At 38.2% G+C, this 275,055-nt stretch overlaps 2 protein-coding genes across 2 annotated transcripts; one reads left to right on the top strand and one right to left on the bottom strand.

Annotated features, from left to right (window-relative positions):
* Window positions 1-38,663: 38,663 nt before the first annotated feature.
* On the bottom strand, window positions 38,664-77,371 carry CPPED1 (calcineurin like phosphoesterase domain containing 1). Its single transcript, XM_054391274.1, has 4 exons — window positions 77,230-77,371; window positions 72,450-72,668; window positions 53,835-54,257; window positions 38,664-38,896 (listed from the first exon to the last, which is right to left on the bottom strand). Exons 1-4 carry the CDS (start codon window positions 77,369-77,371, stop codon window positions 38,664-38,666), a joined length of 1,017 nt encoding a protein of 338 aa, XP_054247249.1.
* Window positions 77,372-103,498: 26,127 nt separating this feature from the next.
* Window positions 103,499-274,143, top strand: SHISA9 (shisa family member 9). Its single transcript, XM_054391240.1, has 4 exons — window positions 103,499-104,180; window positions 111,278-111,405; window positions 257,451-257,606; window positions 273,773-274,143. Exons 1-4 carry the CDS (start codon window positions 103,570-103,572, stop codon window positions 274,141-274,143), a joined length of 1,266 nt encoding a protein of 421 aa, XP_054247215.1. The 5' UTR covers window positions 103,499-103,569.
* Window positions 274,144-275,055: the final 912 nt, after the last annotated feature.

The raw sequence follows: 275,055 nt of genomic DNA, 5'->3' as shown, positions 1-275,055 counted from the left end.
TTCTCAGAAGTTTTTTTGGATAATGTTACTTAAATTGATGTATCTTGTCATTTTATTATCCATTCATTATATTAAATTCTCACGTCAGTTGATATTGAAATCTAATATTACCCTGCAGAAAGAAACAAGCTGATGATTAATAACAGATTATTTTACATTGGTGCTTTACTGAAGTTCTAGCAGACTGGAACTTCTGTTCTGCAAACCTGTGACCATCATGTATTGTTTAGTCAGGTAAGTGGTCCAGTCATTTCCAGTGACTCTTCCTGAGTGAGCAGGGGTTACCAACAGAGACTGGCATCAGTGGGGTTGTTCCTGTATGAGCCCCAAATGCCAGATTTGTATCATTGAAATATGTAGCTTATAGATTGCACTGAATAGCAAAATGGAATTCAGTCTTACTGTTGGTGTGAACTACAGTGGAATATTTAAGAAAAAGGGAAGTGAGGGCATGTCAGTTAATGCTTCTGCAGACTCTTCAGTCTGATACACTGCTGATAGCTTAATTTGTTGAAAAGTAGCTATAATGGTGGTCCCACTTTGAAACAATTCTAAATTAATTTTTCAGAAAATAGAGGCTTGATAGAAATGACTTGCATCTATTAACACTGAATTCCAGGTAAATTGGACAGAAAACACCCTGTGGAAACCTTTGTGATGTATCTGTGAAGCTGTATTGATTTTCTGGAAATAATTCACAAATTAAAGTACTCCTTAATCATAAAGTTGGAAATGGTAAGAAATCTCATTTAGCACAGGCTAAATTTTAATTTATTTATTGTAGTTGCTTAGGAGGAGTTTTGGGGTTTTTTTTGGTATCTACATTTGGCTCTTGAAATTATTTCATTTCTGACTATCTTGTAATTTTTAACATATGTATGTAAACCACATAAAAATACTAAACTTGTTTACTACCAACAAACTGCTGTTAGGTTTAGCTGAATTCTGTATCAGCTCCTAAGATTACGAACAATGCAAGCAATGTTCACTTTGTGATACAAGATACCATAATGAGTGCATTCCTAATCCATTTAAAAGCTTATCTGTGGTTTCTCTAAAGTCTCAGAAAATAAGTAAACCCTTTCTTCTCAAGATAACTTTACCACTTCAGACACCTGATTATTTTGAAGATTAGTGAGGTACTTGCATGACTCCAAGAGGATACCTAGTGATATAAATGGCTAAATTTGTATGCACGTCAAGACATTCTAAAATGCCCTGTCTTAGAGAGAACTGTATGTTTCAGTCACAAACCCCACTTCTGTTTATTTACCAGAATCACCAAAGGCTGTTGAAGAAGATTGACCAACTGGTATGAAAAATGCCAGATAGTTACATTGTTCTTATAAAAATTCCTGTAAGTGTAACAATGATTCTGTCAATTGAATGATTTGATCAGTTTATTCTGTCACCTAATTTCCATGCATGTAGTTACAGTATTTGTACAAATCTGATTTCCTTTGCCACTGACTGATAGCTCGTAAACCCTTATATGGGGTCAATGGCCAGTGCACAATGAATTAATGGCTCCCTTGAACAGCATTGTCACACATAATGGAGGACTTGGGACACATTGGTCCCTAGGGTTGTTCCTGCAAGCCTCAGGTTACAGTCTGGTGTGAGGCAGTGTAGAGGATTCTGTAATACCATTAATTTCCATTCCTGTTTTATCTTTAGACATCCTAGATCTCTTAGGGCTGCTCATCTGGAACCTTTAGTGACTATTCAAAATTCATTGTAAAAGTAAGTGATACTGCTTTTATTTTAGTTCCATTCTCCAATCAAATGTAAGACAAACAATTTCCTACACAACATGGGACAGGCAAGATTCTTCCATCTTTTGCGGATGTGATTGTCCATCAGTGTTCATTGCATAGTGACTATAGGTTTTCAGAATCCCATTTCTGTAGAGATTCTGTCATTAATTACAGAGAATGCATTGAATTGACTTGGCTTCTGCATTAAATCAAGTTTCTCAATAATAATGATAAATACCCAAGGTTTATATGAGGCAGGATATTGACTTAGTTATAAAGGCTTAAATTACCATGGTCATTAAGTCACATGCGCTTAGAAGGATTCATAATTTCAAAGCTAGTCTTTTTATGGAAGGTATTGTTGATGTGATAGTTGTAATGAAATGATGCTATCTTACAGAATCTACTGCAAGTTGTACACCATCATGGTTGGATTAATACAAGTATTTAGAGAAAGAGCATGATGATATTAAAGACCACTGGCTCAAAATTGTGAGCTCTTGCTAAGGTGCATTTTTTTCTTGCAAAGTAATGTTTTCTTGTATGGAACAATATCTGCATGGTAGCTGTCAAAATAATTAGTAAGAACCTGCTAAAAAATGGGGTTGACTGACTCAGAGCAGCAAGCTAATAACGAATGAGACTCAGTGAGCCCCAAGTGAACTAATAGTCCTGTTTGTCAGGACATATTAATGATTTAAGACTATGGTATTTTGTTAACAGAATCAGTGGTTAGTACTTTCCAATCTGGATATCGTTCCTTTTGCTTCAAAGCACACAGGGAATCTTAGTTCTGCAATAAGATTTGTGACATTTCAAAGGTTCAACTGCCCCCATCCCCCACTTCAAAACTTGTTTTGTGCAATATCTTGGAATTCTGAGCACAGATAATAAATACCTGTGGATAGAAATAGAATTACCTGCTTGGAATTACTTTGAGAAACCTGTGGAACAGCTGTTTCAAAGAAAAACACTTTTTCACCCAATTATGCTCCTACATACCCTTGCAAATCTTGGTAATAGCACTGTTCTTGTCTAATTGGATCTATAATAGATATATATCTATATAGATATCTAGATGTATATATGAAAGTAAATATTTTTAACATCAGAACACAGTTTCCTCCTTGGAAACAATAGTAATACTTCTTTATCTGTATTGGAACTTTTGAGCACTTCTGGAAAAGTGGTGTAGCAACTCAAGAAAGTGAAGTATTATTCCCCTTCAGTTTGTGTAGGTTAGGATATTTCAGTCAGCACCCTGCATCACATGGAATACTAATTTGATGATTATTTGATCACTAGAGTAGTTTCTTAGCATTATGTATTGAAAGAATCAATTTAATATATGAAATGATATATATGAAATATAGACTATGTTTAAAAATACCAGTTAACCTGCTTTGTATTTCACATATTGAATGGAAGATAGAACACTTGTTTTGCACAGTGGTCTGACACTGTACATTTCAATTATTTCTGCACTAACTGTGCTTTTATGGTCCAATTGTAGAAAATTTAGATTATTTATAAAATGTCTTTCAAAACAATAATCAGAGCATACTTTAATTAATAATAACTGCTTAGTTTTGGGCTAATAATAGCATGAATTTATAGTAGAAAACAGCACTGAAATGTTTAGATAGGAATTACTTTTCCAGATCTACAGATTGCTGCAAATATCTTTACTTTAAAAAAAAAAGTTTGTTATTGCATTGAAACACATTTATTGCACTGCCATGTGGGAAATCAGTTTCTTTAATGAGATTTCAGAAATTATGTCCATACCATGATAGAAGTTAAACTGTGGTAGCTGTTTAGGGATTTTTTTGATTTTTTTTTTTTTTTTTTTTGGGGGGTGGTGGAGTATTCAAGATGCTATAAATTAATGTGGTTGAAAATCTAATTCTGAAAGGCTGTGCTTGCTTTCTTTTTTTTTGTCTTAGCACTGAGCTAAATAACTGAGTATCTTGTATGTGGGACCAAACCTGTTGACAATTGAAGCTGGATTTCTCTTGTGAGTGGGGCAGGGAGGTGTTTGTTGTTCCTGTTAAAGTGTAGAAAAGTATTAACTCTGAAGTGTGTGTATGTACAGTATTCACGTAAGTGTTAATCAACCATTTGTAATATTATTTTAACTTGTTATGCTAATGTTTACATTATAGAATTTTAAAGCAAACGTGTATATATATATATATATATAAAATTAATTTTCTAAATACTTTCTTGTATTTTTTTTAATATCCTGTGGTAATTTTGTTGTAATCTGGTTGAAATATGCTATTTTACCAAGTAGAAAATAAAAAATAACATTTTTTCTTGTATGAAATAGAGGATGATTACACCTTGTTTGTTCTTTTCAGCTGTTTCATGATTGCTTTTGTAATTTACGTTGTTTTTTTCAATAAGTTTCTAGAATGATGTATGTAGAGATCAGACTTTAATTTGTTAAAGTCCTACTATTTCATTGTATGAGAAGTAATACTACTGCTAAGGGAAGTTAAGAGGGTAACTTCCCTTGCTTTCTATTAATTGCTGGAGCAGAGCAGGAAATGCCTCTTCTCCCATGTTTCTGCCCATGTACAATGAGCTAAATTTCATGCTGCAAGCCAGAATCTTATGGAAAAATACACTAAAAAAATCCTTTGAATGGTGAGTAAGAGTTGATTTAACATGCTTCTGTTATTTGTAGTGTTTGGCTTTCTCACACTCAGAGTCCATATATGTATGCTTGATTTCCTTTCATTGAAATATGACACATTTGCATATTCAGACTGACACTTTCCTATCCTGTTCATAACTGGATGCTTCCATATCCTGTGAAAACAAGCTGCTAGATTTGGATGCTTCATTGAAAAGAAAAGTTTTAAATTGGAAGTGTTATATACATTTAATCAACCTTTATTTTTAAAAGGTATCTCTACTGATGTGCAGCTTATAATTGTTTCATTCCTTGAGGCCATTCAAAAATTGCACCGTTAGATGCCCTTCCCATGGAGCTTTCCTCTGAGCCAGCTGCCATGCCCAGTTCTGCAGTGTGCACACTGTGCCTGTCAGAGAACAGAGTGAACCTCTGCGCTGTCTGCAGGTTGTTCCGAATGCCAGGCACGCAGCTGTTTGTGCTTACTCATTCTATGTGAAGCTTTATAGACTCTATTTTTCTGCACTTGGACTTCTGCTCTTTACACCTTCTTATGTTGAGCTTCCAATATTTTTGGTGTCTCAGCTGGATCACAAAGACCATCCCTCCCCCCATGTTCTAAAATTTCTGTCTCTGGTTATTCATCCTCACATGGTGCTTGAGCTCTGACTTTAATTTCTCCATTTTCCTATTAAGAATATTTAATTTTATTCCCAGTGCTGCATATTGTTCAGAAACAGCTGAAGTACATCAAGGGTTTGTTTTACCTAGTGTCTGAATTCTAAGTCATCAACTTTGTATGACATAAGCCTCTTTATAAACAATCACAACTTGCATCTGACAGAGCTGTCAAATACAAGGCCTTTCCCTGGGCATTACTGTTACTATAAAGTAGGTTTTGTGTTCATATGATCATAGAATCACAGAATGGGGTTGGAAGGGACCTCTGGAGATCAAGTCCAACCACCCTGCTAAAGCAGGATCACCTATGGTAGATGAGAGGGTGCAGGTGGGTCTTGAAAGTCTCCAGAGAAGGAGACTGCACAACCTCTCTGGGCAGCCTGTTCTAGTGCTCTCCCACCCTTACAATAAAGAAGGTTTTCTTCGTGTTGAGGTAGAACTTCCTGTGTTCCATATATACACACACACATATATATATATATATATATATATATAAATGTATATATTTTCACTGTCTGAAAAACATTTCCAGGTTAAGCTAGTATAGCAAGGAAAGAGTTAATCAGGTTATTACTAATTTAAAAATACTTAATTTTTTCTCCCTTACTTGGTTCCCTGATCTTTTTAAGTGCTAATTCATCCATGAATTAAGTAATTTGCATGTGTGTCAAGTTTAGTGACAGATTCTACATCTCAGTTTCTACTAGGAAACTAAATTATTATTATTAATGTTCCAAATTTTATGTGATATAAGAAAATCAATTTTCAGCAGTGGAGATCCTCCAGTGCCTTTCATAGTGGGAGTGTAGTTTTATAGAGAAGTAGGAAATGAAATTATTACTGTTAAGTAACTTTCATAGAATCACAGAATTATAGGATCATTAAGGTTGGAAAAGACCTTTAAGATCAAGTCCAACCGTAACTCAGCTACCATGACCTGAACTAAACCATATCCTGAAGCCCCACATCTACACACTTCTTGAACACCTCCAGAGATGGTGACTCCACCACCTCTCTGGGCAGCATGTTCCAGTGCCTCACCACTCTCCGTAGAGTTTTCCCTGATGTCCAATCTGAACCTCCCCTGGCACAGCTTAAACCGATTTCCTCTTGTCCTATTCCTAGTTACTTGGGGGAAGAGACCAACACCAACCTCACTGCAGCCTCCTTTCAGGTAGCTGTAGAGAGCAACAAGATCTCTCCTTAGCCTTCTTTTCTTCAGTCTAAACAACCTCAGTTCCTTCAGCCACTCCTCTTATGACATGCCCTCCAAACCCCTCACCAGCCTCATTGCTTTTCTCTGGACATGCTCCAGGACTGTCCTCTTTAATTGCTTTTGCGCTTCTGTGCTCAGCCTCATTGCTTCCAGCCTGTAAACCAATAATGGATAATAATCAGAGGCTGTACCAGACTGGGGAGTTTTCTAGGAAATCTCTCACCCAGGCCCCAGGGAGGCAACAGATTTCCCTGTGGGATGGATCTTGTTGCCATATGGAGCCCTCTGATTGCCTCAGAAGGGAATCACCTGCAACAATTACTCTTCTTTTATTCTTAATACAAGTAGTCCTAATGCATGGGGCTGGTTGAGTCACCCCAAGTAGTGGACCTTTATCTACTTCCTCTGCAGCCTTGCCTTCCAGTTGCAGAGCCATATGCCTATTGTGTAAATGGCAGCTGGGAAGGTGATGGAGGTTGGAAGGGGATTCACCTGCCTCCCCAAGTAGGGACCTGTTTCCGCTCTTCCCTGTCTTTTAGGTCTCCTCCTATTGCCTGGTGGCCAGAGGAGAGGGGAGCCTCTGCTTCTTGACAAACCTCCATCTACTGCCTCTGCCACAGATTGTGACGCCAGCAGTCTGTTTCTCTTTCACGCTTCCTGATACACCTCAGCTTTTCCAATTTCTCTTCCAGCTCTGCCACCTGGCTGAGCAGATCACTGACCTGCTCACAGTGCACGCAAGCGTCCTCTCTGCTGTCCTCTGGTACCAGTGCCAAGCTTATACGCTTCCTGCAACCAAACACTTAGCCATGTTTGTGGGAGAACTCCAGCTACAAGTCAAAGCAGGTAACACTTCAGACATTTGTCACCAGAAATATGTATCCTGTCTCCATATGTACACAAGCCTGTTTCTTAACTGTAACACTAAATAAAAAAATCATCATGTCCTTTATACTGTGCTTGAATGTATGAAGGATCTATTTTTCAGACCTGGGCTTTAGATGCACATTAGTATTTTGTAGCATACAATTTAGCCATTCACTCAAATTCATCTTGAAGGAGCTCAAAATCTCAGTAGGCTTTTGTTTAATATAGTGATGGAACACACAGTTCTTTGTGCATCCAGAGTAATACATATAACTTCAAGCAGCTAATAAGATGAGAGGCATTTTGTGGTGATACTTTAATTTCAAACAATATTTGAGATATAGTTGGCATTTTTGGAAACCATCTGGTTGATATTTTTTAAGGGTGGGGGAAAAAAGTGTGAATTGGCAAACAAGCTACATCACTACCTCTGAGTAATTCTACTTTATCAGAAAATAGTAATTGGATACTAGAAACAAAGGGAGAGAAAAGAAAGCACACAATCTGACGTATCAATTAGCAACAGAAACAGGCGTGAGGAGTTCAATGTAGTAATAGATGAAAAAACAAAATGAAGAATTGTACCACATCAAACTTTCGCCATATGGTCCATGATGAGATACAACAAAATAGATAATGTTACAGATTCTGTCAAGCCATAGGACCCTTTGGATATGTCAATAATTAACAAATAACATCTGTTGTCAACTGCTGTACTTAATCAGCGTGGGCAAGGTTCTCCTCCCTACATGACAGAGGTAGACTATGATACTCTGCTTTCCCTTAGTGACTGAGAAATTCTTCATGCAGAACTCCTGCTGAGAGGTAATTAGTGGCAAATCTGGACATGCAAAAACAGCAGGACACAACTAGGCTGGCAGTGCAGTGCTGACTGAGAGTTTTAACTTACCTTTGACTAATTTAAGTCAGATATGCTTTTCCTGACTGCCTTAGTGCCCTACTGTGTATAGAGATTCCACTCTCAGAGTGGAGGAGAAGCTGTTTCAGATAGCAGACAGACCTATCATTTAAGGATGTAGAACAGAGATGTTCTTGTTTTGCAGACAACAGGAACAAAAATGTGTTGTTAGAGCTTAACTGGCTCCTTGGATATGGAGAAACTATCAAAAACAATGCACCTTGAGAACCAGCACCAGTATAAGATAAAATGAAAAAGGAAATTTAGCATCCTGAAAAAATTAACAGAATCAAGTGTCAAATTTTCCCTCAGTTGCAATAGTAGTGGAAGTCTGCAGGAGCTAATCTATTTGCTCTCCCGATTTTGAAGTCCATTCTATCCTGAGAGTGTTACAAGATTCCTCCAGATCAGAGGGTGCATTGAAGTAGCTCTGTGCCCTTTCTGCAGCTGGTACAGAGAAATGGGGATTTGAAAGTCAAAGATCTGACCTTTCATTCCTGTCCACATGTTCAAGAAAGGGTTTTAATAGAAATCTTAGACATCTTGATCATCAGAACTACTTGAAGTAATGAGATTTTTCTTTAATCTTCATTAGGATTCATTACACAGATAATGTATGATTCATTACATAGATAATGGATAATCTAATTAGTTAAGATAATGCTCCAAACTCTTTAATAAGAGGTGCTTAAATTGGTAAACAACTTTCATAAATTTAAGTAAATTTGTTTAATCACAATCAGTTGCTACTGCAGGTGTCACTATGCTGATGTAGTGTGATTTTTAAGCAGCCCCTCTGCTCCTACCAACCTGGTCTGCATGGAATAATTCAGTCTCCCAAGATGATCGCTTTTTTCTCTCCAACTAATTGTAATAACAAAACACCAAGTTTAAACAGTAACTGAAACAGTAGTATCAAATGTGTGATATCAACGAGCTCAATCCCATTTTGAGAGCAGTGTTCTTCACTTCATCCCTGACTACTCTGCTTTGCCAACACAGGGAATTCTTTGCTTCTCTCTCCCATTTAGTAGGGTCAGAAAGCATCTAGTCTAACACCTCCCTTTGGTTTTGACCCATGACCAAGAGTAAGGGCTGAAAATCCTCTCTCCAAATTTGTTATTGCAGATAGACTGTTCTGATACTGTTCAAAGAACAGGATACCTTCCTGAATTTTGTATCAATATACTGTAAATGTCATTCTCTCTTGTTGCTTGTTAGCTCCTGGAGTTACATCTAGACTTCTGTTACCTTGACTGTAAGAAGGATGCTAGAGAGCTGAACTTGTTACTGAAGCCCATTTTTGGTTGCTCAAAAAGGAGACACATAAAATAGGGAAAACATTGTCTGACCTGACAATGTAATTCTATTTAAGAAACAGAAAATGTGCTGGATAATATATGCAGACACCTCTGTCATGAAGCCTCATGTGGTTTCACACCCAATTATGTGTGACCACCTTTGGTTACCATAGCAATTCTCTCTTAATTAGAAACTCACCCTCTGCTCATGGCCTGTTTGTGCTAAAGCATGATGTTCTGCTACATGCTTAAGCACTTTGTTTGTTTATATATTGACTGCAATTTACTGTGTCAAATTAATTCTTTATGCAGTAGCACTCTTTATCTTTGATTCAAACATTGATTGGACTTATAAAATTCTTCAATATGTCCTTGACCCACTTCTAGTTTGTATATAATGGACAGGCAACCCCAAGGAAGAAGGCAGTGGTGTTAGAGATGTTAATATCTATAATAATATGATGAGATGGATGGGGGAAGCTCTTTTACTGCTACTCTGAGGTGTATCCACTGAGGAAGGACTCATTGTGAAACCTTCAGCCTGCATTCAGGCTCAATTTCAGAACGATTTCAAAAGAAAGGAGTCTGCACCCAGGTTGGGTGTATTGGCTGGGTTTGTGCCCACCATAGAGAGGACAAAAAAACACCACAGGGTGTTTTGACTACCAGGTGTAAGGGATTGGGAGATGTCAGCCAGGTGATAGCTGAGCTCTCTCAAATTTGTAAAAGTTTTTTTTGTTTAATGTTTCTGCCAGCTTAGGCTAAAAACTGATACAGAAACTCAAATACTGGATTTAAAAGTAAAATGCAATTGTCTATTTTTTTGAATGTGCCTAGTATAGACAGAAATGTTGTTTGTTATTTAATCTGACTGAAAACATTCCTGAAGAAATAAATAGTTCTTAAAGAATACAGGTAAACTGGGCAATAGGCATTTATCTTCAATTCCAATTTTAGCCTTAATTGTTCTTGAGTCTAGCTGTATGGCATTATTACCATAAGAAACCTAGCTTGTTTTAAATCTAATGTCAAAGTGCAGTTGATTAAGGTAGAATAAGATTATCCAGCAGTCAAACGCTTAACTGAGTACTAAGGAGAACAGTCAGCATATATACACCTGTTTGCCAACACTCCCAGTATAAAACTGGGATTGTCTGGATTCTGTTTTTCTGTGAGTCAGCTCTTCTTTTACTGAAATAAAGTGAAATGAGTAAGAGAGTCAAGTTATAGAAAAGAAAGTCTGCAAGCTGTGTAATGTCCAGCACATTTACAGAGAATGATTGTCCCACTTTGTGCTCTTTATGGTCTCTCAATTTCACCTCAGATCCCTCCTACCATTGGATTCCTCCTATAGGATGGAGTTTTATAAAAACCTCATGAATAGCCAGTCTCCAGTACCACACAGATCATGACAGTCTTTCTCCTTTCTGATTACTCTTCTCTATTGCATTTGTGTTCCTCTGTAACTGCCAAATTGCATTACATATGACACTGTAAAGAATTATAGCATGCCTATATAATGAAGGGGATAAAACCAGTTTTCTATTACTACCACATTAAATTGGGATTGGATTTTGTATTATGAATTATCATCTTATTGCACATACTGCTAACCAGGAATGTAATGTTCCATTTAGATGTAACTGAGCTGGATATGAGTGAATTTTAAGCATCTGAATAAGGGAAGAGAAGGGTGAAAGGGAAGGAAGGAGCATGTCTAACATTTTTAGTTTTTCAGATTGTCTTCAGTGCATCCAGTTATACCCTAAATCATCATACAGAAGCTTTTCACTCAGGTAAAAAACTATGCAGTGCATTTGACTATAGCTGTCATCAGGGACAGTTTGAAAAATCCTTAATTGTGGCATTCAGAAAAAGAAATAACAACAGTGTCCCACAGAGAACTGTCAAACATGAGAATCCTCTGGCTGTGCAAGGGGCAACCCCATATGGATCCATTCTGAAGTGGTATAAAGCCCTACCACAGAAATGTATTCTGAAGGCTGAAGCTTTTCCTCGAGACTCATTCTTTTTAAATTATTTAAAGGATCATCAATAAAATATCAAGTAAGTTACCTGCTCAAGATGAGAACTAATACATAAATGGTAGTGCTAAGGTTGTAGATACATAGCATTTAGTTGTAGATAAGCTAGTGTGGGAAGTATTTTTTTGAAATAACAATTTTAATTTTCCTTTGATTTGTACATTTTGTCTATTTGTGCTTTAGCTGTTCATTGTTACATAACTGTTCCCCATGGTCTATGAAAATCAGGTTCAGTCTGAGGTTAAACTGTACCTTGTCAAAGCAGAGATGTGACCCAGTATGAACAACTTGTATGACTCTGTTTGTTTTCCAGCTTTGTCAATCTTTTGACTCCCGTATGTGCATGTGTGGGAAGAGGAGAGCAGATGTGAGGGAAAGGTCAGGGATGCTGTAAAGTCTGTGAGGCTTTCCTTTTATTTTCATGAGACTTACATGCCTCCTTACTGCACATACGTAAAAACATTCCTCAGTGAGCAATAATGTTGGCTATTTTAAACAAAGTATAAATTAGGGAAAAAAAAGGAAACATGCACATACCAAATGACAACCAAATCCAGTATTGACCCACCGTCAATATAATATTCAACTGACAAGAAGAAGGTTCCCTTACGTATAGACATATCTTCTATATCAAAGAACTGAATATCTGAAACAACACTGAAACTGGAAAACTGAGACAGTTTGTGTGAATGCCTGTGTGTACACATATGTGTGTGTATAGATATATATATTCAGATACACAAAACAGCCACTAATGCAAAATCATAATGCAAACTCAAAAGAGTTTGTAAATTACATGGCACAGATGAAAGAAAATAAATGTTGATTCCTTTTATATTTGGGGCATTAGGGAATGAATTGTCCTGGGTTACTAGGAGAGTGTCACTAAATGGTCCATACAATATCAGGTGAGAGATCTGAGTTTGATGCCTAAAGCAGTATGGCTCAGGGACATTTTGTCACAGCTCTTTTGCTTCTAGCACTAAGGATAACTAGAACATTTTCCCTCTGAATCAAATCTGCCATCAGTTCCCTCATGGAGAAATGGAAGGCATGAATTCTAAAGAAGTGTGGCCAGCAGGTTGAGGGAGGTTTTTCTCTCCCTCTACTCCACTCTCACAAGACCCCTACCTGCAGTATTGCATTTATTGCTGGAGCCTCCAGCATAAGAAAGTCATGGATCTGCTTGAGCAGATCCAGAGAAGGGCCCTGAACATGGCCAGAGTACCTGCCCTGTGATGACAGAGAGCTGAGGTTGTTCAGCCTGGAGAAGAGAAAGTTCTGAGGAGACCTTATAGGGGCCTTCCAGTACCTAAAGGGGGCCTACAGAAAAGATGGGGAGGGACTCTGTCAGGGAATATAGTGGTTGGATGAGGGGTAATGATTTCAAACTAAAAGAGGTTTGGTATAGGATAGATACTGGGAAGAAATCCTTTACTGTGATTGTGGAGAAACATAAGAACAGGTTGCTCAGAGCAGTTGTGGATTCCCCCTGTCTCAAAGCATTCAAGGCCAGGTTAGATGGGGCTTTGAGCAACCTCATGTGGTGGAAGGTGTCCCTGCCTCTGTCAGGGGAGTTGGAACTAGATGGTCTTTAAGGGGCCCTCCAACGCAAACCACTCTGATTTTATGATTCTATAGACACCTTCATTCTTTTCTTTCTCCTAAAGAACTGAGTTAGAAGCTCTTTGAGGCTGCATGTTTGTATGTATAATAGCTCTCACATGCAGTACCTGCCTTTGCTAAAATACTTAAAGTGACAGAATTGTTTTACAGTTTCCTATAAATGCTTACAATGGAAATGTATGGTGGGAGGAATTTTTCATACCTGTTTGTGTTTTTAAAAGCAAGTCTCTCTCCTATGTATGTTAGATTACACTACAGCTTGGTTTAAAATTTTAGGGCTCTTCACCTTGTAGTGATTGTTGGAATGACTCTTTTTCTCTCCTTTGCCTCTGTCATTGCACGTTACTCGCGAAGCATCATCTATATGAGAGGGATTTGCTGGAATACAAATATTTTCCTTGACCAGATTATTTCACACTGTAGAAAAGCATCTCTTCCAGCATGGTTTCATATGTCCATTAAGATATCAGCTGGTAATAACATTATCTACTAAGAAATTTTTACTCCTGTTACTCGTTCAGAATTGCACCTTTTATTTACATTGCTATAATAATGGCATTTAGCAATAATAAGAGTTCTTTGCATTGCACAGGAGTTTTTCCAATGCACTAGAGAATAGAGAAAAAAAAATTGCTTCTTTGTATTAAAGTAAATGATGCTGAGTTTGACATTGCAACAAATGGCAGTCCTCTGACCAGTTGAAGCTATTATGTTCTACTAGCTGTAAAAAAAGGGATAAAAAGTGATAATTTTCCCATTAAAGGTGGGTTAGCTGAGGCTTTAATAGAGTACACAGTATTTTAAGATCAATGCCACTATAGATTAACTATACCATATATTGAGAGACATTGAAAAGGATTCTCCAGGTGTGCCACGTTCTGATGACAGGTACAGAGGAAACACTATCCATGGGCTGAGCCTACAGCTCCTGTAAGGAAAAAAAAAAATGCCTGAGTAGCTTTGTCTAGGCCATAGCCCAAGGTAACCAGCTGCTATGACTCTTGATCTTTAAGTTCTCTTTATCTTCTGTTTGGTTTCTTCCTTGTGCATGTAGTTTCGAGCTTTACAGGCACATGTAATTAAAGGCAAAAAACCCAAAAAATACTCCAAACCAAAAAAACAAGCCACCAAAGCTACGTAATTGATCACCATTAGTCTGGTGTGAAAAAGTTTTCCTGAGTCAAATTTTTTTTTTATGTTTCTGTGTGTGTTTTAGACTTGTTTCTCTGCATCTAGCAAACATGGGTGCCCATGGGTCATTTTGCACCTGGATATTGTTCAGTGCTTTTCTGTCTCTGGGGTCTGGTTTGTGCTTGTACTTACCTTACTCATATTTTCCTCTGTTTCAGACTTGCATTACACAGCTTGGAAAGCAATTTGTCTGACCTGCTCTCTGGCTGAAAAGCAGTGCATACTTGTGTAGAGGTTGGCAAGTTATCTCAAGGTACTTGTTCTGGAAGGAAGATTGGTATCAAACTAATGCTTGTGTGGTGCTATCATTTTTTGTTTTAGTGCAAGAAAGGAAAAATGTGCTACTCAGGACACTGAGTAGGAGAGATATTTCCATAGACTACAACTGGACAGAGGCATTTGGGAAGACACTGTTTTCGAGTGAAGAGAGAAAGGACACTGGATGGGTAAGTCATGGAATAGATGATATACAGCCCAAAGTTAATAAAATAAGGCCACTAAACCCCACCTCTTCAGGAGTATGTTCGTTGTGAACCTGTATGCTAGTTAGCCCTCTCTTATTCTAAAGGATGCAGCAGATTTTCATGGATGGAGGAGAACATAGTTCTGACCTAATGAAAACTGAAATACAATTGAGAGTAGGCTTGAACATTCCAGGAATGTTTAATTGGAAATGGCAAGAGGGTAGTCTATGGAGAGCTTCAGTTAGTAAATGGTTTGAAATAAAAGCAAACGTCTATCACTGTTGGGTTTTGTTTTGTTTTGGTAATAAGTTGTGCCTGAAAAAGGAGGGACTGAGACTTACACTGGTGAAATGTCTGCAAACATATTTCTCCTCCAGGAGGCAGTTGGCAGGAAGGATTTCCAAGGGATTTCCAAGGAGTATTGGGAACCAACTCATGTTCTGAGGTTAACCGTACCTTTCTTTGAGTGGTTACATATCCCCTGTACCACAGAGAAGCAGACATAAATGGCAAGAAAGCAGTAATTCAGGGAGAAAAGTTGTTTATTCAGCAATCATAGAACTTGAGCATAGAGGCTATGGCATAAATAAATGGAAGCAATTTACATACGTACATAGAGAACATAGTATGTGATTCCTATTTGTAAAGCAGTGTAATGTACTACAGAGGATTTTTAGTGTGAAAGAAAGGCATCAGAAGCAATTCTGAAACACATAAAGCTGATGATTTGTGTATAATGCTCCCCCAAAAGGAGCCACTGAGAAAAGAAGACTTCTGTAAAGGGTATTGTAAAAAATATTAAAGCAGCATACTAACAGAAAACCTGTTGTGCTGTTAGTCCAATATTTACAAAAGGGCTTATGCTCCAGAATTACATTCAAGCACTAAAACTGTGAGAGTTGTCTCCCCCTATTCTCAAAAATGTAATCTTTCTAGTTTCAGATACGCTAAACCCCTCCAAAACCACTTATTCAGGTGGTGAATTCACATATTATTCAGATAGTGATTTATACTCAAAAGCCTTCATAAACTGTGCAAAGCAAAATGTACTTTCCTTCAGCAATGAAAAACAGCTGCTTTTTTGCCAAGAAGAACTATAGAAAAGTAAAATCAGAAAGTTCCACCCACCTTGCATTCCTTTTTTGTGTTCCCCAAGTCACCTTATTAATACAATTAACACAGTACTGTTTCTTGAGAGAGATCTGTAACAATAAGCTCCATTATTTATTTCATGTGGTGTTGGTGAAAATCACATATAATGGTTTCTACTTGAGATTCCTATATTTTCATCTTCAGGCAGCTGGTTTTTTTGCTCTTCATATTAAGCAAAATGGCCTACTTTATTTTGAAACAAGTTTTTAGCAACTGAACTAGATACATTGACCAGTTCTGTAAATTTTGTAAGATTCAAACATCTCACTAAAGTAAATCCATGTTGTAAAAATATTAGATATATACTGGAAAAAAGTATAGCTTAAAGTGTTTAATTCTTAATGTATTATGAAATACAAATCAAATACATACTTTCTGATATGTAGGATTTTGTAATCATCTTAAGAACTCTAGATTCATGCCAATAAAGACTGAATCTGTAATTAAGTTTTAGTGGAATAAGGTAATTCATCTATTAATATTTTAATATAGTAAGTGCTCAGAGAGACAGCAGAATGTAATTTTTGTAGGCAAAGATGTGGAGACACTACACTTGCTGGCCAAATCTTAGCTTCCCTTGGGGTGATGATTTTGTAGCCCATTAAGCACATTCGTAATTTTTTTTTTGTTTGGTTGGGTTTCTTGTTCCTATGGAAGAATGGACTCAACCTGAACTTCAAGATAGCACTTCCATGTTTTTATCAAGCATAGTTTCTCCTCCAAATTTTGGAGTAATTTCAGTATGGGATTGTCTGGCTAGTGAAGTAATGAATCTATTTCCAGGGAGTAAGAGAGGAGCTAATGAGCCAGGTTCACCTAGACCACCATGCTAGCACAGTTCCATGTCTCCTTTCCTCACCCTGACATGATTTTACATGAGTGAAATGAAATTTGTCCACAGCTGAAATGTTAATCATCTACCCAAAGGCCAAGCAAGACGAAGCCTAAGGCAAGACAAGACAAGATGGTAGATTTGATGGCCTTTGTATTGTAAGGAAAACTTTTGGAAGTAGCAGTAGTAGCCACAGTGAAGGAGCCACCATCGCCGCCGTTTATATTTGACTTACAACTTGAGTTATAAACTCAGAAAATGCCATAGCTGAGTGACTTGAAAGAGAGCTCTAGGAGTGCTCAGGACAAGAGGAGCATGTTATAATTATGGCTGGTCCACATAAAAATTGAGGAAAAACTGAACTGTAGAATTCACTGATCAGTCAGTTCTGTAAACCAAAAATTGCCTTCAGCACAAACCCCAGAATAACTTCCACAGTAGGGAGCTTAAGCTGCAGTTTAGCAAAGTTAAAATTAATGTAATCCTGTCAACCTTTATAAAATACAGGAATTAAGACTGTTTGAGAAAATAAAAAGTTAATCAATATCACACCTACAAAAATTAGTATTATTCCCACAAATAAGATCAGCCAGAGGCAGCATGCACAACTTAATTAGGGAACACAAAAGCAAGACCTCTGGGGGGGAACCTGGAGTGGTTGTCTAGGAAACAGTGGCAAAAAAACAGTCTGTGAATACTGGTGGTTTACCAAACAGTCAAGGTTCACAGAGACAGTGCAACTTTGCAAGGGGCAGATTCTGAAAGTAGAATCTCTTTTGGAGAATTCTCAAATAATGGAAAGCTTTTAGAAATGTTGCATGATCTAGACAAAGAGGTGTGATTTATGAGGCATAAAACCTGCAGCATTGTAGATAATTCTGAGCCAGTCATCACACCTTGAATACAAATTTTGCAATTTTATGAGTGGCTGATTTTTCTAACTACCTTCACATCCACAGGTAAATAAAACACCGATGAGAATCAGACACTGACATATTTATTGTAGGTGTTAAATCTGTGCATGGTACTTGCTAGACAAGTTGAGAAGCAGCACATAGTACTGTACTTCCCTGGCTGTAACAGGGAGGTGGGATAAGGCACTGGCTAAATATGATTAAAATTTATATATTTGATTATTTTTTAAATTTCATGCACATCTTAGTTTTCTGCAGACCAATCTGAAGTGTAGGCAACTGTGACATACATCCTTTTATATCAAGCACCCTTAGGTTTTGTTCCAATCAGTTCCTGGTTTTATTTGTGAAAGGCAAATTGAAAGTTCATGGATTAAAACTGAATCTGCAAATTACCTCACCATCCTGGATATCTGCAGTCTCCAGGAGTCTGCAGTAAAGGATGAGCTTTGTAAATTGCCAGGTCAAAGAAGAAAGAAAGGGTGGTGTTTGTGTTGGATTTTATTTTCCTCCAATTTGCAGCAGGACAGTATTATAGAAGGTAGAGAAACTGAAAGTGTTATTGATTGCAACATTTTTCCTGTCATCTTATTTGACAGGTATTTTGGATCAAGGATATCGGTACCTGAAAAGAGCCCTTTGACTGTAGTCAAGAAATAGTTCCCAATGTAATATTACAGACACAGTGAGTGGTCTCCTCTCTGAACAGCAGGTGGGTGCGTTATCTCTGTGGTGCAGGAGGAAAGGCCATTATGATAAGGGGTGATCAGTAATGCCAGTTTCCCTGACATATTTTCTGTCATCCTCCTGAATTTCATCTCCTCTTGGATATACCTGTCGACCACCCCAGCCTCATGGAGATAGGCATTAAGTGGGGCTGAAATCTGAATAGAGCAATAGCAATATAGATCTATCAGTCCTGAGTCTGGTTAGAAAAGATAGGGAGAGTATTTTCAGAGTTCCTGTTTGCAGTTATTTTGGGTGAGCTCCGAGCCATTGCTGCCCAGGCACAGGTGGCATTTGGCTGGTGTGAAGCCAGGAGTGCGTACAGATGGGTGAGCTCCTTCCCACCCTGGACCCCGCAGGCAGCTGAGCCCTCCCTCAGGCATCTGAAGGAGGTTTATGTGCCCTTCAGCCGCTCTCTTTTCCAGCCAAAATCAAAGTTTCAGGCTTTGTCAACAAGCCATCCTCTTTGCACAAAGCATCTGCCAGCTTCTTCGCTTCAGAGAGTTTTTCTCCTCAGAAAGGTCACCTCAGCTCCCAGCCACCGCCGCTGGCTGCCGATCAGGGTTTCTGTGGAAACTTTTCCTTAGTCATCAATCTAAAGTCTTCCCATACTTTCTTCCTGCTGGGTGCCCTTCTCTAGCAACCTTCTCCAAATTAAAGCTTGAGTGATTTGAAAGGGAGAATCTTATGCTGCACTGTGCTGTCCTTGTGTTTTTCTTAAGCATCTGCATGCAGTCGTTCTCTGCTAAATGAATTCCCATGAGGAAGATGGCTTCACTGCTCGCTGAATCTCTAACTTCTGCATTTTTCTGGAAAGCATCTTTGGCATATATCAGAGTATGCCTGTAACAGCTAAGCAAGCTCTGCCTTAGTGTAAAGGTAAGGGGAGAATAATTCCATTCTGATCTTTGCATTACTTGCAGACTTCATGTTACCATCTTTGTCCTTTCAGGTGGAAAGGGACCACCTGAGTCTGTCAGTCCAATGAGAAATTTTGGCTGCTGCAGATGGGGTCAACAGGATTTGACCTAGAAGCATATGTATGAAAGGTGGTAAGAGTCTGGCCTATTCGTTGGGCGAAGTGCATTACCATACAGTGAACACTCAACCAGTCACATAAGTGTTACACGTGACCCAGAACTTTTTTTCTTTGTTTGTTTCTGTGCCTTTTTTAATCAGGCAGGCAGAAACGTTTGCTTTGATCAGTCATCTTTCTATTTTCTTCTTCCTTTACCCCCAGGTGCCAGCTTTTATCATTTCCCACAGCTCCATGCATACAAACACTATAAACAAGTAGTAAAGTGTCTGAGTCATCAGATATAGTTCCTCAGGGAGTCCTGCAGAAGAGAAGTAGATCCTGATTTTTTGCTGCTGTTGCTGTGCTTGTGTTAAGAATCCCATGACACTGATCTGGTACTCATTTATGAGGAACAAATTCATAACCAGATGAAGAAGTTCAGGAAAATCAGAATATTTGTAATCTTCTGGTGGGTCTTATATGCTAAACAACAGATACATATATAGCAGCAACTCTTTCCCACTGGGCTTTAAAGCAAAAGTGGGAAATAACTTCTGTCATTAACAACTACTAAATTTGCATATTTATTATATCATGACAACGAGGAGCAGGACTGTGAATAAACTAATATTATAACTGACAAGGGATGTTTTCTGGATGGTGCCTTATGCAGAATCTTATTTCTGTAGCAATTGCTGGTTTGATGTCTTTCCAAATGCTGCATTTTTCAAATAGTATCTTCCAGACATCCATCCTCAAAGTATTCCCTCCAGATTTGATAGCTCTTACTACCTTACAAATTATGTTTTTTGCCTCCATTCCTACAAGGTGTTCTTTAGAAAACAGTATCCAAAGTCATACATGAATATGGAAACATTCAATGAAATATGCATTGAATACCCTTCTTCCATTCTATTATTTACTAAGATACCATGCAACCTTGTGATTTATATATATACTCCAGATGTTGTTAATTATTTCTGTTGTTGAAAGTGTAAAATAAAGTCAGCATCAACCCATCATAATCTTTATGAAAAGTCTTTGCTGCATCCAGATATCATGAAGGCAAATAAAGCACACTGATAGCACACTAGTGTGGCTGAAATGAGATTTAACACCAATGTTATATGGTCATCAGAATCTGGTGTACTGTAAACTATAGAAGCTAATCCTCACAGTTGTCCCCTGCAGCTTGTGAATTTCAGAAAGTGGTAAGAGCCTTTAAACAGATAGAAGTCTTGGGCTCATAATAATTTTGTAATACCACTGGACTTGCATTACCCATGGCAAGGGCATTGTCTTGAAAAGAAATCTAGTGAATCTAGGACATGTGCAAGTGGAGCAAGAACTGCAATGATAGATTTGCTATAGGTTTCAAGAATTCCCAGTACTGATACATTACTGGGAGAGGCCTACCAAAAGACATGGATACTTTGGTCACCCATTTGTAGTGAAGTAATTTTCAAAGGCCAGCACTTACCTGTCGTCTCCATGTCCACACTGCTACACACCACATGGTGTGGAAAAAGTAAAGGCAACCCACTCCAAGCCTCCTGTTTTGAGAGAAACACCACTCTGTTATTGTAATATTCATGTCCCAGTCTAATAGACACCTATTTCACAAGTTGCTTAACCTATAGTGCCACCGTTGTCTTATAAGAAGGGATTGGTTATGGCATTGCCTAATGCTATAGCTGATAGTTACTGGTACTTAGTAGCACTAGTAGCTCCAAAACATACATACATGCCTGATGTGATCTTCATATTCATCTTCAGGACTATCAGCCTAGTCTGAGGCTCTTGAAAACAATGCTATTATTTACATGAGCCTTCACGTGTCTGTATGTATGTGCACTCTCCAGGCTTTTTAACTTGGAGAAATGTCTCTATTCTACATAAAATATAGAAATGTTTTTATTATCTGAAGTATGCAGCATTCACTATGACTAATAAATGCCAGAAAATGAATATAGATCTTACCAGACAGAGATAGGCCTTTGCTGATGCAGAGTGACATCTATGGAGCGCTGTGCAGTCTGGCTTGATACTGCAAGTTTGTGCAAGCAGGCATTAGGGAATGTGTTGAACTGTACTAGTGAGTACGTGGACCATAGCTCTTTGTTCACAACCTTATGAAAGAATTTAGCTGGGAAAGCATTCAGGAATGTATTACCTAATAATAAGAAGTAGCTTATTGATTGTTAGAAGAATTTAATGAGGATAGCATAAGGAAGACAAGAGGAATATACACTGTGCTTACTCTTAAGCTTACTGGTTTGCTCTGTTTGAATTCCTGGTAGTTAAAAGACAGCACTGACTTTAGAATCATTGTTAATGAAACAGGGTAAAGTGGAAAAAGATAGGAAAGAGTGAAATTCAGATCTAAAAGTAACAATCTTGAATATTATATTTGGCCACATTTTATCTTTAATGGGATGATAAAAAAAAAAGGCTTTAGAAATGCAGTACTCTGTAATCATGTATTTGTGTCATAGCTCAGTAATAGAGGTTTTTACGTAAGTTTTAGAATTTTATATATGTTAGCACTTGTACATCAAGTCAGTACTGCTGTCAGTGCTTATAGCTTTTGTAGTTTGTAACTCTCTACGTTTGCAGCTAATTTTTATTGAAGTAGTACTCCTACATTAATTATGCTTAATTTTAACAAATTGCTCAAGCTCCTTGACTTCTGAGTGCACAGTTTCTAAGAACAGACAGAGCACAAGTACTACATTAGACATAGGCTGACTTTGACAGGGCAAGAGAGGCTTTTTAAATGGATGGGTGGCACTGTGTTATTAACTAGGAACATGTTCCTCTCGGTAAAGATCCCAGGATGCTAAGTTTGATTAGGCAGAAGAAATCATAACCAATATTCAGTTGATGCTTATCTGTACCTGTTGTACTGACAGTACCTGTTGGTACCTTAAGAGCATCTTGGAGGCATGTCTGGAGTTAAGACTTGAGTTAAACAGCTATGGAATGTTCATCCATCACACTGGATTTTAGAAATAAGTGGGAGTAAGTCCAAAACTACAATTAGTAGTATCTAAAGAGAGTAAGTATATGACATGCCTTGACAGCAAATCGAGCAGGAGAGAAATGTTTATCGAACTAGAAAATGATTGAGCTTCTATTAAATGTGATACGTTGTGCTTGAGTGTTTGCAAGTAGATTACTTGAGGTTGCTAAACTCAAACATGTAAAAATTGATCAGGTCCCAAAAATTATGATCAATTTAGCATTTTAAAGAATGTTCTCAGTGTTTTTTATTTTGGGGGGTTATGAGTTAAAGTGCTGCTGACAGATGACCTTTGTGGTTTGGTTTTTTTTTTTAATATATTTTAATAGATTTGAATATTTTTATATATTTTGATTTTTAAAAGAGAGCTGATATTCTTACAAAGAAACATGTTTAGGATCTACCCCAGAGGAACAAATCGTGATGTGTGTGTATTGGTTAGCAATGGCTGTCTCTTTTTCCCTTTTATAGCCTACACCTTATTAATGTACTTAGGCTAATGTTGTTTCTTCATCCAGATTATAGTACTCAAACATTTCCCCTCAAAATCTTGTTTGTTTTGTTTTGCACCTCTGGGAAGAGTCGATCAAGGAACAAAGTTTTGTAATCTCAGCTATAAATCTGGGTTGATATTAGGGATGTTAGTACCTTAGATGTGGCCAGGCACACTAATACTACCATTTTCCTTCTCCATGATTTTGTAGTGTATGTGAAACAAGAAAAATAAATAAGAAAAAACCTCCAGAGCTCTTCCATTTCTCTGTATGTATGTTTTGTTTCTGACAAACTTAGTGAAGAAAATAAGTCAGAATATCTTATGGTTTCCCTAATGTATACACTCAATTGATTTTAGTTCTAAATATAGTGACTTGATGGATAAAAACCCCAAACCTACTAAAAAGATTTGGTAGTCAGGGTTTTGTATGTCTACAATATTAGGCTTCTAGGATAAGAAACACAAAAGCATCTCTTTTAGAATACATAAATCTACGTATTTAAAAAGGAGCCCATGGATACACTGTGATCAGTAGATCAGAAAGACATTTCTCTTTGAAAACAAGTAAGAGAGACAGCTTTTAATGATAGGAATAAAAATAACTTGCTAACAAGTAGATTCTTACAAAATAACCTTGTCCCCATTTGTTACTAAGGACTTAGTTCTGTTTTCAAGTAGAATGGAATTTTCAGAGCAGAATTCCGGGTTATTGATGTTGTTGCATGACATTTTGTTCCAGTTTGCCAGCTTAAAGACCAGTAAGCAAATGGCTGCCAAGCAGCATGGCTAGCCAGAGTGTGAAACCAGTTTGGTGAGCCTTTCATTATCACTGTATTTTCTTTAACAAAAGTGGAATAGTAAGCAGAACTGAGATCAGAGGGTGCCAAAATAAGATTTTATTTTTCATAAATGTTTTATGTCAAGTGTCAAGGGAAGAGGTTATGTGCTTATTTCTGCTTAAGTACATATTTTGAACAGGCTTTGGACAGATGACCTCCAGAGATGCCTTTCAAAATAAAATTTCCTCTGTTCCTCTGTGCTTGATGTATCAACAAAGTGTATCTGTATGTATGAAACAAAGTGAAATGGTGTCTCTGATACCTTTGCAGACAACACTATGCACAAGTAGATGGGCTGCCCCTGCTGATGGGATTTGATAAACTGTGCCTTGGTATTTGATGTCCCTTGCAAGCCCTTGCATACCGAAGAACTTGTCACAGAGTATGTGAGTCTGGAACAAATTTTATCAGAATTTATCTTTGACAGTTTGTCTTGGAGCCTGAAATTTTGTTGTGTGATTTTTTTTTTTTTTGCTTTGTTTTGTTTTTGGGTTTGTGTTTTGTAGTTGTGGTTGGGTTTTTTTGTGTGCGTGTGAAGGGTGGGTTGATTAGTTTTGGTTTGTTTCTCATGAAATTCAGTCAAATGAAGTGACTGGCAAACTCTTTGCTTCTTCGAGATTTATATGCCTGTGAATATTTTACCAGATAGCAATGTGAAGGATGGTATAACTGGTCACCATGTGACATAGTTCTCTAGTTGGCATGTGAATATGAAAATATGTCAGTGAGCTAAGGTTACTTCTTTTTCTCTAGCACATCAATAAATAGAAGTATTACATGTGCTTAGAGCTCTAATGTGATTACGTCCCCGCAGGATACCAGGATTTAATGCGTTGCCTAGAAAGTTTAACATATAGTATTATGCTCTTGCTTACTGTATTTTCAACCACTGTTGGTTGAAGGCTTGAGCTGACAGTAAAAGTAACATACATTTCATTTGTATTTTTACAAAAGAAAAATGTCATTGATAGTCATGAAGGAGGTTTCACAGTCAATGAGTGATATTGTAGAAGCATAATTAGTTGGATGATGGTCTAGCATATGAATCTAAGAAATTTATTAATTTGTCTGCAACGAGTTAATTTGGCCACCTTAATCTATGTTTCCTGTAATGGTTGTAAAAAAGAAAATAACTGCATTTGATAAGCCAAGAGAATTTGCATTTTAAAAATGAACGATAGTTCGGATCTGTGAGATTGTATCAAAACAGGGCCTGGGAATAATATCCTTTTCTTCCCAGAATCCAAACTAAAAATTCCTGGAATTTTGTTAATTTTGTTGTGATCCTAAGCAGACTTTAAACTGTGAAGTTCCAGTGTCCAGCAGCCCTTAGGCTGCTCCTTTTTTCCATATTCAGTTCTGATAGCACTACGTTCTGACATTTCTTGTATATACAAGGAAGAAAGCTCTTTGGAAGGCACTTATTAGGTTCCTCCTAATGGATGGTTGCCAAAATGACTTTTCCCTGAGTTGTTGCCCTGTAATTCTCAGTGAACTCTCTAATACTGCAGGTCAGTCTGTGTTGAAATGAAAAACCACAATGTCTGAGGATGGACATCTGAAAGCAGAGATATGTAAATATTTTTGAAATGTGTAAGTCTTTATGCCAGCATTTGCTTTCAAAAGTTCCACCTTTCATCTGCACATCCATTTTATTCTCTCTTCTTCCAATATAAAAATAACCAGTCTTAAAGAATTGCAGGTACAGTATTGTAGGACTTAAGTAAGCTGTAATCAGCAGGCAAAATAACCAGTAGTTAGTCACTTTCGTTCCTGTTCCTTTGCTCTAAAGCACAACATGGTTGTTGTAGCTATTGACCATCATGAAAGACATTATTCTGACACTCTGCAGCTCTCCTTGCATTTACAGTAGAGCTTAGAGCCTGCAGTAGCTTTTCAAGTCAGCTGAGTTTTGCATGCTGCAAAACAGCATTGTTTGCTGAGACTTTCCCAGAGTCCTGCTTGGACTGAAGCACTTAAATGTGGTGGTGCTCAACTGGCTTTGCAAATCTGATTAGTTGTTTACTGCAATAGAATGAACAAAAAAAATATTGTGTTGGTATTGGGGATTTCAAAAACTATTGTAAAAATACTTGGCAAATTTAATTTTTTTTCCCATCTTCTACCAATGGTCCTCCCAAGATTTAGGTAACTTAGGTAGTGGACTAAAAGTGAGGGTTTGTAAGTTTGAAAAAAAACTCTGACAAACACAGAACTTGCTAAAAAATCTGTGCAAACATCCTGGCCCAGCCTGGTTGTTCTTCTGTCCTTTCTGGAACACTATCTTCCAGAGGTACTGCCTTGCTGTTTCTCCCCCCCCTGCATGGAGTTGCAGGGGGACTGAGTACATTGACTGTTGGCACAAAAATAAAGGTGTCAGTATACAAATTCTTACATCCAGAATTGTGGTGAAAAGGATTTTCTTACATAGGAATGAAGCTTGTACAATTCCTCTGTATGACTGGGATGTACTGTGCAGCAGAGAAACGTTAATGCTTCCTGTTGCTTTTAAAATCTGTGCCTCATTTTGACTGTGGGTTTCAGTCTTCTGAACAGATGCTTTTGTTCTGCAACTCACTCAGTCACCCAGATTTCTTTAGTTGTATTATACCACCTGGAATGGAAAGAAAAGGAAATGTTTACTGAAAATTGCTATCTGCTGGAGGTGAATTATCAAATCCACTTTTCTTGAGACAAATATTGAAAAGAGCTTTGTAAAGATTTTTACAATTTGTAGCTCATTGACAGGTTTAATCAATACCAGCGTGGAGGCTTTCAGCTGGACCTTTCTGTGAAGATCATTCAAGTGTGCTAGCTGATGGTGATCTCTCTGATGTATGTTGTGCTAGATGGCAATGTTGAAGAGGCTCTCTGTGTCTTAAAGCAGACTCTGATAAGTTTGAAAAAAGGCATGTGTTGAGTGTAAGTGTGAACAGGGCTTTTCCTCATGCTTTCTTCTGCCACATGCATACATTTTTGAATGAAATCTCCACTGCTTTTGGGCATAGAGTGGTCTGTGTTGTGTGGCAGTGATAGAGAGAACAGTGATCAGTCTCACACTTAGTCCAACCAGATCGACATGCTTTGTGATCTCACCAGTTATTCTTGACCAGTTGTGGAGCATGCTTGAAGGGCAGAGACTTTGTCTTTCAGAAGAAGCCTGGGAACCAAACTTACTACCTACTCTCTCTTAAGCAGAAGAAAGTATGTCTATAGTACATTTGGTGTCTCAAAGCACTATTTTGCTTTCTTGCTCTCAGTTTCCCTTAAACATTATCATCCATCAGAAAGTGGAAAATATGCTCTTGGGCATGAAATCAAAAGCCTATAGTGAGTGCAGCCACGATCTGAAGCATACCTCACTGGGAGTTGCTCTTTAACACACAGTGTAATTAATGTGTAAAGATGAGGGAGAGTTCTAATTACGCGTTACTGATTATGGCACATTATAAGATCATTGACAGCTGATTAGAAACTTCCAAACTCATTCAGCATTCAAAGGCTTTTTGTAATCAAATACAAATTTCAAATATATGCCTTTGTATGTAACCTTATATAGATTCTGTGTTCAGTGACATTTAATAAAAAGCACATCAGAACTTCAGAGGATTCAGTGTTGACTCGTTTCCTCTTGCACTAATTCCAAAGCACAAGAGCTTTTGAAAAAGTTCAGCAATTTAGTTCACTAACCAGACATATAAACATAAATACAGAAAATGGATCCTTTATAAAGGAAGGATAGCAAGGATATATAGGAAAGGATATAAAAGCATATACATCTTCTTGATAAAGGATAAAGTTATTATCCTTTTATCACTGTTCTGTAGCTTATATAAGACAAGCCTTGCTGTCTTACTCTAGTTCTTGTGTTTTGAGGTGTGTTCCTTATTTTCCCATCTGTTTCTAAGTAGTACTGTAGCTGAAAATTTCTGAAGTACACAAAGACTGAGGAAGCGACTTCCCAGCCCTGGACACCATGGGCTAAAGGAAGCGGTTATATTTTTTTGGCCAATTGCAGGTGAAAATGGTTGAATTAATTAGTTGACACCACAACATTCACAATATGATTAATTGAAGAGTGTATTACTCTTTCTGAAATGAAGTAGTGTTGCTTTGAAAGCAAATAACTTATTCAGCAATTTATCCAAAGCATACTCTGAAATGTGTTCAATAAAATAGCATTTGATTTGCTTTAGTTCAGAGCAGTAATGTCCTAATTTACAAATAGGGTAAGAAAATAAAATCATCTGGTTGATGCAAAACACTAAGTATTAAATTTCCCCAGTACCTTTGCTACTTTTAACACTCTGCTTAGTAAAATTTAATGTCCAGGAGCAGGGATGATGACAGGTTGACATTTCTGAATACAGCCCTTGCAAAGAGTTTGATACCAGGTCAAGTAATGAAATTAGGATATTTCGGGGGATTACTGAGATTTTAATTTCCTCCTCCTTTGATGTCACTTAGAAAGTGGCTAACAATTCCAGCACATCAAAATGTTTTTGAATAATGTTTCTGAAGGCTTTTAGAGTCTTAATTTGAGTGAAACTTGGTTTGAATTTGCAAAGGCTGTAAGACTATTCAAACTTTTTTACTAAAAAGCTTTCTTTGATAAATGGTTATTTTTATCAGGACTTCTAAGTGCATTAAAATGCATTAGTCACATGTCTTGTTCAGTACTCATCACTGAAATATTAGCTACTCAGGGCTGAGGTGATAAAAAGGTGCAATGCACTTGACTACTCAGTAGTACATTACTTGCTGTCAAGGTACCAGTTTTCAGGGAAAGCTCAGTCAGAGGAAGTTAGATCTGTGGAAAAAAAACCTACTGTTCTATTCTTTTTTCTTCTTTTTTAAGAGCCTGAATGTTGACAGCTGGCTTGACAATTCCCTTGACTATTTCTGGGCATAGGTGTTAATTTAAAATAATTTAATTGAATCTCAGTTGACACCATCAGCGTCTGAATTCACAAGAGCCTCCTGGAAATGCAGCTTTTCCTGTTCCCTGTTCAGTGTTTCGTACTGTAACAACTCCTATGCACAGTTGGAGGCCCTGTTAGGTTTCTGCAGTGAAAATGCTGGACCTAATTTCGTTTTCTGGTAGCATTAAAGTAGTGAGTCAAAGATGAGCATAAATGATGAAGAAAAATTTGTCTTAGTTCCTCAGCTGAGAAAGAAATGGCTCTGTATTTGTGTTTTTATTGTGTTAAAGAAATCAAATTTCAATTCTTTTCTTTCTTTTAGCTTAACTGTTCTTGCTACCTGGGAGGCTTCTCAATGAAGCCCTTTTTCCCCTCCTCGCCTTGCAAAAAGACACACATTTTATAATGAAATGAGTGGTTATGATTTGTTTAGGCAAACTCTTTCCTTGTAATGTATGAGGCTACTCCAGAATTTTCCTACAGAGAAAACAGATCATGTTTAAAGCCACAGATGGGCTGACTGGGCAGTGCAGAATGATAAAGATCTAAATGGCATTTATCCATGCAATCATAGTCATACCAAAAAAAAAACACTCCAAGCCTGCAAGTTTTTTTTTTAACAATAGCATTTCCAAATATTTTGCTTACCTGTTTAGAGTAATTTCTACACTACATTATCTGCTGTACTAATAAACTTCTTGCCATGGAATATTTCTACAGCTTGCCAATGGCATTAATATAAAGAGGAAAAGGAGATAAACACCGGAGAAGGAAGCTATAAAACAGTGACTTGAGACACCCCAGAAACAGGTACCTAAGACCAAAGTAAATTGCAGCAATTCTCTTCCACTTGTTACATTTATATAGAGAACTTTAAAAGAAAATTGCTAAATTTTCTTGCAGCCCATAAAGCTGTAAGTTCAGAAGGTAAGAAACAAACCTTATTAATTATTACATTAGGGATTTATACTTCCAGAACTATGTTTTTCTTCGTTGGGATACGGTTCTAGATATCAGATCTCGATACCTAGATCTCAGAGTAAGAAGACATTTATTTATTTTAAATTATATTAAAGATTAATTAAAATTAAAAATGGGCTATATTTGCCAAATCATTCCCTTTAAATTTGTTTATTATTTTGTAATAAACAGTAATATTCACCAGTTAGTCTGGAAGTAACACCGTAAGTGTGTACTAACATGATACTATGAGTGAACCAGGACATATTTTTGATATTATTCTGAAAAATGTTGAGTGCTGCCATCAAGCACCATTAACAGACCTTACTTAAGATGACATTCATTCAGAGTTAATGGGAGGGATAATTAAATATCCTTTGTATGGTGGTAGTTGAAATGGTAAGAAGCCACCAGGAAGCTGTGTGGGCAGATGAGCTAGAATTCACACTGTACCTGACAGGTGGAGTACTGCACTGAAAGTGTGCTTGAAGGTCTAGTTTTGCTTGTCTTTGAGGCAGAAAGTGAAGACAGCCAGTGAAGAATGAGAGAAGTAATTGGCAGTAATTTGAAGGATTATTCCCCTGGAGAAATAGAGATCTTCTCATTACAAACAGACATTTTTACAGCCAAGAAATACTTGGAATTAACAACCAGTTGCTCCAGGTAAAGGAGCCAACTAATTCTGATACTGGCTAGTAACTTTGCTTTAAAAAAGCTCAACCTCTATCCTCCATGCTGCTGCCACGGTTAAGTGAGATTTGGTTGTGGAGCCAGAGTATGAACCTCTGTCAGATCTCTGTTTTCACTGTGTTGTGTGGTTTACAGCCCACTACAGTTTATCTGCTGTGGCTCTGTTGGGCTGTGTCCTAGTTTCAGAACAGTATTTTCACTGTTTCAGTCCCCAAATCTACACTAGAGTTAATTAAAACTGGGAATGCTAATCAGCAGGTCTTCCTGTAGCTGTGAGATTTCTAAGACCTTAATGGCATTCACTGTTCCAAAGTTGTGACTTTCAACCTTCTAGCATTGTGGGAGACATTGACACAGTGCTCCTGTATCACAGATCCTGGAGTGTTCAGTGCCAGCATTCCTTACAACTGGAATTTCTGAATAGTGGCAAGTTCATTCCTGGATAGTACGGCTTCAAATACCTCAGGATAAGGGTTGCATAATTGAATTCTCTACCAAATACCTGCCCTACATCTGCAAACCATGAAACAACCACCAGGCTTTTTGCCACTGAGTGTGTAAGAACGCTAAGAAGGACATTGACTAATATAATGTCCTTCTTTGCAATGAATTAGATTACATCTATGCACTATAGCAGATATCTGTTTTGATGTCCTGAGACTTTGATTAGGCAGACTGCCCTAGCGAGGGCATCTCTGTTACCCTTACAACCTGTGTAAGTAGTACACTGAAGAGCTAGGACGTAGGTAAATGTCCTCAAGCATTGCAGTTGCAACTGCAGTTGCTGAAGTCAACAAGGGGAAGAATTATTTACTTTGTTGCTTTAGAGAAAAAGAAGAGTAGAAGCTTGGAATCCAGTGGAAATAGTAAGCAATAAATGTAAATGCTTGAATTTGCATTGTGTAATGTTCTCTAAGAGTATGGAAATTTCATGGGTAACATTTTATTTCCACAGGAAGTTTTGTGTTTAGATTTAATTTCTAGGAACCCAAGGGCAAAGCAAAGCAATTAAAATGTTGAAGACTTAAAAATAAACTTCAGAAGCTTCAAGTAAAATACTTTTAGCTGATTAGTGGTACAATGCATCTTTAATGAGAAAAAAATTAGGATTGCTTTATTTCTTAGGAGTATAAGGAGAGATGTTAGATATCTGCATTGATAATAGAGGGTTTAGAAATAATCTGACACTAGGGGTAGCTTTTCTAGAAAAAAGTAGGAAACTCCTATGTGGCCTAATGCACAGATAAAAAGCAGTGAAACAAATAGATTTGTAAAAAGCCTTTCACTGAAAAGCTTGTTGTAAGGTGAATTTTGACAAAGTCCCATCACTCTCTTGATGTGTTTAGACTCATCCCTTTTATATGTATCACATTCCTCTATTTTTGTCAAATTGTTAGTTTATCTTGATGTCTGATTTTAATGCAAAGTAGTTTATATTAAAAAATCCAGGCTGTAAAATGTAGAATTAATTTTGAACGACCCACATATTACATATGTATTTATTTACCCTGCATTTACCCACAGCAAACAAAATCCTATTTAAAGCAGGACTCAGAAATACACTTTACGAAATATTTATTCTCAGTTATCTTACTGCGACAGTGTACCAAATGAAGGGAATAAGAAAAGTCCTTTGATTGGGAAGATTGGCAGCTTTTATGGTTTTAAATGAATTGAATTTTAAATATGCATTTATTATCTGGGTTAAATTGCTACAGAGTGAAAAGGAATGCTGTTCTCTAAACAATAATTGGTCTATTTCAGCTTTCAAATTGGGTCATAGTAACAGACAGTGTTCTCTGTTCTCTGTTCTTTCCCTTGCTCTTTTTTTTTTTTTTTGCTTTGTTGAAAAAATGATTGAAACTCTAATTATTACTGTGTTGAGGCAGTATGCTCATAAAAACAATATTTTTTTCATGAAGGATAGATCTTCTTCCGTACCTCTGTTTTGATGGTATGATATTGTAAGACACCTTGAGGAAGACTGAACAAAATATGCTGAAGCACATTGAATACAGCAATGTCAGTAATTGCTGGAATTTATCTTTGGTGATGGACACTTCACCTGCTGTATGGCTAAAATGAAATAAATCACATTTATTGATTAACTCTATTTTACAGTTATCATATTCCTGTAAGTGCTTTTTAATCAAAACAGAAGGACTGAGAATGGAGGGGAAATGACAGTACTGGTCTGCAAAGCTCAGGTGCTATATTACTTCTTTCCAGTTATATCTCAAATTGCTCTGGTCATTGAACAGGTTGGGTAGAGTTGGGGATAGAGGGAGACATTGACTCCTCCAGGGTTAACCTAACCTTAAGTAAAGGTTAGGAGTCTTGTCTAAATACATGAACCACCTAGATTATTGCAGTAGTCAGCAGAGACCTCTTCAGGGGCAATTCTAGCTTGCACGTCCATTACAGGATAGGATGAATTAACCTACTGGAGTTACATATCTCCATATAAAGGAAGTTGTTCAGACTGAAACACCAACCTTTCCCATTGGTTATGACAGCCCAATACTTGGAACTGCTAGAATGGCAAGATTATGTTCAGCTCAGATTTGTGCACTCTGTTCCCACCGTGGTGGTGTGCTGGAAGTCATGTTCTGAGGTGGGAGTGTCTGTGTCACATGTGTCCAAATACATGTTTCCTAGCTGGTGTGCTGTTGGCAAGTTATTCAGAAAGTGACTGGATAGGCAGGTTGCCATAGGTGGGACTGCTGCTCTCAGTTCACTAGAGCAGGATGAGATACCTGCATGTATTTCTATGCCTTTTTTGTGTGGAAATGGGTGAGAAAGGCTGAAGCAGACGTAAGTAATGCCCTTACCAGTTTGTTTAGAAGGCCACATTGTGTTTTGTAACACTATACTTTTCTAACCAATATTCAAGAAAGATAAGGTTAAATTTAGAAGCTGCATGTTTCAATTGCTGGCTACCCAAAAGTGACATAACAAGACTTTAATTTTAAATAGGATAAGGCTTTAATGGGTCTCCTAGAGGGGAAAAAAGAAAGCTGTTTATTAGTTGAAATGTACTAAACTACCTACATTTGACAAAGTGCTAAGGAAGGAAATTGCTTCCAGAGAAACAAATGAAAATATCAATTAAAAAAAAGTAATGGCCCTCTGAATTGTGGGTTGTTTGGTTTGTTGGTTTGGTTTATTTTTGTGTGTGTGTGGTTGTTTTCTTCTTTAGAAGACTGTTTGGTATGGGTTTTTTATTACTTGAAAAGCTTTTGGTTTGCTGTTGTTTTAGTTCTGTGGTTTGCATTTTTTTTTTCCCTTTTGTGTACCATCTGCTGCATCGGTGTTGGATTTCATTTAGATTGGAGGCTAATTTAATAGTTAGTCTAATGCTCTCTACTGAGCATCTTCCAATGAAAACATGTCTCGGAGCACAGTGCCTGCATTTATCAGCCTTGAACTGCCTAATCTTCATCTGACTGAGGAACAAACAATTAATAAAACCCTTTTATGTTGGGGCAAATGGGATTAGAATGGGTGCAAATGACTCATGAGACCTTGCTCCATAGTAAGAGGAAATAATTTGTCTTGCTGAAACAGCTAAGCTAAAAAAACTTCTCCAAAAACCCCTACAAATCCTTTGTTGTTTAAGACCTCCTTGTTAGTCTGCTCAGTTGTGTGAAGCTGACAGCATCCGTTGCTCTTTCAAGCTGCCACTGAAATGAACGTGGCGGATGTGGAAGCTGCCATGGGGCTGTTTTTTTCGGGGGAAACAGAGCTGTAGCTACAGATTCACATCTTGGAACTCACATGCTTGGCCATAAAAAGGTTTCTTCTATTAACTTTTTTTTTTTCAGTACATATATTCACCTGAGAAATTTGCTCCTCTGTTGGCTGTTATTTTCGTAGTGGTTCATGGTAACCATGAGACTGACATGCTGGTAGCCTAAACCACCTGGTATTGCATTTTCATACCTGCCAGTGATGTGGTCTCACATGACAGCATGGCATAGGAAGAGAAATAAGTTCTTAGTAACTGTAGCATATTAGTGAAGCAGAAACTCCCTCTAAAAGTTCCCAGTACAAACCCAGCATTTCTGCATGGTGACTGTTCATCACTAAATAATAGGTAATGGTAGGACTTGCCTGGCAGGCAAACTTTCTGATAGTTAATGTATGTGTAAACCTTTCCCTTGCTTGAAAGGATATTGCTGTGCTCAAGTAGCAGTTGCAAGGGGAGGCTTAATGAGAGCATTAAGGAAAGAGGCTTATTCACAGCATTAACATTAGCTGAAACAATGATGTGTTAGCCTGCAGTGGTTTGTACAGTGATATGCATAGACAGAAGAGCTGAGCATTTTTAAAGAGTGAAATGTTCAGGGTTTAATACTCTGTATATTTGCTTATGTCAGCTGTGTTATTTCTTCTCACAGCAGAATAAAAACAGCTACTTGAGGATAACGTCTGGGAAAACGAGACATGAGAAAGAAAACAAGTTGCTGTGCTGAGGTAAGAAAGGCATTGTTGAAGCAAAGTGAACCTAGGTCTGAAAGCAGAGATGTTAGATGTGACTTGACTTCTCTTACTGCCCATTCCCAGCATAAAATGTGATTGTCTGTAACCCCCAGACGTTGAATAGTGTGGTCCTATCAAAATATTGCCTCTATTAAACCCAACAAGATTAGATGCTGGACCCGAATGGGCTAAAGGTAAGTGGTGCACAGAGCTTGGTCAAGGCTTAGAGAACTTTTTTTTGAAAGATCTGGAGGAAGTGTTCTTAAATTTGTTGTTTACAGTGACACTGGCAAACCAAGATTGAGCTCAGAGTGGGGTGGGGTTTTTTTTAGTAATTTGCCTCCTGTTGATAGGTCTCCACCTCAGATTATACTTAATTAGGTAGCATTGTGTTACTTCCACAGGTTGCTCTGGTGTTTTAATACAAACTTCCCACATTTAATAAGCGTCATCAGGGTTTATCTCAGCCTTTTAGCTGCACATAGGAAACCAAAATTAATTGTGGTCACTTGATTTCTGCCTCCCCCTTGCCCCAAGTCCACAGACTCTGTTCTCTGTTGCATCAGCAGTTTGAACTTCTCATGACATCTTGTTTTAAAGTAAGTCACATGCTGACAGAGTTACAATTATCAGCCCTTCTGGAGACAGAAAAATAATGTACTCAACATCAAAAGATGGGTGTTTAAAATGATAATTAGTGTCTCCATGGGTGGATTTTTTTCATATTGTAATATAATATTAATTATTTTTCTTTACATAAACATGATTGTAGCACTGTGACTGCCAGGACCTCTGCAATTTCAAATTAGTTAAGACATCAATCTTAATTCTAAATTAGGTAATTATGCTAAGAAAAGTGATCAAAGGAAATTTGTCAGGCTGGTAAAAAAAAGCACATTCCATTTGGTTGTGTTTTTTTGGTTTGGTTTTTTTTTTTTTCACCCCTTTACTTCATACAGGAACATGCTGTGGTTAAAAGCCCTTCCCAGGTGTCACACAATTCCATCCACTTCATATGAATGAGAAATTGGGTGAAGTTCCTAGCTGGCATTCAAAATAAGGAATGTTTTGAAACAAGGTGCTTGCCAGGGCAGAGGCTTATGTGTTTTAGTGCAAGGGTCACCAACCCTGGATGTGTTTAAAGGTCATTTGGATATGGTTCTTGGGGATATGGTTTAGAGTAGGGTTATTGGTTGGCCCTGGTGATCCTGGGAGTCTTTTCCAACCTGAATGTTTCTGTGATTCTGTGGAATGTTCGTTTTATTACAAGGGAAATGTTTATTTGTTTTTCCACTATCTTAGACTTTGGGATGCCAAGAAGTTTAGTATGTGTGCTAACTTAGACTACGTTAAACTAAGGCTGTGGCAAAATGAGCAACTACGGAAGTGCTGGTTACCCCTTTCTGTTTCAGGCTAGTGTAGGGAAGTCTTAATTCACTGAAATGAGGCATGGGCTTAAAAAGGTCAAAGTACTACAGAAGCTATTCCCTCATTTCAGCTAATGTTATTTTCATCAGAATGCCATTCTAGCTACAACATAGTAATTAAGCACAAAACTTGCTGTTCTCTGACATTTAAATTGTTTTCCTTTTGAAAACTTGCAAGGTGAGAACCAAAAAACTCTGTAGTAAAGAGAAATTTGGTAATATTTTTACACATGAACAGAACAAGATACTCTTAGAGAGAATTCTTAAAGAAATCAAGGATTTGGGATAAAAAGAAACCTTTATTTTTTTTTTAGCACAACTTCAGCTTTATGCTGAAGTGGTATCTTCGTAACAAAATGCCACAGGCTTTCTTACAATGAAATAGCACTTGAAAAAAGGTGAAAAAAATTACAAACAAGAATTAAAATTATGCTTATATTGAATGTTCTTTTTTTCTATTAGTACACTGTAACTCTGAAAAGAAAATGTTAGAACACTCTATACCACTGCTATTAACATTTTCATATTTGTGGAAAGACTTCCTCCCAAAGTTGTGCCTCAGTTTCCCAAGCTTTCACACGCTGCACCACAGTGGGCACAATATTCTATGCTCCAGTTAGCTCATCTCCCTCTGCTGAACTTCTCCAGCCTTATGATGTAAATGGACTGAAAGATTTAAGTCATAGTGAGACTATTCTTCCCTCTGCAAAATGTAAACTAGCATCATCTCACTCCTGAACTTGTACATTAGCTGTGGTTACTAAATAGCTCCCAGCTACAGAGGACCAATTTGTAAAAGTAGTCAGTGGCTTAAAGGATAGCCAAGTACAGAGGGTTTTAACTTCCACTGAAACTGGGCACTTAGGTACCTACCTAGTGCAAAGTAATCTAGCCTTAGATTTCTCTCATTTGCCAGGTGTTCTCTTGAAAATGAGACTGAAAATGTTCAGCTAGGCAAAGTCAGGTGGAGAACAAAAGCAAAATAATTTTCTTTCTTTCTGAATCACAAGATTCCTCTGCTAAGGTTATTGCCATGGGACAGGAGTCACATTTGGTGCTGTCCATCTGCAGCTACAGCTGTATCACCGGAGCAAGGAAATGCTACTGGGGTCATTTTGGAATCTCACATGTACCACAAATCAAGCTTGAAGAAGCCTTCTAGATAAACTGTTGTGAGTAAAATGTAATGAAACTGACTCTTCAGTACAGCATTTCATCTCTTTCAACATATTTAAGTATCTGTAATGCCCTCCAGGGAACCATGTTGTATGTGACTAAACAAAAGGGATAGAGTGCCTTACTTTCTCAGCTAGTATTGTCTGTGTTCTTCCCTCTTCAGGTGCTAAAACTGCGCTGTTTCTAGATAACCTGTGGCATGGACTGTAATGTGCTCAACAAAATACTCACAAAATAAAAGCAGGTATGTGTTAATTACATGAAGACTTTTTTTGGGGGGGTGTATTTAACAGTAATCAAATCAGATACAGTTACTGAAAAGAATAGGTGGATTTCAGCATATAAATTCTTTCTAGATAATTTATTTTTAAAGACTTTTTCCAATGAGGTAAATATGTTTTTTAGGGTTTGCAACACTTGATATTGTATAACATTACAGTAAGGCACTGTTAAATTACATCTCAATATCAAAGGTTTCACCTTGTGTAGGAATCAACAAAATGACTTCTGATAACAGCACAGAATATTTTCCCCATACAATTATTCCAACTTCTGAAGGTGTAGTAAGAATATAGCTAACTGAATGGCAGCTAAACTTTAAAATGTTCTGCTTCTGTCAGAGGCATCTATATATGCTTCATTTACAGACTTTTCATTATATAAACCCAGGATATAATGGGAGGCAACCCAGGCTGTGACTGCAAACCAGAATGCTCTCCTGTCGCTGCTGGCTCTGAAGAGCTAAGAAACTGAAGTAGGAGAAATGAGCAAAAATCCTACCTCTAGGTAACAAGATCTGATCCAAAGGTTGCTAAAAGTCAGTGGGAATCTGTTGATTTTAGAGTTTTTGCGATATGGTTTTATAGAGTTAAGAAGTGCCCCATTTTTATTGTCCAGAGTGCAACACAAATGACTAAATGTATTGATTTAAAAATACCCTATGAACTATAAAACTAAGATAGACCTGACTTAAAGGGCTATCTAGAAGCTACAGCTCTCACTCTTTCATACACTGCTGGGTAAGACTTCCTTGTTAGAGAGAAAGTAAACATTCTCAGAACAGTTCTTTTCACTGATACATTGCCACATTAGTTCTGCTCTTCTTCCCTATTCCTCACAGGTCTCATTCTGAAAAAAGAGAAACCTGTTAACTTTTTTGTTGCTTAGAGTGATAGCAAATTGAGAGCTGTTCTGGGGCATGGTGCACTATCAGAAATCTGTATCTTCAGCCTGGGGGAACTTTCTGAAGCTGTTGCCCTATATGGGAAAAAAAAAAAAAATCACATCATTTGACAGAGCCTAATTTTGCTTAGCCAGCATATCTAGCAGCTCTTTCTCTATGCCTTGGCTGCTCAGCTCATTCAAACTGCAGTATCTATGAACAATCTTTTCATCTGTCACAACAACCACTCGAAGCCCATGTGTGTCTTCTCCCAGCTGACATCCTATTGCTGATGAAACCACCATTTCCAGTCCTCTGTAGGATCCTCCAGCATTCCTATGATAATGTCCAGAAAATACAGCTTTAATGCCTGTTTAAAAAAAAGAAAAAAGAAACAAAGAGAGAATGCATTTAGTTAGCAGCTGCAGTCTATGTATAAACTGTGTTTACAGTAAATACTGTTGAGGTTTTGTGCTGAGGCTTTTGCAGCTGCTGTGCTTTAGAGAAAGTTCTGTAGCAAGTACAGTTACAGGTGTCGTGTTTATCTTCATTCTTAAATGGTTCATAAAGCATAAAATTAAATCATTTACTTGAGCTTGCATTCTAAGCAAATAATTAGTAAACAGCAATAAATAATTCTAACAGTAATAATTAGTAAAAACTTAATTCTGCTCCACTAGCTCTGTTTAGGGTTATTGGTTGCCAACTTCTTTATGCTTACTGCAAGGTGTTTGTCATCTTGCTGCTTCTTTGGCTAGAAAGAAGGAACACTCTAGAGGAAACTGATTAAAATTACAATAAAAGTCAGTAATAGGCAACTGCTTAAAGAATGATGCTACCAAAACATGAGTTGAAATCCAAGGATTGTGGAGCTGTATTTATCAACTAACAGAAAAAAAGTTCATTAAGGAGAGCTTAAACCTATTTCCCCAAGGCCAGTGACCTTAAAGACACCAAATCCCCCAAAAAAAGGCAAGCAAGAAACATAAATGAAAAGATAATTTGTAATTTTTTTCTCCAAGACATGAGGAGTTATCACAGATGGAACAGAGGCAGTACACATCAAAGAAAAATAATAAGCAAAACAGATTGTGAATTATAGTATGAGGGGAAGAAGGATGACAGTAGCCAAAAAAGGAACAGTTGACAACCTGCCAGTGGAGTCAGGCTTGCTAATGACATGAATTAACATTTACCTGGTATGGGGTACAAACAAGGCAGGTTTATTCTGATTTCCTCTGTATTTTTAATGACTTAAGGCTGTTCTGTTTCTTTCTTTTTTGTTAAATAGCCTTTTTATATTTTGGACTGTATTAGGGTATGAAAAAACCACTCCATAAAAAAAATTGAAATAATTACATCTGATCTGTTGCAGGAAACGACATCTATACAAGTGTCATCCAAGCTTGGTCAGGAGTAGAAGAAAAGCTAAATGACAAGTAGCAGCAGGTAAAAAGGACAAACATACTTCATGTTTAAGGCTTTATAATGTACTTTGAAATCCTTGCCTGAATCATTGTCTTATTAGCCAAAATGTTTAAAGTCATGGCCAAGGATTCTTTCTCTTCTCTTAGAATATGGTAATTTAATAAAAAATTAATCAAGTTTGCAAATGCTATCTTTGATCAACTTCTGAAGATGATCCATATGCCAGCTGTACTTTCCTGCCACACTCCTCAGTAGCGATGAGATTTCTGCAGAAATGTTGAAAACATTTGAAATTAAATGAAATTGTGTCATCCTCATCTCCACATCAGCAATTTCTACTTTTGTTTCTTCTGCCTTGCAAACATAAATAAAATGGCAGGAGCTGTAGTTACTCTGGATGGTCCTTCTGATTGTCTTACAGAACAGTTTCCCCTCCCCATTTGATGTTTCATGAGTTTTAATCTTTATTACTACAACATAATGGAATCTTGTTCGGTCTGAAGAGTCAAAACAGCAAGGTAAAAGTAATTTTAATGCTAAGTACTTATCTTTCCTGTCAAAGATTTTAAACCTACTAACAACACTGAGAACCCAGCTTCTACCTAAGAGAGAACATGCTTTCATAGACCACCACTTCATTTCCAGATCATGCCAGCATCCTTCACCATCTAGCTATTCTATGCACTGCCGATAGATACAGCTGAGCAGCAGAGTCAACAGCATTTGTAGTTTGGCAAAACAATTATTCATCAGCTTTCTTGCTAATCTGAGATGATGCATATTTTATTTTGAATGAAAATCTGCAGTTAGTATAAATAGCTAATTTTGCAAACAGGTTTGGGGTGTAATTTTTGGCATTCTTCAGTCTAAGATCCTTGGATTTCAGACTGTTACAGCTTCCTGAAGCTGCCTCTAATGCTATTTTATACTGTTGTGAAACAGTAAAATTACTGGACCAGATGGCTGAAACTGCTAGGCTTTTTTTTGTTGTTGTTCTTGTATATAATTGAGTACAAAATATGTAAATTAATTTTATATTTTGTTACAGAAAGTGTTGATTTATGATACTATTAATGACAATTCAAACATTTTCAGATGCACTTATTTAAGTGTAATTTCTCTACTGAGATACAATAGGTTGCGTGCTATTCGTAAGGATACTTTGATGGTCCTACACAAAGCATCTGAAAGTACATTAATACTGAGTGACTCAAACCCCACTAAGTATTCCCTGACAGTCATGGCTACATAGCCAGCAGGTTATCAAAATAACTGGCTGAAAATTAATCTTTCCTATTAGATTGCTATATTCGCTAAAATTCTGCTGTGCTGTAATTGAACAAATTATTTTCCTGGCACTGTTCTATAGATGCTGTATCTTGCTGCACGTAATTGGTATTTATATTAAAAAATAAACTAATAAGCAGAACTCTAAACCTGTGCCTATTCCTGAGGAGAACAGCAGAGAAGAGTGAAATTTAACACACGGGGGCAAGTGCCAGCTGTTGTGGGGCTTCCCTCTGCAGCAATGGTCCTGCTCACCACCCCAGGCTAAAAGCTCTTCTTAAATATGCAGCACTGATAAATTATCTTTCCAACCATTGTTTCTATCATTCCAGATCAATAATCAAGCCTATAAAGATGTACAGGGATGCACACTGTGATGACAATACCAAACTTCTTAACAGAAAAGGTAACACATGTATAGCCCTGTTCCAATGGTAGGCCAGAGACTGGTTTATTTCTGAGATACTATAACCTTAAATGACTGATTTTGCCTCAATTTTGGAAGAGTAGAAGCAATTTAAGCAGATCTGTGATTAGGAACACTCTATAACTTCACAAGGAAATCTATATTTCTCTATCCAGAAAAGCCTTCCACCCATTCTTCTATAGCAGACTTCTTTCACAGTGATTGAATGAAAAGGGGAGTAGGTGAACGTGTCTTAAGACAGCAGTCCCTTTGCTTTTGCAGGAGTGATTTGAAGACTGATACAAAATATATAAACTAGGCTCAAACTATAGTTAAAAATTAGGCAGCTTGGAAAGCAAAATATAAATTATTCTGCTGTGTGCCTGGTAAAAGCTACATGTGCTTTCATCTTTCAAAATCCAAACCCTTCTCAAACAGCAAATTACTCAAGGTGGAAGACAGAGAATGAAATAACCTTGACATTGGACAGTGGTGTATGGGTATTGTCAGCTAGAACTTGCCTGTTACCCTATTTTAATTTATCAGTACTAATTATCTGCTCAGTGTAACCTGCTCATCCATCTGGTGTATGATTTACACTTGCAATTTACACTTTACTCGGCATAATAACTTTGAGAGCAGGAACCTAGCAAAATAGTTTGGGTGGGTTTTTGCTTGTGTTTTTTATAAACTTGGGAGAAACCCAGTGAGACTCCCTCAAAAGGTGATGGTACAGTATCAAACCTCTGTGACATAACACAGGTCAGGAAGCTTCTTTTCATCTTAGGAAAACTAACTGCAGCTTCACCTGCTAACTGCCTACACTTAAGGAAGGCATTTTGGTTTGGAACTCAGGACTGATTGGTAAGCAGTGAAATATGATACCTGAGAGGAGAGAGGACACGATTTGAAACCTCTTTTATCTCCTACTGGCTGTGGGAGCAGGTTCTGCCTAACCAAGCTGCTTTTTATGGGTACTGTTCATCCAAATGCTCACTTTCAGTGTAGTTCCCTCATTCAGCACCTAATTGCACTAGATGGATGTTCAGAGCTGAAATGCCCTTGTGGATCTCTCTGCTCAGCATCAGCCTCTGGTAGAATTCAGTACCTGTTTTATACACCTCCCAGTGAAAATTTTGCCCAGACCTCAGTACTCAGGCACTCTTTTATTTCCAGTGCTCGTATTAATTCTTGTTACTGTTATGTTACACAGAATCAGAGAGGTTAAAGATCATCTAGTTCCAACTCCCCTGTCCCATGGGCAGGAACACCTTCCACTAGACCATGTTGCTCAAAGCCCTGTTCAGCCTGGCCTCGAAAGCTTCCATAGCCTCTCTGGGCACCATCCTGAACAAAAACCCAAACACGTCACTACTGTGCATTAATAGAAGTCTAACTGCTGTTGTTTTTTCTTCAACAGCACATTTTTCTTCACTCAACTGTATTCCGCTCACTTTTGTTAGTTAGCATAAGAAGGAAATCTGAACCAGTCAATGCAATAATACTAAGATGACAAGCAGGCAATTTACTTTGCTCTTGCTTTTGATCTTAAACATAAAAAGAATCTTAGAGATGTATGCACTCAAATTTAATTTATTCACTTCAGACGTTTTTCTGAAGTAATACTGTCAATTTCTTAGCAAGCCCTCCCCATTTTTTCTTTCTCTAAAATCTGTGAAGAAAGAAGAGTGCCCTGTCAGGCCTCATTTCTATAGCCTGCTTTAAGGTATCCTGAGGTCATTTAAACACATCCAGCTACACAGAAGATAGGTACAGCCTTTGCCACTGCAGAAAACAATCCCCCCAAAAAAAACAGTAGAGCAGTGATTTGGTTTTAATCCCTAGTTTGTGAAATAGCAGTTGGGAAAAGCTTTGATATAAAAGCTGTATGAAATACTAAAACACTACTGTGTAAATAAATGTCCAAAGGATGGCACCTTCACAAGCATTCATTATTTCATTTTTTATGAAAGATAGAGTGATTTGAATTTAAATGTGACTGGAGGTTTCACAGTATCCATTAACCAAAAAAAAGCAGGATCCATTACTGAAAGACACTATTCATACCTACTGCATTATTCATTAAAAAAGAAAAAAAATAGAGGACTAAAATCAGAATAAAGTAAAAACCTGTGACGATAGTTACACCAATAAAAAGAAAACATGCAAAACAAACCACACATACTGTCTCTGTGATCATCACTGTCTGATGTCAGACTGCATAACAATACACTGGTTACTGAGCATCTGCTAGGGCAAAACACGCCTGAACTGCCAAATTTGGTTGATTAGAACAGGACTGGAAACCAGAGACCCGGGATAGTTACTGTACTGTGTTGGACACCAGGTCCTGCTCTGTCTCTTCTAGACCTGTACTTGAATTGTGAGAACCCTTAAAACCAATGAGCTTCATGCCTGCACACCAAACATAACATTTTCAGAATCAATCATTCTGCTAAAATATCAGTATATTTGTAAAAAATATTAAAAACAAATGTTTAAATACAGGAATTGATCCTGATTTTAGTAAACTAAAGATGTCTTCCTGCCATGCAATTTACCATCATTTTCTGATCAAGCACAAAAAGTCCTTTCTGATTCTGCTCTGACAAAGCTAAATTGGAAAGACAAAAAGATTGACTGTTTCCAAAGATCTGATTAGAACTCTTTTCCCTGCAGAATAGTAGGAAAGCATTAAAGAATAAAATACCTATGTTGGTACAAATTGTGAGAGTCCAAAGCAGCATAAATAATTCATGACAAAACAACCAACCGAAACATGGATTGTTCAAGACTCAGCAGAAAGGATGTCATACATGTGTTGATAATCCTTAAACTCTTTGTGAGCTTGACTATGAAGTGAATTAAATACTTTGCTTTTATGCTCATATACTGCATTATGTCAGTTCAGACTGTATGACACATGGTGGCTTTGGCAAGGCAAGAGATAAGTGCTGAGGATGATAATTAACAGGTCATGTAATTCTGCATGCTACCTTTGATGTTATCTCTATGTTCATTCCTAAGCAGAATCTTTAAAACACAACTTACTTTAAAAAAAAAATTCCAACAAAATTAATATTTTACTTTGGAAAACCTGAGTCAAAACCATGGTATCAATACTTTCACATTGTTCATGTTTTCTATTCCAGACATTTCTCAACAGAATATTCAAAAACACCTCTGAAGACTCCCCCCGCCGCTTCCCCTCTTATTTCCAGTGTCTGCATTCTAAAGCCAACTCACCAAATAAGTAGTGATCAAAAGAACTTCAGCAAGCTCTTTCCCCTTTTGACAGCTCTGGCAAGATGGACAGCTTTTACCAGCACTTCTCATTTCCTCCTGCTTCTCTCTTCAAGCTTTGTGAGCCAAAACAGCACACTGCAGTAAAGGTTTTTTCTTACAGACATGGTGTAATTGGCTACTGGGAAACTGACTCACTGGCCTAATGGGGAAAGAGATCTAACAGATACCACATTTACTTTGGATATTTCATGGAAAAGATCAGTACAGAAAGCGATGACCAGGTTAACTAGGCTCAGGAGCAACTACACATTTATATAAAACCACCACTACCTCACAGACTGCAGTAGCTCTGATTTATAATACTCTTTGTAATGATGACCATCTTACAGCAACTCTCAGTTTCCAAACAACCCTGAGCAGAATAATGACCTGAAAAAACCCTGAGTCCTACATGAAATATTCACTACCAAGAGGTCTGATCATAGTTAAAAAAAAAATCTGAAAGAAAATTTTAGCTACCCTTCTGTTGTTAGCATGCTGTTGATTTTATTTCTGACAAGAATCAGACAAGACAATAGTTCATTACCTGAAAGGAAACTACACCCTGAATAACGTGCAGAAGGAGGGTTGTCTGTTAGCAGAAGATAAGGTGTGGCATCTTCTTCCCACAAATTACTACCTTACTACTGAGAAACCCTTCTAAACAACAGTTCTGTGGCACCAGGGAAAAGGGTCAGCGTGATTTTGATGTAATTGCACTGTAAGAGAACAAAGGCATTTAGCTGTGTCTCATGGATAATTCCCATCAGAGTGACTACATCCTGGCCTTAGCTTATTGTGTAGTTGCAGTCCTGTCATTCCAACTTCTCCCTTTACTTGGTCCTCTTGCTGTTGTGTTCTGTAGTGTAGAAAAATGCAAAGACATGGAAGAGTGGGCATGTTTTCAACCCCATCTGGGCAGAAATGTATTCACTATGTGGACCAACAGACTTGCTGTTAAAAGAGTAGCTGGGTCATTATGAAATGTCTTTATTTTAAATGCGAAATGCTAGCTGAGTCACTTTTTTGCTTTATTAAGCAGACATCAGGTATATTCCATAACAACCTATCATTGAGGTTTTATGAAATACACCTGTGTTCCTAACCTTCACAAAATAGATGTTTGCTAGTTTAATTTCAGCAATACAGGCTGACCCCCAGTTTCAAAGTTGCAATGATTGTAGAAATCCAATTAGGTTAAAATGAGATGGAAAAAAATCATACATCCATATTTATCTTGAAGCATTCAAAATAATTTCATAAACCCCACACATCTAGAAAATAATTTTTCCTCACACAATCAGTTGATAACTGGCCTGGAATTCAGACTTGAACTAGTTTAAATTCTAGGGGTGTCTGACTACAGTTTCTATAATTACACTCACTTCCATGGCTTGCTTCCACACCCCCCTGAATTCAGAAGAAGCTGTTTTCAACTCTACTTTCAACTCAAAACCATTTTGAGGCAGGTTTGCTGTGTCTCTAAAACGTGACTGACCTAGCCTTAGTTGGAAATCAAATTGCTCAACCCAGCACTATGGACAGTGTAAAAATATAGGAAGAAAATTACCAATATAAAAATAAACCAAAGAAAAGTAGGCAGATTTTCTAAATTAGGAAGAGAATGCCTGGAATAATCAGCATAGGCAATCAGTAGCATGGCTTTATTTAGACTGAGCCTTCAATTAAATAAATGCTTTTCTCAGCAAAAGCAAATGAGACTGAAAGAGACCAAGAAGTCTAAATTAGAGCAGTATGAATGACATAATAAATATGTAATGGGTACAGTACAGACCTTGCTTCTCCTCTCATGCACTTTGTAGAAAATTTGGGGCAAAAAAAGTGGTTCTGACTGAGTAATGAAACTTATCACATGGTCCAGATGATCACCCTTGAAGTGCTGATTAATGCACTACTTTTTACAGTGACTGCAGACATGGACCTATGTTTACTGGATTTCATTTACAGCTTTATGGCTCTCGATGCAGGCTACAGGTAAACTGCAAAGAAAACATTTCTTCACATAGCTGTGAAACACTGAAGTGCCACATCCACTGTGAAAGCTGAGTTTTCAAAAATCCACTGAGCAAGTCTATAAAACACTCACTAAATTGCACTATATTGATAAAGCCAATGTGATGCACTGAGTCCCTGGGAGAAGAATTCTCAGAGATAGGAATAATATTTGGATGAACTACTGTTATACTGGCTTCTGCTCTTTGCAAGGGTTTGGCTGGTAGGACAAGCTACAGACAGGGCTATAGGAATCATCATTCCATTCCAATTACTCTGATTTTATATTAGCTCTTCCTGTTTAGTGGTAAAAAATAGGTTAAAAATATAATTATTCTTATCTAAAAATCACTGCCTTCACTGGCCACACCTCTCACTCGATCAAGGACTATAAAAAGAGGATATACTAGCAAAAGCTGATCTGTATTCTTCCCCCCTCCCAAACTGCAGGAACTATAGAGCAGCAGCAAATAGAGTTGAAATAGAAGCAAACAGGTGAAAAAGCAGTTCTGTAAAGAAATGAAATTTTTTTCTGAGTGAAACACCTGAATGTTACCAAAACTTCAGTATCCTTTCATAGGCAGGAGAACAAAATAAGCAGTATCCAGGTGCAGGAAGATGCTACTGTGAGAGTTGTGTGTGTGCATATACCCCCACACACATGTATGTGTAGACAGATCATTTCTAAATGGCAATGCTTCTGGCAAACACAAGCATTGCAGTCACGTGGAGAAGCTGATCCTGTGCACATCCCTTGGAGCACCATGCACAAACTGCCTTTTCTTTCCTCCTTGCACTTGCAGCGTGCAGCTGCTTTCTGAAGTGCTGAACAACGTGGTCAGTTCAGCTGCAATACCTGTTCTCAGAACAATTCTGCACTCCAAAATTAGGTTCTTTCAGCTTCCCTACAAGAGCATGCATCAACCACAGGCATTTTTTGCAGTACCTTTTGTCTCCCCTGGGCAGGTGGTGTATTTTTTTCAAGACTCTAGTGCTATGTAGTGAATGATAATATTTGGTAGTCTTTGTAAACAAAGCCTCTTGTGAGGAATAGAATTGATTTTATCCCATTGTAATTTGAGAGTGCTCACATCACCCCATCTGCCAAGCAGGTGTTACAGCAGCAAGCGAAGATGTGAAAGCATCAGTCACAGCGCTGTTAACAGAATCGTTCAGTGCTCAGGCAGTTCTCAAAAAAATCCAATCATTTTTTACCAAAGAGCTCCAGTAGAAGGAAATAGCTCCACTGGTGTTGGGTGGGGATCAACACCCTCTATTTCATAACCTTTTCAGTCAACCTTAAATAGCAACCTTCTTCATCAGAGAAGTTGTCTGAATAAAATAGAACTGAATAATTAGACTTTACAGCACATAGCACTATAAGTATTTCAATAAAAATATACCATAGACTGTTGTTTGCAAACATCATCATGCAAACCTGCAGGAAAACTCTTCCTTACATTTGCTTTGCAGTCTAAAGAATCTGCAATTGGAGATCAGGGGATCTCTGTAGTGGGAGACAACTTTGCAAAGTGCAGTGATGTCAAAAACTTCTTTATATTAGACAGCACTGAACAGAGCTATATAGAGAAGGATCTTAGTCTCATTTTTTTTTCCTGTATAATCAGAGGAGAAACAACAGACATAGCCAAAGGGTCATTCCAGATCACCTAATTACACTGCTGGTCTAAATAAGCCTTTAGAGGTGCTGTCTGCAGAAGGTCCCTCTCTGTTTCAAGTTAATTTTTGTGAATGACTCTTGTGACCTTTCAGTGGAATTTACTTAATTTAATTGCTACTTCTTCATTTGAAAGTGAGGCTTTCACACTGTTGCAACACGCCAAACCCTCCTGCTTTGCTGTGTGCTCTAAGGCTTAAAAAGCTTTTATCAACCAATACTCCAGCCCAGTGGATAAAACAGATTTCAAAATTTTAGTTAAGAAGAAATATTACTTAATATTATTACAGACCCCATTAAAGAAATGTAATTTGTACTTCCTGTTGAATTTCTGCAAAAAATGCCTGTGCCAGCGTGCTGGATTACATCACAGCTGAGCAATGGCCTGGAGAAACACTGTTCTTGCAAAATGACACAGAAAGTATCCAATTTGCTTACTCTACCTGTACAATACATGCAGAAAGTCAAGGCTGAAAGATGTTGATCTAAACCACTGAAGTATTTAAATCTAAGTCATCTTAAATACTGATAAAGTGACACATAAGCAAGCACTAAGATTACTCACTGTACGGGCTTTGCCAAAATCAAGGTCTCAATGGCAGGAAGAGGAAAATATTACTCCCTTGTCAACTTTGATTACACAGCAAAGAAAATAATGAAATCTAGCATATGTTGTCTGGTAAATTTTAGAAACAACAGCTTTCAGCACTTCATGCTTTAATTTTGTGCTTAAATATATCATAGATGTGGATGTTCAGAAAGCTGCTTCTTCATTTAATGCTATTTTGTCATAACATTTCTAAGAGGAGACTGTAGGTATCACACTCCTAATGAGTAAAGGTGTTACGAGTTACAGAACCTGTAACCACAAACAGAATGAGAAAAAAGATGCCATTTAATAAAGTTAGGTTGTTCTTTTTCCCCTTACACACGAATTAAGACTTTCTAGCCAAATCTGAAAAACTGCTTTGAAGAAATTTAGATGAACTGAAAAGTTTAATTAAAACAAACCAAACTGGAAACTGAAGGGAATTTCCTTCTATATTTCACATCTGTTATCTACTGATTCTCTCTTGGATGCAAAAATCTCTTATCTCACTCTGAACCAAGAAGTATTTTCTCAACACTGTTGGTGGAAAAAAAACAGCTATTAATTTAGGCTTTGTTCAACAGAGCTCACATTTCCTTGAGTGTTTTAGTTCATTAGGGCCACTAAGAAACATTTATTACTGTATTTTATTGAGTAATGTAAGTACATTCAGTGTGTCACTGATGGTTCTCAGAACAAAAAGTCTTCAAAAGACTGTCTATAGCTTCAAACCATAGAAAAAAAGCTTTAGTATCCTAAGAAAATACTACTAGAATGGGACTTGTTAGAATTATGTATTACATAAACGGCTTAATTTAAAAAAACATTTATGACTTCTGTTTATCAAAGACATAGGACATGCAGACCAGATTTATGACTATACCACTACTACTTCATTACTTCCCATACAAAGCTATGAGCAAACCTATTTATACCAGCACTGTAAAACTCTTCAAAGCTGAATATGCATTTCCCACAGCAGAGTTGAGTGACTCCAGCAGATCTCACAGATGAGAACGTCAGGTCAGCTCATTCACACTTCTTGCACACAGGGTTTTGTCAGTGTGTTTTACCTTCTGTGTGTAGAGGAGACAGAGCTTTGACAGCTGAGGCTAAATTTCCAGATATTTGTATTTTCATACAAATATGCTTTCAGAAATGCATTTTCACTTCAGTGATAAACTGTGTTCTCAACTGAGTTGATTTTCATTGTCACTGCAATCACTGTTTCAGAGACAATACTTGTTGCAACTCACTTAAAGAACAAACGGTCTAGGAGGATTTCTCAGACATGCAGCTTACAAATATGTACTACTACTACGCAAAGTAAGTGCCAGATTTTCAATTTATAAATATTTATCATAAGGACATGATTTTATCTTTAATTAGCCCAACTGTTAAGGACACTTCTAATGTGAGAAATGCAATTCAGTATTTTGTACCAGATGTAGCCTCTACAGCAAGTCTTTTATCTCAGCTTGTAAGGAGCTGATATGGTACTTAAACCCAAAACATTATGTAACATGTAACTGATTAGAAGAGATTAACCACTGAAGAGCTGGGTTCTGAATTTCAAGGAATAATTTTCTAGAGTTTCACACCTTACTTTAAAGCACCGTAAGTATCTGATTATTTCCCACATATACCCATATGAGTTTCTTTGTTCATGGGAAGACCTGCAGTACTAGATTGTCCTTCCTTTCCTGTCTCTAACCAGGTGAGTTATGGCTTGTGTCTGAAGAAAAAGTATAAACATGAAAACTGGGATAATTCCAGATCTGATCCCGGGTTAGCAAAAATTGAAATATGATGCCTATCTAATAACATTGCATTGGCAAATGTAGCAACCCCCAAAACATGCAAAACAAACTGCCAGAACAGTTGGAAACACTGAATCAGAGAACGAGAGATCAGAAAGAAGGAAACTCTGGTGGCAAGTTAGTGGAAGAAGCCTGGTGGGCTGATTAAAAAGCAGACTCACACTCTCTTTTTCCAGAACAAACAGTTAAACCACATTTCTAAATTGAGCGCTATAAGGAGTTAGCCTTCTTAAACAGCAAGTCATATTTAAAAACTCTCACAAAAAATGCAAAGTAGATTGGGATCTATTAGCAATATTCTGTGGTTCAGTCCTTCAAGAATCACAGAAACATTCAGGTTTGAAAAGACCTTTGGGATCACCAAGTCCAACCGATAACCCTACTCTACAAGGTTCACCCCTAAACCATATCCCCAAGCACCACATCCAGATGACCTTTAAACACATCCAGGGTTGGTGACTCAGCCACCTCCCTGGGCAGCACATTCCAATGCCTGACCACTCTCTGTGAAAAAAATTTTCCTAATGTCCAGTCTAAACCTAACTACCTGTGAGGAGAGACCAGCACCAGCCTCTTCACAACATCCTTTCAGGTAGTTGTAGAGAGCAATGAGGTCTCCCCTCAGCCTCTTTTTCAAACAGAACATCCCCAGCTCCTTCAGTCACTCTTCATAAGATTTATTCTCCAGGCCCTTCCTCAGCTTCGCTACCCTCCTCTGCACTCATTCCAGCACCCTGACATCTCTCTTGTATTGAGGTGTCCAAGACTGAACACAATACTTGAGTGTGGCCTCACCAGAGCTGAGTACAAGGGGACAATCACCTTCCTACTCCTGCTGGACACAGCATTTCTAATACAAGCCAGAATGCCACTGGCTTTCTTGGCCACCCGAGCACACTGCTTGCTCATATTTGGCTGCTTAAATGGATTAAATGAACTGGGGGGAAAACCAGTTTCATATCTCATGATATGCTGGAATCGATTTTTTCTTTGGAAAAACAGAGAGTCAGAAAATAAGTGGTGTCATTGCATACCTGTGCATCCATCCTGCCTCAGTAACTGCCTGTTTGCAATCCACTGATAACATTTTGTGGTCTTACAAAGGTCACTCTCTAATTGAACAATAAAATGGAAACGGAACACACCTGTTACTAAGGAAACTCAGCCAACTTTTGATTCAGCTAATTTTTATCAGCACTCTGAGTTACACTGAGCTGCTTACTCTCTGTATTCACTTAGTTAGAAAGATGTTTGTTTATTGGATTGTGAACCTATTGACTCACTTACTATATCAAACAGCAAGCAAAAGAAAAATGTAACATATTCTTGAAGGAACTGAACACCACAGCACCCCTCAAAAAGAGGGACACAACAGGAAATAATGGAGAGGGGGTACAAATGGAGGAGTTTAGGAATTTCTTTCATAGAGTCGTGCTGCATCGTTGTCTTCCCCTTCTCTCCATTTCCTCAATCATGTGAAGCCTACCCAACTTCTGGCTACACATAAGGATAATCAATCTGAACTGTCCCTCTCACTAAACATGAGAACATAACAATGAATATTACAATGAATATTACAATATAACATTCTGCATAATTTCTTCTTGATTAATTGTATTCCCAGTACTGAGTGCTGCCAAATGTTAGTACATCATCTGGATGACAGGAAACTCTACAATAGAAATGCTTTGATGTCTACATTAATGGTTATTTCCTGGGATACACATGTATGGCAATGTCCTTTAACAAGTTCTCCAATGCACTAGAATGTGCTTGTAGTCAGTAATACTTAAGCAGTCATTTAGCTGCCCAACTCTCCAACAGCAAAACTTTCTATGATCTTAGCACTAGTACAATAACTGAAAAAGATATGAGGTATTCTAAGTGTGTCTCCTCATGGGAAAAAAATCATCCACTTGCAAATGTCTGTCCCCTGGAGAGCCCTCAGACAGCTATGAATTTTGGCCCCATTGATTTGAAACAGTAGGAGATTCAGAGCTTGGAAACCAGGGTGGTTTTGAATGAGTTCAGGCTTAATCATTATATGGTGAATTTGTAAAGTATCATAACCCATTTGTGTTGTTCAGTAATCGAAATAACATGCTCTCCTACAGATACAGAAAAAAATGACACTGATGCAAGGATGGCAGGCTAGCAGGAAATTTTGAAGGACTAACATACCCCAGAAACATGAAGGCAATTAACAGGAAACAATGGTAGCAGGCAAGAGGAGGAGTGTAGTGTGTCTGTCTCCATGGCATTCAAGTGTCATCAAACAAAGCTAAGGGATTTAGTACAATGTATTTGTTTTGGGATGAAGGGCAGGTGGAACTCATCCCAGAAATGGCCTCTATTAGTAATGGATATGGCAAGGATTAATCTTAGCAGATCAAGACTCTTTTAAACACTGAATACATCTGGAGTGCTCTTAGTTTAAAATTGGCTCAGTGTGGGAGAAAACAACCTCCAAGGTAATTCTGAATTCTGTTTTCATGTTTTATGTAAAACATAAATTCTGTATTTTATTCCTATGGCAATACCTGAACTTACACTCCTTAGGCAGGAAAACCTCAGGTTCTCTTACATCTGTCAGTACTTGCAAACTGTAATCCTTGCTGTTTACTTTAAAAGAGTTTTTTACTTTTAAAAGGTTTAAATTTTTGTCGGTATTTTTTACAGGTGATTAGATTAAGTTGGCAATTTTGACCTACAGGGAATGATGAGGCTTTTAAGCATGAAGTTATTGTATTTTGTCTGGCAGCATAGCCATTAACAAATTGAAATAAAAATTTGAGGAATTACCTGCTTTATGGAATTTTTCCATTATCTCTTGACGAACTGATTTTTCCAAATTAAAATAATCGTGGTCTTCATCTGGATTTCTCAGAAACAGAGGAATGTGCTGAAATACTATTATATGCTTGCATTTTTGTTTTTCAGCAACAGCCAGTTGCTCATCAAGCCATGTATCCTGGGCTTGCTTCAACTCAGGGCATTTGGAAGAATCGAAGTATAACTGAGAATTCAGCACGAGAAAGAAAACACCTCCAACCCAAAAGCTGAAGTAGTCATCTCCCCAGTTCCTGCAATAATTATCTACTGTTTCTCTTGTGGGAGTATTGCCAATATCATGATTTCCACTCACGAATACCAATGGTATGTCCTGGTCAGTGTTCTTCAGAACATTCTTTAAATCTTGCTCTTGGTCCTTTCTCCATCGAGTACCTATGGAAAAAACACAGAATCATAGAATTATTAGGGTTGGAAGATACCTCAAGGATCATCTAGGTCCAACCCCCCCTGACATGGGCAGGAACACCTCACACTAGATCAGGTTGTGCAGAGCCTGGCCTTAAAAACCTCCAGGGATGAGGCTTCTACCACCTCCCTGGGCAACCGGTTCCAGTGTTTCACCCCGCTCATAGTGAAGAACTTCTTCCTAACATCCAAATACAATACAAACTTCATCCTGACATACTTTAATGTTTATGCTGTTTTTTCCTACCCTCCTTGTTAGCTTTTGTCTATGGAACTACGCATAGTAAGAAAATATTCTGTATTACATATGATCATGATAATATGCAGTGATCTAGACTACATCTTCACTTTATTATTGTAGTCCACTCAATGCACAACCCACTTCTCTTCCTCCCTTACCAAATACTCAGCCATTTTCAGTAACTTGCCATAAGCAAGGCTCTGGGTTGGAAGCAAGATAGCATAGCAGTAGGTGATACAATGATCAGATCAGTGTTGTGCTCCACAATCTTTAGCAGGCTGATTCTTTTCATCTATAGACTGATGAGGTGGCAAAAAAATGCAGCAGCCTCGGATGGTGTAACAGCTTTACACAAGTGTTAAAAACAAGTCAACTTCTGGTTTACATTTTATGGCTGTGCAAAGGAATTAACGTTGGAAGGTTTGTGGGTTTTTTGTTTTGTGTTTTTTTTTTTATCATTAGAACTATTTTAAACAGCAAAAAAAATAATTAGTGGCAAATAATTGTGGCAATATGTTCCTGTGATGAGTCTGTTTTAATAAAGAGCATGGTGTTAATTTCAAAGCAAGGTATTGATGTACTTTGCTGGGTTTTCCAGCATCCCTGTTTTTATATTATTTCGGTTATCAGGAATTTGTCCTTGTCTAGGAAGGTTTATGTGATTTCTAGAAAAAAAAATAGAAAGAACGTAAATAAAAAAAAGTTATTCTAACAATGACAGGCTTTCTTTAAAGTTTTCTGAAGAGTAGTCTTTTATCAGAGGTCATTGATATGTTTAATATTCATTAAACAGAACAGTTATAAATTGTATTTTGTCCTGTGAGACAAACACAGACCCATTTCACAAGTAACTGCATCTTTTTAGCCAAGAAGTTGCAGCAGGGTTTGTACAAGAACTCTGCAGTCAGATTTCTAAGATACACTTACATAGGAGTCTATACAAACCAGTCATTGTGTAATTTAACATCTGTAGCTGCGGCCCATTTTTGTAACTACACATAGGTATTATAGATAGAATGTATTAGAGGGACTCCCGTAATGTAAAAGATTTTTTTTCCTCTATGTTTCTTCAAAATACTTAATGATCAATATGTTGACAAACACTACCTTTAGTAACTATTATTAGGTAAGACTTCAATTCTTTTTTGATACCCTACAGGTACAGGCTTGAGTACCACCTTATTTGTGTTAGGGGGAAAAAAACATTCACATTATGTCTCAGTGTAAAGACAGATGTGATACTTGATAGGTGGTGCACAAAGTCAATATCCACAACTCTTGTGTTTAACTGCTGTAGAGGGTAGCAAGTTACTGTGGCAAACTCTGAGTAATTTGAGAAATACTGGGCACATGATGCCCATGGTAGACTTGAAGGTAGTAGACAGCAGAACAGTTTGTGGGGTACATTAATGTACCAGGACTGTGGTCAGTTTAGGATGTCCTTCCAGTTATGGAAAATACCCTCACTGATCCTAGAAAAAACATGGTAAATGACATCTCATGTCATATGGAAGAGATGGATTTGAAAAAATAACCCCCAAAATTTAAATAGATCTGGCACTCTTTGTTGTCCAGGGGAATGGAGCCTAGGTGAGAAAGCTGTTTTTTTCTGCCACTGCCCACCTTCATATGAAAAGAGCTGGAAACTTCAAGCTATAGATGTGAATGTAGGGGGGTGGGGGTCAGGAAAAGGCAAGAGGGAAGGCTCTGTGAAGATTTATGTACACACATTACACCATCTTAATCTCCATGCTATCACTTCAGGAAATTTAGCTAACAGTTTTAGAGTATAAAGACATTTATGCGTAAGTTACAGAAATAATTTGTAGAATTATGTATACCTCTTCCCAGTGGTGAAATTCAAGCTCTAGAGACTAACACTAAGATTAAATTTGTTGACAGCAGAGCACTGGTTCCCTCATTTAATGCAACATTATTTCTATAGCAACAAAGACGTATTCAGTGCTTTATTGCAGAAACAGATTGCTCAAAATGGAAAAAAATATCTCTGCCCAAAGAGTCTACGAAATCATACTAAGTAAAGATTGTTTAGGACAATTGTATCTTGGCTTGGCCGAGTTGAAAAGAGAAGCCCATGGAGATAAAGGTGGGAAAAATCTGTAATTTCTGGTGTAGTACTGGAGAGGAACAGCTAGGACATAGACAGCAACATCAGTTGTAATACAGCAGCACTACCTGTCCTACAATGAGCTACATCACTATGCAGTGCCCCCTCAAGGCACCTCCCTCTATGTTTACAAATAAGTATAGATAAACTAGTTAAAGAAGAAGAGACAAAGAAGTGATAAAAAAGGAAGTCACTAGTAAACTATAGTGGTCTCTGCCCTGCCATAAAAATTAGTCCCTTCAGTCTCAACCAGGCACAATTAGCTATAATATTTAATTACTCCAGATGCTATGAAGAACATTTTTACTTGCTGACATGTATTTCTTTGGCTTAGATAGAAGTTCGTTATGAATAAGTGAATAGGAAAAGAATGTAATGTCAAAAGGTAATGTAAAAAAATAATTCAAGTGTCATTGTGGATGTAACTAAAATTAATTTCTCTTCTGTTTATCCTGGCATCATGTGCAGTGACATTTTTACATCCCAGACTAGAACATTCTGGTTTTATGTTAGGGTCTGTAAATATAGTCTCACCCCAAGATAAAGGGCTTCACAAATTAATAGCCCATAAAAAAAACAGTTTGGCTTCTATGAAAAACATGAAAGTGAGAACTGTTGCTAGTCTAGTTGCCTACATTTTTCCACAGCTTCCCAGTCTATCATTTTTGAAAGCTGAGCCATGTGAACAAGAGCATAAAGGTGCAATGTCAGTGTCTCTGTTTTATGACATCTTTCTGTTGTGTGCCACTATTTTTCTAAACGCTTCCAATATTCTTTCCTGCGCTGCTTAAAGGAGTCAAGACAACCTTGCCTTCACTCACTGAAAGAGCAGATTTCAAAAAAGTACTTTTAGAGCACTTTTTGCTCATGCTGGCTTCAGTCAGCAGAAATCACAAAATATTCTGCCAAAGAAATAATCATTTAGCTACTAATCCACAGTTACAGCTTATTTGGTGTTCCACAGAACAGAGCACCTCTACACCAAAGTGTTTGGATTGGTATTTTCAGTGCATGAGCTTTAAAACCAGCCTGAAGCACTGTTTACCCCAAATCTGATCTCTGGGATGCATGCTGATAGGAATTTTTGCATGAGGCAACTCTTGACAGTTACCTCCACCAACGTTCAACCTTTTCCCCAGAAGTATTACAAATGAAAAATTAGCAATTAACAATAGCACCAGTTTTCTGCTGATATGAATTAGGAGAGGGAAAGCAGAAGGCTATAATGCTATTATTAGGTGGTATCCCCAGGTGTTTCTGTGTCAGTGTAAGGAGGTACTCCCCTCCCAAGGCAGGAAAAATCTGTCAGGCCCTGCAAAGGGGGCATGAGTTTGGTGGGAATGCTGAGGGCTTTGGCCTGGATGTCCAATTCATGTCATTGTCTAAGAGATGGAAGTTCTAATGAGGTAATCCAACTTTTTTTAACAATCAAACCTACTGGTCATAAATTCAGAAAAAAAAGATCATCAGAGGTCAGCTATTCAGCACTCTGTGCTGACACTGCATTTCAGAGGACTCTGCATCACCTTTGCTCTGCCTAGCCTGAAGACCAGCACAGGCACTTTTAGGATGAAGCTACCCAAGATATGTCTTCAGCCAATTTAACACATAGAAATGTAGCACAATCTTTTCAGGAGTTTCTAAATCACTCAGCCTTAGTATCTCAACATATCTTAAAAGCATCCCAAACATAGAGGTGCTGCTAACACCCAATTTTTAAAGGAAAACACAAATTCTAAGTTTGAAAAAAGTTAAAAACAAAATCATCTAACTAGGAGCTTTGAGATGAGCCAACACACTTGAAAAGCCCTGATAAAACAACTGCAGTCTGCCTAACATTTAACCCAAGAACACCTAAGAGCTAGACTGAAGATTAAAATCCTTTACAAAATATCAAATAAAAACATTACCTAAATCTGATCCAAGCAAAATAAAAAAATGTCAAAATATCACTGATGAGAATGCAATTTATAAATACATTGGGCCCATTCCTTCTATAATTTATTATATCAGGAGACTTATTCTGACATCAAAAGACAAATAACTCATGTTGGAAGCAGTCACACGATTGTAATAAACAAACAAAAGAGAGATTTGTTTATTTTCCTGGGCTTCACACTGCATCACAATTGCTTGAATCAAAGGGTCTAATTATTTTGGGCACTTTCCTGTTCTTGAGATATTTGTCCTTTTTTTTGTTGTTTTTGTTTTCTTGATTCTCTGCAGTTTTTCTACTCCTCTCCAAGCCTTCTAGAAGACCTTCCCTAGTAGCATTCCATAACTTTCTGCTGACTAGAAAAGGGGAGCCCAAGGCAATTTTCACAGCATGCTCCTTTTGTAAGTAACCTTCTGAAACACATTTAACCCCTACTTCTCTCCCTCTGTAGGACCATAATCTCCTGTTCAAAGATTGCCTTTCATCTCTGCTGTCATTTTGGATACCTGGCTATTGGCTCCAGTTTAACAGGGCTACAACTAAGCTCCCACATAGCCTCTCTAAGGTCTCTCAGCTGAGCGCCCTACCCAGTAACAGCCTCACTGCTGTGCTTGTCACTTGGAAGACAGCACAGGCCCCAACCCAATGGTATCATCAAGATCAGACTATTTTACAGGCTCCTTCTGCAGTCACATCTTTGCTGCATCTAATTTTTATGTGCTGCCATAAATAAAAGTTTAGCTGAGCTCTAATGTTGTCACATCTTATGGCACACAGTTTTCTGTTATCTCTGCAAATGTAACCCAGAATCTCTTCCCAGCACTGATGCAGAAGTTTTCCCACCCCAAAGCTCTGACATGATTCCTCACTGTGCTGTCTTCCTTTCTAATCTTTGCCATCTCATCAATACATGCAACTCCTCTTAGATGTCGTGACCAAACTCTTATCCTCTTCTCATTTGTTTACAAGTTACCATCCCATAAAATCAATGATTCTTCTACTGCCCCTAGCAGGTAGAAAAACACCACCACCACTTTCCATTTCTCCTAGGATTCTACAAAAATATGGTAATAAATAGAGCACTGACACAGAAAAGATCTTATCAGGCCACCCAGTGCAGCCTTTCTGCTGCTCTTGTTAGTCTGTACTTTTTTCTGTTTCTTGTTTTAAACTTAAAAGTTTCCCCTCTAGCACTGGCCATGATGAACTCATACATTACACTGCATCATTCCAAAGTATTACATGCAAGAATCAGCTAATCAGTTTTAATTAACCAGCATGGTCATCTTATGAAATATTTTTTTTCTGGTTAGTCTGTGCTGTTACAGCTAAGTCTCCTCTCTCTTCTTTAGGCATAGGTATTTCTAACATTCAAATAGCCTGAAAACAATTTTATGATGTGCAACAACAAAAAAATTATTATGCAGTTTAAAATAGGACTTCATTCACAACTGGACAAACTGAGCATTCAGTCTAACTTACACAGAACCTCATCTTGTTAGTTCTACTGAAAAGCAGGAACTGAAATACTCATTTGTCTACAGCTGTAAGCAACTGATTTTCTCAGTACATTAGAGTAATCTGTGCTAAGACACAAAAAGTGATTACACTAAAGAATTTCCATGAAAAATAAAATATATTTTTTAACTTTAGGCACTGAAGCAAGAAGAAAACTCCACTTTCAGCTAATGATTAACAATTATAGCATTAAAGCAATGACAAAACCCCCAAAATGAACAAGGAATCCTCTTAGGGGATCAACTGCTCCTGGAGTTTCGGTGCATGACATTAAACCTAATGACTGCAAATGCTGACATTATTCTGAGTGCCAGCCACACAGGTGCCCACTTAACAACATAATTCATGGCATTTACCGTTCCACCTTCTGCTGTGAAAATAAGCATTATGCTTCACTTAAGCACAGCTCTGCTCTTATCCTTACTCCTAGCTACACAGAGCTGCCACAGCATAAATCATCACTGCCTTTGGGTCTGTTCTGATGAAATCACAAGCAGGAAAACATACCACAATGTTACAGGAGTTACAGCAACAAGCTTCATAAAACCAGACTGAAGGTATGAGAGTCCTGTTTTCAATAACTGTTCCATTTTTAAGAGACACAACAAGATTTTAATCTTTCACACTTTGTTCAAATGACTGCCTGTGAGAATTCTACAGCTTTTTGAGGCCTCTGTCGTTTTCCTATAAGGAGTTGCAGCACACAGAATCACAGAATTGTCAGGGTCGGAAGGGACCCCAAGGATCATCTAGTTCCAACCCCCCTGCCATGGGCAGGAACACTTTACACTAGATCATGTTGCCCAGAGCCACATCCAGCCCTATCTAGGGATAGGGCTTCCAATCACCTCCCTGGGCAACCTGTTCCAGTGTCTCACCACCCTCATGGTGAAGAGCTTCTTCCTAACATCTCATGTAAATTTACCCTCCTCTAGCTTGGATCCATTCATCTGATGAAACTGTCCTCACTTGTTAAACAGCAACACTTGCAGTAACCAGGTACAATGAACTACAAAGAGGTGTGCTTTTCCTGATGTCTAAGGCACTGTCTGGCCTTACAGAATCTTCGCAATCAGAACAACTGCAGAATGAAAACGCAGTTAGTATCAGCCAGATTTTCTTAGAATCCTTTGGGCTTTCTTAGCCCAATCTATCTTTTGTCAGTTTGTGTCTTTGTTCTACACTCCTGTTGGCTACAGTGTTCAGAGAAGAAGAGTTTACAATGCAAACAGGTGATGCACTATGGAACACAAACAGGTGATGCACTATGGTCAGAGTGCTAACACAACTTGCCCTGAGCCACAGACAGGAACTGGATGCTCTTACTCACTTCCTACCCATTAAAACAACGTTACCCTCCACTGACTACATAGGAGTTGGCAGTTTGGAAAAGACTTGGTTCAGCTTGACTGAGACAAAATTATGTGGGCCAGATCTTCTGCCACTGATTTCCAAGGAAGAAGAAAATCCTTTACAATTCAAAGAGACAGAAAAGCCTGAAACGTGCCTTTTAAAAAGCACACTTTTAAACTAGCAAGACAGTTCTGATCGCTTCGATTGGCCATACCTACACTGACTTGGTGCAAGCTGCTCTTTACAAATGGCGAATTCAAGAAAACAGAGGCAACAAAGATTCTAACAAAACGTATTTAGTGTATAATGTGCCAAATAAACTCACTGTGGATGTCTGCACCATGTGTGCATTTTCAAATACTCATAGGTAGGAGTTGAATTGCTGAAACTGAGAATATGATAGACTACACTAAAACTTTCTGGGCTGAGAAAGAAGCAAGAGAAGAAATAATAACTGGACTTAGTATGCTTCCATATATATATACATACACAGGCATATATATATAAAAACTTACAGATAAAATGCAGTGCTTGTACTAGATTTTCAGTACTAGTACTGAATCTAGTACTGAGACTTGTATGATAAAAGTATAAGATTTGAGATAATCATATAATTAATTACATCTCAAAGATTTTCATATAGAGATTCCTCAGTTTGGCTGTGGACTGGACTAGAGATTATACAATACATACTTGCTAAAGATAAAATACTTGCTTCTGACAGCCCAATGGTTTCTTTGCCATGTGACAGTGTAATATATTATCAAACACACATGGAGAATCTCTCATGCTGCCCTACTCTCGGGCTGATTAGAGCAAATTAAATTTCACACAGAGTAGTTTGGAGTCTTTGAATGCTCCATTAGGTTTTACTAGAATCAGATAATTACTATAAAATGTTTATTTATGCAGCCATAGTGACATATCTTGAAATGCACATTATTAAATATTTGACAAATAATATGCTGCTTACCTACATTCTTAGAATTCATTAATTAACATTAGTGTATGAGTTTGGAGAAGAAAATAGCCAAGAACCTTGCTGGTCTGGGCTCCATCCTACTGAACATATCAAAGGTTTTGACAGTTTACAACAGCAAAACAAATGGATGCAGAAAGTTTCTTTAGATTAAGCTACCTTATTGTTAGGAAACGAGGTAAAACTCAAACACTGCTCATGTTATTTCAGGTGATAGCACAGAACAAACATTGATTAGTCAGTGACACTTTACTAAAACATCAGCTTGTATTCAATGAATGTTTACCTATAGCCTGATTCAGTATAAACATTTCAAAGCCAAGAAGGCCAATGGTATCCTGGGCTGCCTTAAGAAGAGTGTGGCCAGCAGGTTCTCCTCTCTTTTTAGTGTGCCCTAGTGAGACCATAGTTGGATTATTGTGTTGTGTTCTGGGTTCCCCAGTTCAAGAGAGAGGGAACTACTAGAGAGTCCACTGGAGGGTAAAAACATGATTATGGGACTGGAGCATCTCTCTTACAAGGAAAGGCTGAGAGACCCAGGGCTATTTACCTGGAGATGAGAGGTATCATTATCTAAAGGGCAGGGGGCAAGAGGATGGGGCCAAAGTAGAACATAGGAAATTCCATCTATATGCAAGTAAAGATGTTTTTCTTTTGAGGGTGACAGAGCCCTTGAACAGGCTGCTTAGAGATGTTGTGGAGACTTTTAAAACCCACCTGAGCACATTCCTGTGCAACCTGTTCTAGGTGAACCTGCTTCAGCAGGGCAGTTGGACCAGGTTATGTCCAGGTGCCCTTTCCAACACCTACCATTCTGTGATTCAGGAATAGGGATTTAACTGACAATTCTCCTGAAACTGCATGTGAGAGTAGAACACAGCTGCCTCCTCCCCAGATATGCCAGGCTGATGAGACTTGAAAAACACTACACAAACTTGCTTTTGTTAGCAAACCAAGCAGCCAGTTCAAATGGCAAAAGAGAGCAAACCTAGAAAAGGTAACATACTGACAAGCACTTTTAAAGCTGGAACCATATTTTAAGACACCATTTTCTAACCTGCTCATATGATTGTTAGAAGGACAAATCAAACACTCACACTCTTGCCTTACAGATGAGTAAGGGAAGTTTTTTAAGAACTGCAATATTTTTAGTTAAAATTAAAGCTTTACAAAATATCTCCCTCTATACACACTTCCCTTAAGGACTAACAGAAAAAGCTTAATTTTATCTGGCAATATATTTTTTTAAACTAATGTTCCTTTGTTTTTGCAAAATGGGTTATTTAATGGTGGTTTAAAAGCAATAAATAAGCACTTTACAGCCAGATTTTCTGTGGTAAAATTGTTTTTTTGGGGAAAGATATTAAGCATTTTTTCTTCCTTTGTAGAATGTCTTAGTAATTGGCTGTATATAACATTAAGAACTTGAATGAGACCTGACATTTCTACATTTGCAAGCTGAATAAATTACAGAGAAATGGCAGCTTGTGCATCTGCATGCAGATTTCAGCATTACATTTGTATCACATCTTGTGTTCAAAACCCACCAGAAGCAAACCTCCAACAACTCAAGTTATTGAAATGTGAACAAGCTATTTCTTATCTGATGTAATGAAGTACAGCAGCCTGCCTCCTAGAAAGGCCATCAGGCCATATCGACTGCAAAACAATAGCAAGTGCACAAGTGTGCATAGAAATACCTATGAAATATTTGCTAAGAGGGCAGAACAGACACATGGAAAGGACTGTGGAGTTCATCAAATAGAAGAGTTGTTGTCTTGGGCCTAAGCAGACAAACTCCTTTACTCCTCCCCAAAGGAGTAAAAGAAAACCACTCCACACAGGATTGGGAAGAATTGGAAATTTAAATGGAAGTACTATTCATAACTATATATAACAGTACAAAAACCTAGAAAAAAATACAGCACTCATACTCAGCCTTGGCCCAGTCCTCTCCAAGCTGGGCTTTACCGAAGCCTCACCAGGCCAAAACACCAGGCCAAAACACCAGGCCTCCATGCCCCCCAGAGGCTGACAGCTGCTCCCCTTCACTAAACGCAGCAGGCCAAAGGGCCTCCCCACCCCGGGCCGCACGGTGCTTGCCAGCCCAAAGCCCTGCTCCCCTGCAAACCAGAGACAGGAGCCCCTGCCATGCCCGGGGAGAGAAGGGGCAGAACAGACAGAACTGTTTATAAAGGGGTTGCAGGCTTACAGGAATCAAATCACATAGATTACACTTTCCAGTCCAACTCCTGGGCTATCCAAGTCCCTGTAGGACTGGACTCTATGGTTCTTATGGGTGTGAAACTCAGTGTTCTCAGTGTTATCTCAGTGTTCCTTTGCTATGGATTCAAAACCAAAAGACAAGTAGCAGGACGTCTGGGGGTTACCGACTTCAGTGCTTACTGAAAACAAGTTTTCACTGGCCTTCCCTGGTGAAGCCCAAGACTGTTTTCTTAGGTAAGAGAAGGTAGAACATTCACAATGGCCTTCAAACAAGAATGCTTTGAACTATTAACATTTGCTATATTCTTTCCCCCAATTTAGAAAACTGAACAAATTAAAAGTTTTGAAATTTGCAATGTCATGCTGCAGCCAATGCTTTAAGATTTAGTATCTTTTGCATAACCTTTAGTATCACTTTTAGAAGAAGTCAGATTAATGCACTCAGTATTTGACAGAGACAAGAGACAGAAATATTCAGGACCGTGGCAGTTGCACATCAAATTTGGGCATGGGAAAAAAGCTCAAGGTAATCCATTTAGTAGTTCTCTCAGGAGAGGGGATGCCTTCAAACGTTACAGTGATTATATATAAACAGAAATGAAGCCATACTGCTGTCTGGACACCAGAACCATCATCTCTGAAGTTGTCTATTCCAAAGGTATATAACTTCAATCTCTACAGCATATGTGTCAGAGCTTCTAAGAAGTACTGCCTGTACCAAAGGCAGTATGCCCAGCTTATCTTGCATGCTGATCATCAAATTGCCAAGCAGAAGTCAGAGAAGTGCTGATTTGAAATCGAGTCCCTTAATTGCTGCCTAAATATGAACTCAGAATCCCAGTATTTGGCACCTGCTTTTGAAAATCTTGGTGCATGTCACTGCCTGGATTATTACATGAAAAAAAACACTGTTTGCATGGAAAGCAGGATAGGGTACGTAATTTTGAGGAGACATGTAGCCAGCAGTTTTGCTTTTCTCATAAAGCACAGTGTTGCCCAAAATCATAATTAGTTGAACTGAGATGATATGCTTTACTGAGGCTTTATGGAGGAGCTACAGTGTTGGCAAAATATGCAGAACTTGTGGGGGAAGAAACGTGCACCAGAGATGCATACACACACAGAGGACTGCATGTGGCTGGCAGACAAGATGGTCTCAGAAGAGCTGGAAGCCCTGAAAGCAGTGGGCAGGACGATCATACATCCCAGCCAGGCAGGCAGGGGCCCAATATGCTGCTATGTTTAAAGCAGCCTTTTTCTAGCTTTCAGAGGTGCACTGCCTCAATGATCAGTAACAGACCATCAATGTGCTGCTGATCCTTTGGAGACCCCTGTTTTCAGCTTCTCTCTCTACTGTCAAGGCCTCTCCTGTCACATTCACAGTAACATGTACCTGGCCCCAAGCTCCAGCTCACATAGCAAGTTCCTCTACAAGCTGGTAAGAAGCCCAGTAGGCCAGGGCTGCAACGTTGCAAAGTCTGCCAAAAGCACGTTAGTGTAGGGCTGGTAGGCTGTAGGTAGCAACAGCAATACTTCTCTGACTATGCTTCTGGGCAGCAACAGCAGTCACACCTAGATGTGACCACTGTCTAATTTCCCAGGATAATTACTGTCCTCTTTAAATATTTGTGAGGTCTTTGGCAACAGGAGAGTCTGAAATGGCATTCCCAAAGCATTAGGGGGCTGTCATGGGTTGAACAGATACTGGCCAACGTACACCTGTAACCAGCTATAATGCAATTAACAAGCAGACTAGGGAAGGCTGCACATCGAGGAACCATCTCTCTGCATTCAGTGCACAGCACAATTTGCTTTCTACATCAAGACCAGCAGACTGTTGTTCCCTGCTGCTGAGTTCCTAAAGTTATACTACAAATATGACTATGTATCTTCTATGTTGCCTCAGCATATGGATCTCTGTTGGATTAAACAGCAGTTGTTGCTAACACTGCTATTCTTTTTGGCACTCTTAAATTTTACAGACAGATAAGGAAAAAAATATGTAGCTCATTTGCAATTCAGACTAACAACTGCCTTTAGCTGCAGCCTAACCTTGTCCAGCTCCATAGGTCTGTCTGTAATTATACACGTTCTAAAAGCTACTGTTCTTTCTCACGGACTCCTCTACTACAACACTTGAAATAATACTGAGGAAAGGCCACAAATATTTTGGAAAAGAAGGAAAAGCCCCTGTCAGAACTGTGCATATCAGTTTGTTCTTTTCTGTAGGACAAACCCCTGGAACCAGGTGTACCAACTTCAGGGCCACTGGTGAGCTTCAAAATGGCACAAAGCAGCTCCAACTCTTGCAAACAGGAAATTAACTCCTTGCAGCTTCTCTCCTTTCCCACAGTCTCTTTGAGGAGGAGGAATGCAGCACAATAACTCAAGGGAGGAGAGAAAGTTAAGTTAAGAAAAAAAATTAGAAGTGTCTGAAATGAGTAAGACTACTTAAATGAGGTATTTAATAGCTATAAAGTGAATTAAAATCTATTCAAAATAAGTCCTACAACACCAGACCCTTGGAATGAGTAAAGAAAGCATGAAGAGGCACAAGTGCTTATCTTGTGATCAAACAAGATGGACAACTGGTTCTGAAGCTAATGAGAGAAATGAAAGAATGGGCAGGTATATTAAAAGAAGTACCACCATTATTAATTCACTAAGCATGTCAGAAGAGCAGACAAAAGAATTCTTGCATTGGAATTCAGTTTATTTGAAATACAATGACACAATCACCTACTATCACTTACACAGCTGTCTAGATTGATTTGTTCATTGCAAATAGGTACAAAAAGAAGGTGGATCCTTCAGATCAGTCCTTTGAAATAACAGATGCATGGGATGTGGGCATCCTCCTACCCTCTGCCTCTCAGGAAAACAAAGGAATTTTGAAGTAGAGCACAACATCCATACCTCTGACCTGTCAGGTGCTGTTTGCACTCAGTTTAGCAGAGCTAAAGGTTCCTTCACCAGAACGAAGTGTTTCAGAAACATGTTATAAATAACAGTTTGAAGCCTCTAATTAAACAATTATATAGTATAAAACAAAGGCAGAAGAAAAATTGATTTGGATTTGGAGTTAATTGACTGAAAAAGCTGATGTCAGATTACATAGCACCTGGGCAGGAAATGTGTATTTTAGAGATTATGCCTTCACTTAAGTAAAGGAATTAGTACAAGTATCACAGTGCACTTTGAGCGCTGCAATACTCAATTCTAGTGATTTTGATGTGTTCTAATTAACATACACACACAAATGAATCTAAACCAGCCATAATAAACATTACTTGCTCACTGATCTGTTATCACATTGCCAAAAGATCAAACTTAATCAAGTTCTGTCAGGTTTGTTTTTTTTTTAATTATACACATTACTAGACAGTCTCATTTCATTTAGGCTCTAAACAGCTACATTTTATTGCAGTTAGAGCTAAGTAAAGTTTGCAGGAGACTTGCTGTCTTGTTCTTACACCCATGTAAGCAGGACAATTAATGAAAAATAATTAAACACTTGGTCTAAAGCTACATCACAAAGGACTTTGCTGGCTAGAGCTCATGCCTATCAAGTTACTGACAGCAGTAGCATCATTAAAAAAAAAGCAGTTAATTTCCTCTGAAGGAATTCATCCACATAAAAATAGCTGCTAGATTCTCAGCTTCACAAGTCAGTATTTCTCCATGTTTCACCCCGTCTCAGCAGGGTAACCATGGCTGCAAACATCTGAATTCTATGCTGTTGTAACAAATGGTGGTGAAATGCAGAAGCTGCTTCCTGAACACCAAACTACGCTCCAGGTATAGGATGAAGGAGGAAATAGAGTACTTCATGCTAAACTGAAATGGGAAAGACAAGCAAGAAAGAAAGCAGGGCAGTTTGCCCTACGTGTGGAGGGAGCTCTTTTATGGACTAGACACCAGGTTTGTGGAGCTTTTGAGTCTGGATTACAGGAGAGGTCAGCCACTAAGAGTAGGGGTTTGCTCAGACCACTCAACAAGGGCAAAGCAGCAACTTGAAAATGTCTACAGATCACAGACCCTGGCTCTCCTAGAAGACTAACCCCCCCGACACCTCCTGACAACAATCCAGCAGGGAGGTTGGGACAATCTCTAGACAACAGTGGGCCAGCCAGGGCCCCTTCCTCCTAGTGCTGCTACTCACAACTACAGAAGTGCCAGGGGATGTATCAATCTCTGGCAGCTTTGGCTGTGGCAGCAACCAAAATGGAGTTCAAGATCCTGAGGGGAGTAACGAAGGCAGATAACAGATATGGGACATCAAGACAGCAGACTGGCTTATTCAGGGAACTGGTATATAGGCTTGTGGGGGAGGCAGATCTGAAGGAAAAGCAGTTTGAGGGAGCTGATGTGTCCTCTAAGAAAGCTCCTTCTAACAGAAGAATGGTACTTCCTGATTCTGAGGAAAAGGGGTGGGAGGGAAGGGGGTGACAGGAGAAAAAGGTAGTACACTATCAGTAGGATGACTTGGCTAAATGCTGAGTGCTGATGAAAAAAAGTCATACAAAGGAGATAGAAGGAAAGACAGACTTGAAAGACAGAATACTGAAAAAGTACCTGGACATGCAGGGCTGGTAAAGGAAAAACCAAAGCTCACTGAGGGCTAAAACTAAGAAGAGGCATGATAGCCAGCAAAAGCTTCTACTATTACTAAATAAAATAAGGAAGAAAATACAGGCCCACTGCTGAGAGAGGCAGTGATGAGTGACAGGTACTCAGTGCTTCTTTTTCCTGTTTTCCCTGACATTTCCTCCTACAGGAGCAGAGGAAATACTGGTAGTGAAACAGGATTCAGCCAAGTATCTCCTGAAAAAATTTCAGCCCAAGGAAATCCATGGGCCCTGAAGAGATGCACCTAAGAATACTGAAAGATCTGGCTGATGGCACAGTGAAGCACCTCTCTGTAATCATCAAAATATTCTGGAGTAAATTCATTACAGTCTGGATGAGTGGAGAATTAAATAGGTGAAAAGCTGGCTGGATTGTTGGGATCAAAGGGTATTGGTTAATGGAACAACGTGGGAAGTTTTCATGTAACAAAGCAGAAGGTTCCAACTCGATGTGAAAAGAAACCTTTTTAGAAATAAATGTCCCGAGTTTTAGAGAAATGCAGTGAAACAAACACATTATCCAATCAAGAGTATTCTGCATTTTGCAGACTACCATTTTTGCCATACCAAGTTATGGTAGACGACCTGAATGCACACCATTGTCTTCTTTCATTATCACAGTGATATCTAGGTGTAAGTATTGAGTTTAGAGAAACTATTTTCAGTAACATAGTTGCACTATAAAGTATTGCTTAAATTCATGATTATGTACCACAATATTAGTGCCACCAGGAATAGATACTCTATTCTTGATTATGTAATCAAAAAAAACCTTCTGAAAATAATATTCAGAGTACAAACTACTTTTAATCAGCAGCTAAATACCAAGATACTGGCACTGATTACTTCGTTCTCTAATGACATCTGTAATAGATTCCAAGTGCTGTGCCTGATTGCTTCCCAGCTGATCAGGATTCTGCTCATCACCTCTAGCTGCTGGAATGCTGAGATTTCTTGGAGTTCTTTTGCAAAAGGCTTCAACCAGTACTGCTTCAGTACGTTCTTTAAAACAGTCATCATAAACTTGTCAGTTAGTACTCCATGATAGAACATACTAAGAGAGGAAAATCTGCAGGTTCCTCTTCCCCCATTTTTATTGACAGGTCTTGATTATAAAGTCTAATCCAAAGAACTGATAGACACTGGCCAATCATCATGGGTTGAGTTGAATCTGCTGCTGATGTTCAATGCCATGCTGCCATCATGCCAAACAACAAAAAATTATTAGACTAATTAAAATATGGTGGCTCTAGTGAGGTATTCACACGATCATTTAGGCTAGTAGAGACCCTTAAGATCACTGAGTAATAAACTGTTCTTTCTGGCAGTTTCTTGGAAATTGCATTTGGCAGCTTCATGTGTTTATATAATGCACAGCATATACACCACACAAAGAAATGATCCATTCAGCTTCTCTTACATGTTAGTAAAATGAATAGATCATAATGTTCTGCAAAACTGACGAGTTTGCATTTAAAGTATTACCAAAGTCTGAGGCATACACTGATGAAAGGGACAATAATGACTACAGAGATCCATTATTTGGAAAAAATAAATGAAAAAAAAAAAATCACAAAACCTGCCACAAGAAAGAGTTATTTATTGTACCTAGCCATACAGTACCCAGGGGAAGTCAGAAGACTGCTGGCTCTCTGTACCTGGCACTTTATCAAGAGAAAAGCCTTAGAACAACATTGTTTGAAGTCAGCATAGACAAAACTAGTCAGAACTATGTGTTGTGTCAGAGGCTTTGAAAAATATCCAGGTAAAATTAAATTAACTATGCTTCATTAATTTAAAGATTATTTAAATACGTGAAAGATCCTTTTCAATAGGATGCAGCACACGTATGATTTTCCCTGATTTCTTCCTCCTCTTAACAAGGGATACTGAAGACAAAACACACAAATGAAAAGTCCTAATTGAAATGCTTACTAAAACTCTGCTACAGAAGACCAGATGATTCTTAGGAAGAGATTATTTTATGATTTTAGGTTAAACCTGTACTTTGACATTAATGGAAGAACATAAACCTGTAAAACAACTGCTTAATGGTAGACTGAGATGTTACACAGTAGATTTCATCAAGCTTCTATCTGCTGGCTTTTATACTTCCTGCTCTAGCACTAAAATTGTGTTCTGGTCAAAAGGAAGTCTGTAGCCTATGAATAATGTTAATCAATTTGACTTCTCAATTTGACAACTCGAGTTTTAAAATCCACTTTGTGGGACACTGAAGGAATTAGTGAAAGATCTCTAACATGCTCAACACCTTGCTGTGCAAACAAGAGCCAGGAAGTACAATCTCAGATGCAAGTGGAGTACAAACCTGCATGGTTTGCAAGCTCACTTGGTGGATTGTTGTGCCATCAGCTATGTAGTGAAGGTAGTGTGCAGCTCTTCTTATCGAGACTAAGAAATATAAGACACTGCTTTGATCTGCTTTCCAGACCACCTCTTAACATCACTCTTTTTTTCACTTCCATGAAAGGCATTTGTCTTCTTAAAACAGAAAATATTACTACTATATTTTAAAATTGTAACTGCCAAACTTTGTAACCCACCCTTTCTAGACAGTCTGTTCTTCCTCCTCTGGCTATATACAGGAACGCACTGATTTCCAACTCACACCCCAACAGGGCAGAGCACTGAAACTTTGTATTGCCCACCTTCATATTTTTAAGACTTTAGGTATTGAAGCAGTTGGATTTATGAACCATTTGACGGCCAGGGAATTCTCTGAGCTTCATCCACTTTAGGCACTCAAAATGCTGTAGCTATTTTTTGTCCTTTTCTTGGTATTGTTTTCCCCCAATGCCTGAGCCTGCGTTTGTCTTCTCAGAGCATTTTTTTTTTTAAGGAGAACCAATTACAACATGCATTCCTGGGACTTCTTTTCAAAGAAAATTTCCTCAGGCCCAGTGAAAAAAGCAACTAACAAAAGTACAGCCCTAAAATGAATTATACAGGAAGTCAGATGAAGAAATTAGAATAATGTCTCAAGAATCATCTATGAACACAACACAGTAGCATACCAAATCCTATAAAATAATATTGTGAAGTAAAAGAAATTAAATTAGCCTTACAGCCACTCTGAAATATAAAGAAAATGGAGTTGCAATCCCCATTCTGTAGTTTTAATTGCCTTACCTGGCATTCCATGGATAAGGTCTCCACACAGCACAAAGAACTTGGGTTTTGGGTTTAATTTGTTAACGGCCTGCACTGCTTGCTCTGCTAATTTGATTTCTTCCTCCCATTCATCATCTCCATTTTCAGTGTCTCCAGTTGCCCAAGCTTTCATCAGTCCAAACTGAGGATCTGCTCCTTGGATGAAGTAGAAGGGACCCTTCCATTTGTACTCATCATCTAAGAAGAAAAAGACACACCCCCCCCCCCCCGAAAAATAACATTAAGCACTAGAGAATCTTACAAAGAGAATGCAAGTTTCCATGCATCATTAAATTGATTGCTCTTCACCTAAGTAAGTTCAGGCCACTTCAAGGGAAGTACAGAATTCTGCAGTCATTCATATAGGACAAAGGCCAAAGTACAACATTTTCCTCTAATGGGTTGCTGCAATAAATGAAAGTATATCAATCTAATTACACCACATGGTAATTGCAAACTGATTAGGGGAAAAGTGAAGACCTCAGCAAATTGTACTGGAAATTAGACGACCACAATACAGCACAAGTGCATAATGTTGATTCCTTTAAGACTCCAATATTGTTTCTTTAATTAACAAGTTATAACATACACAACACATTTCACTTTTTATAGTTCCAGTAGGCTTGTCCTTAATAATTTAAGGAGTTAAATGCTTTTTGTTCTTATACTTTTAGAGAGAAGCTGGATGTAGGCCATTCTTTGGAGTTGGAACTGAAGCCACTCAACAGGACCAAGGTCAGCAAGCACAAAATCTAGCAGCACTGGAATTAGCAACAGTGGAAACCCTAATTTAGAACTGCTACAATAGCTCCTAAGACCTATGATATAAAGGTCAGAAACAAATCTTCATTGGTAGAGTCGGTGCAGAGAGTATAACAGAACTCGTCCTCCTACAATTTTCTTGTACACTTGTTTCTGATACTATAGTACCACAAAAGAAGTGGGATACACAGCACTACAAGCAAATAATACCAGGCAAATAAAGCAACACTTGGTTACAAGTTCAAAACAAAATTGAGTATCCTGTTTCCTAGACTTACGTCTCAAGATGGAATTAAAATACAAACAGGAATACACTGTGGTTTCTCCAGCTGTCTACATGCATTTGTGACCTGAGTATTTAAGTTTTGACAGCTAGATGTGCATTAACACATTTAGTATTATTGGGGTTTTTTAAACAGCATTTAACTGTTAAAAACCTCACTGACCACAACAATCTGTAGTTGAATATAAAAAACGATAAAGCAAATTATTTAAAGTTAGAATATAATCCATAAGTATACTCCTATATTATGTCCCTCTTCTAATAACAGCACATAAGCAAGTAGCATAGATTGACTTTTGGTTTTCTTCCAGATGATCTAGAAATGGAGCTTCTCATTTTGAAAGGGAGGTAAGTTTCTTTCAAGGAAATTTAGAAAACAGGTCAGAATTCGTCTCTTGTACCATGGATAGGTTTGGGTGAGAGAGAAGGAATGTGAGCAACTCCCAAAAAACTCTTTGCAACTGTCCTTTGTTGCTATGGCATCAGATCATTTTGAAAAATGCAAGCTTCTATATTTCAGTTAAAGCAGCACTTAATCTCTAAGCAAAATTATTTATAAGCTGTTAACATTGCCTGTTAATTCATACCAGCACTCCCTTGTTCCAAATAATAATCATGCATTTTTTAGACAGGAACTTTTAGCCATTTAGTAACTTTTAATTCTGAAATTCACTTCATTCTTTGAATTACATAACTTATTCAGAGAACTGAAATGTTCCATCTATCCATGAGCTGACAACAGAAACTTTATGGAAGCAGCTGAGTGACACAAAGTTATGTAGGTTTTTATTTTATGTTTTGCATGGTAAAATATGACTGCCATAAAAAACAGCTTACATGCTGCATCAAAGGCATTGTTTGTGCAGAGAAAGCTATAGAAAAAAAATAAGGAAGCCTGCATCAGACATCCTTGATGACCTATAAAAAAAAAATCTGGAAAAAAAAGACTGAAACAGAAGCTTGTATTAGAGGAGTGGCACCATCCTCAAACTCATTACATGGGAAAAAAAAAGCTCAAATTTTTGAACAACATGGCAGGATTTTTAACATCTATCCCTTTCCCAGCAGCTTGGCACACATTACTGATAACCAACACTGAGTAAAACCTACTAGTTTTGTATTGATTAATCTGAACCAAGCAATACTGACTAGAGTAGCCTAAGTTAAATAGAGACACATTAATCTATTTTTTTTTATGGGAACTACTCAGAAAAGACAGCTAAGTCTTTGTTTCAAAAGGCTGTACTTCCCTTTACAGAGCCCCAGGGATGGTACCTGGTGGCCAAAGGCAGCTGGAGCACCTGCAGCAGGCCAGGCAGCTGTAAGGCAGGCTGACTGGCACAGGCAGCAGGACTGGAACAGGTCCCAGGTAACAAGGAGCTCCAAGTATAATGCTTGAACAGGGAGAGGTCTGGCAAGCAGACACTGCACAGTCAGGGAGCAGGCACAGCTGATACAAAACGGGTTGCCAAGCCAGACCAGGGGCTATTCTAATATATGCTTCATGGACTGTTTTATTTTCTATCTTATAGTCATGCTAGTACAGTAGCTCTCTAGGTTTTAAGTACATGAATGTTTCCAAGACTGTGCACAGATGTACCAGGTTGAGTGGGTGAGTGATGGTCATGTGAGGCAGAGAGAGAGACACTGATAAGATGAATTTGAAAAGAGAACTTTAGTACACAGACAGAAGTGGCAGAAGAAAGAAGAAACAGAAGATGCAGGGGTGGAAGTGAAGAAGGGTGGGGAGAACAGGAAGGAGATAGGAGGTGAAAAGAGAAAGGAACTGAAAATGATGCAGAGGTATATATTATATACTCCTGTAGGAGAACAAAAAAAAGGAAAAAAGTATAAATTGAAAAAAAGCAAAGCAGGGACAACAGGCGTGATCCAGGAACCTGGGCTACATAAATAACATTTACTTAAAATGTTAGTTTAATTAGCTAATCTTAGTTAAATAATTCAGTTAATGGCTATTTTGTAGTATTTGATAACTTACCCTATAGTTAAAAGGAATAAGAGGAAGGTTGAATAAATATTTTCTACCTTTGCCTTGTTAAACCAAATTCCATTAGCTTATTACTTCTTAATTAGTGTTTATTGACTTCAGTTTAGTATGTACTTTGTGTCCCCCCCCAAAAAAAAAAAAGAATGTATGGGAGCAAATTAATCTGTGGATACACAGTTGTGTTTCAATTAAAGTACTACAAATAAGAGCTTAATACAATGAAAAGAGTTGTACTGATACAACACCTCTGGTGCAAATTTGCATCTGCACCAACGCTTAAGCCTGTTCTGAACTCAACCCATTCAGTAAATAAGTCTCAATTGCCCTCATTGGTCTGTTTGCAGAGGGGTTTATGCAAGTCTTTCCTTATCTGTGCAAGGCATAACATCAGTCCAGCTAAAGTTTAGTGTTACAACTAGTGCAACTTCGTTTTTGCTTAAAACTCCAGAACAGACTGCATGAGTGCTCTTTCAACAGACAGGGGGGCAGCAATGAGAAACAGAATGCAAAAGCATCTTCCACCATGATAGATCCAGAAGTCTTTTACCTAACAGTTAAATGGTTGACCAATAGACACTGTTCAGATGATTAATAAGAAAATTTCTGTACCCTAATTCACTGGCTTCCCAGCTGCTTTTTTAGCACCCTCAAACAGAACAGGTACTGTAGCTAAGGAAGCTGATCTGCTTAAGCATAAAGTCAGGCACCACAAAAACCTGTTTGGGCCATTTTCTTTTTGACTTTGCACTGAATCACAAGAAGAATGCTCAGACAAACCATTCTGTTGCTATGCTAGGGAAAATGCCAAGGTCTGGCAGAGGGTTAGTAACAAACAGCATTGGGCACAAGTGGTGGGAGGGGGAACAGCTGTTTTTGCAGTGATGGTGTTGTCATGATCCAGGTCCTAGATGTTACTCGATCAGGTTTCATTGAAACAGCAGGCACAGTGGCTATCATCCCTTCAAATGTAGCAAGCAGGTACTTTTATGGGAGTGACATCAAAAACATCCTTCTCATTAGGAGTTTCAATTTCCAAGTCTTTAGAAGAGCTAGGTAGGTAAAGCAGCAGCAGATTAGGACTCAATAAACAACTTTTTCTGCCCTCTCCTTTATGTCAAAAACTGTGCAGAGCTGAGACCACCCACAAATTGACTCTTCAGCCCTAGGAGCACAGAGGCTGTGTGCAACTCTCTGAACTTACCACAGCAATATAAAATGTAAATGCCAGGCAAAAGGCAGATTTCTCATATAATTGATATACATATAGTTGGCCATTTTTGAAGGACAAATAATGTCTGTGGAGCTGCTCTTACACATTGAGCCACCCAAAACTCCTATCCCAAATCTATTTTGTTCCTAGACCTCTTTAACAGCTGCATAGTTGATAGCCACAGAAGTCAAACTTCAGAACATCTTGTTATACCTCAGTTTCAACAGCTTCTCACTCTTTTTCTGCTCCCATGCATGTCAAAGTACAGAGAGAGGATCAATACAATGTATTTTTAGTAGCATAGGCTGAAAAATGGTGCCAGTTTCTAATTTTATCTACGGATTAATTCTGTGAAGGGCCAAAGTAGTCAGTTAAGAATTCACAGGAGAAAACCTCAGCCATGTACTGTGATTATGCATGAGAAAGCACTTCAAGGACCTAGGCGGGATTTAAGCTGAGCCTCACCATTTCTGGAGGACTATAGCTAATACCTTGCCATTTCTTCTTCTTCTTTTTCCTTTTTCTGCATATGTCTTATCTTCTCTTTCCTCCTCTCCAAGGATCACAAGCTTATGCAAACCACTGCAAGCTGGCCTCTGACAGTCACACAATTCTGGTGGGATTTCCAGTGTTTCCATGGGGGGATTTTTTAAAAGTACATGGGGTGTTTCAACAGTACATTGGTTTTCTTCTTCCTCTATACGTTATGGCATTCCATGGAAACAAATCAGTTACAAAAAGTTAACCTGCTGTCCATAGTCCCTCTACAGACACCAGTGTATCAGAGGAGGATGGTCATGGACACTGTATCACGGGCAGTAATAAACGTAAAGGCCTCATTCTCATGTCTTGTTTGCCAAGGGAATTAATTTCACTTCTCTGGAAGATCACAAAATAGCAGAAATAAGTACAGGTTTCCCTGCCCCTGAGCTGTCTCTACCTACAAAGTGTGCCTGTGACTCCTTCTCCAAGTAAAATTGGACAAGAAGCACAATCTTGTTTTTCTAAAGAAGCGATAGGCAGGAAGGAAAATGAAATCTTTTAAGTGAAGGCAGTATTTATACATTACAAACAATAGGAAAGACAAAAACTTTTTCCTTGCAATTTTTCTGCAGTTTATAAAGAAATTTGTTTTCATTCCTGAGAGTCCTGGAATAGCTTGGAAAACAATAAGGGACTTGCATTAAATCTTTAATAGTTCCTTGATTAATATTAAAACATTTGTGGCTTCAAAATCACCATCATTACTCTCTGTATGTCCACATACAAAGATTTCAAGCTAATGGAATTACTTCCTTTCCCCTGCATTTTCCATGTGTACCTGAGAGACTACCAAAGATAAGACTGATGAGGGTTCTACTGAAAGACCAAGCCAACCCATTATGAAACGTGCAATTTTATGCTTCAGTGAAAATAAAACCCCAACACTTCAAAACATGGATAAAAACATTTTTTTTTCAGAGAGAAAAATATAACTCTTGAAAAGAGTAATTGTTATAGAGATGAAGTACAGTGATGCTAATCTACAGAGATGTCAGTAGAAACACTGACATAATGAAAGTTTCTCAAATAAATTAGGCACTTCTGCTATTTTTAAAAGATACAGTTTTAAACTTCTTAGATAACTATCAAGGTAGGAAATGCCCCCTCAGATACAGTTTATTTGTACTGAGTGAGGGCTACAGAATGCTAAACTTGTCATGTCTTTATGCCCGCCCCCAAATTTAACATGTAAACTCATTACAGAAACCTTACAGCCCAAGACTGTAGGTGTGAAGGGGGGTGGCTTGCATAATGACAAGGTGAAGTCACAGAAAGTTGCTAAAATTTGCCTATTTCATATGAGTTGGAGACGATATTGGGAACGGAATATGCTAGCTGGGAAACAGTTCTGATCAGTGCTCAAAAATATTAACATGGAAAAGCTCTAGAACAGTAATTATAATGTACCAAGATCCAACACTCACGTGAAAGCAAGACAAAATTAGAAGTCAATTGTGGTTGCATTTAATGTCAAAAGATGGCTAATGATAGCTCATTATGATGCTTTTTAAAAGTGCAAAAATCCTTGAAGGCAGCATGGAAACTACTCAAACACATGTTATCTCAGAGGCTCAGACCATATGCACAGCTTCTGCTAAGAACTTCTGAAAGACCAAAAAGAATCCAGGCTGCCTAAACATCATAAACAGCAGCCACAAGGATCCTAGTAAGAGCAGGACAGCATCTTTCAAAAAGCTATAGCATCCAAATAAAGAAAACTGGAAAGATTTTTACATACTGGAAGGTGTATAAAAGGTCCAAGAAGTGAAGCTGAAAGTGAAGAACGACTGGATATAAATCTGAAAACTAATAAAGCCCTTTTTAGAGAGGTTAGGAGCAGGTAGCTTACTAGACATTCACTAAGGCTAACATGTTCCAGACATGGAAGATGCACACAAAGATAAAGGTGAAACAGAACAATGTCAGTTTCTGTACCCATGTTTCTTGTGAAGATGTAATGCCAGGATTCTTCCTTACAGACAGAGCATCGGATCCATCTCAGATAAAAATATCAGCAGATGATTTAAGCAGATGTGAATTAATAAACTATGCATGCACTGAAGAACTCAAATGCAACAACCAGCTAACCCCTGAGGAGTTACCTCAGACTTCTCACACTTAAAACTGCCTTTGCAACAGAGGAGCAGGAAGATGGCCAATAACACGTCTACATTTAAAAGTGCCTCCTCAGCAATCTAGTAACCATAGACTGCAAAATTGGAATCTGTACAGGCAAGTTAGTGGAAACTGTAACAAAGACAACAACTACTGCACTTATAGATTCTTCAGAAAGAGTATGGAAATCCACTTATCTCCAAGAGGTATTTGAAAGTTGCTTACCAAAGGCTCTCAAGGAAGCCAAATTATCTCGAAAAATTAAAAGTCCTTGCAGGCATAAAAACTGGTAAGAAAATAAGCAGCAAAGACACACAGATCCTACCTGAATCTGTACTGTGATCTACACTGTTCAACACATTCAAAACAATCTGTAACAGCAACTGAACAGTGGGGAAGTGAAATCTGCTAAAACTAAGCCATTTGGCAGCGCAAGAATGAGGCCTGGTTGAGAAGAACCAGCCTTCATTATGCAGTAACTGTGCAAGAAAGCAGATGAGCTTGAATGCAGAAAAGTGCAGTATACTGCACGTTATTAAAACACCACCAATTTCATAGCAACAACAACAGGTCTAGCAAGTGCCACAAAAAAAGGTCACCCTAATGTTCAGTAATGGAAAAAAGCTTACAGAGGAAAGGAATAGAGAGCAAAATAAAAACCATGAGAAGCAACTGGATAAACTGTAGAAGTTTGTTTGCAAAAGATTGGTGAGAGATGCATGACAGAGGAACGCAAAATCAGATGTGGAATAGAGAACGTCACGTTACCTGCCTCTTCCACGGAAGAGTTTTGGAACCATCAGCTAAACCTAGCAAAAGACAGGTTCAAAAGACAACACTTCTGAACCAGTTAAGCTGATGGCTTAGTTCATTGAAAAAAGGCTTCTCTCTACTTTCACAGGAATTCTTTGCATAGCATGCTACTGGAATACTTGGAACAAAAGACAAAACCAAACCAAAAAACAAACAAACAAACAAAATCCCAAACCCAACCCTCAAACCAAAGAGCTCCATGACATTTTGGGAGGAGTGGTGAAGACAGCATTTACTGAAAGTCTTGCTTCTTCACTAGTATGCTTCTAAGCAGAAATTCACACTGTTAGAAAAGCGAGAGAATGAATAAAAAGGTAAAGCCAAAACATACATAGGTCTCTTGCCAATAGGGTATTTATGCACTGTTTGCTACTATGCTTTGATTACATGGATAATTCAGATCACTAACCATGAACTTCTGATGCACACAGATCCCATACAAGAGTAGGTTAGAGCAGGTTACAGGTATAGTTGCCACATTATGTGAAAGCAGACTGAAGAAATTACTATTAGAGAATAGGGTATGGAAGAATGATTTCCTAGAAAAGGTAGCAAGAAAAAAAAGAAATTAAGTTCTCAGTGGCAACTCCCACATTTTAGAAAGAAATTGTATGCCAAGCCATAGCTACCTGTTTAACAGGAGCGAAACCTAAAGAGTGAGGAAAACAACAAAATTCAAACAACTGATTTTTGTCTTAAACTGCAATAAACTTTGCCTCAGTTTTATCAGCCCTTGATTCTGGGTTGAGTTTGTGCCCCCCTTCCCCCCCCAATCATTTAGTTACAAAAGGTTGTGCTGAACTGAACTTTAGTCTCTTAAGAAAGAGCTAAGTAAATTATTCACAAAAAACCACATTGTACCCAAAGACAGCAGATGGACTATGATAGCCTACAAAGTCCTGAACAAGATTATAAACAACCAGTTGGTAAAGAAAATGTATGAATTAATGTATGAAGAATACAAAAACAAGGACACTTCAGGAGAAAGAAACACAACTGGAAAACTGATACCTAAATCGCATCTTTTCTTCCATGTTAAAGAAAACTTTCAAGAAGTACGTTGATAAAGATTTTGTTCAGGAATTTTTACACTCTTGCTGAACTTTCCTTTTGTTAGTTTTGTTAGTTTACAGTTGACATAACTAGATGGCTTGTCTACCATCTGTCTTTTCAAGAAATGCTAGGCATTCTGTTCCAAACCAACCACACCATCTGCAATTAATAGGCTGCCAAAAATGCTGTATACATATACTTCACATGCTCAGAGTTGGCGATTTTTATTTGGCAACAAGCAAAGCCAAATATTTCCAATGAAACTCAAGAAAATACCACAAAGTTAATGGGACTACATAGCCTTGCCCACCTCACCAAACCAATGCAATTTGTAATTTATAAACAAAGAAAACAAAATACCTTCCATGCATGGCAATAGGAAAGCATTTCTCAACATAGAGCTTGTTACTCACCTGGAAAACCTAAGCGCATTATAAAACCTCCCCCCGGGGAGACTTTCACAAACAGGTGATACACACATACATAATCAACATGCTGCCCTGTGGGCCCAGCCGGCCCAGCCACAAGACAAGAAACAGCAGTCAGCAGATGGCTCACATCTTTGGCTTGGCAGCAGCCTCACTATCTTATTTACCTGAAAGGAGGTAAGTCTAGAAGCTAGTCTCCCATGGAGCTGACTTACACTCAGGCAAGAAGGTTAAATAAGCGTCATTTGCACAGCGTCGAAGCACCAACGACTCTGAGAGAGGCTGAAGAACCTTGAAGAAATTGGGATTTCACCTAGCTGCGTTATAGTACACCTACTCTTCATTTGGGTACCATAAGCAAGGAGCTACCTGTAACCTGTTAGGTCAACACTACAGGAACAAGCGTATGATAGCACGCTGCCGGCACCATTAGTTTCACAAGTCAAGGAGACCAGGTTTAGCAACACTGACAAGCATTTTTAAACGAATCTGCTGTTGGACACTGCTGGCATTCTCACGGGACCCAGAGCTGCCCGCGCTGCGGACGGGGGGCGGGCCAGACAGCGAGGGCCAACACTTCAACGAGCCTCTGCTCTCCACTAACAAACTCAGGGGCCCTCGGGCGCGCGCCGACACAGCGCGGGGCAGCGGAACGCCACAGCTCCGCGCTCAGCCGAACTGCACGCCGAGTGCCGCCGGCTGCCCCGACAGGCGCTCCCTGTCACGGCCTTCCTGGAGCCGGCAGACGGCTCCGGCATCTGCCCCAGCCCCTCGAAGCACCTTCCCCACGCCTCCCCATTCCGGCACTACGGACTCCTCCCGCTGCCGCCGGGGAAAGCCCTCGCCTTCCCCTCCGTACGCCCCTCCCGCACCCCCCGCCCGCCTGCGCGGCGGGGAAGAGAGCCCGCCGGAACCCGCAGCCCTATGCCGAAGTTCCGCTCGGCACGGGCCCCGCGGCGCGTACCTTGGCGGAAGGCGGTCAGAGTCCTGCCCCGGGCCCTCAGAAACACGTCCTCCTCATCCGCCATAGCTGCCACCCGGCGTGCGGCCGCTGGCGAGAGCCGCCGCTTGGCCCGGGGCCGGCGAGGGGGTGGTACCGCCTCCGCCGGGGGCGGTGCCTGGGCGCGGGCGGGAGCAGTCCCGGCGGAGGCCGAGCAGTGGCTGAGCTGGTGGCGTAGAGGGACGTCGGCGAGAGCAAGGTGGTTGAGCAGAGAGGGACAGGCTGCGTTGGGAGAGAGGCGAGGGACAGTCCTGGAACGCGAGGGATGCTATGCAGTGGCTCCCCGGCGCCGCCATGTTCGGGAGGTGGTGGGGGCCGGTTGCGGCGGGAGCTGGCGCAGTGAGATGGCGGGCGCGGGCGGGCTAGCCTGCGGGGAGCGGAACCTGCCCCACTAATCTGCTAGCTTTTAAATGAATAATAATAAAAAAGTTATCGACTTGCTTAATTTTCAACTTCTGCTTAACCTATGACCTGAAGGGATGTGCTCCAGGTCAGATATCCTCTTTAGCGTTAACTATATTCACAAAGTTAGACATCACAGCCAACTGCAGTTTGAAAAAGAGAGAAAAAAAACCCTAAAACCCGCAATGGCACAGTGTCTTTCTGCCTCCACTGCCTGCTCTCCCTGACCGCAGGCACCTCCAGACTGGCCCTGCCTTGCCCATGGCTGCACATGTGCGGTGGCTTCCGTTTTTCTCGTCACCAGGCTACACAGTCAGGTGATGATTGAAATATATGGGCAACCCTTGCACGGCAATGTTTTCTTAATGTTTTCTTGAGTCCCTTTTGACCTAGGAATATCCTAGGAAGAATAATACAGTTGCAATTCCCCAGTTGAACCCCCAGGACCCCATTATTCTGCACCGTGTGACATACAGAGTGCCTCTTTATTGTATGAAATCAGTAGCAAGGCACTAGATAAGGTTTTTGTTATCAACTGAAGCATATTCCTGTGGCTGGATTATTGTTTGTAAAATGGGAGTGTTATTATCCACAAATGAAAACTTTCATTTCTGCTTGTAAACTGCTTGATGTTTTTTACAAGGCAAGCACTAGAGGAATTTTTGTTTGTTTGGAGAGGTTTTTTGTTTGTTTTTTTGTTTTGCCAGTTCCCCACTTTATGAGGCATTTGGTGCATTAAACAAATAAATAGTAAAGAGCATTTTTAACTCTAAAGTGCAGCCTGTCCAAATATCCATCATAGAAACAGGTGCTCACAGTCAAATGCTGTAACTGTTTGATAATATTAAAGCAATTGGCTTTATGATTCCAAGGTATTTTTGACTGTTACTGTTTCTTTCCCATTTTATTCTCACCTGCTTAATAGTGCTGAGCAGTCACACACCAGAATATATGACTGCTGCATGACTTCAGCTCTAAACTCTGGAAAAGTTTTGCCAGTTAAATACCATCAAGATCAGGCCCAAAAGTATAGAGGGAACATTATTGTTTTGATAAAACAGCATACAGTAGTTTTGTAGCACAAGGACATGAGCTTGTGATCAGCACACCAAATTAACTTTGTTTTAACCTGGATATGTTGCTAAAGGAAAGCATTTTTCTTAAGCCAAGTTATGCATGTCTGGAAGACTGAATCAGGCCTGGCAGAGATGTGAATTCTAAGATCTTCTAGATTTATCTAAGTCTGTAATTTCACAGCTCTTTTTTTTCTAGGCATGTGTAGGGGCTGTCCTACAAAATTCTGTTGTCAGCACTGTATTTGATCTTTTTGCAGTATGGGTCACAGATGAGCTTCAGGATGCTCAGCTCTTTCTACGTGATGAGTATTGTGAGTATGCAGGGTGCCTATGTTGCCTTCTCTTCAAATGGAATCCTCTGATACTACATCACCTTGAGTATTGTCTACTGTAATGAGGATACCAGAAGAAATTTCCATTTTGTAATTTAAAGACATTTTCTTTTGATATTGCAACCTGAGTGCAGAAGTGTTTTCATCTGCAGAAATAAAGGAAGATTTACATATAAACGTGAGAACTGAGGCTGTGGAGTGTGTGTGCAGGAGGGGGATTTCTGCTCTCTCCTGCTTCCTTTGCCAAATTTGAAGTATGCGTTTTTGAAGCCAAGACCATGGACCAAATGCTATACAGCTAAACTCATTTTACTATGACTAAATCGTTTAAAGTTACTAGTGATCTATCTTAGTTTAATTATAGATTTTCATGGACTTACTCCAGATGAAGCCTAGATAAAGCAGCAAAATTCTGTCATAGAACTTGAATTATTATACAAAGTGTCATGAATATAATGACACTGAATAAATAATTTGCAGTACCACGTGTCTGGTCTTATTTATAGAGTATAAATTGGGAATGATTTTGAAAAGTTAGTGTGAGCATACAGGGAAGAATTTGCCATTCTGGAATAGCATGCAGTGTGTATTGAAAGTAAGATACATAAAAACTGAGAAATGGAGGCACTGAAAAGGAAAAGCTTATATAAGGTTTTGCTTAGTAATGACTGTGATTAGAATAGTGCAGATCTGAGGAGTCCAGATCTTGACAGAATCACAGAAACATTCTGTTTTGAAAAGACCTTTGGGATCACGAAGTCCAACCGATAACCCTACTCTACAAGGTTCACCCCTAAACCATATCCTGAAGCACCACATCCAAACGACCTTTAAACACATCCAGGGTTGGTGACTCAACCACCTCCCTGGGCAAGACGTTCCAATGCCTGACCACTCTTTCTGTGAAAAAAATTTCCTAATGTCCAGTCTAAACCTACCCAAGCACAGCTAGAGGCTATTCCCTCTTGTTCTATCACTAATTACCTGTGAGAAGAGACCAGCACCAGCTTCTCCACAATGTCCTTTCAGGTAGTTGTAGAGAGTGATGAGGTCTCCCCTCAGCCTCCTCTTTCTCAGATTAAGCAGTCCCAGCTCGTTTCAGTTGCTCTTCATAAGATTTATTCTCCAGGCCCTTCCCCAGTTTCACTGCCCTCCTCTGCACTCATTCCAGTACTTCTAAGACTATTCTAGTACAAATTAGATCATGCTGCAAATCTTTACAGTTCTTAACAATTTGGGAGTTCTGAAAAATCCAGTAGCAGACACTCTAGTTTTTACTGCAATTTAAGGTATGACTATGCACTTTCAGAGATCTAGATAAAGTTGTTGCTATCTCTGATGAGCAATTTGTATAAAGAGCAAAATAGTCAAAGCAGGCCTTGAAAGGAGGGAGTCCTTTCTCTGTTCTCAGCAAAGGATAAAAAGACAACAAATTGCATAAATGGAAGACTACAAAAGGTGAAAAGGACAGAAGAAGGCTGGTCTAGGCATTGGAATTAAAATTACATAGCATGTGCAGATTTGAAACTAAACCATTTTGATCTTACACATACAATAGAATGACTATCTGCCATCTGGAAGTCAGGGAATCCAATGAAAATTAGAGGTGTAAACAACACACACTGGATTATCAACATCTGTTTTCAGTACATGCTGATATACAGAAGTCCTTGAGGGATAAGTTAGAAGAAATAATAGCAATTAGCAAAACTTGATGATATAAAAAGGATCCCATTGTTGTGTATTTGGAGACAAAATGGATCTCATACTAGCCCACTCTATCTCCTGTTTCACTGCAGAGAGCAAAAGACTTCAGGGAGACTATACCAGTATAAAAAAGTTGAGCAACCCAAAACGTTACGGATTATGATAAAACATAAGGTCTGCTCCTTTGACATCCTATATGAGCGTAAATTAATTAAAACACTAAGGAGCACTGTTTAAGAAAAAGTCCTGTTAATGCTTGGCCTTGATACCAAATATGAAACAATATAAAAAAATATTAAAAATATTTTGCCCAAAACAGCTTTAAAAGACTGGTTGACTGGGCCCAATATTTTGTTGCTAGGAAGGGAACAATGATGACTTTGATTATTTCTACAGTTAAGAATCCACAATGTAATTGATTTTTATCTGACTCATTTAGTGTGGGCAGGCTCCATTTGTTCAAGAAACCTGTAATATATTCCTTGAATCACTGTAACTATGAGAGATCTAAAAGTTGATGTAATGAGTTAAACACACTATTTAACTCAATTTGTTTTGCACACTAAATTCGCATTTCTGACACAGATACAGGCTCTATCTATATCTACTGGTTGTTTTTCTGTGCTGCCAAATATTTAAGAGTTCTACTTTATTCAGGGTGCCTCTGATTTTGGATTTCCCTATCCCAAGACTTCATTTTCAGGCACACTGAGTACTTGTACCTTTTATTGAGTAATTGACACCTGGGCTGCCAGGAAGTCTGGAAGTCATGACCAGTAATGACACCAGTGAATGAGAGAGCTAGACGAGAAGAAATTATTTGATCTAGTGCATATTTCTGAGACATTGGGTATGAACTCCCATGGGTCTTTGGGTCATGAATTTGTATTACAAGTGCTTGACATAGAAAAAAATGCATAGCAGTCCAGCAGGGATAGAGCTAGGTGAAAAAGTCAAGGTTTTAATTGAAGCACATGCTTCCAAAATTATACAGAAAATTTGCAATTAACTGCCACCTCATCCTGAGCTATCTAAGAACTTTCTGTCTTAAGTGTTCTACAGAATTATTCCAGTTAGAATTGGACAGCATTTGCCTACTATCTAAAGTTTATGATTACTGCTTCTCATAAAGACCTGTCCAGTCATGAATGACAGGGAATTAGGCATTTGAATAGATATGAAGAAACTATTCAGTACTTATATATGTGTGTTAGGGGTTTGAGTACTACAGGCTTCAGGTATATACTAATAGACTTAGTCTAAGAAGAAAATCTAGATTTAAGAGCTTTTAATTCACATCTAGATCTTAAATTTGAACTTATTGGACTTGTCCTATTTTTAAATAAACAGATTTTCCAAGTGAAAGCAGCAATCTGGTAGAAGAAAGAGTATTTAGTTTATGCAACTATATGCATGACTCTCAGATTCCTTTCTGTTTCTTTGCTGATAAATGACATTTTATTAGAAAAAACAAAACAAAACAAACCCCACAGATGATCATTAAGTACAGATACTATTTCTGCCAAAAAAATCAAAACACCAACAATTCTTCAAGTATTTAAAATTTAAAAAAACCCAAAAACACAAAACCAAAAAATAATTAGATCACTTAGATGTTTTTGCAACTAGGCATACAACAAGGACATTTGTGTTTTACTGTTACATTGGTTAACTCAAAATGCATTGCCAATGTACTGGGCAAATCCCTTTGTCTTTTAGCTCAAAGCAGCAAATTCTGTTTCAGACTGGAAAACACTATTTTTACATTACAGGTAACATAAAAACAATTTTTTTTTAAAATAAAATGATACTTCCTTTTTTATCCCTTCTTGTATGAAGAGAATTCATCCTCTTTCATAAAGGGGAAATTTTGTTTTGGGGCACGTAAATTTAGCAGGCAGGCTCTTTGCAGCTCACTTGTAAAACCAAACATGCATTTGAGAAGCACATGCACATCAGTGTGCTGACTGGGCAGACTGACATCAGAGTACTCTGAGAAAAACAATAGACTTAGAGATTGCAGGAAAAGTGTGAAAGAGGAATCATTGTCTTATCACTTTGCAAAGTTATAACTTCTGCTAGAAAGTAAGGATGGACACCACAGAACCTGTCTGCTGTGTAAGTGGAAACTATAATTAAACATCAGGCAGACAAGTAAACTCTCTTGTTGATTTGGCTGCAGGCGTCTCAAACTACCACTACCCTTTTCCTCAAAATACAGCCATACCAATAGATTGCATCATCAGGAGAGGATCTTATCTGCCTTAGAGAATTATTTCTGTCCCCTAAAATCCTCATAGAAATCTTCTACGCATTAGTATTCACTCATATTGTGTGCCAGGTTTTGCGTGTGAAATACATCCTAAAATTGACTTTACCATCTGTGATGTCACTAATATAGCAGTAACTGAACTTCCTGAAACAGGATGACTATGAAGGATGCATTTATTTTGCCACAGATTTCTATAAAACAAAATGTTTTTTAGAGTAATTAAAGTTGGAGATGAACAAAGAAGGTACTCTGGGAAAATCACAGATTAGTTTAAGCATAAATGACCCATTTAAGTTGTTTTTTTTTTAACTCAAGTAATGACTGAAGAAAATGAGTTCACAGATTGATGAAGGATGCTGAATAGGTAATTATTGCTATTACAAACTCTTAGTTTAATTTGTAGGAAATATGAGTTGAAAATTAAATAGTATTTGATTTTTTTATGTTTTAGTGTGGACTCTTTCAGCTGTGTCTAGCACTTTTGTTTCTCAGAACTTTAAGGACCTTTCCTTTTCTATTAATAATAGTATTAGATAACCAGAAGGATCCATTTTTCAACAGTATTATCTCAGCAATAAATTACACTTTCCACTTCTCTCAGGTTCCTGGTCTAGACCTGTAGGTGTTTGACAGGCCTGGGCACAAAGAGATAAAGATCAAATCTGGACACAGGTAGAAGCATGCAGAGACTGATTTATGAGTGAAAACATAACATGCACCACAAAACATATACTTTAAAATTAATAATAGATGAAGACAAGACTGCATGCCCTACAAGGCAAAAGCAATCCACCTGTTCCGTACTAGCCCTTCAACTACTCTCCTCGCTCACTGTGTTTGTGATGATTGTTTTCAAATCTCTTTTGTTAGTACTTATTCATAACAACTAAGTCAAAGACAACAAACATTCTGTGTATTCCCACAGTGGCGTTTTTCCCATGCTGGTGCATTCCCTTAGGTGTAAAGTTTCAAATTTTTCAAGTCTCTATTACAAATGTAACAAAGTCCAATGTCCAAATAGAAAAAAACCCAGGATTTGATTGACAATAGAGAAGTGGTTTTCCCACTCTGAATTTTTCCCGTTTTTAAAACAATGGAGAAATAAAATTTTATTTCTAGAAATGTTGATTAGTCTTACTGATGCATTCCCAGAATTGCTGAAGGATGAGCACAATAAAGATATGTCCCCTGTACAGCAGGCAAAATAAATTGACTAAAATGCCCCTTCTCCAGCTGATCTGGAACCATTAAAGATAATTTTGATGTCTGCCAGTTGGTTGCAGGCATATGCAGTAAGAAATGTGTAAAAGCTCTGTATTCTGCACAGCAGTGGGCTAAGAATGAGAAAAATGTTGTGTTCAATGTTTAACAAATTTACTCCGTGGCAAATGTAGCCAGAGGCCTTGTGAAATGAACTGCTCCACCCAGTCTTGCTTCAGAATGTAGCTGCATTGTAGCTTTAAAACTAAGACCCTACTGCTATGAAGCCTACATGCATGGTGGATTCATTGAATGCTGTTGTTCAAAAATGGCTCTGGAAGTGGGAAAATTACATAATGCCAGTCCACAGAAGTAGAGAGACTGAAGGCTATTTGTCTGTAGGGATGAACTCAACAGGCAGAGATGTAGTAAACCATGTTTAACCATGACATGTTGACCACACCTGTCTGACAGCAAGCAGCCTGGCTACAAACATATGGTCTTGAACTTAGGCAATGGTCTTACTTTGTAGAAAGCTGCTGGAATGAATGATAAAACAGGACAATCCTAAAAATAGTGAAGTGTGATTAACATTTTTTTTTGCACATAGTGGGATGGATTCATCAACCATAACATTTTTTTGAATAATTAACCATGCTGAATTTTTCATGAAAAAGCACAACATTCATACAGTGTAATTATTACAGTGTGAAACCTGTTTGAATTAGAACAAGATAACTTTGTCATTGGTAGGTAAATTCATAGTGCCAGAAAATGTTCTTCTCCCCAGGTTCTAGGAATTATGTGGCTAACATTCTCTTGCAGCACACACAGTACAAGCTACTATTAATAATATATCTATAGCTGAACATAAGGTATGGAGGGAGTATTTAAAATGTTTAATTATTCAAATGAAGGAATTAATTGACTGTGCCTTTTTTCAGTTCCACAGTATTTCTAAACATCAGAAGACCTTAGTGTGCTAGGAAGAATATAAGTGCCTAGGAGGAAATAAAAACTAAAATAAGGGAAAACAAAAACTTTCCTAACAACTGAAGCTATGGCATTCACATTGTATATGGAGTCATTTGGAGCTACATGCACAAATCCAAAACATGATATATTCCTGTGGATTTGGGCTCCTGAATTGAAGGAAATTGGGTGAGAAATATATGAACTTGCCATTTCTAGTAGAGCATAGGCTGGTGGTATTTGCATATTAACAGTGGAACCGAGACTCTTGCAGAGATGGCAGGATTGCTAATTAGTGTTGGTATTTCCAATTAACTTTAATATAAAGAAAATACAAATTTACTTTTATTGTCTTTTAATTAAATCTGTAGCACATGCAAATTCACAGTAAGATGGGTGGTTATCCATGTGTCTCTTCTCTATAAATCTTTTTTATGTCAGCATTTTACCATCCATGGAAATAATCTTTTCAGGGAAAAGGCACATCAGATTCAAATACTTATAAATGCAGTACAAAGCTTTGATCTTTGGTGTTTAGGTTTAGGCTTTCAAGAGATGTCTCCTTACTCCCAATTCATGATGAGTTCCATAATTCAAAATGTAACCTTTTGAGTTGGAGATGCCATAGGAATTGTATTGTACTCCAGTGAAAACCTTGAAGAAAGACCTTGAATGCGGACAAGGTGACCTGCTTAGTGGATGAGGAAAAGACTGTGGAAGTCATGTACCTGGACTTTAGTAAAGCCTTTGACATGGTTCCCCACAGCATCTTCTTGGACAAACTGGCTGCCCATGGTCTGGACAGGCACGTTCTTTGCTGGGTCAAAACAGGCTGGATGGCTGGCCCCAATGGCTGGTGGTGAACGGAGTTAAATCCAGTTGGTGGTCTGTCACAAGTGGTGTTCCCCAGGGCTCGGTATTGGGGCCAGTTCTATTTAACATCTTCATCAATAACCTTGGCAAGAGTGCATCCTTGGTAAGTTTGCAAATAACACTGAGTTGGGTGGGAGTGTTGATCTGCTGGAGCCAAGGAAGGCTCTGCAGAGGCATCTGGACAGTCTAGATCAATGGGCTGAAACCAATTGTATGATATTCAACAAGGCCAAGTGCTGGGTCCTGCACTTGTGTCACAACCACCACATGCAGTGCTACAGGCTTGGGGCTTGAAGGTTGCTTGGCAGAGAGGGATCTGGGAGGGGTCTACTCATTATGTAGACTTCTAGGTTCATCCTTCTAAGGTGTCTAACTCTCTATATGGTCTATAGAAAGAGCTTATGTATCTGAGTCTGCATCTGAGATTCTTCTCTGAAAGACAGGCATTATAGGTAGACAGTTTCAAGTCCAGTATTTGGAACAGAGTAACTGGCTCTGGGGAGAAATCATATCTATGTATACACAATTATATATTCTATACATATTTTGTGTATAAAACTTGTGACTGCTAAATCTAATTCAGTGGGTGAAGATCTTGATGTAATATGCCTGCTTGACATACAAAATGTGATGTAACACTCAATAAGCTGCACTTCACTACAATATTTACAATATTGTATATGATAAATTTCTTTTATTCCTGACTCCAAAATGACAGTACCTTTGTAACTTTGTCAGTTCTCACATGATTCTAACCTAGCCTTATCTACCATTGTATTGTTTGATATTTCTGCAAAAAGTATTCAAGACTTATGAATTGGTGGAAATTTGCCACTGCTGAATTTTTGACAAAATAGCACTCATTATTAAACTTACAAGCATACCTAGATGGAGATCTTCACCTTCCTTGCTGGAGCAGACTGATGGGAGAATACCTATTCTGTTTGCCTCTCTATAAATCTTTATACCTAATTTGGCTCAGCAGAAGGTCAGAATAACTGGAAACCAGGTTAATTTACATATTTATTTTCAGGCAAACTATAGTCAAAGTGTAAATATCATTAAAGATAAAATGTATACCCATAAAAAAGTTATTTATGGAAGCCAGCATATTTTAATTCATCTATCAAGAAGGAGGAGAAATCTGTGCAGAGAATCAGCATAATTTTTGTCTGCCCTAGGACTTCATTTGAGGATTTACTTGGGACTGAACTGACTGTTTGTGTAAGGCTAAATTTGTTTCCAGTGCAGATTTTGAGAGCTAAACTGTAGTAGGCATCTTCCCACTGTGCATTTTAAGGCACTGAGAAATCTGTACATGGTCTGTTCATGCACTTGCCATGCTACAGTACTTGGAAGTCCGTCTACTGTAAATAAAGATGGGAAGCTTGTCTAGGAAAAGGCTGGGAAGCCCTGACCTAAAGAAGCATCTGCTACCTTGCTGCCAGCCAGAAATAATGATATAAACAGACAGATACTAGAATTTCCAGTCATTCCTCCTGGCTTCCAAAGCCAGAAGAAATCTGTGTAGTTCTGGTGTTGCACTCTATTTTTGCCATTTGGATCCTAATTGGGCAACCAGGTATCCTTTGTCTTAATAAAAAGATTGATCAATTTTTTTACTAACAACCATCAGAGAATACTGGCTTTTAAGACTTCTGCCAGGTTTGCTTAATTGGACTCTTTGGATGAAAAAAAGCTAGCATAAGGCTGTGCTAATAGTCTCAAAGCTCTGATTTTCACACTTTAGCACTAATTTGCTTCTGGATAAACTTTGGTTAATCAGATTTCTGCAACTCAAGCAAACAGACTGAAATTCACCCAGGGTGAAAGGAGCCCTAGTCCCATTTAGATCCATTAGAATTTAATCTGCTAATACTCTCCCAGAACATATTACTTTATCCAGCTTTTGAGGTGTGTGTGTTTTGTAAGTATTCAGGTATGTACACAGACAAGTAATTTCAGTAACTAAAATCCATTCAGAATTAATTTCTCAATGAAAAATGTTTTATGCTTAACTCCTAATATACTGGATAACAAGATTTATAAACCTTGGAGACTGGCATCTAGTTTCCCTACAAAAGCACTGTACAATGCAGCTGTTAAGAATCTGGGTGTTTAAAATAGCAATGTTTACTATTTGAAATTTAGAGTTGAGCAAATATCTTGAAAAGGTTTTGTGAACCATTATTTTTCACCCTTTTCCCTTTTTGAAGAAAAGAAAATGACAGTATTTCTGGGTTCTTGTAGAGCCTAGTCTAGCAAGTGTTTATCTTATCTTATAGATTAAAAAGACCCCAAACAACCACCACCAAACAAACAGAAAACAAATCCAAACCCCTCATCCTTATACAGATCCTATGTAAGTAAAAAAAGTGCAAGGTAGAGATTAACTTAGAGAACTTTCTGTTTGAGCTTTTGAACAATGACAAACATAATAAAGTCATTCTTGGTAAAACCTGCTTGAGATGACTGAGCAGGTAGATAGGTATATGAAATATATTTTGCCAAGAAGAAGAACTCATATTTATTCATCAAGGACGATTTTAGAGGAGGATAACATATCATATGGGTGTCATTTCTGAAAAATCTAATGCACCCCTGTCATACAGTCCAGACTATGTCAAAGTGAAGAGAGTATTTTGCAGTTTCTGCAAGTAAATTTGCAAAGATCAACAAGACACAACAGCTTTTTAGGACATAATCATAAACTTCTTGTGGTGAGTACCATGATGTGTGGGGGAGGAGGGAGAAGTGCCAGCTGGATCCATCATCTATCCTGGCAATTAGACTGTGTTCATCACCATGGTATCAGAACACCTTTACAAGCTCTAAGAGTAATCACAGCAAAGGTTCTCTAGTTTCTTCTCATATCCTAGGAGGGATGACTTTGTTATTGTCATTACTGTAATTGTGGAAGAAGTAGGTGAAAAGAAGGGATTTCACATTTTAATCTTAAGAAGATGAGATTTGTAATTGTTCCAGTATCATCAGGGAATGAACTCCACAGCTGTATGCCAGCTGCCAAGAAAATATTATCTGTTCATAGTATAGAGATGACTATTCTCTTGTCCCAGAGGAATGCAGCTGTAGTGAAAGGTCATGAAGTCAGCAAGAACTAGCTTTCATCCTCTTGCACTGTCAGGGCACAGAAAAGTTGCTTAGGATGGATATAGGCAGGGAGATTGAATGTGCTGCTGATTTTATTGGCTTCCATGGCAGTGCAGGCAGTTTCCCTCAGCGTATGTGCTAGAGAGCTGTCCTTGCCACTCTGCCAGCAGACTGTGCCTCCTCTGGGCTTCAATGTACTGATGGACACAGAGACCACATTTCTGTATGAATAAGTTTTGATCAAAATGTATAGTTATTGAGCTTAAAGGTACTCTGAATGCCAAAATGTTATTTATTTAAATATTTTAACACTCTCTCATATAAAGGCCATTAGAATGTGGTCCTTATCTTTGTTGGGTTTGTCTTTTTCTGTATGCTTTAATGTTAGATTGTGGGATTGCTTTCATTGTGAATATCGCTAGCATTATAAAATGACCCCACTGAAACAAATGGAATTTTATGTTTTATTAAAAAAAAGATAATAAATGGGAATAAACTTAAGAAATCTTGATCCTTGGAGTGGAATTTTCACTCAATTGAATTTAATGGTAATATTCCTGGTTAACACTAATTAGACCTTTTCCTTTGCGTACAGCTGTCAATAAGTAATTAAGGATTGCCAACAGATCTAATACTAAAACAATCCTTTGCAATGAGATAAAAGACTGAAAACTGGATTCTGTTTCAGGCTTTGCATGGAGGATCAATTTCTGATCTTGCTGTGCAAGTGGTTTTTTTTAACTTGAGATAAACATTTTGATAGAAACAAGTGAAATAATTTGGTATTATGAGATATCTGCTTTTTTCACTTATAGTCATTTCATGTGTTGAAATACTTGCATTGTTTATGTAGGAAAGTGATCCTACTGTTCAGCCATCTAAATTATCTGTTTCTTCATCATATTATTAAGGCTCACTTGAACTGTTCTAGTTTGCATAGAAATAACATGGAGTTTCCTTTTAAAATTTGTTATTTTTTTTCTTTTTAAAGAACAATCGCTATATTCACAGAGAGAATTCATTAAACTGGAAAAATCACATTTAAGACTTCAAGGTACATATAAATTACAAAATTGACTTTAAAGAGGTCAGCTTTCCATCATGTGTGTGTGAGTGAGACTAATTCACACACACACACAAGAAAATTATGAGTTGTCCTTTTACTAAGTACTCAGTTATACCTAGCCATATATATATATATATATATATTTTCCATATTATACAGAAGTAGTCCTTTTGCAACTTTACATTTTACTCCAATGTTACTTGCTTATACAAATATACAGATCAAATAATCCCTTCTGAAAACTACTCTCAAGTGCTGGTGTTTTGTATTAAAAATGTGCTCACCCTTATTGTACTCTGCAATAATGCCCTATATATGTGTTAAGAAGCAGATAAATTAAATATGTTATTAACTTTAAATTATATTTAGCAGGTTAGATAATCTGCTGATTTAAGTAAACACAACAAGAAGATACCATTAGAACCTGCTGTCAGCATTTTTTTACACCACTTCTCAAGACTCCCTAATGTTCATTTCACAATTACAGTTAAAATCTTTTATTTGTCCTATTATTTATCCTGCTGTGGGATCACTGCACTGTCACAATAATAAATAGGAAAATATATGTTACAAAACCACAAGGAGAAGTAAAAAAAATAATAGTTATGAAAAATGTTCTGCTACATATTATTTACTTTAAGGTTTTACTTTTCAGTGAACTATTGCCACGATGCAAATAGCAGGGAGTCTGGATTGATGCCTTTTCATTCAAGACAGGTGTAACAGAATACCTGGATAGATATTCTGGATAGATATTCCATTTATTAAGTATAATAGAGTTGCACTGTGCTGAGAAATAGCAGCAATGAATCCTGTTAATATTATCAGAATATTCTCCAGAAAGAAAACATAAGAAACAGCATTTACTTTTCCACCTTAAGATCATCATGTTTTTTTACCCATCTGTCAGTATACATGGTTGATATATGATTTCTTCTCGCTGGCTATCACACTAGAGGACAGAGAAGCAAGTCCCTTAGGAACCAGCTTTCATACTGCTCTTTACATTGGCTTGTCAAGTGGAGTCAAGAAGGGACAGTTGTTACCATCTGCTTAAAAGCATGGTCTGGAATGTATTTGTGCACGTCAACAGTTTTCCAACATATGTGCCTAAATTTAGTCTCTGAGTTCATTATTGGGCTGGTGATTTCAGTGTAAGCTGTGATTATTCAGCATCCCTTGAACAAAGTCACCCAATGCAGTTTCCATTTTAAATCAGTGGAAAGATGGTTGTTGAATTTAGTAGATGCTGAGTTAGGCTATTTGACCTTTGGCAACTACATTTGACAATTTTGGTCAGCCATGATAAGTGAATCAGATAGCCAGATGAAAACTGCAGTGTCATATAATCAAAGCATCATCACAGAACTCAGATCATTATTGCTTTCTCTGTACTTCTTACTTCATCTGTCTTGTGACTTTCCATTTTAAAATTCTGAGCATCTTTTAACAGTTAGCATCCTTTAAAAATGGAACTGTCAGAGAAATTTTCTTCTTCATAAATCTGAAAGTTCCTACATCTATATATTATTGCTATATATAAGATACAAAATACATCAAGTGTCAGATGGGCATGTTGTGACAATGATAGGGAGAGACATCATTGAAGCTTATTATCAGGGAAGCACACTAAAAAGGTCTAATGTTGAGTAAGAACTTTTGATTTTGGTTGCCTGACAGTACATTTTGGAAGACATGCAAAATACACTGTGGCTAAAGTCTTTTGTTAGCTAAGTAATACAGCAACTTTACATTTCTGCGAGGAGCACTCTTCATTTTTGTGCTTAACAGCTCATTTGTATAGCCCTTGAGGGTTAATATTTGGTAAAACTGACAGACTATAACTGACTCACTAATTTGACTTCTTGTTATGGGTTCTATCTGTGAATGTTCTAGGTCTGGAGAATATTCATTCTAGATTAAAATTTATCTCCCTCTTAATCTCAGTTACTGAGGAGTCAGACAGCAGAGCATTAGACATTTTTCTCTGTACTATGTGTCCTCTTCTATACCTAAGCATAGCTTCTCTATGCTCAGGCAAGTTATACAGCCTATTATACTGACTTTAACCTTGAGAATTTTTAATGCTATTTTAGGGCTGTTTAGAAAAGCTTCCTCTTTGCCTTGAAAAACTGAACTGATGAGAACAAAGGTAGCTGGGTTTTCAGTTGGAAGGATACAAAAGATGTTCCAATTTTTTTGATCCTCTGTAGCTTTTATTTTCTTTTCTTTTTGTTAACAAGACATAAAGGTTTTGTTGGCACTACTTTGGAATGATCTGCAGAGCTGCCTTTGTCAGTTGCAGTAATCCTCAAACACCTGGCCAATCATTCCAGATCTAAATTCCATGGCAGTCTGATTTATAACATGCAGAAACATACCTTGTTCACAGGTAATTGCAATAGTGTTACAGTTTAAAAGTAACATCAGTTTTGACAGAGAGAAACTGACTGGCAGTTTCCCTTGTTCAGAATCAGAGCAATAGCTGTGAAACAGGCAAACCTGAGGGCACAACTCATTTTTCAGGTGTATGGCTGAAAGCTGCTTTAGGCATCTTGGCACTTACTTTCTCCTGCTGTATATTGAAGTTGTTTGCAGTATACACGTGTTTCTTCTTGTGTATGCACAATTACTCCATTTACCTTCTAAATTTATCTGAATTTCCTTCAAATTAAACTGAAGCTACAAGAATTCTCAGGATTTTAAGTCCACCCCAAATGTGAAGGCTGTTACTGCCTGCCTCAGCCCCAAACTCTACAATTACTGTAGTTTTGGTTTTACAAGAAGACTCAAAAGAATAATATTGGGTAATAAAGATAATTTCTACATTGCAGAATTGCAATAAATTACCTTCTGCCTCAGTGAGCCATGAAAACAAGTCTCTCATGTTTTTTTCATTCATGAAGCACCTCCTAGCTCATTAAGATCTCTTGATGATGATTCCTTTGCTTTGTGGAAAATGTATTTTCAGACTTGAAGGCAACAGCTACAAAATGCTCAAAGTTTGTAAGCTGTTCTGATTAAAGTTGTTATGACTTCATGAAGTTATAAGCACTAGCTCATTCTGCCCCAGTCTGTATATTTTTTTTACTGAAAAAAGACAGGTTAGTTTAAAAGATGCATGCTCAAAAATTATAAAAGGAGAAATATATTTGGTGTCCACACACTGCAGACTGAGATTTCACACATTGCTGCATTGATACTAATGATTGCAGTTACTGGCTAAAAGAAGAAAGACTTATGAAGTGTTTGCTGTGTAACTAAAAGAAATGCCTAGATTCAGTTGTGGTTTAAGCACCCAGCAATCCTAACAGCAGTGGAAGGCATACTCCTCACAGGGGAATGTCAAAACTTAGTAGAACCAAATAAGACTGTGTGATCTGTGCTGGTTCAAGAATGTGGAGGTGTTCAAAAGAAACTTCTGTATCACGTCAGTTCAGGGTTGTTTACAGTATCTGTAAATCACAGGACTGTTTTCAGTATCTATAAACCTCATGTTGCTTGTGGCCTCCTTATTAAACACATTGTACTTCTTCAGCTCATGTCTGCTAAGGTATTTTTTCGTGTCTTAAGCTACCCTCTGTCCACAGCAGACATCTTCTAACATTTAACTGTACTTTTAAAGACAGTGATTTCAAACAGTTGGCCTGCTATAATACAATCATCACCTCTTGTTTTCCAGCTGCAGTACATTTTGTATCTATACGTGCAAACATCCCATTACAGATGAAATAACTATCAAGGAAACAGACATTGACTGCTTCATTCCAATTTCCACATGACACTTCTTATCCCAAAATACTTTTCACATCAATACTACCTGAGATCAGGCCTGTCTAGCTGCTGTTTTCTGACAGATTTTACCAGCTTTGGAATGTCTCTTAATAATAATTATTGAGCTATATGGCATTTCTTGGGCATTAATGATCGACTAGAAAGCTCAGTGCTTGGTAAAGGACTATTCTTGCTAGTCTGTAATCGGTCCCTGGGAAATACTTAAAGGTTGCATCAACATTATTATTAACAAAAATGAAACATAGATATTGGAACATGATAATTTCAATTGTTCTGTATTGTCTAACTGTTTTGTATTCTTCAGATTTATCATCACTTTAACATTCAGGTTAAATTTCTCTTCTAATTTCACTGTTCTTCAATACTTTTTAATTTACATTAAAAACCCTGTAAGAATCAGTTCTAAGACTACACACAAACACAAAACTGAACATGTATAATGCACACATATACACACAGAGTAGAAGTGTGCATGCAGTTATGTAACTTCTGCTGAGACATGGCTATACACTGCTACAAAATTTCCCAGGGAAAAAAACCCACAACTATTTTCTAGCTTACAGTTGAACAACAAGCATTGCCATTGATCCACATGTCAAAGTCTCAGTGAAAACAAGTAAAAAAAAAGAAAAAAAAACCACAGGAAAATACTATAGGAATACTTGATTTTGTATAAGGTCTGTGCTTAATTAACTTAACTAAATGGATATCCACTTGAGTAAAGACAACTCTGTAGATTCTAGGTGAAGCATTCATCTTCTCAATTGTTTCAGAGGCAAAATACATTTCTAATGGGATTAAACCAGAGAAAAGTAGGTGATTATTACTTACCTTAAAGCAATGTCAGAAAGAGACATCTTGAAAATGGACGGCAATATTTCATGTTTCTCAATTTGATAAAGACAGCTGAAATAAAGTTTATTGACTGAGTTGATCAAGAAAAGCCTTATAAGGAATCATACAATCATTAAGAATAATGACCCAAGATGTGCCTCAGTACTGCATGTAATACCCATTTCTCTCAAACAGGTTTCTTGTTTCCCTCATTATACTTAATGGCTTTATATTTCGATCATGTAGGTGTGCTTACAGCTACATGTTATGAAGCCATTAAATGCTGTGGGTCTAGTAAAAACAAAGGTTTGTGCCCTAGTCTAGAACAACTCTAGTTCATTATTAGAATTATAATTCTGGTATAGCTAAAATAACTTCACTGCTAATACAAATAACAGGCACAAAGAGCATAACATCTAGAGTAACTTAATAAGGGTAACATGATTTAAGGATTCTAGACTGATGGGTCTGATCCAAAGTCTTATAGCGCCACATGATTGTTTTTTTTCTCAAGGAGCTTTAACTGCCCTCCTTTTTCCCCCAAATACTTGCCACATAGGGTCAGATTCTGATTGCATGGACCTGAATCCCACAAATGCTGGAGTCTAGCATAAATCCTTTGGGCTTTTTATTTATTTATTAATGTATTTCAGTGTAGGGGAATTCTAAAGAAAAACTCCAGGAATTCAGTGAAACAAGAAACTTTTACTATAGCTAGTAAGGATTAATAGCTCATAAAATAAATTTTTAAAAATATTATTTCTGCACATGCATAACATGTAAGCAGCTTGTTAGCAGGCAGATCAACAGGGAAACTTGCATAATCGTAAGCACTCGCCAGGACTGGACCTTAAATGTCTCTAGATGCAATAATAAGTATGGAACAGATTCATTTTGTGCAGTATTTTCAGGACAAACTGCATCACAAAGTGTTAAATAATAAATAATGGCAGAGAGAAGTATGTACAAGAGAGGAATGATACAATTTCAGAGGAGACTTGAAAGAGGCTGTTGATGAGGTGGAGGTTTTACTAATTAAATATTAAAAACCCCAAATGCTGGTTTGGTCTGGGACCGATTGTTTTACTCTGCTGAGAAATAGAGGGGCTTTCTAACCTACCTACTGGACAAAGATGCAAGTCTTACTGCCAGACTGTTCCGTGGAATCATCACTGTACTCAGAGTCTATTTTTAAGAGAAGGATCACAATTAGCTAACTACAGCCCTCTCCGATTCCAAACGTCTGCTTTGTCCTCTGCCTCACCTTTCTGTTTATTTATCACTTAACAACTCCACCCGGAGTTGGCTGAAGTTCCTGAGAAGTGCAGCAGTAATACAGCCCTTGTCAAGAGCAGGTGGGAGAAGGGTAAGGTGCCATCACAGAGCCTCAGCACCCCAACCCCTTTTCCCCAGAGACACCAGTAGCCCACAAGGCTGCAGCCAGGCTCTCACAGACGTGCCCCCAAGAAAAAGGGAAGGTGTTTTAAGCACCAGCCCACGCTGTTCTATCACGCCATAACGGGCTTATTTCCTACATTTGGTGGCAGCATAGTATTCAGGATAATATTATCGCTACTTGTGCAGGTTACTGCCCAACCGAAAGATGGAGATGAGAGAGTTAAGTAACAGGGATAGGGACTGAATCACTAAAAAGTCTTTCCCAGAGTCAGTTCTCAGTTTGGGGGAAGTTATTTTAATTCCATGTCTCGCAAACAACCCGCAGCCTCAGTGTGTCCTCTAGACCCAGTTTGACTGACATTCTAACAAGATTTTTAAATAACTGATGTGCAGGAGCAGCTCCTGTTTAATAGGCATAAAGGCAGCCCCTCTCTGAAGCATGCAGAGTACAAGTAACACGGTACCTGTGCACAGCGCGCCGGGGCGCGGGCAGCGCCCGCTCAAGCCTATGGCTTAGCGGAGGCACGGCCCCATGGACACCGCCCCGCCAGCAGGACCGGCCTGTGCCTCACAGGTGAGCTAATCTCCGGAGAGCGCGGGCCTGCAAGGAATGCAGTCACTGGGAGAAGAAGCAGTCACCGGGAGAAGGAGCACCTACAGGGAGAGCGGTGCTCTGCTCTCTTCCCGCGGAGCTGCCGCTGGTTCTCCCGAGGCGCCCACCTGGGCCCGCAGCCTGTGGGGTGCCCGCGCCCCCCGCGTCGTCTCCCCCGCCCTGGCCAGGCGCCCAGGCCGGCGCGCGCTGGCCATTACCCTCCTCAGTGCAGCGCACGCGGGGCGGGTGGAGGGGAGGGGAGGGGACGATGAGGCGCTCCCGCGCTTTTGGAAACGCACCTGTGGGGAGCGCCCGCCTGGGCGGGAAGTCTCTTATGTAAGGGATGGTGGGGAGCGGGTCAGGCCCCACGGCGGGACTGAGGCGGGGCGACGTAGGGATCGGCTCCGCGACAGGGTTGTTGGGTGGGGGGGGAACCCCCACAGAGGAAGTGCTCGGGAGGGTGAGGCCGCCGGTCCCTCAGGGGGGCAGAGGAGTGTTCAGGCAGGGCAGGCCGGCGAGCAGCTCCGAGTCTAAGGCACTCAGCCTCCCGCGGGCGCCTCGGAGGACGAGCTGGGCTCGCTGGGCTGCCTCGCTCTAAACCCGCACGCCACCCGCCAAGGCAGATTTCCCCTTTGGCGGCAGCCTTTCTCCGCCGGCTGGATGCCACGGCGAGTCCGTCCAGCCTCCCGCGCTCTGCCCGGGCAGTCGACGCCTCCCTCGGGTTCCCCCGGCTGCAGGCGGGGCTCGGCGTGCGCCGTGGCTAGCTAAGGGAGTTTGTGCGAGAGACCGCGCCGGGCTCCAGGGGAGCGGAAGGTGGGTGCCCCCGGCGCCTGCACCAGGCGCCTGCACCAGGCAGCACGGGGGAGGCTCTTCGCTCACCCTCGCTCACCCTCTCTCCTCCTTCCTGCCCCTGCAACGTCCTCTCCTTAGTCCTCCTGCCCCGTGGTCGCCTCCACGCCCCTCTCGCCAGCCCCTTCTCCCCAGCCAGCCGCGCAGCACAGCGCAGTGCCCCGCACTCCTGCTGCCACCTCCACCCCTCAGTCCTCCTCCTCCTCCTCCTCCTCCCGCGCGCTCCCTCTCCCGCGCACTCCACAAGTGCCGCGCGCTCGCGGGCTCCTCGGTGGCGGAGCGGCGGCGGGCACTGCCCGGGGGCGGCGTCCTCCACCCGGCGCTGTCCGGCCCGCTTGGGGCTGTCCGTGGTGCTGAAGGCGAGCGCGGGCTGAGCGGACGCCCGGCCCCTGACGGAGCCCCTTTATGTTTAGCTCCTGGCGCAGCGCAGCATCCAGCAGCTCGAGCGGCGGCAGCAGCAGCAGCATCGCGGAGCCGCGGCTGGAAGGCAGAATGGAAGGCTTTATTCGGCTGCTTTTCGGCTACTTGGTGGCCGACCTTCTCACGCTGGTGTGTCGGGCTCAGGAGAAAGCTGGCCAGCAGCTGGGGAGCTTCGTGGTGCTCTCGGGAGGAAACCACTCCAGCCTTGGCGAACAGCTAGACCCGTCGGAGCCACCTCCCACCCCGGACTTCTGCAGGGGCTACTTTGACGTGATGGGGCAGTGGGACCCCCCCTTTAACTGCAGCTCGGGGGAGTTTATCTTCTGCTGCGGCACTTGTGGCTTCAGGTTTTGCTGCAAGTTCAAGAAGACAAGGCTGGATCAAAGCACCTGCACAAACTATGAGACACCGTTGTGGATGAATACTGGCAAGCCTCCTTCCCGCATAGACGACCCTCTGCATGACCCTACCAGGGATAAAACCAACCTCATTGTCTACATCATCTGTGGGGTTGTGGCAGTCATGGTGCTGGTGGGGATCTTCACCAAACTAGGGCTGGAGAAAGCACACAGACCCCAGCGGGAGCACATGTCCAGGTAAGCTTGAGTGCCAGGCAGCACAGTCTCTTATCCCTACCTTTCCCCTTAACCTTTAAGGAGGAGAGAGGAGCCCATGTGTTCCTACTAAGCAAACAACTCCTGCCAGGCAGGCTGCATTCACCTGCAAGGCAACCAAGAGAGACCAACTTTTGGTGAGCAGAGTTCCTGTGGTTTCACAAGTCCAAGTTATCAAAGTACATGCATACTGAGAAAGATTAAAAATAATTGTGGAATCTGCACAGACAGTAGTCCATATTTATCTGCAGTGCCTAACCCTCTCCCCAACAAGATCTAGCAAATGTTCTCAGATATATTGTGCATTAATAGGGAAACAAAACAAACAAAAATAATTTCCTGAAACCAGCAACACCGAATTATAGAAAACCTGATGGGTTCCCTCTCCCGACTGTCTCAAAGCTTGGAAAATGTTTTTACTTCTCAATGGAAGGTTGTAAACAAATGACATCTCACTTGCCCTCTCCAGCTGCAAAATGGTTTTGGCAGGACCTTCCTTACTCTCCCAACCTTTGCAAGTGTGTGAGCTATTTGTAACATTTCTAAGATGAGAAAATGAGCCAGGGTGGAAGGGAAGAAGGAGATGCAGAAAGGAAAAGCTATTGTAGAATTTAAGATTTTTTCAGTTATTGTTGAGGGGTAAAAAATGGAATATGAAAGTCATGTCTCATCCATATATATGTGTTGTTATACTGTATATCTTCAGTGTAATGGCTGAGTTATATCAAACAGCACCTCCCCCACCCAGAGTTAGGCATGCTATGTGCCTTCTACTCCAGATACTGGCAGCCTAGTGGTGGTTAGGCAGGTGGGCAACTCAGGACAGAGCCCAATAGTTTTAACAACATATTCCAAGGCATAACACATTTGTCAAGTTTGCAGTCTGTCTGATTCTTTATGCTAATCCCAGGCATATGAAAGTGAAGCAGATGGGGGAAAGGCATTAAAAAAGGCAAACAGCTCCATTAAAGCATCTAAATAGATTCCAGCACATTGGGCAACTTTGGTGATGAAATGCAATTAAAAGAATACATCCTACTGGACGTGCAGTGTAGCAGAAAGCTTCCTCTTGCCCAGACTGGTAATAGTGTACTTCACAATTGTTAAAGCTGAGATGAAGAGTCATCCTTAGAAAGACAGTCCAAGAGATCAACTCAACATCTGGAGCCTTATTTTTTACTGAAGTTTCTGCATGACTTTTTGATTAACTGCTTATCCTTAAATGAACAGTGAAAAGCTACAAAAATACTCCTGCAAATGCATCACTAGTTCACTAGCAATTATTTGCTATTTATAAACTGGCTGATATGGATACACTTTTACTACTGAGGAACAAAGCACATTGCAGAAATTTTAGTCAACATTGAGTGTCACTGGTACTTTCACAAAGATGTTTTTTTGTTGAGCAAGGTATAATAATCCTTTAGACATTTTGAATATTCTCAAGTACCAAATTGAGAAAAAGAATATATGGATCCCAATTTTATTTATTTTAAAATCTTACTCTTAAACTACAGATCTTTGGAAAAAGCTTTCCTTTGCTCTTTCTGTAATGTCTTCATGCAGGCAAAAAGGCAGGGTTTGTAACAGCTACAAAACCCAGGACAGAGTGAAGGTGCATCCATCCATCCCTGCTTATATATGGCTTAATTAGGTTCTATTTCTACTAGCAGAAACATCTGCTATCTAAAAAACAGGTGCAAAGTATTCTGAAAGGATATTCTGGCTTAGTTTATGGAAATAGAATTATAGGGGATTGGAGAATCATTCTGAAATCCTTCAGTCCTGTATGCATAAAGATTAGGTTTCTGAAGTGGTTCTTAGAAAAGGTCATCTGTTACTCTGATTACTTAACGGTGTCTGAGATATTGTACTTTTCTTGCCATGAAAACATTAAAGTCAAGATTATACAGAAACTTAGAAAGTCATGATCACATGGAAAAACAGTCACCCACTCAGTACACATAATAGCTAGTCATGTTCTGAAAAAACAGTGCTGTAGCTTTTTTTTTTTTTTTTTAAGTTCTCACACTTCTCTTACAGCTGTGGGGTGGTCTTACCATTCATTTGCAAAAAGAGTTAGATTTGTGAATTCCTTTAGCAGTCTAAAAATCTGTTCATTTACTGAAGAATTGAAGTAACCTCTTTGTCCCCAATTGTGTGTTTAACTAAAATATTGCATCCTAGCTCATTTTACACTATTAATGCTCTGTAAAAAAGGCTGCAATGCTTAAGAATTTATCTGTTAAAGAGTTAATAGTACCAAGAACTAAAATAATATGTAGTCTATATTCATGTTTTTTACAACACTCATCACTACAATATCAAACAACCAAACTCAAACAGAACACTTCTTAGCTGTAGTCCAGAACCTTATTAATAAGCAAAACTATAATGCATTGAGAGTGTTAGGTAGGCCAAACCAAAAGTAGTGAGTGTTACTCCATTTTGGCTGGCAGCAAGAAACACAGAAAGGATGATTTGTCATCTATTTTTGGGAGCTACGACTGTTTCCATTCTCTTCCCTAGCCAATGGCTACATGAAACATCTGAATTCTTTTATTTCCTATGAACAAATTCACCTATGGAAAGGATGCTGCTGTCAAAAGAGACAAGGCATAACATAACCTGATCTTCATATGAGGGTTGTTTTTTTTTTTTTTTTTAATAAGTGAACAGAACACAACTGGTGTAAACGATATATTTCCAGTTTTGATTTACTAAACATATTTAAAAATGTGAGCAGAGACCTGACACATGAGAGTAAGAACATTGTCTTCTAAACAGGAAGCAAAACTGTGCCACACTTATTAATCCCTTGCATTATTTCATCTTGCAGTCAGTGGATCTGCTGTTGAAGTAAGGCACTGGTGTGTGTAAGGGTGGTGCAATGTTAATAAAGGAAACTTTACAGGTTTGGTGAGCCTTGTTTCTATAACTTGTTTTCATTATAATTTGTTTACTGCTTTAACAAAACAAACCAAGAACATGCCATTAATTTCATGGAATTTTCCTGAAATACTTGACAATGAAAAAGCATTGGGGGAAAAAAAAATCTCTATTGGGCAAGTCCTTTCAGGAAAAAAGAGCCACAATGTGAGAGCTTGTTACTTTCTTTTGCTTTGAGAAAGAAGGACAAGTGTGACATTGTTGACATTTTCTTTCTTGTCAGATCAGTGCTTTTCAGTAAAACACTTACTGCTGGCATGGAACTGTAAATCTGAAAGATGAAAATGTAGAGGAGACTACAGTACTAACTCTACATGGCATATTTCACTTTAGACATTATATGATAATGTTTTGTTTATATAATTCTTCTCATTTAATAATTTGTTACTTGACGTTAAAAGATTATTCTCTTCAACCACAGTGTCCAAGAAATAAGTAGTAATAGTAGTATCCAAACAAAGTAATTCTTCCCTTATCCTGCTTTCTAGGAGAGCAGGGGAGTAAGATGGTGTATGTTGTCAAATATGGCAAAGGAAAGGAATGTGGCAGTATTGTGCTTAAATGGAAACAGCAACTCATCTGCCTCTTGAAGCAGACCTAGAAGCTCTGTCAGGCATATGAGGGCAGCATGTTCTTGCTACTTAAGATTTCATCAGTGGGACTTCCACTGATAGGGCTCCATCAGTTAAAGTGGAGTATACTCTCTTGAATATGAGTGGAAAGGGAAAAGCTTTATTTCTACTTCATGGACCTTTTCTGTAAATAAAACCACACCTTTGTTTTCTTCCCTAATCTTTGTGGAGAATGTGCAAACAAGGCAAGAACTGAAAGGACAATATTTACAATCATGCTCTATGCTATAGCTCCTGTTTTTTTCCAGTAGTGCTTCTGGCAGTATGTTAGCAGCTTTCCAAATACTGTGAACCATCTGAGCTCTTCTTTTGCCCTTCACAATGTGTGAAGTTCACAAGTTAAGTCTTTTGTTGATCATTCAAAAGGCATGTACCTGGGGCCAAAAATAGTCTGACTTGCCAAAAATCCTGAAGTCTACAATTGAAATTATTTGTCTTATGGGTTTTGACCTGGTTTTGGAGGCAAAATGTGACAAGTGACCTTTCATGGAATAACCTGTGTTTTGGCTTCTTCAAACTTCTACCTATAAGGGAAATGCCTGGCTCCACATGCATTATTACACCTGATAGTATTACATAGCCAAAGAGAAGAATCTTTTGGCAAAAGAAATGCTGAGGTTTGTTGATGCTTGAATAGTTCTGGGCCCTGAACTCCTATGTAGGTAACAGTTATCCACTTTTGTAGTGCTGCAATCAATATCAATACACAGGACCTACTGATATTGCTACCTGACTAGAAAGTTATCTTGAGTTTTGCATTTCATAGCAAAGGTGTATATATATATGTGTGTACTCCATACATATATATTTTTCAGTGGGACCAACTCTTAACAATTTCTTCAGATAATGAACAAAATCTGTATGAATATATTCAATTGTGACAACTGCATGAAGGTATTATTACAGACCGTGGCCTATGTGGACATTTTCAAAGCAAACATCTGTTGGAGGATTTTATAGTGTACTGAGTCACAAACATCCCTTTATCCATTTCATTATATGGGCAAATCTCTAAAAGAACAAAACACAGGTACAGCATTTCCTTTGTACTCCAGTGATACAAGCTGCTACATGTTTTTAAGTCTCCCTGACAGCAGTGGAAGACAAGGACAAGCTCTTTGTTATATGAGCTATTCTGCCCTGAAAAAATCGTACAGCTTCAGCTAACACAGTATAAACATAGGTGCTGTGTTGTTAAAAATAGAACTTGATGGTGAGTAGTTCATTTTTTCTTAATAGAGTGGGAGTTGGACAGCTAATTCCTTAAAACCCCCTCAAATAAAAGCCTCTCTGAAATGGTAGAAAACTTAGTTGGTGTTTTCACAGGCAGGCAGTAGTTAATCTGCTGTCATATGAGGTGTTACTTAAAGTCTCCAGTGAACAATATTTACCATCAGATTAAGGGCAATGAGGAAAGCATTTCTGAAACCTCCTCTCACAAAGTTTCATCTCACAGTTTTAACTCCCCCATTGAAATAAAAAACTTACCTTTGCTGTTCTTTCCTTCCCAGAATTGTGTCCAGCTGCCTCTGGAATTAGAATTAATATTAATGTCAGTAATTTCCTTTGCATAGAGACATATTTGCATAAATTGGCTAGATATTAATGGCTTTGGTCCCCACTTATTTTTACTGTTTTACAATATAGTGCTTTCCTTTTGCATCATTTTTTTACATACCTTTGTGAGATTTCTTCTGTTGAATTTTTATTATACTGCTATGTAGGCCAACTCTGCTATTTCTGCTGTATAAGCAGTGCTTCAAATGGGAGCATTGCTCTGATACCATTAATCATTTTTTTACTGTCTCCTGACCTTTTACAGTATCAACAGAGTATTTTGTAACATGTTGATCACAACTGTAACTAATATTTTAATAACATAATGCTAGCCATAAACACAATGAAACATCAGTATCTTTCAGCTGTGCACCAAACCTGTGTACAAAGCTGTGTTCCTGCAATTTGAAAGCAAGATCCAGCTCAGGATTCCTCTCTGTCTGTAACTTAAACAAAGCTACTTTTTAATATTTAAAAGTACAGTGCTTCTTGATCAAGAAATCATTATGCAGAGAAGTACAGTGGAGGAGCAAGACAGTACTTGCCTTAGCTTTTACCAGTCAGTGTGCTTATTTTTATTTATTTATTAGTGCATCAAAAAAGATTAGCTTATAAACTATCTGGCACACTGTATGTATTTTGCAGAAAATTAAATGGTGCCCAGAAAATGCATCCATTCCCTTAAAAAAAAAAAAAAAAAAGCTCAAGGGGTCTAAAAATTAAATCCAGTAAACCAAGAAAGGAGTCAAATAATGGTCACTGATGCATTGACCAGAACAGAAAAAAGACTTGTATTGAATCCTGAAGACACTGATATCACATACCATAGCTTTCCTTTGCCTAAGGCAACAGCTTCTGCAGGTGGGCCAATTACTTTGCACACACAGTAGTTCAGGCAGCTATGTGGCATACACCTACAGGCTAATCCTGCTCCTACAGAAGTCAGTTGTGAAACTCCATAGCCCAGAATCAGAGGGATTGCCATGCTGAGAGTTTCAGAACTTAAAACTTAGTAACTCTGACTGCAGGGGACTTGTATAGGTGTGTGCGCTTATTTGTATGCCCAAGAATAAATTTACACTCAGTAGGACATTTGGCAGTGAAACTAGTCCTTAGCAAGTACACTTGAGGGAGATGAATCTGTTTCTCAGGTGTAGTTATTGCCTGCAGCTCTGGAGAAGAAGTCCACAACCAGCATCAGGTTGAGCCTGGCTTAACTGTCAGGAATTCCTTTGCTTGCTCCATCTTTGCTAGCATAAAGCTTTCATCTTGTTTCTGTATTGGCTTCAAAACAGCAAGGAGTATTCCTGTGCAAGCTTTGCTCCATCTTAATGACTAGGACATTCAGAAGTTAGCAAAGGCACTTCTGATCTCCCCTTCTGGATGGGAAAAGCTTAAATCCTTGTTCATGAAGAATACTATGCCTACTGTATTTCTACATGAAAATCATGTGATCTTTCAACTTTGGTGACATTTTTGAATGCAAACAGCCAAGACCACTGTTGTGTGCAAATGCATATATGAGAAATTACTTTGACAGGCCTTGCTGGTAATCTAGGTGTGAAGATAACTAGTTTGTGGAAGCTACAGGCAGGGTCTAGGTGCTGAAGTGCTCACCATAACCAAGATGGCAATGTTACTGACCCCATGCAAGGGCAGAACAAAAGTTTCAACAAGCTCAATTTATGTTCTTACAAAGCCAAGACAGGTAAAGACCTTTACATGTGTCTGTGTTGCTGCTGGCACACTGTCAAAGACAACCTAAAAAGAGCCCTAGGTATGAAGTCTCACTATGAATCTGATGCCCTGGTTTTCCTGTGAATAAAGCTGGTTTCTCGAGCAGTCAGTATGACAGACTGCATCTCAAACTTAAATCCTTGCAATATATTGGTAATGTCTTGCAGATTTTGCAGTTTCATTCTAATTTTGTTTGACTTTCAGGGCTCTTGCTGATGTTATGCGACCTCAAGGTCCCTGTACAACAGATCATATGGAAAGAGATTTAAACATTGTAGTACATGTGCAACATTATGAAAACATGGAGACGAGACCTCCTCCAAATAATTTACGTAAGTTGCATTATAACTTTCTGATATCTAGAATGATGGCACTAAAATGAGCATTATGAACCAAATATTGCTGGATGTCACATGGGTATCCACAGTACATGGGATCTTGCAATTAAAAATATTCTTTATTTCACAATTAGAAATATTTCAGATTTCTTATTCCAAATAGTGCAACATTAAGAGAAAACCATTTTGAAGAGAAACATTTATTATGTTTATTTTAAATTTATTGGTTTATTTTACTAATATTGGGTTTGTATCTTTGTCTGCTTCTATGCAATGTTTTTGCTTAGCTCATTAAGCTATGCCTTATTCTGTGTTCTGGTATATCAAAATACATGTGGTTAAGCTTACAGAAAGATTGAAAGAGATGGTTCATAGTGCTGTAACAGCCAATAAGAAAGCAGTCTCATTAGGCTGTTTTATCATCTACACTAGTGAAATAGTCACAGGCTTTCCTAGAGAGGATCTGGTTGTATGTGGTTTTCACTTTAATTTTTTTTTTCCTAAGGGAAAGGTGAGAGAAAGATCATTATTTTAAGTTTTAAATAACTTTTTAATTCTGTATATGCTATTACATTTTTATGTTATTGAAGGCAAGGTAAAAGTGCATGCTGAAGCTTCAGAGGAAATATGGTGATATTTCAAGTGGTTATTAAGTCCTAGGCAACTTATTTCTCAGTTTTGTATTAGACCACAGTACAGATCTCAGATACTCAGATACATTTTCTTTTTGTGATGAACAATCCTACTGCAATTTTGTGCTTATGTATTTATATGTTTATGTATTTTATATTAATACACATACATATATGCATACAGATTATAGAGAATACATTTACAAATTCAAGTTCAATATATTTATAAAAGAAAAGGGTATCATTCAGGAAGGTTTTGATTGTTAGGCAGTGGATTGCTTTATTCTGTGCTGTAGATCAATACAGACATGCATTTTACTGCAAATATAAGCTTTTACTGCATTGGTATTTTGATTTTGAAACATTTAAAGTATATGCACTAGTCTTTTACTTTCTGTAACTATAGGAAGCAGAGAGTTTGCTTATATTTGGACACCTAATGAATTTAATTTGGACTGTACTATGCAGTTGTGAGATTTTACTGCTTTCTTTTGGGGGAGGAGTGTAAAAACAATGGGAGAAAGAAAAGATTCATATGCTGCATGCACTCCTGATGCTTGTTTTCTGGTAGTGGCTGACTGCAATTTCTTATGCACAATGCTACAGAGTAATAGGAGAGAGTTAAAGCTGTGACCTCTAATAAAGATACCACATAGAGTGAAGTGTGACACCTAATCTGTCTGCACTGCTCTCCAGCAAAGTACTTCTACCTCAGCCTGTGCAGTTCTACACTGCAGAGGGGCAAGTATTACATACTGCAGCATTACATCCATAATTATATAAAAACACACTACTTCTGGAGGGGAATTTATGTTTCTCTTGCAATCAAAGGTGCTCTAGCCCCCTGGAGCTCTGTGGTGGTGAGCTTCTGCAGATTTAGGGAGGATGAGAATATGCACTATATCACCTTTTGCTCTGTGTACTAGCTCTTTGATAATCTCTGATCCTTCCTGTGACCATGTTTTCAAGAAGAAAGATGCCAAACGGTAGAATTATCATTTTCTCTCCTACATGAAATGTTTATTCAGAGTCCCTGTTAATGAAGGAGCCAGAAAATGAGTAGATTCTTACTGCATTGATTGTATCTAGATTTTTGTAATCATCACACTGAAATATGTTGCTTAAAACTCTTTTTATGTCACAACATGTGACAAAACACAGCAGGTCTTTAAAGTTGTTGTTTCTTGGATCCGAATTCAGATTTAAGCCTTGCTTCTATAAAGTCTTGCATATAACTGCAATTAGGAGCCACACAGTTACTACATCAAGGAAGAAAAAAAAAAAAAAGAGTACCTTAGGATCTTGGCTTGTGACGACCCCAGACATCTGTACCACCTCTGTCTTGGAATTTGGTCCTCTGGCAGAGATGGAAAAATTATATATGAAACAGCTCTTGAACCAATGCAATTCACAACATAGAAGCACTACTGCTGCTTTGGAGATCTCTTAATCAGTTGGGTAATGAATAGGGGCAGCCCCAAGACTGCTTCACATCCAGCTCAGGTATTCCTGCTACAAATGGAAACTTCAAAAGTGAGCAGCTTAGATAGTAACTGTTTCAGTCTTTAATCAACTTTATGGATTAAGCCAATCATTTTGGATGGTTCAGCACAGACCTTCAAGTGGTAAAATTACTGAGGGCTTTCCACAAGTAATATTACATACATTTACTTCATATAAAGTAGATCATTATTCTCTATTTGTTGCCATTATGTTCCCTCATAAACACATCTAAAACACGACTAAATGACCTACAAGAATTAGCTGGAACATCACAAGTGATTAAAGTCTGTGGAGAGCATGTGCCTTTATGCACAGGCAGAAGAAATCTTTATAAAGAAAAATTATTAAGACAGATTTTTCCAAGTCTAGTATCTTAGCAATTCGAAATTTCATAGTAGAGTTCTGAAACACTACAAGAATGGATATTACTTGCGGAGACTTTGGTACTGCAGCATTACCTGTTATAGTGCTGGAAAAGTGAGTCTTTGACTATCTTTACAAACAAGAGTGAATTACAGCTTTTGTAGAAATTCTATTTCAGATCTTTACTTGTACAGAGAAAATGAAATGGCTCAAAATTATAGCACCAGACACTTTGATATGTAATTTGAAAGATTTTTTTTCTAAGTTACCACTTTCCATGTAATAGCCATCTCAAAATAAAACTTTCAAATTTGAGACTGATGTACTTTTCACATTGGTCCACAAATATGAAGAGAGCAGGAGGAAATTTCATAGACATTATACCCCTTCTGTTTTGTGTCTTTCAGAGTACTGAAAACAAACTATTGGAACCCAAACTTTATTACGAATGATCTAATTTGAATATCCATTTGCTATTTCTGCCCTCTTGAAAACATTTTGCTGGTGCTGTCAACCCATTCTGAAAGTGTTTTGTGAAGGGAAATTGACAAACTGACAAAATTGACATGTTCTCTGATACTGAAAATGAGCATGGTTTTGGTTTTGGATGGTTTATGACCAGAGGACAAACATTTTGTAAGTTGCCTGCAGCTAACACAGCTCTTTGCCAACACTAGAAGTCCCATAGAAGGTGAAAAGCAGAGATGTCTTTTCAGCATTTTGCAGTTTACTCAGTTTCTTGTCCCTTCTTTTCTGATACTCAGAAAAGAGCAGACACACCGAAGGTTCTGGAAAAACACAGTTTTTTTTAAAAAATTTGCTCATGTGAATCCAGACAACCTAGATGCTTTTTGTAAAAATTTTGTTCCAGAACTGTGCTTTACTTAGGATTACTTTTCTGTTATTTCCTTTCATTCAGACACACTAGAATGTACTAATGTAAAGAAGCAGGAGATACCTATCAAGAATCCTAGCATATAGGTTTTCTAACCTGGAAGGCTCAAGAAAATATTTATTTAAAAAAAAGGAGGACATTTAAAAGTTATTTTAAAAACATAAAACCAAACCCAAACCTTCCTGAAGAATTTTGTTTTATTAATCTCTGACTGTCATGAATCTTAAAAGCAGTTATTTCTGCTGTTATTTCTAATGTGGAATCCATGATAGTATGCTGAAACAAATATTTAAGTTAGTTAAGTTAGTGCAATCCTGAGTCACTTTTCCTAATGATCAGTAAAAGCCTCCCAAGATAAAGGTCACTTTAAAAGGAAGTCAGTTCCAGATTATGGAGGTTTTAAAATGACGAATGCTAGCCTTTAGCTAGTTTGACATCTATGGATTATTTCTTCATTTTGAATCTAACATTAAAAAAATAGCAGTGAGTTGTAAACACACCACTCAGAGAAGTAAGTGTTGTACTCTATTGAATGGCTAGTTTTAAAACTGGCCAAGGATTTGCAGCATGAGATTAAAATGACTGTTTCTTCTCTTAAATGTATGCAGGTGAATAACGTGCTTGCTGCTGTATTTGATTGTCAGTTGTCCTGGATACATATTGACTACAAATGCTAATGTAGAAAACAAAGCTAAGACATTTCTGTAACTGGTACATTAAGATAAGTTAACTTTTGTTATTTCTTTGTTTCTGTTGAAGTTCTTGCATGTCAGAATAAGCATTCTGTATTCCTATGCTTCCTCTCATTTCTGTAAATTGAAGCTCAGCCTCTGTTTTCCAGTGAGAGAAACTGTCACCAGTTTGACACTGTGAAAACACAACTGGAATTTGCAGATTTTTTTCAGTCTCTTTCACCATGCTTTTTATTGTTGTTGAGCACAATGGTCTTTGGCAAACTCATTATTTTTATGTGTAACATAGATAAGCACGTTTAGATCAGATGATTCACTTGATTGTGTTGCCTAAATATAATCCCTACTGTTGCTTATTGGAAATAAGCATATAAGTGTATTAAGAAACTTGAGTAATGACAACCACTTCTTTGAAATGCAAAGCTCCTGAACTATATGAAACATGATAAATAATTTATTTACACAGTAATTGCTGGACAATGAGTTGCATAATGCTGAAGAAATAGTCATTGAGAATGTGCAGGTATTACTGCAACATTGGTGATAGGGGCCTTGACATTCTTCCAAAAACCTTGTTCAAAGAGAGGGCTGCTCAATCCAAAGGACTGAGCAAATAACTGTACGTATAGTCTCACTGGTGTCTAGGTTGGTTGGTTGCAGTAAAACACTTTTTTCAAGCATGGCTATATGCATGAGTCTACCCCAGAGGAACTGTTCTATGTTCTTCAGAAACTTTGGTTGGCTGTTTTCTTCCTCACTTAGAAGGACAGAGTTCCAGCCATGTTTTATGAGTGAAAAGATGAACAACACTAATAAGTTTTCAGCCAAGAAAAAGATAGTTTTAGCACAGTGACAGAAAGAAGTGAAGAAGTACTGCTGATGGAGTGCTTCCAGACAGTGAAGAATGAGGGAGAATAAAATGGCTATCTTAATTGGAGGACATACTTACCTCACAAGAAACTACAGTGTTATGACAGAGATGGGACCGTAGACACAAAGTATTGGAAATCTGTTTCCACTTAAAGCCTTAGTCTTCACTGCCAGTATGCAAAAACTAATCTTACTGGGGTTTCTATGATCTTGCAAGAAGAACTTCAATGCTGTCCCAACCCACCCGATAATTCAGATTAAATTCCTGAGCTAAAAGCCCTAGGGGAGGGCTGCTTACTGCATTTTGATTGTAATATATAAGAAGGAGGGAAAAAAAATCCACATTTAAATGATACACTTTAGAAAACTAATCATCCTAGAAAAAGCCCACACTACCATTACCAGCTATGACAAAGAAATACTGTGTTTGAAAAATATAAAACCTATGCGAGGTTAAAAGATGGAAGCTATCTTGAGACTACTTTTTAAACCTTTTCAATTTAATTTTCACATATTGACTTAAACTGAAATGATGATACCAGTACAACTTCAAAGCATTAACAAATCAGTGATACGTTTTGTTAATATAATTAGAGCTATATCAATAGCTCTAAAGCTTCCATGATGGAAACAAAGTTTCCCATATAATCTTGGAGTCTGAAGATACATTTCTCTTGCACTGCAGTAAAGTTTAATCAGTTCTGAATGTGTTTAGCCTCACATTCATTAATATACAAAATGTTTCTAATTTACATTCAGATTTTCACTCAGATGCATAATGCTGATTTAAGTGAAGATTCTATGAAACTTCTTGAAGCACCTATGAGTATTTTCAAGCAAGTGAATTACAACCTGAGAAAGAACTCCTGGCTTTGCCTAGGAAAGAAAAAAGAAATACCTCATTTGTCATTGATTGTTGTACATTTCATCAATTAATTATTTTAGAAAACAGGATGATTTTGAAAAGGCATCTTATACACAATAGCATTGTATTTAAAGGACACCAGTCTTCTTCAAGTGTAGTTTGTCACAAGTCTAGCAATGCTCATACAAGACAATTAATTTGAAATCATCCTGTTGGGTTAATCTGGCAAATGAAAAAAAAAAAAGGCAAACCAAAACGAACTACAGCAAATAGTAAACAGAAAATATTGCATGAAAAAAGACTGACGAATTGCATCCTAGGTCTACAATCAATCTGTGAACTTAACATCATTATGGATATTCAGTGGGTGTCCTCTTTATTCCAAAATATTTCTTTTTTAGATATGATTTCAGTGGAAACTCTGTGAGAATGTTATGCATGCTCCCTGCAAGTTTATTTAGTGGGATATGTTTTGAACCATATTGGGTAGGTCTTCACAGGCTTGGCTCCATATAACCATTTCCATTAGGACTGAACAATAACACGTTTTGCTCTATGTTTCTTCATTTATTGTACAATAAGAACAATTAGATTAGATTACTGCCTTGCATCCTATCATTTACTTCTAGTCAGCTTTAATTCAGATAAATTTGACATATATTTATATAAAAAAAGTGTATTTGGGAGAAATGAATTTAATCACTGACATTATCCTTTAGTGTCGATAATTAACATTGTGGTAATAAAAAGTATTTAGAATATAATTTTACACTTTTTAATATAGCTTAAAAGGCTGAATGATTATTTAATAAAATAAAAATCATTGTCATGACAGAAGAGAGCATCACTGTATCAGACTATTATACATAGGCAGCTTTGAGTCACACAAGAGCAGACTAGAAAAGGTCATAAGAAGAATGAGGCTCATTTTGCTGTCATTGGGGTGCAACTTAACATACTTTGAAATGTTGCCCAATAGTACAGGGATGTATTTACCATACACAAGATGAAAAGTTCAATATCTAAATGTAGTTTGGCTTTGGAAAACTGTTATGTGTTTCCCTTGTGATTCCACTTCTACTGCTGTACTATCAGCATAATTATTTAATAAGGGCTTAGTTCCGTGGGTGTTTGTTGTTAGATAGTGATATGTGCTCTTATCAAATATTCACCTGAAAAAAAGGCAGTGCTTAGAAGAAAAAGCATCCTCTACTGTTTTGGCACTTTGCAATCTAAGTTTTACTTACTAGATTTTATTAACAAGGTGCTGTTCCTATTAAATACTATTCAGTTGAATGTCCAGAATTGTATTTTATCTTTGGACAGGCACACTGAATAATAGTGTACTCAATGCTGAATAAATCCCAGTGCAAAATATTCCCACTCTTAACCGCAACTCTTAGCAAGATCAGTGCTTCATGTCTGTTGCAATCTTTCATGTCACTGGAATTCCTGATGTTAAAAACTGGTATAGAAAACAATGCCAAACTGATAGTAATCATGTTTTGACAGAAAAAACGACAATGCAACCTTTCTATGATTGTATTCTGCCAGATTTTTTCTCCTTAAAATGAAGAGGTTAGAGACTGAGATACTTTTTTTTTTTAATATGGCATGAGTCACCTCATTGAAAGACAAACAAAAAGTACCTTTTGCTTTCTCTGTTGGTTTGCCAATACCATCACACAGCCAAAGTACACCTGTCTTTTCCATGGCAAAACAATATTGTTTTTAACTCTTAACTTACAGCTTAATCATATCTTTAAATCCATTAATTCCCACCTTCATATTTTGTCTCAAAACCCATTGATTTAACACACATCATAAAAACATAAATTCATGACTATATCAGTTTCTGTCCATGCATTCAGGCACAATCATTAACTATTGAAAACTGAAATATCCATAGCTACACATATACATGTTTTATCCCACTGGCTGCATGAAACTTTGACACTGTATTTTAGATGTTAAAATGCTCTTATCAGAAATTTAACAGTCTGTAAAATTACTTCCCTCTCCATTTCTAGATCAGTCATACCAACTTTGTCAAGCAGAATCAATGCAGTGCTTACAAAATAAAGTAGAAGAGGTTGGCTGCATACATTAAAAAGCTTATGAATACCCATTGCAGTATTACAAGGCAATTGTGATATGCTATTCAGTGGGAGATACTTCTACAAATTTCAATCTACAGTTTCAATTGTAAATGACTTTCAGTACCTTTGTTCTATGTTCTCTGCTTTATATCATAATTTCCCTTGAAATGTATACATTGGCTCTGATTCCAGTTTTATCATCATGAGATAAAGTCAAAAAGAGAACCAAGTGTGATTAATATTTATGAAATAGCTGTGATGTTGATTTTTATAATAGTAAAAATAGTTGAAAAATATCTCTGGAACTATGATACAGAACTATGCTGATAATAATTTCTAGATCACTGTAGATTTTAAAGTTTTCTTAGCTATGCTAATAAATTTAATCTTTAATTTTCTGTTACCACATTCAAGTAGCATTTAAGAACCCTTCAGTAATATTTTTGATTTTAGCTCTTAGAGGAGAGTTGGACTCAATGATCCCTTCCAACACCTAATATGCTTTGATTCTGCAATTTAAGAGACATGTTCATGCACCCAAGCTTAAGACTATTACTATGCCTCTGAACTCAGTATGAGTTTGTAATATAATCCAACATTATCCACTTGTCTTTTACCATCTACTCCTTACCAATTACAGATAATGCAAAATTTAGATATTTATACACACACGAGCATACACAAAAGAGAAGTGTGCCTGACAACATTCAGGTACTATTTGATTTAGCAATCTGTTTAGCTGGAAGTGTCTTAAACACAGATTTGGGATTTACCCTGAAAAGTTTGTCCTCACTGTGTTAGTTCACTTTTTACACTCTGCTGTACCGTACAGAAAAATCCCTCAGCCTTTCCCATGTCAACAGTTACTTTTCCAGGACTAATGTGAGAATTCATTACCACTTGTGAACTGTGTTTTAATTTTCTCTTAACATATCCTCCATACATACTATAGACTTGTAGTCTCTTCTGCTATTTGTAACAAGCTGGTCTTCTACAACTACAAATAATGTTCAATAATGCTCATTTTGTTGTTTTAAAAAGTCTGTGGTCAGTCATTCTGGACAACATATGAAAGAATACCACAACATAGAAAAGTATGGCAAACGACTGCTAGCATTTCATCTTATAAACAGGGTACTGAAGATTTCCTGTTTTCAGCCACACTTTGGTAGTGTGATTTCAGGATAGTTTAGGGGTCTCAAACGAGAAAAATCTTCATGACCTTGGCACAGAGGAGAAAGGGAACCTTTCTTGCTCTTCTATCAAGCTCCTTCTCTTTAGTAGCACAGCTGCGGTTATTGAACAACAGTTGTCACCTCCACTATGCAGAACAGGCCTCGTGGAGGGCTTGTGCAGATACTGAATTCTCAACTGCTGAACCCTGGCACAAAATACAATTGCAGGTGGCAGCCTTCACTTAGGTAAATGGTCTAAGATTTCCCTGGAACATTACATGAGCAGACAACCATGCACAATGGCGATCTGTTTTACCGAGACACTTCCAGGTACAAAGGGAGCCAAGTCAGCACATTTGCTAGGGGGTAGGTGGCCAAGAACAGGGAGACTAACTGGTCTGGTAGTCTGGCCAAGTGGGTTTGACCTGTGTAAAACAATATGCTTATATCATTCAGAGGCAAACTGATAGACGAATTCTTGAGCATACCTGTGTTAAAAAGAATGAGGCCTATGGACGTATTTTATAAAACAGCTTCCAAAAAAGGAAAAGTAGGCCTTTGAGCATCACTCTCATCCAGGAGTTAAGCTAAAGGAAGCTGATAGAGATGTATATGTTTTTACTCTTTCTTTAATATATCTGAGGGCCCAAAGGAGTTGCTGTGCAACATGCTCTCAGCAATTCCTGCTGGGGGCTGAGCTAAGAATCAGGGATGCATTTTTTTCCTAAAAGCTTTGCTCTAACTCATCAAATAACTAACTCAAGTTTAAAGAACATATTTTGCATCTATAATAATTTATTAAACTATTTCTCATTTTTTTCCAAAGCTGGAAGGTTGGAGAGTCACATTTCTCCTAAAGTGATTCACATTCTTGTTAGGGTTTCAAGTTAATTTCTGAAAAACCAGCAATACTGTGAGGAAGTGTTCCTTATTCTTTGTTGAAACCAAACCTGGCCACCATATTGAGTAGAACAGCTCCAAGTTTCTAGTCATGGCTCTGTAGTTAAATTGCTGTTTAATGCTTTACTTTGTAAAACAAACTGCTGTGAAGATTTATTAAGCAAAATATTTTATATTTATGATTACTTTCCCATAATTTCAACACTTTGTTTTTCTTTAGTTCTTGCTTTTCCTCCTTGCTTAAGGACCTCCGCTTCAGAAAAGAGGTCTGTGAAAATGAAAAGTTTCTCAAAAATAATCAGGCCCAGAAAGGATCTCCAAGTATAGAAAATCATTAAAAAAGCATGCACTCTGTAGAATAAGAAATTTGCAGGAGTGTTTTGTTTCAGACATTTAGCTAGAAAAAAAAATCCTTTTTTAAAAGAGTTATAACGAGAAAAAAACCACTTATATTAGCCATCTCTTTATTCTCTAGTACATGTTTGGTTTATCTTTTATCTGCAAGTTCTTGCGTCAAAGTCAATGCCCTAAAATGTTACCTTGGGAGCCCAGTATCCTATTCCTTAACCATGCAAAGCTAGGATTGTGATAAAGAGGCTAGCAGCTAAGCCTGGATAAAAACGTTTGTAGCAAAGCCAGGAACAGTTACCAGAACCTTCTGATTATTATTAAAAGTGAAATTACTTATGTTTCTTTGAAGATGTCCATAGTTTAGCAGATATAATATGGAGGATAAGCAGATAAAATACAAATGTTTATTATTAAGGTAGCTCTTTCTCTGACTTCATTATATTAATAATTTAATGTTCACATCTGAAAATTACCTAGCTCACTAATTATTTTTCTGATTGTGATCCTATGCCTTTTATAAAGAGGTCTAAATAACTATATGCAAATAGATTAGACTTACTTCCTCTCAGAGTAAGCAAATTACAATAGAGAACGAATCATCAGTGCTGCAGGATTCTTTTCAAGTGCATACAAATAACACACTTTATAATATCATGATCTTGCATTGTTGTAATCTAGCATTTTATAGCCATTAACATTTACTTGTGAAAATCTGGTTTACAATATCTGCAGGCTACAGCTTATTTCCTAAGTAAAACCATTTCCATAGAGACATAGATGAAGATGCCTCTGGAGCCACTGTTACCTTGCAATGTATGAATCAGCTATCCTGTTCTATGCATAGGAAATTATTTTCAGATTTTCTAAGCATCAAAATCACCCAAATATTTTTAGAAAGTAAGACAAACTGTCCATGAAACCTGGTTTCTGTAACTTAGTGCTTTACTCTGTTGAAACTGTCCACTGGAATTCAACACTAGCGTACCCCTTTACCACCTCTTATATCTGTTCATTAGGAAGAGGAAGGATTGTGCCTCTCCAGTCCAAACCCTCTGTATCTTAATAATCCATATGCAGTACCTCAGTTTCTTCTTGTGTTTCTTGATTTTGTCTGGACAAAACCTGTTTCTCTCAGTTATCCATTCTGCTATACATACGCTGACAGATTAGCAAACAGAACAAACGAAGCAAACAATTGGAGATGTTGTACTTTAGCCTTTTGTCTCCATTCAGCCAATTTTTTTCCCTGTCAGCTGTAGAAATACCTAATCCATGAGATCTCAAAAACACCAGAAAGGACAAATGGGTTAAAAGTTACCAAAGGGAGTAACAGATAGCTAGACAAGAAAAATTACATTAGCCTTGTTCTCTTTTAAGAAAATAAATCTAGACTTATTACTGAGTGCAACAAAATGCTACAGGGCATTGTTAGCACAAAATTTGGATCTGTAAATCAAGTAAGTATTGAGATGCTGCTTTGAGAGTCTGTAATCATCAAATAGGGAAATCTAGCCATCAAAGACCACGAATGTGAAGAAAACAAGAAAAGAGGATAGAATGATCTATGGCATATCCCCTTCCCTGTGGATCAAAGAAGTTCTATCAGGATGATGCCTGGTTTGTAGTTCTATATTAATTGTATAGGACATCTGAAGAGAGTTGGGATATGCTCATAGAGGAAGATACAAGCTCAAAACTTGGCAGATGATTTCTTAATTGTTAATTATTCCTGTTTCTGCTTTATGTGATATTGTTTGCTAGAAGCTTCAAAGTGGAAAATCCACAAAATAGTAATGCAGCATTAATCCTCCTCTTTCTTGGTAAAGAAGATACTGCATAGCTTCAGGAATGGAAAGTCATTGGTGTTAAACAACCTGTGGCTAACTAGCAAATTGCAATGGGACAAATCCTAAATACATATTTGCCTGTGTGAAGTCTGTGTATGTAGAAGTAGATTTCCTTGCCCCATACGCCTGTAGACTATACAAAGTTTGAAATTACTGCATCCTAGAAGTTGGTGAGCATGAGCTACTAACTTCAAGAATATTATTCTCAAAATTATTGACAAATCTTTTCAGCTTTAAAGGAATTAACAGAAGAGGAATAATTTTCTCTTGGTTATCATCCCAGTAAATTAAAACCAGAACATATGCATGTCTTAGTCCAACATCACAGCATGACGGAATCCTGGCAGTCACTATGCCATGATCAATATTCTATCATCTGAAGAATCCTTTTGAAATATTTTCATAGTAACTTGCAGCCAGAGATTTCACTGGTCTTGACCTGTGTGAGATAATTGCAAGTGACATGCAAATTGCTTGTTCTGTCTTATGGATTTATATCAGTGACAGCTCCTAACTCTGTCATTCTCACTGGTTTTCCTCTGGTTAAGACATGGAGTGCTTTTTCACGTTGTACCCAGGACTATAGGAATTGCACACTTCCTCTTGTGTTGAAACAATTCCTGGCAGCCCCCATGTATGAAAAATAGAGAGGCCTTACAACTGGACCTCTGTCCATACAAAGCAAACCTGAGGGTTTTTTTTTCAGTCTGCATGCAAGCTGAGTGCTTCTGGGCATCAGACTGTAAAGTTTTCAGAAGCTTGTATGGAGCTGGCTGTGATCCAACAATACAACATTATCACATTTATAGTTAGATACCTACAACTGGATACCACAGGTTGCTGCTGCCACAGCTATTTGAAGTTGCATCCACTGCTATCACCACCAGTCAGAATGAACTAGGTTTGGCAAGCTGCAGTATACAATATCAGGAAGCCTGGCAGATCCAATTCACAAATGAGCATCAGCATAGCCTTAACAAAGAAATGCCAGATGAAAAGGTAACTTGCTCAGAGTCGATGTATTGCATGTATGGGATAAGAGAAGCTGTCAAAGAAAGATGACAATGAAGAGCTTCACTTCACAAGGAAGATGTCAGAAAGCACACAGAGAGTGTGGGTTTGATTTAAAATGCTCCTGAGATTCTTTTTTCAAAAAAGATTCACAATTTCAGTACTAGGTAGTTTGTAACACCTGGAGCTGCCTACATAGCTCACTGATCTTCCAGAACAGAGAGCTGGGTCTGCAGAATAGTCATTCCAGCATGAGTAAATTTACCTGGACTGGCCATTTATCAACTTAACTATCTGGTAGATGTTTGGGTGATAAACATAACATGGTTTTGGTTGTAAGCCACAGGTTAATATTATCAGAAGATAGTAAGTAAAAACGATACTGAAAAACAACCTAATTTTACACCAATAATAATAACAACAGTAACTTAATGATTTACCTAATTGTGACTCAAAAGCAGTCCAGGCAAAGTCTGATTCTCTACACCCTGAGGAGTATCTAGTGCATGATGCCATTGTTTCAGCTCAATCTCTCCCTTCACTTGATCTCTTTCTCACTCAAAGCTTTTCTTGCTTTCCTATTTGTGATTCTGCCTTTCTGTGCCTGACAGTTGTAATGAAGATATGCCACAGTGACAAGGCAAGTATTCTAGAAAAATACTGCCAGAAGAGATGAAATGAAAATGCTAATCCCTGATAGCAGTTTCTGGAAGTGATCACCAATATATAAACTTAAGTCATGCCCTGTAACAAAACACCAACCAACCAACCAAATAAAAAGGTATTTGTTTAATGGTTATCATTAACTTAAAAACACCCCAAAATCAATGACAACACTTAAAAATGCAGGGAAGACAACAACTAACAGTTAAAGTGTCATTGCAGCAGAAGGACCTGTAAAGGTGATACAGGAAAAGACAGCATACTTTTGTCTCAGTTTCAACACCAACTCTAGCTGAAAAAGTGTTATGAATTTTCAAAAGCTCAAAGTTGTGATACTTGGTTTAGAATACAAGAGTGGGGTTTAAAAACAAGTAATCGTGTGTTTTCTTCCATACTTTAACATTCTTATCACTTTAGGATACTGCATCTCTCTATATGTTCTACAATGAAATATGACATTCTTCTCTCCCCATCAAATTTCTGAGCCTAGGCTGCTATTGTACAAAGTATACACAGCAACATAATTCAATATATATTACCCCCACACATGTTATGCAATATGTACCACGTATAGCACATCATATTGACGGGCCCACATTGGATCAAAAGAGTAAATGGAGAGTAATGTAACACATTCTTTTCCTCCATTTTGCTGTCAATTCACATTTATTAGCAGGGGAAGAACCTGTTTGTTATTAATATACCTTTATATGAATATATAAACAAAATTGCCTTCTAAGTGAAGTGTTTTCTAATATTTTAGCTGCAGTTTCTGTTACAAGATTTCCTGAAGTAACTCACTGCACGTTCTGAAGCAAACAAATGTGTTTTAGCAGTGGCAGCATGATTTTTCACCCATTATTTGCAATATTTTATAATTATGGTAATGATTAACTCTACAGGCAGGGAGATTTGTATCTTCAGGTTTTAGGAATTAGTGCAAAATAATGGGAAAATGACAACAGCATACTGATGCTGCTACAAAACCAGGGAAAGTCAGATTTTGTCTTTCAGTGTCTTTGACAGTCTTTGAATTTCATCCCCTGTGTTTTAAATAAATACACTTGAGATGCAACAGTATAGTTTGTATCAGCACAATGCTGTAATAATTTCAGAACTATAATACAATAAACACTATCATTGTTTACATAATCAAGATATTTCCAGCTCATAATCCAAGGATGCTTGTAACAATCTCTTGTATCATTTACATTAACATTATTACCTACCCTGGGTACATGGAGATGTAATTTAGAACAGAAACAACAGTGTACTGGGGATAAGGAAATGCTGAACAAAACCTTAAGGATTTCTAGAGGTCACAAACATCCTGGCTGTTTGCCAGCATCACAGTTGCTGACTTGAGAACACTTTCCGTTTTCCTGCAACTCCAGGTTAATAGAGTTACTAAAACAAACCCTTTGAAGAAATTAAGAATTGGTACTAAGCAGAAGCTCATTTTAGGGGGAAAATGGGAAAACTCTAAGTTTTATAATATCTATACTTTAAATAAGAGTATCGAAATATAAAGAAATGTAAGAGCCTGCAAGGCTAAAATATTTACTTTTGTGCAATTCGCTAGAGAAATTATGTTAGTTAGCAAGGCCAGTTCAAAAATCAGATATAAAATTTGAGTGTACAAAAAAGCATCTATTGAAGTGAACACTGGCATTGACAAGAACATACTGTTGTGGAAAACAAAAGCCAGAAGGGACTGGATGGTGATTAAATAGAATATGGAGCTTGTCACATCTGGATCTCCAGTTTAAATACAGTTGCAGTGTGCACAGCAGTGGACAGTTTGTAAGTTTGTAGCCTCAACTATTTGATACTAAATTTCTAATCTTTTGAGTATTAAGTAATCTGGAAAAAAGTGAACTTGCCTGTTTCTTAAAAAACAGAGATGAGAGAGTTTATTAGCAAATGTTTTATTTATGAACACATTTGGTCTTAAGGAAGAAAAATAAAAGTCTTTTAAACAGGGAACATTAGCTTTATTGATTGAGTTTTGGGTGGAATCGTTACTTGGGGGAACTAATTTTGTGACAGACTGGGCTATCTGGTAAGGTGGCATGCCTCTGCTTTCTATCACTGTTGTTACAGCATGCTTTGGGCTAAAACAATCTCAGTGGTATTTAAATTCCTTCACTGTGGGAGGAAAAAAGGGAAAAGCAAATGGGCAAACCTGTGATCCACAGCAATATGCTCACATTGGCCAGTTTCCCTCTCTGACTGCCTCTTAGCTGCATGAGCTATGTAGATTCATAGCTTTTAAAGACAAGTTCTATTAGATCTATGATCTGTACACCCTTTGTATAATACAAGTGCTGTAATTTTACCCAGCAGCTCCTATAATCAGCATGTGGGCTGTGTAAGCCAAACTGCTGCTATCCTTTTGTACTGAAGGTCATATTTCAGTGACAGTTTTTTTAAAAAAGGGTAAATGCTTGTTCAATTTTTTTCTTTACTTGGTTTGGTGTCATATATTAATAAAACCAGAAGGGTAAAATACACTCGTAACCCTAAGAGCTCTGTTAAACCCTAACTGAGAGTAGGAAAAAGAAGAATACTAATGGAAACAGCATATACAGAAGATTTTGCTTCCATGTGAATGCAATTAGAGCTTTTGTCTTAAGCTAATAGGATAAGTAACTATATGAGGAAATCAACAGACACTGCAAATGTGCAGAAGGGACAGAGTAGTGTTTGCTTGGTGTTCAATGGTCCATGTGTAATAAGCTGGCAGTTCCATCTAGTTCCTACTGGACAAATGTCTGCATCAGAAATTCCTGTTTCTCCCCTCCCCCAGCTGCACATTGGGAAGTTTCAGCACTGAAGCCAAGGCTGAATTAAGAGACAGGGCTACATTTTCAAAGCTATTTTAATTTTCATTCTGTAGATAAAGATATGCACACAAATAAATTCCTATTGTATATATGGCAGTGTGATCCAGGACATCAGTTAATTTCCTGAACTCATATGCCTTTCACCAAATTATTCTATGAGAGCTATTCTAGTATTTCTAAAATTTGGTCTTCCAACCTGATACAAACAGATTAATACTCTGTCTTTTGAGAGCAAAATAATGTTTTATAGTTTTCAGTAGTTGCACAGATTCCTGGACGATAGTCTGGTAATAAATGATATACACAATGGATCACAGTTCAAATTCAGTGGTAGTTTGGCATAATCATTGTTGGTGCTAATTTGGGGTGTCTTGTTTTTGTATTTTGCCTGCACGTCAAAAATCATGTTGAATAACCTCTGCAGCAAACCACAGTTCTGTGTAGCTCCCACAGCTCTACAAATAAAACAGCAGGAAATTGTCAGTCTTATTTTGATCCATAATATTTTAGTTTGATCATGGCCAGGGCAAGGACCATTTTTTTGTAATATACCACTTACAAACCATATTCAGTTGGACCTATCCATGCCCAACTACATGGATTGAGGTGAGAAGGGCCAGGTGCAAAAATTGGCCAAAAGTTACCTTAAATATCTAGAGCTGTACCATCTTTTTAGGAACTATAGCAAGCACCAGGGACTGCAGCTCTTTTGCAAAGAAGAACAGGGCACCACTGAAGTTGTCCTTGGAACAGCAACCCCAGGTAGTGCTTTAACTTGCTAGGAGCCAGGATGGCTTGCATAGCTTTGAGGCTGCACTAAAGCACATTGTGACTGAAGAAAATATAGAATTAGGATGTAAGTGGCGGAAACAGAAAAGAGTCTTCTCAACTTTTCCTTTAGTTATGGACATTCCTTAATAACACAGAGCTCTTAATACTACCTGTACAGTGCTATGGTTTAATGACTCAACAAAAGCTAGGAACAATCTTTAATTTTATTTTTTAAAATCTTGACATATTGGCAAAGTCATACTGTTGTTTTTTAAACATTTAAACAAATGTTTTCTAAACATTTCTAAAAAGGAGTGGCTCTTTTCATATAAAAAGATTTCAAGCACTATATATGTCCTTCTTTCTCATGAAACAATGACTGCCGACTCTCCAATGACTACTGCCACAGCTAAAGATCCACAATTCTCTCTTCAGTCTGTAAATCTTTTCAAGCCTGTTATATCCTTTTTTTTGTCCTCCAGTATGCTTTCTAGTGCCTACAGTAATCCCTGTGTGCAGCTAATATTCCTCATCTAACCCAGAATCTATACTTTTTGCCCTCAATATTTGCAGGTTTGAAACAACATTTAACATAGTTGGAATGGGGGACATAAGTATAATTCATCTTCTACTTATGAAATGTGTTTTAATTTGTGGGCAGTATCTTGCTAACCTAATCAACTCCTACTTCCCTATCTAATTTCATAAACTTCAGCCCCACTCTGTGCAACCTCTGTAATTGTTTAGATGCATACTGACTTCTTGTTTGCATCCCATGAAGCTTTTATAACAATAGCAACTTCAATTAAACTATGCCACTTGGCTTCATCATATTTCCCCAAAAATGTCTTTGCCATCAGCAGTTCTGAGTGGCAATTCTCCTTAACTTTTCAGCATGTATATGTCACAGGTAAACCAGCATGTTCTTGGCAAATGTTAATGAGTTTACAGACTGCTGAGTATTATAATGACAAATTTGATAATACTTCTCTACTGACTTTATGCAGTCTTGGCACTGCAATATTTTTATCTTATATTAGCTCTCAAAGGGCCCAATCCAAAGCTCACTGAAGTCAAGAAGAAGAGGTGTATTAAGACAAGCAGCTTTTTGATAAGCCGGAGACAGTCGTCGTAAAAACATCCATGCACATCTCCTTGCACCACTGCAAGTTTCTGCACCTCATTTTCTTTGCAGCTTCCCACCTGATCAGGCAATCTATTAAAGTCCAAGCAGTCAAGGCAGCTATCTTGAGTCAGATAATTTCCAGCTTCCTAGATAGAGGTAACTTTATGCCCACATCGCTGTTATAGCTCACATGGTATTGTGGAGGCTTTTCAGAGAGAAGGGGGGCAGAATGCAAGCAGCAGTGATTTCTAAACCCCTTTCTCTTGTGAGTCCTATCTTTCTGCAATAGGCTCCCTCTCCTGCTTTTACAGGTATTTTCACCAGCCTTCTTGGACACAGTTCACTTTACAAAGTAATTGCTGTAGCTCTTAAAAAGGGGTAGAGTGCAGACTGTGAAAGCAGAGAAGGTTGCCTTCCAGTTTTGTTTCTCTGCTGATACTGGTACAAATAGAGAACTGTAGTCTGATGTCTTTCCTGGGCATTTTAATATATTCACAGATTGAAAGATGACCTTCATTTAGAAAGCCTTTTTATTTCAAGAGGATGCAGAGTTATTTAGTTATGGTGAATGATGGCATTAATTATATAGCATTTGAAGTAACCAGAGTTAATGCTGCTTTTAGAAAGAAACAAAACTGTTTACACTCGCTTTGTTCAACAATCCTCTGTAACAAGTTAATTTAAAAATGCAGATTACAAAGCTAACATTTTTCAGATGACACTCTCAATGAAATGTCTGAAAATATCTGGTGGTAGCATATCAACTATCCACTGAAACATACATCTTAAACACCAAGCCCTTAAGTTAGTCTTCTTTGAGAAGGCCAAAACCAAAATCACTAAACCCACAAAGGCAATTGTTCACTGTTGCTTGAAGCTATTCATATACATGTGTGAAAAAAGTTATGTTTAATAGTTCAGTCAGATAGTCTCAGTTATGCCAAACTTTAAAATCCATGTGATATTTTTTGAGGTAGGAAATAATTTTCAATCTACCTTGCCTCTGACATTTAAATATGGGGGACTATAGCATACATTTATTTACCAAGATAAATAGAGATTAATGGAAGATGAACGAAGTAAAGCAGACTCTTACAGAAACTAATTAGTTAGAAAGGAATTAATAAATAGGACTGCCTTGGGCTTTTTTTGTTTTCTTTTTCTGCAAGTCATTAAGTTTACTTTCACACAGTTTAGGGACTAATAACTAGAAACGAGTTAAATATAAGCACCCGTTATCTCTGCCAGATAAACTATTTTCTGTTAATGAAATAAACTTTTGTGAGAGTTTTAGTATCATACTGCTGAACATGTGGAAAAGGTTATTATCTAACCTGACTAAATATACTGTCTTGTGCAAGTATCAGAACTTTCCCTCCACGTTAACAATGAACATGATTTTTGTTGTTTAGTTTACACACTTGGAGGACTGACTGCTTTGGAGATCCACTGAACATTTAAGTAATAGATTTTTTTTTTTTAATGTTGAAACTGGTTTTGAAACACTTTATTTTGTCAGCCCCAGCATGGTCAGGTGCTTCTGAAATTCAGCTGCATGACTATTTTACAGTTTTCTAAGAGCCCACTCTCATGGTAAAAAACTGTTTTCCAGTTTTTGCTAACACTCTGGGAAAATAAGTAGCATAGGCAGTAGTCCTTTATATGCCAAGATAATCAAAGAGCCTCCTCAATATTAGACAATCTTAATCCCTCTTTCATTCCACACAGCTACAATGAAAAAATACAAAATTCCCTAAATCCTCAATATTAGACAAAACTAAAAATACATTTTCTGACGTAAGACACCTGCATTTTTCTTTCCTCCAAAGCATCTGCTCTAGTCAGTGTAATGTATCCTCTATAAACACTGTGTACATTCCACATACGTTCTAAATATCTGGTGAAGTGGCATTTTGATTTTTTTCAGGGCATAGGATGAATGTGCAGTGAATTCACAGAAAAAACTGTGTGTAGAGATTATGTTGATACCTGTAATTTATTTTTTATTTACAATTCTTTTTCTTTTCTCTCCTGCTGTCTGAATTCAGCATCAAATAACTTTGCAGTCTTAAAATGCTGGTCCAAACTCTAAAGAAAGAGATTACAGCCAAAGCCAATTCGGGGTAGCTATCCAAAATGACACAGCAGCTACAGAGTGCAAAGTAATCTTTCTTATCTTTGTATCGTGTAACCACAATTTTATTCATCTCCCCGTTCCCTTGAGGAATGATCTCCTTGTCTGAGTTGCTCCCATCTAGGAAATGTGCTAATTGTTATTACTTTACTTCCTAACATGAATTATGTTTAACCCTATGCTTGCTAAATGCCTGAACAGTATTGTTCATTGTACATCATATTCTGCTTGGAAATACAGAGCATAAGCACTGTTCAAGGTAGCACATACTGCATGATCCTTTAGCTCTTTGTTTTGAAGGTGAATTTTAGGAAAATGCTCTTCATTATGTTCTACTTCTTACTGTATTAGAAACTTCTGTCCTAGTTTTGGAGAGACATTAGGGCTTACTGGTGACAATTCTGACATCTTTAAACACAGCTTCATTAGGGAACTAAAGGTGTCAATGACACACAGAGCAACAGCTGTGCTGGCTGTTTCAGATGCAATAGAAAGTGTCTGGCGTCTCAAAATCTTACTATTCACATTATACCAATCTTGATTTTGTAAACACAGACAAATGCAACAAATAACCTACTATACTCCAATATATACTTAAAATACATTTTCTAATGAATTGAGTTAACATAAGTAAATAAGTGCATTTCATGAATTAGCAGATTCAAAAATATTTCCCAAATGATATTTTTTTTTACACCATCTTTATATAGCAAGATAATGACATCAAATAAGCAGTTTAAAGTTATATGCCATGTACTTCTGAACATATGTTTGGCTATAGTATTCTCCTATCATTTATTTGTTTCCACCTGCAGTGTTCGATATATGAAATATAAGACAATATCTGTATCTCAATATAATATGATACATAGAAGTGAAGAGGCACAAATATTTCTCAAATGATTAAGAGGCTTTTCACAAACTGTTTGACAAGTCCATATCTAAAAAAATCAATAGTTAAATGAGCCTCAGACTCAAAGATTAGCTAACAGATCCTCTACTTCACAGTACTTGATATTTCACACCTTAAAAAAATCCCCATTTAGTCATTACTAACATTTCAGCAGAACATGAGTGTGAGTTAACTTTATGTGGCAATGAAATCAAAAATATTTTGGCATGTTTAATTCCATATTATATGGAAATGGTGAATGTAATCCAGAAGCTTAATTTCTCTACTCAAAGCTGGCTCTTACATTTCTGCCCAGTGCTGTTCAGGAAATAAACACTGAGTTTGGCCAACAATTCATAGGGAAACTGCTGCTGGTTCACATGGAAGCATACAGATAGCCTGTTCAGTAAGTGCCTGTGGTGCCATCAGGTCAAATTAGTAGAGAAGTTTAGCTGAAAGTAGCAAATGACTTTTGGAGTAAAAAGAACACGTTTATGTTGGGTTTAAGAACTTCATCCTGCTCACATTGTGAAACATTAGTGCTTCTCCTCAAGTCCTGCAAAACTAAGTAGAACCTTGCTTTTTGTGCAGATTTTGTTGAGGACTATGAGGGGGTAGTATGCCTTCCATTTATAGTACACCCACAGGTTTTGTTATTGCACTTTTATTAAAGGCATGATAGACAGAATCAGTAGCTGTACAAATTGTTTTCTTACATAAGAAGAGGAGGATGTCATATTGTTATGGTTCAGGGGTGAGTAGCAGCCCTGGTACCATCCTACTGCTGTTGTGGCTACTCCCTCCATTTGCAGGCCTTGCTATTGCTGGATCATTTCATCTTTACTCTGGATCACAGGGCCTTGCAGTCGCTCTGTTCCCATTGTCCTGACATGAGACTGCAGCGAGTGGTGTCATGGGTCTCTGGTGAGTCCCCCAAAACTGTTCTGTTGTGTATATTGCAGTCCTATCTGGATTATTGTTCAGTTCTGGGCTCTCTGGTTCAAGAGAGACATGGGGCTACTGGAAAGAGTCCAATGGAGGGCCACAAAGATGATTAGGGGATTGAAGCATCTCTCTTACAAGAAGGGGGTGAGATATCTGGGGCTCTTTAGCCTGGAAAAAGAAGACTGAGAAGGGATCTTATCAATGCATATAAATATCTGAAGGTTGGAGGTCACTGGACCCTTTTCAGTGGTTGCCAGTGACAGGACAAGGGGCAACGGGTACAAACTAGAACACAGGAGGTTTAACTTGAACTTAAGGAAAAAATTCCTTTACTTTGAGTGTTCTGGAGCACTGGAGCAGGCTCCCCAGAGAGGCTGTGGAGTTTCCTTCTCTGAAGACTTTCAAGACCCATTTGGATGTATTCTCTGTGCAACCTGATCTAGGCAAACTTGCTTTAGCAAGGGGTTTGGACTAATGATCTCTTCCAACCCTACCATTTAAGGATTCTATGATTCTGTTGCTCTTGGGAAAGGCAAAACTCAAGGTTTTCCCACCCAGCTCCAGCTGTCTCATGGCTGCCATAGTCACCATACATCATACTTCCTGCTATAATCCTGATTACAATAATCCACAGTAGTTCCTTTGAAACAATGCACTATCCCTTAAAGCACACACAATAAAGGCCTGTTAAAAATATTAAAATTATGCATGGCTCAGTATTTAAAGATTTTGGTGACCCACATGACTCAGGTATATTCCATAAAGCCTGTGGTTCACGCAAATTGTATCCTTCTGTTCTTTGTGGCTGTGGTGTCACCAGATAACATTTTCAGCAATAACACCTCTCAGAGTGTGCTCGTTTCAACCCCCAGCCATTTTCCTTTTCCAGCCTCTTTATTGAGCAGTATTGCCCTCCTCCTTCCCACCAATTGCAATAGCATTGCTGCTTCACAGCTTTCTTTTGAATCAGCCTGAAGGGCTGTTATAACTTTAATATAACTTAGGAAAAAACCCTGTATATGTAGTTAAGGTTAGATGGGTTCCTCTCACATAGTCCTCACTGTGGCTTCACAAAATGGGGCTGGAAGAACACCAGGGCAGCAGGCTGCAGCCTTGGGGTATGAACAAGCTCTTTTGCTGGCATCCCTCCACTTTCAGCTGCAGGCAGCTCATATTTCTGTAGACACAAGGTTTGTTTTCACAATTTAGTGTCCTTTTGAGTTTGAAATGTGAGAGAAATAATCCTGTTAATCAGATTTGAGCCAGGAAGTGGGCACTCCTAAATTAATGGCTATTTTCTTAAGGACTCTTAATTCCTTTAAGAACCTCTGATTTCCTTTCTTGCTGATTCCCCAATAGCTCAGAATTAAACAAAGCAAATCCATTCACATATTTCAATATACCAACACAAGCTGCATAGTGATAAAGTAATTGTACATTAATCCTGTGTTCTTTGCATACGTATACAGACATATTAGACTAGGCAAGTCATTCTTCCTAGAAGAGCTAATCAAAGGTTTTAATTTAATCAGTTCATTTTATATTCATCTTTTCTGTTTTGTCAGCCTAATACACATAATAAAAAATTAATCTCCTCATTGTTTTAGTAATGTAGACCACTATTTTATAATGGGTACTTGACTGACGGTCATAGCCAGATGAAACAATATTTGCTTGCCCTATCAGGAATTGTAAATAACTTTTTTTATTCTATGCCTTGCCTAAAATATTTTATTCCTCAGCAACATGAGGAGCTAACAAGAAAAAAAAGAAGCTTTTTTTTTTTCCTGACATTGGTTGGAAATTTAAAAATATAAATAATTCCCAGTCTGTGCATAAATTGTCTACCATACCGTGGTTTCCTGAGCCTTCTAGGAGTTCTATGAGGCAGAACTGTGGGAAAGGTAGTGCTATAAAACCCCCAAACAGCCTTGTTTTGCTCACTGAAAACCATCAAAATAGTGGTCAGTAGAAATGGGCTTTCAACCCAAAAGGCATAGAAGAATGAACAGAAAACAAGGTGATTTTTCCTTCACAGCCACAAACCTTTCGTGATGGCCAACAGAGTACCAGCAATAGCATGAGGGCTGTGTGCTCCAGTGTGGCAACACTGTGCCCATCAGAAACTTTCACACAACACAACTGAAAATAAGCAAATGTGTTATGGAGCCCAAAGAACTGTTTGCCTTGCTTCCTTTTATCTTGGAAGATGCAAACATGGTCTTTTTTGATTATTTTTGTCTTTTCTTTCAGCCAATGCAGGCAATCAGGCAACCCTGGAATGAACACAGCATCTCAGTGACTGCACTGTGGAAAGCACATACTCAGCCTTTCCATGATAATGTTTTACACCGGTATTTTCTAAATAAAAACAACAGGTTCCTTTCCCCTAATTTTTTTCCCCTTTCAGAAAAGCCTTTCTAGTGCCATTGTAACTTTTGAATTGTTTATGCTATCATTCATAGCACTGCCATTATCCCCTGGATACTGGCGAGAGAGGATCTCCTTTCTATAATGCTTTTTTCATAGCAAATTTCATAAAGATATTGATTTTAATTAATTGAGCAGATTAATAGCAGAACATTAAACGCAGTTGCCTGATGGATTAGAGGAAACCTGATATGCCACACATAACTTATTCCAGAATTCAGACTAATTCAAGGCTCAGAGAGCTGAAAGCCTCCTTTGTTCTGCACATAGATTACAAGATGCAGCTCCTTGACAAATCCAAAATTACAAACATGCTGCATTTGCTGTCAGGAAAGCTGCCTGCAATTAAGATTTTTTTTGCCATCAACAATAAGAGTGAAAATAGGAATATATTCAGTGACCCTGAAATGTAGTCAAGTATCATTTTCCCTTGCATTTTATTTATTGGTACGAAAGAATTAAGCCTGCTTGTCTCAAACAAAAAAGTTCTTAAATATTATTCCATTTTTCTATATAGATGTAGCTACTTGAAACCATTTGTATTAGCTGTATGAAATATATTAAAACACTTAAGATTGTACTATAATCGATTGTACTATAATCATGCATGTACACACACACACACATTTGTAGTTTTGTATAAATGTATATAACAATAATCCTACTTAGACTCCCACAGATGAATTTAAGTAGATTTAACAGAAGCTAGCAATCCCTGGTAAAAACATGCCATTTTAGAAAAGGTTTTTTTTCAAGCTGTAGAGGGAAGCAAAGAAAAGGCACTTTGAAGCCACATATATATTTACAAATAAGACACTACTGTTCTTGCTGCTAATAGGCTCTTCATTATCTTTTAGTGGGGCTACATAAAACTGTCTCCTTTATTTTTCAACCCTGAAAGTAAAAATGCCACTTTTTTGCTTTGGCCAGCACAAGATCCTTTTGTCCCCAGCCTTTATAGATAGAACAAAGGAACCAGGATGACATAGAAAAGCTCTTAAAGACTCAGATTTATCCATGAGAAAATTGTCCCAGTGTAGGCCCGCAGAAAGCTCACTTTAGAGGGTATGCCAAGACAGCCTCACCACGTTAATAAACAGACTGCTTAAGAAAAATGGGCAGTGTAACCAGCTAGGCACTGCCACTACATTTGTGCATTCACTTTCTGACAGGCTAGAAGCTTCTCAACACCATATGCCTGTTCTGTAAATACAAGGCTCTATCTTTCCCAGTGTTCTTAAAGTTCTTGCTACTAAACCAAATCCTTTTTATGACAGCTTTCCAATTCTCTCTTTCCCACAGACTCTCCTTGTTACAGAAAATGCCTAAATACCAGTAAAATATGCAATCCAGGACTTTAGCTAGCTGAGCAGACTGAGACCACTGATTGTTATTTAACAACTTTGTACAGGTGCTTTGTAAAATAAATAAATGATTTAGTAGCTTAGAGGAAAAGGTTAGAAGGCTTGACTTCAGTTCCTAAAATTTTTATAACTGACTTTATGCTTTCTAGTAATGCTGAGCTTGTAATCCTATTAGTCAGCTCCCTTTTTTCATGGTGCACTAATTTCAATGCTTTTATTATTTTTCCTGGAATATGTGGAGTCTGTGGGCACAGTTTCAGGTCCTTTCCTGTTGTTTTGTGTTGTGCTCCTGCAGCTGGAGGTGGCATTTCTGAGAAAGCAGGTGTGTGGCCAGAATATCCGTGGACTCAGTAATCCCTGGCTGCCAGCACTATCCCATAGGACTTTTGGCTGCCAGTTGTCATTAACTTAAAACCCATTATACTTCTGTGAGGAAAAAAAAACCCAAACAGTCTTCCCAGGCTGGACTGAAGATACACCTATATAAACAGATCTTATTTGTATATCACATGGAGGGGAAGTATGTGTTGGTTGTATAAGAAAGTTTGCTCAGTATCAATTTAGAATATTCACAAGCAAGTTTTTTAAACCACTGCAAACAGGGATCCAGTATTTAGAGAGAGGAAAGAAAAGCAGTCAACAAACTGAAACAAGTGACCTGTAGCAAACAGGCTTACAGTCTGATATTGTGGTGCATAACAATACATGGAGGGTCACAGTACCCACCCTTGCCATGTAGTCAGTTATTTCAGGATTTCATCACTTGTTTTTTTTTGAAGGACGATCCCTATATTGCTCTAGCTCTTATTTTTTATAATAATGACCCCACTTTAAAGGACTGTGGCTTTTAGAGCCTTTTCTTATTTCTTTCACATAGTTCTCATACAATTAAGGTTATGCTGTCTTTTTGCGTACAAACACACTGATCAGAGAAGTATTAAAATATACTTGTGTCACTACTCTGGAGCTGAAGTCATAAATAAAATGATACTACAGTAGCCATGCACAACAATTACCTATTCTTCAAAGTGCACTATACAATAATATATAGTCAAAGAATCAAAATTTAGGCTGGAAGGGACCTTCAGAGGATATCTAGTTCAACCACATGCTAAAACCAGATCTAAATAGATCAGGTGGTTCAGGGTCATGTCCAAGCAAGCCCTGAATGCTTCAAAAGGCAGAGATTCTGTAACCTTGCTGGGAAACCTGTTGTAATATTTAACCTGTAGAGCAGCACCTTTGCAGCTTGTACTGTTGCATGATATTAATTTACAGATACAAGACCTCATTTTTTCTCTTGAATTTCATGAAGTTCCGCTCAACCCGCTTCTCCAGCCTGTCTCTTTCCTCCAGTGTATTCACTGCTCCCCTCAGTTTGGTGTCATGCACATACCATGAGAGTGTACTTCATTCCCTTCTCCAGGTCATTACTGAAGATATTAAATATAATTGGTCCCACTGCTAATCCCTGAAGGACCCCACTAGCTACTGGCTGCCATTTGGACTTAGCACCACTGGTCACAACACATTGATCTTATCACTCCAGACAATTTTTCACCCACCCTGACTATCCCATCCAAGTCTCATTATGGCAGACAGGGACAAAGACCATGCTAAAAATTAGGGTATAAAACATCCACTGTCCTCCTCTTCTCTACAGTGCTGGTAACCTCATCTGAGGGAGAGCAGTGAGGTTGATCAGGCATGATTTGCCCTTTCTAAGTCTCCTGTGGCTGCTCTCAGTCATCTTCTTGCCTTTCATGCGTTTAGAAATGAAGATAATCCCCTTAAAAGCCATAACTTTACCAAGGATCAAAGTGAGGCTGATCATGGATTTTGCTACAATAAACTGAGTTGTTACTATTTCACTTGCTTCAGTTAAAAAAAAGAAAAAAGCCAGATAAATAACTTTGGCTTCAAATATAGGAAAAAGCTGCAAAGTTGTTTGTAGCAAGAAACATCTCACTGACTGAAGAGGGATGGAAGCAGCCTGTTACCAAATACACAAGATAACCACGAGTCAGTTAATTTCACACACTGCTATAATAGAGATATTTTACTACTATTGCACAAAAATTATTGAAGTACTTTATTAAAAGGCAGATAAATAACATCTTTTTGGAGGACATGTGAATAATAAAGTCAGTTAATAAATACCAACCTGAATCAGTATTAGTCTTTGGGACTCACCCTGTAAAGTGCTGAGCAAACACTTACTGAATAAAACGTGCCTTACTGAATAAAATTCTAATTAGAGTAATTGAGATCTGATAACTGCTATGTCATTAAACATAAATTGGCTTTAAACTAATTGTATTTGCATTGTATTATGACTTCTATTAATGAATGCATTAATGTTTATACTCTGCAAACTCTTTTGAAGTGAAATGTTAAAGCCCATACAGCTTAATCTGAGGTGGAATGCCATTTGAACACAAACCTGGCACAGCACTAGTGCAAAAGGTTCACTAAAGGAGTGTGGTCCAGATCTTCACTGTTTATGATTAAGAGCAGCAGAAGAAAGGTGTCTCAGTTTTTTGGATTTCATTCTAGACAAGGGGATCTGTGTGTGTTGGTCTCTGCAATGTAAGTCAGGATATGGTATGGGTTTTCTCTAATCTGGCCAGCTACCACTGGCCTTGCAAAGCCTATGATGCAGCCTCACTGAACAGCTTGCTCTAACTATACTTCCTATTCCAGTAGCAAATTGTATAGCGGGACCAAATAGTTTTACATGAAAGGCAGCAAAATCATACAGCTGTTTTCCACGTAAACAGAATTTCCCACCAACCAATCCAAAATAAGGAGGTAGGAGATGTATAGTGATACTGGATACATCACAACTGAGCTACCTACTGCATTTCTTCTTGTGGCATTGAGAATGAATACCACGAGCTCAGTGCTGACAGACCTCTCATGTTGGGCAGATCAAAAAAACTCAGTTCCTTAGCAATGCCAGCTGCCATTGCCAAGCCTTATTGGCCTTGCCTAGAAAAAAACCCCACACCACTCCAAAACAACACAGCAAGCCCCCAGAACAGCTTTATGCAGGTTTAACCTGAAAGGGACCCTCAGGCCACGTACAGTGATGTATTCAGAATGACTATCAATAAGCAAGTATTTGCTCTGGGAATTCTTTACACACAAAAAGCCTTCTTTAATATAGTTGGTCCTGCCTCATTTCATTTCAGCTAACAACAGACAATATTCAAAGAATCACAAAAATTACTTGTCTAGTTAACTCAGAAACATGAAGCCTGTGTGGCTGTTCTTGTACCTGTGCCACATAACTTGTCACAGCCCTTTGACCAAAATATTACAATTTCTACAGTACAATAAAAATGCAAAAAAACCCTGAACCCAAACCCTTACTAATCCTCTTACAAACAATTACTTTCATCTACATTTTTGTGTTGACCTTATTCACTGGAATATTTGCAGAAGGCAAAGACTGGAAGAAAGGAAAATAGACATGAATTTGTTTAAATATTCTCATGAATATTCATATGAACAGGTGTGCATTATTTTGAAGTTATTACTTCCATAAGGAAAATTGTGCAACTTATGAAAATTAGACACAGTTCAAGAAGCACACTGTAATAAAAGTATCAGGGCAAAATTCTGAATTTAAAATCTGCTGCTTTTCTATTAAAAATGATTGCCTAAAGCCTATGTTCAGAAGTTTGCGTTTCCAAATACAAGTAGGCTAAAATAAAATAATTGATTAATTATATGCCAGCTGACCATTAATTTTCTTTCATAAACCAAATCATGCAATTGTCTGATTCAAATATGTTGAATATTCAGTAGCATCCCATAACTCTGGAATAGAAGGCAAGGATCACTTTTTGTCTAAATAATTCTAAACAGCTGGAAATCTGAAACTCCATTTGTCAAGAGACTAGCACATTTCAAAGAGTTTACGATACTTGACATGCTACAGGACAGATCTTGCTGTTTCTGTCCTGAACATTTGTTGGTATTCAATTTCTTTTAAGTTTAACTCACTAACTAACACTACACTACACTAGTACTGCTATTTGGACTTCAGAAATTGGAGTCAGTTGTCTTTTTGCCTAGATATGTATTGCAAACATTTTATGTGATGTGAATAGCTGCTCTATAAACCCAGACCAAAACTAATTCTCTCTGGGTATGAGCATTACCTCCAAGATTTGGGTAAAAGCTGAATGTGAACTTCCCTGGAACTTGGTGCTTGCAGGATGGTTTTGATTTCTACTCAGCTTGTATTCTCAGCCATGTGAGATGAGATGAGAATAGCTATTACTGTCACAAATGATAAAGCCAAAAGTAAACAAGGAAATATCTTGATAAAGTAGTGCTTTACATTTTGAACTTTAAAATGGAAAAAAATCCCAAACAATTAATGCCTTTTATTTGCTATGCACATTTCACTTGCAAATTTTGATTAGCTCCATCAGTATTTTTGACTTTTGAGGTTTTGACAATTTAATAGTGAAGTCTAACTTGTTCAGACAACTGCATAAAGTGGTGCACAAAGGAAGGACACCTATATCCCTGGCTCCTTGTAAGGAATGATACACTGCACTGCACTTTAGGCATGCAAATAGCTGACCTGGAAATCTCAGGAGAAAAGTAGAGATGGACATACTGATGGGCAAGTCTGAGGCCTTTAAGATATGCTGAACTCACTCTGCAATTTACAGCTCTGTGCATGCACCTGCATTCCTTTTAGCACAAGTTAGATTTACTTCATACTTGACATCCAAAGAAAGAAAATCTAGGATGATCTGACCAACCACTCTTCTCAGCATTTGTCAGCATTTCCAGTGAGAATCACTGGTAAAGAAGTTGTGAATCTCCCAATGGATATTAACATGTGGAGCTAAAGAGACGGAACCACCAAGTCTCCTAGCATTTTAAGAACGACAGTTGCAATGTGTCCAGTAGTATAAGCATACCTTTCATACCTACTGAAAAGTCAGGTTGTCATCACAACAAGACTTTATTTTCTAGACTGATGCTGCACATTCTACTAGAAAGCTTTGAATAATTGTATATTACTGTTCCATTTTAAACAAATGTAAAGCCACAACCAACACTGTAGTTTAAGTGCACTTTAAATATCTGGCAGTTGTTTCTGAAGTGCTATTGGTCAAAGGCAATAGTGAGAAGTTCTTTTTGAAATGAATCTCTCTCCCATGTCAGGATTAAAATATAGTCTGACTGCAGCCTAATGAAAAACCTTGAGCCTGCCTCCCTACAGTATTCAGTTTTCACCAGAACTCTGTTGACTTGGAACTAAGCTGTGATTAAAGCAGTGTGAAAAAACCCAAGCAGCTCATACAGCATATATGTAATAATGTATCATTTTTTCCCCATCAGGAACAAGGGAAAAACACTACCTATACACTTAGCACCTGATAACAAAGACAAAACTAATTACTGTCATTTCCAGACTGGCCACATTTGGTTAAGGAATTTTTAGAACTTACAAGAAGACCATTATGATGAAGGTACATTGGGTAAAGAATGTGTTGTAGAAGGAAATCTAGATAAGATATAGTACAAGAAATAAAGTGTTGCTTTGGTGTCACAACAGCACCCCATTCTACAATCTTCTTTCTACAGTGCTACTTTCCCTATGAAAATACACAGGAAATCCATTCTTTGGAGTGTATAGGTCTCTGTAAGTTAGATGAGTAAGATTCTTCATAACAAATAAAACCCTACTATTTCAGATGGTGGCTTTAATAACAATTGGGAAATGTAAACAGTCTGCACAATGTCGTACAAAGATTAATGGTGACAGAAATATATTCAAGTTCAACAGATTGTCTTATGGTGAAAAATAACTTTATACAGTAGTTTAAGTGATGAATAAAATGTTTTGTGACAGAAAATTCCTACAAAGGAAAAATTGAAGCAGGCATGTTTCCAGTCTAGGGTGCATATGCTTGACATACTGTAACATTCACAAATATTTAATTGTTGTTTTCATAAAATAAATACAGTGAGCTCTCTGCAGTTTTTAGCCAATGTCCTGTCTGATTACACTATTTTGAGCTAAACATTTCAACAGACACAGGCAGCCTTTGATAAATTATTATCTACGATCAGCTCTACCTGATTATCAGTGACTGCGCTGGCTAAAGCATTCTGGAATATTTATCCCTTAGGGCTTTGCTCACATTGTAGTTACCACCACATGACTTTTTGCTCATTTGCAAAGGTGGATGACTACACAACTTGTGGAAGCCTCAGCTCTTGCCTAACAGTTGAAATTTGACATTGACTAGCAACATCAGTACAGTTCCACCTTACTGTTTGCAGTGCCCTTATATCATCTATGTTTAGGAACTAAACTGACTTCCATACATGTACTGATCCATAGCATTACAGTTAAAAATCTCATCCTTGTCTAATAAGTACATGTCTTTGTTTTAAGAGCAGACAGATGCTCTTCACCCCTTCCCACAGGAGTAAAGAAAAATGCTCCACACTGGATTGGAATGAATTGGAAGTTTAAGTGCAAGTATTATTCATAACTACATGTATCACTACAAAACCATATAAAATGCACAAATCCATAGGGCACCTTGGCCACGGTACCAAAAAAACCCCTCATTAGGCCAAGGTTTTCCACAACCTCCCTCCAAACCAGGTCAAAAAACCCCAGGCCACAAATGCTCCCCTGCCACCATGGCTCTCTACCCACTCCCCATACCAAGCCCGAGTGACGCACCTAAAAATTCAGCTTGCCAGCTCCAGGCTGCTCAAGGCCAAAAACTTCAATGCCCCTGTAAATATGGCACACTGAGAAGACAGCAGAGAGAAAAGAGGGCAGAACAGATAGAAATGCCTGTTTATAAAGCCTTGCAGGGCTTATGGAAATGAAATAACAGATTACATTTTCCAGTCCGTCCCTGGACCTTTCTGATCTTCCTGCAGGTCTTCAACTCGGTGGTTCTTAAAGGCATCCAGCCTCAAACCATAACAGTAGAGCATTATGGTATCTTTGTCTGCATCTGCTGGTGACGACTACATTTCATCTAACATTTCGCCACTACACTTGCTTTGTGGAAGGAAACAAGAACATAATAGATTATAAAGAAAATAATGTTCCTGCCTATAGATTGTCTCTCTTTCATTAATGTCTCATGACTGGTGAATTCAGATGTATTTTGTAAATATAATTATTTTTTTCATATCAGTATTAGGAAAGAAAAGTAAACAAGACCAAATCTAATTAATGAGATGTTTTAAAAGATTATTTGAAGCAGACTGATTAGTTTGTATCTTAGTTAATTACAGTATGTATAAACCAAATCATATGAAATATTAATCTTCTGTTTTTAGACAAAAAATAATCAATACACAGAATGAAAGTTAATTTCTTGGCTTAAGTGCATAGAAAAAAAATTAAGATAGCTTATGTAGTTTTAGGATAGTTCTGGAATTTGACAATTAAATTAGAACAACCAAAATCCCATTCCTCTAAAAAAAAAAAAAAAAAAAAAGCATGAATTGTCAGAACCAAGCACTTGACTGCTTTATAAAATTGAATCATTAAATATAATCTATTCTTCACTTGCTTCTTGCAATGCTAAATAAAAGCATAAATAATTTAATTAAAAAATTAAATTAAGGAGAATCAATTTGTGACAGATTTATGAAAGCATAGAATCTTTTCCACACAATATTGAGCAGCTATAGCTCTTATTTAAAAAACATATTTCCTACATGATCATAATGGATGGTTCCAGAAATGTTACTTATTTTATTTGACTCCTCTGGTTCTCAGATTCTCACTACTTACTGACATCCCAAAACCAGAACTGTAAAGCTCAGCTCTGTGTTGTACCCTGCAGAAGATTCTGCTGCAAATGTGGAACTTGATGCATAGGGAATATATTCTCCATGCTTTAGCCCTTGGACTTGCAACTTACATTTTCTGAGTTCAGATTTGAAACTCTTTTCACTTATGTTGCTCCAGTGCACTGAATACAAGTTTCAGTCCTTCATCTCAAGATTTTAAGACCTGAAGTTATGCCCCAATATGTTGTGGTGCTCTTTGTGCTCTCCTCCCCAGTGGAACAGTGAGCACCACCTTACCTGCAGTGCAGAATAATTGGTCTCAACATGAAGCTGAATTTCACACACAGAGGGCTAAAATGTTCGAGTTTCTAAAAGATACTGTATGAACCAGTGAGTGATAAACAGTATTGCACTGTGGTTTAAAGTGGTAGAGAAAGTGAGGCAGGGTAATGCAGGCAAGCTGCTAAATAGCAAAGTCAGATTTCTCAGCACAGACAAGACCCTTAAGCTTACAACCTTATTAGTAAACAGAATGAGCTGGGAATAACTTTCTGGCTTGAGGTCAAGTGGTATTGCAGAGCATGTGGCCACACAGATAACTTCTCTTACATCTCAGATGGTGGCACAATCCAAACTGCCTGTTGGGAAAGTTTGTGGCCTGTGTTATCACCCAAGCCACATCCAGACATGCAGGTCAGTGCTGCAGGGCTACACCAAGCCTGCAGAAAGGAGGTTCAAGCAGATTCCAACCAAAACAGCGTAAGAACAATAGCCTAAAATTATTTCAAGTTACTTTTAACTCTTAAGTATTTTGTGTGCAAGTTTTGCAACTCTCTGGTACACAGTGTCTCAACCCATGAATGCATGTTGGGCCAAATTAATTAGACTCAGGGATTGCATATCTGTCATTCTGGAGCAGCTGGTACTGCTAGATTACTTTACTAACACTAGAGTATTGTGTGGCTTCAACCGCCCTCTGGGGTTGGCAGTCACAACGATTCAGAGATGTGAACACACTGTTGAGCATACCTCCTCCAACCTGCTCCTGTTCCTTCTCTCCTCACATCTATTTACTGCATCATGGCTTTTCTGAAGGTCAGCCGTGCAGCTTCCAGAGCACTAAGGTTTTGTAACTAAGATCTGGCATTTCAATTGCTTTTATTTTATTTTCAAGCAATATTTTTGCTTTTTCTCTTTGAGTATTAGTTATCCAAAAATGTCAAAGACAACTTCCAAGCAAAAAAACCCCCAAAACCCAACAAAACCAAACAAACATTTTTTTTTTCACTCTTTTTGTCTCTGCATACACACAAAGAGAGCTATTTTTCTCTGTTTTCTTTTCTTACACTGAGGACAAACATACAGGTTGCGGTTATTGGTTCATTTGTTCAGCCAATTTTACAGAACTGTCCTTGGCATTCAGGGACGAATAATTCTTTCCAATCAGCAAAAAGGAGACAAAAGAGATAATCCAATACTGCGGTAGATTTGCAAGCAGTTCAAGGTCTTATCAGGCTTAAAGATCTTTTTTCAAATAGAGGATTCTCAAAGAAATGTACAGAACATTATAAACTTGAAGTAATAGTTACAACAGAGACAGCAGAGCAGAGGCAGTAAGCAATTTCTTTTCAGATTCTGATGACCTTGACACTGTAATTATCAGTGCACAGTCCATTATTGTTATGTCTTTAAAAAGACAATGATTGCCCCTACATTTCCTGATTGCCAAGAAAAGAGATTTTGATACTGATTTGTCAATTATTTGGAAACATTTAATACCAACTTTAATTCCAAATTGCAAGTTCGATTTGCTGAGAGAAAAGACGCCGGTAAATTTTCAATCTACTAGACTTGGGCCAAGACAGATCTTAAGATAGCACTTAACAACAACAACAAACCACAAACAAACAAACAAAAAAACCAGTGTAGCATGAAGGGAAGCCTGAAGAGAATTGTGTCACGATGAGTGAGAGTGCAAGAAGTAGCTGCAAACCCAATCAGATCCTGAAATTAAATACCTGCTCTCTCTCTCTTATCTAATATCTGCAAAAATTTTTTTGTACTTCTAAACATAACAGGGATCAATTTAAAGATAACAAAAACAGAGGTGGCAGTCAGTGCCTGCTCTTAATCTATTAGAGTAGCTGTATGTCACTCGGATAAACCTCCTATTAATCTCAAATTCTGTGTGAAAAAGAAAAGTAGGCATTTAGATGGCTTTCACCACTGGCTTGTGCTGATGGCCAGCATAAGATCTGTGCATCAGTAATTTCTAAAGGCAGGTTTAGTTGAGGCTGGACCCCTTCCCTACTGGCAGCATGCACTGGCCAGAAATGAAACAACTCGTTAAGAAGCCACGAACCACTGTCTGCTAAAGAAAGCTCCCCAAACCACAGACACACATTCTACTACAAAATCACACTCAGCGCTTTATAAAAGGGAGATGTAATACAAGCTCTGCTGAAGACCTGATTCTTGTTCTTGGGGTTTTTGTCAGCTGGTTGTAACTGTAGGTGACTCTCAGAGAGGCCATGTACCTCAAGGGCTTCCAAAAGTTTTGCCTCTCTTGGGCAAGGCGATACAGTTTGCCTTAATGGTTCCAGATGGTTACTAGAGATTAGTACTGCTTAGCTATGTTGCATTGATGATCATTTTCAGAGCAGGCAAGCAGAAATTAATTGATTCCATCTGTATCTACATTTGGGCAGCAAGTGATTTATAGCCACCATTTCCACAAAGCAGCTGAGGGCATAGGATTAACAAGTCAGCCCTGGTGGGCTATAGTGCTGTTGAGAGACTGACAGAACTGACAAGGCCTTCCATAAAAACATTAACATTGAGACAACTTGCTATAGCTTGAAGATTGAATACAGAACATGCTATGCTATGCTATTCAACAGTAAGAATTATTTCATTACAAAATTTGTCCAAATGCAGACACTGAAAATAGGATCTGAAACTACTATTGTGTAATTTTTGCTTAGGAGGTCACATCACCTCAGATAAGTGAAGCACTTTCTATCAAGATTTACCATTTAAAATCGAAGCAGAGATTCTGTCAGTGACCTATTTTAGGAAGCACAGAGTGCATATATTGACATTGTCTTTCATTACTACTTTTGGAGTACCTATTATTTTGATAGGTTATTACAATTACATATTCATGAAAGAACAATATAACTTTTCTCATTGCTACAAAGGTTCCAATATTTACTGTAATTAAGGATCTTTTAAAGTTCAAAGTTCAAAGACTGTTCAAGACTTAGTCTCCTCTGTGCCACTATACATGGTCAGGGTGATGATTTGTATTGTGTTAACATTCTTATTATTCTGAATCAGTCAGCTAACATAAAGGACTTTATAGGATTTACATAAAAAGTTCCCTGAATTAGTGTGTTTGGAAGTGGTGTTCTTGATATTGGGAAGCCCAACAGAGAAGCAAATTCTTCCAATTTACCTGCTTAACCGATAAAACAAGACCTATGGCAATTCCTTATTTCCATAAGGTAATATCTACAGTATTGAAACTATTCTATGTAGTTTTGAAGCATGTGACTCATTGTATCACAGAAGAAGCATCTGAAGGACAAATGCAGAACTATTCTTGTTAGTGATGGCAGTTTTTCCTCAAAGGAATATTTGCTGGGATTAGTACTTGAGTACAATCACTGGCCTTAGACTGATGGACAAATTTCTCCTTGTGAAGGCTGGACTTTGGTTTACCATGTTTTAAATGGGTCTTTCTGAATATTTTGTACATTTTGATTAGAAGTCTAGGCAATTCTCTAAGTGGATTCACTTGATCACAAACCCATTAAAAAGTGCCAGGTGAAAATATGATACTTGGAAACAAGTGACTTCTGTAAAAGCTAACCAGTACTCTTTCTTTTACAAAGGCAAACATGGCTCCTGCTATTCTTTACACTACTTTGCAGTCCTGGTACAAAACAGGTGACTGTAGTGTTTCAGCATGGGCCTATCTATTATTAAAATAAACTTGGCAGTACTCTGTTCTGGCTGTGCTCTAGTAAGAGCTGTCAGATTGAGCAGCACTTTGTAAATCACCTTCTGTTTAACATGCAAGTTTTAAGAGTTATTTATAACTGTACCGTATAAACGTCACAAAAGATGTTTGGTGATTCACAGATGATAACAAAGAACATACTGTGGGACAGACATGGGAGAGAAAGCAGCATGTTTTTTAGACAGAGCCATTTGGAGTTCTTCACACTATTCCTGAGCAGTCCCCAAGGGCATCAGCATTGTCACTGGATTAGACTTCTACTCAGTTGCTTGAAAACCCAGCTCTGCTGAAGCTAGCAAGAATGTTGCCCTTGTTTTTCTGAAAGCCAAACTTTCACTGATGGCTTCATGTGACAACAGTATAGAAAAACTGAGTGAAAATTTGAGTGTGGCAGGTTTGCATTGAGTACAGTAATTCCCTAGGTTCTATCTACCTCTGAACCGTCTGGTACTGCTCATACATATGACTAAGTGACATACATGCTGTTTTGCTAAATACATTGTGGATGACAGCAAAAAAGTGGCCCAGGGGTTTCACCAGCCTGAGGGGAAAAAGGGCCAGTTCTGGCAAACTTGCCTAAAACTGTGCAAAGCAAACTTATTCTAATTTGACAGCTGTGATCTCTTTAACATCAGAATTTTCAAGAAGTCAGCAAAAACTTAAATGAAAATTTAAAGTGTCAGAATATCCTGTGAATGGAAGTCCCATGCCATTTAAAGCATGATGAAGCCCAGCTTTCAAGCAGACTGACTCTTCCTTTCAGCTTTTTGACTAGATAAAGCATGTGTTCTGAGGACCTTGACACCACTATGCAGAGAGCTAACCTTGGAGTTAGTATTCACACTACTTTAAAATTTGTAGTGATAAAAGATTCTGCCACTTACATACATCAGAAACAATTGTTAGAAGCATTTCCTAGCCATTGAGTGAATTTAATTCTTTGTGCCTGACAACAGTAGTTTTGACCGTAAAAGATGGCATAGTGAATTATCTCAAGGACAAAAAAATACTTAAGCCAAAATTGACAGATGGAAAACAAACTTAAAAATAGTATCAGATGTACAATTCATGGATGACTGTTAACAATTTCTTTATGATTGTGATGCAATAGAAAAGGTACAGCTGCATCCAGATCTTTTTTTATTTCTCTTCAAGCTTAGAATTTATTTTTTCTTTACTCTTTTGATGTACCCATGTTTTATAGCAACTTTCAGAAAAATCATGCTACAATAAATTTGTCTTTTCAAAGCACCTCTAAAACCTCATATCATTACCTGGCATCTAACACAAATCTAACCAACTCATCTAGCACAAGTTTTCATTGCTTGTTGAAATAATGTCTTACAGTTGCTCTTGGACAACCTAACTACTGCCCCAAACCTGCAAGCTCCAATACCACCTATAAACCAAGTAAGCAAACAAAAACCCCACAGGCTTTATTAAGGCAGAAACAGTCAAACAGATCCTGACAAAACAGACCATCTAAATGCTATATTTATTTAGATTCTTCACACTCTTTTTTTGAGATGAGGAGACAGTGTCCACATATCCTTCACAGTTCATTAATCTTACTGGGATACAATGACATAGTAATCTAAACTAGTGAGAGGAATGCTGACCACAGCTGACTGTAACACACACAAGATGTCTCATTGCATTTTTTTGGGAGAAAAATCCAGCAGAGTATCCTGAAGGATGTAATTACAAATGTAGGCATCCCCAGAATTTGCTTAAATAAAAATGCAAAGGTTTTTTTGCTAAGAATTCCTTTGTTTTACTTAAGATAACTTCGTTGTTCAGGAAAAAAACCCAAAAGATTTGGAAAGTTCTCTGTTACACTTCTTTAAATTCCACCCAGGAGTGAATTTATAATTTCATTGAGATGGGCTAAAAGAGATGAGATGGAGACATCTGCTGATTAATTAAAGAAAATTAATTTTCTTTAATCAGTCCCACAGTAAAAGAAAATGAAAATGAGTATTAGAAAATAGAGCTCTTTGTACAGCTTGACAACTGAAGAACGTATATTACAATACACAACTTTGGAGCGTACCCTGGTGTTGGCAGGCTCACAATGATATAGAATCTTGGGAAGAATAATGATAACAGATTCTTTGACTCTGCTTTCACCACTTTGACTGATGGCTAGAAGTCACTATCACAGCTGTCACAAGAAGTAATGCCATTGACTGCCTGCTCACTGCTTTTTGTGTCTTCAGGAATTAGATGTTTGAAGTCACATATGATCAATCATTAGTTTAATCACTTTGCTAGTTTTGTGTTTTATCAAGCAACAGATACTAACCTTTGAGGTTTAGAATTTTTAATGCATTTTCTGTTTGTAATAGTTCTCTGCATTCCACTGATATTTCCCTCATACTATTATAGCTGAAAAAACAGAAGTTGATATAGCAAATCTAGAATGCATTCATGAACCAGCAACATATGGAGCTTTGAAATAGTTGCTTAGCACAAAACCATTTCAAATATTAAGAAGCATTAACATCATAATAACAGTAACTTAGAACTGGCCTTTAAGGAACACATACACACACTTCTAATTCTTGCAATAGCATACTCCAGACTATTTTACTGTATTTATTTGCATTTAAAACTCTTCCTTTCTTGTCTCCTCTCCTTCCTACTTAGAATATATGTTCACTTGACTGAAGCATGCACCTTTCCTAGGAGGCCTCACTATCAGTCCTGGCAACAAGCATTCCTCAAACTGTGATTTTCTGAACGTCAATGTGCTATGCTGATGTGCTTTTTCAATGTCTTACAAAAAACAACCAACCAATACCAGAAACAATATAATTTTCCATACTTTTCAAAATTAAATATAGGTGTAAAATTCAGAATCCACTTGGATGTAAGGGCTGTGTTTTGGCACAGGCATTGCAGAACTAAACTACTAAATGAAAAAAAATATAAGATAATCACCCACCAGAAATGAATTTTGGTGACAGCTCCTTTTCTGGCCCTGAGTTTCTATTAACTACAATTCACTGAGGAAACCACTACAACTATCTACCCAGACCAGGAAGGAATTGCTCTCCCCACCCTCTCATCATCATAGTCAGGTGGGGCCATGGCTTTTAAGTAGACTCATCCAGTCCTTGTATGGAAGGATTCTGAAATCCTGTAAGCATTGATTAAATCAACATAGTGTTAGGCTTCCTCTCATTTTATTGAGGTTTGAGAGATCCTGGGAGTGAGTATATTCACATGAGTAAAAATCAGCATGAGTTAAAATATATTTATAAGAGCTACATGAAAAAAAAATATGGAGTGTAGAAGTAAGTAATACCCCAGGTGTTTGGGCTGTTTTATTCAACACTTAAAGCATTCAAGGAACATGCTGCTACCAGCTTAGACTCCATCTCCCTATTCTAAGTAATGGCATGATTTGGAAACAGAGAACTTGTGCTTAAAACCTATGTATTTGACAACATTAGAGCATATATAGGGGTAATTTAAAAAAAAAATTCTCCAAGCTTTAAAGAATCTGTAGATTTGTATCTGCAGGAATATGTTGCATTTTAAATAATTTCTGTGGTTTTCCCTTCAAGAACAAAGACCAAAATGGGGAAAAAAAAGATTTATTTTCTGTGTTGCTGAGATTAAAGTTCAACTGGTTCAAAGGATATACATGGTGGAGAAGACTGCTTTATGGTAGGAATAACTGGCCACATTTCCATGTTAATCTAAGTGAAGAACAACTCTCTCTGACAGCAGCTCTTTCTTAAGAACTGTGTCTTAAATCCAGTGTCTCACAAAGGAGAATTAGTAGAGCAGGAGACTCTGGCTGTTCTAAAAGGCAGTTCATGCATTGCACTACATTAGACTTGTTTTCAAAAAGACAAGTAACAGAATCTCTTACACTTTGTACTACTATGCTGTTTTGCCTCTTTAGCATAATAATAGGTGTATATATCTTATCCCATGTAGATTTTTTTAAGTACTAGGGAATGCTATTAAGCAAATGTAGTAAAACACTGTAAAGTAGGAGGAATGTGGACAAGATCAATTCATGTTTTAGTCATATGAATCACTTTTCTTATTACAGAATTGTTAATCTACAGTTTGGTATTATTTTAGTTTGGTAAAGAAATTAAATATTTAGGAATTAGGGCAACAGAAACTACTTGCCAGAGGTAGAATGATCTACCACAGACAAAGGAGATTTAAACATGAGTTCATATTACTCACAGAGGCATCCTTGGACTCTGTTTTGGATTCTTGCCTGTGCTGTCTGAGGATGAACACTGGAATGCAAATGAAAGTTGGTCTCAGATCATACTTATGCTACCAGATTTTTTATTCTTGTATCCTCACTGGCATTCTGGCTTTTTTTTTTTCCTCCCTATTTTTCCAAGAAAAAAGTTTAGAAAAGCTAAATAAGAAATCTCTGAATTTGTAAATCTGAACTAGATTTACAAATCTGAAACTCTGAATTTGTAAATCTGAACTCTGCACCCACAGAGAAGCAACTAGATCTGCTCCTCAATATTCTTAGCCCAAGGTATCTTTCTAGCTAGTACAAAGAATACCAACATAAGAAGGAGCTGCTCTTCCTAGAAACAGGCTAACACGTTTCAGAAAGTGAAAGCTGTTAAGAAATAGCAGATGATCCAGCCATTTAAGATCTTAGTATTGATCTTCTTGGGCTTTGTTATTGTGAAAAATGTTTTAGAAAATAAAACGATAAAAAATATTATTCAGAAAACCTTTCATCAGTCCTTGTTTTAGGTTGTTCTCACATGGAACAGCCAAAGCAGGCAGTTGCCTAAGGCAGCAAACTGGGACAGTAAAACAGCTACTTTCTTCCCATTTACTTTTCCTCTACCAGAGCTTGGAAAAACAGAGGGGTCTGCTGGTAACAATATGCTAGAAATTATACAAACTGATGAAGGAAGTCAGCTCACCTTACAGAATGCTTCTTGCTTCCACTGGGAAAGGAGTAAGGCCATCAGAAGGAGGCAAGGAGTCAGAGTTTGAAAGACAGTGCCTGCTGCAAATACTCAAGCTCCCACAGAGAGAGGCCACTCGAGAGTCCTCACTGGGCTCAGCTAACTGCACCCTGTGAAGGGGAAGGTGCTAGGGAAAGGCTATGAGCTGGTTCTGGGAATGCAATCCAAATGCATGGAGGGAGAAATAAGGTTCATGGGGGTCAGGGCTTCCATGTGTGTCTCTATGCAGAGACAGGACTTTGGGATCTGGTTGAGAGCAGAAGCTGAAAGCAGCCCAGTGCAGAGTACTCCTGCAGTGGGTGGAATGGGAGTCTGTTAAGGGCATTTATTAGCAACTGGAGGTATTAAATTAGCCTTCCAGCACAGCCTTTCTAGCTCCCTGTGTGGCACTGACACCGTGGAGTAGAAGCAGGAGTATTTCATCCTGACATTTTTAACAGCACTAATTTAATAGAGCTAGGAAGGGGAAATGTGTCAGAGGATGGCTCCTCCCATTACCCATCACACTGGTGCGTGGCTTGGTATGCCATCCTTCAGGGTCTTGTGAAGAAAAGAGGAGCATGCTGAAGACGTGTGACGTTTGCTTTTGTATTTTAATTTTCTTCTCCATGTCTCTCTCCTCTGTGTGAGAGCTCCAAGTGATTAGCCACAAACTCTAGCTGATGATCCCTTTAAAAGCAGTTTGCTGTGCTCCTGTAGAAAACCAGACTGTCCTTCAGGCAAAAGCAGCATATACAAAATATGATGTATTTGCTAATATTGTGTCTTTTGCTCTTTGAAGCTGCTTGTAATTACCTATCTAGGGAATAGGTTGATGTTTACATTTTCAAGTATATGGCTGGTTGTATTTAGCATAATATTTTTCATCTTTTCCCTTTCTTGTTGCACTTTTTGTGGTCATAAATTAAATTACATTATGTTACAAAAAGAAAGAGGATTGAAAACAAGACACAGCATTCATGAAACCAGAGAACAAGAACCAGTAAAAAACTTTTAGGTGGTGGCCATCTCCCCTAAGCCTTCTGAAAGAGATGCCAGTTGGCTCTCTCTGACAGTTTCCATTCAGAAGAGTATCTGGCTATTTCCCATGATGTCTAATGCCCAGAGGGGTCTACTGACTAGTCTGACATCACTTCTCAGGCATAAAAGCTGGCCAGCTGCCACAGCCTCTCCCCCCTGCAGCCAGACCAAATGTCTGTTGCTCAATAAAGCTGGCTTTGGGCCCTTGGGTTAAATCTTCTCTTGGATTTAGGAGCATAAATTCTGAAAGCCTTCATTGGATTCAAAGGAGGTATTCCAGATTTACACCAGTTTTCTTGTGATCAGAGGCCAAAGTGAGGTCTAGAGTACATAAAATATATCCAGGCTTTTGGTCTAAATTTATTAGGTTCCTTTATAAAGCCTTCAAACAAGATTTATCCTCTGGTTAAAAATACATTTCAGTTGACTTCATTCTTGTCAGCCATTGAACAGCCTCCTAAAAATCTTCCTTTGCCACTAACTCAGCCTTTATTATTTATATGATATATCTGTATACATGTGAACAGTGCCACAGACATAATTTCAACTATAAATTTCCTGTCTTCACAAAATAATTGCGGCTTTGTGATTTTTCTTTATTTCATTTATTGCTTTCAAAAACATCTCTAAAAATTGTAGTAGAGTAATTTATATTCTTTAGGTTGGTAGTTAATTTTCTTCACACAAACAAACTGTTAATGTAACTTCACGGCTGCAGACATGAGCTCCAAATAATGGCCTCTAGGAAGCAGGCACTGACATTAGTGGGATTTGTGTTTGTTTCTGCAGGCAAAATGTCACTCTGTGTTATTGGGTTTTGGGCAGTACTTGTTTGCGCATTTTGGTTTTCAATATCTTGGTCATTAGAATTAGCAAGGCTTAATGATGCATATTATAGTTTAGGTCTTTGAATACTCAACATACTCTTTAAGTATTTTCGTGTGCTTCCTGGAAAAATTCCTGCTTCTTTTTATCAGATGCTTTAATGGATAGTTAGTATATGTGCTGTTTTGTGATACCAGCTGCTTGACACAGCATTTAGGAATCCTGGACGTTTTTAGAGAGATAAGCTACTGGCATGTTAGCAGGGTCTGTCTCTCCTGAACACTGCTTTGTGTGTTCAGCTGCAAGCACTGGGAAACATCAGCTACGAGTTGTATTTTCTGTGCAGTCTGCTTCAGGCTACTTATTTTTTAAGTAAAGAAAGTTTCAGACAGAGCAGTCCAGCCTTTAAAAAACATTTAGCCTAGCTCAGCAAATGGGTGGGAGAAGGGCATAGGAAGTGGCAGCGGGGATGGAGAAAAGTAGGAACCCAAGGGAAGGAAAGTAATTTGGGAGATAGTTATTGGGAAGGGGAAAGACAGCTCAGAGAAGGAGGATGGTGTAGGCTATTCTAATAACCAGTGAAGTCTGCGCTGAAATGAATGATATTAAAGAGATGAGTTTAAACTGGAGTCTTGAAAAGTGAGCTGACAAAGTTAGAATAGAACAGGACAAGGAAGCAGAAACTGAGGAAGAAAGTTTTTGGAGGGAGAGGGAAATCTGTGGAAGTGGTTTCTAGGAAGACTTGCTCCATTATCTTCCCATGGATTGTAGTGAGGCTGACTAGCCTGTAGTTCCCTAGATCCTCCTTCTTGAAGAAAGAAGTGACATGTATTTTCTTCCAGTCCTCAGGAACTTCTCCTGATCACCACAGTCTTTCAAAGATAATAGATGGCACCCTGCAATGACATCAGCTTCTCCTCAGCACTCATGGGTGCAGCCTGACAGGTTCCATGGACCTGTGCATGTCTGGTTTGTTTAAATGCTCCCTAATCTGATCCTCTTCCTCCAAAAGTGAGTCTACTTTTTTCCAGACCTTCCCAGTGGTCTCAGGAACCTGGGATTCCCAGAGGATGGTTTTACCAGTAAAGCCTGAGGCAAAGATACTTACTGAGTACATTAGGCTTTTCTATGTCCTTTGTCGCCAGGACACCAATCTTGGACAGTGTCCCTGTTTTCCTCCTGGGTCACCTCTCTCTGCTTCCATATCTTGCTTGCATTTCCTTTATGGCTGAATCTTGTCAGGAGCTCCTTGTTCATCCATGCAGGCCTCCTGCTGCCTTTACTTGATTTTCTGCTCATAGAAATGGACCATTCTTGAACTTGGAGGTGGTATCTTTGAAAACGAGGCAAGGGAGCTGCTGGAAAACATGTCCTGAATGTCAAATGCTGCCTCAGAAAAACACGTTATAGTTCATCTGTCAAAGGTTTCCTGTCCTCCTCTGATTAAGAAAGGCACTTAAATGAATTTTTTCATAGCCATTCATTTCTTATTCTCTATCTGTCTTGAGCTTAGGCTCTGATTGACAGGAATGCTAAGCACTATTTATTGCAACCAAGGAAATAATTATTTGTAATTTGAACATGAAGAGCTTTATTGCTCCAAACTCCGTGTTCAGAGCATCTCAACAGTGCACCTCCAAGTTAGAGGATACTTTTGACCTTCATCTCTCTGTGCCTCAATTAGATGCCAGCCCTTATCTTGCAAGAGTTTGTGAAGCTAAATTAATTAGTCTATGTGAAGTCCTCAGAGACAGTAGTGATAAATGAGACAGAAAAGTCTATGCAGGAACTATTTCTCTTCTGAGACCATTTGAACAATGAGAAACAAATAAGACTGGTGCCACACAGAGCACAAAAAGTGTATCAGAATGTGCTGAGCAGCTTTTTGTAGAACTGTTCAGCCTTGGCAAAGTTCCTATAGAAAAAGGCGCTGAGAGATTATGAAATGCATATACATAAAGAATGCAAGTACAGCTATACAGACCATTTTAAATTCTGGCATTTTTCAACATTTAAATGATGATGTTGCAAACTTTGAGGTGTTTCTACATGTAGTTGTGACACAGTATTAGCTCAGCAGATTAGGTGGTTTTGTTGTTTGTCACAGCCCTTCAGTTTTCCTTTGTGACTCTCGTTTCTGTTAAGATACTTTCATTATTAACACTAATGAAACTAATGGAATTCTGAAATGAAACTACTATTCACTAATGAACTACAGGAGTATCTCTGGTAGTATAAGAAATAATCTCATTAGAAATAACATGTTTCTTAGACACAATACTGAACCATGACATAATGGAAAACACCTGTATTGCAAGGACAACTACGTATTTTATTTTCATTAGCATAATGGAGCACAATTTCTTTAGAATTATGGCACTGTAACCACTGTAACTTTGTACATATTTTGTTACAGTCCTTTATTCAAACAGGTTTAAAGCCTGGCTACAAGTCTAAGCTAGAGAATCAAATCATGAAGACTTTCTCCTGTTACCTTTCAAAAAACTTGGATTCTCTAGTGCCAAATTTTAAAGTTAATTTACAGAGTTTTCCTCTTTCTAAAAGATGGAAAATGCACTTCTGTTACAATGCTTACCAGTCAAACAAAAAAAAAAAGAGAAACTTTTCTCCTGTTTACTTCAAAGAGATTTAAAATTAATGAACTTCAAAACCGAAAATGCAATCTGTTCAATAAAAATTTTGCTGTGGTTAAAACCCACTTGAAACCATGGAGTCAGCATGGTTTTATAGCAAGCTGAGACTAAAAGAAATGGGATGAGTCAGTGGCCGCATGCTGCTGGACCTTCAGTACTTAAGCCCATCTAAATATGTCTGTTTGACACTTCTGCAAGGTTGTTCCACAACCTAGCTTCTCTGCTACCTATAAATCTGCTTCTAATTTACCTGTTGCCAGTTTAAAAACACCTGGGTTTGTGCTGTCCCTTCTTCCTCTGTGGTATTCACTTTGCAGATATGTTTTCCAAGAGTAATCATATCTCCTCTCAGCCTTCTTTTGTTGAGCTGAATAAACTAAACTGTTAAGTTGCCTCTCACAGAATAGGCTTCTTGTGCCTGCTCTTTTGGGAATGCCCTCTCTGCATTTCCCATGTTTTGAATTAAAGTTTTTGATCTAGCTGACCAGAACAAGAGTTCAGAGAAATTCTTTCAAATACTTTCAATAGCAACCCTGTAACTTTTTTCCAGCTGCAAAACACTTCAACTGTACTTACAAACACTGTACTACCTAGTAAAAGGCACATTTCCCACAGCTGTGGCTTGTGAAGGTTTACAGGTATCCTAAATTTAAAACACCTACATTTTTCCTAATCTGCTATTCAGCACAGAAAGAGAAGACTGGGACAGTACTTTGAAGCAAAACTGTTGGAAACACAAACAATATCCAGTGAAACTCTGAACCAGAGCTGAAGTCTCACCAGAGTCAAAGCAACTCATCTTTTATTGCAAAAAGAGCAGCAAGGAGCACATAAACATGTAGCCTACAGGAATGTTTTGTAATATTGAAAATTCCTCAGAAAAATGATGATTACTGCCTAGTAATGCTAAAAGCAAAACTGTAGAAACGAGCTTAGGGAAAGCCAGTCCTATTCCTGCTGAATGCTCTGTAGGTGTAGGGAATGGTGGGGGTTGGAGTAGGATTCAAGTTTCATTGCTTCTATTTAATTTTGGGATATCAGGAACACATGTAACACAGCTCCTCAGGCAGCCTGGCAATACTCCATCTCCCTGCTAAGTCAGTCCCCCACGAACATTGCCACCTGCCCCTCTGCCAGCAACCCTGGGTAGAAACTTGTGTGAATCACTTCTTGTGTCTGGAAGAGGTTGCATGACTAACTGCATCCTTTCCATGTGAACTTGCAATCACCACCATAGGAAGTTTACACTTTTATGTCATTTATACATTGAAAAACTAGTACTCTGAATTGTGACAGCTGTCAATTTTCACATAATTAAAGAAGGCTCAATGTAGGAGAAAAAAAATAGTAACTTTGCACTTGTGCTTGCTCCCCTCCGCCCCCTCCCAAGAAACAAATATTTAATTCGATCAGATTCTTTATGAGGTAAAAAGTGGTACTCAGAGGGAGCTGGAATCTGAATCTTCAAGTTTTAACATTTATAGTATAAAGAATTTTTCATTAATGACAGTAAGTATCTGGTTGATGTGTCAGGTACTTCACAGTTTGAGATACTGTTAAAAATTTAACCAGCCATAGAGATTCCAAGAGGAATCTGGGTATATGAGGAGAGGAGTGCTGCTGGACCTGGATAATGAACAAAGAAGGTCTGGCTGGGGGTGTGAATCACAGAAAACGTCTGGTTGGAAGAGACCTCAAAGATCATCCAGTCCGACCTCTGACCCAGCACTGAAGGGTCAACACTAATCCATGTCCTTAAGCACCAGGTCCACACACTGGTTAAACACCTCCAGGGATGGTGACTTCACCACTGCCCTGGGCAGACCATTCCAATGTTTGGTAAGCCTCTCTGTGACGAAGTATTTCCTAGCATCCAGCCTGAACCTCTGGTGCAGCTTGAAACTATTTCCTCTAGTCCTGTCGCTTGCCATCAAAGAGAAGAGGCTGGCCTCCTCACTCCAACATCCCTGTGAAGGTTGGAGGCAGCCTTGGCTGCAGTGCCTATGAGGTGGTGGAGTTAAGATGATGCAAGAAAGTAGCAGGGTAGTAAGTAGAATTGCAGCCCTCGACTTCAGGAGAGCCAACTTGGACCGCTTCGGAGATTTGGTTGGAGGAATCCCATGGATTAGGGCTGTAGAAGCTAGGGGAGCCAAAAAGAGCTGATTAATATTCAAGTACCACCTCCTCCAAGATCTGTTCATCCCCATGAGTAAGAAATCAAGCAGGGGAGGCAAGAGACCTGCATGGATGAGCAAGGAGCTTCTGGAAAATCTCAAGTGGAAGAAGGAAATTTACAATATGCAGAAAAAGGGACTGGCCATATGGGAGAAATACAGGAACATTGCCAGAGTGGGTAGGGATGCTACAAGGAAATAAAAGGCCTTCTTGGAATTTAATCTGGCAAAGGATATGAAAAATAACAAGAAGGGCTTCTTCTAGTACATCATCAGGAAAAGGAATACCCCTGTTCCCCAAGGGTCAGTATTGGGTCTTATTCAATGCATTCATCAATGACCTGGATGAAGGAACAGAGTGCAGCCTCAGCAAGTCTGCTGATGTGATAAAACTGGGAGGAGTGGCTGATACACCAGAAGACAGTGCTGCAGTTCAGTGAGACCTGGACAGACTGGAGAGATGGGCAGAGGTGAACATGAAATTCAACAAGGGCAAGTGAAGGGTCCTGCACCTGGGGAGGAATAACCCCCTGCACCAGTAAGGATTAAGGGTTGACCTGCTGGAAAGCAGCTCTGCAGAGAAGGACCTGGGAGTGCTGGTGGACAGCAAGTTTGCCATGAGCCATCAATGTGCCCTTGTGGTCAAGAAGGCCAATGGTATTCTGGGGTGCATTAAGAAAAGAGTGGACAGCAGGTCCCTTCCAACCTCTACCTTTCTATGAGTCTGTGATATAGCATGCTCCAGCTGATGACAGAAATAAATCTTTTACATACAATGTCAAAGGCAGAGTTCTTCAGCCTACACAGACACAATGAAAATCAGGATGATCCTAGGTGATATTTTTAAGTCTGTACCACTATTCAGGATTACACAATCATTCGACTTAAGAAAATGAAAGGTATGTAGATAGGAAGACCAAAGAAAGAGAAGAGGTCTTCAGAATTGTCCAGTTTGTGAAAGGTAAAATTTTGTCTAAAAAGGCCACCCAAGTGAACGAGAGAACAACAAATTTAGTGAACCATATGACTATGAACCATATGACTGTTTCTTTCAAGTCCCATAGGTCTCTGAACAGTTAGTGAAATAATTTTCTTCTTTGATTTTTTTGTTACATTTTAAAATGAATAGTTACCACTATTTTTATCCATGACAAAAACTACATGTTTTGTGGGCAGTAAGAGTGCAGTTCTGTCTGGGAAAGAATTCTATGTGTTCACACATTTCTTCTATGCAAAAATCACCTTTGCAAAAACATTTTGCCACTGTGAACAGGTTTTAGTGATTTTTCTTAAGTCAGTGATAGTTTTCCAGGTTAAATGCAGAAATTTTATAGTTTGGCCTTTTTACTACCCACTTCTTCTGCCTGGGTCTCCTCCACAACACTCAATTTTTCCCTATTGCTCCCAGTTTCACTATATCCATCCCAAATTTGCCAGTTCTGATACCATCACCCAGGTAATCCCAGCCTTTTGTGGTCTCAATGATGCAGTTACTACTGTGCCTTGCAAGATGTTACTCCTCCAAAGGTCTCCAGAACACCTCCCCAGTTATCTGTGAAGCTGGGCCTTCTGTTTCATTTCTCACAAAACTCCCCCTTAGCCACCTGTGAAACCCAGCCATCCTGCACAGTGCTATCTGTGACTTTAGTCATTGCCCACACTCTTATCAATCATGTTCAGTGCTTTCTCATGTAATGTCCAGTAATTTTCCACATCCTGTTCCTTTGCCTAACCTCTGGCCTAGTTATTTGTTCGCACATTGATTCCCTAAGTTAGGTTTTCCATATTTCTTTTTTCCCATCCTTCATTCAGTGCAGGTGAACCCTTTTCAGTCTCCTTAATTTTCAAATCCCACTGCATGATTTAATTATAAGCTTCTTCCTCACTTATCTTTCCCCCTGCTCAGTTGATCCACTTGTTCCACAGATTAGGGATGTTACAGGATAAGTTCTTCTTTTTCTTTACCTCCTCCTATCAGCCTGCTAAAATCTGTCAGTTGCTGGCCTCAAAGAAATGTAGTTAACTGCAGAAAGACTTCAGCAAAGAGAGGAGTCTTACTGTTAGGCAGAAGTAAATGGAAGTGCTTATCTCAGAAACAGTGGTGTAGCACTAATTCTTCCTTGTACACATTCTAAACCAACTCCTGCTGTCTATTACTGAGTGCAGATGTACAGACTGATGCAAGCAGATAACCAGGTGCTTTTACTTGTGTATTACAGAAAAGAGGCAGTATTGGTGTAAGATTTAGAAAATTAGGTGTTCTTAACCTGAAGTACTTTGACACTCCTCCCCCTTTATCCCCCCCCCCCCCTCTTTTTTTTTAACCACAAATTCATACAATTTACGGCTCTTTGAAGAATTTCAAGTTAGGAACCCAAACCCTGACATATCCAAAATAACAAGAAACTCTAAAGATTTTGTTATAGCAGGGAAATATTGCAGACATATTCTCATGTGCATTCCCATCACAGTGCAGCACTGAGACAGATGTAGCATGCTGCATTACAGCTTTTTGTCACTTCATGTTTACTGTCTTCTCAAAGCTAGATCCAGCAAGCGCTGTAAGTCTCTGCTGTGATGAGTTGAACATAGCACTCCAGCAGCAAGGAGAGGATCTGCAGAGTAGGAGGAGGCAACACAATGTGTTTGGAAGTAGATGTCATACTGATGGGACTACTTGGGTAATTAAAGTGAGCAGGGAAACTGAAGTGATAATACAAGCATCAGGATGACTCCAGTGAATTTGAGATTGTTACACTATGTCGGGATGAGGCTTGCCATTTTCTCCTTTTCATTGCTCCCTCTCAAATTTATAGAGTATAACAAAGATTTGAGAAATGAATTATTCAGATTTCGTTAGTGTCTTTTGCCTAGAAGCATACATTTTGAAATTAAAAACTTACAACTTCTGGACAGTCTGTAACGTTGGGGGGTTTGATGATTCAGAACTTAGAGTTGATTTCTTGCAAATGAAATCTCAACTGCACCTACAACATTTCATATACAACCATATATTTAATTTCTACACCCTGCCTAAATATTTTTTAACAATTAGTGCATTTTTCTAACAGTGGGTATGGATTTACCAGTGTATCATGTATTACTTTGCATCATGTCAAAGAGGAGCAGCCATAAGATGGTTCTACCTCTTAGATGAGGCTGCATCCTACTCTGACATTAATTATCCATTGCTACAAGAACATCCCCTTTTTAACTGCAGTGTTAAATTTCATCATATTCTGAAAAAAACTGTGTTTAAAACCCTACAGTAAATGCAAAGAAAAGCTGTTCTCTCCTAAATGTGCCTGGGATTTCACTACCATGAACTTTTTTAAACTCAAATTTCATTACTGTCCCTCATTTACATTGGACTGGAGGATAAAAATGGAATTGAAAAAAAATAATAAAATAAATGTTATAATCTACTCTTCAGATCACCAGCCTCTCAATTCTCCCAGCCTGAAAAAGAGAAGGCAGCTAGTATAGTAAGGAAAATCTGAATAGCATGGTTTCAATGTGAACAAATCCAGAGGCACCTAAGGCTTTAAAAGTTCATGACAGCAAGGTGTTCTCAAACACTTTTCATGGGGGCAACCTCGATCTATTAATGGGGGTGGTGGTAGATTTGCCTAAAGCAATCCTGTTTCTTCTCTGAAGTCAGCTAAAAGCTAGATCAGGAAACTCCAGAAAAATGGTTCATTGGTAGGCGGGAAAACTGACATTAGCATTGAGTTAGGGGCCTTGGATGAAACAAACTGCCACCAGAGGTTATAAAGGACTGGAAGCTTTGATGTAGCTGGAGCAGGGCTCCTTTGTTTTCTGTTTGTAAAAGGGTCCCCTGTGGAGTTTTTGTTTGGGTTGTTAAAATCTGTTTAACTCAAAGAGCTGACAATAAGCACTTGGGAGCGAACTGCCTCTTTGAAAGTCTTTTTGCTGTTCAACTGCATTGGCCAGCCCTGCCAGTTTATAGCTCTGTTAGCTCTCACTGCTCCAAAGGCTGTTTAAGCAAACAATTAGGCTTTGCTGATCACTCTGAGCACCAGAGGGGCAAAATACACACTTTCTCTACAGCCTAGAAGACACCCAGAACAAAAAACAGTTTTTCACTCGATGTTCCCCATGCCATGGTATTGGGCAGCTTGAGGTTTCTGGGTTTAGTAGTGAAGGGCAACCTATGCTTAGCAAGGACTTCATTTCAGATGTATCAGAGTGCTGGACTAAGAGCAAAGTGTTAAAGGCAGGTGTTGTTTTACACTTAATGTTCCTTGAGTAAGGCCATCTCTTTTCAATGCCTAACAAAAATGACTGATCAAGGTTGTAACATGTTAACCCCCTCACCAACTCATCTGATAAATATTACTCACTATTTCCAAAATAAACTAATGTGGTTTCTGCCTCGTGCTCACTGCATTGGCTGCTTCTTTCTCTACCAGGACCCAAATGATAGTCACCACTGGCTGTGTCCTATGCATTTAATCCTGAAGCAAGAGAAAGGTGAAAATGCAACATAAAACCCAGCCTCATATTTATCTGATAAAGTGATCCTTGCAATCCAGGTGATGCGTGGTGGGATGACTGCATATTTTGTCAGCTGTCAGATTGGGCACCTTCAAAGTGTGATTCCACCTACAGGCATGTGCCTGTACTACCCCATTCCTACCTAAGTCAGTCTCATAGACTATGATTTGGAATGTGTGTGCAAGCAGAAGAAATTCTGCTCCTATGCCACAGTGTGTATTAAAACGTACTAGATCAAAATAGTTCATAGATCAGGAATCTCTTGTGCTAGGTTCAACATAACCATACAGAATTAAAAGATGGCCTATGAAGTTTGGTGTTTGCTCTGTTCTGGAAAGTATTCTGGTGAATTGGTGAAATCTTTGCCTCTAAAACCAAAAAGATTGAAAGATAATCTATGCAAAAACATCTGATTTTTGTATGGGAAAGCAAAGAAGCCAAATTTTCACAAGCTTTTCAACCAATTCTAAACTTAATATTTAATAAATTCCACCTCTGCTTGATTGAAGACTGTCTTTTTCTTGCATCCTGAGATGTCTAGAATAGTATAATTCCAGCCAGGTCTTCTCCACACTCACTATTCCAATTTACTGGAGTTGTCATGGCTAGAAAGTTGATGGGCACAGTGTAAAGAATGAGCACCGTACTTGCTTTGGTACCAGCACCATTTCCCCCCCTATAAACAGTAACAGAAAGAAGTAACTGAGAGTGAACTTTCTATGCTCATTTCTGTGTAAATGAGCAAAAAGGCCCTTTGAGTTTGTTTCTGTGCTCAAGTTCCTCCTCAGATTAACCATAGCTAACTTCATTTACTCTCCTCACAGTTCAAGAACCTATTTCCACTGCAGAAGACACTGGATAGAAAGTCACTACATAGCAGTTTGAGAAAAACAAAAATGGAATTTTGCTTAATACAATTATTTCATACTGCTTTTATCTATCAAGAATGGCAGCACTTTTTAGAACATTTGGAGAAGGCAGGAGGTGTTTTGTGGGAAGTAGTAATGAAAAATTCATGAAGGATTAAAAATAGTTGGATTTTTTGGGTTTAATTCAGAATCTCTATATTTCCCTTAGTTTCCTTCCCTATTTATACTGAATATAAACAAAGAACTTGTTCTAAAAAAAGTCAGATGAATGGGAATGAACTAGAGTGAAATAAGAAATAAATCAAATAATCTCTAAAGTAGGTGCTTAAACTCTAAACCCTATATCCATACCTCTGTGAAAAGTAATACGGTTTGTTCAGATATTCAGACCAACCCAATTTATCCACAGTTGCAAGGAATTTGTAGGTGATGAATTCCCTGAGAACCTGTCCATTTTCATTTTTTACCTGAGAAATGATGACCTGAGACATTGTAGTTGCATTTAGCTTTATCTGAGCCTTTTGCTGAGCCTGCACTCCTCTTTCCCATTGCTTGAACAAAGTGTTCCCATAACACTGGGCTGTGGAGACTATTGGGAGAGAGAGAGAAAAACGCAAGAACAGAGATAATTGATGCTTTTCTGAATCATGCTGTCTGGAAGATCTCTTCAGCTGTTGCCCACTAGATACTACCAAGAGGAGTACTTAAAGTGCAGTTCTTTAGTGCAGGCACCCTAACAGACTCTTTTACAGTCCCAATTTAGCCAGACATTACCAAGCCTTCAAAAGAATGCAGAAATAAAATAGCAAGAGAACAGAGAAAACACTGCCACTTCTTACAGGGGAATGCCAAGCCCCCACAAGAAGGCTGATAATCCATTTTGAGCCAAGCTTACATGACACCAGGATATAGGGTGACGGGAAGGTATTTTGAAGGATAACTTCCAAACTCTTATCCCTTCTATAGCTATACCTGGCCTTCTGCACCCTGCCCAGGGTGACTAGGTCTCAGAGAAGCTAAGCAAACATGCCATCTTTTTTCTAACTTTCTTCTATTATAATTAAGTTGTATTTTGTCACAGTGACACAACTAAAAACTAGGTATTTGGAAGTTTTGTACAAAGCTGAAAGCAAAAGACGAAAACTTTCTATGAGAACATAACTGGATGGATAGATGAGGAGAGGGCAGTGGATGTTTGCTACCTTTGCTTTGGCAAGGCTTTTGACATCATCTCCCACAGCATTCTCATATGCAAGCTTAGGAAGTTAAAGTTAGATGAATGGACAGTGGGGTGGATTGAAAACTGACTGAAGGAGGGAGCTCAGAGGGTTGTGATCTAGTTGGAGGTCTGCAACAAGTGGTGTTCCCCAGGGGTCAGTATTGGGTCCAGTCCTGTTCAATACATTCTTCAACAACCTGGATGACAGGCGAGAGTGCACCCTCAGCAAGTTTCCTGATAATACAAAACTGAGAGCAGTGGCTGACACACCAGAAGGCTGTGCTGCCGTCCAGCGTGACCTGGACAGGCTGGAGAGTCAGGCAGAGGGCAGCCTTATGAAATTCAACAAGGACAAGTGTAAGGTCCTGTACTGGGGAGGAACAATCCCACGTGTCAGTACAGGTTAGGAGCTGAACTGCTGGCAAGCAGCTCTGTGGAGAAAGGTCTGAGAGCAAGAGGAGGAACTTACTTACTTTGAGGGTGGTATAGCACTGGAACATGCTGGCCAGAAAGGTGCTGGAGTCTCCATCTCTGGAGTCATTCAAAAGCTGCCTGGACACTGTCCTGTATAGCCCGCTCTAGGTGAATCTGCTTTGGCAGAGCGGTTGGACTAGATGATCTCAAGAGGTCCCTTCTAACCCCTACCATTCTGTGATTCGGTAAATTTCTGAAGAGTTTCAGGGTTAGTATTATTTTTGCTTGTTTTCTTTTTCTCACTGTAAATACTATGAGCAGAATGATGTTGCCATGGTGAGATTTTATAATGTACTTAAAAAGCACTTCTTACAGTTATGTGCCACAGAGCCACCGTGACTTATGTGTGAGTTGTAAAGATACATGGAAAATCACAGCAAAGATGCAGATAGTCTACTGTCTCAGATGTTTGCAATACCTATTTGAAGTACAGATGTCACAAATATTGTAGAAGCCACAATAGCATTTGGAGACCTATACATTTGCAGCCAGAAAGGGAGAAAATGGTTGAGTAAAATCAATACAGCTTACACCTAAATGGTCACCATTATCTGAAGTCCAGCTTTGTAGTAAGCTGAATTAGAGATTACAAATGGAAAATAACAGAGAGCTCTTGCAGTAGACTCACATGAAATGCAGTGGGTTTGCTATGAGCACTACTTTGCCACTGCAAAAGCAGAGTTCTCACAGATTTCTGAGATTCAGCACCATAGATACTCCTCTCAGGAAAGCAATAGCCTGGGGGCTAATGCTGTACTTCAGCTAAGTCTGTGCTGCTCTGAAAACAGTAAACACTGGAGCAGTTACGAGGTTCCCATGTTCTGCTTCCTCTCCATTTGACTTTCTTACTGACATCTGGAAGCACACCTGTGGGCAGTGTGCCCATGTGCTACTGGTGGCTTCCTTGTTCCCTTGGCATACTCAGGCATGTGAGTACCCAATAAGTTCTAATTTTCTCTGAGTCTGAACTTGAGAGCTTACTGTCTGCTTTTAAGTCTGAGAAGAATCTGGAGCTCATCTTAAACAGATAACACAGGCTTCTGCCCTGGGATTTCTCCAAGAGCAGTTAAATATCTGGAACACCTGTAGCATGTCCATACTGCTGGTTTGTCTAGGATAGAGGCTAAGCAGCTCCCACTAGAGAGGATAAACTTTAATTAACATCTTTTAAAAGGAAATGTTTTAAGCAGTCAGGCTTCCTCACTAGCCCCAGAAGGAAATACAACCCATCCTGAGTTACCACTAACTGAAATGTCATGCTATTCTGTGTCCACTTGGGAAAGGGGAAACAAAGATCAAAATTAGTATTTCCAGTTATAGTCAGAAAAGGGCCCTGCAGTTGCTGTCTTGTTATGTCAGTGCTAGTGTGTGCCAAGCAGTTCTACCAGAAAGAATAAACTCCCCAAATTTCCAAAGTGCCTCTTCTGAGATTATCGACTCCGTGCATCCACATGAGCCTGAACAACATCAGAAGGCAGCACTTCTTGCACAGGCTGCCTTCACTTGGATAGTATTTTGCACAGGATAAAGGAGTTACTCTGATTTCCTCCCTTTCACCAGCACTAACTCTTGGCTTCATGTTGTCCCAGTGAGGCAGCCACCTCAAAATGCCAAAGAACCAAGGGAAAGACCCTGCAGTAACCAACAGCCCTTCACTGCTAGAATCAGGGACTAGAAAAGCTCCAGCAGAACTATGGTGATTTATACATGTGGATGATGTATGGTAGTCCCCTGCATCAGACTAAAATCCTGTGTATATGCACATGGATATATATATATATATAAAACCACACACAAAATATGTGGTTATCTTCTTTATGATTTGTCATATTGTATCTATATTTCTGGAATTTACTGGGATTACAAAAGGTTATGTAAATTTTTCAAACCACGATTTCAAACATAAACACAGCACTACTATTTTGAAAAAAATAGACACTAAACAGCCTTTCAGTACTAACCTAAAACTGCAGCAATTTCTGATAACATTTTAAAGGTTTCCTTGGGTCTGTATGCTGTATTTTAGAGTTCTGGAATGGTTGAATTAAAAAAAAAAAAATCATGGGTCACAATCACTTTCAATACTTATGAATCATTTAGTGCAATACAGGTACTCAGTTAATGACTGTATAGACTATACCTCCTGTGAAGATAAACCTAAACACTAATTATTGTAAGTGTTCTATACTAAGGTTAAATATACTCCAATGGATTAGAAACAAGTGTAAATATTCCTGAATGGCTTTGATCCAATGTGGGTCCAGTCTGAAGGCCACAGGGATTGTACCATTATTACAGTCCAGTGACAGGAGACTAAAATATGCTCAAAAGCTAGTAGGTAAAAAGAACAAAACTGTAATTTTAGGAATAGGGATTGTTTTGCTTGTATATGATGACAGCACAGGTACCATAAAGTCATCATACCTGAGTGTAGCCATCCATTCAAAGACAGCTACTACTATTGCTACAGCTGTAGGCGGCTGTGGAATAGTTCTGGCACTCTTATACAGGAAGAGTTCTTCTTTGTTCTGATAAAGCTTTGGTTACTAATTAATATTTAGCATTTGGAATCTGAATAATTACAACATATTTCTATAATCATGCACTATGGCCTTTGACTGACCTTTCTTCTGCTGAAATTAGGGAGAAAATTTTCATGGACCAGTCCTAAGAGGTCAAGGCATGGGATGAAGTCCAAAGAAATCAAGATCCTACTACTAGACATATACGAAATGTTGCATTTAATAACATTCTTCATCTAATATAAATGAGAGAGACAGGTGTGCCTAGAAAAATGAGAGTCATAAATCCTTTTAATTTTCAAAATATATGCATGTATTATTAAGAAATATATTCAAATATATTCTGAAATACTGTCAGGACATCCACAACTTCTATCTTCTCTCTTTTTATTGACAATAATTGAGTGACAATCATTTTCTGCGTAGTATGGGAAAGGTGTACATAGTAGATGTATGTAATAACTATTTGTTTAAAAACTTGCAGATATCCCAACAAACTGCTTTGAACATTTAGTACAAAACCAGTACTTAGTATTGTGAACTCTGAGAAACAAAGGAGGTTCATGTAAAAACAAGGTCAAGAGTATTATGTGATAACATGAAGAGAGGACCACAATAGGAAGAACAGCAATAGCCCTTCCCTAAATTGTCCTAATTCACCCAAATCTACTCTAATCTTGATCCACAAAAAAGACCAACCCACTCCCCAAAAAAATCAACAAAACTCCATCAACAAAACAAACAAAAACCCTAAAAAAAAGATACGTGATGCATAACCATACATTTTGGAGTAGTATTTTCAGGCCCAAACATCTTTAACACTTCCTGACTATTTGCAGCCTATGTTTGGTCTGAATAAATCCATTATACAGTGCTGTAGCTAAAACAACAAGAAAATGTATTAGGATCATGTATTTTGAAAGGAAAATTTTTAGAATTCCATCTGAACATACAAATACTGACTAGCAAGAAAAAGAAAATACAAATAATACAAATTAATATTATTTTTTAGAGAGGAAAGCAACAACAATGGTTATGTAGAAGAAAACTACACTCAGCAGGGAAGTTTTCAAAAGTTCAGAACTTTGAATTTCTTTATGAAATATGTATAAGCTGTAGCAGCCCATTCCTAGCTATGTGCAACTGTATTTGAAGTATTAAACCAAGGGCAATTTGGAAATAAGAGAGAATAGAAAGATTTAGAACTTTAGAAAGATTTAGATCTCCAAAAGTGTGAGCTGACATATTTTCTTCATGAACATGGGGTTCAGAAATGGCTGCCCTGATCATTTCTTTTACAAAATCTTAAACTAAGTCACTTTTGAAGGGGAATCTTCCATGCAGCAAGAGTTCAGAAGTTAGTAGGCTGAAAGAGGGTCAGGCCAGTTGCCATTACACCCCAAGCTGCATTGTGGTGGTTCAACCCATGGCAGCAGTGCCTGGTGTTGCTACATGCACCACCTGCCTGATCTCACTGTCAGCCTGGAGGTTTGCATGGTGCCTCTTATTCATTTACAAACTACCTTCAAATTATGCCCTCGAAGTTCTGACTGCTGAAACCACTGAGCTACAGTGAAATTCAATGATGGGTTAGGTTTTAAATAGTCTGTAATTTTAGTCTTACATTTCCAGCTTCCTACATAATCCCTCTAACATGTACTTGACAATGTACCTTTGTCAGACTGGCTTTGGGTCCAGCTGCTCAGGAAGAGAAAGGGTGACACAACTGACACAAGGTGAAAGGACATCTCCCTCCATTATGCTTGATAGGCACTATTTATCTCCCCTGCCCTCTGTCCCTCTGGAGGAGAGACAAATCTGATACTCTATAGTTCATTCCAGATCCTTACTAATATGCTGTACATGAAAGCCTAGTGACAGAATGTCTCTTTTTCCTTCGTTGTGGAAGAAGACCACCTATAAAAGAACATGAAGACAAGGAAGCAGCCTTGTGGAAATTGTAATAGCAAAATGGAATATAAATATTGTTCATATTGCAAAATGTAAATTCTATTTTAAGATTACTGTTGTTTTAAACCAATAACCCCTTTAAAACAGTCCCCTGAAATAACCACATGTATACATGCATTCAAACACAAAGAGAAATTGACAGAAAAGACATTTTATATATATACAAAGAAGCCACTCCATATCATGCATTCACTTTTGCAATTGCTTAAAAGAAATGGAAAGCAGGAGACTTAGCATATTCTATACAAATATTTATGGATACACTCTTCTCCCTGTGACGTACCCACACGTTTTTGTACTCGTAACATCTACACATATGCATTAGATACGTGCCCTATTTTTATTCTGTTGTACAAGTAAAGGAAAAGATAATCATGAGGCCATTTCCTTGACAAATGAAACAGTGAAGACAAAAACATTCTCTGTGGCCATCCATCTTGTGTGCTACTTGGCAGAAATTACAATGTTTTTAAATATTGCCTTGCCCTTTTTTTCCTTTTTTTCTCTCTCTTTTTTCCCCCCCTTTTCCTACGCTGTGTTTTAGCAATTTTAAAGTATTTTTACAAGTGAAATAACTGCTTGGATTTTTTTTCCCATGGTTCATCCAGCGTGTTGCAGTGGTTTCCATGGCTACAGTATGTGTGGTTGCCGTGGGGACGGTGGCAGCCAGCACTGGCATTGGCTCCGCTCGTCCAACGGCTGCAATTGAGGGCAGAGTCTGGAGGGAGAGTGAGGTGCAGGTGATGCACACTGTGATCTAATGCTTGAACCCAGAAGTGCTTGATTTGTAATATGTGAGAAGTTTAATTGAATATTAAGTGGATTCCTCTTTTGAAGTGAGTTATGTGCTAGTGGATTAATTTTGCAGGAGCAGAAGAGTTCTGATTGCAGGGAGACAGGAGGTATGCAGAGACGAACTGAATAGAAGTGTGGTTGTGACTCAGTATCGATGCTGATTTCTGTATGGAAGGCCTTGCCCATTTCCTTAATTTTGATTGAAATAAGGATTACAATGGGATGCTACTACCAGAATTGAGGAAAATGAGGGAAAACGTGCTTAAAGGCATATTAAAAAGCAATAGTACTAGACTGTAGGTTACACTGCAGCAGCCCTTTGAAACAAAAAGGCTGTGGCAGTTTTGCCACTTCTTAGGCACGAGCTCACCTCTGAATTAATTTGTAAGGCAGCAACACTCTGTCTGAGATTACCTCCAAGGAGTACACCAGGCTGGCTAGCATGTGATTTTGTACAATGCACTATTTGCTATCTTTAAGAAACTTCATCTTACCAAACATAAGAATCACATGATTCTTTCTTTGCCCTAAGGTTTCTTTTCTCTGTGAGCAGTTTCATTCTTCCACTAAGTTTCAGTGGATAGTAAACTGTAGCTGGATGGTGAACTCTTGGAGAAGACATTACCAAAACAAACCAATGAGCCTTCAAAATGGCTTGGGAGTCCTAACTACTCTGACAATACTTCTGGTATTAGGATAAGTAATAACAACAGCTTGCAAATGCTTTTGAGCAGAACAAGGAAAAATAACTGGTGCAAAGGAAACAGATAATGAATGCTGCACTGATAGAGGATGTTTCAGTTGCCTCTTCTTGTGAAAAAAAAAAGATTATTATATAATTTCTCCTTCTTTCCCAAATAGACTGATTCAAATGAGAATTTGCATTGGTTGACAACAGTCAGTATTTATGTCTCCAGTCTCCTTTACTGATGCCCCAGAGTAAAGATAATTTAACTCTCACTAAGAGCTGCGATAGAAGTCCCATGAAATCACTGCAAATCATTACCAAATCAGGCTTTTGCCAGCCTTCCAGCAACTTCCACTAAACCCATTCTGACTACTGGCATAGCTGCATGATGTCAGAGAAGCATTAGAATATTTATTTCTTTTTTAATCCTTGCAAGCACCTCCTCAGTGGAATTTCTGGGATCCTCTCACAAATTCTGTCATTTCCATTTTGAATGCAAACTGTTCACTAGATAGTTTCCAAAATACACAAAAGGACTGTCCCTATTTGAAGAGCTTCCAACCGAAAGACAGATCATCCAATATATTTCAGAGGAAGCAACACTGGACAGTTTATACAGTTTGAGCTTCATGAAATCCAAGATGAAATAAGAGTCAAATTAATTCCTTATCATTAGGAAGTCTATCACTACCATTGTATCTATGTTTCTAACTTTGGAGCTTTGTTCTTTTTTTATCATGTATTTTGGCTTTAACGAGCCAGCGTAGCTCTTAGAGCAATATTGCAGATGTCCTTTGTGCAACATGACCCAGTCTCAAACTCTTGCATTGCCTTTGGCAATCAACAGTGAAATAAATATATACATATGACTCAGTATTGTAACTGTGACTAGTATGCTAACCTCACTCATTCTTTCTGTCTATCGCAGTTATTTCTGGGGCACCACACTATCTGAATGCTAAAAATTGTCCTTGACAGGAGCTGAACCCACACATGCTCAGTTTATGAAGAGGCAGTGTAATTTCTGGCACTGGAATGCCAGTTCTAGTTAGGGAAGAATGAATCTCTCTAAATAAAATAATTGACCGTTATGGTAACCCCACACTTGAAGTGGCTGAAACCAAAACTTGTTTGTAGTCTTCAAATTCTGGTAGTTGATCCAAGTTTTTCATTTTCCCTCCCACCCCCACAACTCATTTTTCCATTTTAGGATCAGGGAGGGGACCTAAAATACCACCAAATACATATTTCTGGTAGGTCTGAAACCAAGAAATACAGAAAATCTGAGTAGTGGCTGCAACCCATATCCTCTAAATTTTATGTAACACTCCATGCAGTTGGGTACATCACTGGACATTTTTAGATCCCCACATTAGTATCTCTTAGCAAATTTAAATTTGGGAATATGCTTGGAATTCTATCTTGTTTTATCTTTGAGAATAGCAAACACAGGAAAATAAAGCATATACTATGCTTAGCAATAAAAATAATTGGTACTTTATATAGCATATTTCCCTAAGTTTAGATATGTTTATATTTTGATGATAATGAAAACATGAATAGAAAATGGGCAGAGTCTTGTGCTCTTATAATTTTAGTATGCTCTAAAAACAGTTATGTGTATGTCATTACAGAGAAAATGACTTGCCTTCACAGACCTTGTCTTGCCTCAAAAAATGATGCTTTTTTTTTTTTAATTGCAAGGTTAACATATAGAAGATTTTATGTGTTACAGCACTACTGGAGAAGGGACACTTGCAGCAGGGGAGGTTAACACAGCACTCACTATAAGGTTTAGAGTAGGAATGACACATGCCTTGCAAATTTTCATGATGGGTTCTATGTTTAATTATTCTGTAGAAAAGACACACCTTTTCCAGTTAATGCATAAGTTAAGTGATCTCCTAATTTGCATATCTAGCAATCATTAAGGAGGAAATTTAGTGCAAGTAAATTGGCATTTTATATACCCAGTGTAGTAATTAATGTCACAGATATGTATGCAGCGTGATTATTTCAAAAGTAAAAGCACACGTTCTAAGTCATATTGAAAGCAAGTTAATCATTCTGTTACAACTTAAAACTACTGAGCAACCTTAAATACCTGGCTGGCTGTAAGTATGGATTCTTTCCCTACAAAAGAGAGAGATGGAGTCCTTAAAACTTTAACTGGGAACTGGAGCCTTTTTTGGGACATACATGTTAGGTGTCTAAAATGATTGCTTAAAACCTACCCAAATTTTAACCTGTGTTGCATCCTTCTCTCTGTAGTTTGCAATTCTTCTCATAAAGTTCAGCAGGTGTTGTCACAATGAAATGGCAGTGACAAAATTACTTAAGAAACCATAGTTATTGTGTTCTGATAACATTTGTGAGAGAGAGCAGGGAAAATTCTAGGTAATAATGCGTAGAAGCATAACCTATGGAAAGAAAATCCAATTTTTGATGCCAGGGCTAATAAACAGGCAGATGTGAATACAAGAGGGAAAAAAGGAGCTTTTCTATATACATTACAATATCTTGCCTGATAATGATCTGACTTGGAGAGAAATTGGTTTTCCTGGGTAATCAGGAGTGCAATCTTTACATGAAATGCACACAGTATTGTACTGCTATTGCACGGATGCAGCACCTATGTACTAATTCATGCATACACAGTGAACTAGGCTGAAAATAGTCCTGTCTTCTTTACACACCTTCAGGAAAAGCTACCTGTAGTCTTGGCTATCTCTAGCCTAAGTTCATCAAGTGACAGATTGTCCTTTCCTAAGTTTGTCCTAAGAGCAAAGCCCAGGGAAGCACCATCTATGCTGGTGCTAGTGGACTTTTCTGTACATCCCAGGAAGAGAATTAGGACAGACTTTATTATTTCTTTAACCTTCATAAGCTACCTTCACTTCCCCCTCCGCCCCCCCAATTATAAACAACAAACCCCTAGCATTTAACAAAATATTTCCAATTCTGTTGAAAAAATTCTCAGAGAAAGAGTAACCAAAACAAAAAAATACATTGCCACTCAAAAGTGAATGTGGTAAGGCCTCAGGCAGTGGCCTATAGCCAGGGGCCAAGATTTGTGTCAGGACCCACCCTAGAGGAAGCGTTGCCAGCTGGCAGAACAGAGGAAACTGAAAGGGGTAACAGAAAATATTCATGGCACTAATTTTAAATGTCACTCATACTGACATTCAAATACATCAAACATACTTACTTTTATAAAGGTCTGATTGCTTAGTATCTTCTTATCAGGGAAACAGAACAAACACTTCTCACCATTCTATCAAGTAACACACATAGAATAACCCCAAACCCACTGAACAGTAGAATGAATATCCCTTGTGTTTACAGAATAGTATAAAATATTGTGCTAAAGTTTATGTTGCTGCAATCAGTAATGGAAAAGATAGAGATCTGAAAATACTTCATAATTCTCATACCTGCTCACACCAGGGGCACTACTGGGTAAAGTTCAGGAGTGTGGACGCTACACACAGAGTGGTTCAGCTACATTAGTCAGGGCTGTCCCTCCCAGATTTTTAGGCAAAACTACTGATCAGATTCAGTTGCTCTTGCAGATATTACATTTCTAAAGAGGTTGCATAGACAGTGAAATGAAAATCAACATGAAAACAATTACAGCATTAAGAAAATGCATTATTCACAGGTCCCATTCTCTTAACCATGGTAATAAGGTGAAATAGTGATAACAAAGCAGCCAATATTTATTTCAGTGGGGAAGCAATTGCTCTGTGTGGATCTGAGTGCCTTTCAGCACTTCTACTCCATATATTAAAAGATCTTTTCATAAACTGTGCAGCTTCCTCTCTTCTTCAGACATGGAGACTACATAATAGGTAAAATCATTGCTGATGGAACATTCTCAGCTATTATTCATAAACAGAAATTTGCCAATATTACTCTCTGCTCACCTGCTTACTATATGAATGTGAAAAAGAAAGTTTTTTGGCTTTTTCTTTCTAAAATTTCATTTCAATTAGCCTAAATTCAGTATAAATGTGGCAAATATTTTAATTACTGACAATTTTGAATTTGAAACAGCAGGAAGTAAGGAGTCAAGGAAAGATATAGAAGGGTGAGATAGAGAAATGTAGAAGAAAAAAAGATAACTTCATGCAAATATTAATAAGAGGGAAAAAAGAGATCAAACAAAATTACTAAGCAAGATGCTTCCAGATTTGAATGATGTACAGGGAAGAATTAGCAACAGCCCCTTAATTTGTAACTAAATTACTTTAAATAGTATTTTTACACAAATTATATTGCTTTATAAGCAACAAGTTTTTTTTCAGAGGACCTGAAGTCTCCAGTCAGTATTCATTCCAGTTGACATTAGGCTGATCTTCTTACAGTGAATGACATAATAGATCAAAGGAAAAAATGAAAAACAACCCTCAAGAAATCCAAACTAAATCAACCTCCCACTGCCCAAAGAAGAGTTCTGGCAACAGAAAGTCTCTTGCACAGGACTGGCAAAAAAGGGTGAAGCCAAGCAGTGTTACTGCAAGAACACATCAGAGTCAGGACTTAAAAATACAGCTGCAGCTTGCAGCCCATAACATAGATGCAAGAGGCTGCCATAGCCTGGGGAAAAAGTTGAGCACTAAATTGTATCACCTGCCTGACTGGCAATCATCTCCAACAGACAGAGAGTAGCTTACAACAGAGCATACTGGTTTTATATCTTGCTCAGCAGCCTCCTGGACTAAAAGAGGGGATCAGTTCTCACTTGCTTACTGGAGAGGAGCAACCCCTCTAGAGAATTCTGCTGCAGCACCTTAGCAATAGGCAGACCTTAATTTGTTCAGTGTTTAAATCAGAAAACATAAAGTGAACATGTTCTTAGGGTGAAATAATCTAATTTTCCAGTTCAAACAGAAAGTTCTAAAACAATAGTGAGAAGCATACAAGAAAGTGGAGTTTCTGACATTACCAGACATTCCCCAGTGCAGTTCCCCAGACTTCCCAATGCCATCAGCCAGATGTGGCAGCTCAGAATTCCTGGGCAGCAGCCTTTGTAATGGTTGCAGTAGAAAACAGAAATCATTAGGTAGGGCAGAAAAATGAAAAATGTTGTTTGTTTCTCTTTCATTCAGCCATGGAAAAAGAAGCAAAATGCATGTTTTTACAAAAGAAACACTCCTTTTTCCTGAAAGCATCATAAACCCCCTTAGAGTTAGCTGCACATCTGATGCTAACACATCAGTTAGAAGACGGTGCTAAAAGGAGCTGGCTGGATTTCCTATAAATCATAAACAGACAGAGGACTGGCAAAAAGAAAAAACATGGTTTCCTGAGCCACATCTTCCGTGATGTAACCACAACAGTGAGCTTTAACACAGTAAGAACCTAAGCAGCAGCCACAAGGGTCAGCCCAGCCCTGCCAACCTCAGGAAGAAGGAGAGAGCAGCAGCTGGAAGGGGATTTGGTGGAGGCTGGGGAGCAGCAGCCACTGGCTTTCAGGATACTGCTCCATGACAGGCTTCATGGGGAACAGCAAGCAAATGAGTGAACATGAAGATGAGATGACTGGGAGCAAACTCTTTAAGGTGGTTAGAATAATATAGTCTAGTTATTGCTAAAGGAAAATTTGTGTGGTGGAATGGAAGGAAAAATAAAGTAAGAAATGTCAATGATCAGATTCCTCAATTTGGTCTTCACTGAAGCAGCACTAGAGGATTTGTCTGTGGTAAGATGCAAGCCAGTCCTTCAAGGAGCTTTGTGTGTGGCATTCCACGTGTGCTGACTCTCTAAGCTGGCTTTTCTGCCAATGGGAATGACCCAGATCTTCTCTCAAATGTACACTTTACAAAAAGCAGCACGAACCCAATAGCTCCTAAGTGATTACCATTCCATTAGCAAACAGCAATATCTGCAAGTCTCACACAATCTAAAGACAAATCAATTCTAAGTATATTAGTACTTTTAACACTTCCAAATTCTGAGTTAAAAGCTTTACAAATTACATAATCCTCATTTAATTACTTTAATAAATCTTGCTTGCAGATGACTGTGAAAATAAGTGAAAACTAATTCACTTTGTCTGTTCTGTCTGCAGTACTGACAAAAATATGGTCTAAAAAGTGGGGAAAAAAAGCTTTAATTTAATATAATCACAATATGCTAGCAGCACATGTTATTTTCCCACTATTATAACTTGATACTTTAAAGGAAGGAATTCCTTACATCTGAAAGGACTTTTGTTCCATTTATTACAGAAAACAAACGTTGACTACTAACAAAAGAGATTTATATTTTAAACACTGCTATCCATCTTACAGTATCAATGTCCAAGATTTTACTGCACAAGTTCATCTGCTATAATAATTTGTTAATGATAAGTGATCAAAACACAGAAGGATTTCCTCCAGTATGATTACAAACTATTGGCAGCCCCTGGGGCCATACAAACCAATTAAACATTTTTATCTTGGCTCTCTGGCACAAATTTATCAGAAAGGCAAGGATGCCACTGAGGTGTAGAAGAAAAAGAAGACACGATCACGAGTTGTTCATGACACTCAGAAAGCAACAAGTTTCCTGATTCACCATTTTTATATTGTCCGTGTTCTTAATCGTCAACATCTTACTAAGAAAATGAGTTATTTCTACATTTTCAGTAAATAATCATGCAAGACAGGAGGCTTCCTCATGGTCTTTTAAATTGTTTCTGAATGTCTGGGTGAGACTTGTTTGACTATCACAGAATTGTTAGGGTTGGAAGGGGTCTCAAGGATCATCTAGTTCCAACCCCCCTGCCATGGGTAGGGACACTTTCCACTAGATCAGGTGTATACATAGACTATATGTGCATTCATAAACTGTGAGGATAGAACCAAGAAAATCCAAATATCATTAGCATTCTTTTCAACTTCCTTTCTGGTGCATAAATTGACAGTTTACCTAGGAACCCAAAGGATAGACACGTGCCCCCCAAACTGGCAGAAAATAGGCTTGTCCAGCCAAAATTAACAACCACTGTCTCTCCAGTAAATACCAATATAAATCTCACAGTGTGTGAGGCATGCCTAAGGATGGGAAACTTGGTCATCTGTTTAGACTGACATTCATCAAGAAAATACCTTCCAAATCTCTCTTTCTCTCTTTTGGAAGGCATAATTTCTGGTGCCGTATCTTTCAGAAAGGAACATCTCCACTCTAATAGCCTTTGTCATTTCACAGTCACATAGACATTCTTACAGTACATAGATTCAGAAGACTGAATCTTTCAGTTATTGTCTTCTGATTTAATTATTCAATTATTTCAAGTATTGACTTAGAATTTTTTACTGACCTAGTTCCACCTGAAGCAGATCTGTTGCCAGTACTGCCTTTATCAGGAGTGCTCCTTTTGAGGGCTTAATAAGAATAGTTATGAATACAGTTGGTTTCTTCAGTGCATTTGGAGATTATTTCACCATACAGAAGGTTTTTTCATTTCATAAATGAAAACAGTATCTGATAGCTGACTTAGCATTATATGTACTAGACCACAGCATACACGCACAGTGTGTTTCCTAATTACTGCACAGTACTATTAACATCACACTGCACGTGCAGTGCTACAATTCAAAAGCATTATAAGCAGTCTAATTTTCTTCAGGCTTGGCGCAGCTCTTTTCTTCTGACTCCTGAAATCTGAACCCTGATCTAAGGAAGTGAATGCTGTGGACATTTCCATTGTTCGGCAGTGAGGAACAGGATTTGCATTCAAATGAACAGGGGCGGGGGGCGGGGGGGGGGGAAGGAGAGAGAAATGGTCTATAATTAAGACAGTGCACACAGAGATTCATTGTAAAAACTCTAAAAACTGCTGATATTTTAAAGGAATACATAGGAAAAAAGAGGTCACGCATGCTGGAGCCTTTCCAGTTGAGCATTTGGCAGGATACTTAGTTTAAGTGACCCAGTTGGAACCATTGTACCTAACCAGGCTAACTGGTGAAGATGAAGCTAAGAGCAGGATTTAGTTAGCATGACACTAAAAATACTGTACTGAGCTGACAGCAGTCTCTGCTAGAGCTGCTCCTAGTGCTATTAATAAGCTGAAAAACTGGACTTTGCAAACTAAACAATACCCTAGTATTTAAAACATCTGGCAATGAGAGATACCTGTAGAGGAAGGGAAGCTAGAGCTTTCTGAAATAAGAGAGCATAAAAAAAAAACCAGTTCTGAAACTTGATGTAAAAGGTCATTCTCTTTAAAAAAATGTTATGTCTGAGAATAAAACTCTAGAGGTAGGAAGAAGCATTATCACAAGCCTGAGTGATCAAATTAGTCCAGAAAACTATGGGACCAAATAGTTTATTTCGCTAGAACTCACGCAAGCTAAGGAGAGGAGACCATTATTTTGAAAATTAAATTTGTTCTGAGAAACTGTAAGTTTGTTTTGCATCTGGGAGGAGAAATCTCCAATCCCATATGCTCTGATACACCAACATTCTACTGGGTGCTATGAAGAGCATTGCTCCAAGCAAAGACTGTGACATTCAGGGAACTAGTAAGAATTTCAAACAGTAGCAAGAGTGGTCATATTTAAGTGTTGCTATTTTATAATATTTTTGTTCCTTTTTTTTTTTTTCTTTTTCCTAGGAAGACACTGATTTCTTCAACAGGCAGTATGGTGTCTGTGTGGTATTGGAGTAAGCCTGTGTGAGTGCTTTCTATTGCAACAGTCAGAGGCCATTAAACTGTCACAGTAGAAAATCAGAAAATTATCTTTTAAAGGAAGATTTTTTAACTATTACTTGGGTATTTTCCTTCTTGTTATCACCAGAAACACAAGATCCTGACATTTAATCACTGATTTCTTCTCAAATGGACCTGAGTAAAGAAAACGTCCTCATTAATGATAGGCTAGAAGATTTTTGCAGTAATATTTTTCTTCTATTCATGGATTATATTGGTTTGTTTGACCTTCTTACACAGACAGAGTTGAAAAGCTTTAGATGTTATTAATAGCCATTCTACTTAATTAATTGCCACTCTGATTTCAGAATGTGCAATACATATAATACTGACTGAAACTTCTTAATGACTGCTTAGTCTGTACACACATAGTGGATGAGAATTTGGTATTCTTTCCTTCAAATTAAATTCTTTAGACCTGCCTAATTTCCATATATTGTTAGTTGAAAGCCCATTAAGTAGAACCCAGTTTCCATAAAATAATATAAAATAAAATAAAGCAGAAGAATTTGTCAGCACATGTGGAATATAGGGATAATGGCAATTAGGATTTGCACAACTAAATTATTTCATCTACGTATGGGCAAATCTGTGTCTCACTGAATGGAGGAAGTCAATAGGTCTGTAGCCCACAGTCCACAGTCTTGACTTTATCTTACTACGCCTAGTAAATAAATGCAGATATAGCTAATAAATAAAACCCTCTACTTTTAAGAAAAAAATGTATGGAGAAACCTATTAAACACATTCTTGGATAACTGAAACTTCTCAGTCCTTGAGAAATCTCACTTGGAATAACTCGTACAGAAACTCCCCTGTGTTCCACTTAGATCAGTTTATCCTATTCCCAATCGATAACTTCCTGAAACAACACTGTGCATTTGTGCTTTTTTTACACTTTGAGACTCTGCATGAAAACATAGCAGTTTTCATAAGTAACATGTTTACAGCTGGAGGAAAGAAAAGCATCATTTGCACCATCCAAATTAATATCAATTATCACTGTTGCCTGAAAAAGCAGTATTGTGGAGCTCTGTATGATTTGTCTTGATGGTCCTTCTATCCATTGCAGATACAAGCTAGTTTTCTGTCTTTCTGTGCTTTAAATTGAGACTATGATATGGATGTTAAGATTTTTCCCTTGATCCAAACTTTAAAAGTCAGACAATGCTTTAAAGGTAACATAATGTTTCTACTGAAAATGCATCAGCCAAAATAGCATTCAGTTTTTTCTTTTGTAGGCATGTTATTCTGCTAGCACTAAAATGAATAAAATGTGGAAACAAATCTGTTTTAAAAGTTCCCAGCTTTGCTTGGTTATTCAGTTCTCCTTGGCTGCACTCTAAATTTTCATCATTTTATTTTATATACAAACTGGTCTGCAGAAAAATTAGATTCAGGTAAACTTGGGAAAGTCAAGACATCAGAGTTCATGCTTTCTCCAGAGTACACCAGGTCTTGGTCCTGTTCTGGTCAGCACTCACCAGGGAAAACAATCGCCATGACAATGCTTTTCTTGGAGTGATGTGTTTGCAGTGTGCAGGATAGATGCAACACTCCTCCTGATAAGGGCTACCACTCCCTTGTCAGAATTGAAGCAGCAGTTAAAGTTGCTCTGTATTGCATTTTAAATGGCTTAGGATTTTCTCTAACCTGGACACCAGCTAAGCACCCTGACAAGCAGACTGACATTTGTCATGCCCATCTAGAGAAGATACCCCTGTCATGTTTGAGTATGTTGACTGCATCAAACAAGCCTGCAATTGTGTCCACTTTCAAAAGAAACAAGTATTTTCAAGCCAATGTTATTCGCAAATTACTGTCAGGAAATTTTGCTATAGGAAAGTTAAGTGTATAGTGTGCCCATATTTATTAAGTGTACAGCAAAGACTGCAGAGAAAATTGTCTGCTGTTTTGATCACAAGCCAATTCATCTGTTCTCATAGAAAATCATTATTTATTTGTTTAGATTTGGCTGTCACTGTTAAGAATGAACTTCAAATGCTTCTTACTGAACTGAAGGCTAACCCCTTACTGAAGAGTAGGAGAAAACACTGAGACAGTTTGTTCCTTTAAATCCTTTCCTAATGCATGCTTGTATCTGAATTATCCTACTTTTCATTTTATTCAGCAGCTTCCACAGATACTACCTGTTGGTGGATTTATGGTAATCCCATGCATTATTAACAACTCAAGTACTTCTCATCAAATGAGATGTTAAGTATCATGGTCTTTGGAATAATGTAGTGCAGTGTGCTCGAACACCCATGTTTTAGGAGCTGTTGATCTTTCCAGGAGGCACTGTTTCTTCCATATATAGTGGAGAAATTGTACACAAACACTGTCAGCATTTAGTTTCTGTGAACACTGTATATTACAATAGCACAGTGACAATCAATCTCTTCACATAAGGTACACATCTGGGATTTGCAGCAGTCCTGTATACTTTGCACAGTGTTAGTAACCATAAGGGAGTGTACCAAAAGTGTACCCTATGGATTTCCTAAAATTTTACCTTTATCCATGCCATCACTTCCCTCTTGCTTGGTACCCTGTAGGTGATGTATATCAATAAGTTTCTTGTGCATTCATTCCCTCATTGTGGAATATTTCCTAAACGGATATGAGATAGCTCTTAGCAAATAATCGTATTTCTACTTTCAAAGACGGGAATTATTTTACTCACTAAAAACATGGAGCTGAAGGCAAGTTATCAGCTCATGTAAATCAGTAAAGCTCCATTAACCTCAGAGGAACTGCATCAAATCAGCCAAGCTGATGACCAGACCCTTAATTATTCTCTCAGTAATAGATTTCTTTGACCTTCTGCCTTAAGACTGTGGTCACTAGATAGTTTTTAAACCTCAGCTTTTCATAAGCAACTGGGATTTCACTCAAAGGAACTCAGATATTAAATGCAAATTAAATGTGTACTGGGGATTCTTACTGTACATTTTAAACATCTAATGCAACATTTAGAATTTTCATTCTTGCTTAGCTGAAAATAATTTCTTTCCTTAACTGTATAGTTTAATGGAGGTTGTTGCTTTAACCTTATTACTTCTAATTGAAGACAACAATAACAAGAATTTTGGTGTGCATAGAAAGAAAAAAATGCTTCTGCCTAAAATTTATTATAAATTACCATGGCCCTGTTGGCTTTTCAGAAGTGAATGTCTCCTTCTATTCCTTAGAGGATACAATCAGTGCAAAAAATTTATCTAGCAATGGGCTAAAGAATAACTAATTCCCAAAGGATTGTATTTCAGAGACTTTTGTTCAAGATCTAAAAGCTGCAATGGCATCAGATAAACTTTCAAATGATCAAGCTGGTCAGGTTTCATTGAATCATGGATTACAGAGTGTTCAAGCGTCCCAGAACTCATCCAATTTAGGACTACACATGCTAGGGAAATGGTGCTAGCAGAGTCACTTCTGCAATTGCCTATTTGCCTTGCTCCCTGTGAGCCAGTACCCAGACACCCTGACTACATGCACCAGTCGAGCTAATTCACTTCCAGGTTTCTTTCTGAAGTGACCTCCTGTTTTTCTCTGAGAAGACACCCTGCCACAGCTGCTGTGCTATTTTCCTTTAAAGTCACAGTATCACACTACATTAGAGGTTGGAAGGGACCTTCAGAGAGCATTAGGTCCAACCCCCTTGCCAAAGCAGGATCACCTAGGGTAGTCTGCACAGGAATGCATCCAGACAGATTTTGAATGTATTTAGAAAAGAAGGCTCCACAACCTCTCTGGGCAGCCTATTCCAGTGTTCTGTCACCTTCACTGTAAAGTTCCTCCTCATGTTGAGGTGAAATCTTCTATGTTCAAGCTCGTAACCAGTGTTTCTTGTCTTACTATTGCACACCACCAAAAAGAGACTGGCCCCCTCCATTTGACACCCACCCCTCAGATATTTATACACACTGATGAGATCCCCTCGCACTCTTCTCTTCTCAAGACTAAACAGATCCAGGTCTCTCAGCCTGTCTTCATAGGGGAGGTACTCAAGTCCCCTAATCATCTTCATGGCTCTCTATTGGATTCTCTCCAGCAGGTCCCTGTCTCTCTTGAACTGGGAAGCCCAAAACTGGACACAGTATTCCAGTGGTCTCACCAGGGCAGAGTAGAGGGGGAGAAGAACCTCCCTAGACCTGCTGGACACACTTTTCTTGATGCATCCCAGGATCCCATTGGCTCTCTTGGCGACAAGGGCACATTGTTGTCCTATGACAAACTTGCTGTCCACAAGGAATCCAAGGTCTTTCTCTGTGGAGCTGCTTTCCAGCAGGGCAGCCCCTAACCTGTACTGGTGCCTGTTATTCCACCAAACAGACAACATGGGTACTGATCCTGCCCCTGCGGATTCTGTTCACTCCTCCAAGGACGGTTTCTAAGTGGTCTCGTATGCCCTCAGAGCATACTGAAGGACATGTAATACACACCTGGCATCATACAATAAAAGCACACTCTTAGGAGCATTTTGGTGATGAGATACAGTTCTACAGAAATGCCATGGAGCATTTGTGACATACACATGCCTAAGGTCATTCCCAAAATCTTGTTCATAGGAAAGGAAATGTGAAATATCTCCTATTTAGTAGCTGAAACTCTCTTATGTATACACATGGATCGATACAAGGTTATTTCACTCCTAAACTAAACTGAACAGCAGCAACTTCTTGTCAGGATAAATGAAGTAGAAGCAAAGATCTACTAGTTTGTGCATCAGCTGTATGTGTATTTCTTACTGATGCTACACTTACTAAAAAAGCTAAACCAGCACAATGTAAACCTAAAGCTGTCAGGTGGTTTAAACCCAAGATTCAAATCAACCTTGAAGTTTGTACAGACTATCCTCCACATTTAAACTACATGTATTTTAAATTCATAGCCTTCTTGCTGAGAGAGAAAATCAACTGGCAAAAAACCTGCTTGCAATTTTTTTATTCTGCTACTGCTGCTGAAGGTATCTTGATGAACTAAAAAACTACCCTGAGATCATCAGTGTCAATGGAAAAGCAACGAGAAATTACATGCATATCTAAACAGCATCTGACACCAAGAATTCTCTGTACATGGAGAAACCTCTAGGGATGTCTGTGACACAGATCAAAGATCCTGAATCAGTACTGATGACACAAACCCTGGGACTAGAAGGAATTGTAGCAGACTTACACTGTGAACCAATTAGCCACAACGTGAAACAGAAATTATATACCTTTATGCAGTGCCACACTAACATATAGTCAGCCACACTGCTTTTGGAGTGCCAGCTAATTCGCAGAGGTACCTCTGAAGATGCGGCAATTTTGAAACTGAGCTCCACCCAGGGAGTGTAACATGCTCAGTATGTTCAAACAAAGGAAAATTTGCACTTGGATTCACCTTCAGTTCTTCATTTCAGATGAGTAGTTCACGTTATTATGCACTGTTTTTCATACACAGGATTTACTTGTCTGATTAGGAAAAATGCTTTTTTGAAAAACTGCTAGATCACTGTCCTCAGGAGTGGACGTGGAGCTACCATTCAGACAAGCCAGGCAAACCAGTCCCTTCTTTATACTGCAAAGATTTCTTAGGACAGTTGTTATTGTCAGACATCCATTTTACTTACCTCCTTTATGCTGAAAAAGCAGTTTTCTCTACCCCCTTTGGAAGCTCTGGGATAATGAAGATTTAGGAATGTATGGCTTCAGCTAAGCTGTGTTAGTGTCTACAGCAAGGAGTCCTACTTCAGAGCAGAGGCAGACTGCAAAGGAATTTTCTAGTATAGTATCACTTATATGTTATGTATAAGATAGCAATATAAATTTCTGTCTTGCTCCAAACTTGCTGAGGAAAAAAGCAATGAAGAGAGAGTGAGAAAATTTTTTTTTAAAGTTTTAACAAAGGAAATTCACAATCAGCAGATGTATTAAGGGACAAACTAGAGGGGAAACTTGGGCACAATTTCGGTAAATAAAAGCAGAAAAAAATGAACATTTTTCAAATGGAAATGATTACCCATATTCAGAGGCAACAGACACTTCATTTACTTTCACTGCAATGCAAAGTTAATCAGTTGTACCTAAGCCACTGTCAGCAGCTCTGACCACACACAGATCAGTATAGGGACACTTTTCCTCTCTCTTCTGGAAACTGCACTGTAAATAGAAAACAGAAATTCAGAGGGAAATCCTGTCAGTGATTAAATGTGGAATTTATAAATTTCTAGTAGGGAACTGTTGATGTAAATGGTGTTGGGAGCAGCTCTGGATTTCCGGTATAACCAGGCTCTTTGCAGATATCCATGTGTGAAGTTAAACCAGAACAGGTTCTGCACTGCCAGATGACAGTGTAAGATCAGGTACATGAACTGGCCTGTGAACAAGCTAGCTCTTTACATTGTTCTGAGGGCTAAAGAAGCACTAACATTCCTGAGAATCTAATTTACAACATTTTATGCTAATAGAGCCATCCAAGGGGCCTTTAATGTAAACAAGGCCCTGTATCTCAGACACTATTCCAGCTCATGCATCTGTTTGATAATAAATACTTAATTACCTCCAGGGTTTCTGGGGGCCTAATTAATAATGTGTGTAAAGTGCTCTGAGATCCCTCAGATGAAAGACAACATAGAAGAACAAAGTACAAGATGTATTTTGTGAAACATAATGTTTTATAAACCAAAATAAAGCAAAGAACAAGGATACCAAACTGACAGGCACAACTTACTCGCTAGTTTTCGTATTCCCTTGCATTCTCCACTGTGTGCTCCCTTTACTTAAATCAGGCTTGTGATTTAAGATGGATGAACAGTTATTCCTATTACAGTTGGACATTATCATCTTAGAGGAAAGCATAGCACAGGTGCGTTCAAGCCTGGAAGTGGTGCACACAGAAGTAAGTATTGGAAAGCCATGGAACAGCACTGTAGGATGTGAAGGCTTTTGCTTGCTCTGCATATTCTCTGCATCCTCCTGCATAAAGTCTGCAAGAGAAACAGTCCTGTTCTGTGGGCTGACACCTGCCCTGACTCTCCTACTGCTCCGAGAGGAGGAAATATGTGTCCATTCACCACTGGAATTCTGCTGGATGGGAAGTACCTTCCCTAGCCTTTAGTGAGGTCAGCAAAATGCTTCCTTTCACATCTAAGTATGGTTTGCTTCCCACTCCCCCAGTTTCTTTGGTGCTGTTGTCACACTTTCAATTTATAACTATTTTTATGATCTCTTATTTCATAAATGTAGAAAGACATTCATCAACCATTCTTAGAACCTGAAGAGGATTTAATGTTCAGAAACAAACTACATCACAGGAACATGGACCACTGCTGGGTCATTAAGGCCAGGATGTCTATCTTTCTAGCCATCCATTCATCAAAAGAAATGCAGCTCCCTAAAAGCCTGCATAATAAACAAATAATTAAATAAATAAATAGAAATAACAAGAGAGAAACCCCAACCAAACCAGAAAAAAAAAACCACTTTTTTTTTTGAGTTTTAATAAATGTACCCATCTCGTGGTCTTATGTGTATAAAACCAGTCCCAGATATAAATGATCCATATCAGCTCCTGTTACAAAGGACATCATTGTGATTCAGTGGAGGTGAAAGGAACAGGGAGTACCAGGCGACAGACTACACAGCGAGGCTTTACATCACACTGTCAAGGTCAAGCCCTTTGGGTTCTGTTCCATCAGCTGTGCTGCCATATCTGCTTGGGGAAAGATAATCAGGAAAGCAAAGCAGAATTTATCTAAACAGAGATGCAAATTTTAAGTGTCTTCAATAGAGCCTTGAATTCATGTGGATATTGTCATTCTGAAATAAAGCTTTAGCTGACCAAAGTAAAATTAATTTACTTAAAGAGAATTTGTTTCTGATGAGAGGCATGAATATTGTAGTAAACTAATTTAGTCCCTGTCTAGACATGTTTTTAACTTACACTCCTGGAGCAGATTTGTAAAACAAAAGATCTTTAAAAATCTTTCTATGCATTTCTTAACCTTTGAATGCCAGCAGGAAAAGATGGAAGTACTATCACATTCAATGACTACTGATATGAATTGTGGTTCAGGGAAGACTGATTTTAACAGAGCCTTATAATTTTGTAGGTGAAACTCTGTGTTGCCGATTGTATTAAACTAAATAAACATTTCACCACTGCAATTAAATGTGGATTTAACTAGCAAGACAAATCTACAACCCTCAGACAGCAAAAACTGAGTCACTGAAAAACGCAGCTTGTGACTCTTCTCTATATATCAGAATGATTGCAGCACTTCTAAACAACATGCTCTGTGTGAGAATAGATAGAAATCACCAGCCATCAACACAGCTTCACAAGACAGGGCTGTGTTCAAGATTTCACTGTACTCTGGACTACTGCTTAAATTATGTGGCCATGGTTGCTTAATGGATTTCTGACCCTTTCTTAAGGCAAATATTTTCTGCTTTCTTGCCAATAAGTATTTATTTGTCTTGGTATAAAGTCAGGCAGTAACACAGAAAGCCAAAGCAGTGAGAAGACACAGTGCAGAAGCAGGAACTTGCAGGTGGCAGAAAGGACACAAACACCCTCTGCTCCCCAGTGACTCCCCCAGGAGGCACTGATTGCTGACATACTAATGGAGCATTTCACACCAATCTTACCCAGACACACTTTTGTGAAGCTGGCACAATACAGAGAAACTCTCTGGAGCTATTCCACGTTTTTCAAGAAACTGCTTCACAATGCAGAGTAGGTGCAAGATACTTTGAGAGGCACTGATGAAGTCTCGAGCTTTGCTAAACCTCAAAGCATATACATCTTGTAAGTTTTGCTTATGGGCTGACTAGGAAAGCTTTTCTCGTTCCAGAAGTACTCTCCTCTGTTTGGTGAGTTTCACTGGGCAGTTTATATGTTCATAGTAAAAGACCTTTGTGAAAAAAACCCTATGTTCTCATTTATGTTGAGTTGAATGAGAAATAATTCCATAATGAGGATAACACAGTACTCAGGACAAGTGTCTGAAATACCATTTTCTTTGATTGTGACAAAAATGTTTAAGACAGATCTGGTGGTAGGGGACTGAATCTTAATGTAACATACTGCGTGTTGGCTAGACAAACCAAAGGAAAAATAGAAGGAAAGGCATTAAGAGAATGATCCTTGTGGAAGCAAGGTCATTAAGTATGATCAATGCCCATTTGGACAACTCACAAATGCTCCAATGCTCATATGCAATTCATTTGAGTGGTTTAAAAGACACTTGAAAATCGATACAGGAACATTCTGTTAAGTGCTTAAGTGGATGTAAGGAGTATGCATGCTGTTCTCTAGCATTTGACATGGTAAACAGGCAAAACCTTGCTTCACTAATGTCACCAGGTAGTGGTGGACATTATTTATGTATCTGGTCTCTTTTGGCTGTTGAGTGGAATGATTCAACTTGTAAAATCTGAGAACAAGAAAAGGCACAGGACTACATCATCTGCTACAGAAGGTATTAATTGGTCCGTGTATTTATTTACCTTAAGCTATTTCTGTCACTTACCACAACTGCAGTGACACTTTCTTTTCATCAGAAAAAGAAAGAAAATTCACAACATGGCAATTCCTGGCAAGCTTAAGCAAGTACAAGCTTTTCTTGTCACATTTCCAGGTCTTTCCATAGTGTTATTCATATAGTAGATGATAACAGCATGTGCCATATACAGCTGCATCACACAAACAAAAATACATACAATAGCAATTGTATGCTGCAAATTTTCTGTGGAAAGCTTCTTCTATACAATTAGGCTGTGACAAAGGAGCTGCTTGCATTTCAGCTTCACAGAAGTGTAACTACAACATCTGTAGAGATCTGGAACTTCATTCATGGTGCGTATCACTGCGTGTAACATACCTCTTAGGCACTGATTCTTGTTGCAGGAAGCCCTTTAGCTCTATTTGATACATTGTAAAAAAAAAAAAACAACTAGAATTTTCAAAGGTTTGGCTGGCTTTTTTTGTAATTGAAAAATAAATATTTTTGCCAGTCAGTGCACAGACTCTGAGTTTAGTTTGGTTGTATTAATCCTTAAAGAATTACCAAGAATTTTCTCTTGAAGCTGCAATTCAGACACACAACATATAATCCTTCTAATTAAACTGGGAAAAGGAAAATAAAGAAACTTCAATTTGATTAAAATAAAGCCAGTTGTATTTTTAACTTCTGTGATTAGTTCCATGTTTGATTACTTAACACATTAAAAGCTCATTACATGCTGTGTTAGTATTGGATCAGGAAACTATACTCTTATCTTGAGGTTTTCTAGTTCATTTGAGTTGAAATCTTTTCTGCCATACCATAATTTTTTCAAATTTATGAAAAAATAATGATTTGAAGAAGCCATTAAAAAATAATGGTTTTGATCTTAAAAAAGGGTCAGTAGGATTAATCTTCAAATCAAGAGGGTTTTTTAAATTGTAAAGTAACATGAATTTCTGTTTTAAATCTGATTGTCCACTACACAATGTTTCATGCTTCGTAAAATGAAAATAAAGTACTACAGATTTTCTGTTCTAGATTTAAAAATTTATGTAGAAACAGATATTCTTAAAAGTTAATCTTAGAAATTGAATAAACCTAAAGGAAAATAAGAGCAACAAACAAAAAAGATAAAAATGGTACAGTTTTTTTACACAGAAAAACCCACAGCTGAAACATCATAAGCATTTTTAAAACAAGAACTTAACATCTTAGGAAGACCATTACATTGCATATAGACAAGAACATGAACAAAGGTGAAAAAGTTGTATCTGTTATACAAACAAGACACCAAAAGGACCAGATCCCTTGAGAGGATAACTAAGGAGGCTTATCAAGTCTGCTGGCATTAAGCACATGAAAATGAAATTGTGCAAGTGTTTACAGTACAAAAATTAGCTGCCAAACTCATGTAAATGATTGAACGCTTCTGTTGCTAAAGATTCTCAAGGGCACAGAATGGCTGTCAGCACTGTGCTATAGATCATGAGCACTTCCATATTTCAGTATCAAGCTTCATCGTATTTCTCTCTCACTTTCATAGCCTATCATTGATATTCTCTGCAGGCGTCAAATACAGCTCCACTCCACCACCAACTTTCATGTATATAGCATGTCACTTCTGCCAGATGATTAATGTTCCAATTCTTAAAAGTAAACACATTTCTCTAGTTCGAATTCTACACCAGGAGATAATGTTTTAAAGAATGGCAATTCTAGTTATTTGCAGTTACTAAAAGCATTCATCTTTATTTTTAAGGACTGAAATTTAATAACGGTGCATGGGGGTTACTGAAAGATTTATTTACTATGTTAGGAATGATTTATGAAAGCCTTGTTATGGGAGAGGAAATTATTGCAACTGAAGGTGAATTATTGTGCACACTTTAAGCACAGAACATCTTAAGTACCTGTAAAAGTATAATGACAGGTTTAAGGTTCTCATGGAAAGAAACATAGTTCAGATTGCTTTATCAGCTAGGAACACCCCAGTGATATCCCTCCTGAAGCTCAGACTGAAGCTAAACACTTCCTTAAACTTCAAACTACTTCAGTGACTGTTCTTCCTTTTTCTTTCTCCGTTATAACAGGGAAAACCTCTCTTCCAAGTTTCTAACCAGGGCTTTAGGAAAGATAGTTTTTAGATAATATATTTCAAACGAATTCCAGATCCCTGGTCACTGAAGCACGCCATCATTTGGGGAGTACTAAAATTCAGACCTGTGAAGTTTTTTCCTGGGGCTACCTAATAAGCATATTGAAGATGAAAGATAGTTCTGTTACCATTTCTTGTTAATGAAAGACTGAAAAAAGGAGAAACTCATAAAACTGTAATGCAGCTGCAGTGCACTATGTAAAAGGCAACATGTAGCTAAGAACCATCCCAAGCAGCAGCACTACCCAAGAGTGGTAATCGTATCGCTAGGGGCAAGGAGCAGGGCTGTCAGTGAGGTGAAGTGACAAAGAGAAATCTCAAACAGCCAGAGGAGATCACAGCAGGATCCACAGCCATGGGCTGTTATGCAACAGGAGAAGAGGAGAATGGTGCAATGCAGGCACTGCCTGAACAAGGAATTAATCTAGGAAATGAAACAATCAAGGGGATTTCACATGTTTCTTAGCATCTGCTGATAGAACTTCATGTTGTTTCTGGATTAATTATGGTTGTAAAATAATTAATGAACTTCTATTACAATTATTATTACCTTATAGTAGTATCTCATCTATGCTTTTGAGTGAGAACAGGTATGGTAGAAAGTCTAGGAATCTTCATTTTTCACATTTGCAGCTTACCACAGTAATGCCCATGTCCTAATGAACGCACAGCAATCACAGATGTCAAGAACAGCTTGATGCAATATATTGGTACACTCCTAGGGATTTTATTTATTTATTTATATTATTGTAACAGTAATTTCCTAGCAATGTGCCAGGTAAAGAGCAATTCCACACAGTATATAAGTCTTTGCTTCTACTCTTTGTCTTAAAAAGGATGTTTTCACCTGCTGAAAGCCATCAGAAAGGCACAAAGATGAGCAAAATGTTTGTTGATGCCATTACTGTTCAATGACATGGAAAGAACAGCAGAGGGAGTTTTATCATCTTAAAGTTTATTCATGCTGTGTCTGTCCTTCTTCCTGATACCTGCGGTTTTTTTTCCCTTCCTGCTACATGCTTTTTCTAAGAGTGAAGAAATTCTAAAGAGAACGATTTTAAAAATAATATAAATATTAAGAGATGTAGATGCTGGAATACAGAAGGAGAAAAAATAAAACAATGAACAGATGAGCTCTGTAATGTATGTGAAGTCTGCAAGTCAAGAGCACAGATTGCATTTTGAATAATGCATTTTGTATAGAAAGCTCTCTAAATAACTCAGCAGAGAACACAGTGTGTAAGTAAGACAATTAAGCAATTTTGACAATTAAGCTATGGTCTACCTCAAAACGAGAGTCATTATTTACAGCTGAGATTGAACACTGATGGTATTTATAAAACACCACGTTTAATGTAGACTGGAAAAAACCTATTTCTTTGTGATACATAAAAATATTAGATCAGCTTCGGGTATGAAATAAACAATAGGCCAAAAGAGTCTAATCTAGATAAATAAAACATGCTCACATTCAAGGATCCTGCCATACAAGCATCCTAATTACATTTTACAGATCCCAAGAAAATAAAATGGGAGCTGCACTCAGCCTCTTTGAAAGTTGTATCATTTTTATTTGGGATGCCTAAAACATTACTTCTAAACTCTGAAGGCCACTTCAGAACTTGCATTTTGAGGGAGTGCTAGTTCAATCGAATAGCAACTGAGCTAGGCCAGCACTTTAGAAAGACTGTTTCTGTCCTCCCAGAAACACAAGTCTCTTGTGACTGCAAAGCTGTGACTTGGAAGTCTTTCTTCTACTCTTATTGCTACATCTATTCCCCACAGAAAAGAAAGCAGAAAGAGAGAGAGAAAGTCTCAGATATTTATTAAATTAAATGATAATCAGAAGAGGAAAACTGACAGTCTCTTCCAGAGTCTAGCCAAAGTACGAGGGGAACAGCAAGACAAAGAAGCAAGGCAAAACCAATGAATTCTTAATAAGACTGAGATAATAGGTGTCTTCCTCTTATCGCTTTAAGATGATAAAACAAAGATGAAAGCAAGTTAGAAAAAAGTTTATGATATTTTATCACTCAGTACTAAGTCGCTGTTCAGCTTAATGGTTTAAAACCCATAACTTGATATTTAACTGTCATTTTCAAGCTCATGTCAATAGCTGGGCTCATTAATACACCACTTCTACTGCTACGTCTTTAAATAGAGAAGATAGAGCATTGACCAATTCATATAAAACATTAAATTCTAAAATAAAATTGTGAAATTTTGCTTTTCAAATTATATTTTTTATAACTTGCTGAACTTTTTCCATTTTCTATTTTGTTTTTCTTGTCAAAGCTAATTCAGCTTTAGAGATCTTTTGATTTCAAAATTCTTTTTTTTTGACACAAAAAAACTTGTAAACAAAAAAAGTGCACTGAATCTCTAATCAAGATAGGATAAAGATATATGAAATTCACAGAATACTGAGATTTATACAGAAAGCAGGTCATTTTCAGAAAATGTAAACTATAAGATGCCAGACTGACATTTAACCTTTTCATGACTTCACACAGTGGCAAATACTAGAAATTAACTAGTGAAAATAAACTGTCTTGTAATGCTTGAGAACACCTGCCTCAGGACTCTTATTGAGCTACAATTGTGGTCTGAGATTAGTTAAGCTGGAAGCACAGTCTCAGATATAGAAGTCCTTCTGGACAGCCTTCATCCTATTCTGCCAATACCAGAACACCCAATCCACATAGCCAAAAGGTGGAAGATTGTTTCTGCTGAGCAATTATTGCTTCCTTTTTCTTGTGGCCGGTGGAGGAGCACAGTGGAAGAAGAGGCATATCCACAGCTTCCCTGCAGCCTACAGATTGCAGCCTACCTCTAAAAGGATTCTAACAGAAACTTCCAGTTAAAATTACCATCAGGTTGGCAAACACTGATGGGCTTTGCTGGCAATAGCATCTCACCTCAAATATCTGTTTTGCACTATAATAAACCTCAGTGGCATTACAAAAATAATATCCTCAGTATCAAAAGGGGGCTGAGTCCCTCTTTCTTTCAGATTTCTTGTCTAATGTAGCTTTTTAGTAAATATTTAATAGTCATATGTTAATAGCTAATTTACTGAAACATGGCTCTCTGTCAAGGAGCAATACAGGAATTTACAGCAAGCTACTTATCACAGAATCACAGAATGGGTTAGGTTGGAAAGGACCATTAAGAGTCATCTAGTTGCAGCCCCCTTGCTGTGGGCAGGGGCATCTTTCACTCTTGGTGGGGGACACTCCTGAAATACTAAAAATGTGTCACTGGAAGTATTTACTTAAATGCTGCTTGGATGGAGGATGCAAATCCTTTTAGCTGGCTCATTTAAGAGACTTCAAAAGGTAGTCTTTGAAGTTTAGGAAAGACCTTTGAAGTGGCTGAATATGCAAAAAAAGAAATTAGAGTGTTTAGCACAAAGCATTGAACTTCATTAAGTGTTTTTATCAATTAGAAAAATACAGCAGGTTTTGCATAGCAAAAGAAGAAAACTAGGGTACCCTGTTAACAAAAATTTTAGGCATCTCCTGACAGAGCCTCTGAAGTTACTTAAGGGCTACTTAATAACCCCCAGCCTTATTAGGGATACAAAGACTGGACACAACACTTCCCTTCAGAGATGCACATACCTATCACGTAAAGGTAATAATCTGTGTTCTTATCAGCCATTTTGGTATCTGCTCATGCCCACGGGACAGAGCTGCAGCTTTGTAGTGTCTTGTGTAGTTCCCTTACATGCATCTGTTTAGAACAGGGCAGCATCTCCATCTGACACAAACACTTTGAGCGATGAACTGTATCTGCTCTGATAAATTGAAAACCCTGAATTGATTCCACTTTTGTTAAGGCTCTCTTGAGGCAGGATATGTACTTGAAAATGCATTATTTTTTGCATTTCATTAAACATATTTTATCTCTTTTGTAAATAAACACCAGTAGGCTTATAGACCTCTTCTGGTTTTGGTTTCAACTAACATGTGGGGTGAAGTAGAGCTGATAGCACCTGAGATGCAAACAGTCTACTGCCAGGGTACAGATACAATGACAGTAAGAGTAAAATTCTCAGAGTAAATATGGGGACAGCTACAGGATGAAGTCTGTGCACAAAGACATACCATCTGTATATGCATCACTAGCAAATGACCAAGTATGCTCTCAGTACACAAGGGACATCACCCTGCCTGAGAGAGGTTAAGCCAAACGTTGAACAGTTTCAAGCTCAAGCCTTAATAAATACCCTTTCAGTAAACAGTTCATCCCTTGCAGAGGTGCAAGTCCTTTATTTTCTTGCTTATTCAGTCATAATAATCTACTATAGGAAGAGACAGAACAATTTTCCTACAAGAAATGTTTAAAACAGAACACAATTTACATCAGCAGTTTCTGTCTATAACTCATCTGTAGCTATGAATACATGAGGAGCCGGTGAATATTGTTATTTTGAACTGGGAAACTTTCCCAACCTGCTGTTTCTGTCTGCTTGATCAAAGCACTGAAGTTACATGTTTGGGCTGCTTTGGGCTGCTGATTTTACAGCTTCTAATTCTTTCTCCCTTAATTACGGTAACTAAACAAGACATGTTTGCTGATGAAACTGCTTCTATCAAAAAAAAAAAAAAAAAAAGAGAAGAATGCTGTTATTGCTGATCTGGACACTGGATTGCTGTAGCACCTACGTGATCACGAGCAGGAGGTGTCACAGAGAATACCATCCAGGCATAAGAGAGACAACAGATGGATTCAGGAAACAAATGGGGAGTCCAATATAATAGTGAGACAATATTTGGTGACAAGAAAAGAGAGGTCAAAGCACACCAGCTGCATAATCACTCAAAATTTTCATTTATCGTATGAGAAAAAAAGGCTTTAGGAAGCCACATGAAGGCAGACAACCATTAACTCTGTGAATGCTGCTAGGAAGCTCATGCTAAGTGTGTAGATCTGTGTTTGAAAATGTAACGGATGAGTTATCAACCTGATGTTACTGCTACAGGAGAATTTGGGAGCTGATGCATTGAGAACATCAGGGCTGACAGGTGAGACAAGGACATAGCATAAAAATTATGTGATACATGTTAGAACATTTTAAAGCTTTCCCAGGTGGGATCCCTTGACAAATCAAGAAAAAAAAGTATCAAGCCTCACTAAAAAGGAGGAAAACAACAATATGGATAAGAAGAATCACTTTTTCTGAAATAGGGAAAATGCCCCTGATAAAATGGATACTAACCTTTCAGCATCAAGAATATCTTTTACCAGGTAGCCAACACCTACAAAACACTTGTTTTGCCTGTTGGCTGTCACAATACTTTAGGATACAGCTAATAATAGAATTGGCAGAGCTGAAAAACAACAGTAAAACAAATGGTGTATTTTTATGGTATTTTAGTCCAGAAGAGAGCAGAAGGTGCTAAATGCTCACATAAAAAACATAACCAAACAAAGAAAACCAACCCAAAGAACACTTTCAACCCAAACTTACTCATAGCTGAGATTAGCCTGTTGTAGATTTGAGTTCATGACAAAACCAAACCTTGGAAAGTTCAGATACACATAGGTCTAAAATTCTGAAGATGAAAACTAAGATGTCAGGGATTCATCCCTGCTAGTTTGAGATGAAAACCAAACCTCATTAAAGGACTGAACTACTACATTGGGCAATACACAACAACTCCTTTTAGGCACTATCCTACCACATAAGCCTATACCATCAACCATATTTAGACACTGAGTCTTATAAAGCTAACTAAAGATTAGATAAAGAAGATACTGGAAAGTAAAAAATAATTTTGGTAACACCATGGATTTTTTTAACATTTCACCATTTGGACATGTATAAAGACTTTGGAAAGCCTGGGATTTGTACATATTTTTGTAGAAAGTAGTAAGCTAGCCTACCAAATGAAATAAGGGTTTGATTACAACTTACTTACACAATTTAAAAGTTATGGGGACAGAATTTCAGTTCCTACAAACGGTTTCAGCTCTGATGACTTTGTATGTTACACACTAATGGAGCAAAGATGACTTACACTCACTGAAGATTTCACCCACACTGCTCCAAACGTTTTAGAGGAGTCAGAAGTGGAAATGCTCAGCATTTAAATTTGCCCAGTGGCAACAAATGGGCATTTAGATCTTTCCAGGCATTTGGATCACAGAGAACATCATTTGAAGGACATGGATGATATCTTCTCAGTAACTGCCATCTAATTTCAATCTTCCTTCCTCCATTTAATTCTTTTTTATTGCTGCTTCCTCCTGTTATTCCCACCCTCAGCCTTGGGGACCTTTATATTTCTCTCCTTGGCTGGCCCTCTTTAACAAGGCCATGCCTTGTTATTTTATTACTCCTTAAATGGTCCTCTTGGACTATTGGAGATTAGATGTTTGGGAGCAACTACTCTCCAAATCTGATTGCATTGTCTCAAGCTGAAATATGAAAGTATTTTGATAGGATTTGTTACGAAGAAGGTGAAGATGCACAGTTGGAGTAGCAAACAGTTGACAGCCTGAGAAGCAGCCATTTCTTATGTCACTCAATTAACCAGACTAGATTTTCTGTGGAAAAATGAGCCTGCTTGATCCTTTTAATCCTGTTGGATTTTTATGGTTTTGCTTGCAGATGTCTTGATTCTTAAGATGTCTCAGGTATAGCTCTTTATCTTATCCCACATTTAGCATAGTGTAAGAAAGAAGAGTCAAGTCCTACTTGCATTAAGTTGCTAGTGGATACATCATTAACTTTAATAAATGCAGTATCAGGTCCTTGTATATTATTTTGGGTCAACCTATAGGTACTTTTGTGTAAATGTACACAAAGTGTAACAGTTACACTGAAATTGTTTTACTTTTTATACAGCCAAATTAAATATCTCTGACTGTTCAGTCTCTCCAATTTTCAAGTCAGCTACTTCTACTTTTTGACTTTCTAAGCATGCTGAATCATTGTGATGTATGAGTCATACTTGGCATTATTGCATTATATTGTCAGATGTAAGAAAAGAAAAATAACTCCATTTTGCTTAAAGAAAATTTTAAAAATTTATCATGTACAAGCAATGATTTTGTATTCTCAGTAATAATGCTTTATATCAGAAACTGTCACAAAAATATTTTACTGATTATAACAAAAAAGCTTAAACTCTCATGAAATCATTGATAAATTTGTAAGCATTAATCCATCATTTATCTTTACCGCATAAAGCCAGAAGCAGAACCAGATCTCATGTGCTTGACGAGGAAGTGAAGTTGTGACTTCATATCCTAGGGCACATCTTTTCCTTCTCTTACAGTATTATTAATGCTTAAGGCTGCCTTTCATCCCTAAGGTGTCTGCCTGAATGCAGTAAAGGAAGTGAGTCTTGTCTACAAGCCCAAAAAGTTTGTAAGAGTATCTTACACAACTGTCCCATCTAAAATATGTCATTTCCTAGAGGCAAGAAGAAAAAAACACTCAAGAGAGAAATGGGAAACTTAAAAAACTTACTACACACAGGATGGTTCCCTTTCGACTAATTCTTTCCTGTTTGACTTTGGTTTCAATACTTCCTACTTTTTGGAATATTCAGACTAATACATAAATCTGATCTAAATCAAATTAGTTGTTTAATTCTTGTTAGAGTCATATTGACTTTTTTCAATGTGAAAATTTCACTGAAGAAATGAAAGAATCCGTTTCTAAAAAGGAGGTGTGGGTAAAACAGCTTAAAAGGCACCTTGTCTCCTTGAGAAGGTCCAGTATCTTGAACAGATTTTTCGGTATATTAGGAGGAACAAGTATTTATGCCAAATATAACAGCCCCACTTACGTTACTCAATGAAAGTCTCCTAGATAACAGCACTGTTAATCTGTAGAACCCTTGTGCCACAGACCTGCAGTGCCACCTACAAAGGTGGCCAAGCTCTCCTTTCCCTGCAGGTAAAGCACATGTCACTCCACAGGACTCACCCTCCCTAAAGTCACTCAGACTTTTTTGATGCAATTTCACTTTTTAGTCTTCAACAGTCTGCTACCTTTCTCAAGTACGTTTAACACAAGAGGGATGTAAAAGACCTTACTTAATGAGATCCTTCAGAAACAAGATAAAAGAGGATTTACTTTCTCACAGCAGTCAGGCCAAAACCAGACATAATGGGATAAGTTAGCACTGAAGGAGTTAATAGTTTCCTTCCTCCACTCCCAGATCCTCTGCTGTTTAAGTAGTAGATATATTTTACCTCACCTTCACCTGAAAAGCTGAATGAATTGGCAGCACTAGGAAAACAGAAAACACAACATGTGGTAGTGTGATTAAAGATTTTATAATATATTCATACTCACTGGTAAAAAGCACTTCTTAATTTCTGCCTGCTTAATTTTGCAACCTTGATAAATAAATCCTTTAACACCTTTGCCTGTAGCTTTTCTGAAATAAAAATACCTCATTGTGTGAGAGTGATAATTATCAAAGTGAAGGTGGTATTACAAACATTTATAAGTTAAGCCATCCTATATTTATTGGTCACAGCACATTATTAATATGCTTCAACCAGCTTGATATTTATGCTCACCAACAGTCAACCAAGGTTATCATCAACGAGAAGAATGTTTTCTGCCTTACACTTGCAAGAAGCATTTCAAGAAAGACATTTAGTCATAGCTGTGTGTGCAGCCCAAAGTGATGGCTGTAACACAAATACTGATATGAGCAAGCTTCTCAGACCTTGACTAATTGCTGACTGCTGACTGCTCAGTTTGTGAAGTCTGAGCTGAGCTCCAAACACACATACAGCTCTGCAGATATGAATCAGAGCAAGAGCAATTAGTTAAAAAAAAAATAAAATCAGAAGCTGTTAAATATAATCCATGTAAATTTTTTTTTAACTTAATTGTCCAAAATTATGCACCCCCAGTCTTTGCCCTGTATTTAGTCACTCATAGAATCAAACATGCATGATTTTTTTTTTTTTTTGGTGAAAATAGGCATTTGTGTCTGGAGTCTTTATCTACACGTGCCAGTTCAGGTTTGTATGCACAAAACAGAAAATGGCACATGAACGTTTCTTGGTACTTTTAGCTACTATTAAGGTTCATAAACAACCAAAGTTGAATATAAGACAAAATTATCCATGAAAAAATATGATACTAGACTAGAAAAAAAGACAAGGAAGCAAGAAACACATGTGACGTATAAATACAGAATCACAATGAACGTGATCATCAGATCAAACTAAGTTAAAAACTATCAGATGAAATAAAGACTGCTTAAAATGGCACAGCTGACGCTGAACCCTTTGCTGCTAGACAGACAGACAAAATTAAGGAAGTCCCTACCAGGCATTTCAAGTGAGTCTTCTCTGCAGTTCAGGGAAAACTCTTTGAAGAGAACTTACTAACATAAGGTAAAGTCAGGATGCTCAAGGCCAGGGCTGCCATTCAGACAGACCTTGGATTGGCTGGAGTACTGGAAAAAAAACCCAAACGCAGCAAGGACATATGTTTAGTCTTGCACCTTCAGACAAGCAACCTACAAAACTCTGCTGTAAAGGAACTGGGAGTGCTGGTGGAAAGGAGGCTGAGCATGAGCCATTGTGTGCCCTTGCAGCAGTGAAGGCCAACAGTATCCCCAGCCTGCATTAACAGGAGTGTCACTTGTGATTTTCGTCCTTTAGTCAGCACTCATCAAACCACAGCTAGAACAGTGTGCAGTTAAGGTACCAAACACTCTGCATTAGGGGAAACAAATCTGTTATTCACACAGAAAAAAAGAAAACCAAACCACAACAAACAAAACCCCAAACCGAACAAAAAGAATAACAATGACCAAAAAAAAAGGTAAAAAACCCCTAAACCAACCCAAACACCCGCCTCAAATAGAAAGCTTGAAAGCTGCAAAATACGAAAGTGTTATTTGAGACATGTCCATTAATCCCTCGAGATATTTTCCTACTTCATCCTCCTTTCTCCTACATTTTTTTTAGACTTTCAGATGCTTTATGAAAAGGATGAAAAAAATCTTAAAAGTTCTACTTCAGACTGAAAACTCCTTTTTTTCTCATTGCCCCAGGATATATTCGATTCCAATAAGCTACATAAAAAAAATTATTTGGGATTTTCTGGTATTCTCTGTCCTGGCCTATTATTGTATCCTCTCTTTCAACATTTTGTGAAAACAGCAGTGCAGTAAGTGGATATTCAGAGGCTCCCTGCATACATGAAACTCTGATGCAGCTGCCAAACAGCAAAATTCAGATTGTTGCTCACCCTGAGAGTTGTGGGGGTTGTTTGGTTTTGTTTGTTTGTTTGCTTGGGGTTTATTTGATTGTTTGAGTTTTTTGTTTATTTGGTTGGTTTGGGTTTCTTGTTATTTAAATATTCATGTAAGGATAAAAATGCTTAGAAAACATTAAGCAAACCTTCAAGACTTCAAGCTTCACAAACAGACATCTTGTTTGACAAGAAGGGATAAAAGTCAGTTAGAAATTATCAACTTTTTAAATTGGCACTGAGCAAATCATCAAAACTGTTTGAACTCATCTTCCAATTGAAACTTAAAGTTTAGTTTTAAATTGCATGTCTGTGCATTAGGAAGAGTGTGGCCAGCAGGTTAATGCAGGTTCTTATTCTCCTGTGCGTGGCACAGGTGAGGTCACATCTGGAGTGCTGTGCCTAGTTCTGGGTAAACCCAGTGCAACACACGTGGACATGCTGGAGTGAGCCCAGGAAAGGGTTATGAAGAAGATTAAAGGGCAATAAGCAGGCAATAGCAGAGCTGAGAACTAAATGCAGGTCCATCTACCAAGACATATTTTTCGACATTTATGCACCTTTAAACCTGTTAATCTATGTTTGGATGTAAAGAACTTCTCTCTCTCTCTTCTCCTCTTTCTCTCCCTCTCATTAAGGCAGGCTTTTCCCAAACAGTGCTACCTGCAGCATTCCTAAGATATGAAACTGATAGGTAGCAAGTCTTCCAGCTACCTGTGTTCTCATCTCTAGGCTTGTGCTAGTTCTCGGAGGGGAATCTTGCGGTTAATTCTTTTGGGGTTTCTCCTCACAGTGTTATTTCCACAGTGTTTGATCCTAACTGAAGGTCAGGAGTTAGCACCATTATCTTGCAAAAGTGTTTGTCCTCGAACAAATATTCCTTGCCATTATCTCTAGTTATCTTGAACGGAGATAAATTAAGTTGGCATGAAGAGTGTAAGGAAGGAGGAAAGTAATAAATAATAGATCAGAAAATGAATATATTTAAGCACTGCAGAATGCAATAGGTCTGGGGAAATTTATTGCATTTTCTCAAAAAAACCCCAAACCAAAGCAGCTTTCTTAAAATAGCTGGGTTGCTCCTGTCATCTGAATCCTCTATGCATTTACAAATTAAGAAGTACAAGTTTTGTGTTGCTTGACATAAAACATTAAAAGTTTGATTTATAAAACACCTATATGTGTATTGAAATGGACTTTTCTAGTTCCTTCTGTTCTTTGGAATCTTCAAAACACCAAAACCAACCAACCAAGTGAAAAAAGTGTGTTTATTTTCAGAAGATCAACATTTGGAATGAAAGTGCTTTGTGTATGGATAAAATTGTTTTAGTGCATTTAGTTTAGCTCAAAGGCAGTGTTCTGGGGAAGGTCCATGAAAATCTTTCTATAGGGAGTTCCACACTGGTGTATCACAGCAATTCTATGTGTACCTGCTTTAAAGTTCACATTTTGTTGTGCTTTTTTGTGATTTAAGATTATTTTTATTATTATTAATCTAGTTGAACACTTTTTAAAAGCTAAATAATAAGAAATCTTCATTACCACTTGTTTATTGTAGATCAGCTCTTTCAGTTATTGCCATATACAAAAAAAGGTGTCCATCTATCTATGCATACTCACACCAACTTGCACAAACCTAGAAGTACTTTTGAGGAAATAATAGATTCAATTATATTTAACCCTTTTCAATTTTCTTTGCATTTTCATAGGCATTTGAAATGTTCTGTTTGTAAAAAAACCCTTTGAACTCACCAGAGGGGATTAGCCTTTTAAACTGATATCACACACTAAGTGCACGTGAATTAATTAGCAGTGGAGTACCTTTCAAAGATAATTAATTCCTTTGTGATGGAAATCAAACATCTTCATATTGTTTTTCTCTTTTTGGCTCTTGCAACTACTCAAATACCACTTTTCCTACTTAACACATCTCACCCGGGCAGAAAAGTAATTTGCAGAGTGACTTGACAATTTATTATACTGCACCAATACAAGCTCCTGTTTACACAGATGCTACATATGCCCATGAAAGACTCTCACAGTTTTGAATTTAACAAGAACCAGAGAGCCTATATTGGATATTCAACGAGCAGACTAAACTAAACCCTTAGATCATGGTTACTGGGCAAAATATGGCCACATACACAGATTTTAGGCTATATTTCAATATATATATTGTGACAATGCAAATTGAAAACACCATACTCCTAGAATTTGTATTCAGTGCATTATCACTTGGAAAGTGAAGTATTTCAGGTAAGGGCAGGCACAAACTGCTGAGAATGTAATTATTAACAAGCTTAATCTGGATTATGCACCATTCAAAAGCCTTTCTTTTCTTTTTTCACAAAACACCAAGTTTTTTTTCCATAAAGAACACAGAACCTTAAGTACCTGTTCTACTTAATTTCTTTTTGCTTCAATAGCCCACAGAGCGTCACTGACCAGAGCATAGGGAGTTTTGCCTTCCATGTTTTTATTAACCCATTCCACATTTGGAATTTTCCTTTGGAGACCATCAAGAAAGCAGTCCATCTAGACTGTGACAATACATAATAGCTAGTACTAATTTACATTAAAATATGCATAGCTATTTCAAATTATTTTTGACTAATCTGTCATACCTGCAAATATATATAAAATATTAATGAACTTTTATTCACAAGGTACCTTTATTCTGAGTATCTTTTCTTGGGTGAGGGATGACAGTGAGGAAAAAAATGTTGTGGTTTACTAAGCCTTTTAAACTCAACAGAGACTGAGGTTCAGGATTCACAATTGCTGCTAAGAATAAGCCCAATAAATGACTGCTTTCCAATATTTCCATGTTGCTGCTTCTTTAAACCCACTATCAATGTCCTGATTATCCCTGAGAGAGACACTGGGGAGTTCACCCTAGTACTAACTGAATACTGTCTGAGGCAGTGAGCTATTTCCCCAGCATTGGATAAGCAGGAGCTAAATCTGCCCTGCAGATGACAAAGGTGGCCCCATGGGCATGCTTTTCCAGCTGGGCTAATTCAGCCTTCTCAGCAGGAAGCAAAACAGGAGCATAAAGCAGGTCCATCCTGACCAGTGCCCAAGCTATTTCGTTGAGTGTCGGATCCTGACATCATAATGCACCAGGCAGGGTTACACACCACAGCACTTGGAAAATATGTGAATCCTTCCAACCAGATGCCACAGGAGGAATTAAAACTTGCACCAGTCACAAAGCTCTTTGGAAAGACGAGCATGCTAATGTTTAAAAACCCCCTCCAATTCAAATGCAAAATTTACATTCAAAGTGCTGGCAAGAGAAAAGGGAATTGTGTAGTGAGTTTACCAGATAAACAGAACTGTTAAAAAAGATGACAGAGAATTATTGCCAAAGTTATAATTCAGTTTGGAGCATAATTAAAAACAATCTGACCACTAGAGTTTCTGGTTCAAGCAAGATCCTGTTTTGTCCTTTTATACTAGATTAATGTCTGTGCCAGTTGGCTGTATTGTTTCTATGACAAGCTATGATAAAATGTGCTGGGAGGACATGAATTTTTAACAACAGAAGTAGACAAACATCTCCCATAACTAGACCCCTTCAAATTCTAAGGAATCCTGAATTCCAAGCAACTTGACTTTTTCTGAGTGGTATGATTTATGTCAAGGTTGCCTATACAGTATTTAGAAGATTTGTATTTGATTCATGGCATAGAGGTAGATCCCTGATATGGTTCAGCAAAAGTTATTGGACGTCCTCAGTCTCAGTGCCCTTTCTGATGAAAGGGAACAATCACACAAGTTTAGAAACTACACTGAATATGGCACAGCACTAAGGTAAGTGAAGATGCAAATCAAATAGCTCCCTAGACAGTTCTACATTGATTTGGTAGCGTTCCTTTGGTGCTAAGTAGATAAATATTTCAAATTCTGATCTTGTACAAGAGAGGAAACTCTAAGCTGCCTTGGTAATAGTCTTTTGTGAGAGCATGTCTAACCTGTCTCATGGATTATCTGCCTTAGCATACTGGAAGCATTGCAGGCAGTGCCCTGTATTCTAATAGGGTACTGTATCAGAGACCAGATAACTGAAAAGTTGTAGCATTTAGGAAAAAAATGGAGGCATTCAGGAAAAGTTGGTGTGCTGCTTAATTCAGGGACAATAGATTAATTCATACTTATAACCTGAGAATATGTTTAAAAAAGGAATGGATAATACAGACCTATAGGCATAAGGAGATAAAAGTAAAAGGGAAATTAAGAAACAATGCTGATGGACCCAGTGACCTTTGCTGTTCTAGTAATTACAGTTATTATGTTCCTAAGTTACAGCATTCTCTCATAGCTGTGACTTGTATTCTATGAATAGGACCCTTAGTGTTAAAGTAAATCAGGACTTGTGCTATTTTCAGTTCTAAGCTAATAATTAAACAAACTAAAAAAAACCCCCAACATTCTACATTCTAATCCTTCCCCCATGCTTGAATAATAGAATGAGATAGAAGCTGCCAAAAGATATTCAAACACGGAGCTGAGAGTTTGTGCTAAAATCTTCCCATTGTCTGTATATACTTCAGCAGGTGTGTAAAGTGATTTACTTAAGAACATAATGTTGTCAAGGCTTCAGAAAACTAGTAAAATGTTAAATTTTTTAAAAAAGCATCTTTTGAGGGTTGATTTTTTTTTTCCTTTTAGATTTTTAAACTTTAGGATAAACTTCTGTAAAACTCTCAGTCTTCCTTTTGTGTAAGTAAGGCCTGACCATGCATGCAACCGATCCCTCTTCTCCCTTGCTCCACTTTAGATGAGTCTCTTCTGGATAAGAGCTGTGACTCTGATTCAAGTACAATTTCAGAAACTGGAGTTTCAGACTTTAGAGTTTTAAAGACATTTAGGCACTTAAACATGCCACCAACATTTAAGTGTGATTTTCTGCCTCTTTAAGTAGTTAGGTATTTGTAAAAATCGGTCCCTGATGCCCATATACTCATATCAAGGATGCTACAGCTACAGTGTAAAAGACAACAGCACATAAAAACAAACAAAATAATTCCTGATACAAAAATGTGAACAGAACCAGGTGGTATCTGTATTCAGCAGAAGGTGAAAAAACTAGAACAGTAATCTATTTTCTTCTTAACTCCAGTCCAGACAGCTGCTGGAAGAAATCCTTTTAGAAAGCCCACTGTGAGGAAGCTGCCAGCCTCTGTTGACAGATTCGAGGTTTATAACTTACACTAAAAGGGGTGCAAGGGGAGAGCAGTATATATGGCACGCTGTGGGGAAGGACCAAGTCACCATGAAAAGCTCAGGGAGGGCTAGGAGAGGCATCACTCGGGTGGGAAGAAGAAATTAAAATATTTTAGTTGAAAATAAGACAGATGGGCAGGCATTTCTCCTGCTCAGTTTGCTGCCTTTCTCTGCCCTACACAGTAGAGAGCTGAAAACATTTTACGACACACATTTACTCTTGACTGGACATCCAAGTAAGTTTTGTATCTGTCCAGAGAAGAAGATGTCACAGCCCCTCCAGACAGCCTGCTCCAGTGCTCTGACACTCTCAAAGTAAAGAAGTTTTTCTTCACTTTCAGATGGAACCTCTGTGTTGTATTTTATGCCCAATGTCCTATGTCCTGTTACTGGGCACCACTGAAAAGAGTTTGGCCCCATCCTCTTTGCACCTATCTTTCAGATACCTGTAAGCATAAGATCTCCCATCACATTTTAAGTAATATTACTCAGTGATTTTAAGGTAGTAATTAATCTGTATCGCAGTGCTGTAACTGCTGCTCTATTTCAGCCTTGAAGAAAGCTGTGCCATTCCCACCCCAAACATATGGCAAGACACCTGAGGCTAAGACTTCACTGGGAGCAGGACTAATTGCCAAATGAGCACTTTGAACGGTTACAAAATCTGGGCTCTGCTGAGTCATGTGTAACACACAACAACCTATTTTTCTTACTACAGAGTGTCTTTTTACTATTATTATATATTCTTCCTGCTACATGAAGTGGTTTTGATATCAATGGTTCAGAAGCTGTATTCATTTCAGTTGGAATGACTAAAAGATTGAAAATAATATGTAGAGAGATATCCGCTCAAACCACTGAAGGAAGATTATCCCATGAGATGAATGAGTAACTGCATTATGTTTTCAGGCCAAGTTCTTATTACAGTTTCCTGTTATAACTGTAACACAGATCCTCAATGAGTAGATTCATAGGCTCTTCTTCAACACAACTAGCTGTTATTTTATATTTGCTTTTACTACTTATTTGCAAATGGAGCTTTGATGCTTACAGAAGCTCGCAAATCTGATCCCCCACTGGTATTGTTCTCCCTTCCTATAAACAAATGCAGCACTTAGTAAAAGCAGAGCAGATCCTTTGCCTGTAGAAATTGGATTAGTTAAGGGAATTGACAGTCCAGAGAATTTCCATGTTCACAGAGCTTTTTAGTTTCACCTGAATGCTGGGGTCTGGGGAACAAGGCCTGTGTGTTTAGGTGGGTTGAGAGGTAGAGAGAAAATGAACCAGCACATCATATCTTCTGTTTCGATGCAGTTTAAAAGCATTTTGACTATTTCTAGACCCTGTATCACCCATACAGAGAACTTTTTTGGGAGCAGCAAGTTTGAATGCAAACAATGTACTCTATTACTACTATTATGAAAAATCTTACTGAAAGGCAGAAAACTTTCCATTAATTTCAATTACAGCTTTCCAGTTACCAACCATTTGGAAAGTCACTATGCTATGCTATGGTTGCCTGCACAGAAAGTAGTCTCTTGTCCAGTCATAGAGACTGGCAATTATATAATGTTACACATTAAACCAATTTCATCGTGATGCAAAGATAGTCTGTGAGGTAGTTCAAAGCATTAAAAAATTGTACATGCTCATCTGAAGTATCACAGCTGACCTTGCAAAATCCTGCAGTAAATGTTACTGGAATATTGGTATGTCTTGCAAAACCCAGAAAGGTACCAGCACACTTCAGGTGGTAGTTACTCGACAATTTAATTCTTTATTGCTTTGGGTTGAGTTTATCTAGAAGGCAGAAAGTGCTGCATTTCTGAGAACTCTGTTTCAAAATCAAGCAGTATATGAAAAGTGACTGGAGAATGTTTAATGGTTTTGTTAAAAGTTGAATGTCAGTGGCATCACAGCGACAATCTGTGTAGAACTTTCAAGCATATACCAGCTATGATATTATTCTACTTCTTGCTGTCACAAGAGAAACCATATATATACTGACATGTGGACTGATTCCTTGGTACAGCAGCATTTCCAAGGATGGCACTGTAAAAAGTGGTAAACTTTATCTTATCTCATTTTCAAATTGACAGAAATTATTATTTAAAAGAACTGCTACAAATATTACAGCTGTCCAAAGACATTCCAGGCAGTGAAAGATTAGCATTGGGAAACTGTTTATCTGGATAAACTTGACCTTAATTTCTTTTGTCTGAAAAAAATCCCTACTCTTGAGATGCTTGTCTACTAAACAAGATCCAGATTTTACAAACAGCTCAGCTTTTATCTAGACTTCCAAAGAAACTAACCAGATACTAAGCACCCATTGAGGAAAATGTAGGCTGATAGCAAAACAAGACAACATGCCTACCCCCAAAAGACCTTTTAGCTTGCATTAGAAAAACTTAGCAAACAAGTACAGAAGTAGAGATGGTTAGACCTTTAGCAAAAAACATTTATGCTAACATTGAAACCTTTCCTAGTATTGACTTTTTTTCCAACTAATATTGTTTCTCAGATTCAGATTGGTTTCAGATGCAGTTTTTGATATGCCAGATGAACTGGACTGTGCAGCTGCTAAATATACTGGGATGAAGATTAGGTTCTGATTTCTATTCTTCCAACAACCACCCAAAAAAAGCAGTAAAGGTTAGCAAAAACTTAGCATTTGTCATGAAGGAGATTTCTCCATAATTTCTTATTTTAGCCAGCTACAAGGAACACCATGAGAGGTGAGGTAAAGGAAAGGCAGGGGTTAAAATAGAGGTAGCACTGCTGCCAAGGACAGCAAGCACACCCATGTGTGGGAAAAGTCAGGTAACATTCCAATAGTATCCCTGAACTTCCAGCTGAACATTATATTGAACATGAGGGGTTTAGCTCATGCACACACAGAAGGTGTAATGTCATTCCAAAACTCACAGGTCAGAGGGAATATCCACGACCCACAACTGCATAATGCAATACATTGTCCTCCATCTTCTCCTTACTTCTGCAGGATCTGTTTTCTGCAGATAAAATAAATAGCTGAAATCTTTGCCTTTAATAATACACTCTGCTGTTCTGGAAGAGTGTATTGATAGAAAACCAGCTGGGAATGTTCAATCCCTGTGAATGTGGATTTCATCAAGATTTCATAATTGTTTTCCAGAAGATTTCTTAACACTGTACTACTCTGTGTGAGAGACACCTCAGGATAGAGCAGAGGCTGGAGAAGATGCTGATGTACTGAAAGGGTTTAGAAGCAAAATATCAAAACATTACAATAAATGTAGCGCAGTGCTGTCTGTGCAGCAAACAAATAATTAAAATGTTTAAGCCAGCAGCTTCCAAACCACAGGAGTTCATCAGCTTCTTTTCTCTCCCTAGAACTGGAGGAGGTCCAAGAAGGAGCAAGTGTATCACTCCCATTTCTATACTGGAGCATCCTAATTGAAATTTGGGGAGTAGGAAAGGATTTATTTTAGGAATGGGCATTGGAGAAAAATACTTTGGGAAACTTCAATGTCTTTTGAGCATGGTGATCACATCACCATTCTTAGCTTAACAAAAAACAACTTCCTCTGGGCCATAAAAATTGGACAGAGACTAACCCTGAGCTGTTGAGTAGCATATAACTCAAAGACTGGTTCTGCTAAAACTGCAAAACCAGACCAAAATTTCCAGTGCTTGAAATACCAATGCAAGCACATTCTAGAAAATCAGCAATCTAATCAATCTTTGTTGCTATCTGATGGTAACATTTTTATACTTTTGATTGGATTTGTTCAGCTACAGCAATTGTTGGAAAAAGATTTATTTCAGAATACTCTTGTACCATTTAAAGAATTGTAATAGTGTAGTAATCTCTGCAACATGACCTGATTTGGCCACGCTATTGAAACTCATCGAGGTGAAAAGTGTGACCTGACTTTATTGTAAATAGTATGGTGACAACTAAATTTTAGCCAGAACTGACTGAATTAGTTTAAGTGAATCTGACTCCCTAATCTGGTGTGTTCATTTATGCTCTTTGAAGACTAGTTGGTGTTGCTATCTTGAATATCTTCTACTCAAAAAAGAAGCTTTTCTTTCTGGGAAGAGATCAAAATGTTGTCATGCAATGATGAACAGTTGAAGTGATGGCATTTTCCCCAGAAAGAGTGATTATTCAAGGATTTGTCCAACCAAAGGACAAATAATTTATTTCCAAAATCTTTGTGAAAATCTCAGGATTCTGATTTTCCTTGGTGAATGACACATTTTAAAATGAGAAGCAAAGCTCTCTTTGTCAAAATCTGAATGAGTGACTGCACTTAAAATGTTTAAAAATGTGAAAATGTGGAGGCAATACAGCTAATGAACCATGCAAAAGCATTTGACGGATCCCAGTCACTTACTGCTGTGTTTTTTGAAGACAAAAACAAAGAGGTGTTGTCAGGACTCATACTTGAATAGTAGTGTTATTGCTACAGAATTTCCTTTGTGCTTCTCAAGTTGTGCTTTATTTTTAAATCTAACTTTATTGGAAAAGATTTTCATTACCAAACTTCTTGAGCTTATATCAAATTGGGTACCATCGAGGAGGTCACTTGAACGGACATTACTTCCTATGATTTAATGTGGCCAGCTGATCCCATACACTGTAGTATTGTGCACCCATTCTGCCTTATGTGACTTGGATAATTACCTCCAGAACTGTGATTAAACATTAAAGATTTTAAGAGGTTGTGTTTAAGAGGTTTCTTTAAATTTAAATACTAACAAAAGTGCTCAATAAAAATGTTTCTGAATAAGAATAATGAGGCAAAATGAAGATGGTGCTCAAATAGGGTTAAAGCAATGGGATGAGAAAACAAGCAGGAGTGCTCCTTGACAACATTCACTGAGGAAATAAAAAATTAATTCCACCGTTATAACATACACCTTAATGTGTAACTTTTGGGATAAGAACAGTACGAGAACATTATCATGTTGCAGATTGCAAATTACACAAAATATTTTTGTTATTAGTTCTTTAGGATTTTAGACTGGAAGAGAAGCTTTTTTCATTGAACTGCATCATGAACAAGACAGCAGTAATGAAATGTTGCATGTTTGCAGCAGTCATGAAAATGTTGCAAAAAACATAGCAAACAGGCATGGAAATGTAATAGCTGTAGCAAAACTGTGAAGTCCACTAAATGCAAGTCCTGAGGCTTGTATTACTGATTCACCCCAAAACTTTGAGTACAAGCATCCCACATGAGGATACTACATGATATAATTGCCCTCTGAGAGTCTCTGAAGGTACTGCAATAGATTTACTGGACCAATACACACGTCACAGTTACACTTATTTAATTTCCCAAATGAGCTCTAGCAGAGCACTCTTATTTGAATAACACCGACAACTTAGAGCTCTAAAAGCTTAAGACTCATGCAGTGATTTACCCAGGAAACTCAGTTATAAGGAGTGATTGGAATTTATAGTTGAAACAGTACTGCAGCCAGTTAAGGCAGCGAGATCTGTCCATGTTGCACATTTAGCCATTACTTCAGAATTGCGTCATTAAGACAGCAGCTCATAAGTGCCTTTGCCATTTGCCTTTCACATTATTGTAACTACTCTATCTCAGCTGCTATTTTTTATGCTACTTTAAATGACAGTAGTATCAATACTGTGCTCCAAATACATCAATTTACAAAGAGAACGTGACTCCAGCAAAATGAAGACTTCAGAAGAACCTACAGCAATCTAAAAATAGTTATTTATTCTATGTAACTTATTATTTATGCTCTGTTTAATAAACAGTTTACAAAGGATGATAAATATCAAGTAGTTCAGACAATATGACATCTCACAAACTACACATTCCTGAATAAAACTCGAACTGTTAAAAATTTAAGCAATTAGTGTAAAGTCATAGAAACATAGGATGGCTTGGGTTGGAAGGAACCTTAGAGATCATCTAGTTACAAATCCTCTGCCATGGCAGGGAGACCTTCCACTAGAACAGGTTACTCAGGCCTCCTCTGACCTGGCCTTTAACACTTCCAGGGATGAAGCATCCACAAATTCTCTGGGCAACCTGTTCCAATGCCTCACAACCCTCACAATAAAGAATTACCTCCCAGTATCTAATAGAAATCTACCTCCTTTTAGTTTGAAACCACTGTCCCTCATCCTATAACTCTTTCAATGCGACCACCCATCCAATTCCTTATCCGGAGTGGTCTATCCATACAATCCATGTCTCTCCAATTTAGTGACAAACTCACATTCAAAACATTAAATGCCACCTCCAACAAAGTAGCTGGATCTGAACTACTTGATATCTTGAGAACAGAATAGTCACAAAGGTGGTATACACAGGCGAAAGAAGAAAAAGCATGTTACATACTGATCTGATTACCACATAAGGAACATTTGCATGAGTATATATCAAGGGATGTGTTTGCATTTGTAAACTTTTGATCCCATTTGTACATGGCTACTACCCTGGCTGCTGGGGTTTTTTTTGGTTTCACAAAAAGTTAATAATTTGTGAGCATTTTAATTTCAGAGTTTTAGTCACTCTGAAAAAGACTTTAATCATCATAAATCAACTCATGAATGCATACTGAGATTAGTGAAAACTAACAGAAAGATGTATCACAATGCAGAAGACAGGAATGTGATCGTAGTAACTTTCTACAGCCTACATAATAGGTATTATGTAGCCACAATGCTCCCTTACTCCTGGAGCGACACACAAATTGAATTCTAAAGGCACTGAATTCTAGATGGTTCTATATAAATGTTGGAGGTCTGGTAGACTTTCTATTTCATTTCTTAATCCTGCAAGCATTCCTTCAGCAACAGTCTCTCACCAGTCAATACCTCTGTCCAGAAGGGATTAGTTAGTCAATAGTGATTCTCAGTAAGCTAGAAACACTTGCTCAATGTAACTATCTGTTCAAGTGAAGCTGCAGACATTTTTGCTTTCCTGTCAGGATCGTATTCAGACTCGGCATCTTTTTAAAACAAAATATTCCAGAAGGTCATGAGACCATTAAAAAAAGGCAAGGATCAATGAAACTCCTGAGAGTTTCACTCACTTCACTTATAAAGTTAAGAGGTTTATTAAAAACTTTTTCATCTGAACAGCTGTAATTACTGAATTGAACTATATTAGAATTTACAAAATACTTAGGAAGGAATTTTAAAACTTCACTAATCTCCTGGTCCCATCTTTGCCATATTACAGAAAGGTTTAAGTGTTGGCAGCATATCTTGCCCTTATATTTTGCAGCATGCTGGAATGAAAAAGCAGTTAGACAAACTGCATTTAATCTAGTAAGTATGCAGTCCATTCTAACCCTTATGGAAATTAAGCATGGTACACTGATAGAGCTGCTTTCCAGGACAAAAGAAAACTAGACAGACAGAAAAAATAATTCACACTTGGGATTGAGATGCTATCAAAGTAATAAAAAAAAGGAGGCATTACTCCTGGATTTTCTTCATCCTATCTCAACTATTTGTTCATATTGTCAAAAAAACCCCAAATGCCTCCAACGTAATTAAATGGTGCATACAGACAGAAGCATATGGATGTGCAAAGAATCCCTTCTCCCTATCCCTGCTTATTACAGGGGAACTAATACCAGCAATAACTCCAATAAAGCTTTGTCTGCTGCGTGTCTCCTGAACTACTGGGCAGGAATACATTTTCTTTTTCCTTTCCTTCCAGATCACACCTAAGATTCAGACGAGATACAGCTTTATGTTTGCAAATGAATACTGTTTAAAAGCTTGGAAGCTGAGTTAGCAACAAAATATGTAAGCTTTTCTATTCCTAGCCCAATTCCTTATTCCAAAACTTAACATTTTTCCTCTTTCCTCCACACAGCTTTTAGCTGTGAATGAACATCATCAAATGGAATGGTTAGGCTGCTATTCTCTGAAGAGATGCACTTACAAACTCTACTGATTTTTGCCAGGGAAAGTGATTTTACTAAGGCACCATCCACCATGCTTCTTGTACTTAATGACACAATAAACAGCAATTTGCTTCCTAGAGTTTTGTGAGTAACTGCAGCACAATGTCAAGCTGCTGGGTTGTGGTCAGAGAGATCAAGCCCATCCTCCCCTTGCCTTGTTATAGTAGTTGTAAATCTTGCTGTACAGAGCTTGAGAAAAAACATTTTGTTGAACCTAAATAGTGGGAAGGGAGTGAGGCACATAATGCTCCCCAAATGCCATGGTGGCTGTCACAGCAGTAGCACTACAGGAAATACAAAGTGATTTCAGGCAAGGAAAGTGAAACAATTATTTTGAAACATTGCTCAAACCACACAAAGTTAGAATGACTGCAGGCATTAACTGCAACTGCATGGGAAATGTATACAGATTTAATTTTTTTTTTTTTTTTGCTTAAAACCCTTTCATTTTCTTAGCAAATGTAGAGTTGTTTTGGCTAGCTTTTTTTTTTTTCACATTTATAATCCTTATTCAGTTAAATACTGGCAAAAAGAACAGTGAGGCTAGAGCCAAAGATCAAATGTTAAACAGACTTGCTATGAGGCTGCTTTGCCTCTTCTCCCTTATGGCTCCCTCTTTTTGCTTAATGCTATCCTATACCTCTCTTACACTGTTCCATGACTTCCAAGAATTTTCAGTGATCCCACACATATTCCTACTAACACTTGACAATATTGACCTCAAACTCTCATCCCTTTCCAGTGACTGTTCAGTTCAGCTGTCCACTTCTCTATTGCTGTCTTAAACCTGTGCAGCTATTTTTAAGAAAGAAATAAATGAACATGGGAGAGAATATTGCAACCTTAGGTATGCTAGTACCAGATGAGATCCGTTGTTAGTTACATCTGGTTTACTTTTTCCTGTAGTGTTCCTCTTCCTATTCTCTAAACATTACACAGACAAATTAGATCTGCAGTGAACTTTGTGCTTTCAGCTTCCTGTGCTCTTTTGTTCTTCACTTCATCTGCCTCAGAGCTCTCTATCAGCAACTGTCACCATAGAAACTGAGCACGTTTCAGTGATTACGTTTGCTGTATTATATAAAACTTCAGATACAGTAAGAAAGTTTTACAAAGGATTTGTAGGTGGGCCTCAGAGGGGATCAGTATCTGAAAGTCTGTTCTGCACTGAGCCCAGTCCTCTTTGCAGTCACCTCAGGTTTGTCAGCTAGTGGGATTTATTAAAGCCTTGCTGGCATGGTAAAGTCAGATCTGCTGCAGTAGTTTAACCTGTGGGTTTCTCACAAGATTAGGATCAGACAAAGTGGCTAGGACCTATTAGCTGGATGAGAACACAGAGTGGGAAGCATATGGAAAACTATCTTAAGAAGACATCAGGCCCCTACCTGTTCTTGAAAATATTGCAGCATCAGCATGAAGGGAGCTGCACTTGTCAAAATGAGAATTGCCATAACTGTCATAAGCATGCTGGCAGTCCTAGGAACAGGTATTTTCTTTGTGGACATCAGGGAAAGCAGCTGCCAAGTATTGTGATTGTTCTCAGTAGCTATCAGAATCTTAGCCAGAGCACCATCTCCTCTTAGTTATCTTACCTATCAGTAGCTATACAAGCATGAGGTAGAATGTGCTGGTATTCAGATTTCTACCTACAGTCAGGAAGCAATAGACTTATGTGATGGTCTCCATCTACAGCTTCAGTTCAGCAAGGTATTTAGGTATATGCTTGAGTAAGCAGATGACTAATACCACCAACTTCAGCCTCTTCAATGAAAAAAAGCCAGAAGAGACCCAGCTCTGCTACTCTTTCCAACCTGCCAGAAGTATTTGCTTTTTGAGAATCACAGTGTAACAACAAAACAAATAGTAGTGTGAATGTTAGTTGTGCAGTCAGGCCCCAGGTACGCAAAAGCACTACACGGATGGGCAACCAGGTCTGCTCTCAGGACCCTGATGGGGCCCATAGGTGTTGCATTCCTGCAGTTTGCCAAAAGCTGTAGGAGTAACAGAGCTGCTCGTATATTACAGCATAACAAAACAGATAATCTCAAGACTATTATTAAAATAATTTGAAGTGGATGTAAAAGTGACCCCTAATTAATGGGAATGATTTAGTGTGTACTTCTGTGGAATACCTGTCTATGCTTATTTTTGAACCACAGGAGAAAAAAATGTCAGAGTTGAGTATGTTGCTTAATTCATCTTGTGTGGAATATTACTTAGAACAATAGGAAGACAGAAATAGAAAAATAGATTTAAATAGTGATGTATGTCAGTGTTTTCCTGTCAGGCACATGCAGACTCCCCCAGTATGGCACAACAGGTGTAGGAACAGCAAGCTGGTATACTCCGTATTTTTCATTAGAAGAAAATGATTCCACATGGAGCATTTTAGCCTTTTCTGGAAACATTTTGTAATGCCCTAAGAGCTTTGATAATTTTTAATATCTTTTCTACATAGACATTTTTCCTGAGGTCATTGTTGTTAGCCAAGAAAATGCTTCACAAGCACTACATAAAACCAGAGAAAATAAAAAAAGATTGATTTTTTGCTCATCTACTAATTCCCAGTAAGTTACACAGAAGCTCCATTGCACATGAGATGGTACTCATGTCATCAACGTTTATTTAACTCTCTGGGCCAGACTCTGCCCTCATTGGAGTTCCCTCTTTCCCACTGTGTAAGTGAGAGCAGTCCAGCACTGCATGGAAGTGGAAAATACTATTCTGAGTGCAATACTGAAATAGTAAAGGTAAACAAACCCTATTTATGACCATTAAAGATGCATATGAAATTTGATAGGTAATTAGTCACAGTGCACATACACTGACCATTTTACAAAATAAATATCTTGAGTAGTTACACATTTTGATCATTCATATTAGTGAAAGAAGTTAATGTTCTAAGCAGCTTCTTTTCCAGGGAAGAAAGTACTTTAGATATAGGTTGATAAATTAGCCCATCACACAATAAATCAACAAGCCCTGGGTGCAAAACCCTGCTAGATCAATATCTAACATACATTTTGTATTGGCATAAAGGCTTTACAAGATTTAGGGCAACAAGAAAGAACAGCCAGCATGCAGACTTACACACTGCTCAACAGAATGTATCATGATATTTACCATGGCAAACACAGCACTGGAATGACAAAAACTAAGGATGTCTTTTCTGGTGGCAGTAGTATAAAAGGCTGAAGAGCTCCCACAGACATCTGTGGGAGAGTCTTCCCATGGCTCTCTCGGTAAGCGAACCGAGCCTGAGCTCAGAACAAAGCAGCCTTTTAGCAGTCACTCACAGAGGCAGCACAGGCTGGCCTGGGAAAGGCAAGGCACAAGCAGAAGCAGCAGCAGCAACAGGGTAGTAATGGCACCTCCAGCACACAGGAGAAAGGACCACACTGACAAAAAGCAGTGAGGACTTGGCTGTAGCTATTGCTTTCGCAGTTTTAGTGGGTGAAATTCCTGGAGTGTTGTGAACAGTTCCAGCTGTTGCCTGTCCCTCTCCCAGTGCTGGGAACAGGGGGTTGGGATCTATAGTCAGAGCTGTGCACTCTGCTCTTTTTGGCTGCTTTTCCAAATGAGGTGAGGAAATAGCTGGGGAACAGTCCACCCTTCTGGAGATGGAGCAAGCAGAATGTAGATTCTCTCCTTTTCCTTTTTTTTCTACAGTTTGTGACATGGGATTAGGGTGAGGCAGTTTCAACTTAAATTAAACCTTACACTGAAGCCCAGTGCAATTGTCAGTGAACACAAAAATAAATTCCTTCTAACAGAGTAAGTAGGCTTCAGATGCCTGTTGAAGTGCAACAAGCCCTCAAACCTGCCTGCAGGAGTTAGTACTGCAGAAGTTACAGTGACATGGACTTCAGTCTGCCACAACAAACTACTGCAACCACTGAGGCAGATAAAACCAGTTTGTTTACAGATTGTGTCTTGTGGATAGAAAAAAAATTTTTTTTTTTACTTTATACTGCAAGTTGCATACAATATATTTGATATAAAAACTGAGGCAAAAATATTGGATATTGTAACATCACCTTTCCAAACAACCACCTAAGAAGTATTTTTTAGAACAACAGATGTGGAGGTCTACAACAGATCTGTATCTCTTAGTGCTATGGCTATTGCTACTTCAAAAAGCTTTTCTAAGACAACGTGTTTCATCCTACTCAGTGCTTACAACCGTTTCTTCCTCCTCTTTTTTTCCTTTATTTACACATAGAAGTTAACTGTATTGGCAATATCATTACAAGTAACCAGCAGCATCTGATTTCTGCTTTAAAGAGACAAGATCTCTTGCAGAGAAATTAATCAGCATGAAGCAGGCATCAGAAACTATTTAGGCAATAATGCAGAAGATGGACAACTGCCTTCAGCAGAAAACCACATTTTTCTCTGTTACAAACAGGTGATTGTAGGCCTTGAAAAAGGAGCAAGAGAAAGCGAAAAATGGAATCAGGATGAGGATGCATTGTAGAGAGTCTCACTCTCTTTTTCTCTGTGTAAGAGAAGACGATGTGAAGGTCACTACACAAAACACAGGTAGAAAAAGAGCCCTGAGTCCAGAAAAAGAGAGAGGAATGAAAAGAATAGAGTTTCAAGGCAGAGTGCTAGCAATGCAAATCACCTCAGAGTTAAAGGGAAGGCAGAGGTCTGTGACGTTACAGTGGCAGTCTGCTGCAGGCCACCTGACCAGGAAGACAAAGCAGATCACAGAATCACAGAATTAACCAGGTTGGAAAAGACTTCCAAGATCATTAACAACCTATCACCCAACACCATCTAATCAACTAAACCATGGCACTAAGTGCCTCATCCAGTCTTATTCTAAACACTTCCAAAGACGGTGACTCAACCACCTTCCTGGGCAGCCCATTCCAATGGCCAACCATTCTTTCTGTGAAGAATTTCCTCCTAACATCCAGGCCCTGTGCAGACAAATAGGATCAGCCTAACATTCATAAGCCCTGGTCCTTATGGGAGACTTCAACAATCCCAATATCTGTTGGAGTGACAACACAGCAGGGCGTTAGCAATCCAGGGGGTTCCTGGAATGCATTGATGATTCCTTCTCCAAGTGATAAAGGAGCAAACAAGGAGACCTTGTTCTCACCAACTGGTGTAAGAAAGACATGGATCTGCTCAAGAAGGTCCAGAGGAGGGCCATGAACATGGGCAGGGGGCTGAAGCACCTCCCCTGTGAAGACAGGCTGAGAGAGCTGAGGTTGGTCAGTGTGGAGAGAGACCTTATAGCAGGCTTACAGGGGGTCTGCAGGAAAAACGAGGAGGGACTCTTGATCAGGAAACATAATGCTAGGATGAGGGGTAATAGTTTCACACTTAAAAAGAGGGTAGACATTAGGAGAAGTTCTGCATTGGGAGATTGATACAGGCAACAGGTTGCCCAGAGAAGTTACAGATGCCTCCTCCATGGAAGTGTTCAAGACTGGACGGGGCTTCGAGCAACCTGGTTTAGTGGAAGGTATCCCCTCCTGTGACAGAGGACTGGAACTGGATGATCGAAGTCCCTTCCAGCCCAAACCAATCTATGATCCTATGATAAATGAGGCAGAATTTCCTGTAATGACACAGAGAACCTTCTGCATTATGCATTGGGAGACAGAGGGAAGCACAGGACACAACTCAGTTGTACAGTCCAAAGCAGAATAAAGCAACGACAGTGAAGTTATTGATCTAAAGAGAAAGATAAAGCCATCAGTGTAGATAAGAACATTTCTCTTTGTTAGCATCATGATTCCAACACATTTACTGACCATCCAACTTAGAAACTGTCTTAATTATTGCCATAATTCTACTTACACTCATTACTCTCTTTGACAGAGTGCACTCTAGATGAGCAAAACGCAAGGAAATACAAGTATCACTTCCATGCAGTTTAACAGTCTTTTAATTTGCCTACCCAGTGGGAGAGACTGAAAATCTGTTCTTTCTGATGAGAAAGAAAGTGTAAATCTGCACTGCTGAGCAGCAGTAAATTTGGCACTTGATGCTAGGAAGTGTGATGTAATAGGGGTATTGATGATTCCCTCTAGCTTTCTTCTTCTAGAAGTCTTTTAGATCTCCTGGTTTTGGTGTGTGTATAACAACTTAAAACACAATCTAGTCACAAAGACTTTTGCTGAGTTTAAGTGCAAGTCCACCTGTGACAGCATTTTCTCTGCTAGGAGTACCCATGTCATATGATTCACTAGATAGAAGACAAAAGAGGAGTTATCAAAGGGCAATGTAAGTGTTTTCTGAGCAATAAAATTCAGTCTCATCAATAACCTCTGTCCAGAGCTTTCAAAACTCTCCCAAGAAACAAATAAAAAATCATTGGCTTTTGAATCAGGGCTTGGTAGGATTGCTAGAGAGAGTGCTGCAAGTAGAAAAGCTAAACAAAATTGGATGTTGTTCACAATCACACAAGGATGAACAGAACTTACTGGGGTTAGGCTTCCTTCCTGCTATCTATTATGCTATACTTCCCTGCCCTCATCCCCACAATTTCCCTCTCTCAACCAGTGTTGCTTTTAAAAAGAAATAATAATAATTTAAAGAAAAAAAATTCCATGACCCATTGTACTGTGCAGACCTACAAACAATTTCATCTGTGCAACTGAGCAGGTTGTAAACTTCACCATGGTGGGACAAACAAGAGACTGGGGAAGAGTGGAAGCATCTGAAATAGTCTTTGGTGACAATAAGAGTTGCAAGAAGACACACCAAAGATGTGAACAGAATTTTACCTTGGATGTTTTCTCCCTACTGAGATGAATTACAATAGAAGTGAAAAGATGAACAGGTGAGAACCTCCAACTATACCAAAATCCAAGCATTTGAAAAATGAAGCAGGGGCAAACAGGTAATTACATTTCTTGTGCATTAGCTGTGACAGCATGCTACTCAGGGTGAATAAACAACTGCAAAAAGCCTAGATGTGAATATAGGTAAAGAAAGAAATGTTTAAGAATACTGCCACATATCAATTAACTGCTTGCTCAGAACAGATTTATTTCCCACCAAGCCCTTCAAAGGCCCAGTTTGGATCACAGAGCAGATATAGGAGGGAACTTCCTTCCTCAGAAATTGATGTGAAACTGGAACATTTTGTTTCTTAAGTTCTGTGTAGGCTGAACAAACTTTTCTGTGAACTAGTATTAGAGTTATTACAAGCGCTGAAGTTTCTGGTTGCTAAGATGCAATGACCTCTCTCAGGGAGCACATTGATTATCTGATGCATCTTTCACAAAAGCAAGAACGCAAAACACAGTTATTTGGAATTTACATACAGTCTTTTCAGTGGAGGAGTTTCAGACTGAAGTGGCTGTAGCCCACAGGGTAAATGTCATCCTCAAATGGGCATCAAAAGCTGAGGAAATCTGTCATTTATTTCTGTCTCCTATAAAAATACAAGGCTTGGTAAATCATGTTGATTGTAAGTCTTCTACCGCTGCTTGCAACAACTATGCTTGGCAACTAATGGCATTTGGGGAGCAGTTTGTGCACATTCTGTATCAATGTCATGAAATTTGTAAAGCAGATGGAGTCTCTCTGCCACCGCAACCTAAACACCCCTGTGGCTTTTATTTGTCAAATACACACATTGCACAAACATCCTGATTGCCTCTGCATCAAGGAAATCAATCATATCTTGAGTCCTCAGCAAGAGCCCTGCTCGATCCTTCAACCCTCAATCCTTCATAGCATGATGTATTTCTGTGACTGAGCTGTGACTGGAAGCTGCTCACAGCGTCACTGGCCAGGCTGTGCAGGGTCCTACAGATGAATGCTTTTGCTTGAGACAAGATTTGTTAAGGAACATTTTCAAGAATATTTTCAGGAACATGAACAGATGAAACACTGTGGTTTTTCTGGAAATTTGGGTAGCTGAGGAAATGAGACAAAGATCCAATGGGTGAGTGTATTGCCCACTTTATATGTCACAGCTGTGTGGCTTCTTAATAGCTCTGCTCTCCACAGCAGAGCTTAAGGTTTCCCAGTTGACTTTACTGCTATATTTAACAAACTAAATATAGAGAATACTTGACTCAGATTTGTAGAGTGCTAGTGCACTAGTTCTCACAAGACAATCCATGCCAGCAAATACAGTTTATGCCCTGGAATAATGCTGTGTGATGTGTCTAGGGATGTAACCCCAGAATTGCCCTTGACGTTCTTCCCTGGTAGCCAGTAGCATACTAGGGATGTGGAGGCAGGGACAGGGCACTTCACCTCCTGTCCAGATACCCTCAGCCACTATCACCAGGGGGACTCTTGTTATTTTAAGTGAATTTTCCCTAATCTAATTCTAGTAACAACATTTCCAACATTTCTAATTTTATAATTATCCACTAGACTAGTGAGAGGGGAGGGTAATTTTTATTTGGACGGTAGATTGGATAATTGGATGGGTGGATTTAAAAAATTCTGATTAATGTTTCTTACTATGGTAAATATAGGTTAACTGGAGTAGTTGGTTTTTCCTTCCTTGCAGAGACAAGTGTTCTGCCTCCTTAACTCCACCTCCTAAAGATCCCCAGTAAACGTTTCATGTTTGCCCTTTTTGGGGGTACACCAGACAAGCAGCTGTGCTTTACATATCACCTTTGGAATGCAACAAGACAGACTGGCCACGGAGGTAACATCTGCTTCTTGCTGATCTTGAGAAAAGAGCTGAGGTTGTTTAGCCTGGAGAAGAGGAGGCCCAGGGGTGACCTCATTGCTGTCTACAACTACCTGAAGGGAGGTTGTAGCCAGGAGGGGTTTGGTCTCTTCTCCCAGGCAACCAGCACCAGAACAAGAGGACACAGTCTCAAGTTGTGCCAGGGGAGGTATAGGCTGAATATTAGGAGGAAGTTCTTCACAAAGAGGGTGATTGCCCATTGGAATGGGCTGCCCGGGGAGGTGGTGGAGTCACCAGCGCTGGAGATGCTCAAGAGGAGACTGGATGAGGCACTTAGTGCCATGGTCTAGTTGATTGGATAGGGCTGGGTGATTGGTTGGACTGGATGATCTTGGAGGTCTCTTCCAACCTGGCTGATTCTATGATTCCTTTGCCTTGCTTGGGTTAAAAAAGCACAGAGTAGTGCTAGGACTACACCCTTTGGTACATACTCCCTAAGAAGAAACCTCTATTGTGGTAAAGAGAGATGCATGGGAAGTACTCTAATCAACACGAATTTCCAGAATTGAATGTTTGCTTTCAGCATCTGGGCCTTAGATCTAGCCTGCTTCATTGTCATTAAATCTATGTTGCCAGTTACAGTACTCCATGCTATACAACTGTGAGCATCAAATTAAAATTAATTTCTAAGATAATGTTTTGTGTTTTAAGAAAGAAAAAAATATTTTTAAAAACCACTAAGATTTGTCACAATTTTGCCTTATCTATAAATTCTTTTTTTTTGTTCTGAGGAACTTATGAAACAAGAACTATATCTGAGCTTCTTTTGTTTTTCAGCTGTGGCAATATCAAAACACACTAAACCATCACTATATTCTGTAAGATGTTGTAGCATCTTGCTGTTCTGGACTTTTCTTTAAAAATTAAATAAAAAAACCCCAGAAAATATTAATGCCTTACTTGAAGCATATTTTATGCATTAAAAATACCACTGTTCCAAAGGATTCCTTTATTAACAAACCCTTAAATGGATCACAAGGTTAACAAGGTAACTAGATTATTCAGACTCAGGCTCTACTGGAGCACGAGTGTTGATTTTGTGTTAGCTGGAAAACCATGAAAGATCATGCAGAAAGTGAATGCAACACAGATATCAGAAAATTTTCAATCTATCTGCACCTGGAACTAACAATGGAAGGGCTCCTTATATTTCTCACATGTATGATTATTGCTGAGCACTTTTATTTACACAAGGAAATTAATCACTGGGACAAGGATCAACACAATTTACCAATTTCATTGAACTTCACATTTGTTGGGTTGGGGGGTTTTTTGTTTGTTTTAACATTTAATGTTTTAACATCTTTAAAAAAACCAATATTTCAGTATGAGCTTAGGTCTAATTTGTGACATATCCTGGCTAATCATGGTTTTATAAGAACTTCTATTCTGGAGAGTGGAAGGCAGACTGTACCTTCCACGTGATTTCATAGCATCTGAATGTCATAGAGCAATGGCCATTGTGCATCTCCTTTATAAAGCTTTTGCTTCACTTAAGCCTAGGACTTGGATCATCTAAAAATGTGGTATCAGAATATACTACAATAATGACAACAAAGTACAAGAAATACCCTTAAAGTAACCTGTGATAATTTTACACTTTTCAATTTCTAAAAAGAGAGACAGCCATAAAAAATTATACATCCATTAATTCAAACATATAAGCATAAAACTCTCTGCAACAGCTGTTCCTCCTGTCTGTCCACTTGTTCAATAATAAAGGGAAACTGCTTTATAACTAGAAACAACTCTCACTTTGTAGCCTGTTCTATTAGGTTTTATACCTTTGTAAAAGTCCAACTACTTGAAGGCATTTGTAGAGTCAAACTATATACCAAAAGATAACCTAAACATAATTCAAGAAATAAGTTCTAGAAATTAGGAAACCCAGTATCCACTTAGACAACAAAACACCACTACCTGCTTCAGGGCAGGATATTTACTCTTAGGAGCACAGAGCCTGAGAGTTTCCAGGAGGGAGTGGGGACAGAGCAGTGCTGAAGCTGAAGGAGAGACTGGGTGCACAAACACACTGCAAATAAATCCCTCTCCCACAGAATCATTCTTTTCAGAACTGTGAATCAACCTCTGACTACTGGCACAGCAAAAGTACCTATTTTTTCAGTGTTCCCAGTTTCTTCATATTCATCTCAGGGAAGCTGATAACATTTCTCTCTACCTATTTTTCTAAAAATAGTGTGAAAGCCACAAAACTTTTCCTAACTCACTCATATACCTCAAGGAACTAATAATCAAGATATGACTTTGATACTAAGATATATCTCTCCAATATATGATGCATATTTTTCAACAACAGACTTCAGAAGAGCAGAAGAACCTTCCTCTGCTTCCAGCCTGTACTGCTATGGTAGCTTTTAGGTAGGCACAGAAGAGGTAGAGATGGCTCATAGTTTCTTGACCTGGTCAAGTACTTCAATAAGCACTTATGAATTATTTAGCAGTGGTTTAAAAACTAAAATGCATTTGCTTTTTTAGAATAGCAGATATCTGACTTTAGTGTGCCACTTACAATCAGGAGTTGAAGTAGAGATGAAGTAGATGCACTTCTGGAGGAGACCTCAACTTTTACTGCAATGGCTGCCAAGCAGGGTGAATGGCACCAGTAGATCATTTGCTGCTGGAAGAGCTGGGGCCATAACCCACTCATTAGCCTATTAACACTTCTTAGGCAGCACTTTTTCTCTCATGTGTTTTCATCTTCACAGCTTCACCTGCCCTTATACAGAAGACATCAGTAAATGACTAGGAAGGCTACTAGGTTTGCAAAAATGATGTTTTTCTTATCATCTGCTAGGAATAGAAAAGATTCACCATGAGCACAGGTCAGTCAGCTGGGGCACCTCTTGTCATTAAGCAGAAAGTATTTTCACATCCTTCCATACATGTAGATAAAGCAGCTGTCAGACTTAAGGAATTAAGCTTCATTTCAAAAGTAGTTAGGTGGTTCAGAAGAAAAGAGGTTTTCTGGAGTACATGTGGACCTGCCTTAAGAAACAGGCACTGAGGCTATCATGCAAAAGAGAATGGTTTCAATCCATGAATTTTTAACATGGGACCTTCATTTTGACATTTAGTAAAGCAAAAAATTAGATTGCAAAGAAAACAAATATAAGAGAAAGCAGTGGAAGAATAAAGAGAACAGGTATCCTGGCAAGTTTAAAAACTGCCTGTGCCAAAATGCAATCAAACTGTGCTCTCTTTAAATCTGGTTTGGTTTAAGCATGCTGCCATCACAGAATCATAGAATGCTTTGGATCAGAAGGAACACTTAAAGGTCATCTAGTCCAATCCCCCCACAGTAAGCAGGGACAATAATCATTCTGCCCCTCTGCAGTCTGTGAATAAGCACACACATAAAAACCTACACTTCCTTACTCTCTCTTTCTGACAGTCAAGTGGTTTGGGGTTTTATTTTAAAAAGGTAATGTGTTTTCTAGTGCTAAATCGTAGTAAATACTTCATTAGAAAAAAATAATTAAGTTTGAAGCTGAAAAGATATTTTTCTTTTCTCCTACATGTTATCTGTCTTCTCATGGTCCACCCTATCTTTAAAAGATAATGTATCAAACAGAAGGATAAGGAAAACAGAGAAAGTTGTACTAATGGAGAAAGATGCTCAGTTATCCAAATAGGGTGTCTGTTCATCTCTGCTAGGATGCTTGCTTTAAGAAATTCTAAGAAATCTCTAATAAAGAGATTATATACAACTCAATACTTACTGTTGCCAAGAAAAATCAAATACTGACATAAAAGAGCAGGCAGAGGGCAAATTTCAGTGTTTCTGAAATGCACCCCTCTCACTTCCAATTGCTGTCTATTTATTTATAGTTTGAGATGGCTGTCCCACTTACACAGATACATGCCGAGCCTCACAAAATGCTTTTCTGCTGTATGTCAATTCATACACTGATGAGATGTTAATCTCAGTTCACCAGGTCCCTTCACAGATGTTGCAATTCACCTGGATGCTGCTTTTCCAGCTTGCTGCATCAGGCATACCTGTACCTATCAACCCATATCAAGAAGGTTATACAGAAATAATATTTTAATTACTTAAATATATGATTATAAATATAAACCACCTTTTCCAATATGTTTTTATGTTTGGGCTGGAGTATTTCAAAGCTACAAGCAGAAGTTGAAAACTATTACTTTACTAAGAACTACAATTTTTATCAGGGCATGATGCTGCATAGAGATGCAGGGCTCTCTTATCTTGTGGGTTACAAGGATTTAACATTCCACCTAAAGCTTCTCTTTCATTAAATGGACTATTCTGAGATTATATTCTGTGATCATTACAGTAATTAACAATAAAGTCTATTTTAGAAAGAATCTAGGTTTTACATAGGAGGAGGTGGGACAGGTTGGTCAGACATTGACATATCAGGATTCATAAGCACTAATCTTAGATGAAGGAACACTGCTAGAACACACCTGTGGGATTCCAGAGATTGTAGCTTTTCGGTTTGGCTAGGACCAAGTGACGTGCACAAGCAAGTATAATGATATGAGCCCAATGGAAAGGCTCACAGAACACCTCCCCCATAAAGTCACTCAGCCCACCAAGAAAAAGAAAAAAGATCTTGTTTAGCATATCTTTTTCATCATTCTGTAATATTTCTGTATATAGTATCAAGAATCAAGGCTGCTGCTTTTTCCTTTGCGACGACACCAGCTTAGATACTCAGCTCTGTTCAAGATAACGCTCTGAAGCAATATGCATGAGATTTCTCTTGGGTGATACAACGGATACAAGAATTGACAAAGAATCTGTTCAAGTTGTTACATGGGAATTGATACCTAGCTACACTGAAATGAGAGGAGCATGGTCCAGAATGAATGTGAGAACAGAATTTAAAATTCCTTGGGCTGCTGCCCATAAGGTGAGCCCACTCAGTGTGAGCACCAAGCAGATTGTGTCAGCAGACTCTATGCTCCAGTGTTCAGCAGTTTCAGGTGGAAAATAGAAATTTCACACCATTTCAGTAGTTATGCATGCAATAAACTCAGTCTTGCCCTTTAGCATCCTGGTTAATGTGAAGTAACAATAGAAGTCAATGGAACTGTACCTGGTACTGGAGGTGGGAGTATTTGGCCCTGAGAACTTTAAAAGAATCTGAATGACAGAAGGAGATCAAGCACAGAAAAACTCTGTTTTGTGAGGGTGTGGGGTTGTTTTTTTGGTTTTTCTTTCTGTTGGGTTTTTTTGTTTGTTTGTTTGGGGTTTTTTTTAAGTTTATGCAGTACCAAGTGCCCTATCTTCTTGAATTCCCAACATTTCCTTAATTTTCCATGGTGGGCCAGGCAGTGCAATAAAAATGGACAAAGTCTTTTTGCATTACTTTAGGTACAACTGAGTATAAGACAGAAGAGCTCACCTTTCCCTCAATATGCCTTCTTGCTGTAAGAGAAAGAGTCCACACCATCTCCATGTGCCATAGGCCTGGCAGCAATAGAAAGTCAGAGCATTTACCCACGGTTAAAACTGATTCAGATCTTCCAGGCACATATGTATGCTTTCACTGACAATTAAGATGCACTCTTCACATAGTTTGCCCTCTTTTAACTTCAGCAAATTATAGGTTTTATGGGGGAACATCTTCCAAGGAGCAAGTGAGTTGTGCTGATGAATCTCAATTATTTGCTAATGAGATGTGTAATTCCTAAGTACCACTTTGAAAATGTACCTCATGCTGTTTGAACGTATCCTTGCGTTCTCTAGGGGTGAGGCAATTTCCTTGAACCTTGAAATGAGCTGGTAGAAGGAATCAGTACTTCATGCTTTCTGGGAAAAAAACCTAAATTGCATGGAGCTGTATCAAAGTAGCAACTGTTGTGGGCAGGGAATGATTATAATGGTGTGAGGCTGAAAACTTTATTTTAGATTCCTGCATAATTGCAACAAGAGAATCTCACTGATGTGAGGCTAAGAAGAGGCAAAAGTGAATGTACTGCCATTTATTTATTTTTAAATGAAGCGGACAGTTCAGAAATTGAATGCTTGTGCACAGCTGGCAAACTATGGACAGAAAAATAATCTGAGATAAAAAAGGGAAGGGATGGGGAGAGGGGGAGAAAGAGAGAGAGAAAGAAAGGAAGACTACAAGTAAAATCACCACAATGGAAATGCAGTGTAGAAGATGCACGACCACATAAAGGATAACTAAAGAAACTAGAAATGGAATCAAACAAAAATAAAGTTGTATTATTAAGCAACTTGACAGTAATTATTACTTTGCTTATTAGTTAAGTGGTTTCACATAGTAAATACAGTTTTAGACATAAAATAAATTGAAACATTCTGCCTTGGTAATACTAGAAAAAGACAGTAAAATCTGAAAGCTGAATTTGGCTGCCATATGTTTAATTCGAAATGTCTTCTTCTGATGTGTCACTGTTGTTAAAACAGCATGCCCCCAAAAGGTAGCAATCACAGGAAAAGTGAGAGGTCTAATAATTAACAGGAATGATGTAATTACATGAAAAGCCTGTTTCTTTAGTAAGAACTGAAATGGCACTGGGAACAAAAGCTTTGCAATAGACTGTTTAAACAATTAAATACATTGAAATAAGAGTACTTAGAATGAAATTTCTGAGGATAAGCACTAGTGAGTAACTACATCTGACTAGAACAATTTCTACAGCATCTGCATTACCCCAAGCAATTCATATTTCTGAATGTAGCCTCTCCTGAAGATCTCAAGTTTTCTTTGGAGGTTACCCTGGATCAGTTCTGCAGAACTATCAAGAGTGATTTTGGGAAATGAAGTATCAGCAGATTTGACGTTATTCTGAGCATGAAGTCAAGATACCTGAAAGAAGCTCCCATTCTAAAATCACAGCTTCCTTTCATACTCTGGTACCACCATTATCATATATCAATGTCATGTGTGAATCCCCACTAAAAATTGGCTGGAGCACTCTGTTTTAGAGAAGGAGAATTGCAGGAAATCTTGTGTCCTCTAATTCACATTAGTCCAAGTCTGCCTACACAGCAAATGTAAGTAATGATACAATTTTAAAATGCATAAAAGGAAAAAAAAAAAAAAAGATGTATTTGCCATGAGTTTGGAGACGATAAATGCAGTAGATTAAAGTGAAAATATATTTATCCTTTTCTGTTTTCCATTTGCTAGCTCTTCTCAGATACGTAACTTTTTCTGTAGAAATCTGCAAAAACAAATTCATGCATATTTTCTCACATTACACTTCTTAAAAACAAATAATTGGCTGCAGGGTTAGCTCTTTCCCTAGGGCTAATTAAGAGTTAAACTCCTCTAAGAAGTTATCTTTGTAAATTATAGCTATTGTATGCTATTAAATGTCAATTACTGGGGTATGCTCATTCCCCTGCATATTTATTAAGATTAATTTACAAAGTGTATTGAACATTTAAAAAATGTTAATAGATACAATTATTAATAAATCATCCTGACAACAACAAGAAAATCCCTCTTGTTCTTCAGTAAGACCATGAGGCTTATTAAATCTTTCAAACGAAACTATGACTGTTCTGTCAGATACAAAATTAGTGGTTTTCAGCTATCGCACTCAAGCAACTGCCTCAGCTGCACAGAGATGCTGGATAGTGTCAGTGTGGTAATTTTCGATATATAAAAAATGTGCTCAAGGGTCCTTTCCCTCTAGCTGGCTGCCATTTCTGCCTGCGTTTGGTGATATCTTGCTGCCTTCAAAATTCCCAGGTCATGTTTCTGTAACAGGGGAAACCATCCTGAAGGGTTGCAGAAGGAAATGCCTCTAGAGGTTAGCTGACAAGTAATAGCTTAGGAAATTCCCATGTCAAAGATGAAAAATTATTTCCAAAGTCCCTTGTCAGTGTAGATTTTCAGTATTTATTCAATTTACACAAGATGACTTGAGGACACAAATGACTCTGCCATTTCATCATTTACAACCAATCCCCCAACACCTACAACAGCTGTTCACAAGGAAACACAGTGTCAGGGAACCTGTTTCTTTTTCATTTGTTTGTTCATTTTGTTCTTTTTTTTATTGCTATGACCTTTAAAAATAATTATTTGTGCAGATTTAATTTGATCCTTCACGAACTGCTCTCTCATCTGCTCTTCTTTCCTACCTACTTCCTTCTAAATCTCTACACAACATGGTCAGTGGGTGCATTCCTCTGATTTTTGTGTTGGCCTTCTCTTGAAACATATTTTCCTAACATTTGGTTCTCTATTAGCCTGTGTCCCTGAAAACACTACCAACAAAATTAATCAGCTACTGATTTTTCTCTCCTGCTTCTTTTATTAAAGCATTTGGAAGACTATTCTTTGCTGCCCTGATGACTCCTTTGCAGCTTGGAGCTGGCAGCTCTAGTTGTTTTTCCTAGGGTAATTCATCTTCTTGCTTTCTATGCACAGTTACTAACAAATCAATCAAACTCCTACATCAGAATTTAGCAGAGGCCTCGGACAGCAGGCTACACTATTTCAACTTGTATTAAAAAGGGACATGTGAAAAAGAGACAGAATTGTTCCCTCATTTTGTTTGAATGGAAACAGCTATTTATTTAAATCTACAAGTGCTTGTAAATCAGAGGCATATGTAACAGAAGTAGCACAATCTCTCTGGTGTAGTAATACATAAATTTACCATTAAATTTTTTTGGAGGGTCTGGGTATAAAGCTGTATCCCTGGGATGAAAGCATCATGATGTTAAACTTGTTAACGATTAATTGGTTATAATGATCAATACGATTAGGAGCACATTATGTAAATATGGGAAACAATTCTATTTGGGGGGAGAGGTGATTACTGTACATGACAAAATTGTTTCCTTTCATCAGTCAAGTCAAAGTAACATATTTCACTATAATATAAGGAAACTAGCATTAAGAAACCATTAAATAAAAACATTTCTCTGAGGTATTAATTAGAGAGGCTCTGGTTTATGCTCACAAACCTTTTCATACTCTTTTTCTTAGAAAGGTCATCTCATAAAGAACTCACTGTTTGCAGTTCTGGGTTTAAAAACCTGCAGCTAATGAAATGGGAAGAAAAAGAAGAAATAAATAAAATGGTATTTTTCATCATCTTTTATATGATACTTCTTCAAATATACAGCATGTGAAAGAAATAAATGCAATTCTCCCCTGCCTCCTATCAGCTATTTTTAAGGACAAAAAAATATGATCTCTGACAAACTTAGGAGCTGTTTCTTTGCTCTTTACAGCCATTCCCAGTGCCCACAGCAGGCGTGGAGAAGCTGCATTCCCTTCCTTCCTCCCTGCCAGCAGCCACTGGAGCTGGTCAGCCAGGCAGGGACAGAGAACTCAATGTACAGGCAATGAACCTGAAAAGGACTGGGCAGCCTCTCCTTTGGGGCCTTGCAAAAGGCCTCCTGTGGTTCCTTTGCACCAATGCCCTTCTACCCAGAGCTGCACTGCATGACTTTTCTGCCATTCTTCTCTTGTTGTTCCTTTTCAAAATAAGTGGAGGAAGGAAACTGGGCAAAATGCAGATTCACACCTCTGCAACAGGCATAATACTTGTTACTGTGACTCTGACCTCATCAAAATAGCTCTCACACTCATATTCTTGTGTATGCTAGTTGAAGTAAAAGCTCAGCTGGCTCCCTTCCCACTCAGCCACTCAGTCTTTGCATCACTGAAACAATTTGCTCCAGCAGACTGAATCATTCTCCCAACAAGCTGGGTGTGCCACAAGTGCTGTCTCACATTTGCAGCCCTGAACAGGCCCTTCTGCCACTGCTGTACTTGTGGTGGGACAGAAGGATCTGAGCAGGCCTGGACTCATGTAGCCTGGGGCTAGGAGGAACCTGGTAATCCCCTACATTTCCTCTGGCTCTGGGGAGAAGAGTTTTGCCAAAATGCAACACATCCATCTGCTATTCCATCCCAGCCCTCCTGGGCTTATGGGATGCTTTGTGCTATGAGGACTGAGTTCCTATCTACCCATTCGTCCAAACACAGCGACACTCCTAACTGCATGTGAGCCTGAGATGTGGCTGAAGTTACTCTGGCAGGCCTATGAAAGAAAAGCCATTTTGATTTAGTGGATGCCAGTCAAAATATACTGAGGCCGTTTATGTAGTAATAGATAAGCCCCACTTGCCATACCGGCTGTATGTTTGCTCCATTCACAAGAGAGAATCTCACCCCTGATGCATAATCTTTGGGGCATTTTTATATTAAGTAACAGGAGAAGAGAGATGACCTTTGACTAAGCTGCTTACAAAGTGCAGCACCTGGCCACCCAGTGACACTCCTCTGTCTTCAGGTAACAAATTGACATGCCTACCCAGCAGCGTGTTGTTCATAATGAGCACCTGCAGGCCATGCAAGTCTAGCTGTAAACAACCTCAGCTACCACTGCAGTGTGTCCACAACTTCATTAACTCCAGAACAGTTGTGGAAAAGCAATGAAGTTTAATGATCTAGTTATATCTTTGTCTTTAATGAAATATAGAAACAGGTTCTTCTATGGGCAGAGTACTCTCTCACCTATATAAGCATTGTTCAGTAACAGAGAATAAGGAAAACTAGAAAACTACATTCAGAAAATAATTTTCTAGTTTAGCATATTCTCCATGACATTATTTACTGCTGCTTATTGTCACTATTTGTTTCTAATAACAATGGGGTTCTGACAAGCCCTCTGTGGTAGGTTGAAATTTCCCCCCGTGGTAGTTTTAGGCTACGCCTTTAAAAATTTTTCACAGATCTTGAACAGAAAGTAGTAGAATGTAAATAAATCACTACTGGGTGTAACAAGGAAAATAATGATAATTCTAAGAAATCCCATTGGAGAGATATCTACCATAAGATTTGGTTCCCAAAACAATCTCTCTCTCTCCTCACTTCTTCACTCTGGGAGAGACTAACTTGCTTCTGCTTGACCTTGGCTGCACTGTTTCTGTTGTGAGTGGTATTAACTTCTCTGCTTCTGCCTCTTGTCCCTTGTGTACAGGGAGGTAGGGGAGGAGGCAGGGAAAGGAGAAGCTACTTGTAAATTGTAAATTAATTGTAAATACCTGTAAATAATGTAAATTTTTCAACCCACACCCCTCAAGATTAAATTTTCCAGACCAGTGCAGTTGGAAGCAAACGAAAGCTGTATTTACAAGCAAAACTACAATCTACAATGAAATGCAATGAATGTGTACAAAATATACAGTATTTACAATGTTTATAGATATTTACAATTAATAAACAGCACAAGGACCCCCCTGGTCAAAGACCAGGGGAAGCAAATAGCTTCTCTCTCCCTGCTCCCCCTTACACCCCTGTACACAAAAGCACAAGAGAGAGAGCAGAGAGATGTTAGAACTTAGCCAAAACAATGCAGCCAAAGTCAAGCAGAAGCCAGTTAGTACCTCCCAACCCGAGGAAGCGAGAAGAGAGAGAGAAATTGCTTTGGTATAGCTAGTTTAAGTCCCTTATCTCTCCAATGGGATTGTTTAGAACTATCATTATTTTCCTTTTTACATCCAATAGTGAATTATTTACATTTTACTGCTTTCTGTTCAGGATCTGTGAAAAATTTTAAAGGCATAGCCTAAAACTACCACACCATCTCACATATTTTCAAGTAGTAAAGTTTGATTTGAAATACTTAGTTTCTTAAATGTATGTCTCTCATTCTCTGCTTGGAGGAGGCCTGGCTGAACTGAGGGCTTATGGTATCAGACACTCTGTGTCACTCCTCATGTTCCCTTCCTCTGTCACAATTTAATATATCCCATCCTGCCAGCTGCTATGAATCAGGAGCTCACTTTGATTGGAAAAGAATTCAAATCAGTGAGCAAATGGCATTACATATTTACCATCTACAGCTGGAGTCTAGGTTGGTGTTATTATTGTGCTCTATAGGTCATAATTGTTTTCTTATGTCTCATACCCTTGTCTGTGTAGAAAGCATCAGCCTATGTTGTTACTGCTTATAAGCATATAGATCAAACCCATTTTTCCCACTCCTATATATATATATATGTATGTATGTATGTATGTATGTGTGCATATAAGCAGTATGTCTGTATCCTTCATCAGCTTGGTACAGTGGGATTCCTGGAACAGAGACAAGGTCTGGTTTTGAATGTGTAAGCAACAATAATTACCAAGATTACTTTGTTATTATCCTCACTGTCCTAGTCACATGCATTTTTTTTTCCAAGCAGCCTTTTGTCTGTGAGGAAATAGTGAAGAGGCAGCTGAAACAGTGTAAGATCAACTTTGGTGATTGTGAAAAATCAAAATGAAGCCCCTGCTTATGACACAGATCAGCCACAAGCCTGATGTCTGTCTGTGACAACTGAATTAGAAACATTTTTCAAACAGTTCATTCCTACCTAGAAGCTCAACATGTAAAGGTCAACAAAATGATGAATTATTTCCTATTAAAACTTCAGTTACTGAAGGATGCTTTTCCAGTGCAACTGGATTTTCAAAAGACCATGAAGCTTTGCTTACACATACATATATATATATATATGTATTCCCCCTCCCCCCTGTTTATGCATTTGCCAGCAGAATATGTTCTGCACTATAGGCTGTTCTGGAGATAGTAGCTGCAAGACAGAGGAATTCTGGATGCATAGCATTGCTCAGTAGCAACTGAATATGCATCTCTTTGCTATTGTTCACTACTGGAAAAAACATCACAATGGTTACAACTAAGAGTAATAAAGTAATGGGAACAGTTTATGCTTTGTGCTTGGAAGGTTCTGAAATTTCATTTACTTCTGGTTTAGATGAAAACTAAATATTTTGGCACTTCGCAAAAGGCCAGTCCAGCATTTAAGCTCTGGCTGTCCTGCACTTCTCTGGACGGGACACAGCTGTGGAGCTGGGCAGCTGACTGCTGAGGAGCTGCAAACTGAAAAGCCAAAATCCCAGTGCCACATCAGTGCACCAGGAAAGCTGCACAACAGCCAAGAGCTGGAGCTGTCTCCTCAGCAGCTTGTCAGATGTGCCACAGAAGATGAGGGAGTTGGGCAGCAGTTCTGAGCTTTTGCTTTGCCATCAGCTCGCTGGGCAAGAAGCAGAGGTACTTGGCAGATAAGCTGATAGAGAATGATAGAACTTTCAAAACCTGTCCATTTTTCATTACCCTTTGGTTAAAACCAAATTGCCCCTGGGTAATGCTTTGATCTTCACAAATCTGCATTCTCCAGTCAAAGCATTTTTGACCAGCTTTAGAGGAGGCTCCAAATCACAAATTCCACGAGAGCTGGAAGTCTCTAGCAGATTCCTTTACAAATCCACTCTTTTGAGAACATCACATTCTTGGGACATAGGCCTGATGCCATAGGCTTTAATGTGTTCAGGATTAGAGCCCAACGGATTTCACACTAAGAACAAACAAGAAATGAACAAGATTCTTTAAGACTCTTGTGAACTATAGTCTGTTTCTGAAGACTTGGGACAAGAGAAAAACATTATATTTACATGAATTTACAATATTGAAATTTTTAGTTCTCGTTTTATCCTTCTTGAAGAGTGAAAAAGATTACTAATGATTTATGCTATTTAGGAGTAGGGAAAAAACATGAATAATAAATGTCATTAATGCCAGCAACAATTATACTTGAATTGCCCACAGACACTTATTTCTGCATATTTTTCCCCTCACTGATACTACTACAGGAAAACATGAATTCACAACTGAATTTTATATAATTTTAAATAGCTAGAATTAAGACTTAATGTTTTCCCTACATGAGGGTCACGACACCAGCATTTAGTTGACTTCAACAGCCTGTTCTAAATGCACTTCATTTTAAAATGAGAACAATTCATTTGAGACTTCTCAGTGTTGAGCCACAGGCCTGAAGTTTTACTACTGCATATACTCCTTTAGTTTCAGGTGCTTTGGAAAATATAAGTAAATCCAGCATTTTACAAATCATTAATTTATATGTCCCTTGTATTTGCTCAGAATTATTACCTTATATTTACACTTGTAGTTTGGTGCTCTCAAAAGAAAATAAACACCTTGATTCCAGGATTCAAATGTCTTTTTCTTGAGATGGTGGCCAGTCTTCCCAAGCAAACACTTATTTTAGCTTAATCTTCTGTGTGTATGTATTTCTAATTCTTTGTGTGTTTTTTTAACTCTTTCTATGGTTGTAACATTAACATAGTATTTACAGCTGTATTGCACCAAAATAAAAATGCTAAAGATTTCCTGTCTATAAACTTAGTAGCATCATATTCTGGAACAGTAAGTAAGCCACTGGGACAGGCAACTACATCTACTGTATCTAACCAGGGGTCAAAGCTGGTATTATTTTTTATACAGCCTATGGGTTGTACAAGTTCACTCTTTTTCTGGAGTAAATACATCAGACTTTCTTCCCAAAATCAGAGGCCATAGCTTATTTCATAATGCATCATTCTCCTCATGTAGTTATGGATAAAACACAGATTATCAACAGTATCTGTACAGCAACCACAATGGGTAAAGTAAGAATGGACTTCAGGGTCCAGAGCCTTTAACCCTTTCACCTAATGATAGTATTACACTCATCACTCTCTGTCAAAACAGAGATTCTGGAAGAACCAAGCATGTATACAATCACTAGACACAACACATTTAAACACGTTTGGTATTACACAGCTACAAATGTGGGAGTGGGTGGTTGGTTCACATAAAACTGCTGCTGATGCATAATTGCTGAAACTTCAGAGGCTCAGCACATCTCAATTCTGGTTTTGGAAACAATCACAACAATAACACACAAAAGCACTACAATTATTTAGATTATTAATAGCTACTGCTACTTACAGTAGCTATTACAGCTATATCGTTTTGTACTGTTGATATTGGCTCTGATACTGCCTAATTGAATTCTACCTAAAAATAGGTAGGAACTAAAGTTATTTGGAGGAAGATAGAAGACAGTTTTATAGCATGGTTTCCACTGCCTCATGCAAATCTTTACTATTTCCCTGCAACTGCAAAGGGGCTGATTCCTGAAAACAGTAATCCCTGTGAAAAAGATCAGTGAAACTTGGGGTTTTCTTCAAACCCCACTGCATACAACAAAAATGATCCACCATCAGGGATTAGACTGAGGGATACATAGTTTTTATGCAGAAAAAAGACTTAGGTGCCTGTATAGTGCCACTGTGGGGATGGCTTTAGATGCTTAATATACTGTGCTCAAGCACTTTTATCAAACGGCTGCCATATGTAAAATAAAATATCATAATAATGTAAAATAATGTACATCAAAAATACATCAAAATAATGTAAAATAAAAAACCCTGCTCTTGTCCCTTCTTGCCCTCAACTGGGCTAGGACTTCACATGCCTAATGTCTCTACATGCACAACATGGTTACATATAGAGTACACATAGCCAAATTGGTAGCAGGCTGGCTTGGCTTCAGAAGCACCAGTGCTGGGCTCTTCCAGACACAGCTTGTCCCTGCTGAGACATCCATATGCAGAAGACCTTCTAACTCAAATGTAGTCCTATCCAGAGCTGAGAGTTTACAAGTTCAGACTTAAAATGCAAATATATTGCTTTTCTTCTCCCTTTAGACTGTTTGTGTTATCTTGTTATACATTAGATGACATCAGAGGCTGGGCAATGAGGCTCCCCAGGCACACTGGTATAAAATGAACAAAAACGTCAGTAACCTTGCTGCTAGCAGAATAACTTACTCATTACAAATCACAGCACCTGTTTTAACCTTTACTCCGTAGAAAGGCTTCACATTTTAATATCCTGAAGCTTAGAATGCATAGTTTTCTTGCAAAAATACTTCTGGAAAAAAGGTGTTTAATTCATTGCCTCTTTCTCAACTTCAGACAGAATGGATTAGAACAAAAACCAGACTATTCCACCTGGAAGGGACCTACAACAATCATCTAATCCAACTGACTATTTCAGGGCTGACCAAGTTAATGTATATTATTAAGGGCATTGTTCAAATGCCTGTTAAACACTGACAGTCTTGGGACATCGTCTACCTGTCTAGGAAGCCTATTCCAGTGTTTGACAACCCTTTTAGTAAAGAAATACTTTTTAATGTCCAGTCTAAACCTCCCCCAGTGCAGCTCTGAGCCATTCCTGTCACTGTATACCAGGGAGAAGAACTTGTATTTAACAAAAGATAAACTCTGTTTCAAAGTTTTTTTCATTTATTTGCGTTTTTTTGACGTGAATTCCCCTAAGCACTAGAGGATATAACAAATCATTAGTGGTTCTCTGTGGATATAAGTGATTCTCCCAGACAGGAAATTCAATCAAAAAGACCTTGCTGTTGAAATCAAACAGGGGTTACTTGTTCATATACTTTCTGTGCATTAAGAACACAAGTTCTAATATAGGCCTCTGAGCTGCTGGCTATAAAATTACATTGTGTGTGGATTGTACTGGACGTGGAAAGGCTCAATACTAAATATGCTGTCTTAGAACAGCAGACTCCTCTGACTTGAAGACATTATTGCTATTTCCTTGCTTAGAAAGTTTTGTTAACTTGATTTTTATTTCCAACTATTTGATAAAACAGGGTTGTTTGATAGCATCATACCTTTCAACCCTTTCTTCTCAATCAAAATGGAAACATTCCAACTAAGCAGCCTCATGATACTACCTTGCTTTCTAACCATACCTGAATCCACCCTGCCAGGCCAGTGCAATGAACAAAAGCTAGATACCATAAAGTCTGTACAGACCACTTAAAATGAAAAAGACATCGTTGTAGCATACCAATTCTCCATCTGCAAATGCAAAAAACCCACTGGCAGAAGTATATGAAGTGCTTCCAAAAAATACAATAGTTGCACTATTTGCACTGCAGGTCTTTTGGTAACTTCACCATGCACACACAAGGTTGTAGTGGTGTAGTCAGGAATTGAGGCGCTGGACTCTGAGTCTGCGGCTGTTTAACTAAAAATGACTACTTGCTCTCTCCTTGAAAGAGAGAGAAAGGGAGGCAGGTTACCCTACCAACCATGCAAGGGGATCCCTACAACTATCAGCAAGAACCAGCCTTGGATGAAGCATGACTGTTGTTTAATAGGTCATAAAAATTACAGAAGCACAGAGTGTTAGCGGCTGGAAGAGGCCTCAAGAGACCATCTAGTGCAACCCCCCTGCCAGAGCAGGATCACCTGTACCAGCTCACATGAGAATGCACCCAGGCGGGTTTTGTGTAAAATATTACACAAAATAGGAACAAGTTAAAAAAAATCCAAATTAAGATACATAAGGGACTATTAAATTATTGCCGTGTGGTTTCTATTTAATTATACTGGAAAGGAACTATTAACCACAGTATTTCTGGCTGTGAACATACAATACAAGAGAGAATTTTCCAGAAGTAGCATTAATTAAAGTTGGAGGTAAAATATATAAAAAAAAGGAAACACATTTACAGCATATTCAGTTTCTGTGGGAAGTTTGAGTAATGATCCATTATTGTAAACAGAGATTATTTACACTAACACGCTGTGAGAAGCAATAGTTCTGACAGAATTAATACAAGGATATAGCCTTTGGTTACAGAGGAAGTTCACAGGCATCCAAACATCCAGCAGGCTCTCCTTGGAGCGAGGACTGTGCCTTTTTCTGCCTGGCAAATTCCTAACACATCAGGAATAAATAAATAATGATAAGATTGTATGGGAAAGTTTTCATAAAAATCTATGTAACACTGAAAAAGTTCATTGCTTCAGTCAGCTCTGCAGGAAGCATCTTGCTCATGAGCAAAGCCTTCCAGACAGGTAACAGTCCCAGGGATGAAAACCTGACCTCAGGACGTCTAGCTCCTGTTGATATTGATGTGCCTAGAATTTCAGTTCTTCCAGGGACTGTTCATTTAAGCTGTCATAAATGAAAGCCCACAGAAAATGGGCCCTCAGCACCTGACTATATTTGACACTAAGGCACAGAAGGTTGAGGCTTTGGCTTTTACAAGTTTCAGGGCAAAACGCAATTGTAGGAAGTGGAGGAATGCTGTTACCAAAATAGTTTTGCTACTATCAAAAAAAGAAAAGGACAGCATACAAATCATATGTGTGTGTGCCTGGCAGGAGTCCACAAAGCCTTGTTCTTGGAAGACATTCTGAGAAAGCTAAAGAGGCATTCTGCAATTCATTAAAATAATGTATGCAGAGTAATAGGTTATAGCTAGAAATGGCTGAGAATAGAAGCATCAATTTTACTTTTCCTTTTGGGCCTGTAATTTATTTCTGAGATGAAGAACTGCACTGTGAAAGACCAGTGGGTGACAACAGTCCAGCTAATAAGGAGATGAAACAGAAATGAAACAAAGGTCATAAATTAAAGGAATATAAATTGGGTCCCCTATTTAGCCTGCCTTCTGACATGTTTTACTTCAGGCACGTGGCGTTAGGCAGGCACTTAAAATCTGTCCTGGATGTTGTCTTCATGCCAAGCTGCACTTGGGTTCAACAGTACTGTTAATTAATAGCATTGCTAAATAATCTGTCCCAGTCCCCCATTCATCATTTTGTATTAGCTAATTATGGTTCTTAAACGAACTTACCTTTGATGTAGTGGCACTGTCACTAATTATTGAAACCAAACACCCTATATTTCTGTTTGAGTATCAATTTATCAAGAGAGAAAAAGTCCTGTTTTGAAAGGTTTCTCACATTTGGTAAACCCATCCAACTCACCCTGCTGAAAGGCAAAGGACCATGGGACAACAGCTTTTTATTTGGATTGTAACTAAATAAACAAAGTAAACTCCTTTAAGCCAGAAATGTCAGTCATTAATGCATTGTCTCATTTAGGAAAGATAATGCTGCATAAATACAGATACCAGTGAAAGCACTATATAGTGGACTCAAAATAATGATCCTATGGTTTAATGAAAGACAAAACCAGACCTCAGGGAACTGTCATGGGATAGCAACCACCCCACCTCCAAATCACCAGTGGAAACATAGCCCATGTTCATTTGCAAGGGACTCAACTCATTTTTATTCAGTGGCTTTTGTGAAAAAGGTTGTTGGTCTCAGCCAGCTCTCCAGTGACAATGTTATACAACACAGCTCTGAAAAAGAAACTTATAAGAAGTGTTTCTAATCAGGAAGGTTAAAAAAGATGAATGGGCTGAGACATTCTCATTGAGCTGTGGGGCTTCTGCATAAGGTTAAGGCACACTAGCAATGAGGAGCACAAATAAACACACCGACATGCACTGTGATGAGGCTATGAAAGGTAGTGAGAACCTAATTCATCAGCACTACAATTGTAAATGTGATGAGCTATCACTAGAGAAGAGATGTTGAGTAACTGCAATTCAGTTTCTAAATACTGGCCTAACTCCCTTACAGTAGGTGTTCATAAAATATGTTCAGGCAGAGCTTTGAAATGTTCTAAACTTGCCTGATTCTGCTATTCTTGAAAAGTCTCCATTTCACTGGGAGCCAAGTAAAGGCTGATCAAAACCTTGCCCTAAATAAGACAGTTTTCAAAGTATTGGATGTACATTTTCATACTGTTGTCTCAGCTTACAGATTATACAGTGCTCCAGTTTGTAATAAGAGAGAAGAATGAGTAGAATAGTAAGTAGAGATAAATACTTTTTTCAAATAATAAAATTCCACAGAAATGAAAATAAACTGTCCAATGAGTCGTTTACAAAGGCCAGAGTCTTTTCTGTAGACTCACACTGTGGGAATTTATATTGTAATCAGAAGACTTGGACACCTTTTGATTTTTAAATTGACTTAGCAGCAACTAGAAGGAAACAATCATCTTCCTCTCTTTTTATTGTTGTTATGCCACAGAAGAGTAGCATGTGCCTGGGCAAAAGCACATCTGCAGGGAAAAGAAGCGTCCAGCTCACAGCACAATAGTTCACACAAGCTCACATGCTCAGCCTTACATAACTAATTCATTATTATTTCTACCACTGGACAGGTAGAGGCTGTTCCCAGCTCTCTCTTCAAGTCAGCTGCATAACTGTAATAAGAGTTGTTCTTGGCTAAGCAACTTGCCTATGATAATGTAGCCCATTGCTCTTAGAGGAACAGAGTGACCTGTGCCTAGCCTACTGCAGTCACTTTGATAACTGCTTTCAGTAAAGATTATTTAAAAGAAAATATTTGCATGTTGGCAAAAAAGGTCTGTTCAGGTGGCTGAAGTCTTTCTAAAGCCCTTGAAATTTGCTTCTTCAAAGTAATAAAATTTTCTTATTTACTGAAACATATGTTGAGCATTGTCCCTTTAGCAGTAGACTTACCACTCTACAAAAGGCTGTTAAAACGCAAAAATAGAACTAGGTCATCTTTATGCTGCACGTCAGCGTATGTGCATGGGCATTATTGATCACAGAAATTACACATAAGAGGTTCTTGAAATAACACAGGGGCTGAGATGGCTGCTATCACAGTTGCCTTTTATGTCCAAAGCTTCAAAATAAAATGGGAACACTACTGAAATGATAAAAAGGAAAATAATATTCCTGTTGATTCAGGATAGCCTATGTCCTCATTATGGAAAGATATATAGCATTCCAAAAAGACTTCATTTTTGTTTAATTTTAGCTATTAAAAGCTAGCATCTTCAGATGCTAGACTCAGATGGGCCCTTTTTAGGAGATGGTGTATTAACACTCAAAAAAAGTCAATAGTTGAGAGAAACTAACCAAAGTCATCATCAGTAAAGGCAGAGGCCACACAGGACAGGAAGCGCAGGTTTCAAGAGCACTTGGAAAAATTATAGCATGTTCCTACTTGATGGCCCAGAAAGATTCATCCTGCACACTTAGAGAGAGTCCTCTTAAGAGTCATTATCTTTAAGAAATCATCCAATGGATGATGTTCTGTAAACTGTCAAAAAAAAAACCCCACAACAAAAAAACGCACAAAAAAAGCTGTGCTGTAGAGCCTTGAAAGAGGAGAAAGAACACAAATAAAATAATTTAGTAATCATTTCATTACTGAATTAAGGGACAAGGGAAAGAAAGGGAAGAAGGAATATAAATCAACAGTTAATTCATCAAACTTCTTATAGCATCTAGTCAAGACATGGTAATGAGTAACAACTAATAAAGATTTGTCAAGAACAAATGGAGCTAAACAGAAGTAATTTCGTTCCAAGACAATGTAAAAGGCCCTTTAGATGGGGGGGGGGGGTGGGGGTGTGGAATTTAGATAATATAAATCTTGATTTTCAATAGGATTTCAGAAGCTGTTTCCAGAAAGTAGGTGCAAAATTGTCTAAAGAATGCATTCAGAAAACAGTCCCAAATGATTCTTTTTTTTTTTTTTAATGGAAAGATATACTGAACAGTCTTCTGCAGGCATTTATTCTGTCTCAAATATTATGTGATATTTTCATTAATGAGGACAAGGGGACAGAGCATACATACACTTACACAATTTGTGGGCACCACCAAGCTGGAAGAGGTTTTAAAGGCCTTGAAGGACAGAATTAGATTTTAAAGACTAACAAATGGGAAAACGATATGAAAAAAACAAGGTCTTTCCTTATTAAAAGAGTTGTAAGGTTCTAGGTGTAAGAATAATCCTGTACATGAACACAGAACAGGAAGGAGATGTTAAGAAAATAGAAGGATTTCTGGACTTTAGGGGATCAACACCACCATGTTAATGCCAGAGAAGAAATGGTATGCTAGGGTGCATAAAACAGTGGAGACCCTGCGAGACATAAAACACGAGATTTGGGATTGCAAACCTCAAGATGTCTTCAGAAAGAATGGATTTCTGAAACCTCTATTCTGTATAAGACTGAAAACATCGTTATTCTGTAGTGCAGAGACTTCAAAATACATAAAATGCTGCAGCACAAGGGATAGTAATCATCTCTTACCTTTAAAAGATAAGAGAACTAATGGACTTAAATTGCCTTGAAGGAAATGTGAAACACATGGTAGGACAAGTTCTCTAACGGTGAGGACAGCATTACAACTGGAACAGATTGTGCAGGGAGGCTGTAGAGCCCCCCACTGGAGGCTTTTTGAAAACATAGCTAACATCCATCAAAAGTATATGCAGTTCTTCCTGGGAGGAGTATAGGATAAGATAATATTTTGAAAAGCCAGCCATATGAATCTTCTATGCAACAAGATAACATGCATCCTACCCCATCATTGTAAATTTTGTTCTTTGCTGTTCCAAAAGACAACAAATTATGGTTATTTCTCTGAGAACAGAACTTTGATTCTTTACTGACCTTTTCAGTTTTCACTCTGAGGTTCTGTCTGCTTAACACAGACTAACAAATAAAAAATGGTACCAATATTAATAAGACTTGCACAGGCAGATTGGGAAAGAAGAGGTCCATAAGTGGATTATTACAGCTTCACACTAGCTTTTCAAGTTTTAATACTGTCTAGTCTTTTCCTTCTAAAAAGTTGGTATGTTAGGACAGCTAATAGACAAGTTAGTGGAATGTCTGAAGTAAGGGAATTTTTAAATATATTCAAGCTGCATAAAAATGTACACTTATTGGTCATCAATAACTGTTACAGTAAGAGCAAACAATAAACAAAGGATATAAACATTTAGAATAAGCATTATAATGACAGGCACATTCCCACCAAGTATATTAATTGTTGGAAGAAAAGTAATTTCATTGAAAGACAAAGCAGGCAAAAGAAAGAATCTGAGGTGGATGATACATCTTAGCAGACTCTTTTTATTTCTGTGAAAAGGTACAGAGGTGTTTAATTTGTAAAACAACTGATACCTTATGGCAAAGTGTAAAGAACATTCTTCTGGGGGAAAAAAACGACTCTGTTGTGTAAGTCACATTCAGTGAATTTATCTTTTCTTAATTTGCATAGCTAAGGATATTTGCAGTGCTCCAAGTGTATATAACTGGTGGGTTTAATTAATTTCTCAACTCTGCTACTTGAGGCAAAAGAAGATGAAGGAAACCAAAACCGTGGGTGGGAGTGAGAACACAGCACCGCTTCCTGCCCTCCTACAACTCAAGCACTGGAAACTGATATGAAAGCAGGGTCTTGGTATCTCAAGAGTTCATCTGCTTATTGCCTTCTTAAAGGTTACAATCCTCTGTTTGTGAAGCTACAACGGGTTGCTCTAGAGAAGATTACAAAGTCAAAAATCCTGTCAGAGGATTATAAGTCTGGCAGGTTGTAATTATGAAGGAAAAGAAAACCTTCAGAGGACACAAAAATAACCTTCATAAAAGGAGATATGGTGTCACATAATGAAAGTCTACATGGAAAACCAACCTCAGATGAGTGCTTTTGCAAAGCAAGAGCTCAGAAAATATTACAAGAACATGAGTGAAATTGTACAGCATGGGGCCCAAGGGAAACGAAAAGCAGGGGAGAGAGGCTTCCAGCCACTTTAGTCACAAGGCCAGTGATATCCCCCTCCCACCCTTCTCGGATGGCAGTAAAGCAGCCAACTGATTTCACAGAACTCTGCTCCTACACACTTGGAGTCTAACCAAATAAAAAGAGCTGAAATCTGAAACATGATTAAGGACCTGTCTCCTAGATCACTGTGACCACAGAGAATTCAGCACCTCACAGCATCAGAGACTTTGTCTAGAAGACAGCGGGAACCTTCAGTCACCAGCTCTTGAATTTGACTGATAAACAAAGATGCCATTGTCTCTTTCCCCATTTGTAACGTGTCACACAGAGTTCAGAAATACTCAGGGGCATAAGATTCTTATATAGAAAAATATTTCCCATACATTTAAACATAAAGTTAGCATCACAATTCAGTAGGAAGGCAGAATCAGGAAGATTGTATGCACTTCCCTGGTTGGACTCAGCAGTGGAGTCCCACACCTCTTTGGCCACATTACTACTAATTCTCTTTTCTTTATGTTTCACTTCACCTCAAAAATTGCTATTCAAAGGAACATAATCCAACATGGGTAAGTGCCTGAAGGATGGAGATAGAAAATTAAACTGAGGGGAAGGAGTAGGATTTGTATTGTAAAATCAGTGTTGTTGTCCTCGTCTGCACTTCAAATGAAAGTATTCAGAATGGAGAGTCCATCTGTTTCTGAGCATGTACACAGCACGGCCTTCATGTGACAGCAGCACAGAATTCCACTGCACTGGAAGGAAATTTGGCAAATTTTGCCATTTTAAAAGAGACACAGGGAATTGTTTGAGTAACAGAGCATTGCTGACTACGGAGCTCACTGGTAAGGTAATGTCTGCAGTTTACCTCTCCCACCAGAGGAAAGTTGGTTCCTCTTATGATATGCACCATGGGCAGAGCACCATGGATTTCTTGACCTGGCTCCTTGACCATTTTTCCCACGTCCAGATGAGTGACATTGTCTCTGAGTATCTGCTCAAGAACCTCCCTACAGTAATGCCTTCTCAAAAAGACTGTATCCACAATAACCTTGTTCACCAGTGTCTCAAACTAGATCAACAAGATGCTAAGAGCCACTCTGCCATCCTATCTCCTGTCAATTTTCAACTTGATCCAACAGGAATTTTGGTGTCAGTCAGCACTATGAACCCTGCTAATTCATAAACACTTGCAGCAGGGGATACATACACTTCACTTGCCTGTGTTCCATGCTGTCAGCACAGCCCACAACACTGTTCTATGGAGTTTAATACCTTTTTGAATCTGTGTAACTGAAGATGTTCCTGTGTCAAATATTTTTTCTGTTTTGAGGAAAAAAGCTTCTCTTCAGAAACACACTGAAATTATCCACATGTGAAAGACCATGCAACCTCTACCATAGAAGACATCAACAGAGAAAGAGGTTAATCTTGTCAGAAGTGGATGGAAAACATACAGCAGTAGATGTCAACGTGCTGAGTGACACTTGCATTCAGTGGCACCATGGAGAATCAAGAGTATAGCATGTAGCATGGGACTGACTCCTACAATTGCTTGATAGGACAGGGGAAGGCATAAAACAGTATGTTTGGTGACAGGCATTTACACTGTAGACTGTCACTTCCATTAAACAGGAACAATTTTTTTCTGGATGAAATGCCATCCCACTCATCTCAGATCCTTTTTGTGGTGGTGATTAGACGGGTAGGTTGTCTGTGTTACAGGAATGTTTTTGTGATACAGTGCAGAGACAGAACAGATAACTGGCTAGCATAAATTGCCATGAAAAATATGTATTGTCTCAGAGCTATGACATTTAGGGAAAATACAACTACTCACATGACTACTGCATCACTGAAAACAAGAAAGTCTGCAAATCATAAGGGACACAGACTGACTGGAATTACTTATGATACCATTATACACAGAATAACACAACTCCATGTACACCTGAGGGTAGAACCTCATCTCAAAAGCTGCATTGCAAGGCTTCAAATGTTGAGAAATGGCAGCAGTAATAATCAAACCTTGGAAAGACTGTCAGATGAAGAATGACCAAAAGGAGTGAAATTATTTACTGGGTGTGCAGTTCTACAACTGTTGTAGAACAGAACTCTTGTATCCTCCTGCTCTGCTCTGGATAGGAACAAGTACGCCCTTTAAAAATGCAAATCTGAAGGGGCAAAGTATCCAAATCAAAAGCCAATGACAATGGCAATAAATACCCACAAAGAGAGAAAACACTCAAGTTACATAGGTGTAGAAAAATGCATGCACAAAAAAGCTCAGTTCAACTGCATTGGGACAACCTACAGAGAGACAAGAAGTAGTATATAAGCCAAGGATTTGAGTTTTACCTCAAAAGGAGGCTCAGTCCCATGATTGGAGAAGTCATCTCATCCATGAAGGAACCAGTCTGAAAGGCAGTGGTTTACAGGCACAGTCAAGTTGTTAAAATCCCACAGCTTTCATCATATCTGGGATTTTTCAGAAATAGCACCTGCAGTTTCTGTTGGTGAGGCTTGTAAGAAAGCGAGTATGAATTTACAATGCTAGAGGAGATAATCTTGTAATTAAATATAATAAGAACAAAGAGACAAATAGGTGTGTTGGTGGCAGTGCAGTTATGGATAGGAGAGGAGCAATCACTCATATCTACCGTGTTTTCATAGCTGTTATTTTCATTTTCAGTTAGTTCAGGGCATATCTTTTTCTCCTGAGTATCTGAAAATGCTCAGCTATTATTATATTTTGCTCTGAATTTTTCCTTCCCCCACCCTTGACTTTACAGTCTTCTTTTGTCTGTCTTGTTCGCATTTCTTTTGTCTGTGTGTCTGCAGGTGGCTTTTGTAGCAAAACCTCATTCTGCTTTCCTGCCCTTCCCCCATCCTCTCCTGTTTTGTTACTGCATCACCTGTCTCATTTGTTCTTTTCCTTACACCTCTGACTGCTCATTTACTAATAGATTCCATTCTGTGCCTGTGGAGGGTTTTTTTTCATTTTCCCTGTCTTCAAGCACCAAATCACTGACTTCATTGTTACAGTAAGGAATAAACCCCCAGGCCAGGTTTCACTCTCCCATGGCTAAAGACGAGGAGAGTAGTGGTTGATCTTAAAGGATATTCATGGCAGGTTGTTGGCTCTCAGTGAACAAGCTTATTTTTGTTAGTCACCTACTAGCAGCCAGGTTGGATGAGGCCTTGAGCAACCTGGTCTAGGGGAAGGTGTCCCTGCAAATGTTAGGGGGGTTGGAACTGGATGACTTTTAAGGTCCCTTCCAACCCAAACTATTGTATGAATATATGAATCCCATCCTCTAACCCTAAGTACTTTCCACAACCCTGAAAGCTTCTTGACAAGAAAAATCACTAGGTTAACAACACAATATACTCTGTAAACAATGCAAAAATCAAACCAAACAAAAGTCTTGGGCTTTTGACTTGTCCTACTGCATCCATACATGTGTGTCAAGTGTTTCTGCATTGGGTTCTTATTTGTGTTTAATAATTGCTGAGATGACCGTTCCTTGATTTCTGAATGAAGTGCATAAATTGGATATGACAACATCTTAACTGGATAGAGTGATGCATAACTACAGCAACCAATGACATTATTCTTGTCACCATATTGCACACTAAAGCAACTCCAAAATTAGCAGTCAGGGAGGGCTGAAAACAAAACAAAACAAAAAAAAGCAAACAAAAACCCCCAACCAAACAGAAAAAAACCCTAACCAAACAAAAAAGGGCATTTTCACCAGAAAAATGCAGTAAACTCTTAGGTATGATATCTGGATACAAGTTTCAACCACTGTGTCGGTGTGAGCTGAAATTCCCCCCCTACCGACAGTAACCAGGCTACTCCAGTCTGGAAGCAAATGAAAAGCTGTATTTACAAGCAGAGTCTAAAATCTACAATGAAATGCAATGAATATGTACAAATATACAAAATTCACAACATTCACAAATATATACAATCAAACTAGAAAAGCACAACTGATCTCCCTTTGCTTCCCCCCAAGGCGACCCTCCCAAAGGGGCCTCTCTCTCTCACAGGAGCTTCCCCCCAGACCCCCCTGGACAGAGAAGCAGAGTTAGTTAAGCAGAAAGTTGTTAACTTAGCTGCCAAGGTCAGTGTGTTATCTTCAGCCAGAAGAGAAGAAGAAACAGCAGCCAGACAGCCCAGCAACTGCCCCCACTGCCGAACGCAGAATGTGCAGAGTGCCTACTTTGTTTTGGGTAATAGTTCTTAAACATTTCTATCTATCCAATGGAAGTGTTTAGAACAATCAGTATTTTGCTTTCTTACACCCAATAGTGACTTATTTATACTCTTTCACTTTCTCTGTTCTGAACTTTGCAAGGAAAAATTAAAAAGACAGTTTCAAACCATCACAACCACACAGGCTGAGATACAGGTCAAGATAATAAAAAGATAATCTAATGATCAGTCTTTATCAGCTACTGGAAACGTGACCAGAAGCCAATGCCTTATCCATTTCCAAGGGCTTATTGTTGGGGGCTGTGATGTTCACTCCACTTTCTCTAGCTTTACACTGGTTTTAGTGCAGCTTCCTTCCAGCTCTTATTTTCAGTTCCATTTACCTCCCACAAACTTTTCCATACCTGGACCACTGAACCAAACAACAGTCAAAAGCACTGCTCAGCATCAGAAGACCTTTTTTGGTGATTTTTTTTAACCCTGTATGTCTCATTTTCTGCCCAGCAGACATCTAGCTTCTGTGCAGTGAGCTCCAGAATGCTTTCTCAAAGTAGTGGTAGGACGACAGAGAGCAAATTACTAACATTCAGAATGACTTCTCAAAGTCTTGGGAGGTTAGGAAGCAGCCTGGCATCGTATTTCCTTGCTTCAGCACAATATAAGAGAGGTGGTGAACATGCAGGTTTTTAACAATATCACCACTGCTAATCAGGTCTGACTATTCATGCTAGAAGCTGCAGCACAAACATTTTTTTTGACTCTTTGTGATGTTTGTATTCTCTTTTAAAAATAAATGCATAAATTGGCAGAGGCACAGTGCAGCTGGTTATATGGAACACAGCTATGCTAGACAATCTACCAGTGTCATGCCAGAAGAAATGCAACAGCATAGCCACAACTTTCAAGTTAAAGTTGTCCCCATTCAATGAAGCCAGCTATTTGCAAATACCAATCACAGAATATCTGGTTTATAAGTATAAAGCATTTAACTAAGCATGAGAGGTCAGTGATAAAGCTGGTAGGGATTTTTCTGGTTAAGCTTTCTTCCAACTGAAACCCACCTGTTGTATCTCAAAATATTTTGAACAATCCAATAGATTGTGATTTTCTCCTCAAAATTTAACACTTACTATGTCAAAGTCTCAAAACCGCAAAGATCTTGAATTTCACACCGAGATCTTGCAAAGTAGTTTTTGTGAAATTTCTTTATTTCCTGAGTGAATCCCTGATCAGTATTGATGAGACTGAAGCAGAACCGTCAAGAACAAAACAACACTGCCAAGGCCAATACCTTCTTTAGCTACAACCATAGATTGTGCCAGGGCAGCTAGGCAAGGCAAGTCCGGTGTACAACCTGTGGGCTGCTCCCGGCTGAGTCGGGCTCCCTCTAGTGGTTAAACTCCCACTGCCCATCACCGTGCCGGCTGCAGAAGCTGCATTGCACCATTGCTACTTCAGTTACGCACATTTCCTAAACAGCATCCAAACATCGGTGATTTTACCCATCATTATTATATTAACTGTGTGTGAAAAAAACAACGTACGTGTCCCATTTACTCATTTCTTTCTAGAAACCCACAGATAAGGAAGCAGATCACACAAGGTTTGGCAAGCTTGCAAAGAAATGCAACATTCACTCATCAGTTACAGACAGTTCAACTAAACTTTAGTATGATACAGATGTCGGCAGATGTATATATTAAGCTGAGATTTTCCTCTAGGCCCTAGGAGTCCATTCCAATGGGATCCTCTTTATAAATAGGAATCGTTCTTCAGTCTAGTTCAATGCATATTGCCAGATGTTGGCCTTTTGCTCAATTTACTTTGTGCAAATGTCCAGCAGAACGAGTAATGTGAACTGTGTCTTCTATGTGATGATTTAGTCTTGTGTAAGCATCTGAGTGAGAGGCACTATGCAGTCAGTGTGACACTGAAAGAATGACTGTCATTAATTTCATAATTCAGGAAAGTTTCAGGCTTTTAACAAGACAAAACAGAAGTAAAAAATGATCTGGAAATGAAAAATATATTTCTTTGCATCTTCATAAATACTGAGGGAACAAAACCTCAGCAACATTGGTAACCCAGCAACCAAGTAACAGCTTAGTCTGCCACTGAACACCTGGACAAAACACAAGTGCACCAAATTCATTTTCCCCCTTACATTCCAACTTCCTTCACTACTTTTAAGGAGATAACTGAGCAAAAATGATAGGTCTAAGTAAGAAACACACCTAGAAAATCTACACCAGCAGTAAATCCGTTCACAGGCTTCAGGAGCTCTTGCTCATGCACTCAGCTTCATTCATCAGCTGTGGAAATCCAAATGATTCAACACCCTTAAAATCCTGTCAAACTTCAGGTATATTTGGCTCCTGCCAGATCCTTTGGGCACTTGGAGGGTGGTTCACCGACTCCATCATGTTAAGCCTTCTTTCCCCTAATTGCCCAGCTTTCTTTCCACATCACCATAGGCCTGGGCTTGATGTTGTGGGAGTTACTGCATTGTCACCAATTCAGCACCATGGTTTCTCTGCAGGAGAGAAATGCACTCATCTGTTATTTTCAAAGCCAAGATAAGGTTCTAGGATTGACAATTGGGTCCAAGTATCTCCAAAGTCTGGAGAATGACTCTCCAAGAAAGATGCTGACCATGCTGAAATCTGTGGAAATGTACATTTGCAAGCTGACTGCAGCATATAATTCTGACCAAACTTTTTAGAGGATAGAATCAAATATTAAAAATAGCTAATATATCCTGGTATATCTTAGCAAGAAAAGTATCCAGACTGTGTTAACTACCAAAAAGGAACAAATCAACTACAGAATGGATATGGGGTAAGTGCTGACATAAAACTGCACATAAGCAGTAATTAGCTTCTGCTTCTAGGTTTGTCTGCTGCAGAAGAAGTTATCTTGGTATGACTTTGTGATACCTACTGTCAGGTACCTTCCTGGGGTAACTTGTTGAAGTATCTCACCACCCTCACTGAAAAGAATTTCTTTCTAATACCCAGTCTAAATCTACCATCGTTGAATCTTATGACATATCCTCTCTAACCTGCACTGGGATAATGACGTTAAAACCTTAAGAATGATTTAATTTTTTCCTTAATGCTTGTCAATTTTCTTTAATACAGATCCACCACAGATGAATAATGTCATGCCAACATCTCCCCTCCTTCCCCAGATGGCACATCAACATTCATATCCCAGCCTGGGACAGATCACAAACCCGTATGAGCAACAGCCCCCAGGCAAAGAGCTTAACAAGTACGCCTCTCTAAAGGCAGTCGGTAAGTAAGAAACACGATGCATGACTTCCTCATTAGATCACTATGTTGCATTTGCTGCTGTCACCTGACATTCTGCTTCGAAGTTAAAAACAAAGTCCTGCTCATCTGGTCTACTTCATGACAGAATTTCATCTAGAATGTCATGTCAGTTGGAAATGTATTAAAAGTTAACAGGAGGACTACAAAATTAACAGGAGGACTAGAATTAGTGGTAAGAAAATGACATATAAGAATTGGTGATCATATGCATGTGTGTCTGTATATGCATACAAAAACACACCATACCTACTGGACACCATTTTCCTGCCAGTTGTACCTGTGTTATAGGCACAGTGTTCAGCTCTAGTTCTTTATGCCCTGAATATGCCTACCTATGCATTTCAGTTTGCATTTCTCACACCTATCTGCACGAGAGAGAAAAACATCAGATGTGCTGCCCCTTTAAAGTGTATAATTTAGACACCTGCTAAGTACTTCCAAAAAGATAACGTGCTTCTGAAGTAGGAGCTTACACATTTTCTGCAGGATGTGCATTAGTAGGTCACCTGATTTCAAACAATTATTGCATCATAAAGCTCCTAATAAAGATCCTGTTTGTGGCTATTTTCTGTAACTGATTCATATCATACACTATTATTTAAACCAAATGGGAGAATATCCTCAAAGAAACAGTTGTGTGGGAGGGAAAAGACAATGGCAGGTAAATATTTCAATGTAATTTTCATACTGGAAGCATAAGCTGATAATACTTTACAGGGGTTGTAAAAACCTGCTACACACTATGTGAAGACAAAGCATTTATCACCTTACATTTCTGGCACCTTCTAGACAATAACAAATTAAAAAGTCGGGGGGTCCATTCATAAAGAGCTTCTCACTAATCCTTGCTCAGCTTACACATATGGATGTTAACACAAATTCCCCATGAATTTAGAGGAGCATCCCACTGCCTATTTGCAGACAGAGCTATTTAGCTCAGAAAAAGATGAGACGGCTGAGAATGTTCAGACTTAAGAATCTAGCACCAGAAAAATTTACATCACAAACTGACATTCCTTTATCCAAACCTCGGGATAGCAGACTTCTAACAAAATGTACATCAAAGTCCCTTCCCAGATAGTTTAGCTTTGCTGTAGCTTGCTTGTTTGTGTCTTACATGGCGTTTTAAAATCTGTTTATAAAAGACAAAGGTTAATAGCTTTCTGCTGAGTTTTGAATACAGAGTAACTTCATGATTTCTCCTTCAAAAAGTGATACTGTGTAATGTGCTAATTATCACAGATTTATGCACTGATACCAGGCTTCTGCAGATGTCAATTTAGGTCAAGCCAATCACCAAAGCTAAAAATTACTTAAGCATAATAAAACAAGAGATGAAACACTCAAAAGAAACTTCTCTCATCTGCCCAAGAGCCACTGAAGGTACTTGGTTTTTTTCAAATTATTATGTGAGAACAGTTATTTCTTGAGTGTCTGGGTACAAGTTTTTCAAGGAGCTAGATTACAACCATACAGTTAAATCATCCTTTAAATACTGCTCCCTTCAGCTCCAGAAGTTGTGTAATGTCTCTCAGAATCTTAAACTAAATTAAACATAACTTTCAGGGACATTTTCTTCCAGGAGGATTGCACCATCTTCCAGTGCTTTCCCTTATCCTTATTAGTTTCAAACCCTAATAGCCAAGTTGTAGAATCAAGTGAATTTTCACAATAAAAGTAGAGAAGTGCTATGTTGTTTTTCAAACTTTTCAGCAGAGAACAGTAGAGATTTTGAAACCGCTACATGCTCACACCTTCTGAAACCGCTACACGTTCTGTTTGGATGTATGGAGTAATAGTTAAATACACTCAATTTTTAACCACTTCCAGACTCTCAAGGCCACGATTCTTCCCAAAGAATCTCTGGAGTGCCTCTCAAGATCACAGAGAAGTTTTTCCATGATGCTAGTAAGGCCTGGGTTTGTGACCACGCTGACATCAAGCTAGCCATAATTTGGCCATAAGTGGCAAGAAGTTTAGAACACTGAAAAAGTGATGCGTTACCAGACGCAGTATTAAATTAATTTTCACACAGCTGCTTTCTTATGAACTACAGATGTCCTAAATCTTTGGCTGTCTAATTTTAGAAGTGAGCTACTCATCCCTCAATAACAGGGTGCTGTGAAAATTAAGTTCATGCAAAAGGAGCAAGTCAGAGTAAACTCTGTCCTGAATTGTGTTTGGGACCTGCATTAAATTCAGTACCTAAGATTCAAGCACTGGTGAAACAAAGAGATGCCAGTGCCACTGCTATTAATTTGCACCATGTTACTGAATGAGAATGATCAATACCTTGGTAGTGAGGCCAGCTTGATCTCTAGGAAGCTATTTTACAGCTGCACCCTAGACTTCAGACCATTCAGCTTAGCAGAGCACAGTTTGGACTGTTCACACATATGCAATGCAATGTGTGCACTGCAGAGTGTCTGCTTCAGCACAACAGGGGAGAAGAGAGTTGAAAAGGCCAATGTGAACATATTTTACTTAGAAACCAAAATATTTTTATATGAACCAGTTCAAATTGTGCAACCAAACTCTTAACATTCTAATGAAAGAGGGCATTTTCCTCATTCCTTGTTAGGAATGTCTTTATTTTTTTGCAGCCTCCAGAATTACTTAAATACTGACCAGGAGCCACTGACCAAATTCACCCTTTCCACTTACTGTCTGCTGGGATTTATATCTGGGAACAATGAGAGGACATTCTGTGCCTATTTTATGTTCTCAGGTGAATGCCCGGACTACAACAATGTTACAGTCAGTTGAGATTTACTGTTTTCCTCACTGCACCACAATTTTAGTGTCCTTCTACCTTAAGATATACACCACCAAGGAACAATCACCAGAGGACCCCTTGGAAATGAGACAGAGCAACAAGCACCTCCTGAAAGTATAGATAAACAATCTATTTCCTATCATCTCTAGCCTATGTGACAGACAGGGGCACTCCATTCATTATTTGGCCACTACTGAACAAAATAATCTTTTTTCAAAAGTGCCAAATTTGTCCCACCAAAGAATGTCAGAGAATGCATTCTAGGGAAAAAAGTTAACAATGTCAAACGCCAGTCCCACTAAAATTTGTTGCTGAATATTGTGTGGCAATAAAATACCAAGTGTTTAGATATTTTGATTTTTTTGGTCACCTGAGATGACATGATCCTGGTTTCCTTCAGTGCTTTCTTTTGCTGTGTTTTATTATTTATGTGAAAAGTGCAGAAAGAGGTTTTTCTGCATAAATTATTCTTATTTCCAGTTCATCAACCATGTTTTCACTCCATGCTTAAATGGTTATTGCTCACTTAAGCAATCCTGACATGCCTAAAGCTACAAGTAGATGGAGAACTTGTATGTGAACACCTTCATGAAATTCAAGTCCCAGGACATAAAAAGGTAGCTCATCACAAATTTTTATACACATCATTTGGACACTCATTCAGAAAGCATGAACAGCCCAACTTCAGATTGCATTCAGCTAAGCTGTAAGAGACGGAGTCCATCCTGTGGCTTAACAAGTACAGTATCACTATGGTGAGGTATTAGCTGTATTTATTCAGATACATTATTCTGCAAGTCTGACTCAATACCAGTTAATTGTCTTCCCTGAGTTTCAGGGAGTGCAAAGGGACTAGCTTTTTTAAGAGCTTCTTGCAAACATTAAAGAATACCCCAACCTCAACTTTCTAATGCCTTGCAGGACTGGGAGAAAGATAACTCAGCTGCTGGAGAGGTTCACAGACATGCACGTGAAAACTTAAAACATAAAACTTTCTGTTATGGGGATGATTAAAGGACTGGAGCATGTGCCCTGTGAGGAGAGGCTGAGAGACCTGGGGCTTTTCAGTCTGGAGAAGAGAAGACTGAGAGGGGATTTAATTAAAGTTTATAAATATCTGAGGGCTGAGCATCAAGAGGGAGGGGACAGGCTCTTCTCACTTGCTCCCTGTGATAGGACAAGGGGCAATGGATATAAACTACAGCACAGGAGGTTCCACCTCAACATGAGGAGAAACTTCTTCACTGCGAAGGTCACAGCCCACTGGAACAGGCTCCCCAGAGAGGTTACAGAGTATCCTTTTCTGGAGACTTTCAAAATCCATCTGGATGCATTCCTGTGCAACCTGCTATAGATTCTATGGTCCTGCTCTGGCAGGGGGGTTGGATTCAATGATCTTCTGAGGTCCCTTCCAACCTCTAACATCCTGTGATCCTGTGATCCTGCAGTTTAACATGTTTTTTCTATTTCTTCCATAAAATTTATTCTTCCCCTCTCTCACACACACAGAACTTCAAGGAACCGACTGGGCACAACTTAGGAAGAGATAACTCAGTTTAACTTTTTGCCAAAGAAAGTAATAAAATACATTGAACAAAATTCCTCCCTGGAACTAAGACCCAGAAAGCCTTCAGTGATGCTGGAAGTCATAGTCTCCTGTGGGATGAAATCAGATCTAATTGATTTGATATAGTAGGCTAGAAGGAGAGTATAATTGGCAGCAGATTCACCGTCACATCTCTGAGTCTACAGCTTCCAGCATCTCCCGAAGCTTCACAGTTCTTTGATCCCAAAGGAGACGTTAGACAGTGCTCCAACTGCTTGCAGCCTCTAAACTCCAAAGTGAGATTCTGCAAATATGTCACTCAAAGAATAAATATCTCCTGTTAAGGTCACTGTAACTATATAGAAAATCCCGTGACTGTAACTGCACCAATTGCACAAGGCAACATCACCCTCTAAAAGGTGAAGCACCTGAGAAAACTGCCTGGTTTGTTTGTACTTTGCATAGACATACACTGAAGGATCCAGAGGGGAAGACTATCATAAGGCTAACTACAAGGTGTAATCTTTGAACCATCCTCCTCTCTGATGATCCATCAGTTACATAAGTCACATATAGACAAAAGTTATAGAGAATTCAAACCCTTCTGTTAAAAATTAGGTTTATCTTATGGAAACAGTTTGGGTTTTTTGTAATTCTTGTGTTGTGATAATGAATAGAAAAGGAAAAGGAAGGGAAGGGAAGGGAAACACCATAGGCTAATAATATAATAACATAATAATATAATAAAATAACAGTAAGATGAGTCCAGTTGACCACTAGACAATACTTGTCTTTCAGTTTTTTTTACTGTCTTCTTCTTGCCTTCTGTCTTTGAAGACTGCAGTCTTCAGCTTCCAGTAACCAGCTTTATTTCCATCTACTGAGATCAGTGATGGCCACAGGAAGGAAACTAGTAAATCTAAATCAAGCATGGATTATTCAAACTCATTTCTACGAAATATTAATGAATTATGCATGAGATGTTTTACACATTAAGTGAAGACATGAGTTAAAATTTACACTTAGACAATATCATCAAATAAAAGTGAATCAATAAAAATCAAAGCTCAGCTCACACAAAGGCAGTCTAACAACCTTAAGCATTTTCACTTGCAAGCCTTCTTAAACACCCTTTTCCATAACTGTTTTATTTATCACTATAAACATAAATGTACATATAACCACATTTCTCATTCTGCAGGGCCTTTTTTCCCCATTATTTAAGACTAGGGGATGAACACAAAGACATGAAAGGAACAGTGAGCACTTGCAGATAAATAGCAACACTGTGAGATCTCATATAAAGCTTAGATTTAATCTGAAGTGTGACTATTATAGTTCCAGCCATGTTGAAATTCTTAAGCAAACAAACAAAACCATGTTTGGGTTCTAACCAAATTCAAAGCCACAAAAACTGATATACTCTTCAGCTTTGTACATGGATATATGTCAACAGCAATAGTGTGATATTCCTCAGAATTACCCATGAATACCAATGACAATTTATAAGACAACTGATAGAAATGAATCCTTTATAAACAATGTCATATAAATAGTAGCAGTTATCTGTCTGCTATTTTGGCTCTGCAGAGGATGTTCTAAATACAGCAAATGTGTTTGAGAGAGAAATTACACAGATAAAAGCCACAGAGATCGTTGCTTTACTCCTACACATTCATACTATGAAAACAAAGAGCTTTGGCATGGAGGAAGGAAGAGCAATGACATGATTTGTAATGTACACAGTTAACTTTTCCACAAGTCCTTCCCCTGACAGATTACTTGAAGAAGAATAAGAGAAAAAGAGCTGCTGGGATAAAACAAACCAAAACACAATCTGATATGTAGTAGCTATGATACTACAGCATCAAAAATGTCACCAGGAGAAAAATAGTCTGTCCCATCCTAATGACAATATTAAGTACAATAGTTAATTTTTATAGTTGGAAAGTCTGCAAAATTTCCTAGGCTATGGAAGGTGCTCCTGTAAAAAGTTCACCTTCCCTTGGCAGGGACATGCCACAGTGGGGGAGGAAGACATGCAGCTCAGTGCTGCTGGTTCTCACTTTCACAAGTGAGGGTTATGATTACAGTTCCTGGGAAAAAAGGTAGAGGCAGGAACAGAACACTCCAATATGGCAGAAGACCTGTATGTGTGCACACTATTAAATATTCATTGAAGTGAGCTTCATCTCTTGACTGTCAGCCACAAAAGCTTTTGCATTATGTGAAGGCTACTCAGACAGTTCTTTTCAGAGCAGGCATTAGTTCTGCTTTGCCGTTGGGTTTGCTCAGTCTGCATGAAAACCTTATAAAACTGATTTTCTTCTGACTGCAAGTTTGGCAGTTGCCAGGGAATGCGATTTCTTTTCAGTTTGACATACATCTCTAGTTTGGAAACCACTGTCAATTATGCACAAGACTTTAATATTACAAATACCACACAGCCTAATAGGAGGGATACAGGAAGAGTAGGGAAAGAGAAGGAATAAACAGAACTGGCTGTGTGCAAGTACAGCTATAGAATTACTTCCTAAATTTTTTCTCTTGGGTAATAACTGCATTAAAAAGGATTCCTTCTGGCAAAAATAATAGAAAAATGTAACTTTCTAATAGAAACAGCTTATGTCACAGATAATTTTGGAAACAAAAATATCAACTTTTATTGGAAATGATTGCTAGAATTATTCAAAATTAGAGCAGTTAAGAAACAGATAAAATAAAAATAACTCCTGATAAAATAGTTATTACATCACTGGACATTTTTTCATTTCATCAGCACAATTTGAAAAGCATTTAGGCCTCATTCTATATTGCAAAATAACAGTGTAAATCTAGTATGATGGGAGTGGACAGAAAAATGCAGGTTTATCTGAGCGCTAAAAACGTCTTAATTATGTATTCAGAGGCCTGGACTGGGTCTTCTGTGTTCTCATGCAGCTTTCTACATCATCACAACTAGGAGTGTTTATAGCTGATTTGCAGCTGATTTAGACATACATTTAAGTGTCATAACCCTCTCTATACTAAAAGAAACAAAAACATCTAATAAAAAGTATCAAAACTGAGAATGAAATTCCACACACAGAATGCCAACAGCAATGTGTGAAAAAAATGAACTTACGTTCACGCTAAGAACTGTTATTACAAATAAATGTGGTCGGGATGGTAACAGTTTTTCAGTAAGCATAAATAAGATAAATTGGCACCTTAATGAAAAACAAACACTCATTTTTAAATGCTGAATCACACTGCAGAACACTGTGAAACTTTTTTCAACATGACCCACATATTACTCAGTGTTCAGCCTGCCCGGACAGTTCACCTGGTTTGCAGTCCACTCCCAGGAGCAAGGCACATTGCTGTGTGCAGACTGCCTGAATTACTCTGCCTGCAGCAGTAGGGCCTGTTATTGCACATGACTGCACAGTTTTTCTGCAAACATACAATGAAGCACTGCCCTGAAATAGTTAAGAAGCCCTGCCCTTAAATAAACTGAAGGTCTGCAGTGACCAAAAAGGTTACAAACAACTTCATGTTATTGTTGAGGTATGAAAGCATTGCTGCAAACTTTTGACACAATCAGATTTGTCCTAACTGATTTGCTTGAAAAGCATTAAATACTACCCAGTGAAAAAGTAAGCAGGATTACTGAAGGAAGAAGTGGAAGAAGCCTTTTAAGCAAATCTCCTAAGTGTTAACCTCTTTGGCTTTGGACAGCATTTTCAGAAAGCAAGCCAAACCCTCATGTCTGATAATCAGTTTATGCTGCAGTCATACTTTATTCAGAAGTTAAGCATGACAGCATGACTCCTTAGATAGTTCCTATTTCAAAAAGCAAGTTTTCTTACCATGTATAAGGTTTCTAGTAAAACTCAAACTGATAAATATGCCTAAATGAGATGAAACAGCATAAATGTTTCACAGTAGAACTTTTTGTATTTATTTACCATTGTAGATGCTAAGAAAGGACATGAGCTTAGAGGTCTTTAGAAAACAAAAATAATGAAAAAAAAAATTTACACTTGCAGCCACTGGCTGCATTTTCAAAGAAAAGTCAGAGATTTGAATACATAATTCATTTAGAGTTCTTTTATAATTTCATCTATTGGTTCCAAGAATAGAACTGACAATCTTATTTCCTTTCCAAGTTTATCATTCATTCCATGATATTGAACCAGCAATTTAACATCTTGATGCTTGAATTTAAAATGTTAAATTACTTGAGGATGTAACAAAGTGGTATGATCGTTGTCTAACATGCAACAGATTTCAGTTCTCCGGAAAACATTTGCAATTTTTATGTTAATTCTATATGGTATAGCCACCATGTTTTCAGGCTGGCAGAACCCATTGATTCTGGTAAATCAGAAAAGCTCGGGTTTTCTTACACTGGTCAGATACAAGTATTCTGCATGTTATTGGTCTCTAGACTAGGTAATGACGTGTGTGTGGCTGGAGCATTTTGACTAAAATCAAATCATGGTATCACTGCAGCACTTTGCAAAACTATACCATAAATATTGCAATTTAGAACTAAGCAAATCAATGTAGTCAAACAGACAAAGCACAATTGGAAAAGCTGTTTTACATATCCAAAGCAAAACCTGCCTAAATCTAGTAAATAAATGTTTATTAAAAGAAAAATCTGAGTTTGCAGTGCTGTGGTGTTTTTTGTTCTCACAGAAGAGAGATGCTTCTGCTCACAGACTTGGGGCTACTCTTGGGTTCCAGGAAACTGTAACCCTGTACACAAGGGTACACACAGTGCCTGATGCCTGAGGAGTAAATCAAATTCTGTCTCAGCATTCTCAGCCAAGCAGCTGAGACTAGAGGCTCTACTTAACCAAGTCTAATTACATTCAAATTCTAAACCATTCCTAATGCATTTCAAAACCCAGAAATATTCTGGCCTCTTCACTCTTTCAGAAACTGTCATATAAGTAATCAATAGAAAAGAAATGTTTGGGCCTACATATAAATGTTTCATCATGTCTCATGTCATGAAAGTAGTATTTTATTTCACCGGCAAAACAAAATGCTGCTATCTGGAGATGGACAAGCTCCTTTCAAACGATGTCTGCAGAAGAAAAAGTTGATATGGCATGTGTTTTCATGCTTGGTCTCTCTCCAGATCAGTATAAGAAATGAAGTGTTAAAAGAGGCCAGGAGAGCAATAATGCAGAACCACAAAAAGTAGATTCCACTAAAATTATGAAATTTATGGTCATTCTATGCATTATGCATTTTCTTTACCTCTATCAGTAACAGGGAAAAAAAATGTGAGAAATTATCCAGAGACATAAAATGGTATCTTCCTTTTCAGAATGCCTTAAACAAAAGTAAATTGGTGTTAGAACTTTGGGGAGAAGAAAGGCAAATATTTAGGGGAGAAACCAATGCATTGCAGTCCACAGGCTGAATTCTGCATTCTCAGAGGTCACTACAAGAAGAGAGAAGGAGGGATTAAAAAGTTATTTGAAATGGCCTTTGTTCTTTCTTGTAATTCAGCATGATTTAAAATTGCCCCACTTTATACACAATCCTTCAGTGCCCCTGACATGAGAACCACCAGTGACCAACTATGAAGTAGCTATATTCCTTTCTCTTGGTCACATACAGATCTATCAGATCATCCCACAATGTTGGCATGTTATGCAAAAGAAGTTCTTCTATGCTCTAGGATGCCTGGTGAATCACTGTATTCAAAGGATAGGTCATTATTTATGTGCTTACTGGATGGAACACACATTATTCAGTGAATTTATTAGATCAAATTTACATCTAAGGACAGCTAATATGAACTCAGTTCATGTTAGTTTTATCCCCTCACCCAAGGAAAAAAACAACTTCTGCTAGTGTAAAAGTGTTACTTTGATTTTCAGATGAACTTCTCCAAAACCTCACAGTTACCTTATATCTTGGAATCCTTGAATATATTGTCTTAGATGTCAGCTTAGAAAAGCAAATGAATAAGGAATCACATATTCAGACAGGATTGACCACCAAAGGCAGCAGCCTAGTAATATCCTGGGCAAAATTCTTCTGTTGTCTTTGAGCCAGGATTCATAACACTTTTGTCTTTCCTTGAGTTTTCACTTTCATTGGAGAAACGTAAGGTTCTCATAGCTTCAGGTAACTCTACTAATGTCTCAGCAAAGTCATGGCTGTACAAGCAAAGCCTTGCCATAAACTGTTAAATATTACATAGGGATAGCTTTACTGTTACAAAGAAAACATCCACAAATAGGCAGTTAGTGCATTTTAGCTGTTATCTGGTGTGTCATTGTACTAGTTTCATTGCTATCATCTCCTCAGCACTTTCCACTTGTTTGCTTTCTGTATCTCTAGCCCTAATTTTGAAATATAGTCTCTTTGTGCCTAGAGGAAAGCTCTCGGTTTCACAAAGTGGTTCTTAAAATACATCCAGATAACAATTCTATGAAACATCTATGGAGAAACAGGGTTCCCTATATATTGTTGTATCTTCTAACTGTGACTGCAAGCTTTCACTGAAGATTATTTCCTTTTTTAAAAAATGTCTTCAGAGCTTTTATAAGGGCTCACTCCTTTGTGGATTCTCCTCTCTCACTTCAGAGGTTTCCTCCCACTCCTAGGTGCCTACTTTGACAAAAGCTGTTGGACATAATTGTCTTTCAGGATTCTACACATCTCCCATCGCTGAAAGAAGTGGTGCAAGAATTCAGAGCCATTTTCCAGACCCACAAAGATAAGAGGATTGTCAATGAGGAAAGGAGTAAAGATTGCTGCTTTAGAATTACACAAGACCTCCTTATTTAGCTGCACTTTCTACACAGAAACGCTTGTAACTGCAATATTTTACAAGGAAAAGAAAAGCACTACACAATGCTAATGCATGTTCACAGGACTCTATGCCAAGAGTCAGCCACTTTGATGACTACTTAGGGAGCAGAACAGTATTACATAGCTTTAGGGCCACCTCTCGACACAGATAACACACACTTGAATAAGCACAATGAGAGACTCTGGACCTATTACAGCCACAGGGATTTTTGCCAATTATTTCCAAGAAAACACATTTTAATCTATAGCATTTACTCTGTAACTGAATCCCTGGTTTGTTTTATAAGTGACTCAATGGTTTTGTTTTATAACACGTGACACTTTCAAGTCTGGTCATAGTCAATCACTATCAGTGGAAGAATAAAGTTTGTTGCTGTTAGTGGCAGATTTAGGCAGAATGGTGAAACCTGTATCAAAACATATCATCAAAACCTTATTACTTTCTGTCCACTTCATCTAAATGAGCCTAAACTCACTGAAGGTTTCCTAGTCATTTCTCTGACCTTACTATCCAATGTAGCTTGGCAGCTAGACCCTTTCAAAACCAAAACTCAAGGAATGAGGCAAAGGTCCCAGTCTGAGACATCTGACATAGGTACTGACACAGTCAAGATCAAAATAAAACAGACAGTTGTGGTCCCTTTATGGCAATGCTGGATTCAGGTAAGAGTGAGGAGTGATCTACCTTTTAGATGATATAGTCATGGTTGTACAAGAATTCAAATCTACATTCCCTGCCAGCAAGGTGTGTCCCAGCTTCTGCTGGGATGGTCCTCACCCAGATTCACATCTTGAAGAGCTTGTGCTGTGGAGTAGATGAAAATTCAAGATTTATTAGTCTAGAAAGACAAAGGAAGACAAAGCATCTCTTTAGTTTAATAAAGTGCTCAGCTGGGAGGGAGAAGTCCTGATTTTGATCCTTACACCTTTTCTACGTATTTTCAGTTATTCATTTCACGCACAGCAGGTACAAAAGTTCTCCCCGCTTCAAGGCACGCATCTTAATGTTGGAAAAAATCGTATTTCAACATTTTTTCCAGATGAACATCTGTAACAGTAACTAAATTTATGGATGCATTACCCTAAGGATTAAAAACTTTACAAAAATATTAAAAATTAAAGTATTTCTATAATTACCTGCCAAGACTGGAGGGAGGAAACACAAAGAATTACCCTTGAAATTAAAGCCCTTCTTTTAGTCTTGTTCATTTGGCAATTTTGCAATTCTAGTTCTCTAGTCCTTTTGCAAACACAAGAGCTTAAATCCTATTTTATTGATTTATATACAGAAGATGACGCAAAAGGCACTTCTATAGCATCTTTCATCTACAAATCTCAGTATAGTCTTCAAACAGCAATTAAACTTCGTAACACTTAACTACCTCCTCCAGTGTGTTAACAACTTGTTTTATAGCTGATGAAACCAGTGCAGAGGGAAGTTGAGTCATGTACTCAAGGTCACAGAATAAATCCATCCTGTAACTCAAAAATGTCACTTTGCATGCTTAAAGTCCATAAAATATTTATATTGGCTGGTTCGGAAAAAAAAAAATTCTTGAGATTCACAGTTGATTTATAAAGTAGTTGGCACCAAGATATTACAAAAAATACTCTTCTTGATAATATATTTGTTACGAAACCATGCTCAATACTATTCTGAATCTTGTCTTCTTTGAGAATTGGAAGTACCAAATCTTGTTTCTGCACTAAACTAGCATCAGTCACTTAGACTGGGGCATAGCACACTGGTATTATTTAACTTATAATCTAGTCAATATGCAAGAATAAGGACAGCTTCAAGACTTGGTAAAAGCTCTTTCGAACCACTGAACAATTTGGTTTTATAAATGTGGTTTTGTGCTACTTATAATTGTATTTTCCTCCACCCAATTCTGGTACACTTCTATGTGTAAACCTGCATGTGCATGATGAAAGAAAACTGCTTGAAAGAGGTTAAAACATTAGATTAAGAGGTTGGCTTTCACTATTAGCACTTAACTCCTAGGCATACATAAGAAATTCTCAGGCAAAATCCTGTAAACCATTGTTTGATCAGGACAAACACAAACAGCTCTCCCACACTACAAAGCACATGCAGTGAGCCATTTGTCATGTGTTTGCCAGCCTTCGGCTTGACTTTGCCAGATCAAAGCCTCCTTTGTTCTCTTCAAGTCCAGTTTCCAAAAAACAGCTGAGAAGTCCCTAGAAGAGAACTAGATTTCTTAAAGAAACTTTAATGTAGTTATATTTACAGAATTAATAATTTCACTTTCTGTATGATCTTCCCTAAGAAACCAGTAAGGAGTGAAAAATTTATATATAAGATAGCATAAACAAGAGCAAAGCCAAAGATGTGTCACAGGCACAGTCCTTGTGAGGCTGATTTCTTCTTGGTTTAGTTTTTACAGTGGGGGTGTTGTTTATATGCAGCAGTAATACAATTTACTCTTCTGTGAGTACATCAGTCTTGATGTGTTTGGAGATCTGAGTAACATATCTAATGTCTAACAACTCAGAGACACATGAACACAGCTGGCAGTGGAAAAAGGTGTAAGCAAAAAGAAAAAAAATGAAGGAAGTAGCTTGAACTTGTGGCCTTTTTCACTAAGTCATACAAAAGAGAAAAATGACATGAAAAATCAAGCAATGCAGATATCTGCAGTTCTTGGTCATTATTTACATAACTGCATCACCATGGTTGGGGTTTTTTTAAACAGAAGTGATAATTTTCTTTGCAATCAATCATCAAAGATCTTGGTCATACAAAACAAATTGTTGCAGCTTTATTAAGATAAATTTTGAATTGCAAACAATATTTTACTCCTTCCTTACATGAGATTACCTTACTTTTTAATTTTTCTATGCAAATTAAATGAATTTAAATGTGAAATAGGCAGACATATCTATATAAAGATCTGGACGTGTACTACACTGAATTTAAATTTCACAAGCTAGCATGACTTTTCATATGTAGACCAGGCCTAAATCATAAGATACAGAAGCTTGCTCCTCAAACCAGCTGACTTGCAGTATCTTTGATATAAAAATTTATACAAATAAATACTTGACTGGATATTCACAATGCTTTTGTGCAACGTTTTTTCTCAATTATTAACAACAGATTAATGAAAAATTAGCAATACAGACTGCGTTTTCATCCTGGTTTTATTCAACTTGTATATAATACTGTTTTGGGAGGTTCAGTGAATATTAACAAATAAAAAGTACAAGCAATATTTAGAATTGGAAAAAAAAAAAAAAGAGAGAGAAGTAAGTACAACTCTTCCGGATTGTTCAGATTACAGATCTTTAATTGAAATAATTCACCCCAAAATCAAAGCAGAACTCAGAAGATTCTCCTTGTAACACATTACACATCTATCAACAATTGCAACTGCCACTCAGTGATTAAAAAAAGAGAGAGAGGGAGATGAGCGAAACATACAAAGCCTAATTTTACAGCACAGACAAGCAATTTCAGTTCAACAGAGAGGAAACATCTTCTTTAATGACAAAATTAAGAATTTAAGAGCAAAGTCCTGTTGCAGTCTTTATAGAAAAAAATATCATGAGATGATAAACAGCAGATGCTTGTGGTAATATTCCACCCTGAGGAGGGGCCAGGACAAGAAAGATGAAGAACTGAAAGCTGATCTTGGAGATTAATGTGGTGCTCATGGGAAATTCACCATCATGCATAAAGATACAGCTCAGAACTAAAGAGAAGGAGAAAATTCAGAGTGCAACAAAAGCCTCCTAGCAATACTAGAGAGAGAGAAAAGGAGGAAAAATAAACAAAAACACTGTGGGGAATTAAAAGCCTACTCATGATGAAGGTAAAAGGAACTGAGCTGTACAGACAGCTACATGTACAAGGCTGCTGCAGAGAAGCCTTACATTGCCTAGCTTCAAGGAAAATGGACGGATCGAGTCAGGGCACAGCAGAAGTCAAATCTAAGCTGACGCAATCAAATATTCAAAGTACACCACTGCTGATTAACACACCACTGTGTTAGTTGATCTACATATTTGGCACTATCTTGTATAAAAATCTAGATTTTTGAGGGGTGTAAGTAAACCCTCTTTACATAAAGAGTAAGATTTTTAAAAATGAGATTCAGTTAAGCTCCCCTTAAGCACCTCAAGTCTCAAAATTGAAATCAGTTGCTGAACTGCTGCAGAATGCCTTTAGCTTCCTAAGCATGGTTCATACTTTCAAGCAAGGCTAAATAAATACCATCAATAACAACAGTCATCAGACTTGAGCCTGCAGTGGAAGACAGTAGTCTAGGAAGTCACAGAGGGCAAAATCTTAATTTGAGAACTGCAATGCAGTATATGCTGACATGGCTATGGAACTGACCCCAGAAAATTCCTTTAGAATCTGGGATTTAGGCTTTTCCTTGTCTGTAAAATTACTGTGTGAATACCTAAGCTTCAGCAACCCAAAATATTTTCAGCCCTGGAAAACACTAGTGAACTTCCAATAATTTAGAAGAACAGATCCCATTCTTCACTTTGTCCTAATCACTATTCAACAGGAATAGGTCCACACCATTTGACCTTACAACAACCACCCGAATGGCACTTTGCATTTAAAGGGGCATGGCCTCATACAACAGGGTATCCCAAAATTCCCTAATATTTCCAAGAAAGTCCTAAACTTCCTATGCTATGTGAGATGAGCAGCAATAAGTCTCATAGGATCTGCCCTCATAATGTAAATATCAGCACAATCTGAGTAATCTGGGTCAGGGTACAATCTTTTGTTAAAGGGCAGCAGGTTTTTGTCTTTATGTATGAAAAATCTATCATAATAACATCCAAAAATACAACACAGACAGAAAATAAGGGGTGGGAAGTGGCATGGGTTTCTTCTAGTGATGTACCTGTATCTAGTTGACAGATGTAGCTATGCATGCCCTACTGTAAAACTGCAATAGTTGTCTTATGTCCCCTCTCTTTTTTAAATCCAAACAGCCGACAAAGTCAATGATGACTTCTACACCAAGCGCCGACATCTTGCAGAACTGGCTGCCAAGGGGAGTCTGCCACTCCACCCAGTGCGCCTAGATGAAGAGAGAGCTTACACAATTGACAGTGGCCTAACCAAGCAGAACGGGCAGAAATCCAAAATTTCAAAGATACACACACACCCACTAGGTTACAATGCCCACTACAAGACCTGGGATCCCACCGACCAGTCTCTTAGGCGGCAAGCATACACAAACAAGGGGAAACATGGCATGCCAGACCCGACGTTAAGTGATCCACTGACGACCCGGAGCCAGCATTATTTGGGCCCACAGCCATACTTCATAACTAACAGCAAGACAGAAGTAACTGTTTGAGTTTGTTTTCCTTTTTTTTTTTTAAATGAAATCCTTTAAAAATCACACTCAAATACACACACAACACAAACACTCAACTGAAAGGCAAAAAATGTATTTAAAATATAAAATAATAATTAAAAAGAAAGGAAACAAGAAGGAAGGAACTTCCACCTGGACACTCTTAGTATCCAGCCAACTGTAGGCCGAAGAGTGGGTTAACACCATTCAGCAATACACACTGAAGGTTGAATTATAAACTCCATTTGTATTTCACAATGGAACACTGACCCTTGCGACTAGATTTTTTTTACTTGAAACTAAAATCCATGATGAGAAGTAGCACAATCTAGAAAAACTTTGTCTGCTTAAACATTTACACTTTTTTCCTGCCTTGAGACAGAGGAAGAAAGAGAAAACAATATACTGTAATATATTATTTCAGAGAGGAATTTTGTATAAAACCTATTAATAATCAATAGACCTGTGAAAAGCCAAGAGCAAATATCTTGGTACATCCCCTAACATCTATTATTGTACTTTTATCCCATCCTATAGAAAGTGCAAAAAATATATAGACAATAAGGGACAGAGACTCCTTCACAAGAAATTTATGAAGACTGTTATGATTAAGAGGATATGGGAACTTTCTGGCTGGTAGAGAATTCTGCAGGATGATAACAAACAGCAGAAGATTTTATTTCAATTTACTTTGTTTGATTTGAGATTTTTGGGAACCTCCAAAATAAGAAGAGACATATGACACAGAAAGCTGCTGGGGGAATAAGGGCATCAAAATATTCCCTCTCAGTCCTCCTGTTTTCAGGCAGATGGTAACAATTCTTACTTTGCAGACTGTCAGGACTTTTTCTTCATGTTTTGCCTATCTTCAACTGCTTCAGACTGAAATTAAGCGTGGGTGGTGCCTTTACT

Source organism: Indicator indicator, chromosome 22 (assembly GCF_027791375.1).
Source record: "Indicator indicator isolate 239-I01 chromosome 22, UM_Iind_1.1, whole genome shotgun sequence".
In the NCBI taxonomy this organism is placed as follows: domain Eukaryota; kingdom Metazoa; phylum Chordata; class Aves; order Piciformes; family Indicatoridae; genus Indicator; species Indicator indicator.
This window is presented reverse-complemented; position numbering and strand designations above follow the sequence as displayed.

Excerpts from the sequence above, each read along its gene's own strand:
- CPPED1 (XM_054391274.1), bottom strand. The coding sequence starts at position 77,371 with ATGGAAACACTGGAAATCCCACCAGAATTGTGTGACTGTCAGAGGCCA. Across the intron at positions 72,669-77,229 it reads AAAAAGAAGAAGAAGAAATG|ATGATGAGTACAAATGGAAG; the intron begins GCAAGGTATTAG and ends TTTTCTTCTTAG. Across the intron at positions 54,258-72,449 it reads CCTTATCCATGGAATGCCAG|GTACTCGATGGAGAAAGGAC; the intron begins GTAAGGCAATTA and ends TTTTTTCCATAG.
- SHISA9 (XM_054391240.1), top strand. The coding sequence starts at position 103,570 with ATGTTTAGCTCCTGGCGCAGCGCAGCATCCAGCAGCTCGAGCGGCGGC. Across the intron at positions 111,406-257,450 it reads ACCTCCTCCAAATAATTTAC|ATCCACCACAGATGAATAAT; the intron begins GTAAGTTGCATT and ends TCTTTAATACAG. Across the intron at positions 257,607-273,772 it reads CGCCTCTCTAAAGGCAGTCG|CCGACAAAGTCAATGATGAC; the intron begins GTAAGTAAGAAA and ends AAATCCAAACAG.